The 288,358-nt window shown below is 41.1% G+C and overlaps 2 protein-coding genes across 5 annotated transcripts; both read left to right on the top strand.

Annotated features, from left to right (window-relative positions):
* Positions 1 to 100,888: 100,888 nt before the first annotated feature.
* Positions 100,889 to 204,689, top strand: NETO1 (neuropilin and tolloid like 1). Of its 3 annotated transcripts, none has more exons than XR_014529477.1 (11): positions 100,895 to 104,307; positions 111,171 to 111,224; positions 114,433 to 114,570; positions 123,152 to 123,400; positions 169,298 to 169,339; positions 169,489 to 169,616; positions 179,930 to 180,158; positions 194,711 to 194,824; positions 198,882 to 199,440; positions 201,563 to 201,651; positions 204,097 to 204,689. XR_014529477.1 is itself a non-coding variant. In XM_083518703.1 (11 exons), the coding sequence occupies exons 1-10, from the start codon at positions 104,280 to 104,282 to the stop codon at positions 201,635 to 201,637; spliced, it is 1,602 nt and encodes a 533-aa protein (XP_083374829.1). In that variant the 5' UTR covers positions 100,898 to 104,279; the 3' UTR covers positions 201,638 to 201,651; positions 204,097 to 204,689. The 3 variants fall into 3 exon arrangements, 2 of the variants coding, with proteins under 2 accessions (XP_083374830.1, XP_083374829.1); XM_083518703.1 differs by having other exon boundaries at positions 100,898 to 104,307; positions 201,577 to 201,651; XM_083518704.1 differs by lacking the exons at positions 169,298 to 169,339; positions 169,489 to 169,616; positions 194,711 to 194,824; ... (1 more) ...; positions 201,563 to 201,651; positions 204,097 to 204,689 and having other exon boundaries at positions 100,889 to 104,307; positions 179,930 to 180,073.
* A 47,955-nt stretch (positions 204,690 to 252,644) lies between these two features.
* On the top strand, positions 252,645 to 261,040 carry CBLN2 (cerebellin 2 precursor). Of its 2 annotated transcripts, XM_083518440.1 has the most exons (5): positions 252,645 to 253,087; positions 253,381 to 253,441; positions 254,738 to 255,285; positions 258,721 to 258,840; positions 259,377 to 261,040. In XM_083518440.1, exons 3-5 carry the CDS (start codon positions 254,938 to 254,940, stop codon positions 259,572 to 259,574), a joined length of 666 nt encoding a protein of 221 aa, XP_083374566.1. In that variant the 5' UTR covers positions 252,645 to 253,087; positions 253,381 to 253,441; positions 254,738 to 254,937; the 3' UTR covers positions 259,575 to 261,040. The 2 variants fall into 2 exon arrangements, with proteins under 2 accessions (XP_083374566.1, XP_083374565.1); XM_083518439.1 differs by lacking the exon at positions 252,645 to 253,087 and having other exon boundaries at positions 253,290 to 253,441.
* The last annotated feature ends 27,318 nt before the right edge of the window (positions 261,041 to 288,358 follow it).

Raw genomic sequence — 288,358 nt, 5'->3', positions numbered from 1 at the left:
TAGGTACCACTTTAGCTAATGGGGCCTCCCGCTGCCACCACGCAATTTCTGTTCTCATCCTGAAGCAAAGTTCTTAACCCGAGGTACTATTTCTGGGTTAGTGGAGTCTGTAACCTGAAGCGTCTGTAACCCGAGGTACCACTATATTTCCAAAGCACTGAAAGAACCCTGTAACCCTGTAACTAGAGGAAACTTTGAGCTAAATTGTAAACCACCCTGTGATCCTCGGATGAAAAGTGGTATAGTAATAAAACCAAACAATTAACCAAGAGGGCTAATCTGTCAATGCAGATAGATATACACAACACACATAGCAATGCATGCATTTGCTTATCAAATGTACTATAGATGAACATTATCTTTTCTGTGTTTGCTACTGCACAGTCCTAGAGAGGTAAGAATGTGTGGAATGTACTCTTAACTGTTCATTGTGCCTTTCCCTTGTCCAAGTGCCATTAGTTACTAAGGTGCTTTGTGAATTTTTAAATGATGTTTGTTAACAATTTAAGAAGAATCCTGCTGGATCAGACCAAGGCCTATTTAATGCAGCATGTTTTCCCCTGAGTGGTCACCTAGATCCCCATGGGAAGCCCCAAACTGAGACATGTGGTCAGTGGTCCACTTACACCATTGCTCCCCAGCAACCAGCATTTCAAAGCCCTACTGGAGGTTGAATATAGCTGTCCTGACTAATAGCTCTTGATAGCCTTATTTTCCATGAAACTGTGTAATCCCCTTTAAATACATCACCAGTTGATGGCCATCATTACACACTGTGGTAGACATTTCCACAGTTTAACAATGTGCTGAATGAAGAAGTCCTTCCTTTGGCCTGTCCCCATTAACTACCATCTTGGGATCAATATATATATATATATATATATATATATATATATATATATATATATGCAGGTTTTGGTGTCTTCGGGTGTCTTCCCGTGTAAGAGTTGGGGTGTCTAGGCGACGTTTCGACGAGGTCTCACTCGTCATCTTCAGGCTGGTGCTTTCGGCCGAAAGCACCAGCCTGAAGATGACGAGTGAGACCTCGTCGAAACGTCGCCTAGACACCCCAACTCTTACACGGGAAGACACCCGAAGACACCAAAACCTGCATTCCTGTACCCATGAAAATCTACGAAAGCATATATATATATATATATATATATATATATATATATATATATATATATAAACAAATCTTGTAAACTTTCCTCATAGAGTCGGTCCAGTCCCCTGATCATTTGGGTTGCCCTTTTCTGCAACCTTTCCAGCTCTACAATATCCTTTTTAACATGCAGTAGCCAGACCTGTGCACAGTATTCCAAGTAGGGCTGCACCATAGATTCACATAAAGGCATTATGATACTGGCAGTGTTATTCTTAATCCCTTTCCTAATGATCCCCAACATGGAATTCACCTTTTTCACAGCTGCTGCACACTGCGTTGTTGTTTTCATTGAGCTATCCATCATGACTCCAAGATCTCTTTCTGGGTCAGTAACCACCAGCTCAGACACAATCAGTATATATGAGAAATTAGGATTTATTTATTTTTGCCCCACTGCACATCACTTTACACTTACTTATATTGAAACACATTTACCATTTTAATGCCCATTCATCCAAACTGGAGAAATGCCTTTAGGACTCTTATATTATTTTTTTTACCACTCTGAATCATCTGGTGTCATCAGGAAATCTGACCAATCTCTCTGCCCACCCCTAACTATGAATCATTTATAAACAAGCTGAAAAGCACTGGTCCTACTAGAGATATCTTGAAGACCCCCCCTTCTATTATAGGAGCTGCCAATGTACTCCTACGCTCTGCTTCTTGTTCTTTAACTAGTTACTGATGCATAATAGGACCTGTCAACCTATCCAATGACTGCTTACTCAGAAGCCTTCGGTGAATGACTTTGTCAAAAGTTCTTTGAAAGTCCAAGTACACAATGCCTACCATATTACCCCTATCCATATGCTTCCTGAAATGCTCAGGGAATTCTAAAAAGTAAGTGAGATAGGATTTAACTTAGCAGAAACTGCATTGAGTGTTCCTCAGCAAAATACATTCTTCTGTATGCTTTGCTAATGCTTTATCTTTCTTAATGTTTTCCATAAACTCACCTAGAAGAGGTATGAAAAGCCTTTATTTCTTGGATTGTTCCTGGCTCTTTTTTAAATAAATGGCATTGCGTTGTCTTTATAGTCCTTTGGCACAGAGGCTGCTCTAAGGGACAGGGTACGTATTTTTGTTTAAAACATCAGCAGTTTCATATTTGAGTTCTTCAAGAACTCTCAAATGGATGTGTAGTGGTTGGGAGTTACTCGTGCGTAATCCTGCCCCGTTTGAGCATTGGATTGCCTGGTTAAACCCTCCGGACTGCACAGCCCATCTCAGCGTGGCTGCCCTTAGTCACTCGTAGAATCTGTCTGTGGGCGTTTCTTAAAGCGCTGCCAACATAAGAGTTGTTTGACGCCTAAGCGTCTCTGCCTCTCACTGCGCGGGAGTCTCCTGCGCAGGGTGGGCGTGGGTAGCGGGGTGCTTGGGCTCTCCTCGCTAACTTCCAACGAAGAGTCCTGGAGCCCCTGCACCTCCCTGTCCCGTTGCTCTCCTGGATCCCTGGTGTTACACTCATTCTCTTCCCCTGCTTCCCAGCTGAGTCTCCCCCTAGCGCTGGGACCTTCTCCTGCAGAATCAGAGACCCTCTCCTTCTCCCGTGCCTCTGATGTCAGTTCCCTGACAGGATGCCATCTGGACCCAGTGATTTGTTAACATTTACCGTAAACTGAACTTCACCTCATGTCACTAGTATTTGCTTCAGTTCATCTTAAAATAAGTCAGTTTGGGGCAGGCACAACTATCTGCCCTATATCTTCTGCACAGAAAACAGACACAAAGGAGTCATTCAGCTTTTCTGTGATTTCTGTAACTTCCTTATCTTTGTTGTTGTTTAGTCATTTAGTTGTGTCCGACTCTTCGTGACCCCATGGACCAGAGCACATCAGGCACTCCTGTCTTCCACTGCCTCCCGCAGCTTGGTCAAACTCATGCTGGTAGCTTCGAGAACACTATCCAACCATCTCGTCCTCTGTCGTCCCCTTCTCCTTGTGCTCTCAATCTTTCCCAACACCAGGGTCTTTTGCAGGGAGTCTTCTTTAGCCTCTGGATTTAATTATGATTTATCCCCCGTCTCTGCTTTTAATGAGGATTTAATAAGGAAACACAATAGCCCTCTTCAGGCATTCAGCATCAAGAAGCAAGGGCAAAAAGTGTATGTGAGGGACTACAAGGATTTACACTGCTCCAGCCATAATGTCCCTCCTCATGAAGGGCACACTCACTCCACCCTGGCTTTTGCACCTTGAGCAGGAAGATCTGAAAGGTTTTTTATGCATCTTCAGTTGAGTGTGCTTAGAATTCTCCTTACAATTAGGAACCCAGATAATTACAAGCTCCCTTCAGGACTATGCACTAAACATGGAAAGGTCAAAAGTCATAGGGTGAGACAGGTGTTGGAGGAGGCATGTTGATGCATGGGTTTCTTTTTCTCCTCGTGGGTTCCAGCTGAATTTCTGAAGTATGTTGTTTTGTGATGTTAACTGTAGTATTTTTCATAAGTAGCACTAGCAGTAACAGGTGAGCATAGTTTCATATTTTTTTTAAAAAAATGATGGACATGAAAGGGTGATCAGGGTGATCACTGAAATATATCTTTGAGTTTAGGGATGTGTCAGCAAAGAGCATGGTAAGAATTGTACTTTAAGGTGAATACTAAAGCACAATTAAGCTTAGAAATATGTAAACAGATACAGTGGTACCTCGGGTTAAGTACTTAATTTGTTCCGGAGGTCCATTCTTAACTTGAAACTGTTCTTAACCTGAAGCACCACTTTAGCTAATGGGGCCTCCTGCTGCTGTCGCGCTGCCGGAGCACGATTTCTGTTCTCATCCTGAAGCAAAGTTCTTAACCTGAAGCACTATTTCTGGGTTAGCGGAGTCTGTAACCTGAAGCGTATGTAACCTGAAGCGTATGTAACCTGAAGCGTATGTAACCCGAGGTACCACTGTAGTATCAAACCAGCTTAATCAGGCCTTGGAATTTAAGTCTGACTGTTATGCCTGCAAGCCGGTTTATTTCCTCCAAAATTGCTTTAGCAATATGAAATCTAAACCTGTGGAAATTAGCTATTCTTATATGCATTTCCATGTGGCAAGTCATGTCACAGATGGAAACTTATGAACAATCATGTGGTATGTACCTCTCCAGGCAATGGATTACTGAGGAACTCATTTATTGATCGCAGTAGGGAAACTTTCTTAGTCTTCTTTGGGAACCTCTTAATGCTTCTCAGAGACCATTCCTTGCTTTGCCTTTTGACCTAATATTCTTCAGCAGGCTCCATCATACATCAGCTATTCTCATCTCAAACTTCTCTCCCCAATAAATTGTTTATATTTAGTTTAATAATAATATCAACAATGACTCATCTAGAAGGAGTCTTAGAGATAAAGCATATTTTCCTGCTAAATATGTGAAAGCAGTAATTTTGCTATGAAAGGACTGAATTAAATTGGACTTGTGACACAATGTGTAGGAGTGACCTTTTGAAATAGACATGCTAATGAAAGGCCTGTGAGGACATAATTTTTCAAGGCTATAGGAAAGGCATCATTGACTATAAAAGCCAGAGAATCAAAATATGTCTTCACAAATACCAGCAGCATTGCATCCACTTAAATCCAGGCACTAATCTGGTTCACAAAGGAACAATATTACAAAATTGGATTCTAAATTAGGATGTTATTTTGGGGTATTTTTGAAGCTGCGGACAATGAGTAATTTTAACAAAGTGACGAGTAATTTTATCATCTTTATTGTTGCCTGTGAAATTATTTATTTATTGCTTGTTGTTTTGATGTAGCTTAATTCTGTTGTTATTTGTGGTTGAGTAGATTTTTCCAGGTGTTTGAAACTCTGTTAAAAGCCTTCAAACAGTTGAGTCTGTCATACTCAAGGTAAACTCACTGAAATAAACAGACATGACTAACTTAAGTCAATTGATTTCAGTGGTTGTGCTCTGGGTATGACTGGGTTCAAGGCAACTCAAAAATGATAGTGCAGGGATAGGGATCTTGTGGTCCTCCAGATGTTTCTGGACTAAAACTTTCATCATACCCTGACCATTGGATATGCTGCTTGAGGCTGTTGGGAGTTGGAGTCCAGTGACATCTGGAAGGCTGTAGGTTTCCCATCCCTTTGATATTGGGATGATTATTTACACTGCTGACAATCTTGTCATAAGGACAGTAGAGTACTTCTACAGAATGAAATGTCTTTTGCCAATTAAGTAGGCTGATACGTTATGAGGCAATATCAATCTAAAAAGACTAACATTGAGGGTGTCTGTCAGAGATTATGTTCTGTTACCCACTGGTCTTCACCTTCCATGGGGTTCACCTCTCAATTTAGCAAACCATTCTTTCTATTTGCCATTTCATCTTGCCCATTTTGTGACATCATATTTCATTCTTGCTCACCTGAATGGCTGAGTGACGCCATGTGCAGGTGCTTGGCTGAAAGAAGTGTTTCTGATTGTTGTGACAGAGAAAAGGGTCAATTCATTTAATTTCTTAGAACAAAAAAGACCCTCATTAGTTGGGGGAATGTTGGGGTGTCTTCGTGATCTGAAACGTCTTGTTTCTTTTCAAAGAAATTGGCAAAAGAGGAAGAATTCGTAGCTGCATGTGCAGGCTTGAGCCTGACAGGCACAACATGGAAAAGCCAGGTCTTTAAGGTTAGCTCACAAGTCATTAACTTGAATATATTTTAGTCTCAAGCTCTGGGTTCTCTCCCCCAGTGACACCCATGGCCGTGAGGTCACTCAGCCATCACTATGTCTGTTGCTCTGTGTGTGGCTAATATTGGGCAGTGGCAGAGTTTTTGGAATACTGTGGAACTGACTGCCAGTGCTGTTTTATTTGTCGTTTCTATGGCTACATTAAGGAAGCAATCCTATGACAAGATCTGCCAGAACAGCTTCAGAAACAGAGGATCTCTGATAAAGCTAGCTGACTCAGCAGAGCTCAGTGGCCATTACATCCCCAACTTTGACTCAGCCTAAAATACACCAGAATAACTTGCTGGGCTGTAAGTCCCAAAAAGTGGGAGGGTGTGTGTGTGTCCAGGAAGATGGTGGCGTGGGACCAGGGAGTTGAATCATAAACCCATTCAGCTGGGTCATGTGATCTGGCAACCCAGCATGGAACACTGTTTTCAGGTGTTTTAATGGGGTTTGGATCTGGTGTAACTGCACCAGCTTAGTTTACGCTAGCTTGCTTTCCACCAGCTTTTCAAGCATCAGATTGCTCCCTGGTATTTGCTTTGGTGGCTATATTATTTTTTGTTTTCATGACTCTGCTACTGATTGAGTTTAGGATAATTTATCCTAGTGCATCGCTGCCTGATGTAAGCCTGATGTTCAGGAACTACAGTATCATCCTTCCTGTGATTGCATTTTTTTCGTGCTACCACCATTGCATGACAGTCAAGCTTCTGCCAGTGTTCTAGGAAATTGCATCTGTTGTCTGACAGATGAGCATGAGTATTTACTTTATATGCTCAGCTGCCAAAGATACAAATGCACACTTTTGCCGATGGTTTTTGAGATTCTCACTCTTCTTTGAAATTAATTTAAAAATTATTTCTAAAAAATGTTTTAGAAAGCCTACGGCTGAAATATTACCGAACGCATTTCAAGTGATAAAGCACATGTTTTGAATGTAGATGTTCCTATGTTCCCTCTATGCCATCTCAGGCAGCCAGGTTGGTAAAAACCTCTCTGTAAAATCCTGGAGAGACACCATCAGTCAGAATAGATAGTACTAAATGAGATGAACGAGTGTCCTGACTCTGTGTAAGGCATATTCTTATATTCACATGTTCAAACCACCAGGATGCAGACTGATGCAGAAATGTGGAAAAATGAATTTAAAATTGAGAAACTGAGAGAAACAACATTTGACAGATTCATCTAGCCCTACAGCTCAAGCAGATGAACCATTGTCAGGGTCATGGCATGCGGTAGTTTCCCAGAACATTCTGCAAATGTGTTGTGAGAACAGTAGGACATCAAGAGGCATTTCTATATTAAATCAGAAACTATTTAGAATTAATTACATAAACTCTCTGGAAGGATCCAGCACAGAAACTGTTGCAATATAAATAACAAACACTTATCTCTGCACTGTCTCTGAGCTTGTCTTTTTTGTCATAGATCAAACTCCTTTGTCCTTGAGCAGGATGATGATGCAGCATCTAACTATGGTCTGAAAATGATATGTAAATAAGCTTAAGTGTTGCAAAACTGCATTAAAATTGCTTGAACCTGGGGTCAAACTCAATGTGATTCGGGAGTTCTGCAAAGGACACTTGCAGTGTCTTTCACCTTTTAAAAAAAGGATCCAGCTACAGGATAGGAACTGCATCATAGGGGGTGTTACCTCTTTTCCCTGTGCTGAAAACTACCTCTCCCCAAAAGCTGCTCTTTATCCCTATTAGTAAAATGCATGGGCTCAGCCCCCACAATGGCTTTTTATAAAATAAAGACATGAATCTCTGGCATCGTGTCCAGTTTGACCCTTGGTAGTGCTGTTATGATGCTTTCTGCTTCAAAGTGCCTGTTAAATGAATTAGGTAAAGGTAAAGGTAAGGTAAAGGACCCCTGGACGGGTTAAAGCCAGTCAGAGGCTGGGGTGCAGCGCTCATCTAGCCTCAGGCCGAGGGAGCTGGCGTTTGTCCACAGACAGCTTTCCGGGTCATGTGGCCAGCATGACTAAGCCACTTCTGGCGCAACGGAACACTGTGACGAGTGCCAGAGGTAAGTGTTTTCTGCACAGCTTCACTGTGTTTAATGCTGCTACACTTGAGGCAAACAAATTCTTCCCCCCATGTTCTGGGTTTGCGTGACCCTAAAAACAGTTTCCTTTCTAATAAAGCATGTAGTAATAATTGCTTTTTGTGGAGTTGTTCATTGTTATCATCTTACACGAGACATTATCACAGTAATGATCCTATCTATCTGAAATAATAGAAAAATATCTCTAAGGCTGCAATCCTCTTACCAGGGAATAATCCCCATTGAACTAAATGAGGCATGTTTAAGATGGTGCCGATTCCTTTGCTCTTTTCTTTGATAAAGATTTGGCTTTTTCTTTGATAACATTTTTCTATGAATTATTAATGTGAGGATTTGCATCTTTTCAGTTGTATAAATCTCCATCTGCAGCTTACACATCCATGGTGGATTTTCAAGCTGAGTTCAAGCCAGCAAAGGTGCTCCTTTATTATACTTCCTCTTAAACAGAAATCCTGGCGTAGCTTCTGCTATTCACTTAACTGATGAATTTGTATACACTAAAAAGGCAAGGGTCTGATTGGAGATATTTAGATTTACACTTCCCCGCCATATTTTCAACCTTGTTTCACTACTTTTCCACAGTCAGGTGAAAGCAGAATTGAAATTGTGGTTCCATACAACAATTACCACTGCACCATGGCCCTTCTCATTGGTAATTCCCAAAGTGTCCATCCCCATGGGCAAGATGACAAGTGCGGGGGGTGCTGTGGTCTAAACCACTAAGCCTCTTGGGCTTGCTGATTGGAAGGTCAGTAGTTTGAATCCCTGCGATGGAGTGAGCTCCTGTTGCTCTGCCCCAGCTCCTGCCAACCTAGCAGCTCAAAAGCACACCAGTGCAAGTAGATAAATAGGTACTGCTGCGGTAGGAAGGTTAACAGTGTTTCTGTGTGCTCTGGTTTCTGTCACAGCATTCCATTGCACCAGTAGCAGTTTTGTCATACTGGCCACATGACCCAGAAAGCTGTCTGTGGGCAAATGCCGGCTCCCTCAGCCTGAAAGCGAGATGAGCGCCACCACCCCACAGTCACTTTTGACTGGACTTAACCGTCCAGGGGTCCTTTACCTTTACCTACTCAGAAGCACATATATTAAACAGGAGAAGCAGCAGCAAGCCATGTATGATTTGAGACTATGTGCTTAGCATAGTAAACTTCAGTCAGTAATGTTCTCCATGTTTGAGTGTGTACACACGCACACACACACACACACATGGGAAAGTATGGCAGTCGGTGTACATGCTGTTGTGGAGCATCTTGAAAATGGCACCATCTTGATGGAAGCAATTACTGTCAATATTTCTTTCTCTTCTGCCAGCTGGGACCGGCCAATTCACAGGATCCATGAAATATTTGTATCAGGAGAAACTTTCCTACTAGTGGTGCCACATAAGAATAGGTATCAAGTGGAGTTTTCATTTTAGTCCCTGATGCATTGCTTGATATAAACATTTCTCAGGGCTTCTTTTTCCTCTTCCTCAGAAATATTATTTTAATCTACCAAGGAAAATAGCTCTTGAAGTTTGTGGTGATACCCTGACCTAATTTCATGGCCAGAAAATCGTGATGACTCATAACTTCCATTACCAGCATGACATGAACATTTGACTGTAAGGTTATACTCATCTCTCCCGTGTAATAGCTCATGTGAATAAAAGTTTTGATTTACTTTGTGTTAGCTTCCATATTAATGCTGTGCCAAAAAACCTTCCATTCCCACCCCCAACCATTCACCACCAATTAATGAAAATTATCAAGGGGGGGGGAGCAGGTTAGAACATTTTTGTGAAATTTTCATGAGTGGGGTGCAGGTTTTTGTTGCACTTACCAGACTTTTAAGCTGGCCAAGGAGTGTTTGTGAGTGTATTTTCTTTCATTCTACAAGTCAACTCTTCAGTGGTTTGGCTTCTGTAGTCTTCCTGAATGCTGATGATGGCCTCATCTGAAATGTCCCATAAATGTGAGAAGACTTGGACTATCATTTGTCTGGCAGCTGATTGCTGTTGTTGTTGCTGTTATTATTTTGAAGTGCAATCTTGTTACCTTGAAAACAATTAGTGCAGAAATATTTCTTGCACTTTCCAGGAAACAAAGTGAACACACTGCACTGAGGTACTTGGTAACCAGTGTCCTTGACTTCCTGCACTCCAATTATAAAGTTCAGGGAAAGCAATCATAAGGCAGGTCTCCTGTGAGGCCTTTAGTGGAAAGCAAAACAAACACACCACCTGTGACTATCTCATAAAGATAACTCAGCTCCAGGACCACTGAAATTCTAAAGAAATTCTAAAGGGCCCAATGAATGAAACAGAAAAATGGAAGCCTCTTTCATGGGGGAAGCAAACCTCCAAGAAGTTGGAAGACAAGTTTGAGCACAGCGCTGCTCCATCCATTACTTCTTTATAAGCTGAACTTTGTCTTGGATGCAAGTTTATGTATGTTCTTGAGTTTCTAGATGAAAGGGAGACAAAATTTGTTTAGCTTTGTACACACTGTATTAGGACTCTCTGGGTTACTGTTCCTGGGTCAAGACTTGCCTCTCAATCAGTAGGACCTGACCATCTATATTTAACAGTACAATTTATCCATAACATCTTACCATAGTTTATGTTCAGCATACCCTGTCCCACATAGAGCCACATGTGGCTGTCTTAATTTTAAAACACTTTGTTTTCCCTTTGGACAACAAGCTGCTGGTAATAAAATAATGTCGGATATATATATAAAAAATCATATAATTGTAAAGTTGGAAGGGATCATGAGGGTCATCTAGGCTAACCCCATGCAATGCAGGAAACCTTTGCCCAACATGGGGCTTGAACCCACAGCTCTGAGATTAAGAGTATCATGTTCTTCCGACTGAGCTAAGAATCAATAATACATCAATTTAGCGAGTAAGAATAACTTTGGCCAACCCTCTCCCCCAAAAAGCTCAAGAACTTTGGCCAATCCTCCCCTAAAAAAAGCTCAACATCTCCTGGCAATGACAATCACAGCCAGTCTTTTTATATTGTGAGTAGATTGCAGTCTCTTAGGAGTTGAACAGGCCTGCCATATACAGTTCAGTTTCAGTGGAAGTTACACGGAAGCTTGTATACCTGATACATTTTGATCTCCCCAGCAGCCTCACAATTGCAGCCTTAGGCTGCTGTCTTAACCCCCTTACCTGGGCATAAGACCTATTAAATCCAATTGGACTTCCGCCCAAGTAGGCATGGTTAGGAGGGTTTCAGTGTTAGTCATTCTGGGTTAGTCATTCTTGGCTGTATTTAGATGCCACTTCATTCCATCTTCATAATGTTTCCTTACCTATTCACTCTCACATTCCATGTGATCTTTCACTCAATGCAAAAGCCATTTCTGAAAACCTAATAGAATCTTGCAGATGTTTAGTGCTCATTTCCATGTTAATTGTTTCCAGAACCCCATGTGCAACCCCCGCCCCAAATTAACTCAGAAAATCATGAGAGTTTTCCATTGACAATATTTGGGGTATACAGTTCTTTCCTGCCATCTAAAGTTTAGTGTGACATGGTGGTATATCGAGTAAAAGGCACAGTTCTATAAGACAACAAAGTGTAAAAGGAACATTAGGAATCGGGAGAGAAATGCTAGCATTATAACCAGTAAAACTAATGTAATAAACCTCACAATGGAATGCAACCTTTGTTGAAGACAGATAAGGCCTGAAATGAAGAGGAAATCGCTGAACACATAGATATAGGGGTGTGTCCAAGAAATAGCTTTAGCTTTCTGTGCTTTTCAACAGTGCAAGGCATCCCATTTAACTACTTGTTGCTTTTATGAAGAAGAAGAAGAAGAAGAGTTTGGATTTGATATCCCGCCTTTCACTCCCCTTCAGGAGTCTCAAAGCGGCTAACATTCTCCTTTCCCTTCCTCCCCCACAACAAACACTCTGTGAGGTGAGTGGGGCTGAGAGACTTCACAGAAGTGTGACTGGCCCAAGGTCACCCAGCAGCTGCATGTGGAGGAGCGGAGACGCGAACCCGGTTTCCCAGATTACGTGACTACCGCTCTTAACCACTACACCACACTGGCTCTGCTTTCCCCCAGAAGCACAGACTATAGGTGCAAGAACAGTGACACGATTGAATAAAGACTAGTCTTTGGCTATCCGTGTGCTCGTTATGAACCATGTTCGCTAAATCTCATACGATTTAAATTCAATGCATTTTGAAAGATAGAACACATCGAAATGATTCCAGCAATTATTTGCAACCCTGAAAGTTCACCCCATAGTTCACTGAAATGATTTGGGATTTATCATAATGAATAATTAAGGTGCAAACCAGTCAGGAAACCAGAAGAGCAGAAGCATGGGATCATTTATGACCAGAAGAGTTCACGACCTCTGCTTTGTGTTACATCTGAATGAGAGTGCTAATTTGACACACTTCATTCTCTTTCTTCCCATGCCCATTCTTATCGCTGCTGTGAAATGCTAAGGATTGGAAACAGCACTGCAATTGCCTCTAATAGTGTCTTGTTGAATCTGGCCATTTCTAAAGCTAACAGTCCTTTTCTAATAGGTCTGATTCTAAGTTATCCATTCGTACAGCTATCTTTGTTGTTCTTATTTTAAAAAACTGTTTTGCCTCCAATGTATGTGTGTGCATATTATGTCCCAGGCCCCAGACAGTGAATCCAAAGCCTCTATGGATGTGGGCTGTGCGAATCTTTATTCAAAGTATTAAGTTCAAATTCGGGGGAGTGGTGGTGGGGTCTAACATGGCTCTCCAGGTGTTGTTGACTCCAACTCCCATCAGCACCAGCCAGCATAGCCAAAGGTCAATGGTGATGCAACAGCAGCTGGAGGGAACCAAATTCCCACCCTTGGTCTAATGGAATAAACACTGGTACTTTCACTTATCTCACCACCTTGGCCAGCAGTCAGTGGATGCCAGAAAGTGTAATAGATTAGCAGTAATTCCTTTCTTGTCTATAAGTGACTATACAACAGCCCTAGCAGACATTCTAATGCAGCCCTTTCTTGCCCTTCTATCTTTCAGTCATAGTTCTACTTTCACTTTCCTGCCATATAACACATTGCCTGTCTATTCAGGATCACATTCCAGTTGGGTTTTGGGCCTGGATCTGGGTTTTGGAGGAGCTATGTGATACACACACATGCACACTTATATGTGCTTATATGCATATATGAACACACACTTATTTTCCATTACTCATGGTGGCTTACATGGTCCCCCAACCCCACCATAGGTTAGGCTGAATGATAGTAATTAGCATAAGGTCACCCAGTGACTGAATGGAGATGTTATCCTTGGTGTTCCACACTCTCTTATCAATACACCACACATGTAGCCCTTTTGTGACTGAGCCTTATAGAAATAATGCCATTTAGCTGAGTAAAGCTGTTGCAGTGAAACAGAACAACAGAGCATTTGAGCCATGAAAGCTTTTCCCACAATAAATGTATTAGTTTTTAAGGTGCCACAAGGCTTTATACTGTGACAAATATCATGGCACATATTTATGAAATATTCCATCCATTTAGTTTAACAATTGGGCCACTGGGAATGACATGCTATAATAAGAATACCATTTTAAAGGGTGGGGAATCAATGAAAGGTTATGTGCCATTTTTAACACTAAAATCCCCTTCCTCCCAAATATTCTCGTTAGCAGTATGTGTGTGCTTGGAACAGCCATAGCGGAGGCAAAGGCACAGTGAGAAATTCTTCTATGCCCCCCATTCATTGTATGAAGAGGGTTAAAAAAATAGTTCAAAATACTATGGTGTTATTATTCAAGCTGTGTGAAGTCACAATGTCAAAGTATTTAGAAAACATCCAGATTTCTTTCCTATTTATGAAGCATTTTATTTTGTGAAAGCCACTGAACCCAGCTTTTTGTAGAGACTACTATGTGCAGACACAGTCATTCCCCTATGCCCTACCAATCCCAAATACAGGTATACCCTGTCGTTTTCAAGAGTTGAAAGTCAACATGACTGAAACACTAACTGGCTGATGGTCTCTAGGGTTCAAAGCACACTTTGCTTTCCAAACCCATTACATTATTGCTTAGGACTTCTGAGAGAGGGAACAATATTTCCAGCAGTAATATTTGCTTTGTTGGCATCAATACTTGTCCACGTTTGAATTAATTTTGATGTAAAAAATGCATTTCAAATTCACAGGGGCCTTCAAGAAAAGTAACTTATTATCTTTGGGAATATTAAGTGGGATTGCTTTTAAAATGGTGACCTTGATAGATATGTGTGTGTGTACGCATGCGTGTGTGTGTATCACCATTCTATTTCCATAATTTTCCTACCCCTTTTCTCTTTTCACCAGGCTGTTTAATAGTATTCAGGAGTCTTGAATCAATTTCCATGCTCTATCAGCCATATCATGAACCAATCTGCCTGTTTGTCTGTGATTATTCCCATGCTAGAAAGGCAGAAAGTGTTCATGGAATCATTTTGTGCCACAGCACTTCAGACCTGATTTAGGGTCCATGAGCAGCTGAGCACAAGGCCACGCCAGGTCTGGAACACATGTGAGCATCACACCAACATCAGGACCAAAAGGCAGGAGAAGTCACCCAGCAAGTATGATAGGGCCTTCAAGAATTGCTGCCATTATCCACATAACAATAACATAACAACAACATATTTGATTCTATCATTGTTGAGTGATTATTTTTTCCATTGTCTGTCTATGTGTGGGTACATTAGGATGGTTCTAGAGTTGTACTCAGTGGAGTTCCGTTTGACCTAGGGGTCAGCAAACCTTTTCAGCAGGTGGCCGGTCCACTGTCCCTCAGACCTTGTGGGGGGCCAGACTATATTTTTTTTGGGGGGTGGGATGAACGAATTCCTATGCCCCTCAAATAACCCAGAGATGCATGTTAAATAAAAGGACACATTCTACTCATTAAAAACATGCTGATTCTTGGACCAGCCGCAGACCAGATTCAGAAGGCGATTGGGCCAGATCTGGCCCCTGGGCCTTAGTTTGCCTACCCATGACCTAGAGGAAGGGGCCTCCTGAGAATCTCCTCCAGGGGGTTGTAACTCTCCAGAACAGCATGAGACAAGATGCAGGGGGCTTCAGGGAAAAGAGGCATTCAGTGGAAATTGCTTTCCCTTCCTCCAGCAGTAAGCCTCTGCTGGAGCCAAGTGCCTTCTGTGAATGGAAGGAGCTCATCTATTGTAATGTGTACATATATACAAGCATTGAAATATGATGAGTTGGATCAAGACTGCCCATTCTATGAATAGACAGTCTCCTTCCATTCACAGATCACATCTAATATAGGTCCAGTCATTAAAGCACATTTATTGGCAGGTCTTGCAATCCATCCTGTGAATGTGCTTTGCCTTTCAAAGTCCAAACAGTAGAACTGTAAATTATATATAAATAACAGTACAGTTGGACACATTATTTCCTTTTTCTTTAGGGGGGCTTCAAAGAAATGGATGGAAACTCAGTGATATCCCAATAGCCAGCAGAAATTTCTACAACTATCAATGATTCCAAGTGTATTTTAGCATCTATGAATGTTAGCATCAGAAACGTAAGATTCATAAATACTTTGAATAATAAATAAATCCTAAACCAGGAAAAAGTAGAAGCAGCATGGAGTAATCAGCAATCCTGACACTACCCAATAAAGTTTGCAAATTGTTACTCTGGTGCATTGGCTTGAGTCAGGATGAAGGCAGGGATTTCCCCCTCCTAGCTCCTCTGATCTGATTTGCCAATAGAGAGACAAGACTGGGTTATCTTTTAATGCTGCAGATCCTCCATAAACTAGTTAATAAACATTGTGAACATACATTCAACCATACATCCTGTCTTGTTTCTTCATTCTGGGTGTGGGAGCCAACAAGTTCCATCGCACTCTGAAGTTTTTTCCTTATTAGGGAGACTGAAGCAGGAGGGGGAAGGTTGACTGAGAGCAAACCAGCACCATAGCTGACAGGTCAATCTGTCAGTGGAATAATGGCTGACATTGCCTGCAGGCCTGCAGCTTGGAGGGCCAATGTGTCAGTTTGGTTGACGTTTGAGGTGCTTGAGACAATCGGCAACAGACGAGACAAGGGACATCAGTCTCTTCTCAGCCCAACAGAGAAAGCAGCACTTAGCATAATTAAACCACAAGTGCACCTTTCCAAAAGGGATTGATTTCCTAGGAAGCCCTACAGGAATTGAAATCATTAAAAATAAAAATAAAAATGTAAGGAACTTTACGGGGTTAGTTCTCCAACCTCTGTTACTTTATGCCAATTTGGTACAAATATAATCATTAAAAGAAACCCCAGATACTGTTTTTGATGGATTTTGGATAACTTCTGAATCTCTACACATATCCATGTACAATATTGCAGGGAATTTACCAAAGGGCACCTCTACATTTCCTGGACGTGTCATGCAAATACTTAGCTCAGAAAACTTCAATTTGAAACTCCATTTTGAAATATGCTTAGAGAAACAAACACACCTGGGACCTATTTGTCTGAAATTTGGCAAATATCATCCTCTCAGAAGGGGTTGTGACCCCTGTACATTTCATCCAATTCTGTTTAAAGAGTAACATTTGGCAAAGTTTTGTGATTTTCACATTTAGATCAAAGGTGAATGCAAAAAAGGTTTTGGTTTTCTTGACAGAGATGAATGTACAAACCATGAGCAAAATGAAGCAACATATGCCTAGGAAGCAAAGGGCTGTATGCAATTAAAAAGTTGTGCGAGTGCAGTGATGGAAGTGGTTTGGAGATTAGGAAAACACTGTCCTAATTCACCTGTTTACAACAGTGTACACTCTGATCTTCTTTGTGATCAAGGGTGTTCACATTTGCCAATACCTTCAATTGACTGCTCATTGTATTTATATTGAAAACATCTAGGTAAGGGGTAGGGAACTAGGTAAGGGGTAGGGGTAGCTCTCTAGACGTAGTTGAACTCCACAAGCCCTAGCTAGCATGCCAACAGTCAGGGATGATGGGTTTTATAGTCCAGCAACAGATGGAGAGAAGTAAATTCTCCCTCCATAATCTAGGTGAAGTTCCACCGAAATCTATTGAAGTATCTAATAATTATCTGGCTTCTCCTTTTAGATCATTTCAGTCTTGCTTCAGTTTGTCTTTCCTCCTAATGACATAACAGTGAACCTAACAGAAACAGAAGAAGAGCCTGGTGTATCTGGCCAATGGTCCCTGTCACGGCTTCAAATTAGCCGCTGTTTCTTTAATACAAAAGGAACTGAGTCAGCATGAGTCTGCGGCCTACAATGAATTGGCAAAGCCTGCATGACTCATGCAACCTTTCACCTGCACATGTCTGTATATATAGAGTGGTCATTGATTGTGTGTGTTGTGGGTCGGTTGGATGGTAGAAAGCTGGTTGTGTTTGATATGTATAAAACTGTCGTGGTTGGAGAAGACTTTTTTTAAGAATAAAAGCAGCATTGTGCAAAGTACTCTTTCTCAAGGAGTCTTTGTGCTGACTAGGGTCCGAGGACCAGGCAAAGGAGGTCAGAACCTTTTCCTTTTCAAACACTGACAATTCCCCTCCCTCAGTCCAACATCCTGTTTTCCCAGTGACCCAACTACAGTAAATGCCTGTAGGAAACCCACAGCAGCACTCATCCCTGTACAACAGCATTCATCCCTGCTCTGGCTTCCAGCAACTGCTCTTCAGAAGCAGTACTTCTTCTGAAAGCCTGTCCATTTTTGTTTCCATTGCTGCAACAACAAACTTTCTTCTTACTTCCCATTACCTGAAAAAACAACATACATCATCACGATCATTCTATGCTACTTTATTGCCAAAGTGGTTTTTAAGTGGTTTCCGAGTATAAAACCAGTCACACACCAGCACTTTACAGCTTTTGTGTGTATTTTCTAAAAAAAAAAAGAAAAAAGGTATTTTTCTCTCACAATGAGCAATAGGCATATTGACCCAATGGTATTCATATGCCCTAAGCTTAGGACTAAAAGAAATCTGAATGTAAACATAATTAATAAACAGTCACCATAGAAATGATGGTTATACAGCCCTTCTTACTATAAAAGAAAATCTCAAATCAATTGTAATTTGGAAAGCCAGTATAATAGGCCTTGAACATATCACTGCTGCATTGTTTGCCTCTGTATACTTGGCTAGGGCTTATTATTGTAATTGCTCTCAGGCTGCAACATTATGAAAAGTATTCCTGTGGGCAGAGAGATATTTGACAAAGCTTTTCAGGGTGAAAAATGGAAAAGAACGCACTGTAGTTGTTGTGTGTGTGTGTGTGTGTGTGTGTGTGTGAGAGAGAGAGAGAGAGAGAGAGAGAGAGAGAGAGAGAGCGCAACATAATAGCAGGTGCTGCATGCTGCATGGCGATATTTTACTGTATATTCCCTCTTTCAGAATAAAGTATCTAACAGTAAAGTGACCAAATTAACCAGCTTCAACATGAATTCTCACATGTTTATTGCAGTCTTCTGTTGCCTTAAAGATTAAGAACTTTATTTTTAGGATAGCCTTGGTAACATTCAGCCTACATTATGTCCATACTTGATACATGGAGCTGCCTTTGAGGACTTAGAAACATTAGCTAGTCTGTCGCTGCCAGACTCCTGACTGGGGCTGACCTTAGGCAATTCACCAGTGTTTAAACATCCTCACTGGCTGCCGGTCTGCTTCTTAGCACACGTAAATGCACTTTATATTAGACATGTCTTAGGACCTGCTTTCCTGAGGGATCACCTTATCCCTCATGTAACCTGCCCAGCATTTAAGATCAATGTCGGAGGCCCTTCTCTGTGTGGGTCTGCCTTCTAAAGTGGTGACAGGCAAGAGATCCCTTCCAGCAGTGGTAGAGGTAGTGGTCAGTGTGGTGGGGCACAGCCTAACTTGTGGCAGTGGCATCACTTCAGCTTACCTGAATGGGGCTGGGATAGGGTGGGGCTGTTGCCCTAACCCTCTTCCTTAGTTGATCTGCATGGATTACCTGATGTGTGGGGAGCTACACTCATCACTGGCAGGGGGAGCCCAGTGATATAGGGGCAATTTTTTTTAGCCCCCCTTTCTTTATGAGTATAGGAGGCTTCCCAGCTGCATTACGGTAACCCTCCTGTACAGTACGGTAAGCTTCCTTAGAGATGACTGTGATTAAGGTACATGCAAATGGTAAGAATAAAATAAGCAAGTTATATGTGTGCAACAGATGGAGATCAAATGGACAGAGCTAACACACTCTTCTTGTGTGCTTAGAATGCCTGAACAGGCCCTACTCTAGTTTAGTTTAGTTTAGTTATTGGCAAAGACATTTTTATTTCCCCAGGCTTTCTAGAATACCAACTGAATCTAGTTTTAAATATGTTGCTAGACTCCCTGCCTTCTTATCCTGCTGTGATTTGTCTTCTGCAGTTTTAATTAAATTTGATTATTTTATTGTTTTATTTTTGTGAGATTTTCAAAGCACGTATACTCCAGAACTGGGCCTGGAAAGTCGATAGTTTTACATAAATTGGAAGAGAACTGGAACACACGGACACACATGGGTAGATCTAGGAGCATATCTAGTCTAGTTCCATAGAGTGCAACTCTTCAGGGTTGGAACCAATGTCATTCATTTTCAGAGAATACTACCCCCCCCCCCCAAAAAAAAAACCAAACCCCAGAAGAAAACAAATGGTTCAGATGGGTTTGGTCTGCAATGGAAATTTAACTCTCAGTTATTTTCTGCAGAGTAAAAAGCAGAGGTCTTTGATGCATATGCAAGAGAAATCCATATCCAGAGAAGTTAAATAATAACCTGTCACTCATTGGCTGGAGAACACTCCCTGATCATGTGATGTCACTCAGGGGGGAAAGTTCAACCCACATGTTCCCACAGGCACCTTGCTCTGCAGTGAATGCCTGTAGAAAACTTATGAATATGGAAAATATTGGTGCCCATTGTAGTGCTTCTGAAACTTTTGCCATTCGGATCATGAGAAAATAGTCTATCCACTGAAATAAGGAGCTGGTAAACTCAGGTCAGTGTAACACATGTCAGAATAGAAGCTGCACCAGAAGCTCCTTCCCCCTCCCGTTAGGTCCTAATGATAAATGCTATCTTTTTTGTATTAAGAACAGGAAATCACTTGTCTTTAAGCCATCCAATTTACTGTTATTAAGTATGTAGTACATCTCATAATCCTGCTATATTTAGATAGCCTTCCAGGGATCAGTTTGATTTATTAATGTACTGACAAATAATTAGCTAGGGAATGTATTATGTATATTTCATCTGCGGCCTGAAACCGTAACCTCTGCCAGTCAGCATGTGTGAAATCTGAAGGTCTGTTTGCAACAGGTGGCTCATGAAACTTTTCTTTTGCCACCTTTCACAAAAGCAGAAAAATTTAAAATTGTTGGATGTCTGAATTCTATAATGAAACCTTTTAGAACTGAAGACAATAAAAAAGTAACTTAGGTATAAATCTCATTGGTGTACTTGGTATTAGATGAGTGAAATTACACAATCTCAGTTCATAATTGCCTCCTTCTTTTTAAATTTCTTTTGGGAAGAGTCTCAGATATTTCCAAGGGTCCTCTTCTGGATTTTAATGTTGGTGTGCATGAATAGTAATGCTAGGCCAGGGTTGCCATTATGCATGGGGGAGAAAATCAACTCAGTTTGCATTTAAAGACAAACCTGCTTAATCAACACTGTTGTCCCCTTTACCCATTCAAAAACAAACAGAATAGGAATATAGTCATCTTGCAAAATTGACAGTAACTTTTGTATGACCTTGTGAGAGGTTTAGCATCTCACAATAATGTACAGTGGTACCTCGGGTTACAGACGCTTCAGGTTACAGATGCTTCAGGTTACAGACTCCGCTAACCCAGAAATAGTACCTCGGGTTAAGAACTTTGCTTCAGGATGAGAACAGAAATCGCACGGCGGCGGCAGTAGGAGGCCCCATTAGCTAATAATAATAATAATAATAATAATAATAATAATAATAATAATAATAATAAAAATAAATAAATATAATACCCCGCCCATCTGGCTGGGTTTCCCCAGTAACACTGGGCGGCTTCCAACAGAATATTAAAATACAATAGTTTATTAAACATTAAAAGCTTCCCTAAACAAGGCTGCCTTCAGATGTCTTCTAAAAGTTTGGTAGTTATTTTTCTCTTTGACATCAGCTAAAGTGGTACCTCAGGTTAAGAACAGTTTCAGGTTAAGAACGGATCTCCAGAATGAATTAAGTTCTTAACCCAAGGTACCACTGTAATGTTTTCCATCTCAAGCCAACTTGGAGTTTATGCACCGTTTACCATGGCATGGTTGATTTTTTAAAAGTAAGTAAATAGCGGAGGTGGGGCAATGTGGTGCCTCTGTATATAGACACCAGGGATTCAGAACAAGTGCCTCTGTCGATAATATTGGACTACAGCTCCCTTCATCCCTAACCTTTGCCTATTCTGGATGAGGCTGATGATGGTTGGTGTCTAACAGACAACCACAGGTTTGGCATCAGGGCTGCATGTGATATATATTGCAGAATATAGAGAAGCCTGGTTTGATTTTGTTTTGTCTTCTCAATGTGTGTAGAATTTGACACCCAGTAGGATGGCAATGAAATTGTGTTACCCCCACACTTACCTTGCTAGTCAACTAACGTTATTTTGTGCTACTACAAAGCTATCATACAACTCAGCCCAGCGTTGATAGCTTTGGAGGAGTGAACATAGGAAGAGCCTGCTAGATCATTTCAATAGCCTATCTCATCCAGTATCCTGTTTTCCCAGTGGCCAGTCAGATGCCTGTGGGAAGCTGGCAAGCTAGACAAGAGTGCAATAGCACTCTATACAAGGATAAAACTATCATCTGAGCCACCTCTTCAAGATACCAATTTGATTGTGTGAACTGGTCCCCAAACTGTCTAATACGTGACAAGATGGTATATTACAGAAGCTGAGAACTGCTGTTTTTGTATGTGCAGGTAGTCAGTGGTTGTGCAATGTCAAAACAACAGCTAGAATTTACTTTAATGGTGGTTAATAACCAAAAGTTTATCACTGCACTCCTACCAAAACCAGTAATTTCTCTTCATGAAAGACTCTTTCAAAGAAGTGGCTGTGGGGTAACAGCAGCGCTCTCTTATCTTGAGGTATTCTCAATAAATGGCTTAGGTGGTGTGTAATTGCTTCAGCTTCAATTTGCTGTTTAATCACCTATACTGTCCATTTCGCTGATCCCTATTATACCTGAAGTATAGATTATCATGGTAAACAAATGACTCCAGAAAGCTCCAAGTGCATTATTTACTCAAATGGGAAATTAATATTTGATAATGTGTCATAAGCCAGGAATTAATAAAGCTTTAATATTATCAAGAGGTTGAGAATTAAATTTTCTCCTGTGCAGGGAAGCATGGCTGCACAGCCTAACCTCACACAAACTGGGCATACATAGGGCTAGAATATATTTAACCTTATATACAGTGATAAGATCATCATTATCCGCTTAAGGGGCCATTTTAGTTGTTTATGATCTCTGCTTTGCAGGTCTCTTGGAGGCAATCATGTCCAGGCTAGTCAACGATTAAGGCTATGTGATTCATCACCCTGATACATTGGAACGGCTATGTTTTGGAGGTTCCCATCAGGTTGTGATGCTACTGGGGATTGGGGTTACCTACAGTTTGTAGGTAACAGTGCTTTGTTATGTTTGATTGAAGCTGGCTGACAAAGCAGCTACGGTATGCCTGCCTACATCAAAGGCAGGGGTGGCAGACATTGGCAAATGAAATATTTGCACTTAGCGAGGGGATGTAGACACACAGGCCAGAAGTGATGCACCAAAGGGACCCCAACCCCAAAGCCATTAAGGAGCTAGGAGAAACATGATGTGGAAAGATCAGTTGGATATGGATCAGTTTTACTTAGGGACTGAGTCATAAGAAAGGGACACCAAAATAATCAAGGGATTGGAGACTTTTAGTTAAGAAAAGAAAGACATGTAAGGGAGGGGACACAAAAGAGGTATAAAAGACATGCATAGCTTGGAGAAAAGGGTCAGATCTCTCTCTCTCTCTCTCTCTCTCTCTCTCTCTCTCTCATACACACACACACACACACTATGAAAACTGGGAGCATCCATTGATGTTGAAGGAAGGTTGGAACCGTCAGGAGAGACAAAAGAAAATACTTCATCGCACAGCTGAAATATATATAAAAATTTAAAAAAATGTCCAGTAGCACATTAGAGACCAATTAAGTTTGTTCTTGGTATAAGCTTTCGTTTTCATGCACGCTTCTTCAGATACAGTGGTACCTCGGGATGCGAACGGGATTCGTTCTGGAGCCCCGTTCACATCCTGAACAGAACGTAAGATGCGACAGCGCGTCTGTGCATGTGCAGGTCATGTTTCGCCGCTTCCGTGCATGTGCGTGACATCATTTTTATCATCTGCATATGCGCAAGCGGTGAAACCTGGAAGTAACATGCTCTGTTACTTCCGGGTCGCTGTGGAGCGCAACCCAAAAGCGCTCAACCCGAAGCACATTTATCCCGAGGTATGACTGTACTTCTTCATGCAAGCACATGGAAGCTTATACAAAGAACAAACTTAGTTGGTCTCTAAGGTGCTACTGGACATTTATTATTATTATTTATATATATTTCGACTGCGTCAAACCAATACGGCTACCAACCTGAATCTAGAACGTCTTCACACAGTTCAGACAAACTTTGGAACTCACTCCCACAAGAGGCAGTGATGACCAACAACTTGGATGCTTTGAAAATAGAGTAGACAAATTCACGGAGGGCAAGGTTATCAAGAGCTCCTAGCGATGATGGCTATGCTTTGCCTCCAGAGCCAGTAATGCTTCCAAATAGCAGTTGCTGGAAACCACAGGAGGAGAGAGTGCTCTTGTGCTTGGGTCCCGCTTGTAGGTTTCTCACAGCCATCTGGTTGGCCACCGTGAGAACAGAATGCAGGACTAAGATGACCAATTGGCTTGATCCAGCAAGCTCATACTCATTCATGGGATTTACCAGCAGCCCAAAAAACCTATTAATGTGCCTGTGATAGCTACTTTGCCACAGGTGTGTGGAAGTGTGAGGCTTCTGAAAACTGTTCTATTCTATCAGCAGATACTTCAGTAAGATGTAAAGAGCAATGAAACTTGCAAAACAATCCCACGATGTTCACATAAAATTAAGCCCCAATGTATCCAATGATTCTGACTCCCAGGTAAGAGTGTATAAGTTTACAGCTTTCAACACGTAAGAGACCTTATTTCAAAAGGACTTGAACAGGTTCTTTGCTTGTTTGTTTGTTTTTTAAAAAGACCACTGTAGTTAATGATTTTGTGGAGATCCTGGAAAAACCACCGGGAGATCCTGTTAGCTCTAGGGCAAGCACAATCCTGCTCATTTCATTTAGTCAGACCCAGGGGGCATCTCAGGGTTGAAACACATACTATCCCAGGTGACAGAGAAATGAATTAATCTCTTTCTAAAATGAATGCACTGAGTAACTGCCTGGTAAAAAGAAATAAACATCTTTCATCTAAAGGAAAAGCTTCATAGAGGGAAGGAGAGCCTTGAGTTTAATTAGAAAAAAAACCTCTCTGATTATTTTGCAGCATGTATTCCCTTCAGTTCTGCATAAAGGAGGCTTTCTGAAGAGTCAGTTCTTTGATACAACCCAAAGGCGGGTGACCTTAGTTTACATGAATGATTTGCAAATGCAAATCAGCATTTTACTTTTGTACACTTTCCCATTTGTTCCATTAAATAAAAAATAAAAAATAAACAATGGCTGTGATTAATATATCTCCTTTAAACACCCCAGTGTTCCATGGCGCATGGAAATGCAGATAACAGAGAAGATACACTAGGGCTAGGCAACCTGTAACTCTCCAGATGTTGGACTCTGACTCCAATCATCCCTGACTATTGGCCATGCTGGCTCATCTGATGGGAGCTGGTTTGAGAACATCTGGATGGCAACAAGTCATCCAGCCTTCCAGATGTACAGGATTCCTATTGCAATTGTTAAGTTGTTGTTTTAATGCTAGGGAGTATTCTTCATTAAACCAAGAACTACCTTTCCACCCCACTTTTAAAATACATATATGACATTTTGAGATTGGCTGCTAATAAAAGACCAGTTGGCCTCAACATTTGCTCTCATGGGTCAGGATCCTCAGATTTACTTAAGGGACACCCTCTGGAGTTTTTGCCATTTCTTTTTGAACAACAGGCTTCCACACCTTACAACATGGGGAAAGGAGTTGTTCCCCATGACAAAGTTGGTGCAGTGTAAATATGCCAATCCAGCATTGCTGCCAGCAGGTTTGCACCACACTGGCCTCACAGCCACTTTGCTCCTCCCCTTCTCCATTCTGATATGTGGCAGCAATGCAGCTGGAGGGAGGTTAGGGGAGAGAGACACAGGCCCACTATATTATCTGCTAGTGGAGGGGAAGTAGGATGCTCTTCTGTCACCAGTACTGAGGATTCAGCTGCCAATCCAGACAACTTCTATATGTGGAGCTGGTACCTCATTGCCCATTGCATTGGGCAAGCCTTGATCATGGAAAATAACTGGATAAATAATAATGCCAAATGTTTGAATATTTGTCCATACATGTACGTTTCTCAAGGCAGGGACCTTTCTTGTTTACATTGCTCTGTAAGGTGCTATGTACAGTAACAGCAGTGGCACTATGCAAATAAATAATAAATGTTATGTTATTCTATCGCTAGTTTTGTAGGCTTTTTGTCACTGGTTGAAGAAAGAATCAGAAGGTTATATTGGTCCTAAGAACATTAGGTGGAACAGTGCAATGAGGATTGCCTGACTCCCTACAAACCCACGCTTGCTCCCCAAAGCTACTCTCAAACAATAACATTGTGTCCTTATTGTACAGCAGATATGCTTCATGTTTATTTTGTTCTCCTCTCCTTCTCTGCCTCACTGCACACATGTCTGTAAAGGTTTTTGTCTACTATGTGATGGGGATGTGGGAAGTCTGCCTCTCATATAGACAAATCAAACTATGTTTCCTGTCTCGTTGAAATGGATGAGGGGGATTTCTGTCTAACCCATGTTTGTGCCTTTTTTACCAGTTGAAGAAGTTGAAATCATAGGGAAGTTATGTCTATTTAATTCTCATGAGGTTTTGTGCAATACATCCTTGCGCATCCTGACACCTGTGCTGCCTACCCATTCTGAGGCAGACCATTTTCATTAGTGTTTGGTTTTGATGACTTCTGATGGTTTCATTCTCCATTTCATTTTTATGTACCGCATCTAGACATGCTGATCATCAAGTAGTAGGCAAATGCCTTAAATAAATAAAAATAAGCAGAGGTCAGCAGAGTTTCCATTCCACTTGCAGGAACTGGATGTGCTGAATAAACATGTCTTAACACCTGAAACATGTCTTAACACCTGAAAGGACTCCTCTTGTGAATCTTAAGAGGCAGGTTGCACATTAAAGTGGCTGGTGCGTGTTTAACTGGATGGGAGAGTGTAAGTTTTTTCTTTCCATTGACTTGCAGTGAAGAGTAAAAAGTATTAAGTAGCAGTTAAGGAAGACAAACACTGTCCGGCTCTTGAACATCTGCTATTCCAAGAGTTCTCAAAGTGTGGTCTGCAGGTTACTAGTGATCTGTGCTCTTCAATCAGGCAGTTCACAGTCACAGCTATGTGGAGTGCTGCAGCTATGTGTGAATGAAGAACTGTGTGTGTGTGCGTGCGTGTAGAATGGTGAGTGCACCATTGTTTTTAGAACCTTTTGGTCTGCCTGGAAGGTGTGATGGGTGACCTGGAAATGACAGGGGAGAAGGCTTTGCCATCATCAAAGGAGTAAAGCTGGCAAGATGGGAGACAGTCCCAAGTGGGGGAAAGAGGCTGATAAATTCGCTTGGAAAGAGTAGAGAGTCAATGGATGGGAATGAAGGAAGTGGCAAGAAACAGGGGAAGAAGCTAAAAGAAAGAGCATGCAAGACAACCAGGGGGACTCAGAGTTGGAGTTGGTGGCTGACATATATTACAGTGGTACCTCAGGTTAAGTACTTAATTCGTTCTGGAGGTCTGTTCTTAACCTGAAACTGTTCTTAACTTGAAGCACCACTTTAGCTAATGGGGCCTCCTGCTGCCGCCGCACCGCCGGAGCACGATTTCTGTTCACCTCTTGAAGCAAAGTTCTTAACCTGAAGCACTATTTCTGGGTTAGCAGAGTCTGTAACCTGAAGCATATGTAACCTGAGGTACCACTGTACGCTGAAAATCAAATGGGTACATCTGTCCCATTCAAATAATCATATTGAATTTTAGTTGCATTATCATTACTACTTCTATCTCCTATTATATTTTATGGTAGTAAAATTTGAATTCCATGGAACTTTTTTTTTAAAATAAAAAAATACCTTAGCATCTCTCACAGCACATTACAACAGGCTGAAGACCAAGACTTTCAAGTGGGACCACAGCACATTACAACAGGCTGACAAATCATTAAATGGTCTACCAAGACTTTCAAGTGGGACCAATTTCAAGTGGGACCATTTGAAGGGCAGGGGGGAAAGATTTGTGCCATCTCATTTCCTGCCTTTGCAGTGATCAACTCTGACCCATAGTTTGGCATAAACATGATTGCCAGTTGTTGGAACCCACAGGAGGGAAGAGTGTTCTGGTGCTCAAATTCTGCTTGCTGGTTTTCCACAAGCATCTGATTGGCCGCTGTGAGAACAGGATGCTGGACTAGATGGATCACTGGCCTGTTCTAGTGAGATATTTTGATGTTCTTAAATGCACTTGGACAATGCAAAAGGAGAGAGCTTGTTTAAATCCCCAGAGAATATTCAATATACTTTGACTAGTTCTGTTGAATAAACACTAGTAGATGAACCAAATGACCACTGGAATGAGCTGCTAAGCAATTTGGTGAATGCAAAGGGGTTTTCTGTTCTTTTTGTGAGCATGCCAATCCCCAGTACTTCTGAATTTACCCATTTTATTTTTTTTCTATGGAAAAGCTCACTGAGCAGAAGAAATTTAATGAAGGAGAAAGGTGTCACTCCTTCTGACTTTGATCGACACAACAGACAGGAACTGCAGACAAGCAGGTCTGAAAATACTGGTGAATCCTTTGAGCAGAGGAACAGAATAGAAAACAGCTGCTCACCTTCTTCACCTCCTGGGCATTGTAGTTAAGCTATCCACTTTGCAGTGTTTATTGTACGTGCATATTTATTCAATGCTATTCAAAGTCTTTCCATGTGTCTGTAGTGAGGGACAAGTCCTCAGTTACCACAGCAATCTTGTTGTCATTGCAACATGCTAACATTAGAATACACAATGGTTATAAATCAGTAAAATGCAAGGCATGGGATATTCAAACCCTGTTTTCAAGGTGATGGATCACCTGCTGTCCCACATGCCAGATTGTTTTACAGAACCTCAATGTATAAAAGAAGCCCTTTCCAAGAAGTACATCAAAGCATGCTATGAGAGATGCTCAAAGACAGATGAATAGATCCAGTTCTGAAGGTTCTTCCCCTTCTCTTCATATCTATATGTGACCTGAACTTTCCTGTCCTAGCAGGGATGTCCAACAGGTTGATCAGGATCCACTGGTCAATCCCCGGGAGGCTCTGGTTGATCTGATGCTCCTTTGCAAGAGCATCTGGCCCTGGCCCCTCGCCCCCTCCTCCATTTCTGCTTGATCACTGGAACGGAAGACCAAGCTTTCGCTGTGAGGCAGATTGTTTCCTTAGAGCTATTTTGGTGAGCACATTTCCCCCTTTCCTAAATTTTGACATGTTTCCCAAAATGGGACTTTCCTCCCTAAAAAACGGGACTTTCCTCCCTAAAAGAAGCTCAACAACTTTGACCTGAACCCCACCCCCCACCAAAAGGGGTAGATCACTGCCAGTTTTTTATTCTGTGAGTAGATCACAGTCTCTATCATACTGTTCTCTTCAACCTCAGATGTTGTTGGACTACAGCTCCCAGCATCCCTAACCACTGGCTAGCTAGATGGGGTTGATGAGAGTTGTAGTCCTACAACATTTGAGAACTGCTCTACTGTATTCATTTGAACTCCATCATTCAGAAGTGCCCAAGAAGTATACTGAACCTACATTTTGAATAAATAAAAGATAAATGTGTCTTTTGCATTTTATATCAAATCCTGGGTATATCTAACCTTTATTCATCCAGGCTGAAAATCAGCTTTACTTGACTTTTCTGCTATCTGAAAGTAAGTGTGTGCGTGTGTGTGCGTATTGTTCTTATAATAGTGTTACCAGATGTTTCCGTTTCCCGGGGAGAATCCCCGGATTTGTGAATAAGCCACCGGATAAATTCCATCCCTGGAATGTCCCCGGATTTCATCTAATGTCCCCGGGAAATGCAGCAGCAGCAGTCTCAGCAGCCCAGAGCAGTTGGCTCTGGTTGGCTTCTGGAGCTGCTTGGAAGTCCCCATATGATGGTGGGGCAGGGGCTCTAAGATGCAGCTTCCAGGCTACCTCCACCTTCCCTGACCCCAGCAACTAAGCTGTGAAGGGAGGCTTCATGCTGCCTATCAGAGTTTGCGTGCAAGCAGGAGGGGGCAGGGATCTCTCAGGCAATGGAAAGGCTCCCTTCCCAGCTGAGGGATCCCCATCCCCTCCTGCTTGCAAACAAGTAGGAATGGGATTGGGGCTGCTCCAATGGGAAGGGAGGCATCGTGCTGCCTGAGAGATCCCTGCCCCCTCCTGCTTGCATGCAAGTAGGAGTTGGGATGGGGCTGCTCCAAAAGGCAGTGTGAAGCCTCCCTTCCCAGCTGAAGGATCCCTGCCCCTCCTGCTTGCATACAAGTAGGAATGGGATTGGGACTGCTCCAATGGGAAGGGAGGCATCACACTGCCTGAGCTTCGCCGCTGCTGCTGCTCTCGGCCCTCCTTCTCTGCCTTCCATGCCTGACCCACCGCGCACCGCTTCCCCACCACCACCACCGAAGAACCAACAACTCAGGGGCTGCCCAGGCTCATGGAGAAAGGTGATAGAAGCCTTGGAGGAAGGGGAAACGTGGCAGTTAAGGTCAAGGCGGTGGCCGCCCCTCTGCCACCGCCATCACTGCAGCATCAATGTCCTGAACGTGTAGTAATTAATCAATTAATTAATTAAAGTGTCCCCGGATTCATTGGAAACAATCTGGTAACCTTATCTTATAAGATCATAAGATGCTCTTTTTAGAGTTCCATAACGATGAAGCCTGTGTAAAGGATAACAGTGATAAAGGATAAACCCATACTAGGCCTACACAGAGTAGACACATCAAAATTAATAAACATTACTAATTAGGTCCAAATATATCCATTCACGCTAGAAAGGTTGATTGACTTCCTTGAATAAACAGGTAGGAGAAGTTGGACACAACACTACTAACATCATCATGTCAATCAGTCAATCAAATATTATTCAAAATACTAAGATAATGTTCTTTATATTATACAGTTGACAAGCAGTCTGTACTCACTCTAAAAAAAGTCTGCCTGTGCCCAATCAGTTTGTGTTTTGCTCCCTTAATTGCACTTACACACAAAGATGGGCAAAAGTCACTGAATACTGTGTTTCAAATGTGATGCCAAAAATGTGATGCCAAAAATATGCACACAGAGATCCACAAGAAGTAAGAAACTGTAGCAATTCACATTTGGAGATATATACACTGAATCAACTAAATTAATGTTTCAGAAGGCCTTTCAGGACACAGGCTGGTAAAGTCATTTAATAATGTAAAATAAAATGGTTTGTTTACCTCGTGGATTTGCATACATTCATAAATCATTTTATTTGTATGCTGCCTTTCCAGCATTTAAACCACGCTCAAGGCAGCTTACAACATGAAAAACAAGATAACTACACACCTATCCAAAAGTATCCAAAAGTAGTCATAACCAAGAACTAAAATACCAAAACGTACACAGCCAAAATGAACAATTTCTACATATCATAATAAGAAATAAAATACAGATCCAAAAGATTATTATCAGCAACAGCAGCAACAATCCCCTCTCCAATAACCCCACTAAACAATGCGCCAGCCCAAGAGTCTGTCCAGCAGCTTCAGGTTTTGTAACTGGAGTCAGTCGGGCTCCCGTCCTCTCAGGCCAGGTGGGAAAAGGTCTGCAAGGCAGGGAGCAGATCTTGCAGCCAAGATGGTCCCTAGCTGTAGTTGATCTATCTGCATGAAAATTAACCCAAAAATAGAGAATGTAAGAAGAACAGGCAGAATCCAGTTGAACATCATTCTTAAGAGAGATAGAGCCAAATTTCACAATGCAGAAGAAATATTTGGCAGACAGTAGCATTTATAATTCCACCTGGAGCCATAAACCTGTTCAGGTTATTCCAATGAATAGCTAAAAATTAGCTTATTTTCTGAGTTATGTTCGTCCACTTCTTCTGTCTTATGCCTTAGGGATGTATTGCTTTACACATTACTTCTTTCAAACAAGGGATGACTTGAGAGAGGTACTGTAGTGCAGGGGTCAGCAAACTTTTCCAGCAGGGGCCAGTCCACTGTCCCTCAGACCTTGTGGGGGGCTAGACTATATTTTTTTTGGGGGGGGATGAACAAATTCCTATGCCCCACAAATAACCCAGAGATGCATTTTAAAGAAAAGCACACATTCTACTCATGTAAAAACACGCTGATTCCCGGACCGTCCACAGGCCGGATTTAGAAGGCGATTGGGCCGGATCTGGCCCCTGGGCCTTAGTTTGCCTACCTAAGCTGTAGTGCCTGCACTACAGTACTAGGAATCTCACATACCAAAGTGTCCTGAGGAACTTTTCCAGTGGTGACAGCTATAGTCAAAAGTAAGCCCTATTGAGTTCCATGGAGCTTGCTCCCAAGTAGGTGGAATTTGGATTGCAGCCAAAATGGCCAACTAGATTGCATTTTAGGAGGTTTCACAATTAGACTAACATCTGCAGCACCTTTTCAATCTACTATTTTCTTTTTTAAATGACTACCAAAATTAGAGTGCCTCGTGTTTGTCATGCAGTTATTATGACACCGATGCTCTGATTTTCTCTTCGGGTTGTAAACTGGGTCCAAGCGTTGACAGAGCCAGTAACAAATGAGCTCGGTCTCTCAAAGGTATAATTCACAGTGCTAAAGATAAGTTACCTAATTTGTCAGTTCTATAGTTCAAATATAAAAACACAAGAGTTCCACATTTGGAAGTAGACACAGATAATATTAATAATGAATGCTTTGGTGTTCTTTGAAAGAAAGGTAGCATAATTATTATTTTTAAAAATAAATAAAGCATACACACATACATACACTAAACACAGAAAACCATCTAGACATTCATATAAAGGTAAAGGTAAAGGTACCCCTGCCCGTACGGGCCAGTCTTGACAGACTCTAGGGTTGTGCACTCATCTCACTCTAGAGGCTGGGAGCCAGCGCTGTCCGCAGACACTTCCAGGTCACGTGACCAGCGTGACGAAGCTGCTCTGGTGAGCCAGCACCAGCACAGCACACGGAAACGCCGTTTACCTTCCCACTATAAAGCGGTACCTATTTATCTACTTGCACTTAAGGGTGCTTTTGAACTGCTAGGTGGGCAGGAGCTGGGACCGAACGATGGGAGCTCACCCCGCTGCGGGGATTCGAACCGCCGACCATGCGATCGGCAAGTCCTAGGCGCTGAGGTTTTACCCACAGCGCCACCCGCGTCCCTTTCATATAAAGCTGTGCTAATTACAGTGACAGCAAAGTGGAGTCACAAATTAAAATACATAGTTTGAATGTAATATATTTTTATTGTAGGCATGTTGATCTGCAAACAATAAAAGTGAGTTTTTTTCTTGTTACTTCAAACATTGGTAGAAAGGACAGACATCCTAAATGAAAGACCATAAATCTCATTACAACTGAGTCTGCAGGTCAAAGGCTTGATCTTGTGACAATTAATTTTGTCTTTGATCATTTTCTTTGCATGGGCTAGTACATGCCACAGATTTTCCAAGAAGTTCTCTATAAATCACATTTGGCACAACAATTAGAATGTACTGGGTAACATTTTAATTACCACCAGTGAAACATTCAAAGCAGCATGCTGATTGACTATTAACACAAATCCTACATCAAACACCTCTTGTACTTATCAGCAAAACAGAAAACTCACTCTAAGCTTCTATTGTTCAGTCTTCCAAGAATCCCAGAGATGGTGATAGGAATTTCAAGTGCAAACAGGAGGGTTATTTAATTGAAAGAATCAAGAAATGGCTGCATAAAGGGAATGTATTAATGATTTTCATATACGTATCAACTGTTTTAAATGTTCAGCATTAAAAATAGAACTTATATGAAAGACATAATTGCTACAGAAAAGTGAAGGAAAGGTGTTCTTCCTGACAGTTGGGGAACTCCTCTAAACTACTAAGAAATGACTCTTGAGGATGTAGGGAGGTGGGGGAATTGACAAAAACTGCCACCCCACTTCCTCCAGCAGGGAATCACTGCTGAAGCTTGGTTCCCTTATTCTGTAGGGCCTATGAACTACACACATTACAAGAGTTTTGCTACCACCACTGGAATTATTTCAGACTTGATGCCTGAACTCCTATTATCCTTGACACAGAGCACTTACCAGCCTATAAGACAAATGTGAAACTGCTCATATTTCTATTACTTTTAAATCCAGACAATGTAAGGGGGGAAAACACCATTTCCCCCCATGAGAGCCAGTGTAGTGTAACAGTTAGTGTTGGACTACCACCTGTGTGACCCGGGTTCAAATCACCACGCAGCCATGAAATTCACTGACTATGCATTCCACCTGAAAGTATCTGGACAGAAATGAGGATATAAATGCAATGAACAAAAAATACTTAAATAATTTTTCAATGCTTCTTGAAAAATATCCACTTACATTTTCCTAAAACCTGCCACAATGAATTAATGTCACATTATCACAGTGTTGTAGTGTTTTCCTATACACTATGTGATCCCTGATTGGTTGTGATCATACGAATAAGAAGCAGCAGCAGCTGGCATTGGCAGAGTACCAGCAAAAAGAGAGAATAGAAAAAAGCATGGCATCAAATAGAAATGAAAAATGTAAGTACTGGTTCCACTTAAGGCAGGCATATGCAACCTTGGATCTCCAGATGTTTTGGGACTACAATTCCCGTCACCCCTGACCACTGGTCCCATTAGCTATGGATCATGGGAGTTGTAGTCCCAAAACATTTGGAGGGCCGAGGATGCCCATGCCTGACTTAAGGTTATTTTTAAAGAATATTTCTATTTACCAATCTCACCACTGCTGCTCCTGGATCAAATTAATAAACCACACAGGTCACCCTTCCAGTCTAAAGGCTATTTATGCCCATTTATTTAGACTTGGCATGTACGTTTCTGAATGTTTTATTCTGTATCACAACATATTCTCTTTTTCGAATTACTTCCATAACATAAAGCTATGCAGAACACAATCTCACGTAACCTAACTTAAACATTTACTGGATGCTGTACCTGCCCACTAAATACTTCAACAGAGACTATAAAGGCTGCTTATTGGCAAATAAGATTTGTACCTTTTATCAAAATAGACATTAGAGACAAACCAAATAATAAATCTCATTGCACTTTGGCTATGGGACAGTTACTACATCAGAGATCAATATGCCATTTCTGTCCCTCCAGTTTTATTTGGAAAAGACATTTGTAATTGCAGAACATGAGCTAATTAAAAATGGAATGTGAGAAAGGGAAGACACTTAAGGATGAACATACTGAACAGATTGGGGGTGGGTGGGTTGTTGTTGTTTAGTCGTTTAGTCGTGTCCGACTCTTCGTGACCCCATGGACCAGAGCACGCCAGGCACTCCTGTCTTCCACTGCCTCCCGCAGTTTGGTCAAACTCATGCTGGTGGCTTCGAGAACAGTATCCAACCATCTCGTCCTCTGTCGTCCCCTTCTCCTTGTGCCCTCCATCTTTCCCAACATCAGGGTCTTTCCCAGTGAGTCTTCTCTTCTCATGAGGTGGCCAAAGTATTGGAGTGGGTAGGTAGCATGTCCATAAAAGCAGAGACTATGTTAAGATTGTTTTGCCCTGACAGACACATTCTGTGACCTGGTGGAGCAGCAAATGACAGCACAGGACACCAAGTGTTGGGTGAAATTCTGGCCAAATCTGTATTGACTGAAGTAGGCAGGGTTGGCATGGCAGTAGGGCCAGGACCAGTTCATTATACCACTAAACTCTTGTGGGTAGAATGAGATCTCCTGGGGTTGGGCAGAACAAAGTTGGTGTCCCCTCCCAGTCAATTAGCAGCTTAATTTTACTTCAGCATGGTGAAAGGACACCATTGTCTACAGCACTTGAGGAGCAGGGGAATGGCCATGAGGGCTCAGAAGGAATAACCAAATTTGCCATCACTGCTCCCCATGCATTCATCACCTGAAGCAGCCACCCCACTCTTCTTAATGTTACAACTAAGAAATAAAAATTCTATAGTATTTTTTTTCTGAGGTTTTGATAGATGCAGCACCTGCTGTGGGCAAGTCCACAATTTATGAAGCAGTTTCAGTTGAGTTCTCAATATTATTTTAGTTCCATGCTGCTTTGCTTTGCCAAAGTGGATTATTATTATTATTGAAGCTAATGGGCAGGCCCTGTTTCATTTAAACTCAATTTCAGTTAATAGGACTTTTGTCTCTACTTCCAATCCTGCTGGGTTTTATTAGGAACATAATAATATTGCTATTGTTTTATTTCATTTAAGTTTTTCACCCGAGCCAGGTGGCCTGACTATTGTGATAATAAGTTAACTGTATCCTGCATTAAAAAGAAAACAAAAGTGGATTCCCACTTTGAAAATAAATAGTTCTGCTTTGCTCTGGTGTTTCTGCTGGCAGGTGATGATTAACAACTCAGATGGAACACTATTATTTTAATTTGAGGCATATTCCCACTGGAATGCTGTCTACCTACCTTATCTGTCTCCCATTCAAATTGTTCCTCACATTTCAGCTTTCTATTTATGGCACTCTGTAATTTGGATGAGTGAAGCTGATGTATGAAGAATCTGCATCAGGCTACCAGATTTGAGGAGTGCAGAGCTCCTGTTCATTTAATAGTTGAAGAGAAGACAAAGATGATTGGCAGGTGAAGCTTGTTACATGGGGATCAGAAAAGCTACACCTGTGTTTGTTTTTGTTTGTTTTTTAAAACCCCTCTTCTTTGCTACTTCTACATCACTATTAAAGGTCACTGTTGCAGTTTCTTTGTCTGGAAGAAACAGTTTCTTTGTCTGGAAACTTTAAACCAGGGGTCGGCAACATAAGGCCCATGGACCACAAGCAGCCCATGGGGGTCGTTTAACTGGCCCATGGAGCACCACCACCTGCTCGGGGACCCCTGCTGTCCGCTCGGTCAGCTCCCATGTGCTACGCTAAACCGGCACAGAGCAGAGTGGGGACCACCTTCCACAATGCTGGCTGGCTTCCCATTGGCTGCAGGAAGCTCCTGCGCGCACACACACTCTGACCCAGTGCAGTGTCTGAGGGACAGTGAACCGGCCCAAGCCAGAAAAGCTTTGTCGACCCTTGCTTTAAGCAGCCCTGGTTCCTTCAGAGCCCCAAACTCATCTCATCTCACAATTTTAAAGACCTACAGAAAGTCCTGGCCTCTTCTCATCATCATGAACTTAAGTTTCAAATAACATTGTTTGGCCACCTCATGGAATTAATTCTTATACTGTCCCAAAGTTTACTCTTTCTCTTAATCTCCCACCCGAGCCCAGCAAAGCTGTGGAGTTCTGTCCCTTACAGTCTCTGCCTTTGGAAATGGTGGGATGGAAGAAGGTGGTCTTAACAGAATGGTGACAGCTTGAGGCCCTTCAAGCAGACCACCAGTCATGCTTTATTGCCTGCCAACAGTTGCTTGACTATATGCCTGTTTCTGCAACTGCAAGCAGGCAGCAAAAAATGTACTGACCCCCTGGTGGTCAGGCTTGTGACTGCCTTCTGTGTGGTGGGTCAAATGTAATGTTATCAATTTGTTCCATTAAGATACCTGAGTAAGAGTTTCTCACTGAACATTTCCCTGCTGTTGCAGTCTCTGCTAGCAGCTGATGAGCCATCTAATGCAGGAGTACGTCTATACGGATACATTAAACCCAACTAAAAAACTAATAGACAGCCAGCGCAAGAACCAGATTGAGGTGTCAGGTTCACACATCAAGATATACTGCTTAATAACCAGGCTGTCTAATAACCTTGCTGCCATATACTGTAATACCTTTTTAATGGAGGAAAGGTAGAAGTATAATAAAGAGGACATCTACTCTACACATCCCTGGGAGAAATAAAATCTGAGTTGCTAAATGTTTCTAACCCATGAACCCATTATCCACCAAGATCTTTGGTTTCAAGTAATTTGCATTCCCATTTCATTACTCAGTTTCTGAAAGCCAGTTCCCTTGTAGTTCTTCCTGCACTAACACTTTCTCTTTCTCATTGTCTACTTGGAAAATCTGATGTGAAGCCCTTTGAAAAGTTTGCCATTTTTCCTGCCTTATTTTGGCCATGCATTTCTCATTATTCAAAAATAAGAGTAACTGTCGCTATGCCCTTTGAGAAGACAACAGTATCATCTCAAGAAGCAGTTTATTCATAATTTGTATCCTCAAACTCTTATACCTCCTTTTGTCCAACATTTGTTGTCCCACAGTTAGTTCTGTATTGCATCTACTTGCATTTAATTCTAGCAGTGGCATACTCTGAACACAGCCTGGAAGTTACCATAAGATATGCACATCTACCACAAAAATGAAACTATAGTCATGAGCTCTGTCTACTTGAAATGCCATATGGGGCAGAATTGAACAGTTTAGTAGAATTCTATGGGAGTTTGGACCATTTGAACCTAGCCTTCCCCAAACTGGTGCCATCCAGATTTAATAATTGATACCATTAATAATTGCTACCATCTACTTTTGCATCATCAGGAACAAATTATTCCTGTCCCTTCCACCTGGAACATTCAGCTGGAAATATTATGACCCTGAACACAGTATCCTCTACAGTCCAAACTTCTATAGTTGAGCAGTGATCCTTCTTAACAAACACTTTAATGCTACCATAGGCACAGGGTCCCAGGAGGTCACTTAGGGTGGGGAAAGTTAAATAATAAGCCCTGGTGGTTGTGTTTTTAATCCTAAACAGGTACACAAGCCTTGTAATTAGTTGTAACTGGCTTTCCAAGAACTCTTTTAATGTCCATTGGGTCATAGCAATGGGGAGAGAGAGAGAGAGAGAGAGAGAGAGAGAGAGACTTCACAGCACTGTCTTAAAATAAAAACAAATTTGCATTAGCATATAGTCACCTCACACCAATGAGTTGGGGAGAGATGGGGAGAGTGTCAGTGATGTCCCTTCAATTCAAGAGGTAGTCCAGAATTTGAGAAATGATCGTGATTGTATGAAGTTTGCAGTCTTCATACAGGTCAAACTAGGCAATGCATTAAATGTATGTATGCATTAAACACATCCAATTTTTGCTATTTAAATAGCAACTGTTGTGGGAGGAGAATAGCATACTTCCATAATTGACCCATATAAAAATGGGACTTAGCACCATCTAAGAATGTGGGTGGCGCTGTGGGTTAAACCACAGAGCCTAGGGCTTGTTGATCAGAAGGTCGGTAGTTCAAATCCCCATGATGGGGTGAGCTCCCGTTGCTTGGTCCCTGCTCCTGCCAACCTAGCAGTTTGAAAGCACATCAAAGTGCAAGTAGATAAATAGGTACCACTCCAGCGGGAAGGAAAACGACATTTCTGTGTGCTGCTCTGGTTTGCCAGAAGCAGCTTAGTCATGCTGGCCACATGACCTGGAAGCTGTACGCCAGCTCCCTCGGCCAATAAAGCTAGAGGAACGCCACAACCCCAGAGTTGTCCGCAACTGGACCTCATGGTCAGGGGTCCCTTTATCTTTTTAAGAACTCTATACACACTCCACATCCTCTGCTCATGCCTTGGCAGTTGCTTTCCTGCTCAATGCAGGTCTGATTTTCACATTGTGAAAGAGCGAGGCACATCAAACTCAAGCTCCCAGGAAAAAACAGCAGGCAGCAAGCAAAATAGTCTTCTAACAGCAGCACATGTTTAAGTAATTACAATATATTCCATTTTCTTCAAGTATGTCAGGACTCATGCAGCTATTTTTTGAAACAAGAACAACAACCAAACTGAACTGTATCAGTAAAAAATATGGCTACTTTTAGAGAACCGTCAGTGCTCATATATTATTTGTTTTGTTTTCTCTCCAACAAGTATTGTAAATGAAAAATATCTAGTGGTAAACTGCATTGCATTGCATTTATCAAACAGTACGAATTCATTTTAATAGAAGCTCTGTCCCCTGCATGGGAGAGACAAGAACACAGAATACGAATGTTGCTGGGCTGTACAAAAATCCAATAATGGGGAATCAATTAAAGTCTCTTCTTTAATCTTTTGTCTGTATCCTCTTGTAGCAGAAGATGAAAATGTCAGCCCTGCACCAGTAAATGTCTGAGCAAGTCATATATCCTTACAAATGTTCTTCTTCAATGTTCGGTAGGGCTGCTTGAAGAAAGGTTAAAGTGGATATTGAAAGTGCTGAGCACTAATAAGACATGACATAAAAGAATACAAAGCACAAGCTAAGGACTATAGAGCTCCTGCTGTCTTTACAGGACTCACTGAAGACTTCCTCTCCCCATTCTTATGCCCCTTTCTCATGTTGTAAACAGAGTTTCTAGGTAGTACATTTAACAAGAGGCAATGCTAGCCTCAGACATTGAGGGAGGTATTGAACTGGGGGAAGCATTCAAACATGCACTGCTCTGTGTTGCATAACATGAACTGATACAGTTCTGAGCCATGTGACTTTCCAAATGTTCAGAATCGTACTTTGACAAAAGTGTCACCTTTGAAGAATTGCTTGTCTGTTTAATACTCTGTTTGGGGCATTTTAAAGGAGATGCTCTTATAATTTGACACCTGGTTGCATTCACTAGTTCCTTTGCCTTTACTGTTGCTTCTTCTCAGTGACAGTGGTTAGCTCTTGAAGAGGCAATTATTAGTGACAGGGGCATTAGGTCTTTGGGTATCTTAGCAAATAGTGCAAATCTCAGTCCAGCTGGAGGGAAAACAAATCATGTCACAAATAGGAGACATGAATAAAGGGCATTTCAAGGTAGAGTTTTGTAATAGCAGACTGGGCCATTTAATCAGATAAATAATACCCTGTACATTTCAGAGACATAATTTTGAATGAGCCTCATCATATTACTCTCTCTCTCTTCCTTTCTCAAACTTTTTTTATGATGTATTGGACTAATTTCTTTTGTCCTATGTTTCAGTCCGCAGCAAACAGGGGCCTGTTTTGAGGTGACCAATATTTTTCTTCAATAAACATGCATGAACAAGAGGCGCTGTTCAGAAGATGTAGTGCTGAAAGGAACAATCTACAAATAGAGTTGGCGAGCGAACAGATTGTAAAGATTATGCCTGCTTTCTGCTTTACCCGGGTGTAACCTCTTTAATGAATATACCATTAATTGAGAATGCAGACGCCAGAACATACTAGATAGATGAAAGGGGAACTTTATAAATCCTTATGGATGTGACTGCTTTATAATAGCCCTCTGAAACTAAACCCCAGGTAACTTCACTTGGTAAATGGGTTTGTATATTAGAACAGGAATTGTTATGACCAAGAGCACAATGGTGAAGGAGGATTGGAGGACATCTCCTCAAGGCAGGGAATGAAAGAAAGCAAAATTGGAAATTGCTGGTTTAATATATAGGCTGGTTGGCCTGTACACATCGCACTTGACAAGTAGTTCCATGCTTTTCTAAACTTTTTTTTTGAACGAATTGTACTTCATTACACAACTTTGTATGAAAACTCACAACAGCTGCAATCTTCAGTGATGATAAATTGCTGTAGGCACAGTATTATATTAAAAATATGTGATGTAGCAATGCAACATTATATGATGTGGTGTTAGATCTCTATTGCACCAGGTATAAATCATATTAATGAACAATCTCTAAAGAACACTGGCTATAAGATTGCTGGTTTCCTTTGAAATTCCTGCTTTCTGATTTGAGCTAAGGCATCATTTAAAAATTCACAGTTGTTTAAGTCTATGAGCACATCTCTTAAATGCACTAGTCCTATAACATCTGTGGCCTAAACTTCATTAGTGCAGGGGCTGGTGATGGTACAGCACTGTGGAGTTCATGGCTTTTGGCTTATCCCAAATGGACGATTCTGTGATAGCACATTTCAACCAAATGTCAAAAGGTTCCTGTTCTTGGGTGCATGCATGCATATAACTGCCCATTATATAGCTGGTAGTTTTGAGAGTGTTGATGAGCTGTACACCAGGGACTTTGGCTTTGTCTCTAATACAGTGGTACTTCGGGTTACAAACACCTCGGGTTACAAACACTTCGGGTTACAAACTTTGCTAACCCGGAAGTAGTACCTCAGGTTACAGACTTTGCTCAGGATGGGAATGGAAATTGTGTGGCGGCGGCGCGGCGGCAGTGGGAGGCCCCATTAGCAAAAGCGCGCCTCAGGTTAAGAACGGTTTCGGGTTAAGAACGGACCTCCGGAACGAATTAAGTTCGTAACCCGAGGTACCACTGTACTAGTGACTAGAAGTGTCAAAAGCTAAGAGTAGTGACCATCTGAACTTGACCCCATTCTAGCAAAAGAAATTGTTGGCGTGTAATACTCAGTTGTAGGGGCAAATCCTGATCCAGAAAAGGGTCTGGATGCACTTTTAAAATAATAAATATTAATTGTTGATAATTATTCATTGCTATTATTAGCACCCCAAACACTTCACATACTTCAGTACAGTAATCCTTATAACAGTGGTGTCCAAACTTTTTTCAAAGAGGGCCAGATTTAATGAAGTGAAGGGCCCTGAGGGCTGACCAAAGGCCGACCAAAGTTGTTGTCCTTTTTTTAGGATTAAAGTTGTTGAGGTTTTTTTTTTAGGATTTTACCCCAGGAACTAAACTGCCACAGGGGCCAGATTAAACTGACCGGAGGGCTGGATTAGGCCCCCGAAACAGGCTTTGGACATGCCTGCCTTATAACAACCTAGTGGTGCAGCAATAAAACTGCTAGCACATTGGCAAAGCTAAAACCATGTAAAGCCAGCCTTGTGGGGACTTGATTACATCTTTTCAAGCACTGAATAGGGGAAGCTGAAGCTGCAAGGTACTTGCTGACCCAGGTTCAACCAGATAGATCATAGCTAACCTGGCATTTGAATTGGGAACTTACAGTTTGCAGCTCTCCCTTTACTCGTGCAGTCAGCCAGTTCTCTAAATTTATTAGAACATATAAACTGTTTCTGGTAGGAAGAAAAGGCAAGAATATCAGTAAATGAGGTTACAAAGGATATGCTATGCAGCATAGCTGTGGAGAGAAAAGTGCCTCCAAAAGGATGTAGCCAACAATTTCCCGTAGAAGAGACTTTTAGCTGAATCAGGTGTGCACTGTGTACAGAATACTTCTATAAGGAGCCTCCACAAATAGGGAAGCAAAACAAAGTCCCTACTCAGTCTGATCTAAGCAATTAGCATAGCCAGGAAATCAACAGCTTCCTGGGTAATTTGCATGCAGCTGCCAACAATCATCCTGCAAAACGCTGCTGCAACCAAATATAACCCTGCCAGAAAATGTGATTACCAGAAAATTTGGCAGCTTATTTCAAGTGAAAGTATCGTCCAAAATAGATGCCCCTCCCTTTAAAAAGCATGTTCTAGACCCCTCAATATTTAGCTTTCATACACACACAAAAAGTAAACCCACTTCTCATTTCTCTTTAAGGGCTTATGGATAACTATGCTAAATCAAATAGGTTAAAAAAATGGACTGCAAATATTAGATTCATTCAAGTCACAAGCTTTGGGAAGCCAGAGCTTTGTAGACACAGTGAAATCCTATCTGGGAGATGGATCTAGAAGTAATGCACCAGTGTTAATATGCACAAAAACTACTGCAAGACCCTATTTGATGCAGAAAGGCCATTTTGGAGAAAGTCTGTATGGACAATTTGGAAGTTTTGAGGTAGGGTTTTTATATCATTACCTCTGTATAATTTTGCTGGCATATGAGACACAGGTGAACCACTCATGCATATATTTTAAATGGCAGCTACAATGCTCACTATGCAGTTGTGGGATAATTAATTGGTTCACTATAAACAAAACTGATATTTAGATATTTGCATATTTGTAAAAATCTATAAGTTATGTTTGATTACACATACACACACACACAGAGAGATAAATTCTATTAACGATTGCTAGAAATTGAAGGAATGGAAGGATTTGGCTGACACTTTTAGGCAAGAATAGATAATCTCAGACTTCGTAAATATATTTTGGATGTTTTAATTGGATTCTGATAAGTAGTTTAGAAGTGCCTTGCATATAAAACACCTACTTTAGATTACCTTTACTTTTTTCCAGGCTCTGTTCAATAAAATATTATTATATATTATAATGAGTATTAGACCCTGGCAATCACCCTCTGAGGCCCTTCTTCATGTGCTTCTTTTGCAATATATCTGGAGGGTGGCAATGTGAGAATGGGTCTTTTCTGTGGTGGCCCCCCGCTTGTGGAATGTTCTCCCCAGGGAGGCTTGCCTGGCACCTTCATTACATATCTTTAGGCGCTAGGCAAAAGGATCCCTCTTCTCTCATGCCTTTATCTAATTAAACAGTCTGTTACCTTTTAAACTGTGGGAGGTATTGTTTTTGTTTGCTATTATGGTATGTATTTTGCGTGCTTTTATATTGTAGACCATCCTGTGATCTTTAAATAAAGGGCAGTAAATATAAATAAATAAATAAATATGCATTTTGCACAGAGCCAAGCCAACAGTACTGCCCCACATCCAATCCTGCCCATAAGAACATTCTGTGTTGGAAGCCAGGAGAGCAGTGGTTTCTCACCTATGCCATCATCCCATGCAGTAATTCATAAAGTGTAGATGAAAGATACAATCAATTCCCAAGATGTGCACATTTGCAGGGTATACAGATGGGAAAATACATTTTCTCAGCGTCTCTGTAAACTGTACAACAATAGCAATCCCAACACAACAATCATCATCTCTGTTAAGAGTGCCGAAAGGGAGAAATTCCAGGATATTAGCCCTCCATGTGTTCTGTAAAAAGCCTGAAGGTTACTTTGATACATTCTTATCTCGCACATTCAAGAGTGCTCTGTATCACTCTATCAGGGAACGTAACAACTGTTCTAAAAGCATTTGAGAGAGACAAGGCTGCAGTAAATATGATTTAAAAGCTGGAGGACTAGTTTAGTATCATCAGGCTCATATTTCCTAGTACATTTTTTTTTACTGTACATTGGAGTCCAGAACAAATGCATAAAACAATGTGGTGGTTGCACATCCCTAGTAAGAGGGATCCCTATTGCTCTCTGGTAAATTCTGGGTGTCCCTCATCTTAACTAATGTTTCAGAGGAAACTCAGGTACTTGGCTACATTTTTTAGCAAACACAAGCAGCTCAGATCTCTCTCTCTCTCTCTCTCTCTCTCTCTCTCTCTCTCTCTCTCTCTCTCTTGTGGATTTCAAGCTGTGTGGCTTATAAATGTGCTCCACAGTGTAGTTGTGTCTCTTTCTGTGGATACAAATACAGCTGCATCCTGTTCAAATGACACAACAGCCCTGTGCTGGCATGAGACCTGTGTGGCTCTCTACTGGCATTAGCCCGCTTGCTCCCATCCCCAAATCCAGTGCCCTGTCAGTCCCACCACCAGGGTCTGCCCATTGGCCATGGGCACCTGCAGAGTGGAAGCCTACAATCATCAGTGTGTCACAGGGAGGTCGAATTGTGTGCAGACCTACACACATCTGTCTGCTGCTCCTCTGACTGTGTAGAAGGTCAGGGCTGAGGCCTCAGGAACAGTTCCCTTCTCCCTCCATACTTTAGACCTCGATGCATAGAACGAATGTTGTTAATTCAATTTATATACCACCCTTCATCAAAAGATGTGAGGGTGGTGTACAACCTTAGAAATACATTACAAAACATCAAAGAGTAAAAAGCATACTGACAGACAGCCTATAGTAAAATAATCGTAATAATAACAGTCCTCTCCCCTACACTTTTACAGGCGATAGCAATAGGCCTGGGCAAAGAGGAATGTTTTTGCCTGGCATCTAAAGCCATGTAATGATTTCAGCACAGGACCAACCTGCCCTCCAATTCTTTAAAGTGACACTGATCCCAGCACCATAATCATGTCCAAGTTTCTGTATTTGGAGGACCAGTTGAAAAGTAGTTTCTTTTAATAGGCACCTTTCCTGTAGGTTCCTAATCTTAAAAATGTGGGAAAGGAGGAAAGGACTTTATCACCTACGCAACACACAATGGAAGCAGAATTTATGGACAACTGCATTATCTGAGAAACTAACTAAGAGAGTACCCACCCTGTATGAGGAATCCAATATAGACTATTTTGTTAAAATATGGTATTCCATTATAAAATATTCAGATGAACATCCATAAAAAATATTTGTAACAACAATATAATAACAGGAAATCGAGGATGGTATCCAACCAAACAGTTCTGCTAGCATAAGCACTTTCATCTGTACAATGAAATTTCCTCTGCTCCACCAGTGTAGCCCCAGCACACCCTAAGCATGTTCTGGGTTTTCCCCCAGCCACCATAACTGTGGACTTAGGGGCATTATAGCAATAATGACAAGCACCAAGCAGCCACTGCAGAGTAAGTCATCACAGAAGCAGAAAAGTAGGCTGGCATTTTATTCATTTACTTTTTCTCTGCTGGGGTGGGAAGGGATGTCCTTACACTGATATTCAAGTCACAAGCACTTAAAAACTATGTCAAGGTTGGTGAATCCTACATATGAGGTACTGAGTCATTTCTTAAATCTGTTTGCAAAACCTGTACCATTTTTCATAGCTTAATTGCTCCAAAGGATGTTTGGGTGCAGTTTCTGCCTAAATGTGTTTATCTGATATATATTTATATTCTGATGTTCAAAACCTAAATTAGAAAACTCTGAAAGAAATCATGAAGCAAGCAAGATATATAGATAGATATATAGATACAATATAGGAAGGAAGGAAGGAAGGAAGGAAGGAAGGAAGGAAGGAAGGAAGGAAGGAAGGAAGGAAGGAGAGAGAGAGAGAGATGACTCTTTGGAATAGCTTCAACATCTAATTTTGTCTGATCCAGGATGAGCAAGGTTCAGATCTAGATCTCCAGCTGAGCCTGGAGGTTCTCACAACAGCTAAACTCCCTCAGTTCACCTGGAGATTCAGTTGATGTATCTTTGCGAGGACCTAGACTGAGTTTTACTTAGCAGATCTTAAGCCAGGCATTCTGAGGATGTGGTGGGCATGGGACCAGGGAGGGGGAGATTTAGGCTAAATCCTAAACTTATTCATCTTGGTAATCTGATTGGGAGCCCAGCATAATTTAAGTCGGCAAAAAAGGTGGTGTAACTCCAACACTTTTCTAAAGGCTTGTTTTCCCTCTACCAGACTTAGGCCGGCTTAACCATTAGTCCTGCTGCTGAATGGATCTGGTGTATCTTATACCAGCTTCTTGTGTATAGGATTGCTTTTCTTTTTTTACCTGTAAATAAACAAGATTGTACTCCCTGGTGGAGTCCGTGTGCCACAGAGAATGAACTTTAAATCACCCAGGGATAGTCACCAATAGTTGATTTGGCTGATATACCCTTAAATTCTTCTTTGTGTAGACCAGAGGTGGGGAACCTGTAGCCTTCCAAATGTTGCTTGGACTCCATCAGCTCCAGCCAGCATAGCCAATGGTCAAGGATGATAGACATTATAGTCCAACAACATCTGGAGGGCCACAGGCTAGACACCTCCTGGTGCTAACAGTTATATCAGATAACAATCTTGGAAAAGCAGGTTCTGATTCCTAGGAATGTAACAAAGCCTATGACACCGGAATAAGGTTCTGTCCATAACATTATTAGACAACTGCAGGTATCTAGCAGTTAAGAATACATGGCACTGTAGTTCCAGATTAAGAATATCGCGTCAGAAATTGTTCTCCTTATTAACTTCTCCTGTGGTGGAAACAGAGATAGGCAAAAGCATAAAGAAGTGAACCTGATATAATACATACTCAGTTGCTGCATAGTTTGAATTTGAGGTCAAAACAAGAGCATCCTCAAAGTGATGGATATGTTCTGAGATGAGAGTTTGAAGAGATCATGAGAGAAGCCCTATTCAAGTGTTTGCCTGAAGATGGGAATGGTGGATCAGGACAATACAGTGGTACCTCAGGTTACATACGCTTCAGGTAACAGACTCCGCTAACCCAGAAATAGTACCTCGGGTTAAGAACTTTGCTTCCGGATGAGAACAGAAATCGTGCTCCGGCAGCGTGGCAGCAGCAGGAGGCCCCATTAGCTAAAGTGGTGCTTCAGGTTAAGAACAGTTTCAGGTTAAGAATGGACCTCCAGAACGAATTAAGTACTTAACCCGAGGTACCACTGTACACTTTGCCTCTGTTAGCTGCAGTCTCAGACTTTCATGTGTCAGACAGAAGATCCAAAGGGCAATTCTTTGCATGTTTGGCTGAATGCAATTAGATCCCTATCAGCAATTGGAAACCTTTATCATGCAGAGTTACCAATAGCAGGGAGACTTATAAGTGTGATGAATCCCCCTGCAGACCTTCTCACTCAACACAGCTCTGACCAGGAACTCAGGCCAAGGGCCATGAGATTGCACCATGGGCAAAACCAATTCATCCCAAACAGTTAGAAAAGGGGAAAGGAAGCATATCACCAAGCCTTCAGCTGTCACTGAAGGGTGCATCAGCCCAGTGAGCAGTTCTTTCTGCAATCAGTATTTTACAAGGCACTTGGCTGAAATCCATCATCTCCACTAAGTAGTGTTCTTCTTCATGAGTATTAATCAGATTCCTGCACCCAGCTGGCACCTTGCTTTACAATCAAGCTACTAAGCAAAAAAAACTTCAAAATTAGCAACTGCAACATTAGAAGAGGACAGCAAGGCAAGGAGTTTGTTGTCAAGCTGACATCAAGTCAAAGTCTTGAAAGTCAAAAAGCGGGATGCTGCTTGCATTAGCAGGTAGCATCTTTTTAGCTTCCAGTGTTGTTATTTTTTTCTGAACAGCTCTCTTATCCTGCAAATTTCTCTCCTTAGATAATAGCAAGGAATCCTGCCAGTTCTAGCTGCTTTTGTACAACAGTACTATAAATAAATCTGAATGTTTCCTGTCCAATTGGTTTGCAGAAGTGAGAGCTGAAGGAGAAATGACTTTAAAAAGAATCTATTTGAAATCTCAGGACCCTTGGCCCAGGTTTTGGGTCAGAACTATTAAGATCCTCCAATAGCCTTAACCAGCATGACAATTAGACTAAAAGAAAGAACTCTGAAGATAACCTGGAATGTTCAGGCAACCATGTAGAATTATTCAGGATTCACATTTAGTCTTACCTGGCTAATGGTCAGGCTGATAGGTATTAGCATCACCACCATTCTAACATTTAAAGTTAGCCTTCATAAAGTAACAATAATGGCTGCTTACCCAGTGGGTGGGTGGTGGTTGCAGCCCATTGCAGCAGGCTCCAGGCCTGAGGGAACAACACCATGCTCGATGTCTGTCCACTGGAAAGTCCCCTGGCCAGCTGCAGGAAAGACCTGCCACCTATCAGTTCAAATTTTGTCAATCTGGCCAGCCCAGGTGGGCGCGGCGAGGAAGCTGACCAAAGTGGAGCCCTCCTTCCCTTTATGTTGTGGTTCTCAGTATGCTAACTTTTCTTCCTTCCCAGGGCACCACGTTTTTGACCTTAAAATGGGGAGAAGGATGGGTGAAGAAGGCAGCATTCATACAGACGTCTGTGTGATGTAGACATTCCACACATGGTGTTGCCCACATGGTGGAAGAGAGGGAAGAGAGTTTTCCCAGCCATTTCCCCAGAACATATCTAGTGGCAATGGCAGCAATAAGAAGCACTCATGATAAGACCCTTCAATACTATAGGAACAGCATCCTGTACATGAGAATTGTAGTTTCCCAAAGGTTTCCCAAGTGTAAGGACCAACAATCCCTTGTTTACTACACTGCCCAAGGGTATTACTGCTCCCTGTGGACCTACTGCCCTTCTCATTTTCTCTAGGTAAATTTCAGCACGAAAGGTAAAGAGCAGCTAAGATAGTAGGATGGGCTGATACTGTTTTAAACATGTTATTGTATTATTTTGTGTTGTTTTCCTACTTTGTCCTGAATACCTGCGAGGAATCCTGGGACAATAATCTTCTTCCTATTCTTCGTTGAAAGAGTTATGAGTTAGATCCAAACTCTGGAGAGATTTGGGCTTGGCTTGTAATTAGTCTGGAACTTCCAAATTATCTCATTCTCATTTCCTAATTCCAAACGTTGGTTGTTCCATTAATTCTGATTACAAGCAGAATACTATTTTTATTTTTTGCAAAAAATGAGTTTTCTTTTATTCGTTCCCAATCCCTGGATAGATAATAGATGATACAGATAATTACTTATAGGAAAAGTCTATGGGTAATCGCATTGTACAGTACATACGGTCTGTATTCCTAGCCAACATTTTTGGTCTCTTCTCATGAAACGTGCTGAGTATGATCCATCATTATTGGGTTTCATAGATGTTTGGGATAGTCCTTTCAGGAAAAGATTCCCTGACCTTTTCCATAATTGCCTGGCAGATATGTGCAACTGGAACAGAAAGAAGTGGCATATGTGGTCCCACCTGCTGTTGCTTCTCCAACTCTTAATGTCACTGCAACAGCTGCTGGTCTGTGAGAACCTTAATAACATTTTGGCTTCACCCAGCGCCCAGTGACAGCATGTCATGCAGTTCAAGACCCAGTATGTAAATTTGGCCATAATGTTGTTCCTATGGACACACACATAACAGCCTCTCTCTCCCCCCACCACAACAATCCCCCACCAAATGTGGTGTTCTGCAATGAGACCTTTATAGCAGGTATAAATTCAAAGCTGCTGTTGTGGAAGCCATCAACCTACCCCAGTTCAGATGCAGCCGACTCATCTTATACAGTCAATGGTGCCTTCTGAAGCTACCCTATTTTTTTATCCCATCATAGTTCTTTCCTGCTAATTTCCTTGTTTTTCTCTGGCTCTTTAATGTGCCTCTTTTCTGTGTAGTTTCAATTAGGAAGGTCAGTATTTTATTTCATTAAAGTAAATTGTTTTTTTAAAAGATTTTTCTCCCCATGGTTGGATGGCGTGAGTTCCTCACAAGCTATTTGAAATTAAAGTAGTAAGTTCATGCCCTCACTTCCACTCTGTTGGCAAGAGCATAGCAGGACTTTGAACAGTGTGGTTCAGTTGTCTTCAATCTTCCTGTTCTCCCCACTTTTGGATTCCACCCTTTGTGTTTCCAGACTGCTTCGTTTTAGACCCTGTTACATGAATATCAGGATCTTGTGTTATTGTTTGCTCCTCGTTGGCAAAGAGACTAAAAGAGGGGAGGTAGAATAACTCAAGGAGTAAAAGGTAAAATGGCTGACAATTCATATGGTGCCTAAGAAACAACAAAATGCCATTATTTAGTTTCTCATTAGCTTTTACAGTATGAACACCTTCTGAGTTTATGGAATTAGTTGATCAAGTTGCAAATGATGCATGAAATTAAAATTTCCTGTTCAACTTATAGAACAATTCATGACTAGTACTGTTGTGCCTAATTTTTGTTGTAATAGTCCTGGCTAAGTCAAGACTTAGAAACTTTGTAGCAAAGTTTTCGTGTGTGTGTGTGTGTGTGTGTGAGAGAGAGAGAGAGAGAGAGAGAGAGAGAGAGAGAAGAATGGTCACTAAAATGCAATTTAGTATAATGTAATATAGAATTCTATCGCATGGATTTTACTCTGGTTTATGTGTTTTATATGCTTTGGTTGAATATGGAGATCCTATGAACTCTCCTCAGGAAACACTTTTGTTGGTGCAGGCAATTTTTTCTTATTTTCCTTTTTCTCTGCAGCCCTAGGGCAGTGTTTCCCAAACGTTTTTGGGCAACGGCACACCTGTTTACTGAAAAAAAATCTCGCGGCACACCACCATTAAAGCCCCGCCCCGTGACGTCAGCGCGCAGCGTCACGCCGGGAGGGACGCACAAAAGTGAAAGTTTTTTCCCTCGGCAGCTCCTCTCAGCTGTGCTCAATCCGCCTCGGAGCGCAGGAGCGATGCCTCTCTCTGGCTCTCCCTCCGCGCAGGCTGAGGGAGGGAGGGAGGGGCGCGTGTGACCCGTCTCTGCTGGGAGACCAAACCCAGCGAGGCAGAGTCGCGCGGAGGCGCCCAGGCAGCGCTGCCGGCTGCGAGGAGGAGCGCCAGGCAGCAGCAGGAGGCGCGGCCTCTCCTCGCCGCCGCCGCCCCGCCTCTCGCCGCCCGACTCGCCCGCCTCCCTCCAGGCATCTCGCGGCACACCAGCCGATGTCTCACGGCACACTCGTGTGCCGCGGAACACCGGTTGGGAAACACTGCCCTAGGGGATGGAAGAGACATTGGTTAAGTTTTCATTTAAAGGCAAACTTACATAAATCACACTTTCCAAAACAACACATGAACTAAAACACAAGCATCCTTTGAAATGTGCTCATCTCTGGATTTTCCAGTGCAGGTCTCTGGTCAAGGAATGCGTGCAAAAAAATGCAAATATAAGGGCACAGTGTGCTTAAAATGCATCTGTTAGTGAAAATAACATTGAAAAAATGCATTGTATTAGGTAAAATTGCTTTGCAAAAATACGTATATTAGGATTAAGCGGCACACAAAAATGTGTGTCTTTGGAGAAATTTGCTCTCAAGTAATTTGGTCCTGAGCTGTGTAGAAACTTATATATCAGTACCAACACCTTGAATTTGGCCTGGTAGCAGATTGGCAGCCAGTGCTATTTCTGAAAGCAAGGTGTTATATACTGGCTGTAGTTCCCCCCAAAAGTAGTCTAGCTGCCATGTTCTCTCCCAACTGCAACCTCTGGACCAACTCTAAGGTTTGCATTGCAGGTTTGATGAAAGCATTCATTCACCTTTATTGTTCTCTACTTACTATATCATCTGATACACAAAGGGAAGAGATGAAGGCCTCAGTGTGCAGGAAGTGTAGTGTCGTATTGTCTGAAATGGAATAGTGTGTGTAAAACAGAGGGAAATATTGCATACTTTGGATTTTTTTTAAAAGTGAGCTTTTTTGAAAAACTAATCAGGAAATGGTAAATAAATCATGAATGATGCTGTTTCAATATAGTAAGAGAACATCTGTTCAGTAACAGGATTAACATTTCAAAATTGGTGTATTCTGATGGTGTATTCTGAGAATAAAACAAATACTCAGAATCCACAAGGCCTGATTAAGGGCAAATTTATAATTGTCCCCTGGTTGTTGTTGTTGTTATTGATTTATACCTCACCTTTTCCCCTGCCAAGACTCAAATCAGCTAAAGAAAATAATAATAATAACTACTAAAAACATAAAAAGCATGGAAAAATTATCACACACACACACAAATTCCTAAGTTCTATTAAAACTACACAAACAATGACAATAAAAACCACATGGCACCAGCCTTTTCATTAAAAGCAGTCCGTTCTCAAAAGCCTGTTGAAACAAGAAAGTCTTCACCTGCCTATGGAAGGACAACAACAAAGACATGTTTGCAGACACAATGAACTGCTTGGCTCCAGTGTGGCACATTCTTCTGTTCCTGTGAAGGAAGAAAGTGTTGCTGTGTTGCCTAGGCAACTGGGAATGGTCAGTCTTGCAGGAAGAGAGCAAATGCTAAGCATTGCTCAGTTGACCTAAGCAGTGCGGGGAGTAACACAGCCCTCCATATCTGGACAGTCCAGGAGCAGAAAGACACATTTAGAAAGCTGGGAATCACATAATCTTGGTGGACACTAGCTGGCTCCTGTATTATAAAGACGGTTTGCAAAAGGAATTGGACAAATGCATGGAGAAAAAGGCATCATGGCTGTGAATGTGATTGAAGGGGAACAGTAAGTGGGGAAGGCTAGGCAAGGAAGGGATGCAGCCCATTTTCTACACAGGGCACTATAGCATCTTGTCTTGTCTAGATAAAGCTACCAGTCATATATAGAAAGCACAACAGTAGTAAATGCAAGTGGTTACAGAAGTTCTGAACTTTGACAGGAATGCTACAGCTACCATCCCTGCTGATAGCTGAGCAGCAAATCTGGGCCCAGGAACACTCCCAATGCTGCACACTTTATTGAGAGGTGGTTTAAAAAGTAGTAAAACCGGTTTTGCTGGGTGCTGTATTGCAGGGGCGCCACAACAATGCTATAGAATGGAGTGCGAGAGGTGGAGTGCGTGCGCAAATTGCTGAAATTAGAGACCCCAAAGTCCACCATTGCTTTTTAATTTATAGAAGCATAATGCCCTTCAGAACGGGAAGAAACAACAATTCTAGAGAACACTATCATTACAACCTCTGCCTCTTCTAGATTCAGCTTCAGTTTTAACCATTCTTACTGGATTTCTTTCTCCACACAGCTCAGTTTTTAGGAAGTGAAATATCACTTCTCTTGTCCATCGTTAACATAATCCATGACACATTAACTATTACAATAATTAGCTGGGGACCAGATTAGCTGATAAAACCCCATCTACCCTTGATTAATTCAAGAACATTCAACTTTCATCATTGCACTTCCATTGTTTGTTCCTAAACTATAATGGGTTATTGACTTGGAGGTTTTCAGCCACTCAGCTAATTCATATTCCTTTGCAAGCAGACTCTTCTCTGCAAATATCCAGGCACTGTATGTTTTCATGATTAAAAATGTCAATTTTTATCTCCAGACCTGAATGGAATTTTAATAAGTGAAAGGTTAATACATCTCCTCTTCAAATAACTTATCATAGCTTATGTTTGCTATGAGAATGAGATATATTTGTCCGAGATTAGCTTTCATTTAGGTTAGTATTTATTTGCCATTAGTAAAACTGTGTCAATATAATTTCAGTAAGTAAATCTATTATCTAAAAATTTACTGCCTTGAGTTCATGAACTAGTGCTATGCAGGTATTCAGTCCAGTGAAGTACCCAAATACTTAGAGTGTTTGGAGTGGACACGAGTTATATTTATAAAATAATTCATAGCCAGAATCTACCTAATGGTGTACAATGAAATAAATTGAGATATAATACAAAATATTGAACTCTTCAAAATAAAATTATTTCTACAATTATACAATTAAAATATCATAAAATGATTCATGAGTGTAGTGACTGGGAGGGACAACCTATCTGAGGACCTTGTTCCAAAAAATGATTACAAAATAGCATCCTCTGCCACACCTTAGGACAGCAGTCCAATTTAGGGGGTGCAGGAGATGCCTGTATTTCATACACCACTTTGCCTTCCAACAAAGAGAAATGGCTGGGGGCTGGGGCTTAAAGAGGTGGCTGGGGGTTCCAGCTGCTGGATCTGGCCCCTGAGGCAGCTGCCTCATTCCGTTAAATGGTAGAGCTGGACCTGCTTGGCTCCTCACTGAAATGTGGCTGCATTCCTAGAACTGAATGCTTCTGGTGACAATGATTTACATCATGATTTAGCATTGTTCCCAAAGGCTTTGTAAGAGGGAGGAAGAAATACTTCTCTCCCCTCTGCTCAGTGTCACAACATCATTCCCATTGAATTGGGAGATTGAATAAAGAATGCTGATATCTTGAACTACAGGCACACATACATACACTAATTTTCTATTGTGGAAAATTGACAAAAAAAATTCATGAATGAAAGATGTTAGCAAATGAATGTGTATTTCTCTTGATGAGCTAAAGGATTCTTAAAGTTCCATAAACATGATCATGCATAATGCGCAGAAAATAGGAAACTAGTTTAGACTGTAAGAGTATTGCTCTCCAACATTTCAGACAAGGGTGTTTCATGATGATGATGATGATGATAATAATAATAATAATAATAATAATAATAATAATAATAATAATAATAATAATAATTTATTTATACCCCGCCCATCTGGCTGGGCTTTCCCAGCCACTCTGGGCGGCTTCCAACAAAATATTAAAATACAGTAATGCATCAAACATTAAAAGCTTCTCTAAACAGGGCTGCCTTCAGATGTCTTCTAAAAGCCTGGTAGTTGTTTTTCTATTTGACACCTGGTGGGAGAATCTGGTGGGAGGGCATTCCACAGGGTGGGTGACACTACCGAGAAGGCCCTCTGCCTGGTTCCCTGTAACTTGGCTTCTTGCAGTGAGGGAACTGCCAGAAGGCTCTTGGCGCTGGACCTCAGTGTCCAGGTAGAATGATGGGGGTGGAGATGCTCCTTCAGATATACTGGACCGAGGCCATTTAGGGCTTTAAAGGTCAGCACCAACACTTTGAATTGTGCTTGGAAACGTACTGGGAGCCAATGTAGGTCTTTCAAAACTGGTGTTATGTGGTCTCGGTGGCCGCTCCCAGTCACCAGTCTAGCTGCCACATTCTGGATTAGTTGTAGTTTCCGGGTCACCTTCAAAGGTAGCTCCACGTAGAGTGCACTGCAGTAGTCCAAGCAAGAGATAACAGAGCATGCACCACTCTGGCGAGGCAGTCCTTGGGCAGATAGGGTCTCAGCCTGCATACCAAATAGAGCTAGTAAACAGCATCCCTGGACACAGAATTGACCTGCGCCTCCATGGACAGCTGCAAGTCCAAAATGACTCCCAGGCTGTGCACCTGGTCCTTCAGGGGCACAGTTTCCCCATTCAGGACCAGGGAGTCCTCCACACCCGGCCAACTCCTGTCCCCCCAAAACAGTACTTCTGTCTTGTCAGGATTCAACCTCAATCTGTTAGCCGCCATCCATCCTCCAACCGCCTCCAGACACTCACACAGGACCTTCACCGCCTTCACTGGTTCTGATTTGAAAGAGAGGTAGAGCTGGGTATCATCTGCATATTGATGGACACCCAGCCCAAACCCCCTGATGATCTCTCCCAGCAGCTGCATGTAGATGTTGAAAAGCATGGGGGAGAGGACAGAACCCTGAGGCAACCCACAAGTGAGAGCCCAGGGGTCTGAACACTCATCCCCCCCCCACTTTCCAAACACGGCCCAGGAGGAAAGAGCGGAACCACTGTATAACAGTGCCCCCAGCTCCCAGCCCATGTAAACAGTCCAGAAGGATGTTATGGTCGATGGTATCAAATGCCGCTGAGAGATCCAGCAGAACTAGGAAACAGCTCTCACCTTTGTCCCTAGCCCGCTGGAGATCATCAACCAGTGTGACCAAGGCAGTTTCAGTCCCCTGATGAGGCCTGAATCCCGACTGGAAGGGATCCAAATGGTTTCATACTTCTGCCTTGAGATGCCCGGGATCGAGTCTGGCACCATGTACTTACAAAACATACGATGCTGTTCTATACCAGGCTTCCTCAACCTCGGCCCTCCAGATGTTTTGAGACTACAATTCCCATCATCCCTGACCACTGGTCCTGCTAGCTAGGGATCATGGGAGTTGTAGGCCAAAAACATCTGGAGGGCCGAGGTTGAGGAAGCCTGTTCTGTACTAAAGGAACAACTATACAAAATCTTCAGATGATATTAAATTTGAAGTAAGTTTAAAAGGAAAGCTAATTTTATTACATTATATTACATTTTTACATTAATTATGAGGGGAAATGAAAGCTGCAACTGTTCTACAGTATGATTTCTAGGTGCTATACATTTCTCTCTCTGTGTGTGAAAATGTATATTGTGAACCTATCATTCAGAAAGCTTTATTACGTGTTTATCAAACATTTCCAGACATCTACAAGAAGAAGTCTATTATTTCGTGAATATTTTGCAGAGTTTAAGGACTCAGTTTCAGAAGGAAGGCTGGCTGGCTACAGTGCTGTCTTAGGCTCATGTCAGCTACAGATTTTAGTTGGCATTCACCTGCCTTCCAAAGATGATGGGTTGAACTCCGACAAGCATTGGCTGAGAGATCCAGGGGCTCCTCACCAGATAAACCAAGCTTTGCCAACACTCACATACCTCCTTTGCTAGGCCTCTGAGCTGGTATTATAGTGGTGGATGGGCAGAAAGAATACATATTGCACATTGTGTGTGGCAGGGTGAAGAGTCATAGCCAGCACTATGCCAAGAGCCACCCCCCAGTCTGGAGCCATCCCAGGCTATTTCTAAAGGCGGTATAAAGGTAAAGGTACCCCTGAGCGTTAGGTCCAGTTGCAGACAACTCTGGGGTTGCGCGCTCATCTCGCTCTATAGGCCGAGGGAGCTGGCATTTGTCCACAGACAGCTTCCGGGTCATGTGGCCAGCATGACTAAGCTGCTTCTGGCGAACCACAGCAGCGCATGGAAACACCATTTACCTTCCTACCAGAGCAGTACCTATTTATCTACTTGCACTTTGACGTGCTTTCGAACTGCTAGGTTGGCAGAAGCAGGACCGAGCAACGGGAGCTCACCCCGTCGAAGGGATTCGAACCGCCGACCTTCTGATCGGCAAGCCCTAGGCTCTGTGGTTTAGACCACAGTGCCATCCATGTCCCTAAAGGCAGTATACTTTCCTCCTAAACAAAAACGAAAAGCTGTCTACATGTTGCGACATCAGTCTCTGGCTTGAACAGCAGATATATGAAGCTATTCAATAAATACGAACTTCTGCTAAAAATCCTTAAATAAAGTTCAAGTCTACATATAGTTCTTTTTTCGTCTAGCATCCCATGGATTTTGAAAAGTAATCTAAATTAATTTGCTTAAGTAATAGGACACGCTAGGGCATGCAATGCTGGACTGTTATTGTGCAAGCCTGGGGTGCAATGAGAGGCAAGGAGTGAAGATAAATTGATTACTGTTTCATTAACATTTAACAAGCTGTGATCTAATTGAGTTACAAGAGCTTATTAACACCTTACAGGAAAAAGCATGTTTATAATATACATTCAAATTGTTGTTTTACACCTTGGGCACCAAAAAGTCACATCTTAACAGGTATTTCCTGTTTTTGTACAGTATGGAAAGTTATCATGGAAATAAAATAAGTACATAAGTGACGGCTGTGAACCTACAGAAGAAGAGGGAATTTCTTACAACAGAAATGTGAATGGCTTGATATTGGCTTTAGAAAGCATCTAACAATAGAGGATCAACCAGAGCAAAGCTTTGTTTCATCCAAAGGGAAGAAGAATGTCTGCTGTGATAGAAAAACCTGAGTGTAATAAATTTACCATTATCTGTTATGTCAAAATACAGATTTCTTTTCTGCTTTACAGAATGACAGTCGGAAGGGAATAGGTGTTACAGCCGTCTAGGAAGGAAAAGGCCTACAGCCCCAAGTCTCACAAGTTCTTCTGATTGTATTTTTAATTGGTTTAATTTGCTCCTGCAATTCATCACCACAGCTTTGGGCTAAAAGGCCACTGTGGACATGAAGTAGAGGGAGATGCTGGTTATTAGAGGAACTTACCATAATAGGAGACAGCCTGGAATGGATCCCAGTACAATTTCTGGTAGTGCAGCTGGGGGTTTAGAGGTGCTGTGATATATAAATAAATTTGGACAAGCAAGTGAAAAGCCCAGGGGGAAGAGAAGGGGGGAGAACAAAGGTTACAGGTTAGCAGGATTATGAAGCTGACCTCTTGGGGCAACAGGAAACGTATGAGCAGTAGCAAAGCAAAATCATACTGCCAATCCACCTGTGGGAACAGGTCCAGATTAAAGAAACTGGATGTCCTGGGCTAGGAGACCTTGAGAGGTCCAAACTTAATAGCATCTGGTTATAAGAAACAAGACCTTGTTCTCTTCTTTATCCACTCAATGAAAGTACAGCACTGCTGAAATTTAAGCATTGATGGAAACATTGTAAATCCAGCACTGGGGATACAAGATGATCTTATCCAGCGTCCTTTACTCCACAGTGGCCAACTAGATGCCTATGCAATGTTCAGAAGCAGGACATGAACAAAGTAACCCCCTCCTGCTGTTGTTCCCCAGGAACAACACTGTCTCTGGCGCTGGATATAGTTGAATAGAGCTACAATGCTACTAGCCACTGATAGCCTTGTCCCTAATAGGTTTCTTCCAGCTAGGGCATCTAGTTAAGAGGCTAGCAACATCTTTTATTACTTGCGCTCTTCCGTACAAGATGCTCAGTATACATTTCATTGCCATCAGGTCTCCTTGTCTTGTCAGCACCAGTTGTATTAACTGAAAGGTTTTCTTTCTCTCTTTCCTCCCCCTCCCCAAATATTCATTATCTTTACACATTTGTGCACCTGTTATTTGCTTTTCACAAAGTTATCTGTTTCATAAATATGTTAATGTTGTTATGCATTCAGCAGGACGTTGGCATCTGGCATTGTTTGACTTTCCTGGCAGATCAATATAGCTTCTGTCTCAGCAACTTCAGAATGACTTGCCCCATCAAGAAATCTAATACAGTCAAAGGTGACCAGAATGCAATAAGAGATTTGGGATTTTTCATTTGACTTCTATTGAACATTATTACAGAAATCTTATCTTATTATGCAAATATAATACATACCGGATACATATTAGAAACAAAACAAGCACTGTATAATGGACATCTGCCAGGAAGAGTAACTTTCCACTAGGACGCTGGCAGTGCCTCCCTACTCAGAATTAAGTCTTTTGAGGCGAACAGAACTTAATCTCATGTAAATCTGAGTAGGGTTGTTACCTAAAATGTCATTCTAGAAACAAATGTTTCATTATTTGAACTAAACCAGTCAAGGCAATGGCATGCTTTGAGTTTTATCCCTAGGCAGCCATTAGGAAAGCATCCTTCCTTTGTACTTTAAAATTCCCCATCCTAAATTCATGCCACTTCCTGTGGTGCTTTTAATACCTCCGAAGACCCATGGTAGATTACATATGGAATACTAACTGCTGAACAAGTCCTTGTCTAGAGGATTGGGAATCACAGAAAGGAGAAAAATGGTTCTAGACACACACACACACACACACACACACACACACACACACACACAGTGGGTTAAGAACTTAATTCGTTCTGGAGGTCCATTCTTAACCTGAAACTGTTCTTAAAATGAGACACCACTTTAGCTAATGGGGCCTCTCACTGCTGCTGCCGCACGATTTTTGTTCTCATCCTGAAGCAAAGTTCTTAACCTGAGGTACTATTTCTGGGTTAGTGGAGTCTGTAACCTGAAGCGTCTGTAACCTGAAGCACCTGTAACCCGAGGTACCACTGTATTTACACTTCCCCTCTCAATACGTGTAAGAAGTGAAGGGACTGTACAGTTTGTAAAGAAAGAAATCTAGCTGCCAATGTTCAGCTTCTGCTTCTGGCTGTGGATAAAACCAAGTTTATTACATAGGAAAATGTGGGTCTAACATATCCTTGTCTAGGTTTGAATACAGAAACTTTTGTTTGTATGCCTCATCAGTGCTATTTTTCTAGAAAAAGAGGTGCTGGAACTCACCATAAATGCTTGTTCTCTTATAATGTCAATGGCACCCACTTGAGAGGTGCCAGAACTGAGTTCCGGTGAGTTCCAGCTGAAAAAAAGTAATGTGCCCCATACCTTTGTGCACATTTTGGTTCTAAAGTTGTAGGAAAGTGATTTTGTTCATTTGTTACTCCATAATGGAGATCTGTTCCTCACAAAGACTATAGCTGCTCCTAAAGAGGAGTCTCACAATTGAGCTCTGGGGCATGAAAGAAATAAGATGTGCCTGGGGGAAAAACTTGCTTCAAGCTAGAGATCCAAGGGGTAGTCATGGGGTCAATGTATCTGCAACTAATAAATGATGTTTCTTCACTGACATAGTGGCCTTTTCGTACACAGGTTTGCCATGTTTTAGAACAAGGTCTTTTCTTCTTAGCAGAAAGAGAAAGAACATGACAATCATTTTTGTGGCTATTGTGATTTGAGTATATAGTATCTACAGTAGCCATTGAAACCTCCCTGACTGTCATTTGTTTAATGGGAAATTATCTGTTCTATTGCTGAAGAAAAAGTAAGCCATTTTTTTTGGTCCTTCTTCTAAGGCTGGCCTGACAAATCTGATGATAACTTGACATTTTGTTTCCATTACAACTAACAAGATTTGAATGGTTTGATTTCCAGATCCTGTATGCACACTTTGCTGCTCTTCTTCTTCCCCGTTTTGTCTCCCTGACCTCCTGCCCCAGTTAATTATGTTTCTTTCTGATGTGCGCACCTCATCTTGCCATGCAATCTAATCAGTCTCTAGCTCCAGCAGCATTTAAATAGGTGATGTTCATGTGGTGCAATATGAAGTCCATCTTCATTTAGAATAATAAGAGACTGCATCTTCTTATAAAATGTTGTGCATGAGCAAAGGCCAAGATGAAAGAATCATGGTTTCTTCTACAAAATAAAGCAGGGTGGGGAACAGCTCACTCAGTCCTGGTCTAATCAGTCCTGCAAGTCCCAAAGCACTATCGGTCAAACCACCCATTGGTGGTGACATCTATTGACAGACAGAAGGGAGGGGTTTAATTCTGTATTGGCCACATTATCCTGTTCCTAGCAGAGAACAAGTTCATGCAGCCAAGGCAGCAGGATTTAATTCCCACTCATGAGATGAGCAAGGATTAAAGCCCTGTGCAAAAGTACCTTTTGAAGTAGCTTGCACATGACAGCTTTTGCAAAGAGCCTTTTGCAAAGACTTTAAGATTGTTTACAGCTTTTTTCAAGTCTCCCTCCTCCCCGTTTAAGTCCCCAATCTTGGAGGCTAAAAAGGGAAGTGTGAGGATATTTGGAAAATGCCTTGGAAGTCATCTTCTGCTCCCATTCTAAGCCTCCAAGACCAGTGATTAAAGGGGGAGCCTCACAAAGTATCTTGCCATCCTTTTGCAAGTCTTCTCCCTGCTCCTAAATCCCTAATCTCAGAGGTCCTCCCATTTCCCTTTTAAGACTCTGAGGTTAGGTGCTTAAAAGGGGGACAATGAGGTGACTTGCAAAGTGCAAGAGACTTTGACAGGTGGGTAACCCAATCCACTTGTTAATATATGACATATTGACACCAAGTGATTGACAGATGGGTATCCTCACCCACATGTCAATGCAAGTATTTCTGCTTGTCCAACAGAACTCCCACCTATCACCTCTCCCCATGCACACCCCATGTCCTTTGCTGTAGAGTTTGGAGAACACCTAGAACATATTTAGTGGGCATAGAATGATAGATTTGTAGAGTTGGAAGGGGCCTATGGATCATCCAATCCAGCCCTACAATGAAGGAATATGCAGCTGTTAAAAATATGTGACGCTGCTCTGCTCATAGCATGAGATCCCACTATCCTCTAAGATAAGATACCCCCCCCCACTTAACTGTAAAGAAATGCAGTAGGATGTTCAGTAATGAGATGTAAGACCTCTCTTTTAGTAGTATTTCTTTCCCTTGAAGATGAAAGCAGCTGCAAGCAGTACTGCTGTATTCCTTCCTTGTAGTCAGAACACTAAAGCATTGTAATGGCACCACTGAAGGTCAACGTTACAGTTTGGGAAATCCTGCTTGGGAAATCAGCTGCAGAATATGGAAGTGAAGGGCAAAGCAGGATTGTGAGCTCCCAGTACAGTGGCAAGAAAAACCGAAGAACAGCATCGACTCTGGTGTTTCCTATAGTGACAAATGAAGTAAGGAAGAGATAATAAAATATCCAGTGTCAGTTCCCAGGGGCATTCTGTTCCATGTGAAGTAGCAGCAAGGATTTGTGGCTGGTTTTGTTGTTGTTGTTTATTAAGAAAAGAGGGGAAAGAGTGGAATACACCCCAGGGACCTCATATTTAAGGTAAGACACAAATCACTGAACATTATTCTCTGAAAATCTTGGAATATCCTACTTTCATGAGGAAGAAACGGCCCCACAAAAGAATATATACAATATTCACCTCAGCCAAATATGGGTTTTTTGAGTGTCATCTTTTGTGTAGTTCTGCAGTTGCTTTTGACTGACAGAATAATCACCAAGGGCTGTGATTAGAATTCCTGATATGCAGACAAGAATCATCTCAGGATAAGAATGATGAAATAAAATGCCTTCTATTTTGATTGCACCACCACTTCCAAAACAGAGGAAGGAAACATACAAACTCTCCTAAACGCTCTGCGCAAGTCTTTGGACTCTCCCCTCCCCCCGGCTCCTCGCCAACTTTTATTTCTAAATGTTCCTTTTGGTGTTATAAAATGTTTGCACAATGTCCCAGCTCATTCAAATGTAGAGGGCTGCTAATTATGTGCTTGGCTTCTGTCTTGTGCATGTGGAAACCCCTATTTATTAACTTACTAGGTCAGGGCTCATCTCTGCATGATGTTGAAGTCAAATAGGTTCTCAAATTGCTTTCTGTAAATAACACTCATTAACCTTGCCACCCTGAGAACACTTTCAATTTAGGATGCTGTCCAGGCAAAGGAGCCTGCATTTTTAATCCTCCTGTTGAATATTCACTGTCTTCTGTCTTTCTGTTAGCAATGCTACTCACAAAAGCCACAAACCCCATAGATTTACTAGATGTGGCAGATGATTCGCCTTTTTGGAGTTGGCTCCAACATACGCCCTAGGACCTTGAAAGAGCAATGTGGTAGATTATAGGAAAGGCAGTCCCCCTAAAAGTGGATAAAATGAAACATAGTAGGACATATTCTCCTCTCATACAAAATGACCCCCTCTCGCCACACCTTGCCTGCTTGTGTTCTGGCATGATCACACAGCCCCAGGCTAGGCTTTACCTCCACTGTTGGATGCAGAATGTCTTGGAATACCCTTTGTTGGGAATCACAGATGTGACAGCTGCTGTTGCATCAGGTCCTGCTTTCAGGTTTCCCACATGCATGTGGTTGGCCACTGTGAGAACAGGATGCTGTACTAGATGGGTTACTGCCCTGATCCATCAGTGCTCTTCTATGTTATTATGGGCAATAAGGTATTTAATAAATGCTCTAAATAAAATAATGTGGAGTTCCATAGAAATCCAAATTTGTGCATTTTAGAGAACTGGAAGGCCAGATACAAAAGAGGGCAAGAAAATCTGGACCTGCCTAAATTAAAGGAACTAAAATAATTCAGGGTGCTTCCAAACTGTTGCTGTTTTCAGGTGGGATTCAGTCACCTACCTTTAAGTTCAGGTTATGCAATTAAAGTATGCTTGGCTCTCTTGAGCCATTTCCTCCCCAAAATCAGACTATATGCAAGAGGGGAAGTGATGGCAAAATGAACTGGGGAGCGTGGGGTTATAATACTTGCTTGACACAACATCAGAATTAATTTGCTTGACACAAATCAGAATTAATTTCAATAAACAGCTGATGCCCTCTAACTGTTGTCGAGAGATGTTTGGAAAAGAGATTCTTATGCTCTCATAGCAGAGTTAATGGTGATTGTTCCATGCACATTAAAACATGGTTAGTTTTACATCTGCCCTTATCCAGCTTTAAACAAACATTCCCCATGAAAATACTAAGGCTAGAATAAATCACAGACACATAGCTTTGTAAATTAGTTTCACTCACATAGTTAACAGAAGTTGCAGCAAACAAAATCTTCATCTGTTGACAGAAAGATGAAAAAGGTCCCAAATGACTTAAAAGAAAAGAACTTGGTTTCCTTACAAAAATGATTATACAATCTTTGGGTTAGCAAATATGCAACCTGTAAAACCTACCTTTTGGAGAGATTCAGAACACTTGGTTTTTCTTGCAGTTGGGAGCCATAGCTGCATGGCACCTTGCTTGTTCCAGGAAGCAAGAAGACAAAAAGGGGGCAGGGTGTAGCAGAGGCTGTTGAGAGCCTGCTAAGCCATGCCCACACTGGAACCTTGAGATCAGGGGACACGTTAACCCTTTCAGGCACAGACGTGTGAGTCAGTAACTGTATATTACAACACTAACTTCCCTGTTAACTTGGTGCAAAGAAATCAGGATGAATATTAAATAAACAGGTCATCTGGAAGCAAACTACTTTCTTTCTGGTCACATTCTACAAAGCAGCACATCTGAAGACTTTAGATACTAAACTCATTGGAAATATCAACTCTGTAGCTGTTTTGTTGTTACTGACGCTTATTTATATTCTGCCTTTTCTTCAAGGAGCTCAGGGTGTGCTCTTGTTTTCAGTTTGATAATTTGAGTTTTAATAATTAGAGAATTGTTGCTTTTATATATGGTATGTGGGAGGGAGAAAGCAGGGTATAATTTTTAAAAATAAGTAAATGAATAATACATAACACCTCATTAAATTATCACAACAACCCTAAGAGGTAGGTTAGGCCGTGAGAGATACATACTGGTTTCAAGTTAACCCTGTGAACTCATAGGGGGCGGTTGAGGTGGTGCCTCCCCAGTCCTAATATAGTGGAATCCTGGTTCTTACATAAGGTCAGTTCTTCAATTAGATGGTCAGAACAGCAGCTTTCTTGCCCGCCAAATGGCCTGAGATCCATGCAGCCATGTAGTTTATACCATTTTATATGAAAAGGATTTTGGGTTTTAATTTATGTTTGCAGCACAACATCATCTAATTCTGCATTTTCTGGGGAGGGAATTTCCCCCCAGCTAAACAATTTCATGTTAGTTCCCCTAGCAAAGTGCAGAAAAAATTATTTCTGTTAGCTATTTTGTTCAGTTCCACAGATGCCAACAGTGTTTTCCGATGCACGGCAAAAATCTTATAGCATTAGCAATTTAAAGCATCCCAAAATATAGATTCAAACAATATTGTAGATCTCTGGAAACTAGAGTGAAGACAATGAAGCTCAAAGTTGCACTGAATTGCTCCTGTTTCTTTAATTCTTTACTACTACATTTTCACCACGCAAATATACCAAGTTTCTTAAGCAATTCATCTTATGGTATAGAAAAATAGAGGACATTTCCCCCCCCCCCTTTTTTACATCAAATACAATAACTCAACTGCAGTGGAAGTCTTCTTCAGATGTATACCACATTAATCCCAAGCAAGCCTTTTTGATGCAGCAGTTTATGTGATTCATTAATTCTTATACTGTCTGTCTTAAAAATGTGCATCCTTGAGACATAAAATATATGTTGCATCTTCATTCTTTACAATCTGCAGGAAGCCTATCATCTTGGTATGCATTACTTTAAAGTAGCATAAAATACATGACAGCTCCCTGAAACCCTGTTGGTTTTAGTAGTTTTCAGGGCATGCTCCCATCAAAGCTGTATCAAAGTATTATGCTAACTTTGGGTGCAACCCACAACCATAAAAATTAAAGGCATTTTGCTTTTTAGATGCAGATGGCAATGTTCAAACTTCAGGATTCTAAAGATGCATGATTTCTTTCTCAGCAATCTTGTTTGGATATGGAGAGTGGGGTTAGAATGTGCAATTGTGTCAAACACATCATCATCATCAAAATTTGTATACTTCCCTATACCCACAGGTCTTAGGGTGGTTCACAACATAAAATCACAATATAAAAACACAAAATACGTAATAAAAACAAAAACAAGTACAACCCAATAATTCCTCCATCTGTTTGTGAATGCATTTTAACAGCACTGAAAATCATACACATTTACAGGTATCCGTTTCATGAATACAACCCAGGATAAGAAGAGAAAAGAACAGAAACCAAAGCAGTGGTACCAGGTGTGGTTTTTTTAATCAATTTCATTTATTCAAGAGCTTTTGGTCATACAGCACATGCACTCATGCTTTGCAAGGATAAATTTTACCAGAGACAGTTGCTCTGTCTAAGCTGATAGTTAGTGCAGTAGCCAACAGGGATGGGTAGAGTTGGGCAATCTTGGAAGCATCCTTGGGGTGCTCCAGAGGTTCTAATCTCAAAATGGCTCTGTCCCCAAATTTTTAATACTTTGCTCAGTCTCTTGATATATGACAAAGCGTGTTCTCCATAATAGAGAGCACGTGTTGCGGTGGGGGCCAAAATTGGCCACATGCTGTGATTGGGCAAAGAGTGTTGCTGGGGAGAATGTTATGTTGCTAAAGTGTGGGAGGGGTCAGAGGTCTTAAATACAGGGCTCGCAGCCTGGGGCCTTCTCTTGGGCTGCGTGCACCGGATCACCCGCCCACCCTCCCTAAAAAGGGGGGGGTGTTTGTTGTCCTCTGACCTTGCTATGCCTGTCATGGGGTCGTCTGCCTTGGGGCAGGGGCCTGGTAGGAATTTTGTCCATTTGGCTGATTGGCTGTTGCCATTTGGTTTTTGCCTACTGCGTAGCAAATCATCACAACTTGTAAGGTTGGCGGTTAGGCATTGGTTAAAATTGGTTGGTGGAGGGGTAAGTGCCTACCCCTCCAATGGTGGTGCTGAAAGGGAATTCCATTAAAGGAATCCAGGGGCTTGCCATCCCTTTTGTTCTAGTCCCTGGCATCGGACTTGGGCCGTGCAAGCCACCAGGCGCATGAGGGTGAGAGATGAGGGACTGATGCCCAGCTTCATTTCCCCCCAATATGGTTCTCCCTGACTGGCTTCCTCTGGAATCCGGAAGTCAGTTCTGTCCCTGGGGCAAGGACAGATAGTCGTAACCAATGCCTAAGCAACCACTCACGTGTGTGTATTTAAATAAAGTTGTGGCCAAATTCATGCCAAAAAACCTTAAACAAAAATTGATGTGTGAAGTGTGAGTTATTGGGGTGGCCTGGGGGACCTCGGAAAAGCAAGTAGAATGGCATGTTGATTGCAGACATTATTTTGGACTCTATGCTCCTTTCCTCACTACATGGACACAGACCATCATCTCTGGTATGCATTATTGTGAAGGAGGATAATCAGAGTGCCTCTAAACAAGAGGACATAGGTGTACTGGAATGGATCACTTCTTTTCTCTGTTAATCTGAGGAAGCTATCAGCCACAGGAACCTGCTTTTCATCTTCAGCAATCTTGCAGAGCTCTTCTTTATCCCAAATATTTATCCATCCTTGTCATTCATACAGTTTGTCATTCATTACATAAAAATAGGTACATGAATACAGGAGTATTCACAAAATCTTCAGAGATGCATTTTGCAAAGCAAAATCTGGGCTATTGCAGTGTGTGATGACTCTCGTGCACTGAATGCTGTCTCCAACGATAGGGGCACCTATCAATCATGTCCTATGCCACTGTTGTGCTACCTCTCCTCCAAACTTGAGTAAAAAAAAGTGCTGCACTGATTAAGTTACTATAATCAAGTGACATCACAGGCTAAGGCCAGCTCATGAGAGCTTACAACTCTCTGTTCTCAGGGCTAATGCATCAATCTGAACAACTTATTCCCATCATCACCATCACCATCATATTCTTTGTGCCATTCTTGACTAGCAAGGTAAAAAAAGGTAAAGGATCTCTGGACAGTTAAGTCCAGTCAAAGGGGTTGCCATGCTCATCTTGCTTTTCAGACCAAGGGAGCCAGCGTTTGTCCACAGACAGTTTTCCGGGTCATGTGGCCAGCATGACTAAACCACTTCTGGCACAACAGGACACTGTGATGAGTGTCAGAGTGCACAGAAATGCTGTTTACCTTCCTGTTGCAGTGGTACCTATTTATCTGGTGGCACTGGTGTGCTTTCGAACTGCTAGGTTGGCAGAAGCAGGGGCAGAGCAATGGGAGCTCACCCCGCTGTGTGGATTTGAACCACCGACCTTCCGATCGGCAAGCCCAAGAGGCTTAGTGGTTTAGACCACAGCGCCACCCACTCTAACCCCTCTTGAGTAGCACCCTACCACTGGCCCCTGACCCCTGATCTTCTTGGCCTAGCGTTGACCTCGCCTGTTTGGACTATATCTCGTCTCAGCATCTCACAATCCAAAGCTGATCTCTGCTGTGGCCTGAAACTAAATGTGTAACTGGGACACAACAGGAATTCCAAATGAATGAGTACAATACAGAACCTCTTGACCACTGGAGAATTCTGATGCAGTGACATGTGTTGTTTCAAATCCACATTCACTAGCAGTGTGCATAGCAGTAAAAGCAAATGTGGGGAAGACTGTTGTGATGTGCTCTGTCCGACCCTTCTGCCCCACCTCCCTCATCCATTCCACATTCCTTATCTAATTATGTCTCACCTTTTCCCCCTAGTCCATTTTCAGCCTGATGTAAAGAGGAAACTCTCAGGCTGGGAGCTGTGTCACCTTAAAGCCCTTGGCACACAGTTGACACTAAATAAATGTTAAAAATAGTAATAATACATTTGCCTGCAGAACATGGTCCAGAACAGAGTCTTGTAATCTGGCTCTGGCTTCACCTGCTTTCCTGCTTAGCCATACAGGAATAAGCAGAATTAAGTCCCTGTTTTTGTTCTTGGCAACATTATCTCCTGCTAACTGCAGTTGGCTCAGAAACATCCACTGGGTTGTTGCTTACCTGACAGGAAAGGAATATTTTGGACCTCATGCTATTTCAGCATTACTGGCCGCAGTTGGGCAGCCTCTTCCTTAAGTGTATTGATGACGACATTGTGGAGCAACTCCTCCAGCCTGATAAAGGATGAGTGCAAATTACTGTATGTAAATCATTGATGAATCTTCCAAAAGGTCATCCTGTCTTCAATTTACTGTCTTCCGATTATCTCATTTGCAACATTTGACCTTGCCTAGCTATTAGTTTTTATATCTGCTCACAGGAAAATGCCAATATAGCAGAAAACGAAGATAAATACATGCCTAGACATACACATATGTATGTTTTATTATTATTATTCAGGACCACATCATCTCCAGACTGTATCCTTGGGCTTTCAAGCAGCTTTCATCTTAGTACCTGGTGAGGCAGTGCCTTTGATGTTGGGGCACTTAAGATTTATTCAATTTGGTCTCAAGATTCAATGGTCTCAATATCGCTTCACATCCTAGGATGTATGCAGTCTTTAAATAAAAGAAAATCCAATAACTCTATACAAAACTTTTAATGCAAATTCACACAATCTTTTCCCACCTTTAAAAAAATGTCATTTTTTTCCTATTTGGGGGGAAAGGGTTCAGCAGACTTTTGTGAATGAAAACCCTCAAATGATTTGTGCTATATTAGTTAGAAAAGACTTCTGCGGCAGAGTCACAAACTGTCTTATGAGGTCCTTTTTCTCTCCTCTCCTCTCCCACCCGCAAATACCCTCTCCCCCAAAATATTCCCTCTGGGGCAGATTCTGAGGCACATGGGAAGACTGCAAGCAGCAGAAGAGGAAGAGGAAGTTCCGTTGCACATGTGAAAGTTTGTTGTGGAAATGGAACTGCAGTGTTAGATGCAACCTATAGTATAAGTCAAGGAAGTATGGGAAATAGATTGAAAGTGATAGGATTTCTGGTATGGAAGTGTGAATAAATCTCTTCCTTCTGCACGCAAAGTTCCCCCAAAGAATTTAATGAATGGACATCTGCTTTAGTTGATGCATAGTGCAGATGTCCACATATTTATCGCTCAAATATAGACATTTTAACATTTTAGCACATCATGATCTGTAGGTAAAACAGATCCTGGGTTCTGTGCCTAACCATTGGTAAGAGTTCATTTGCCTCACTTTGCAGCCCTAGAAATCCCACCCATGATAGAAGAAAGGCCTGCTATAGATTTGAAGCCCAAGGAGCATTTAACAGAACCCTAAAAGTTACTTCTCCTGATTCCCCATTGACTGCTCTTTCCCTTTCTCTAAAATGTTATTTTGGTTTTAATTTCCTTTCTTTTACTGACAAGCACAAAAACAGGTCTGCAAACAACTAACCAACATGCAAGCATATCTGGAAACATCTAAACAGAAAACTAACTTTGCCCCATATTCAATTAGAAAAATACCTACAGATATCTGATGATCTTTGGAGATGAAACTTTTCTGTATAGTGCTGAGCTGTATGATCTGCAGAACAATAAAAAAAAACCTTTTTCTAAAATGTGCCTCTACAAATTGCAGAGGGAAAAATGCTGAGAAAAGGTTTGACCCTTTCTGAGCCCAACGGTTCTGATCTGAATCTTCAGCCCCTGCAATGCTGCTGTTTGCTACAATTTAAGAGAGCCAAACATTTATTTCCATTGTTGCATCCAGTTAAAGTCACAGCCATTGTCCACTGAGAGATCCTTGCTTACTAATCATAAGCATACCATACACTGTGGATAATGTAGTCAAGGAAGAAGCAAAAAGTCCTTGTTGCCTTTTAACAATCGCCTATTTGAAGGGGGGGGGCTGTTTTTGTTCCTGCAGCCTAAAGCTCCCACAGAAGCACAGCATAATTTGCTACAATCCATTTTGAAATATTTTGATCTTTCTATTCATTTCCCCAAAGAGAAAGGGGAAGCTTTTTCTCCCCTTTTTGCAAGCTAATCTCTCTAGACGCGAAGAAGCAAAACTACTTACATGGGATTTGACTTTCAAAGAAGCACGATGAACCATTTGCAGTTAACATAGACCTCAGTAGATCAGTAGCATCTCAGCACTTTTGAAAAACCAAGCCTTTCATTTATTATACAAGGTCACAGACTTGTTTATGACTACTTAAGGCCAAACTCGATGCATGCTTTGTACATAGCGAGGCAGCTCTATATCTTATTCATCCTTAAATAAGTACAGGTGCAGGAAAGGCTCACTGCAAAGGCAGCTCATGGAGAGACGAACCTGATGTCTTCACTTTCCCACTTACAGGGATGGTGGAGAAATTTGGCTTGCATTCACACTAATTTACACTTCAACCACAGAGCCTAGGGCTTGCTGATCAGAAGGTTGGCGGTTCGAATCCCCACAACGGGGTGAGCTCCCATTGCTCGGTCCCTGCTCCTGCCAACCTAGCAGTTCAAAAGCACGTCAAAGTGCAAGTAGATAAATAGGTACTGCTCCAGCGGGAAGGTAAATAGCATTTCCGTGCGCTGCTCTGGTTCACCAGAAGCAGCTTAGTCATGCTGGCCACACGACCCAGAAGCTGTACGCCGGCTCCCTCAGCCAATAAAGCGAGATGAGCGCCGCAACCCCAGAGTCGGTCACGACTGGACCTAATGGTCAGGGGTCCCTTTACCTTTACCTTTAAACAACACCAGTCATAGCTACACCCCTCACCAGAATTCTCTCTCCCCTCCCCATTGTCCAACCAGTTCATGAGACACTAAGGCAATAATTTTGCCAGTACAAGCACTGCCTGATTTGCACTGGGGTTGCATTCCCACATCAGCAGAGTGTGCAAATGCACACCCTTTGTCATCTGGGCAGCCCAGGACCTCCATACACACTAACGGTTTGACTTCACCCCTGGTGAAGTGCCTCTTGGACAAAAAGAGGAAAAACTGACTGGGAAATGGCTTTTTTGTTGAGTGCTTCTATACCTAAGAAACAGCATGACAGGAAATACGGACTTGGTCTGTGAAAAAGTGGACAAAGACAGATCGCCACATTCAGCATTGTTGATAATAGGGAGGAGATCACACACTGATGTGACTCAAGATAAGGACATTGGTTGAAAATATGGCTCTTTAATCCTTGTTTGATATACTGCTCCCCTGCAAAAAACAATCATGTTGGGGTCTCTATTACACAGGCATTTCATGTCAGCCTTCATATCTCAGAGGCAATATTTTTTTCCTACTCTTCCCACAGCTTTCTCTTTTGTGTGTGTGTGCAGAAACTGACTCATACAAATTTAATGTTATATAAATAATCATAAATCCAGTCACTATATGTACACTACTTAGAGATGTTTACACATTCAGCCGAATGGTTCTGGCTGCACTAGGGTTATCACAGTTTCAATTGCTATTAATAGGCATGGCATCACTTGAGGATTAATTGCCTATTAAATGCAATTGTTCTAAGGAGCAGTTGGAATTTTATGCTAATCAGTAACTTGATTATTGTCATTTGTCACAGCATGAATGATGCCTTTTGTCTTAGGAAAACTGAGGTTAAGCTTGGACTTGGCAGGAAACAGGCCAAAGTTTCTTTCATACGGTATTCACACACCATCTTTCTTCATTCTCTGACTCCCAGTGTTCTTGTGAATAGTAAGCAGGGGCATCACTAGGGGTTGGCTAGGTTGGGCCCCACCAAGGATGAAGGCCATGTCTCTCTATTCTGGCTAGGAGTGGCTAGGAGACCATCTGTCTGCCCTTTCAGATGCTTCCAAGACCTCTCCTCTGCTGCTCTGGGTGGCTGGACAAGGTGCGCAGATGCCCCAGGGCACTTCAGCAGAGGAACTGGTTGCTGGCATGGGCTGTTGAAGGAGCCCTGTGGAGCCCCTTCCCCAGTCAGCCAGGGGCATTATGGGAAGGGTGAGTGGAGCACCCTGTGGGGTTCAGAGGGAAGAAAGACAGAGAGGCTGGACAAGAGTTGCAGGAGGTGGAGGGAAAAGGGAGGGAAGGAGGAGGCAGAAGGGAAAGCAGTGAGCAGAGGGATGGAGGCAGTCAGGCAGATGGAGGAGGAAAATGAGCGGGGAGGCAGGGAGGTGGAGGAGAGCAGACCCTTGATGGTTGCAGAGGAAGTCATTGGAGAAGTGTGAAAGGTGACAAAAAGCAAATAATAATATATTTATTTTTAAAGGAACCTTTTGAGTTTCTGGTCCATGGTCTCTCCCGGCTGTGGAGGCGTTGATACAGCTCTTTACCAAAGGAGCCTAGGTACACCTTTGCCAATAAACCTCTGTAAAATATGTTGTTTCTGAGGGTGAGAGCACAATGCGGTTGGAGACACTCCTTCAGAATAAAATATCTGCACCAATTGATGAAAGAGAGCCGGGGAATGGCCACTCACATTTCATAGGGCAAGGAACTCCAGAATCATACAACCACGGAAAAGGCCTCATCTCTTGTCACCATCATCAGCTGTATGCAGGATAAACCTAAAGTGTATTTCCTCAGAAGAAGTTTAATGGGTCTTACTCCTTAGTAAGTGTGCTTAAGACTAAAACCCAAATCACTAGCAAAAGTCACTTAAATTACTACAGGAGTGGTGGTGCTATTTTTACTATTTGAATATGTTGCATTATAGGGCTGCCATATTTTAAAGGGCAAAAAAGAGGAAGCACTTTTAACTATGGATCGCTATGATGAATCTACCCATGAAAAAGAGGATGTGTCCTGGAAAAGGAGGACATATGGCAACCTAAAAAAGTTCTAAAGCCCTAGAAAGAACTTACATGAGAGAGATTCACAAAAATGTATGGTATCCCAAATCAAATGTGATTGGTAAATTAGAAAGTGAAAGACAGACACATTTTAAAATATTGCAGCTACTCTTCAAAAATGCAGAGGTCTGGTAAGAGTAATTTCTCTCCATATCATTTGTTGCCAACTAGAGAAAAATAAAAATGTCAGCAGAATCACTTTACTTTTATGCAATATCTACAGTGTAGACATTTCCAGACATCTGTCAGAGAAATGTTACTGCAGAAGCAGAAACAATACCATAAGCCAATGCAGAAAAGCCATCTACATTGCTGTCCTATTCATGTTTATTATGAAGTAAATCCCCTTAAGTAGGTTTTTCCTAGTTCCCTAGGAATAAGACCCATTGAACTCAATGGGACTTTCTTCTGAATAGACATGTCTAGTAGAGCTGTACTGTTAGAAAGGAATAATCTACATTTCAATCACATAAATTTATGGACTCAGATCTTCAGCAGGGGCCCTTTCTAAATCCTGAAGGATAATTTGTTTAGTCCTTTCATCTACCTCTTGCCTATACATGTCTACTTTGAAGTAAATCCCAGTGACTTCAATGGGACTTGCTCCTGGGAAGTATGTATAGGATTGTGACCTTAATCAAGCTAATTTGGATGACTCTCCACACTGCGATTGGATTTATTCCATTTAATCAAGCTAAATTAGAGTTTTGTTTCTACAGTGTAATTCTACAGTATAATTCTTACAATTGGACTATTACTTCTACTGATTACAAGCAACATGCCCCTCTTTAGATTGTAAGGAAAATAATACATTGAAAAGTCGGATACTGATTACATTTATATCCTGCTCCTCTTCCATCTTGAAACTCCAAAGTGGTATTCCTGTGATTCCTAGGTGATCACTGACCAGACCCAGGATCTACTTAGTTTCACCAAGCGGATTGATTCATGTGTGTTCAGATGATACCTGGCATTTTAGATATCTGAACTTAATACATAGATTTAGGGGTAGGTGGGGTTAGCCTAACTTTCTTTTCTTCATGTGAGTGCTGTCCATACAAGCAACGTGGCAAAGAGGCTAACCCCTGGTCATGTTGGAGCAATAGTCAATGTGCTCCATCCTTGTATTCTGCCAGTGCAGTAGTTAACAGGATCAGATCATTATGAATTAGTGGTTTATTAAATCTGTTTTTATAGGTAGCTGAAGCAATATTGTGTAGTGGTTAAGAGCGGTAGTCACGTAATCTGGGTAACCGGGTTCGCGTCTCCACTCCTCCACATGCAGCTGCTGGGTGACCTTGGGCCAGTCACACTTCTTTGAAGTCTCTCAGCCCCACTCACCTCACAGAGTGTTTGTGTGGGGGAGGAAGGGAAAGGAGACTGTTAGCCGCTTTGAGACTCCTGAAGGGGAGTGAAAGGCGGGATATCAAATCCAAACTCTTCTTCTTCTTACACTACACGCATGCATTGTAAGTCATGACAAGTCTCTACGCAATTCAATTAATTTGCATTTTTGGCATCAGTGCACTATTTGTGTAGCTCATGTTCCAGTGCATATTCATATTATTACAAAAAAAAGAAAGATTTCAGTTCCCAAATTTGTTTACTCTTTAATCCTTTGCTTCAGTTCAGCTTTTATACAACAAATAGTGCTGACAGTTCCAAAAGAAAATCACTTGTTGGCAGATAAATATGATTTCACAGCAAGCTGGTCAGGTTGTTTTTATAATGGCATGCTTACGGAGCTAGGCCAAGAAATTAATGGCAATGAGAAGTGGAAAATTCAAAGGGATATGCATCATGATAGAGTGCAGCTTTAAGAACTACCATTTTAGCCTTTTGATTTCCTGCCCTGCTCATATCTAGCACATTGCAACTGACTTTGAATGTGGCTACTGCAACTTTCATTTGTGTACAAGTGAAGGGAAAATATGCCCCAAATCAATCCTGAAAATAGAGTCATTTACTACATTTTGAGCATTTTGATTTAAAGTGTTTGTAAATTGTGAATACTTCATCTAGAAAATACATTGCTTCCAGGGGGATAACTACATATATGTATATTTAAAGCAATACAATCAAATAACAGCAAAAAATAGCAGAAGCTGTAAAAATATAAAAGCAGCACAGCAGAATAAAACCAGATTCAGCCAAGGTTCTAAAAGCCGTGGGAAAATAAAGTAGCCATTGCTTTTTCAAAGGTACTCTGCCACAACTGAGAGTGACCTCTCAACGATAGCCACCCACCTGACTTTTGAAGGTGCAATCAATATTGGGGGGGGGGGGGGTTCCTCTAAGTAGGACTTAACAAGCAGGCATGTCAGTGTTGGAGAAGGTGATCTTGAAGTACCTGGCTCCCAAGATTGGTGATTTAGTTCAAGTGCATTGTCTAGAGAAGGTGTGGGGAACAAATTTCATCATGCCTGACCATTGACTATGCTGGCTGGTAGGAGATGGAGCCCAGCAACACCTGAAGAGACACAGGTTTCTCACCCTTGGCTTAGAAGGACAGAATGACTAGTTTACTGTTATACAGTAAAGGACATAGATTATTCCAGGCTAAATTATGTTCTGCTTAGATACTGGGTTTGACAGAATAATATGTTTTGAATATCCTACTCAAGTACATTCTGACTATTCATTAGATAAGCAAGTCAACACATTTTGGCATATATGTTATGCTTTCTTGTTGACTAATCTCATCAAATTTTGATGTCCTTAATCATTTTTTTAATCCAGTCTTTGTGTGTGTGTGTGTGTGTGTGTGTGTGGATTTACAACTGAAAATACAATATAATTTATGAATAAGAGAATAGTTTTGCAGGCACACACGCTAAACCCTACCCCTTTACCCCAAATGATGAGACAAGAGACCAGAGTATGGGTTCAAATTGGCCACAACTTTATTGAACTTCAGAAGTGGGAAACTTGGCACAGGCCTTGGCAGGTAACCCTCTCAGCCCGCCTGGCTGAGAATATGCAGGCAGATGAGGTCCAGTGAGAGGGGACTGCAAAGCGCAAACTTACTCAGCATGCCCTTCCACCGACCTCGTCCCGGGAGTTTGACCTACATGCCGCCACTCTAGGGCCAGGGACTCCCGGTTTTTGCCCTTTAACGGGCCCTGCAAGTGCCACCGCATGGGGAGGGAGCATGAATGCATCCCCTCCCCCGACGTGATGTTAGACTAAAGGCTACCTTGCCGAGGCCTAAAAACCGCCAAAGTTGTGACGAAATTGCTACGGGGAAGGCGAAACCTGCCAATGCAGGGGAAATTCCTTCCCGGTTCTGAATACAGCAACCATCTTATGACCGCAGCAGCGCCCGCTGAGCGGGAATGCAAAATATTAGACTGTAATGAAAGAATCATTAAATTGAAGATCGCTGACCTAGGATGAAATTATGAAGGCAAGAAATTATTAATTTGAGGGAGGGTGGGTGGGTGATCCTGGAAGGAAAAACAGCAAAAGAGGCTTGAGCCAAGGGGTCAGCCTCTTTTCTTTTATAATAATAATAATAATTTATTATTTATACCCCGCCCATCTGGCTGGGTTTCCCCAGTCACTCTGGGCGGCTTCCAACTGAATATTAAAAACAGTACAGCATCAAACATTAAAAACTTCCCTAAAGAGGGCTGCCTTCAGATGACTTTTAAAAGTAAAATAGTTGTTTATTGCTTTGACATCTGCTGGGAGGGCGTTCCACAGGGCAGGCGTCACTACTGAGAAGGCCCTCTGCCTGGTTCCCTGTAACCTTACTTCTCGCAATGAGGGAACCGCCAGAAGGCCCTCGGCGCTGGATCTCAGTGTCCGGGCTGAACGATGGGGGTGGAGACGCTCCTTCAGATGCTCCTTTTGACCTTAGGGCCAGCCATTCATTGTCATCCCTGGCCGAGGGCGGTTCAAAGGCCGGCTCAAGCAGGTGGGTGGCACCTGCCCAGGTGAGCCCCGCTTGGTGCCGCAAACCCTGCCCACCTGTGGGAAAGGGAGGGCGGATATTGTGTGATGCAGTTTACAGCTACGTAGCACTGGGTTTGCATGATCTTACTGTTATGCATATAGAGGCATTTTATTTCAGGATTTCTTAAAAGGCCTTTGTTTAACGTAGCTGTAAAAATATGCTTAGAAGGCAATTACTCATTCTTTGTAATTGGGAACATGGGGGTAAAGGGCATCCTGGTGTCAAATGCAGCAGCATCAAGCAAGCAAATGACTGAAGATCTACTATGATGTTATGCTAAATAGCGACAAAACTCCTTTGTTATTACTAGAAGGATCTGAGAAGTTGGTAATGCATAGTAGGACTTAGGAAAAATAATACATGGGGGGAACTATCCCGTGCACATTGAATCATGGTTTCCACTAAGGAAGATCATCCGTAACTTAGCAATTGATAAGGTTTCCTTTGCTACATTTCAAGAGGGCAATGCCGATCTTTTGATATGCAAATATTGCATTTTAGTGATGCACCATAAATTGATTGCAATATTTTAGTATGTTAGTGGTGCAGCATAAATTGATTGCTCAATATTCTCAGCGGAGGGGCTACATTAAGTAATATGTTTGAATGTGTCTAGAGACAATGGATAAAACAAACACCATTAGATGAATTGCTGGATAAATGTTTAATTGTGATTGTATTTGTTTAAAAACTAATAATTTATTTTTTTAAAAAACAATCCAATAGGTCTTGACTTGGGTAAGTTAACGTAAGGAAATTAATCCTTGAAAAGCCTTTTGGGGAGGTCAGGACAATGTACAACAGGGTACTGGAGATTGCTGTGGGATAGGAAATATTCCTCATTTTGGGCAATGATGTTAATTTAAGGAAGTCCCTTCCCCCCAAACATCCCACCTTGCCTGATACCACAATGTTCAGGAAGGACCCTTGACTTTCCAGAGAGGCATTTTGGGGAGTGCAGGGGGCTACAGGGGAAGAAGGGGATTGGAATCCTTCTTCCACCCTTCCTTAAATTAACTTAAGGCACTATTCTGTATTCCTTACTTATGGAAATTGCATGTTTCCATAATAACTCCCATTGCGTTTCAGAGACAAATCTGGACCTCAGAATACATTACTGATATTTAATATGATTAATATATATGTGTTACTCTGTGAAATTGTGCTCTCAGGCATTTTTATTCATTCTTCTCACTTCTCGTGTGGAAAACGAATTAGAAATGTACCGCTTAAAATATATATTTCACTAATTTTCATTTGTGCACAATATATCTCCTCCACCATAAAAATTCCTGAACACTTTCTCATTTGTCAGCTAAATGGTCTGTGCCCTTGCAATTCTTACCCTACTTACTTGTGAATAAAACCCATTGAACTCAATGGATTGTTTTCTAAGTAGGCGTGTATATGCTTGTGTCCTTACTGCTCTAGAAATAACCTATTATTGAATGGGTTTAAATGCCCTTGAAATAATTTTCCATTCATATATTATTTCAAGTTTCCAAAGTGTTCAGTGGCTGTTACCCTAGGGGTAGCCCCCGCTCCTCCCAAAAAACTAGCTGAATGAGGATTGTTGGGGATGGCATAGGGAAGACGATGTTCCAGGGTGAATGGAAATGGAGAGGCTGGGTCCAGAGTGATTCACAATGCCGTGTTTTATTATTAACCTATATGAAGCAGCAGTGGCACTTTTTCTAAGCTGGAGAACATGTGAGAATGCTCCTTTTCTTCAGGCAGGCACATCTGGTGATCTCTTTGATCCATGATGAATATATAGATCCATCTATGCAGGGAAAGCATAAGAAAACCGATTGGGAAGGCATAAACGGAAAGATGTTCTCCCATCCTGATCTTAGGTGACTGATCACACAAATGTCTTGGAAATCCAAGCAGCTTTTTTCCTTTGCAATAGGCATCCTTCAATGCACCTCTTTCTGTCATGCAGTATTTTTATTCTGCTTTCTCCCGTGGTATATTGCTCTCCTGTAAAACAAAGAAATTTGGTGATTTGGAGCTGAAAGCTTCTTTGTAGTGAAATGTGGACCTCTTTGTACTTGAAACAATAAATCCAGAACTAATTAAGATTTTAGAGAGATTCTTTTTTACAGGACTGCTTTTGTTCTCTAGTAATAGGATTTTAAAACTTTCCAACCCAACCTTGAAATGTGAAGAAAAGTGGGTTGATTTATTAGGAATTATAAACCACATTTAATAGAATTATTTACATGTCCAATTAATGAATGCATTTACATTTAAATATATACACCGTGTGATGGTGGTGAGCTCCCATTGCTGTCTCCCAGAGTCTGCCGACCTAGCAGTTTGAAAGCACACCAGTGCAAATAGATAAATAGGTACCACTGTGGCAGGAAAGTAAACAGCATTTCCATTTGCTCTGGCACTCATCACTGTAGTGGAAAACGTGCAAGAAAACCGAGGAGGTGTAGGGTTGGCCTTGTGCACCTAACCCTTCCTGTGCGTCCTCACAGGAGCACCCCGGGCCTTGAGGGTGGCCCAGATGGGGCCTGACTGGCCAGATTAGGAGCCCTAATAGTCACAGGTGGCAGCCATGGAGACATCCAGCTCCACCTGCCTGGGGCAGGTACAAATGGTGCAGGGCGACATAGTTGGAGAGGTTGATAGACCAAATGCTGCTGAGGCTCCCTATGGCTGGATCTGGTGCTGTATGTGGGTGAAGGTCTTGTGGGGAAATTGTTTCTTTGGAATTGTTTCCTTGGGGTTATATCTCTGTGTAAGTTTTTTTTTTATTGCTGTTTAAGAAGGTTTACTGTTTGAGGGGTTTTTTCTGTTTGAGGAGGTTTTCCTATGCTGTTCAAATAAACTATTTCCCCTCCTATATTGTCTACCAAAGATCCTTTGAAGAACCTGTGGTGTTAATTGGCAAAACAGTCACAGTGTCCCATTGAGCAAGAAGTGGTTTAGTCATGCTGGCCACATGACCTGGAAAGCTGTCTGTGGACAAACACCAGTCTGAAAAGCAAGAGGAGCGCTGGGCTCCCCAGTCGCCTTTGACTAGACTTAACCGTCCAGGGGTCCTTTACCTTACCTTTTTACCTTTTATACTCTGAAAGGTTATAGAGATGCCTTCCCTAGTGAGGTACTGTACACTTGTCTCCATCATTATTAACTCTGAGTAGGGATCAGAAAACATTCCTGTTAACTTGGCATTTGATGGCTTTAGAATACTGTTCCTGAAAACCCTGAAATCATTGGCTGGAAATGTTTTTAACTGCAGCTACTTTTGGATGTTTTTGATTGTAATTGTTTCTACAATACTTTAATAGTCTTAGTGTTTTTGTTTGTTTGTAAGTGCGTTGTTTGCCACCCTGGGCTCCTTGGAGAGGATGGGCAGAGTATAATCATTTATTATTATTATTATTATTATTATTATTATTATTATTTATTCAGAGTTTCTGTAGTGGAACTTCACGCTTGGGGTGCTACTGAAGGAAGGAAGATGTGATTTTCATTGATTCCTGCTTCTGTCTGCAGCTCCACTACCTTCCAAAAATTTGCCATGGAGATTTGGGGGGTTCTGCAGAAGACTGTGAGTGTTCAGGGTGAAGAGAGTACTGGCAAGTCCTTCACTCCTTACTCCAGTGGGAGCTTCTCAGTACTTATGAGTAATGAAAGAAAGGCAAGTCTGCTCTACCTCTGTGTCTATAGATAATTGTAGCTTAAAGATGAAAAGAAATGTTGTGAACATGGAGAGGCAATCTTTAAGGTACCCTATTAAAATGTATCTACAGGACAAAATTTGGAGCAGCTTCAAATAGTATGTATTTTTTATACAGAATGCACTTTTCTGTTCAGAAAAGTATGAAAATTGCATGTAGCTATATGTGGCTATCATATAAATGTCATACTCCATTCATCTGATACATTAAAAAAATGCTTCCTATTCAGCTTGGGGATGACTATGAGTAAATCTGCCCCCCCTTTGTAATGGGCCCAAACCATACTTACATCCTGAAACATAGTTTGAATAGCATGTGCCATTATGAAGGTCCCAGTGCCATACAGTTTTGAAGGATTACAGCATTTTCAATCTTGAGTGAACGGTCTTTAATTATTATTTTTTAGGAGCTCTGGAGGGGCTATCAAGATCACAGGTCACATTCTGAACCATCACAGCTAAATGGCTTCTAACATTCAGCAAAGAATTAATAGGTTTACCTGCATGGAAGTGGCTAATCAGCAATGTAACATTGTTTAACCTTGTAGGAGGATGTCAAGCTTCATTAGTAGCTTTATGACAATTTACTTATTCATTAAATGACACCATCTGCTGAAAAGTATTTTCCTTAAATCATCATTACGTATCTGAACACTGGTCACAAGGTTTCATAGATGAGTCTGAACAATAACTTCAATTCTAGGTCATTGATTTTGGTTATGTTCCACCCACAACCATGTGTAGTGCATTTCCCTAGGGTGTGCAGCCAGGGATTTTTATATATTTATATCAACAAAGGAAGGCAGGAGAGGGGAAAATGACAAGACAAACAAATAAGCACATGAAAGATGTAAAGAGGCAAAAAGCTAACAAAATCACCACAGTAAGAGTGGTCAAGAAGAAAGACTCATGCTATGAGTTAAGAGCAGGATGGATCCTCTTTGTTTGTGTGCCACAAAACAACCCCTCACCTCAACAGTTATCTCTCCACAAAAGCTGGTTAGTGGAGCTCAGTTGGAGATAAGAGCCATGAGACAGAGACAGACGGAGGCAGAAGAAAAAAGCTGGAATGTAGCTGTAGCTGTAGCTTCTGCCTGCAAAGGAGAGAGTAGTTCATCCTTCCTTACTGCCCCCACTGGAACCAACCACCCACTACTGCTGCTTCCATAGATAAACCTGGGCAGAAGCTGCAGACCCATCCAAGCATTATTCTTTCTGCATCTCTCCCTGTCTGCTTCCCTTGACCCACTTTAAAAAAGGGGGGTGTTCCCTGGGCACACCCAGCATGCCCCCTGCACATGCCTATAGTTCTGTCATATTTTACCTGGAGATGCATTGGGTTTAAGCACAATTAACTCTGCTGCCTGGCTCTGACATAACACTAAAGCAAATCATTCTGGTCAAGCTCAAGGATGAGCTCTTCCTATCTCTCTCCTCAAGCAAGGCAGGATATTGGAACCATTAGCTTCCTGGTATAAATAAGCACAGCCTGCAACAGGCCAAACTGTGCTTAGTTTAAATTATGGTTTATGCAAACACATTGAGATCAGACTGTGGTTTCTGATATTGGTTGGTTTTTATAAACTGTAGTTTATTGGGGTGGTGGCTCGGGGGCTGAATGTGGGCTTCCAGGGCTCTCTCTAAGGTCCTCAGGTCTCCCCCTGTGCCATTCACTACCCTCCTTCACACCTTCCTCAAAGGCCTTGTCTCTAGCTGCAGTGTGTCCTTAAACTGTGATAATGCCTGTTGCATACCTGGCTGCAGGATACAGAGGTCTGTGTCTGTGTAGAAAACTGACTTTTGCATGGCTGGAATGCAGCCATCCACACTGAAGATAAGAGACACATCCATTGCCATGTCTACTTTTGCATCTGGCCCTACCCACTTTTGCTTCTGGCTCTGTCCATCACTGGTGTGCAGCCCTGGAAAGTTGCCCAGGGTGCAATGTATCCCTTTGACTCCTTGCATAGGTATAGGTAAAGGGACCCCTGACCATTAGGTCTAGTCATGGCCGACTCTGGGGTTGCGGCGCTCATCTCGCTTTATTGGCCGAGGGAGCAGGTGTACAGCTTCCGGGTCATGTGGCCAGCATGACTAAGCCGCTTCTGGTGAACCAGAACAGCACATGGAAACGCCGTTTACCTTTCCGCCGGAGCAGTACCTATTTATCTACTTGCACTTTGATGCGCTTTCGAACTGCTAGGTTGGCAGGAGCAGGGACCGAGCAATGGGAGCCCACCCTATCGCAGGGATTCGAATCGCTGACCTTCTGATTGGCAAGTCCTAGGCTCTGTGGTTTAACCCACAATGCCACCTGTGTCCCATGACTCCCTGCATAGGTTTAAGCTAATGATAGTTCCTGGACACATAGCAGAAGGAGAGAGAAGGAGCAGCTGCTCATGCCTGAGTCTTAACCACATTGTTTTCCATAATGCTAAATTATTGTTTAGAGTTATGCCTGAACTGGGCCAGTTGATTGCTGATAGTTTACCATCAAGGATTAGAACACATTATACAATTAGTGATATTAACTGAGAAAATAAAGACTGGCAAGTCTGCAACCCCGCCTCATAAAATCATTCATTTGGAAGGGACCTTGGAGACCACCAAACCCAAGTTCAGTGCAGGATTTACAACACAGGTTGCAGCTACACTGAAACAGTACAGTATCCCTGACAGATGGTCATTCAGCCTCTGCTTAAGTACTCCCAGCAAACGCCTCTCTTAGAGATGCATGAAAGACTTTGAGAACCAAAGCAGCAGATTGGAAATATTCATAGAATAATTTTGTAATTAGGCCAATACTTTCAAGGACACTTAGAGATTGGAAATGGACTGGTAGTATGAGCCAAGATGCCCCCCTCCCTTCTCAAACTGACTTTATTGCTCAGATGGTAAAAACAGAAGGAACAATACCTGCTGCTATGCCAAGCGACAGTAGGTAAATCAAACTGTCAAAAAGTCTTAAGGCAAGGTGCTTCTTTCCAAGATTTTGTTCTTTCTGTGTCTTTTATGTAAGAGAACAAGTGAAGAATGGAACTGAGAAAAATCATAGAGTTCAGTGGGACTTGCACTTGGGAGCTGTGTATAGGATAGCAGACTAAGCTGGTCATCTGTTGATCATTCTTTTTCACACATTGCAGTGAAATGAGTCAGATAAGAAAGATTCACAGGGTATTTTTTCTTTTCTTTTAAGGGCACTACTTTCCCCACTGGCTTAGCAGAAGAACAGAGCCAGTTTTTCTTGCCATATACAGTCGAACCTTGGTTTTCAAATTGCTTAGTTCCCAAACGTTTTGGCTGCAGAATGCCCCAAACCTGGAAGTGAGTGTTCCAGTTTGCAAACTGTTTGTGGAAACCAAACCTCTGACGGGGTTCTGTGGCTTCCGATTGGCTGCAGGACCTTCCTGCAGCCAATTGGAAGCTGTGCTTTGGTTTCCAAACATGTTGGAAGTTGAACAGACTTCCAGAATGGATTCCATTCGACTTCCAAGGTACGACTGTAATTACAAATTATAGCTCAGTCAGTAGAGCATGAGACTCTTAAGATCAGGGTCATGGGTCTGATTCCCACATTGGACAAAAGATTCCTGCACTGCAGGGAGCTGAACTAGATGATTCTTGTGCTCTCTTCTAACTCTTGTACGATTCCAGTCTATGATTTTCAACAGTCATAGTAATAAACTGCTTTAAAAATCCACTAGGTTTTGAAACAAATCTTGGAACAACATAGTATGTTAGAATATTAAAAATCACTTTTTTTCATACTTAGGTCACTAGATAGAATTTTGCCAGGACTCCCATTTCTTATTAAAATAGATTTGACTTCTTGGTTGTTGGCCAGCAGTCACTGCAAACACATCAGCTTTGTCAGTAAAAGGTGAAAAATCTGCAACTGTTTATCTGGTGCCAAAGTAGAAATCATCGTGAGGTCAAAAAAAGTGGAATGTAAAGCTTATTGTACATCCTATATTCTCAAGGATTCAGGTGATGGACATTGTTCCAGTACTTGCTGCTCTAACAAATACATCAGGATGTGAAGTAGATGCACTGATTTTTGCAACCTAATCTTTGGAATCAGGAGAAATCTCATAAAATAACTTTTCCTTCACATTTGAAAAAGCAGTGGAATGGGGTTCTATCTTTTGAAGAAGAAAAAAATCACCAGTTAGCTGCTAAGATAATATGGGTTTTAAAATAACACTGGATTCTTGAAGCTTGGCAATCTTCCAATAAGGCTTTCTAAACTCACAAGTTTAATGCAGGCTACATAAGATGAGCTATGGACAGCGCCACCAGATTATTCCAGCCATTTGACACAGTTTTGTCCTGAAATGGCCAACTCTTTTGTACAAATCGCTGCTGATATTTACACAGCATTCAACATGCCACCAGGCCCAGAATAGCAAACAATACAAGGTAAATGCTGGTAAAGGCTATTGATGGTTACTAGAAAAAAGTTGTTATCTTGGCTTTACAAATTAGAAATCCCTGTACTATTTCTCCTAGTGTACTAACTATGTTGCCTGCTTAGGATTTACTTTGACAGCCATGAAGCAGATGAAGTTGTAGCTTTAATGGGACACACTTCTGTGCATGGAAATGAGTGCATTTCAGTCCTCTTAATGGGTACACTTGCCCACACAAAGCAAGATTTACTTGAATAGAAGAGAAGCATGCTTTTCCATAGCTAACACAAACAGCAGCCCTTAGGCTTCTGTTTTTCTTTTGCTTCAACAGTTCTGGAGCAACAAAAGTTAACTGAATCTCCAACGCCAGGTTACTGGCATTTCCTATGGCAAGAAAAGAGAGCAGGTATGTTCTACAAAACTTTTAGCTCCTGCCATTGCTTGGTTCCCCGCCCCCCAATCCCTTTCCCATACTGAACTCACATACTATCAAAATCTTGAACAACAGGGATGTTCATGTGAGAGGAAGGGAGGGGAAGGAGAAGAGGGTAGGAACAGGAAATGTTCCTCAGTGCACTAAAACAAATTACCTTTTGCTAAAGAAGTTCACCCAGCATCTTAAAACTTCCCCATATATTTAGTACTCTCCATTGAGATATGCCTCAATGGCGTTGCTACCCATTGGAACATGCCTCCAAGCAAACACCAGAATTAATCTAGCACGAAGAGCAAGAATTACATTTTGCGAGGTGATGTTCCTCAGGGCTAGAGTAATATTCACTGTGAGATCAGCTGTAAGACTGTCTGCTTGAGCTATGAATAAATGACATCAGTCATAGTAATGTATGAACATAAGCATAGTTTGGTCTCTGTGTTTCTTTCCTTAGCTATGGGTCTCCAGACATTTTTTGTGATTATAAAGATAAGTGAGATGGTTTGAAAGAATGGAAAACTATGATGTGCAAGGGCTTTGGCTTGCACGTCTATATTCTTTATTTTTTAATCAACTACTGAAGCTGCTCAGCCAGACCTGAACATTTCTCCTGTGCTCTTTCAGAATATTTTTACAAGAAAATATATGCATTACCTGTGTCTGACATTAGAATGAACTGAAAATTGTGTTAGCTAAATTTTATATTCAGTTTCTGTCCTGGATGTGTGTGAGTGTTTTTTTGTTTTTGTTTTTTTGTGTGTTTTTTTGGATAATGTCAGTGAGATGGGTCAGGATTAACACCTTGCATATTCTTTCATACCACGCTGTATTGACTGTCCACAAGCATTCCACTTCTTTGCTGGAACATGGAGTGTGAACCAGGCAATCAGGTCAAGCTGAACATCACTATTAAGCATACTCTGAACAGGAAGAACCAGGTTTAATACAGGCCACATTATAACTTCACAAAAAGCATTTTTGCAGGTCTCTGATCTTTACTGAGACATGTGAGAAGGGGGCATGAATTCTTCCACTACCATTTTCCCACTGGAAATTGCCCAGACAGGATTATTTCCAAAACTTTTCATTCTAAAAATTCACCCCTCTCCAAAATGTATGACAACAGTGATAATAAAAAGATACCCTGACACAATCAGGAATAAAACAAGATTGGATCGCCCAAGCCCAACCTCATATATTCTAAAATACTTTAATTGCTCCCCTACCCTCCCTACAAAGAAACTCAGTGCAGATCATTATCTATGTTAAATAACATCATTCAGTGAAAGACATGAGCCTTAAGACTTTGTTCTGCAGCATTTTGGCTTTGGAAAAATTCTCACCTTGGAAGATCTTCTGTTTTTACCCACATAGGAGGATATGCTCCCACCTCTCCATTATTGCCCCACTGTTGTTGGCCCCCAAACGGGCCATTTCAGTGACTTCATGTCAAATCAAAGTCATCAAACAAATATTATCTATTATTAAAAATCTAGAGACTGTCCAGTGTTAGGAAAAAATAGACTGTTCTACTTTAATGCAGTTTTTTTAAAAAATAAAGCACAGTTGCATTGGTGGCTTGGGAAGGTCTTAACTGGACCTGTGACTGCAAAGAAAGAGCGTCTAACCACTCTGTTAATGTGTTCTTCCATATATGTGCCAAAGAACGAGAGCCAGCTGGAAGGGGCTGCTGTAAGGAAATAGGGTATGCTCTGGGCTGGTAACAAGATATTATACCACTGCATGTATGCCGATGTAACCTCCAAGCTTAATACTTCTGACGATTCATGAGTCACAGGATGGAGCCAAGTCAGGCACTAGTCTTTATTAGGTACAAATAGAAGCTATATATATATAAACATTCATTGAATTAATCATGAATCGTACATTTAATCTTGCCAGTTTCTCCATAACAGCTTCAAGAAGAACCATAATGTAATGACTTGGTTTTCCTGATTTTTCTGATTCCACCTTTGCACATTTAAACAGGTTGGAATGACAAATGCATCTGTTGTAATAAAATCTTGATTAACCTCATTATTTATTCACATTCCCAGGTTTTGCAACACACACTGTCTTAACAATTAGTTATTTCAATGTGACACTCATTTTACTTCTCACTTGATTTGCTTTCAAGGACAGCAGCCAAAGAGAATTTAGTGCAAATGCCTATCTTTGCTCTTCCCATTAAACATACATGAAATCTGCTGAAGAAATTTTGTTTTGAAGTTACTTGTAATTATTTTTCAGCCTGGACTATCAGATTTCCACAGGAATGTACTAACCTCCCTGTTCTAGCACAGTTGCCTCTCTGCCCTTGCATTCTAACATCCCAAACAGGTCAGTCACAAAATCTAGGACTTATATATGCATGTTTGAATATCTGTCCACTTTCCCTGAGCTCATAGATGGACTTGCACTAAAGGTGTAATGCTATGGTAAGGTCCACCGGAATGTGCAGCTTAGGATGCAGCAGATCTCCTTCTCAGCTGGTGTTGATTCCCCAACCCCACCTCTCTGGTCCCATCACCACCACCCCTTTTCAAGAGGTATGATGACTTAAGATACACAGGGCTTGGCTCAGCCAGCTGGGTCTTGGCTGAGCTATAGAGGAGGTATGCTGGCATATCTCTGGCTGAGCTGAAGATAAGTAAAATAAACTAGCATTGCTCATCTGCACCAATAACCTCCCAGCTCAGTCAGAGATCTGCTGGCTCCTAACCCACTCATCCTGGTGGATCTTGCTATAGGATTGCCCCCTTTAGTGGGGTTTACTCCTGGGTAGGTGAGTTTAGGATTACAGTCTTAATTATTAGCCATAGCATAAGTAATTCTCTTAGTTGCCCTGGCATAATGCTAGAATCTTTGAATTTTCAGAGAACTTGCATGGTTATAATCTGTTGGACCTGTCTCCTATACCAGCATTGTGCAAGAAAGTAGTATTGGAACTGCAGATCTTCTTCAAGGAGGCTATGAAGGGTTAAGAGTTTGGAGGGAGCATAACTGATCCAATACCTCCACACAGGTTTTCTCTTTTGTGTGTAACAGTATTCATGGTGACAGTGCCACAGGTCCAACTTTAAATAAAAGTTGGTCTACTGTTTCTACAGTACAGTCATACCTTGGATCTTGCACGCCTTGGCTCCCAAACAAATCGGCTCCCAAACGATCAAATCCCAGAAGTAAGTGTTCCAGTTTTCGAACGATTTTCAGAAGCTGAACATCCAGCACGGCTTCTGATTGACTGCAGGAGGTTCCTGCAGCTAATCAGAAGCTGCGCTTTGGTTTCTGAACGTTTTGGAAGTCGAACGGACTGCCGGAGCGGATTCCATTCAACTTCCAAGGTATGACTGCATTCTAAGGGGATAACTAAAGAATATAAAGTACGTATAAAAACACACAACCCCAATATAATAACAATCATGCAAAATAACTAAAAGAGCAGAGGAAAAGCAAATTAAAGCCAGATGAAACCAAAAACACAGTAATCATATTATACCATTGGAGCTTCAGAACTGAACACATTGCACTGCTCTGTGCCAAACCTATTAGAAGCTTCTAGTGTTCATAACACAATACTCCCTTCAACAGATCCAATAAAACAAAACTATGAAGATCTGCAAAGGTTTAGATGCTGTTTTGGCTTAACATCCCTGCCACAGCTCTGTGGATGCCTATTCAAGCATGGGAGAGACGAAAAGATATGCTCTAAATTTGCCATGTTGCGGGAGTCATGTAGGTGAGCCAAGTGGATACTGGCCAGCTATTTAAGGCTGTATGTCTTGCTTCCCTGAACTGCTAGCTTGACATCTACCCACTCAGTCTTCACACTTATTGTGCTGTGAGAGTCTGGGCTGAGTAGGCAATATATTTTCGCTTTTGCTCCAAACTCACCATGAGAATAAGGTGGCGTTGGCCAACTCTGTATACTAGGAGCCATCTGTCCTTTGGGTTTTATTATATTTTTACTCAGTTGAAATGCCCTTTAAAATAAGTCACAGTTTGCAGGTTCCATGTGGGTTAAAAGGTGTTATGATCTTCAATAAGATGTGTTGCCAAGCATCCCTTAATGCTTCAGGATGAAGTTTTTTCTCTCTAAACTGGGCTTGTTGCCTCATGGATAAAAGATCCCATGGAAGTCTCACCTTTGCGACATGCATGAGCTGTGAGGGACAAGGCAGGGCTGAGTGAATACCGTAGTTTCCATTTGTAGATCTTAATATTTTTCAGAGCAGGGAAAGTTTAAGAGGTAACTTGACACTCACCTGCTCTTATGTCATGATATAGCACTGTTCTGCAAAAGAAAGTTCATAGCTTGTGTTAATATTGTATTTCACTCCATCTCTCGAAGTGAATTATTACACATTTTCTAGCTCTTGTCAACCACTGGAATCTATGGCACTAGGTGCACAGGGACATTTATATGCAAGAACAAAAATATGTCTTAACCAAAATCAGCAATCTTAACCAGACTCTGCTCTACAAAATGATTTCCTATTCATGGTCTGTAATCATGTCTTTCCCAGGTTGAATTGTTTCTCAAAGTAGCACTTCTGCTCTGATTTGTCACAACTGAAAGGCATTGGTAGCTGAGACCTGGAATGCTGAAAAGCACTCTGGCCCATCTACTAAATGGCTAGCATTTTTTGTTGCAGAGATTGTTATGAACTTGAACTATCAAATGTAAGCAGAATACATTAGTACTTACTTCAATAATAATAATAATAATAATAATAATAATAATAATAATAATAATAATAATAATATAGTGTTGTCTTGCATGAATCTAGCTCTAGGCAGACATACTTGTCAGTATGAGCAGTTAACCCACTGGAAACTTATTGTCAATGTGCACCAGAATGGGCTACGAAAACAAAAACTCCATAATAATTCCACAAAAAAACGTGTTACATTGAAAGAGCTGTGTTATAAGGAATGGCAGTGCCTGCAAAGAAATTCCATGTCTTTAATTTATTCAGTAAAATTAGATAAGCTAGGCTTTTGGGGCATCTTATAGGAATATATATAGTATATTGGGGTTTGTTTTCCAAATACATGCCTGGAACTACTATTCAAAATACATCTTGATTATGCCATCCCACCTTTGTAGCAGGACCTTTTAGTTTTTACAGTTCATAGAATTAGCACGATGGTTTGCTGTGAATCACACAGTTAAAGAGTCTTTGAACAGTTTTGCTAACACCCTGCTTGGCACTTTTGAAAGTGTCAAGCAGCTAAACTTGTGGCTGCTCATTTTTAGGAAGCTGAAACAGAAATGCATTGAATGGGGTGAAGTGCATGCTGTTCACTTAAACATGGAGGCCTCTGTGGAAATGAGCATATGTGTGCATTCAACAAAAGGTAGTCCAAAAGAGAGAAAACCTAAGCCAGGTTTAACATCTCCAAGATAATGAGGAAATGCTGATATAACAATAATTTAATTACCCCTCCATGGGCCTAGCTTGTGGAGCCAAGTAATTTGTATTGCAGAGTGGTGGTAATGATGCCATTTTCTTCAGTGAGACAGCAGTCACAGAGGTACAGCATGTATTAGCTTTAAATGAAAAAAAGAAAGAAAGATAATATTTGTTTATAAATGTTTACTTACTGATCAATTTTTTAAATTTGTGAACAGACTAGCTGATATTACCTGGTGTTGCCTGGGAAATCTAAGAAACACACACACACAAAATGAGGTTTATAAATGGACAGTGTAATTTGTCAGTTTTAGGGTTGTGCACAGCACTGACCCAGGGCCCTGACCTGACAGTGAGAACACCAGTCCCAGATCTGGCCCTGAATCAATTCAGTGGTGGGGCTTAAAAGTCTTATACACTCAAGAGTGGGAAGGGGAAGGGGATGCTACATCTCCTTTACTCTTCCTGAGTGTACTTCCAGAAGTCCAGTCTTGCTGCTTTGCCAGTGTGTTGTCTGTAGGAAACATGCTGACAAAGCACACACAATTGGCACACAATTCCTGAAGTTCTGCTGCTTCTGCTTAACTTAACTGCTGTGCTGGACCTGCTTAGCCTCCTCACCTCCCTCATCACAACCCCCAACCCACTTGAATCAGCATGATTTGGTTTAGGCTTTGGCCAAATCTGGTACACAGCCCAGCTAGTTTCATTCCAAATTTGGTTAAAATCATTGCAGTTTTGAAAGCTTCGGGCCACCACCTTGATTCAAACTGGTGTCCAAATGGTATCAAAACAAAAACAAAAACCCAGTGCTCCACTTCATGAACTGTTGTGCCAAATTGGGAGAGGAGATCTTTGGATATGTCCAGATCTGTTCAGTCTGTCATCTTGATTCAAATAGCATGTGACGGTCTCAGGCATATTACCACATCCAAGGAATACAGAGAGACAAACTAAACAACTCTGTATGTAGTTTACAAAAACTCATTAACAGTAATTTGCAGCATTTCAACACCTACTAATATTTGAAATCTTAAATAATATATACAATGCTGAATTAATAATAGAATGCACAGCTCAGTACAGTGGTACCTCGGGTTAAGTACTTAATTCATTCTGGAGGTCTGTTCTTAACCTGAAACTGTTCTTAACCTGAAGCACCACTTTAGCTAATGGGGCCTCCCGCTGCTGCCGCACCGCCGGAGCACGATTTCTGTTCTCATCCTGAAGCAAAGTTCTTAACCCGAGGTACTATCTCTGGGTTAGTGGAGTCTGTAACCTGAAGCGTATGTAACCCGAGGTACCACTGTATCTCAAAATCAAGCAGTTCAAATATTCCTGAAATAAGCCACTTTTTCCTAAAGGGCTTTAAGTTATATAAAACATGTTTGGGGGTCTGATATGTAGGAGATAGAGGAACAGATAACATAAGTGTCTTTCCCCTAAAGCACTGGAAAGCCCCCATGCTCTTGCTGACATTCTACCTGCAGAATTGTCTTCATAGTTAAAAATTAATTTAGTGAGAGTTTGGTTTTTCTTTAGGTCAAGGAAAAGAGTTGCTCTCCTTGTCCTGCTGCTTAAGTCGCCAGAGGTAGATTTAGGGGAACTGGCTTGGTTATACAGGGCATGGAGCCTCAAGGGAGCCACAGAAGGTGCCACAGCTATGATGTAGAATAGAAGACGAGACATGGGGTGGTACTGAATTTTTGTGACGGACAGGGCGCTGCTGAAATTTGAGATCCCAAGGTCTCCCACTGAACTCACCACGATGCTTTGTCAGCTGGGGATCCCTGTAGGTCATGGACAGTAGTTGGAATTGCTTCCTAATGACCAATTCCCTCAAATCTATTACTGGCTTTTGGAGACAGCTTTATATATCCAAACCCTGGTTGGAATCCTTTTGAGAGATTATGTGTGCATGATGATGACATACCACATTTTCTAGACTCAATGCTTTTTTTCCAGCCGGAAATCACCGGAACTCAGTTCCAGCACCTCTCAGGTGGGGTCCATTGCCAGTGTAAGAGAACAAGGAAAGTGTTCAGGTGAGTTCCAGCACCTTTTTTTTCTAGAAAAACAGCACTTTCTAGACTGTTTTGAGAATGAAAATGGTCTTTGTCCTGCCTGGTGTTCCTGTATTTTGCTTTTCTTTGTAGCTCACTAAGCGGAGTTGGGACAAGTTGATAAAAGATCCTTTCACTCCTCAGCATCATTCCCATCTTAGATTGATTGCTTCTTTATTTTTATCACTTCTGTAGCTTCAGCATTCTTCAGAAGGTAGGCCACTATTTTTTCACAGATGGGGAACTGAGCTGAAAAACAGCAACCTCCCTCTCACTGAGGTGGGATTTATTTCAGTGTTTCTTGCAGGCCATACTTCCTGGTGTTTATCACCACTTAACATAATTTGCCGCTTTGTCGCTCCATTTCTTTCTGTGTATGTTCACAGCAATTTTTCTATTTATTTTCAACAAAGCATAAATGTTATGCTTTTAATTTCAGTTTGTTTTCAGACAATCCACTCCTTAAAGAAAGAATGAAGAGCCTGTGATCCTCTGGATGTTCCTGGGCTAGAACTCCCATCATCCGATTAGTTAGCAGTTAGTCATGCTAACTGGGGGCTGATGGGAGCCAGGCCTGAGGATGTTGCTGGACTTCATTGGTTCCCTGCAGCAGCTTTAGAGCATGGCGCTGTTGGATCTGCTATTGTGAAAGCTGACCATGCCTTTGCTTTGTTTCTTTTCTTGGCGTATTCCATCTCCTCATCCTTTCCTTCTTATACTCAGAATCACAAATGGGGCCAATGTCAATGGTCAGATGACTTGGGTATCTCATTGAGCCTTACCTGCCAATACAGAAGACCAGTTGGCCACAATGTGGAGAGAGATGGAAGTAAAATGGGCAACTATTTTTCCCCATTTCCCATTAAAAAGGTCTCATGCTGACTTAAGGGGTTTAACCTCAGATCTTCATCTAAGAAAATATAAGGTAAGATCAGAAAGAAGAAAGAAAATAACCTGCCCAGGTTTAAATTTTTTGGGGGGGGTGAAAGACCTTTCTCTCTCTCCTATCAATGTCTTTTTCAGTGACATGCATTTGCCCATTTCTGGTAGTCTCTTCCTGGAGAGGTCTGTATAGCCTCCTCTCTAGCAATCTTCTAGTGTCAAGTAAAAACCTTTTTATTTAAACAGGACTTTGGAACTCAGACTGAAAGGTTTTATATTCTGCTGCTTCTTTTTACTAATGTTTTCCTTTATTGTTTTATGCATTGTACTTTATAGTTATAGGATTGTTTTTATGTTGTATTTTATTTGCTGCTAGCTGCTTTTCACACCACTCTGTGGAAAGGTGGCATATCTATTTAAAAATTAAAATTGGTTTTGAAACGGCAGAAGAATATTAGGGTTGGTGGCCACATGATCAGTTCTGTTCCCATACCTCTGTAGCCACTTGATCCATACAGTAGGATGAGATAACATTTATCTCCATCTGTGCAATAAAAAGCCTCATCTGCTGAGTTCTGTAGATCAAGCTATTGCTAAAGGTGGAGAAGAAGAACAGTCTGCCTTTTTCTGGTCCATTGGCAACTGTATCAGCCAGTCAGTACCAGCTGCTTCTGATCCAACATAAAGGCAAAAACTGAAGTCCTCTCCCTCCCTGTCCTAAATTAGTTGGTGGCAAGAGCAGTTCTCCACATCCTCAGATAGCAGTGAAGATTGTCAAGCCTCTTGGTTGGTTGGCATCCATCTGTTTTGGGAGAAAATGGAATAATGTGTCTGTAGATACTGATTCAGGAAAAACATGTTTTGTTGTAGGGCATGTCTATATAGCGGTCTTCGTAGAGTTGGTGACACATCTTGAGGCTTTAATAGCTGCAACACCATTTAAACTGTTTCCTGTCTTCATTCTGTTTTGGAAGTACCTTTGTCTTTTTAAGCACTTTAAAGAGTTTGAAGCTTGAATATCCCGGAGCTAAAAAAAAAAAGGGGGGGGGGACACAGTGCTCTGACTAGATAACAGGGTCCATTGTAGTTTAAACTTACTTACTTGTAACTGATGAGTCCAGTCATTATACTGAACCTGGGATGCTCCTTAAAACAACAATAGCAGACAAATTGTGTGTCCATCAGCAACAAAAGTGTTCTGTTCTAAACCGATACTCTTAAATTTAACGAAGAATGTTAATTCTACATTTCCCCACAACTCCATAATGCTTTGCTGATGATCTGTTGGTCTGGCTTTCCCATTGAAAGTCTCAAGCAGTTCCATGATTCATACCAACTTGATGTGTCTTAAAAGAGAGAGATAATCTTTGTGGCAGTTTTGAGCATGCTGCTGTCCACCACAAAGAGGTGTACATCAAAAGGCAGGGAAACAGGTGCCACATCTGTTTTTAGCTGCATTTCTATGTATTTCAGCATACTGGGATGGGAACCTTTTGAAACTGGCTCTGCTTATGTGCCTGTAACAGAAATCTGATATACAATTAGCAGGTGAGCCTTTTCCTACCGTTTATTTCAACGGAAATAAGCTCCAGCTGCTTAATTTCTGTGTGCCAGATAACAGAGCGTGTGGTGTAGTTATTAGCAGTACATGAATTTTCCCCTTGTTCTCTTAGAATGGCAATGGTGCCCATCTGAAAGGTGCCAGAGCTGAGCTCATGGGAGCTCTGGCTGGGGAAAAAAACCTGGTTATTAGAGGTGTGTCAGAATGATTGGACTAGGTCCAGAGATCATATCCCTTATCAGCCATAAAACTCAGTGGATGACCTTGGGCCACTCACAGTCTCTCAGACTCACCTTTCTTACAAGATTGTTGTTATGTGGATAAAAGGAGGAGATTTATGTAGACCATCTTGGAAGATAGAAATGTAATAAATTAAAATAACTGATAGTACTGTTAAAGGCACAGGAGAAAGGTTAATCAAAATAGTGGCATTCTTATACAAACAATTGCTGCTTTTAGCTGTCAATGGAGCCATGCTCTTAAATGCTGTGGGAACCCACATCAGCCCTGTGCATTTCTGTATACATGAGATTATTCTTCTGTCTTCGCACTACGTGCCCAGAACATACTGGGCACATTGACACAATCAAATTTTGAATTAGCTGAGATACACACAAGTATCACACCCAGACCCATTGCTTACAGTTCACTTGTCACTTTGTGTAAAACAAGCCAAGAGCCACAGTTAACCATAGTTTCCGATTCTGGCCAAACCAGGAAACTATGGTTAACAGCTTCCCAACAATCCCCAATACTAAACAATGATTGAAAGCTGGCTTCCAGATCCTGGCTTGTTTGACAGCCATTAACCATAATTGGCTGTTGGTATCAAGATGTAACAGGAAGCTATAATGAGCTGCATCTTCCTGGCTTGTTTCCTCATGCAAACAAGCAAGAACAAAGGAGCTGTGGGCAGGTGTGCAAAGCTCTTGTATATCCCATTTTATTAAGTTGATTTGTTCATACAAATGTGGCCAATGTACAACCATCATTACTGAGCATGAAGGTTCAGTTTCTTCTATCCTTCAGGCTCTCACAGTTGCGATTTCTTTCAGTTTGTTTTACAGTCGTGGAGCTACATTTCGGTTGTATAAAAATGCTTATGTAACTATTTTATTAAGTACTATTAAAGGGCCAGAGCTAATCCCTGAAGAAGACAGTCCTACAAATGTATTTTTGGTCCTCGTAGCATTGCAGCGATGGGGGGGGGGGGAATTATAGCCACTAAATGTTGCCAGGTGCTGTTTTTCCCATCATTGTCAAACTGTGACGGGAGAGGTGGCAGCTGTGCCACTTCCAGCTTCCTCAGAGATCTTAAAAAGGGACAGAGGTCTGCTCCTTTGGAAAGATGGCTGGCCTGGCTTATGCTCATATTGTTCCAGCATAATTGAGATGGCCTATGTTTCAAAACAAAAACAAATCATGGCTTGTTTTATCTTCACAGAAGGGAAAATCACTTCCCACACAAAGAAAAAAGGTTTGGCTATTTAAATACATTGGACTGGTATGGTAGCAGGTGCAGGACAGTGGCTCTTTTTTGGCGCCTTAGCAGCATTCAGATGAGAGAGACTTGGTTAAGGACACTTTAGCTAAAGGGCTAGAAAGCACACATGTATTTATTTGGTAGAGACAGCATTCATAATACATATGTCGCTGAGCATGAGCAAAAATTTATTCACCATGAAATTGTTCATTTTTATACTGGTTAATTTTATAAAATGTGTCCCCCCCTCCCGCCAGAGACATTTCATTAAAAGATAATGCTAATATACTGTTTTGCACTACTTACAGAATCCCTCATTTCTGAATGCATTGCTTTCCGTAAGATGGTAATACATTGTTCAATGTATTGCATTTTCTAGGGATTCCACACTTTCAATCCCTTCTCCTTGTCCATTTCCACAATTTTCCTGTTATGCACACTGATGTTTTCTCTCCAAATAGGCTTTCAATTTGGGAGTGTCAAGCTTTTCAAAGCACTTTTAAGTTGCTAAGCATTTTGCAATCTTTATTGTGTTTGCCTTCACATGATCTGGTAAAATGAGTTATCATAAGCAAATTCACCTGTTGCATTTTTGTCAATATGGACATTTTTTTGCAAGTAGAGCATGAGAAATGCTGCTTTGTATATTGATTTTGATATTCCTCTTGACCAACTTACAGCCTTTTTTGTAATGGCAATCCAAATATTTTTTGCTTTTGGCCTGCTGGATCAGGCTATATGCATTTTATACATTCAACATATGCATTGTATAGATCCTACACCTATTCAACTCTGCTTTTACAAATGCTAAGAACAGTTCTGCTGGATCAGACAAAAGACCTATATGGCTCATCATAGGGTTTGGCATTGGATTCAGATGAATGCTAAAAGCTGAACCTATTCAGGTCAGCCTATGATTAGCTGGATTGGAATGACGAAGCCTTGAATCACCCTGGGTCAAATGGGGTCCACCTGGAGCAATCCAGGACTGTCAAAAGCAGCAGCAGGGGGTAGAAAAGGAAGTGAGCAGATAGTCCACATGCATTTCCTCCTCCTTTTAAACACACAGTGGGTAGCTGGTTGCAAGCTTGTTTAAGCTTCTCAAGATAAATTCCTGGTAAGATCCCTTATTTCCCTCTTAAAAGAATGATCATGCCACAATCTTATTTAAAGTATATAAAAGTTTACTCACAGCATCATCAGTTCACAGTTGGATCCCTGAAAACAGAGTTAGTGAGAGATATATACAGTGGTGCCTCGCAAGACGAAATTAATTCGTTCCGCAAGTCTCTTCGTCTTGCGGTTTTTTCGTCTTGCGATGCACGGTTTCCCATAGGAATGCATTGAAAATCAATTAATGCGTTCCTAAGGAAACCGCCTTCAGACCAGGTCCGGGGACAGTCTGTCTCCGGACCTCTTCTGAAGGCTGGGGGGGGGGGGAACAAGGGCTTTTCTTCCCACCCCCAGCATTTTAAAAAACCCCGGGACAGCGGAGGACTTCTCCGCTGTCCGGGCGATCTTAAAATGCTGGCGGGCGGCATTTTAAAATCGCCCCGGGACAGCGGAGGACTTCTCCGCTGTCCGGGGCGATTTAAAAGCCCCTGGGAAGGCAGGCAGGGGGGACAAAGACTTTTGCCCCCCGCCAGCCTTCAGAAGAGGTCCCCGCAAATCCTTGCTTCAAAAGAGGTCCGGGGACAGCGGGAAGCGCTTCCCGCTGTCCCCGGACCTCTTTTGAAGCAAGGGGCGGTGGGGAGAAGCGATCTCTCCGCAGCCCCTTGCTTCAAAAGAGGTCCGGGGGCAGCGGGGAAGAAGCGCTGCGCTTCCCGCTGCCCCCGTACCTCTTTTGAAGCAAGGGGCTGCGGGGAGATCACGATCTCCCCACAGCCCCTTGCTTCAAAAGAGGTCCGGGGGCAGCGGGAAGCGCTTCCCGCTGTCCCCGGACCTGGGGCTGCGGGGAGAAGATCGCTTCTCCCCGCCGCCCCTTGCTTCAAAAGAGAAGACCCGCTGTCCCCGGGGCAAGCTTCGTTTTGCGAAGCAAGCCCATAGGGAAATTCGTCTTGCGAGGCAACTCAAAAACGAAAAAACCTTTCGTTTTGCGAGTTTTTCGTCTCGCGAGGCATTCGTCTTGCGGGGTACCACTGTACATGTGAGTCTATCCCATATGGAGATAGTCTCTTTGTCCTCTGTTGGCTGAAAGCCAACAGAGCATCTCTAGCTAAAAGGAGCCTCTCCAACAAAGAGAGGAAGTCAAAAAGAGAGGGAGGATGGTGCGTGCCTTGTGCTTTTGTTACCTGCACAGGTAAGGTCACGCCCACCTCTATCACATGCAAGAGGAAGTATGTCCCAGTCCAGGAGGAAACAGGAAGTTCTGACTGGCTGGACCAAACATCTCCTTGCATGTCCATGCTAGGAAAACAAGGAATGTTGTATTTGACTTCTACCTATGTATCACATCCCACAAAACTGAGGTCGCGTGAAAGAAAATGACTTGTTTCAAGGCCACCTGAGCAGGGATTTGAAACCTTGCCTTCCAGGCCTAATGCTACAGCTCCTGGACCATGCAGTAGCCCTCTATTACTCTTTTGGTGCACCAGATGGCACGTCATACACAACCAACCACCCCAGATAACACTGCACTGTGCATCTACACATCCCTCCCCTTTCTCAATGTACAGCATCCATCTGGCAAGAGGAGGCTGTGTGGATTTCTTGCTGTTAGAAAAGGCAACGCAGCACATTTCCCTTCAGAACAGCCTATTCAGCTGTTTTCCTTTCTACTTTTTTAAAAAAGAGAAAAAAAACTGTAATCTTTTGTAAGCAAACTATAACTTGAAACTTAGCCATAGGTTGTCTGCATTGCCCTGCAGAAGGTGTTGTCAATCCCTCTCCCTCCCCGCTCCACAGCGTTTGCTATAACCTGAGCCTTCTGGCTTCTCTGCTTGATCCGTGTTGTTGCTTGTGTCTTTTGCGGGGGCTGCTGAAGCGGGTGGGGAGGAGAGAGACGCTGCACAACTGTGGGGGGAGACAGCTGATCTTCCGGAATGAGTGAACTGTCACTCATGCATACCCTAAATTTGGGGGTGGGGGGCGAGAGATTAAGGCAGCACTTTTCCTCCTGGTTTAATTGATAGCTATAGGATTAATAAGGCAAACCACAGGAGGCAATCTGAACGCGATCAAAAAAGAAAAGAAAGTATCGTGGAAGGAGACTTTTGCTGCAGAGCCGGCTTGAGACCTCTCATTCAGGAAGGAAAAATGATACCATCTGCCAAGATGACTTCACAGTCCTCATGTACCTGGAACTTTATTGCTGACAGCGTGGATCCTTAAATCTCTGCGGCTTGTAAGTGTATGGCTCATGGCTACATATGGGATGAGTCCACCTGGTACTTGGAACGTGTAGGGGGGGGGGCAGAAGCAAGCCGGATCTCAATCTACTCTGGAGTGAGCACCATTTTTTAAAAAACACTTCTCGACTCTTTGTGTATATACAACTGTCTTACGGAAGTGACATCCGATTTTGGCTGCTAACTTTGAGTGGAAGTAAGCCCCATAATTGAACCCAGTGGAACTTATTTCCGAGTGCATCTGCACGGTGCAATCCTAACATGCATATAAGTTAGCAGGAGCTTCTGAATATACGTGTGTATAAGATCAGGAACGTTTAGAGTGGATGGGGCCGCTGTCACGTCTTCTTTCAAGGCAACTGGTTATTATGGATCGGGCTTTGGAGTCTGACTTTGGGTCAAAGCATGCATGAGATGTGACTGTCCAAGTCGACGTCTTTTCATTGGCGCAAGGGACAAGGGAAAGGATGTTTATATTTTGCAGCCGACTGTCTCTTTCTCCCAGCTGAGAACCCCCTTTCCGTTCTCGAGGGACAACACACCACTCCTTGGGCTTCTTGGAGTAGCAGACATCCGTTCTTTTTGCTCAGAAAAGTCGCTTGCAAAAAAATCCATGTTGTTTTGGGAAACTGACACCAGTTGGGAACCAGTTTAAATTAAAAGAAAAAGAAAAAGCAGTCATCTGAACCTGGGTCTTTCTTGACATCAAGTCCTCTTCCAAAGCAAGCTGCCCGATTTCGGCTGAGATCCCCCTACTTGGGGGGCGTAAGCGGCCATAGAAATCCGCAGGGCTTACTACTTCAGCAGGAAGATTTAGGCTGCAAGAGCCGCGGAGCCCTTTGCAACCAGAAGTGCAGTCGGAAGCATTTGCGGGAGGAGAAAGAGGGCTTGGAAAGGCCCCCTAGTTTGTTTGCCTCAAGTCCATCCCTCCCCCCCCCCGCGCCCAAACAGGGCTAGCTTTGCAGGTTGTCTCCCGCGCTTAGGACCCCCATCCTCTCTTAGTGGCATCTAGAACAGAAGAGAGACTCTTCCCCTTCTCTGCATCAGCTTTGGAAGCAGCAGGTGTTGGAGGAGGAGGAGCTGCAGCAGCCGGAGGAGGAGGAGGAGGTCGAAAGGGGGTGCATGGTTCCCCCTCCCTTCTGCTCCTTAACTATCAAACGATTTTATTTTCAGTCACCTCTCTCTTCTCCCGCCTCCCTCTTCTTCCTGGGTGGATGCCTTCGCCAGTGGGAGAGGGAGATCGAGAAGGAAGCAGCGGCGGCGGCGGCGTCTGCCGGCTGGGAAATCCTTGTGTGTGAAAGAAGCGGGTACTGCGGACTTTGCCCTTGGCAGCAGCTGTGGGAGCCGCTGGCAGGAGCCAGAAAGAAGGAAGTTGGGCCCTGCGGGGGGGGGGGGAGAGCATCTCTGTCCCCTTCCAGCTCCCGCACTAGGTCTCTAGATGCTCCCTTCCCCCCGCCACCTCCTTTCTCACCCTTGACCAGCATCTCCTCCTGCTGCTGCTGCCGGAGCGCGCTCGCCGTCTTTGGGATGGTGCTGCCTTGATGGGGAAGAGGCGGCGGCGGAGGAGAAAGGCGCCTACCTAAGCGGGTAGGAGAGAGGACCCCTCCCCCCTTCCTCGCCTATCTCTGGAGTGAGGGGAAGAGGCAAGCGTGCGATCAGCCGCCAGAGGATCCACAGCGAAACTTTTATTGCAGCTTCCACCCACCCACACATCCCCCAGCCATCCTCACCCCCGGACAGCATCCTGCGCGCTTGCAAATGGAGGGACTGCGGCTCGCAGGAAGATTCCTGGTCTAAATTGGCAAAGGGGAAAGCAGCAGCAGGAGGAGGTGGTGGTGGTGGAGAGCAAGGCACAAGTTAAAGGGTGATCAGAGAGGAGGCGCCCCCTCTTTTCTTTCTTTTTAATCATTTCTTTTTTATCTCCGCGACTCTCCTGGCTTTTCTTCGCCCCTCGCCACTTAGGAGGATCTCTAGGGGGGAAAACACACACCCAGATTATTGTCCTGGACTGTTGAAGAGGACACCCCCCGACCGGCTTTCCTTTCCTTCCTCCTCTCTTCCTGCCCTGCTGCTGCTGAGCGATGGGCTTCTTCCAACCCTCCGCTCCGGCTTGATCCTGTGTCGCAAGGGAGGCAAAATGGACTTGGCCGGTTTGGAAAGACTTCGGCTCTAACTGAATGGCGCGCAGAGATCCTTAAGCCCCTCCTTGGGTGACTCTTTCTTCCTCCACCCCCCTCCACCCTCTACCCCCTTTTGCTGCCTCTCCCCTCTTTGGGTGTCTCTCCCACCACCTTGCCCGTCCGAGAAGCGAGATCGAGGAACTGATGACGGACCCATCGCTCACCCCCCCTTCGATGCATCAAAAGAACCTCCAGGGCCGGGAAAGGTTGGCCTCGAAATTCTCCAGGAAATACTTGGGGCTGCTTTTGGTGTTGTATGAAACTGGTGATTAAAGGGGGGGAGCCTGGAAAGGAGGAGAGGAGACGAACCCTCCCCCCCCCCAACCTTCACTTTCTCGAGCCTAGTGGCTCCTGCCGGTGGTGGACTGCGATCTCTGGAAGTGGAGCTTGTGCGTCGAGGGCTCTTGCTCTCCCTTCCCCGCCTTGCCCTTCTCGGCCAGTTATGCAGACTCCCTGTGGCGGTTGCTGCTGCTCCTGCTGCTGCTGCTAGGATCCGATGCTGGCCGCTCCGGAGCCAGGGGATGGAGATGGGGGGCTGATCATCGCCAGACGACGGTGAGAGGGGAAAGGAGAGAAAGAGCTGGAGAGACGGGGGCGCTGATCCACTTGGGTTCAGCGAGAAGCGCGCGTGGGCTTCAGGCTGCTGCTCGGGTCTCCCTCCTCTTCCCACCGCAGGAAGCCCTCTCGTCTCTAAATGGAATTAGTGGAGATCGAAGCCCCTTGTGTAAGGAACAGACATGATCCATGGGCGCAGCTTGTTTCACAGTAAGTACCGTAGATCTCCGCCGGATCCCTCAGGGCCAACCGTGCCCTGTGCTGCCCGCTGCCCACATTGGCCGCCGCCACCTTCTTGGGCAGAGAGCATTGTGTGTGACCCAACTAGTAGAGGAATCAGGTGCGGAAAGCTTAATGGCGTAGGTGTAAATATTCCCCTCCTTTTCCTCCTCCGCCCCCCCATTAAAAATATATAAATAAAATTTAAAAATGTAGCTACTGAAGATTTGTTTGTTTTGACTAGGATGAAGTTCCGGAGGTTCCAATCCTAGAGCTTGTAGCTTTCAAAGTCATGCGTAAAAGAAAGAGGTGGGGGGGGAGAGAGAGAGAGAGAGAGAGAAAGAAGGATGCCCTGCAAAACTCTCTTTACCTGCCCCCACCCCTCCTTGAGCTATTGAGGTTTCAGGCCGCGGTAAGCTCCCTTACGGTAGAAGTCAGCAGCACTGGAATCGATGGGACTTAACCACGTAATTGTGTAGGGGCAGAGATTAGACGTTTACCAGTCTGGCTGCAGTCCTAAATCATTAACTTGGAAATAAGTCTCATTGAAATCAGTGGAGCTTACTTCCATGTAAATGGGTCCAGAGCCCTCTACATTTTCTAACTCTTCAGCCCCATTTCAGGTTTGATGCTGCGATTTTGACCAAACCAAAATGACACATCCATCTTCTGTGCCAGTTCTAGGACATCAGCATTAATCCGAAGTATAAACTCATTGATTACTGTAATTACTAAGGATTAGTGCCAGTACTGAATTCGGACAGTAGTTGTTGTAGTCATCATCACGGAAGGATGAAATCCAAGTATTTGGACTCAAGTTGGTGATTGTTGATTCACCCAGTTTTGGAGCAGCAATCTTTCTTGGACTTATTTCACTAACTGGATTTTTTTATTTTTTTTAAAAAGTTGTTATTGTGTGTGCATTGTTAAGCACATCGCAGTTAAGCAAAAGTTACAGTAATGGAAGGGAGATGAGTGGTTCCACACACATACACACAATTCATTAATAGTGGACAGTTTCGGTTTTTTTTAAAAAGAGAGAATAGTACAAAGGTGGAGGGCATGCATGTATTGACATACAGAGGGCACGCAGCTGAGACCAACTACTAGGATTTAAGCCAATTTAATTTTATGTGAGTGTGCTCACAAACATTGTGTAAAATGCCTCTGATATCTGTTTTCTTTGTGAAGTATCAAAATAGTTTGGAACATTAGTAATGGCCAGGGAACTTTCCTTTGTCATCTACTTATTTGCCCTGTTCGTGTCTTAAATTGACTTAACTTCTATCTAAATAATGTGCAGGAAGGCACTTGGAGTCTACACAAACTGCACACACAAAATCTAAGCTTCCTGAGCAGTGTGGGATGTGGGGAAATGGTGACAAGGATGACCCAATGAGAACAACTCTTGTTTTACCTCTTTTAAAGCTCAATGAATGGGACCTCTGTGTCAAGATAGCAGACTGTCCCTTTCCCCATTTGCTGCACAGCTTGCCTTTTTCATGGAGGCCATAGAAAAAGTAATCAAAAGAAGGGAAGATAGATTTTGTATTAGTACATTTCTAATCATGTGAATGGAATTAATTTAAAAAATCAGTTATGTATAACCACAGCCAAGTTGTTAGTGTTCAGTTGCCTAGTAGCTAATAGGAATGCATAACATCTACAGTACTTTTTAATGTGCAAATGGGTTTGTGCTATCTAGCTCCATTTGATTAGAATCAAAGAAAATTCTGCCATTAAATTTAATAGGATGTGAGTGTTCCTTTTATTGTGCCTGCAACAGTAAATCACCATTATGCCCATTTTTCAGATGTAGGTGGAAATAACTGTATGATACCCTTCAGTTTTGTAATTTTCAGGAGTTGACTTCCAGAGCTCACTAAGGTTGTGATTCCATGCAGACTTAATGACCAAGTTCATGAGTTTTTGGATCAGGGTGCAAGGCCACAACATTTGATGAAGTTAAACTCAGGACCCAGTCATCGGTATTTTATGTGGAAATCTATTAAAATGAATGGTGACTAACTGCAATTAGAACTGAGGTATTTTCCCAATTCACGTTAATGAATGGTGTTAAGCATGCATGAGATGGCACAGGACATAATGCATTTGTATTATATGGCATTGCACAAACTCTCTCTGTTAACATTGACTTTAAAGCCACCAATTCACAATGCATTCTTCAAAATATCTTCTTCCAAGAACAGCACTGTTCCTTACTTTTCTGGAATTTTTGAAACATCACTGGCTGTACATGACCAAAAAGTGTTGCTCAGGGAAATCAAAATGTTTTGCACACTGCTAAGAATTATGCCTTCATTTTCCTATATTATTAGAAATCATGTAAAACTTATTGAGTAACTTGGCATATGGATTCCATTCTGACCTCTTTGGAGTTATGTCAGGCATGCTGGAACAAATGTTTTCAGCTATTAGAACAATGCAACTGGAATATAGTCCCTATTCTACCCCTCCCCTTGTTCTGTGGCCTCCAGCAGGTCACATAAGTTTTATGAGTACTGGTCTCTGCATTTCTAAAATGCCATGAAGCAATTCCTATGCCACAGAATTTCTAAAAAGTGTTTTGGGACTCCAAGGCAGCAAAAGATATGTGCTTGAAATTACACATCGGCTAAATGAAGAGTTTTGCCCATGTCTTACAGAGTTATGAATTGGCCTTGTTGCTAGGTTGTCCTTGAGTGCTAACTAACCTTTGTGGCATGGAATCCAGCTATGCCACCTGAAGGCAGTGCTTCTCTTTCAAGGATGTCACACATTATATCAAAAGGCAAACTATCTATCTATATAGCTACTAAATGAACACAGTCTTCGCCATCTAGCAGGACCACTGCAATTCAGAATGATGTCATGGGCACCTATTGGCTACATAGTCCCCTGACATCCTTCTCACCTCTGCAGCCATTTAGGATGCAGTTTCAAGGCATAGTCTGAAGTTGGTTGGACGAGGTATGTGAAACTGCCAAGTTGTTAATATTTATTAATTACATTTTTTATCCTGCCCTGCCTCCAAGGAACTCAGGTCCAAGATCACCAAGTGAGCTTTGTGAATGAACAGAGGCCTGAGTTCAGGTCTCCTTCTTGTAGCCAGTGCACTGACTGTTTCTTCAGTGTGACATCTCCAAATGTTGTCTTGAAACTATGTATAAGGTTTCAACTCCTGTGTGAGACTTTTCCAGGCTGAGCATTCCTCTGCCAAACACTATTCATCTAAGTGTTTTTTTTTTGGGGGGGGGGAGCGGGGAGGCAGGGATGGACATATTCATCTGTGTATGTATGTGAGAGACAGACAGACAGACAGACAGAGAATATATATAAACTCTCTTGTTTCTGCTGAATCGTTATGAAAATCACAGTACTGCTTTTAAATTGGAACCCGTAGGACAACCCCACACTGCGTAAAATGAGATGTGACTACATTTTGAACTGATAATATAGCTGATGCCCCAATATTATTCGGAAAGGGCCTCCAACCCTGCAGAGAGGGTGTTTTTTTAATGGGGGGGGGGGTGGATTGCAGGTGGCTGCAGGGGAGAAGAGGCAATGAAAAACTTTCTTTCTGTGATGTTCAGTAAGTTAATTTATCTTAAGGTCGAAGCCATAATTGTTAGTGGCATCCATGTGACAAATGTGAAATATCGTTTCTCTGGTCTAAGATATGTGTATCTTAAGATAAAGGTTTTGGGCTCTAGCAGTGTATCAAACTGGCATCTTGACTGGAACAGTGCAGAGATGGAAGAGAGGATGGAAAGGTGCTCCATCAAGACTCAGCACTTCAAGACTCTAGAAACTAGTGTGTCTGTATGAGCAGGGCAGGTACAATTAATATTTTATCTGATTTATTTAAACCCAAGTTTGATTCTTCCTAAAGCATGTCTAGCAATGTTTCTTGGTACCCAAAAAGGATGAATGAGTGCTCAGGATAATGTGTATTTTCAGTAGTTTCTTCTCATTTTATCCCAATGTCTACTAGCTTAGAGACAGTAGAACTGATATGGCCTGACTGATAGAGGCTTTGTTAAATTTGCTCATTGGATGACCTTGAAGAAACAAGTACTGTACATCTCCTAGTCTTTGTTCATCAAATATAACAACAATTAACTATGCCATCACATGATTACCACCTTGCCTGTAATAGGGATTGTGGAGAACTAAATGTGCTAAATGCACCGTAGAGTGACCAATTTTTCAAGCCCTCAAATTGCAGCTGCACTGATTCACAAATATGTGAACCCTTATCTAGAAAAGACATAGTGTGTAGTGCCTTCAATAAGCACAGAATCAATTTCTTATTTCTTTGCACATAAAATACACATGAGTAAATGGGTAACTTCATTGTGCTCATGTTTCAAATGGTAACAGCTCTGAAGCCTTACTGAGCCTCATGCATTGCAGCAATCCATCTCTGAAGAAAAAGTATGTTGACAATCATGCAAGATTTATATAAGAAACAAAAACTTCCAAGTATCATTTGCAAATTGCTCATGCAAATGATATTCAGTAAACTGAATGTATTCTTAAGTATGGAGTAACAGCAGCAGATGCTGCTGCTTACAGAAATGGTGGTTATGCTCTTCCTTCTTATTAAGTCCTCATTATCTCAAAGTATTTTCTCTGCTGAGTCAGCTTCTGATCCCAAAGTGCTCTGCCAGTACAAACCCCACTAAACAGGATTTCTGCTGGAGGCATGCTTTGAGGACTGGCTGGAAACCAGCTTGGCCTTATTCACATGTCTAAGCTCACAATACCGCAAGTTAAGCAGGCTTCTAACAATATTTAATTAACAGAAAACAACTGAATTCCTGTGGTCCATGTTTTAGTCTAGTCAGTTATATTACTGGCACACTCCACAAATGGTCTCTCGCTTATTAGCCGAGGTACAAGGCAAGCTACCAGAATAGTTCCAATGGCTCTTACAAAACACTAGATGCAACACAACAAACTTTTTGAGAACTGAGCAGTAGTAGAGTTAGCTACTGAACCTGGTGGAGCATGCTGTGGCCAAGGAGGTCATATAGGTGGGGCCAATGTGGTCACATGGGCGAGACAAAGAAGGTCACATGGGCAGAGACAAGTTGTTCTGGTTTTCTTCCCATCCTCCTACCTTGCAAAGGTGTAGACACAAAAGGATTGCAGTTGTTTAAGTCCTTAATACCTAACTAAACTGAAAAGTGTTTAACATTGGTTTTAGAAGGGGTTCCTGCTGTCACAATTTCTAGTGTGGGTTGACCACACACTACTCAGAAGTCAGTAGCACTAAATTCTATGGGGATGGCTACCAGATAGGACTGAATCCTCAGGTTAGTCTTAAAGGTGCCACATAGAACTGTTAACAAGGTCCTTTCTAAATTTTCAGCATTATGGAAAAAGGTTCCCCCCTACTCCAATTTTTTCACTTCTATGCCTTCTTTCCAGATTATGGAGGGCTTTTAAATGGACTAAGGGTGCAGGAGACCAGGGTTAAAGTCATCACTCATCTATGAAGCTCCCTGGGTGAACTTGGGCTATTCACTGTCAGCCTATGTCTCAGGTTTGTGAGGATAGAATATGTAAGAGGAGAATAATGAATTGATTCAACCCAGAAAAGTTGGTCATGGGCAGGTTGCAGCATGAACAAGTCAATTCTATGGGTTTTGGTGGCTGCCTTAGGGTGCAATCCTAACCATGTTTACTCTGAAATAAGTCCTGTTACATTCAATGGAGTTTACTCCAAGGTAAACAGAGTTGATTTATTGACTGTGTTTACATCACCTCCCCAAACAGGAGTTCTCTGGATTTCTCACAGGCAAAACACAACAGCTAAAAATGTGCATTGAAATCAAAACATCATTAATGTGCAATTTAAAACATTGTTAAAAGTAGACTTCAGGTTAATACTTTCCCAAGAATATACATGTCAACATACAGACGCTATACATAACACAGGACAACATGAAAAGAGTCTGAAATGCGCTTTTTAGCTTTAAGTGATTTTTGAGTCGGGATGGGAGTGAAAAGGCTGTGGGGAGGAAAGACTAAAAGAAAGGAGTGGGCTGGGAGGGACAGGACCTGAGCACTCATAGGAATTAAGGCAGGAATAAAATCCACCATCCTACCCAAGCCATTTCTTTGGGGCAGAATTGCTTGTTACAGGGGTGTGACCAGCTAGTAGTGATTGTCTAAGCAGAGATGGGCAGAAGCATTTAAGAAGCCCCTCAGTCAGTGGAAATGTATTAATAATGACTGTGGGTGACAAAAGAAAGACTGGACTATGGCTCTGGAGATTTTGGGGGGCTCTTGGAAGGGTTATGCGCCACTTTGCCCAACAGAGGAGCCTCCCCTGTGGACAGGCCAATTACAAAAATAGACCGAGAATAGACCATGTTGACAAAACCATAATATTTATTAAAATTATACTGAAAGACACTGGAGGATTTACTGTAATATACCAGTTCACCTGTTTGTGAACCAAACAGATGCTAATAATTTGGTGTGGCTTAAGTAGACCAAATAAGATAATTCAGTCAATTATTAAGTGTCCTTGTAGCAAGTGGAATGTCAGATCTAAGTAACACCAATAGTAATGGTTTCTAGAGTGCATACAACTATGAAGAACTTCTATCTAAATTAATACCCAGTTCAATCAAAGAGTATTAAATTGTGTTCCTGTCACCAATGTGCCTTTTGATCTTCAACACTGTTCATATCCAAAAATCAGATCACATAGCCAAGCACAACTACAAGATATACAGAAATCGCTCCTTCTTTGTTTATTATTTGTGAAATGCTGTAGCTCTTTTGATTGCTGTTACAAATCTATTATTATAACTAATATATTTCTTTATTTTTTTCAGTTGTAGCAAGTTTTATCATCCTACATTGGGCTGGGGCAACAAAAAAAGGAGCAGGTATGTTTTTTATGGAGAATATTTCCATTATCTAGAGTATTTTAAATTATTCAAGCCTTTAAGGCATAAACTGGGTTTATATTTATGTTTTTATTCAGCTTAGTGATTTTCTTTTAATGTTTGCATCCTTGACAACTAAAAATGATTATGGAACTTCAAAACAAAAACAAAAAAACCTAGGCCTACTTAAGGCTTAAATAATAATTAAAAACATATTAAACAAGATTCCTTATTTACAGATAGTATGGATAGTGGCCATACTGACCAGTTTATTTAATGCTGGTCTGAAGTAAGGAAAGTCCAGGACACAGGAAGAAACAAGAGTACCTTTTAAGAAAGGAAAGGAAAAGGAAATGATTAGCTGATAGCCATAAAATACCTGGGTAAAGTAAATCTGTGGTGGCTACATTTATAAAATCAGTAAATCACAGATCTGGAAAATGCAGAAAGCAATGTAGCCCTGTCCCCAAGGATAAGGTACAACTTATGATGTCACTAAAATTTATAATAAAAAAATTCCTTCCAGTAGCACCTTAAAGACCAACTAAGTTAGTTCTTGGTATGAGCTTTCGTGTGCATGCACGAAAGCTCATACCAAGAACTAACTTAGTTGGTCTTTAAGGTGCTACTGGAAGGATTTTTTTTATTTTGACTATGGCAGACCAACACGGCTACCTATCTGTAACTAAAATTCATGTTTCCTGGCTTGTAACCTAGAAGGCTTGTATTGTCCCCCTCAAATATAAAGTGAGTATTACATCCATGAGAGTTCTTGTCTGACTTGGAAATACAAATTCAGCATCTCCACAAGAACAGAGTGTTCTTTAAATTTAAATCTATTCATAGTCAAGTATAATAAAAAAATAACAGTCCATTGTAGTCCAATCTTATATCAATCTAATATAGTGTACCCAACACTGTTTTGCCCATTTAGAATTTTCAGGTGATGGTAGGGAATGCGGGAGATTTTTCTGAGAGCTCTCTAAAAATACTTGTAATTAGTGATCTATTCTTAAATTATTACTGTTGTTATTTGTTTCATTTCTATAGTGCTTTATACTTTTAAGAAGAAGAAGAAAAATCTCAAAGCAGTTTACAACACATTAAAACATCAATAAAACAATCCAGAACAAAACATTACTGAAGAAAGTTAAATATATAGTATACATTCAAAGCAACATAATCAACAGAAAACTAAAACGTTATCTTAAAATTTTCAAACTAAAACACTACCCTTTCACCTCCACTCTCCCATTTTATTCATTTGTATCCCACTTCGCTTGAAAAAACAATGGTGGCATGTGCGGGTCTCCCTTTCCCCATTTTATCCTCACAATGCTTCTGTGAGGTAGGATAGGCTGAGAGGCAGTGATTGGCCCATCGTCACCCAAATGAGTTTCTTGTCTGAGTGGGAATCTGAATTCTAGTTTTTCATGCCCTAGTCTAACGGTTGTACGATACAGAAATGTTCCTGTCTAGCAGGATTTCTACCCAATGTGAGCAGTTGCAAGGATGCGCAAAGCCCCAAGTCTAACCAAAACTCTTTTACTTACTTACGCAGCATTCCAATATAACTCTTTCACAAGTACCATTGCACACAGACATATTGTGCTACCATCATCCTGTCCCTTTTAGATGTGGTAGTCCCTGTTGCCCTGAAGGGATAAACTGAGTTACGCAGAGAGAGAGTGTGTGAAGTACACAGCGATAACAGCAAGAACCTTTATTGAACTAACAGAACTGAACCACAGGGGCAAAGCAACTGCTTGTATACATTTCTGAAGGCCTGGGCCACGTGATTGGCTGTCTAAACTCCCAAGCTGCAAATCATGACTCGCAGTTTAAGGGCCAATGCAGAGGCGCAATTCCTGAAATGTTCTGTGATTGCATATCATGTATTCAGGGGCTCTGAATCCTTAGTCCAGGCTCAGGCAAACACAGGCCGCTGAATACATAACAGAGAGGAAAAAGCAACTCAGGACAGATTAATAGAAATCACAAGATCTCCTTCATAAATGTAGCCATCTGCCTATGCAGCTTGAAAGTCAGTAAGTCTCACAGTCCCTCCCAATCCAGCCCAAGAAATTGGGGCACAATTCCTTTTAAAAATTTGTTTTTGACTTCTTCTTTTTTTAAACACAATGATTTTAATTTTAAATTTTATATTTTTGTAAACTTGGAGGCTTGTTTGTTTGTTTTTTACAATCAAACAGTAATTACATTTTGCTAAATGCAAAGAAAAATGAATGAATAGTTGAAATACTGTTATTCCAGTATCCATTGCTGTCTATGGAAAAGTCTCCCTGTCTATCTAATGAGTTCACTTTCACCATTATAGGCAGCAACTCTGGAGCATGGCTTCAATGCAAAGGATGTATTTTGTGAGATGGAATATAGGAAAGGGAGTAAGAATCTCCATGCAATTCTTTCCCTCTTCTTTAAATGCATTGTTATGATTTTTTGGGGGGCATTATGTTTAGAGCCTTCTAACCCCTGGATCCAATAAGTATTAAAATACAAGCCAGGCTAGCTTCCTGATGAGGTGTTTGGTCTGGTTGATGGGCCAATAAGAGGAACAGAGGAAAGGGCTTGTGTGCCAGATGGCAAATGAATGGGTAGGGGGCCCTCTCTCAACTCACGAATAGTTAGAGTTGAAGGCAGAGAGTTTGGAGTGATGCGGGCTAGAAGCAAAGCAGCAAGCTGAATAAAGTGTCAGAGAATTGTTTGAATCCAAGGCTGTGGCTATGGGAGAAACAAGACCCTTTTGGGGTGTTAATGCTGTGAAGCCCTCCATCATGGGTTCAGATTGTATATATGTATATAAACCATATATTATAAAGACACCACAGTCTCCACTGTGACTCATTCTGGGTAAGCACCTGGAACCCCTGGAATCTTACACTGCTCGGAGATTGGGGTGGCATGCAACAATATTGTGCCCATTGTAACCTTCACCAGAGCCTTGGGTTCTAGAATGCTTCCTCTTCCACCTGCTTGTGTAATTCTTGTGAAGGGAGATCCTATGGCACATATATTTGACAGCTGAGTTTCTAAGCATATTCATCTGCAGCTGTAGCAGAAAACTGCCATAGACTAAAAAATGAACAAGATGGTAATAGGACCCATGGTATTTATATATATATATATAAAACGAGAACTAAGGTATAAGCTACATCTGCTATCATTATTGTAATCTTTTCCCCCCCAGAAAAGCAAACCACGTCAGAAGGACAAAAGACAGTACAGTGTGGAACGTGGACAAAATACCCAGAAGGAGGCATCTTCACTTCTCCCAATTACCCCAACAAATATCCTCCTGAGAGAGAGTGTGTCTACATTATAGAAGGTGATTACCCAAGTCCTTCATTCTTAAATTACCCTTTTTTCATAATTAATGTATCTTCTTCTGTAATATCTACCTTTGGATAATGACAGTTTGGTCAAATGTGGCTGCAATCCTATACATACCCAGGAGCAGGTCCCATTGAATGCAACTAGGCTTTATTCTGAGTACACACACACATAGTACACTTCTGAGATACACACAGGCTTGTGTTGCAAAAAAAGCAGTGCTTTGGTTGTATTTACTTTTAATTAAAGACTTAATAAAGCGGGAGGGGGTTTATTGGTAGAGGAAAATAGCCATCTTCTTGGGCCTCGGTCATTACTATGCTTTCACAGCCATTTATAAAAGAAAAGAAAAGCTATATTATGACAACTGTTGGCTTTGTCTCAGCCTCATCTTTCTTTCTCTGCCTGAAGATTGTAAGAGAGCACTGTAAACTGCCATATTCAAACAATTTACACTGTCAAGGACATATAGTACCATGCAATGGCAGCTTCCAATCTGTTACTCACTCTCTTTTGGCCAACAGAGAGTACTGCTAAAATAAAAAGATTAAACACTGAGAGTAACAGCTGCTATACTTCATTTCCAGTAGGTGATACATGGCATGGCAATATACTTACTAGTCTTTCTCATCTCTCTTGTTGCCTTATTGACAGATTAAAAAAAATATTGAGTCTAAAATGCTAGTTTATCAATATAAATTGCTTTTTAAAAAGAAAAGAAAGAGTATCACTGTTTGTAAGAAGAGTATCTCTTATTTCCTGGGGCCAGTCTGGAAATGAGTGATTATAGTGATCTACAAATAGATGAACAGAACTAGGCATATTGGGAAAACAGAAGTATCAACAAATGTTAGAATGAATTCTGAGAACACGGATCACTCCTGATGCCTATTGTCCAAGTCCCCACATTGTTCAAAAAATTTAAAAATCCTGTAGAGTAAATGAAGCAACTGATAATTCAGTTTTTCTATATTATAATTCTTTCTTTAAGGTAAGCCACCATTTAGGGCCCTCATAAGCTGGCTTCCAAAAAAGAAGCCATACAATTCAAATCAAACAACATAAATAAGTCAACCATCATTACATTAATAACATGTATTTAAACTTAAATCTAAGAAAATGCATCATGAATAGCTCAGTAATAAACTGTCTGCATGAGATATGATGTAAAATTTGTATGCTTTACATGTCATCAGGAAAGCTGAGGCAATATGTTAGTTGTAATATCTTTCTATATAATAAACATGAGTGACTGCCAGGGTTTTAAGTTTCAGAATACAAGAAACTAATCAGTAGGCCCTCAGGCTGAGACTGTTTTAAAAGAAGAGTCTGAAAGCCTTCAGCTTGCTTCAGTGGAGATGAAGATCATATGATTACCTAGATATTTATGCCTGGAGGAAGTAAAGTTTTATAAACAGACAAAAAAACAAACAAACCCAAGTAGTGATTAATCAACATTTCTTCTGTAATGGGAGTCTTGGGAATAGGGAAATACTTAGATCAAGGGTGAGAAATTGTATACAGTACAATAATTGCACTGCTACATAAGACCAGTGGTCCATCTGACACCCAATTTTGTTTAACCACAGTGGCCTGAAAGAGATTTCAGGTCACATGAAGGGACTAACAGTTCTATCTAAGATTTGGTGTTAATCTGTAGTTAGGGGTAGGCTGTTGTTCTAAACATAAGAGGTTGCAGTTTTAGCTTCTGTGGCCAAAAGGCACTGACAGACTTGTCCACCATGACATTCCAAAATTCCAAAATTTTGGCATTCACAGCATCTCCAGTCACCCTTGAGCTCTGATTGGGAGACATCAGTTTCCATATCTAAAGTCCAAGTACCATGATATGATGAGTACCTTATTTTACCCTTTGACTTTGCCAAGCCCAATAATCAAGGACCGTTTTTTTCATTCCGAAAGTTACCATTCACACACTATAGAACTTGAACCTATAATAGACAGACTAGAGAGCATGAACAATTTAGAAACCATATCTCATACCCCTGCTTCAACTCTAGTAATTATCATCATTATTATCATTATTTACCCCTTCCTTTGGTTAAATAGTGCACTTTGACATTTTACTTCTTTTAATGCAGATTTTTGAGTACACCATGTTTTGAACATTCCTCAGATGATTAGGGTAAATTAGGATATATAATTTCATATTCATCTTATATAAAGCCCAATGGACAGCATTGCATTGATCTTATTAGATGAAGGTCTGGTGGTGTGTGTGTGTGTGTGTGTGCGTGTGTTTAGAAATATTCCTGAAAGAAAAACTGTGCAATACACAAAATTGCAAGATGGTAATTGAATGGAAGTTATCATTTCCCATAAATAGTGTGGTATTAAGGCCAATACTGAATGCTGAATGTGGCTGGGTTTTTATGTTGTAAAAGACATAATACGCCTAGATTCAGGGCAATTTTGCACAGTTCTTGGCAGCATATTCAGGTTTGCCACCAAGTGTACCAATAGGGAGCTGCAGCCACATGTGTCTGTGTGATACAGGCCTTTGATGCTTCTAGACAGAAAGCATCTTAGTTATACTAGGAAAAATATGTAACGTGTAGTGGACCTTTTCCCTACAAAAAAGGGGGAAAGAAATGTAGGGTTGTATCATTCAGAATATTTTATGTATGCTTGGTCATTCTTTTCCACTTAAATTCTTGTTTGTTATCATAAACAGTGAATGCTTTAAAACTGCAGTAGCAGCCACAAATTAAACCTTCCACTCTGCACATTTCTATAATGTGGATGAACTTGATGTATTGGGCTTGATGTACTATAAGCCATGCAAAATTAGCAGCAGCATTCCATTGAAGACCATCTCCATTTTTGTAAAGCTAATAACATTTTTCTTCTTCCTTTGTAACACTATCTGTGTTGAAGAGCAATGATATTTTGCTGTTCCAAAGCACATCTATATAATTATCTGCTTGAGTAATAATATTCACTAATTCCATTCACATTCCTTGTATTCATAATGCATTCTTCAAAGCCAGCAGAGAATATCCGTTTGAAAGAAAAATGACCCTAGCTTCCTCTGTTCAATTGCTGAGCGACTGGAGATATCAAGGATTATTCCAATCCATTAGTAGGGAACCAGCTCACATTTATGAAGGGGAGATTTTTAGATCAATCTCTCCTTTCCAGACATTCTGTTAAACTGAAACAGATTTTTTGCTTAGCTTCAGCTGTCAGCTACATGAAATTACAGGCTGGTAAGAATTAAAGCCTTAATTGTATGGGGCTATTTCACTGCAACTGTTCCTCTGCTTCTAGTTAGAACCCAAAGCCTTTTTAAGCAGATGTAAAACCTCAAGATGGCACTTGTATAAGATAATTAGATGAAAAAGATGACAAGACATGCAAGCATTAAGCAGTCTTTCCCATGTTATTAGGAGTCTTTGAAGAAAGGTAATTAGAACCTAAATTAAAAAGATTGCTAAGAGTTCAAGTAGTAAAAGCTCATCACAGAATGGCTGCACTATATAGCCTTTAAATTTTGTAGCAACATTTCCTTGCATCTTAGGCTTTTACTTTTGGTACAGAACTCAGCCCCCTGACCCCTAAAAAAAAAAAGGAACTTAAATAGACTTTCTCAGCCACAGCAAACTATATCAGCCAATAATATGTCTGTTTGAGGCCATGCAGCTCTTACTTTCTTCCTTTTCTCTCACCAAAGTTATGGAGAAACAACAATATGGTACAATGCAAGTAAGGTGCAATTACAATTGGTTCTTTTGTAACCTCTGTGGTTGTTAGCACATGAACAGCTCAATATCATCCTGGACTGCAAGTGTTGTATTACAAGCAGAGACATCCACTGCAGTAGCAACTGCAGGATCCTATGAGAGACAAGCTGGGGAAAGTTGGACAGTTCTTTCAACTATTGCTTAAAGAAAGAAAAGAAAACTGCTTGCTTAAGCTTTCAGCTAGAGCAGCCAACGTGTGATTTTAAAAAGTGCATGATCTCTGGGTGCAGCCATGGCCAGAGTTAGAAAGTGCTTGATCTGTGACAGATCAGGCAACAGAGTCTGGTGGGTTTTGTAAGGCCAGGAGAGAAGCACCAGAAGTCCAAGACCAAGTGCCACACCCACTTATAAAGGCTACAGATAGTTAAAGGCCAAAAGGCTGGTTACAGAGGAAAGTTTTTGCCCCTAAAGATATAGAGTGATGGCACTGGGGAGCCTCTTTGGGAAAAGCATTCTGCAAAGGGAGTCACAACAGAAAACGGCTCATTCTTGTGTTGCCACTGTCCAGAATTCTCATGGAAGGGGGCACACGAAGAACGGCCTCAGATGATGAGTGCAGGGTCAAAGTTGGTTCATATGTTGGTAGTCCTCTCATAGCTGAGTGTGTATAGACTGTGGTATTTTCTGTTTTATTAAATAAGCTGCCACTGTAAACTTGAAGTTGATGTTTTAGACAACTTGAGTAGCCATCCACTGAGATGTGTTGTGTTGTCAAGGCGAAATGCAATCTTTCATGCTGTACCTGCTCACTTTAAATGGAGTAAAAATAAATACAGCCATACCTCGGGATAAATGCGCTTCAGGTTGAGCGCTTTCAGGTTGCGCTCTGTGGCGACCCAGAAGTAACGGAGCGCATTACTTCTGGGTTTCGCCGCTCGCGAATGCTCAGGTGGTCAAAATGACGTCATGCGCAGAAGCAGCAAAACGCAGCCCACGCATGCACAGTCGCACTGTCGCGTCTTACGTTCCGTTCAGGATGCAAACGGGGCTCTGGAACGGATCCTGTTCGCATCCCGAGGTACCACTGTAAATTGTTTGTGTATTTTGTGCCCAGGGTCTCCAATTCATTGAAGGTGAAGTGCTAGAATTCTAATGCTGTTGCCATCAATGCAACATAATTCTAGTCCATTGCACTGATGGCAACAGGATTAGAATCAACTGTGATTTTTGTATTTGTGTCTACTGTAGAATACCACACATGTATTTTGCACTCTAAGATTTTTAAAAATCTTTTTGGCATATGACAAATTTTTGGCATATGACAACTTACAGATCACCTGTGCAAAATCCATGCTGTGTTAGAATTTTCCTGATGGGACCTTAAATAAGTCTGTTTCCGAGCCTGAACTAAAAACAACAAAACGTGAAGTATTGTCTTGTGGATTCACCTGCATGCACACCAGAAGATTGAAATAGAAGTATACATGAAGACCAGGAAACAAACAGTCAAAAATCATCTGAAAAGAAAAGGATACTTAGCTCAATCACATTTTGTTGGAAAAGAGACTTTGGCTGGATTTTCTGGCAAGATAACTTTTATTTTAGATTTAGGCGATGAAGAGATAAAGTTTTCTAAAACAGGGAATTTAATTCTGTTTCTTGTTTTTAATTTGTCATGTGACCCCATTCTCTGGCAAAGGGCATAGGAAGCTCTTAAATAATCCTTTGAGCCATCACATAGTGCTTCTCCGGAGCTCAATCTATTTTGTTAATCCAAAGCATGGCTATGAGGTGAATGGCTGTATAGTTTAAACATTCCTACAGGATGAACCATAAAACGCTGGGGTTAAAATCTGTAATATATTAATTTCTTTTTTTTTAATGCCTCGTGGGCTGTAGTCCAACTCACACTAACTTTGGATTCACTTAACAGGGCTTACTTCTGAGAGGACATGTGTAGGGTTCTGGTGTTAATGTAGTTGTTAAAGATAGAAGAAGATGAAACCTGAACAACTCCAGGAGTTAAAGTGAAACATTTACATAATGTGTATAATTAATTAGTGCTTCAGTATCTTAATTCATTTTGCTATTGTCAGTACCATTTACCATGAAGGAGTTGGTGGTATGCCCCCTGATCAGGAAGACCTCCCTGGATCCAGAAGTGTTAAACATCTATTGCCCAGTGGACAAGGTGGCAGTCCAGCTTCAGACAAGTTAGCTTCAATCATGGCACTGAAACTGCCTTGGAGATTTGGGAGGGGGCAGTGTGACCCTGCTCATTCTCCTCATTGATTTTTGATACTGTTGACCATGGTATCCTTTTGGAGCATCTCAGGAGGTTGTAGGTCAGTGGTTCCCCTCCTACCTCCAGGGCTGTTTCCATAAAGTAGCTATAGAATGCTAGTATTCAGTGCCATTGGAGTTGTCCTGTGGTGTGCCCCATGCTATTTAACACCTATAGGAAGCCTCTGGAAGCTGTCACTATGAGATTTGGGGTGAATATGCATCAATATGCAGATGATCCCCAGCTCTGTCTCTCTGCTTCAAATGAATCAGGGGAACCAGCTGAGGTGTTGGACCAGCGCTTGGAAGCAGGGGTGGGTTGGATGTAGACCAATAAACTGAATCCTGAAAAGACATAGGTGTTATGTGTCCCAAATTCTCATGTCTAGGAAGCGGAGAAAGGGCCTGCCTGGGATGGGATTGCATTCAGATGGAAGGGGCAGATTCACAGTTTTGGAGGGTTCTTGGATTCAACAGTCACTGGAGACTCAGGTAGTCTCAGTGGCTAGGAATGAATTTTTTCAGCTTCAGAAGGTTGGTCAGCAGTGGCCCCTACTGGACAGAGATGACCTGGGCAATGTATTCCATGCTCTGGCAACTTTCAAATTGGATTAGTCACAGGGGTCAGCAAACTTTTTCAGCAGGCCGGTCCACTATCCCTCAGACCTTGTTGGGGGCCAGACTATATTTTGAAGGGGGGAAAATGAATGAATTCCTATACCCCACAAATAACCCAGAGATGCATTTTAAATATAAGGACACATTCTACTCATGTAAAAACATGCTGATTCCTGAACCATCCATGGGCCAGATTTAGAAGGTGATTGGGCCAGATCTGGCCCCTGGGCCTTAGTTTGCCTACCCATGAATTAGTGTAATACATACTACATGGGGCTGCCTTAGAGATGACTTAGGACCTTTTATTGGACCAAGCTTCAGCAGCCAGATTGGTGTCTGGGGTTCCCTTCAGATTTCATATAACCCCTGTTTTAAAGCAGCTGCACTGGGTGCCAGTTGATTTCTGGGCCCAATTTATGGTGCTCACATTAAAGCCCTAAATGATTCAGGCTGCAAATACCTGAAAGACACCCTGAGAAGACATCCCTGGAGCTTTTTCTTTTTGTATTACATCTGTCTTTAACTTTCTGGTGTGAAATTCCAATTCTTCATTATTTAGGAAGTCAGAATAGATGCTGAAAATTATAATTGATTCAGAAATTTCTGCACCAAAGCACTTTGGTGACTATGTACATAGGGCAAGATACAGCAAAACTGTTGCATGTGCGAAATGAGATCTGCTTGTGCAATGGGACGTTCCCTCCTTCTCTTTCCTCTGTGCCCTCTAAACCCAGAACAGGTTTAGGGTATGTGTAGGAGGAGCTAGTATTCCTGTTGAACAAGTAGAACTTGTTCCCTGCATGCATGTCCCACAACAGAGACAGGTACAACTTACCACTTTCTGAAGCAGTTACTACTAGATTTGGGCAGGCAGGTGGGTGGCAGATTACAAAACAGATTTGGAAATTGCTTTGTTTGTACATGTCTGTTTTATGGTAGTATTTTATTTCATTCATAAGTATCAGCATGTCTGTTGCTACATAGAATGAAGGACTAGGCCTTCATATATGAGCATTGCCCTTATTCCTTATTAGGAGCCCTGCTATAGAGGCAGATGGGACTCATCAGCCTGAGATGGTAGCCCATCTAGAAGAAAGAAAACTCTGATCCTAAACCTCCGCTGCCTTGCAGGATATCTTTGAGAGAAGAAAGTCTAGGGAGTAAACCCTACACAAATCCAGAGTGGAGACCCTAAGACAGTTGGATGGTGCCTTGTACATCTCCTACTCACAACACCTGCAGCCAAGATGGTGCCAAATGTATTTCTCTGCTTTCCTTTGGACCATATCAGCAAGGCCAAGAGGTGGGCCTCGTCATCAGGGGAGCTCAGGACCTACATACACACTGCCCAGGCTTGAGTCCTGGGGATGTCACTTCAGTGCTGGAAATGTAACAGTTTGACTACATCCCTGGAGGATGTAGTTTTTCTCTTGAGACAGGTGGATGCCAACAACTGTAGAATCATTGCCCAGGGTTATGCTTAGAGTTCCATTCACCTTTACCAGGAATTCTGAGGACCACTTCTTATAGCAGGTGCCTCTCCCTTGCTTTGTCAAAGCTTGTAGAAAAGTTGCTCTGCTGCTATGAGAAGAGCTCAGGCAAGCACAGGGTCATGAACAGAAAGCTTTGGGTACACAAAGATTTAGGTTCTTAGTTTCCTGATTGTTGTATTATAAGATGCCAAGTGTTGTCCCAGAACATAAAATCCAGCAGGGTTTTAAAAAACAAAACAAATAAAAACAAAATAGAGTTTCATAGGAAAATCAACAGATCCTGCAAATTAATAATGTGAAATATGTATTTTGCCTACTCCAAATAGTGTAGCTTCTGAACATAAACTAAGTTACTTTTCCTTAAAAAACAAACAAACCCTAAGGATATATTGTGTTGAATAGTTGACAGACAGACTCTGCACTTGAAAGCAAACATAGACTAGAAAACTAATGGTTTTGTTTTAATTTTAAATTTCAGCTGCCCCAAGACAGTGTATTGAGTTACACTTTGATGAAAAATATTCCATAGAGCCTTCGTGGGAGTGTAAATTTGATCATATTGAAGTGCGGGATGGACCTTTTGGATTTTCCCCAATAATTGGTCGTTTCTGTGGACAACAAAACCCACCCAAAATAAAATCCAGTGGTAGATTCCTGTGGATTAAATTTTTTGCTGATGGTGAACTTGAATCTTTGGGATTTTCTGCACGATACAATTTTACACCTGGTGAGTATAACCTCTCATTATTTTGGAGGAAATATTTTGGTATTTATACTGAGTGGAATTTGGTGATATAATGACATAACATGGTTTTAATATTAAGGCAGTGGCTGTATTCAGACATAACATAAGGCCATGGTTTGCTCAGCAAACTGTGAACTATCTCACAAACAAGCAAACAAGCCATGGGTTGTTTCTCCAAAGCTTAGTTTGTTTTCCAGTTGATCTTGCCTTGTGCTTTTGTACCTTGGCAAGTGTCTGGGGTGCGGTGGCCAAACCATGATTGAAAAAGGCTGTTGTGTTTATGCGTAATGCCAAACCTTACTTAAAAACAAGTGATGATTCATAAACTAATAAGAAACCACGACCTCACTTGTAGCTTGTTGGTAAAAAAGAGACTTTGTTGGGTGCACTTTCAAACAAACCACACTTGGGCTAACAGTGTGTGCATTGGCCAACCAATTGGGCAAAGTTGAGAGCTATAACTTAAACAGATAGTTTTAATGGAAATAGAAATATGTGTGTTCTCCTTTCCTTTTTAAAAAACAGAAAACAGCACTTTTTTCTGAATTTATTCTTGGCTTTCTACAGTGCATTTTTTAATACACACCATTTCTGTTTATTGCTATAGAGTGGCTTATAATGGTTGAAAAAGCTGTAATCATCTTCCTTGAATGATGAAAATGTTGGATAATGTAACTATATTTTTCATGCAGGGAATATTATGATCACACAATAGCCAAGTTGGTTCAAACTTTTCACCACATGTTGGCTCTCTCCATAATAGCATCTTTATTGTGTGCAAGAATGATGGAAGTTGCACACAATAAGCTTAGTCACTTGGTGAACAGATTATTGGTAGGCTTATTAGAGTTTACCTAATGCCTTTATGCTGTTGATAGTAGAATAAGTGCACTAATGCACTCCATACAACAAAAGTGCAAATATGTCATTAGTTTGTTTTAAAATGATTTCAACAGAATAGCATTTGAACATTACTAGTAAAAATATTTTGTATTGCTACTTATGCTGTTCCTATTTCCTTTGAACATTGCCTTTTATAAAGGCAGAATCTGCTGGAGTAATTTCCCCCTTTCTGTCTATTAAAGCAAAATGTTTTGCCAAAGGATTCTGAGATCCAAAGAATAGCGTGCATTCAATTAAGTGCCTCCATGAAAGATTTTCCTAATCTTAATTGCTGTGGTCCAATTATGCCTTTTGTCAAATCATCTGGTTTAATTTGTGAGGCTAAAATGGAGATTTGCAGTCAAGTTTAGTACTGAAGTATTTCCCCATCTCATTATATATATTTTAAAGTTTATTTTAATTTGTGCACTGCAATCAGACTGCAGTGCAGCAACTTTCAAAGGATTGAATGGCATTCTGTAGGTTTATGGAGGAATAAGTGGGAATTTATGGAGGTTTTGTAGATTTATGGAGGAATATTGTTTGTTCTGAGAGGGATAGGCTTTTGATCATTTATGCTATTTTATAAGTTCTTTTAGTTATTTAATCTATAGCACCTGCCACAAATACCAGGTCTGCACTTAGGTATTTTTCAACTGTCCCCACATGACTAGGATGTTTAAGGGTACCTAATTTATTAGGGTGTTAAAAGATACCTAATCTTAATTATGTATCATTACTTGACTGAGCACCAGTCATTTAGACCTTTCAAGTACCTTTCTTATTAATCAGTCCAACAACCTGCATCTCAGCAGGGATTGAAAAGGAACTCATAGCAATAGTAAATAGTGGCAATTGAACGTGCCTCTGCATTGGCACTACAGGTTGCCAAATCCAGCTGCATCTAAGACAACTCTGTTTAGCACTCCAGTCTAGCAGCCTCCATCAAAAAAGTGTGTCCAGTTTTTGCGCACAAGTGAATTCAGAGTCGAGAAATTCATAAGAAGAACTAGAAAGCTTCCCCACATTATGAGTTGGGCCCATATCATTCTGAAATTGGATGCAGTTCATAATGTGGCTTGTCCACACTGCTAGCCGACTCTGCCCAATAGGGTTGCCATATTTTGAAAAGCAAAAAAGAGGACACATTTGCTGACTTCTACTTTTAACTATGGGTCACTGTGGCAACTCTCATTTTACATATCCATGAAAAAGAGGACATGTCCTGGAAAAAAGAGGGCATATGGCAACCCTGTGGGGAATTATCACTGAGAAGGGTGAGGGGTTATTGGTGGTAAGGAAGCATTGATAGAGACAAAATAGTAGACCTTGACTGGCAAAGATGCTTACAACATGCTCAGGAACAACCTGTCCTTCCAGGGATCATGGAACTGTATAGTACAAATCCCATTCCCCTGACTTATTTCTCACCAGGAAGAGCTCTGTTATATTTAGCAAACACTCCCTACACCTTCAGTTACCACCACCTTCTCCTTCTCAAGGGCAACTGTCTTCCCACTGACCTTGGGGCAGAAGCCTGAAGTAGGAGGGTTACCTAATAATGGGATGGATCAAAGATTGGGTTGAACAGGAGTAGTTCTACACTGTTTTGAAGGCATGCATACCAGCTGTGGTGGATCAAACTCTTTATATGGTGCACAAGAACCATAGCCACCGAGTATGGGTGGAAAGTAGATCCAGTTGTAGTCAGTAACTAGGTGGGGCAACACATTCGTTTTTCTTTGTTTCCAAGTGAGGAAGTTGAAACTAAAAGTCAACTTATAAGTAGCAGGAGCATAGAAACAAAATTATGGGACTGCTCGTGATTATGGGACTCCTCATGTTTATAAAGGTGTGTAGTATGAATGCACACAGTAATATTTGATTAAAGCAGCCTGAGTCCCAGCAATAGCAATTGGATGCACCACGGAGCGGAAGATTAATTGTAAATGCTTTAAGTCAGCCTATGACTTAAACTTCTGCATTTTGGGCGAGTGTTTTCGTTCAGTCTTTTGCATTTTTCCATTTCTAGGTTCTGTATAAGTTTCTCCTTAAATCCCTAGATAGTAGTGATCTGCCTGCAATTACAATTTAAATGCTTATATATCCTTAAAAATGGTTTCAGGGGCTATCTGCTGAATTGTCTCTTTGGATGTGAACTTTATTTTTGGCTTAAACAGCACAAGTAAATGATCTCTTTATACAAGTAGTTAGTTCTTCCACGATAGCTACTTGCCAGCACTTTATGTACAAAAAAGGATAAAGAATTGCAAGAAAGAACTAGTGATTGATCCAAATATTATTGGAGCACAGCTCAGAAGGTGCATATAGGTAGACTTGCATGCTCACTTCAATATGAAGCAAGCATTTCAACCCTGAGCGTTCTTTTTCAGCCCTCATTTAAATCTGAAACAGAGAGGAATTTAAACTGTCGCTGCCTTCCTTCTATACAATCACACACAACTCCCGCTCTTGCTTTTGCTGTCCTGACAGCAGAGAAAGTGAAGGGGAATCAGTCTCTCTCCTCCTTTCTAATACATTGCCATGCTGCAATGGTTGTGTGCCACATGCAGAGAGTGCTAAGAAATCAGTAGTGGTGTGTGCAGTGGTGCAGAGCTGCCCTCTTGACATTGGAGTGACAAGGTCATGAGCATGTGGTTGCACCAGTGGGACCATTGCCACTCGTGTACCCAGATAGTGCACCTTTTCTGTCACCTACCCTGTCCAGGTAAGTGGCAGGGACACCAATGTTGGGAATGTGGTAAATGGCTATGGAGGCACTGTGAGAAATTATGCATATCAATAACACTTGAAAAACCTTGTTGCCAGAAATTAATTGAATTTGGCATGCAGCCATAGGAACGGGGGTGGGGAGTAGAGAAACTTCCCTCCTTCCTCTTACCATTGCTACCAAAGCAAATTAAAGGTCAGTGAAAATGAGAAAGGACTTGGTAGAAGGCAAGCAAGCAAATGGGTGGGTGAGCGGGCTGCTGGATGTTCAGCAGTAGGGACCACCCCACTGTGTTTAGTTACATCACAGACTCTGAAATAGACTTGGGATATGATGTGAAACAACTGATATATTTTGGATTAAGCCATTTAATTTTTAAGCCAAATTCTGTCTTTGATTAGATCACTAGAAAGAACTAAGGAACTTCACCTAAGGCAGGAGTGGGTAACCTGTGATTCTCCAGTTGCTGGACTGCAAGTCAGCCACAGCCAATATGGCCCAGGTGTGCTGCAGGTGTGCCTAGAGGAAGCAGTAATCTGGACCCATTCCAGTCGTCTTTCAAGTTTGGTTTTAGCACTGAAGCAACCTGGGTCACCCTGATTAATGACCTTTGTTGGGGAAGATATAGGGTATATGGTTCTCCTTGACCTCTCATCATGTTTTGACACCATTAACCATGGTATCCTTCTGGAGTGACTCAGGGACATAGGAATTGCAGGCACTGTATTATAGTAATTTTGCTCCAACTTGCAGGGTCAGCACCACAAAGTAGTATGAGATGGTTGCTCAGTTCCATGGCTTTCACACTGTGGGACACCACAAGGTCAATTCTGCCTGTATGTTAGTCACCATCTACATGAAATTGTTGGGACTTATCATCCAGTAATTTGGAGCATGGTGTCATTAATATGCTGATGACACACATCTCTCTGTCTGAATCAGAAAAGGCTGTGAAAATATTGAATTGGTGTGTGTGGGTGGTTTCTATGCCTGGGAATTAGGTGCATGACATGTTCTGGGATGGGTTGTATTCCACCTGACAGAATAGGTTCATGGTCTGGGAGTCCTGGATTCCAAGTTGCCACTTGGCTTCTTTGACTAGGGGTGCTTATGCCCAGCTTAGGCTAATTTCCCAGCTACAGCTGTTCTGGACAAGGGTATCCTAAAATAGAGCTGGAACAGATTGAAGGTGTTAAAATTGAGGTTTGGAGCAAAGCAGAAGCAATAGGTCAGCAGAAGGCTGGTGAAAGAATGCAGGAGCTAAACTGAGGGATGCAGATTTATAAGTGTTTGGCTTGGTTAGGGAAACAGTCTAGTCTGGGTTTAGCTGGAGGAATTTTTCCTTCTTACTTTCAATTCACCTTTTATGTACACATAGTTCCATTACCACCATTCAACAGTGCTCTAAGTGAACCAGGTATACGAACCAGTTTTATTTACGATGGCCTGATCTCTGCAGTTATGCCCTACTTTTTGTAGGAGAAAAGTTGCCCAAATAGTATCACCAAATGTTTGGGCCTCCATATATGAAATTCACATTTTGTGTGGAGGGGAGAGAAGGGTGGACAGTACCAGTTGGCGGGGTGCTGTTGCTTATCCGACCTCTTGTCAGCATTGTCCCTGTGACATGCTGGGAAGGGTGAGTTACTGTGGTGACAATCCAGGAGTTCTGCTAGTGTGCACTCCACCATCCTTGCATTTGATTCAGCCTTCCCCTTCACCCTTCTGGTATGCCACAGCAACAATGGTGACAGACAGTCAGGTAATCAGTGCTCCACCAGGCTCCACCAAGCGCAACAGGGGAAGGGTATGCCATTGTAATACAGGCCCAGTAAATATGTGAAATAATCTATCTGCCTGTGTGGAAACTGATAATTATTTCTTATTTTCATTGATGTCAGGCTTGTATGATGCTGATAGATATTTCAGACTGATTCTGATCTGGATTAGCTTGATGTCAGACATCGCACAGTGTATGCATTTTATTTTGCTAATACTTTAGCATTTGTCCTGTCTGGAAGTATTAGAGGAAATGATGTTGTTGGGATATTTGTTGAAGTTACCTCTACTTTCGGAAGATGGCCCACTGCTGTGGGCATTTTGTCTTGTTGCAATAATTTCCTCCCAAATGGCATGGAATTCAGTTTTCTTCTGTCTACACAGACAGATGTTTTGAAGGCATCTGTTGCTCAGAGCCATTTTCTGCAGTGAGTCAATTTTGTAGTGCAGCAGACAGTGGAGATCCAGACAGAGTGAGGCTGTGCTCTAAGCTGATCACTCTTATTCATCTGGAATAATCAGATTTCTTTTTATCTTGGTTTCTCCCTCTTGGAATCTGCAAGGCTGTGGCCTCAGATGGCACATTATTATTCTCAATTCCATCAGTTGGTGGAAACCATCTGTGTTTCTGTTTGGCTTCATTGATGTGAATGTCAGCATACTGTATAGTCAACTATATTGCCTCTCATCAGAAACGAAAAGATATGTGAAACATATGAACAACAGCAGGCTTAACTGCTGGGAAATCATAGGAATATAAGCAAACATGTATGCTCCTGAGGACTTGCAAAGCATTTAGGAAATTCTAGAGATTTTGAGCTTTGTATCTTCAAATTTTACATCTTAGGATCAGTGTCAGTATTATGATTCTTTTGGCTCTAAACCCAAAACCTGTAATGTTTGAACAACAATAAAATAATATGTAAACTGTAAGAATGTGAACAAATAAGAATGTGAACAAAATAATTTTGAACTGTAGTTTTGAAAAAAGCTGAGCTCATCTGAAATTACAAACATGACTGGACAGCAATATTTAAAGAAGGAAGGAAGGAAGGAAGGAAGGAAGGAAGGTTGATTTTGTGGCAAGCCAGCCTTTTCCTGTGATTGCATTTCCTCCCACTTTTAACACCAGCAAGTTCAAGCCAGGCATTTGAAGACAGAGAAGTCGTTACAAGGTTTATTTCTGAATCTTAGTTTCTTTCCTCATAACAAAAGAGGGGGGAAAGGTTGTGTTTTTAGCTTTTTATAAACAGAGCTACTCAGAAGGTGCGGAACTCCCTGATACAGCTCAACACATCTTGTTAATATTACGATCTGATTCAGGAAAGTGGGAGTCTGACTTGAATCACCCCAATTTGCATCATTATTCAGGGAACTCACGGGGCAGTTCACACACTTACTAGTGCCTGGGCTGGCACCATCCCTAGGCTAAGGCTTCTATCCCAGGAAGGTCATGTTGTCACTACCACATTGCCAGTCCCTGTTGAGGTGTTCCATGGCCTCTGCTGAATCAAGGGGAGCAGTGACATTGTGTGCACCTTTTGTGCATGCATGGAGTGCATTGCAGAATCTATTCTAGATGCCTTATAGCTTTGGGAGTGCAGAATAAGTTCATTTGTCCTCATCCAAACCCTTTTGGAGTTGAACCTTCATGGTAATGTTCCTCTGAGTAATAAGAAAAGTAAGACTGTGATTATAGGACTTTTGTTTTGTTTTGTTATTCATCCATGGAATATTCATTATCTTTGCAAATGTGTGTTGCATTTCTATGGGTCTGAATTATGATATTCTGAAGGTGAGACGTATACATATTTAGCTCATATTTGCCCATGTAGTAAGGAGCAGCTTGTTCTGATGTCACATCATCCAGTGCTTGACATGTGCTGCACTTATCCTTTCTGCCAGGTCATCCTTCCCCTAACTTGGGTGCTTGCTACAGAAAAACTGTCACTGCATTATCCCAGCTTAATGTTATAGGGCCAATGGGTGCTGCATGATGGGGCACCCATGTGGTGTATTAAGGGAAAATGGCATCCGTTTATGCTGTAGAATGTCCGAGAGCAGCCTACCACTGACAAAATGCCACACACTGTACTTTTGTACTAGAATCCTTGTTCTCATCCGTAGATGCTCCTGGACCGAATTGACTCTAGTAATAGGATCAGGACCTTTAATTTATGCACACATACATACACCTTTATGTTGTGCCTTGATTATTTCTATATTTGAAGCCTTTTGCTTCTTTTGCTGCATTTTCCTAATATTGTCTAGATGTGGCTTGTGTGATAACCAAATTGTGTTTCGATGCATATTTATTTATTAAGAGGTTTTTTTTTTTAAAAAAAAAAATAATAACATTGTGATTGATGCAACTACATATTCTTCCCCCTCCCTGTTTCTTCCATTACATTGAAGTTCTTGCTAAATTTCAGATTTAAAAAAAAAATGGTTTAACATGAAAGAAGGGGAAATGGCTTTAGTAGGTCTAAATGAACTTCAAACCTTACTGAGTTGTTTATTGGGTGACCAGACACACACACACACACACACACACACACACACAGAGACAAACATACACACAGGCACACACACACACACACACACACACACACACACACACACAGAGCCCAGCAGTGGTTTTCATCTCCCCCTGGCCCTCTCACTCTGGCCAGGTTGTTATTGTTTTAATTTGTGAGCATTAGCATTAACAGAGGGCTTTTGTGCCAGACTTTGTGCCGGAGGTGCTCAGACTGAACCACAGGAATTGCTCTACACATTGAAATGGTACCTGGAACCCATCCATGTACAGGAAAGTTCATTGAGAATGCTCATTGGGTGACAGCCAATGACACTTATCCAATTACACAACAGATTTCTGTTTGCACAGTGGGACTTCTCTTTCCCTTATAGCCACCCATCCCATGCCCCAAAATCTTCTCTTGAGGGCCCCAAGGACCACAGGGGAGTAGAAATGCACAATACTGAATGCCACCCATGGTGCTTATAAAAATGAGCCAAGTTTATCCCTTTTGTTTCTCATTTAATGTATTTGTATGCAGGGTCTATCAAGTTTCCTAAATCAGAGGTACTTCTGTGTTAACTATATTAAATCTGAATATTTGCAATGTTGCTGTCTGTATTTTGACACTCTTGCATTTAGATTGCAGTCCTATGGACAGTTAACTGGAAGCAAATTCCACTGAAATAAACAGCTATTACAAGCAAGCTTGCCCAGGCTGTGGTATTAGTTACTGCAGCTGGGTGGTCCCCCCCCCCAACTTCATCCCCCCTTCAAATGTCATAGGATTATAGGGATACTATTCTTCTCCATTTTGGGGAGCATATTTCATCTGATCTTTCATATGACAAGGAATGTATGAGATACTACATAGGGTTGGTTCAAAGGTCACGTGAACTTTTACTTGCCATTGTAACTGGCTCCAACTGGTGCATATGAATTTCTTTTGAAGAAATAAATGAAGTGCATACATTGCAACTTTTGACCCATCCCAAAGTTGCAATGTATGCACTTCATTTATTTATTAATAATATTTGTATAATGCTTGAGATGTAAACTCTCTAATTCATTTACATAAATCACAATAATATCATTCAAAAAAAATATACATATAAGCAAGAATACAATTAAATACATCAATAAAAACAGAGAATCCACCAATCATGATAATGATTAATAATGCACAATATCCCAATAATACTGGACACTGCCTTGAGATTAAGACTAATCCTGCTGTTGCATAAACAAATGTACTGAAAATCTAAGAAAAATGTTGATAATGGACTTTCAAAACAGCTGCAGAATAAAATCAAATAAGAATAAATTGTGTGCCAGTTTTAGATTTGTTGCAGACCAAGAGATCCAACCCAATAATTTGATGATTGGGATGTTTGGTGAATGACACCAGATAATGAAAATTGTTAATATTTCTGAGAATGCCGTGATCACTGTGTCATACTGAAGTTCTTCTGTAAGGATTGGATGCCACTGTTCCTTATACCGAGCTATTTGATGTTCTTACACAATTAGGCTAGGTATTGTGCATCTGTCATAATTAAAATGTTTGCATTTTTGTCTTCATTTGCTCTTCTAAATCTGTCATTTGTTTTGGAGAGGGGAATATAAACATGTTCATATTTCTACTCATCTGTTCTGGGAAAATCTGTTTCTTTTATTGATACATTTCTAGCATTTTAATTGACATGCATATCTCTCTTTAACACAATTTTAACACTCTACGTATTCTTTTGGCTGTTGCTCTGTGGACACTTTGTTAAGGAAGTGGATACTTTTTCCCTTTTGTGGTACTTTGACAATTTTTAACTTCACACAGGAGAGTAGAGGTCTCTTTAAAAATATGTGGCTCTCTTGCCTTATGATTTCCCTTGAGAAAAGCATAGGTTTGTTTTTGCTGCTTGAGTATTAAAGATACTTCTATATAAATCAACAACAGCAGTCAATCAAAATGATGGCCTCCAAAACATGAGAGTTTCCCTAGATCAGTAACAGCCAACTGCCTGAGTGACAGACCCCGGCATCATTGCAAATTTCTCTGGGGAATCTTTCTATTTCATGCTTAGAGGGTACTGATGACTTAGAAGTGATATGCATGTTTCTCACATAATGCTTTTAATCCAGAAGAACATACGTTTAAAGAAGATTGGAAAATGTTTATTGAATATATGGGGGGAAATTGTGTACACTTGAAAACATTGACTGCATTAAGTTAAATTCAACAGTGTAAACAAATTTTGAAGGATGTAATAATGGATTACTGAATGGTTTAGTTCATGTAAATTATGCGGGGATTTATGATATGCAAAATGAACCATGGTAAGAGAAGAAGGGATGTCATTGACATTTTAAGGTTGTTTAAACAAATATTCTAAAATGTGAAACAGAAAATGTAATTTAAAAATTTACAAAAAGAAGAAGAGTATAGCAACATCTTAAACCATTTGGGAAAGACAGTTTATAGATACACTTTTCAGATGTCATGTATGACCATTTGGTGGAATCAGTATAATTAAAAAAAATGCAGTCCCCTTTCCAGGAAGTAAACATCAGGTTAAAAGAGGACGGGGAATAGAGTTTTGATGCACAACACTTACACAAGCCTCAGTGCAGCTCAGAATGGGATAATTAACATATAAGCATGGATGGTGTTCATCTGCATTGCATTGCTCTCAATGAGATGCACATTCTGAGAAATATTCTTACTGTATTCCCAAATAGTCAATATTTATACACTAGCCCACTTCTGCAATGCAGGCATGCTTGTTTTTTTAAGGATAAAAAGAGTCCTCCATATACATAATTGTTTCAAAAATGTATAAATAATCCAGGAGGATACTCTGAATATATTCCAAAGATAGCCAAGAATATTTCAAAGCAAGGAAAAATCTCTGCAGAAAAAATGGTCAACTGTGCGACATTTCATCTTGGAATGTAAGGGCAGATCTTATTTTTCCTACTAGATATTCTACTAACAGATAGTTCAGTCCATGCTGTGTCCCAAGTCATTGAGAAGTAAGTACCATTTTAATGAAGCAGTAATTCTCTCACAGTATTACTGGGAAGGTTTGGGCATATACTATAAAATATTGTCTCATAGTAGGTTATGATATCCCAGATAGTGAATCTACTTGTGACCAAACACTGTAGTCTTCTGAGACAACCTTTACAGGCACTGTGGGAGCAATCCTGTACACTGGTACCTCAGGTTAAAAACTTAATTCGTTCTGGAGGTCCATTCTTAACCTGAGGTACCACTTTAGCTAATGGGGCCTCCCGCTACTGCACGATTTCTGTTCTTATGCTAAAGCAAAGTTCTTAACCCGAGGTACTATTTCTAGGTTAGCGGAATCTGTAACCTGAAGTGCCTGTAACCTGAAGCATCTGTAACCTGAGGTACCACTGTATCAACAACCAAAATGAGTGGGTTAGGATCCAATGGATCTTTGGCTAGAACATGAGTTTCTCAGAGCAGCCAAACTATGCTAGTTTAACTCCCTCATCCTTGGCTGAACCAGAGATCCACCACCAAATCTCCCCCATCCTGGCTCAGCAGAAACCCAGCTGTTAGCTAACTCAGCAAAAATGGTGTTGCAACTCAAATACTGTTTTAAAGACTTAGATGTAGCCTGCTGCTGAACAGAGCTTGGTTCTGGTGGAACTTTATACTGACTTAACTTACACTGGCTTGTTTTATACCAGCTTCCACATGTGCCACCTTGCCCCCACAATTGATGGGGCCCAGGGCTGCAAGATGTCAGCACGTCCCATGATGTCAGCATGCCCCGTGGCTTACTCAGAGTTTCCAGAAATTACAGCATTGGCAGTAAAAAAAAAAAGTAGCAGAAAAAATATTCCAAATGACTTTTTTTTTTTAAAAAAAAAGGATTACAAAAAGGATCATACAATCTTTTGGTTAGCAAAGATGCAGGCTTTAAAATCTCATTTTAGAGAGGTTCAGTTCACTTGCAGGGAGCCGTGCAGCCACACAGATCCTTCTTCACTTGCTCCAGGATGCCTGAAGGGGGAAAAAGAATGGGAAACAAAAGACTGCAGGAAGCCTTCTAAGCCACACCCACATTTGTAACTTGAGCTCAGGGCTCACCTTAACCCTTTCATGGATGCAAGTGTGAGTTAGCAACTGTATATTACAATAAAAATAAATGTAACTGGACTGAACTTGTGTATCATGGTATGGATATGCAATAGCTGGTTGTTATTCCTGCTCCAGGGCAAGCATTGATTCCTGTTAACAGACGGGCATGTATATAACATCTACCCCCACCACATCAGTTCTTGATTCTACCTCCCTGGCCCTAAGCCTGGAGCAAGTACTAAGACATCTTCTTCCTAGCCTATCACATACTAAAAGTGCAAAGGACCAGACAGCTTCTATACCTCCAAGCTGATGAACTCTGGCCCATTGGCACTGAATGGTTCCTGTACCAAATCCCGAGCAAATGATCATCATGACTCAATTTATTCACTTTTGTAAACCCTTTTTTTTTAAAAAAGATATCCTCACAATACCTGCCAAATATAACACCTTTCAGACATATTTTTAAAAAGAAAACTTCCGTAGTCCATTTTTTGTTTGGGTAATAAAAATGTTTGAGTAGTAAAGGTGTTTCCCTGAATTGTGAGCAACTAGTCCCTTAGTGTACATGATTCAGTGTGACAGGAGAAGAGCACAGACAATCCATATGCCATGTCTACTCAGGAGGACCCACTGAACATTCCCCACAGTGTGCTGAGACAAAAAGTTTGCTCCTCTTGTCAGCCATCCTTCCTCCAATGAGCGCAGATGAAGTGTTATCATCAACTTGGCTGAAAGTGGGGAAGAGGGCTATATTGTTTTTCTGCTTCCAAGACCAATGGTGCAGGTCAGCAACTCAACGGAAGTGGCAGGGATATTGTTGTCCTTCTGGGAAAAGAAATTACAGCTTTCAAGCACTGGCATAATAAGCTGATAATGATTCCAACACCAGCAGACAAGCAAGCAGTCCTCTTTTGTTTTAATTTGTACCATTTGGCTGCCATATGGAAGAAAAAAATGAATAAGCAGATTGTTAAATCCTTTGCAAGCGAGCTAAAAATGATTAAAGTTGACAACTTTGCAGACCAATTATTTGATTATTTTTGTGACACAGCCCAAGCAAGCACTTATAAGTGCCATTGATTTCAGCAGGGAAGATATAAGCACATACTTAATTTTACTAGTCAAGTGGGAGCTAGAAAATCAATAGCTTTAGAACTGCTGAACTTTGGGTGGATTGTGCCCCATATCTTCTGAAGAGAGGTATTTTTAGAAATGTGGATTATACTGATTTTAGGAAATGTACAGGTAAAAACATTAGGGGGCATGCAGTACTGCATTTTGTTCTAAACCATCTAGTACAAAATCAGCAGAATTTTTAGAGAGGTTAGATTATTCTTTGGTTTTCCAGGCATCTTTGGAAATAATGTTTCAAAGCATTTTGAAATTCAGATAAGTCCTATCCTAATGCTTTTCTGTTTGTGAAGTTCCAGTTTTGCTGATTGTCTGTTCTTGCAAGACAGGAACATCTGGTCAATCCTTTGCCCCTTCTGTGGACTTTTGGTTTATGTTAATAGTTCTAAGGTGGCAGGAAATAAGCCATTACACCACTGCACACATTGGCCAACCCAGCTTACTGTGAAACTAGTAATGCTTCAGAGAGCAATACCATTTATCTGCACACTTCTTTCCTTTCCACTTGAAACTCCACCAAAGTGGTAAACCAGGGATACCCAAAAGGGGCTTATTTGGAATTTTGAGAGATTACCCTGTACACTGTCACAAAATGACTATGATGGATGTGTAGCCAGCCACAAAAATACCCATTTAACAGAAGGCAAACTCTCTCAGGGAATGCAAACGCACATTGAGAGAAGCACAGTACCAACCCCACAGAGGGAAAAACAAGGAAGTCTACTTCTTTACTTCTCCCCCTTAGGTGGCTTCATCCCTCCTCCCAATTATGTTGGGTCTCGTTGTTGTTCCTTCCTTACCCTTTTCTGTTTGTCTTTTAAAACATTTTTTACTGGGGGCTTTCTATTATGGTCTCACTGCTTTCTGTTTGTGTGCTCAGGTGCTGTTGTAAAGTTCTTAGAGATCTATGATTGTAGGTGATGCATACATTTTTTAATAAATAATAGTTCCTGATGAAATGAAAACGAAATCTAAACCCAGTTTAGACTGCAGGCCTAAATATACTAGGAGTAAGGAACACTGGAAAAAGGTGGAGTAACTTTATAGTAACCATGAACTGTTTACATAGTAATCTGCCTTCCACATTTATTATATTTTCTGTTAAAAGATAATTTAAATATTATTTATATGTTTATGCTCCTTGATAATGTAGATGTACATGATATTTGTTTAGCACTTGTGCATAGAAGCAATACAGCTTGAACGCAACAAATGTTGGCTTCAACTTCCTCACTTCCACAGGGTAGTAAAATGTGACGTCTTCTAGTCAGGCTCATGGTACTTTTGAATATTTGCTCATGCACAAGTTTTCAAAGTGGGCATGCAGTAGTAGCTGTTTTGCTTAACACTCAAAACATACTTGTAAGTAGCCACTAGCCTGGTCACCAAATTACCTCCACATGACCAAGCTGGAAAGCTTTTATAAATTGTAAGAGAATTACTTAGTTATCTGGACCACAGAGGAACTACAATGACTAACACATATACTGTATATGTCCCCAGGTAGACTGCTGAACATATTTGTGGGCTAGTGGTAGATTATTTATAGGACTAATTTGCATACATATGCAATTATCTCTTGTGTGATGCTTTGTGAGTTACAACTTGAATATAATAATAATAATAATAATAATAATAATAATAATAATAATAATTTATTTATACCCCGCCCTCCCCAGCCAAGGCCGGGCTCAGGGTGGCTAAGAACCAATAATAAAAACAAGTTGATTGAAATACAACTTAAAAAACAAGGTTAAATACAACATTAAAACATTAAAATGCAGCCTCATCACAGGAGGAGAAAGGAAAAAAGAAAAAAGGAGAGGGAATCAAATTGACTCCCAGCCAAAGGCCAACTCTGTCTTACAGGCCCTGTGGAAAGAAATCAGATCCTGCAGGGCCCTGGTCTCATGAGACAGAGCGTTCCACCAGGCTGGAGCCAGTGTTGAAAAGGCCCTGGTTCTGGTTGAGGCTAATCTAACTTCCTTAGGGCCCGGGACCTCTATGGTGTTACTATTTATGGACCTTAAGGTCCTCTGTGGGGCATGCCAGGAGAGGCGGTCCTGTAGGTACGAGGGTCCTAGGCTGTGAAGGGCTTCAAAGGTCAGAACCAGCATCTTAATTCTGACCCTGTACTCCACCGGAAGCCAGTGCAGCTGAAAAAGCACTGGGTGAATGTGCTCCCATGGCAGAGACCCCGTGAGGAGCCTCACTGCAGCATTCTGCACCCGCTGGAGTTTCTGGGACAGCTTCAAGTGCAGCCCCGCATAGAGCGAATTACAGTAGTCAAGCCTGGAGGTGACTGTTGCATGGATCACTGTGGCCAGGTCGGGGCGGGAAAGGTAAGGGACCAACTGCTTGATGCGGCAAAGATGGAAAAATGTCGCCTTGGCTGTTGCTGTAACCTGTGCCTCTTTGGAAAGGGAGGCATCAAGGATTACACCCAAACTCTTACCGGAAGGCAATGGCACTAATTGGGCCCCCACAAGAGAAGGGAGAATGATTTGTAGACATTTTCAAGAATCAAAGCACTGAGTCATTTCAGGTTTCGTGAATGGCCCTGTTCAATCACTCTGAAATCATACAGTCTGACTAGCCAACGTGAATCCAAAAGTTTGTGTATATCAGAAAGTACATTCATTGCTTCCCATTACTCCTGCCCTGATTAAACCTGGTGGGTTTAAGTGCATTCATTTCCCAAGTGTTTCATAAAGGTGTTTTGATAATGCTGAATGTAAAGCATGTAAGTTAAACCCCTTTAGTGCAACCCTGTGCATGCCTACTGACGCGCAAGCCCCACTGAGTTCAGTGGGGTTTGCACCCAAGTAAATAGGTATTGCATTGCTGCCTTAATTTTATAACTGTTTCCTAAACTGTTACAGTACAAAACACGAGGTAAGCATAGGCAAGTTCTTGCTAGCACTAGTGGGTTAAATTCCCCTGGGAAATGTATCATTGCAGCCATGTTTTCCAATAATGAATTTGGCTCAGATATATTATTTTTTTAAGAGACAAAAAAGCATGCAAAAGAATAGAAGGCTGAATGAAAAGACCCTGCAGTGCTTTTTCTTTCTTTCTTCTTACTTTATCTGCAAGCCCATTCATGTGTTAAATGCTCATCTATCCCTGCCTGTCAGAGATACTTCTATGTGGGCTGACAATCTGTACAACACAGTACAATCCATATTGCTTCATTCAAAATATTACAGACGCATACAAACAAACCCTGTAATATTACTGTCAGCAGAATTATTCTTGCTCTTGGAAAGCAGAGGCAGCAGATTTTTGCCGTGCTATTAAAATGCCTACCGATATCACTTCGACAAATATTTGCTCTTGCTTGGAGTCTGGGTTCTTCAAAATTGTTCAGACTCTGATGGCTGAGCTCAGTTGCATTCACATTTAAATTGCTTTTCATGATGGCAGGACATGGAAATTGTTATGTAGATCATTAGTTCTTGCACCCATTTTCAGTGGGGGATTGTAACACAAGATGAAAACAGTATATTATATTGGATGCCATTCACTGTCTAATTACGTTAAGACACTTAGCCACCATCAAATAGTTCACTAATGTATCAAAAGCATTTCCACAACAAGTATACTGCAGTTGCTTGGCACAAATATAATCCAAGACAGTGTAATTATCAGAAAAGTCTGGAAAGGGGACATTTTTAATACATGTTGTCTATAACTGCTGATACATACAAATTCATACTAGGAGGTAACAAGCTACAGTAGGCCTGCTATACGGAATCATAGAGGTTTACTGAGGTAGCATTAACCCTGATTAGTTGTGTAGTTCTGAGGGATTTTTTCTTCTGTGTGCTTGGTTGAATGTCTCCTTGCAATGTACAAGGCCTGAAGTAAAAATGACAACACCTCCCTGTTCTTTCTCTTCAAATTATATGCTATTTTGTTTGGGTTCCTCAGTAAAGCATTATCAGGATTCCCCCCCCCCTCCAGAATCTGTATTACTTATATGACTTTGCTAACAATCCTCCTCTGTATGTGCAAAGTCCTAAATTATACTTATCCAGGTTCCTTGAAAACTCATTTGCCTAATAAGAGCCATAAGACCATTACAGTGGTACCTCGGGTTAAGTACTTAATTTGTTCTGGAGGTCTGTTCTTAACCTGAAGCACCACTTTAGCTAATGTGGCCTCCTGCTACTGCCGCGCCGCCACTGCATGATTTCTGTTCTTACCCTGAAGCAAAGTTCTTAACCCAAGGTACTATTTCTGGGTTAGCGGAGTCTGTAACCTGAAGCGTATGTAACCTGAAGCATATGTAACCTGAGGTACCACTGTATATTTAACCTTGTTAGTTCTGCCATGATGGATGTTTATCAGCTGGTGGCAACATGGAGATTTTTTCTTTCTCGCTGGTGGCACTAGTTTTGCATAATGCTTGTCCTGCTGAAATATGAGATTCCCTACTGGGGTTGGCATTCTGGCAGCCCTTGAAGTCCCACCTGTTTAAACATGATTTCCCTGATCTTCTGACTTGAACCTCCTGGTGTAACTCTTTTAATTGCTGCTTTTACTCTTTTAATTGCTATGCTCCTTTTAACAGAGATGTTACACTGTACATATTAATTCTGAATGTTTTGACAAAATTATTGTGGGTTTTTTTTTAATTCTTTGTATTTTGTAACTAAATACATTTTTAAACCACTTTGAAGCCACCTTCAGGCAATTAGGCTATATATACATTAATAATTAATAAAATAGTAATTGATTTAAAATGATGAGAATTTTGAATCTACAGTACTTCCCTCTTAGCATTTGTATGATTAGAAAGTGTCACCTTCAAGTTGTTAAGTTTCACCTTTTGTATTCAAGCAGTCTTTTTAGTGGCTAGATAGGCACAGGGAATATTTGTACTTGCATATTTATGTGGATGTCTGTGTGTGCTTTGGCGTTTTATGTCTTCAGATTAAAAACTGGCCCCACGCTAGAAATTGAGGATGTTTAGAAATGATGGTTGCAGTAAATGCAATCCAAAAGAACTGAGGCACGTTAAAGTTCAAATGAAATCAATGCGACATAAATGCTGCAATTGTAATTTAGTTTAGTTGTTTACAACCACTGATCATTACAACAGTTTTTAAACTATTAACAGCCTGATGCTTCACAGGGAGAAAGTAAATGTGCATAAGACGGCAACCTTTGTCTCATTGATTTCAGCACCTAATTGGATTGCAGTACTTGATGATGGTGATGATAGCAATGCTGTGTAATTTGAACAGGGGCAGGAACCAGAAAAATTGATCACACTGTCACATTCACTGTTTATAAAACGCTAGTGAAGAAAACAGTGTTAACATATCTTACTCTTCTCACACATCAGTCCTTTAGATAGCACCGGGAAGCCAGAGTTGTTGTGTAACAAGACTTACAGACATTATTTGCCAGATGGTATGTGCTAGCTGAGGCTCAAGAGACAATGTTATCAAATATGTTTCAGAATAAGAGTTTTTAAAGTATGATGATATATCTGTTCTGTTTTCTGTAGAAATTTTATACTGGAATCATGGAAATTAATAAGTGTACAAGAGTATTTGCCTGCAAATGTTTTATTATTTCAGTATCTTATGCAAGAGGTTAATAGAGGGATCAGGAAACTTGGTTATTAATGGTTACAGACTAGCAACAATGCCTTTGCTAGCATGGATTTAAATAGTATCTAATAATTATAGCCTATATTGTGGGAAAAGATTATGCTGTACCAGGAATTGTTCCTATTGTATGTTACAACTGAAATTGTACAGGGTATTATAAGATTTTGCTGACTTTAATTCATTTTAACAAGACTCGTGCAGTGACTGTTCATAATGACATTGTGCATATAATGCTATGTTTGGATAAACAATTAGTATATGTCAAGTCTCATTTCTAGTTACCCCAATAAGGAGCTGGTGGTTCTGTTCACTCATGCATCATGCTAGTGGCTACTTCATTTACTTCAGTTTTCAGAAATGCTCCACTCAGATAGTAGTAGTAATAAAAATGGACTGTGTCCAATCCTGGTAGTATTCAAAGTAGACCCACTGAAATTAATGCACATGACTAATTTAGTTCCATTCATTTCACTGAATTTACTCTGAGAATGACTTTGTTGGCTACAGTCCAGGAATAATAATAATAATAATGGCATAATTAATTCAAAGTTAAGCATTGATTTTAAGTTCCCTTTATTTCATTGGAGAATTAAGTATATGCTTAACTCTACTGAATTCAATGGGGATTAAAAATGCATTAGAATTTATATTCTGTTTTTCATGGGTGCTAAAATCACATCTGAGTGGTCTGTGCGACTGCCTTTAATGGATGCCAGTGTTATTAGCCTCAGCTTCCCATAAGTAATATGGAAATAAGAGCTAGTAACTTGCCTTAAGGCTGAAGACACTCAAATTTCGTCTATGACTTTCTGGCTCAAAGCACATTCCCTACTTAAACATGGCACATTTCTGGGATACTAAAAGTGTTCCCACTGAGCTCTGTGTTCACATATTCCACCATACAAAACAATACTCTCACAGAGTTTTAAAGTGTAGTAACAGCAACAGTAACAGCCAAGTCCTATGTATGTGTACTCATACTAAGACATACCAACTGACTTTAGTAAGCATGCATAGGATTGCTGCAGGCTGAATTTGCTATCTGATCAGAGGTTGGCACAGGGATGACACTGTGTCAGTTCATGACACACTTTCGAATGAAATATTCTGTTTAAATGGGAGCCATTATTACTGCAGCTTTAAACGAGTCCTTTTGATTAGGTTAGGAGAAATCCTCTCATTTGGCAGCCAAAACTTTTATTCAGTTGAGTGAAATTTAATTATTGCCTGCCTGCTGGATAAGCTGCTGACCTACACATCAAAATCCTGGATGCTTGCACTGACCAATGTGCTTAACCTGATGCTGAAAATGAAAAACTGTCCTCCCTTAAGTTCTGTGTTATTTTTTTGAATCAGAACCTATCCAATCTACTTCTGTGTCGCTTTAACTAGAGCACCAGTTCCTTTACTATGATCACATGTTGAATCTTCCCACTTCATTGAAGCTAAAAACACATGTACTGGTGGTGTAAGTCTTGTATAAAGGGATGTAGCATAGCAAAACCAGGGGGGGGGGGGCTTATGCTGGATCCTAAGCCCATTCAACTTGGCCATGTGACCTGGCAACCCAGAAGAAATTAAGCTGGCAAAACGAGTGGTGTAACTCAAGCACTATTTTTTAAAGGCTTGCTCTGCCTTTGCCATGCTTAGGTTGACTCAGCCAGTAGTAGCCAAGCTGTTAAAAAGTGTTTGGATCTGGTGTTTCTGGTTTCTGTCATGGTGTCCCATTGCAACAGAAGTCATGCTGACCTCATGACCGGGAACACGCCGGCTCCTTCGGACTGAAAGTGGAGATGAGTGCTGCACCCCATAGTCTAATTCAGGCATAGGCAAACTCGGACCTCCAGATGTTTTGGGACTACAACTCCCATCATCCCTGACCACGGAATTAGACTATGTAGTGGTTAAGAGCGGTAGTCTCGTAATCTGGTGAACCGGGTTCGCGTCTCCACTCTTCCACATGCAGCTGCTGGGTGACCTTGGGCTAGTCACACTTCTTTGAAGTCTCTCAGCCCCACTCACCTCACAGAGTGTTTGTTGTGGGGGAGGAAGGGAAAGGAGAATGTTAGCTGCTTTGAGACTCCTTAGGGTAGTGATAAAGCGGGATATCAAATCCAAACTCTTATTCTGAGAGAGGGCCGAGTTTGCCTGTGCCTGGTCTAATTGGACTGGACTTAACCGTCCAGGGGTCCTTTACCTTTTTTCATTCTCTTATACGGAAAAATGAGGGCATAATGATAAGCTATTTTATATGGTATTCAGTGTGCAATATACTGTAAATTATAGCATGAAAACAGCACAATATGACAGGTGTTTCCGGGCTACTAATATGGAATTATTCAACATCACATTGTAGGAAAAGAAGAAAACACTGCTGTTTTGTAATTGAAATTGGCCCCTGCAGAACTTATTGAAAAGTGAACTATGATCAAATGTGTAGATATAGCACAAGCAGTGGCCCTAATTTCACATTATGTGGTCATAATTACTCTTTTTCCAGTCTTGTAGCAGTATTAATTTGGACTTGCACCAAATTACAATCATCTGTAAAGCTAACAAAATATATATCAGTGCATGTAAGTAATCAAAGATGGTGACTCTGAATTTGATGTTTAGTTATTCTTTAGACAATGTGATGCTAAATTTCTAAGACTGGTGAGGAAGTGCCACACTTTAGGCAACAAAATATATTATAATTAAGTGTGGATCTTATATACATTAGTGTGCTAGGGGTGGATTTTAAATAATAATAATAATAATAATAATAATAATAATAATAATAATAATAATAGTAATAGTAATAATATGAAGAAGAAGAAGAAGAAGAATAAGAATATTGGTGTCAAGCTTCTCTGCACTGAGTTTTTCTAATTCACACCTTAGTCCTTCATTTTTTTACTGGTTCCACTAAAAATAGGAGTAATCATTGCATATTATGTGCAGTATTACATTTATTTGTTTGTTTATTAAAAATATTTTTATGCTGCTTTTCTGGGCAAATGTCTGCACATATTCACTTATTGTCAGGCTTCCACCCCAAAACACAACTACAGTGACTTTCACTTGAAAGTAAGGAAGAGATCTTTATTCAGGCTGATAGCAGTGTAGGCTCAGCAGCAAGCACAAGGTGCCGAAGTCAAGGATCCAAGGTATATGAGCGAGGCAACTGAACCGAAGCTACAAAGATATCCCAACTGTTGATATGCCCCTCCTACCAAACTTTTAAATACAAGGTGGGGTGTGCTCACTTGTAGGACTTCCTTGCCCATGGGATCTGCCATGTGCACACATATGCACACCGCCCAGGCAAATTTGTCTTATGCCATTAGAAACACTATTGTATTCTTCCCTGTTGCCTCCAGCTCCACTGCCACCTCCTCCCGTTTAGACCCTTCCTTTGGCTAGTTGAAGTCCCCAAGCCTCCCTGAAGATGTTCTGAAATCCACAGAAGGGACAAGAGATAGAGCCCCCTCGACATCCTCTCTCCTGCATCCCTGGATGTTCATCTTCCACCCCAGTTCTACTCCTCCTCCTTGCTGCTCCTCCTCCTGCATCTGGGACTGACAAGTCATGTCAGATCTTGATGGACACCATTACAAGGGGCCCATGCAAGAGTGGGGAGTAGCTGGGTACACTTGCCTCAGACTTTGGAGGATTAAACTGGCCAGGGGCTGCTGCCAGGGACCAGCTGCTTTTTTGTTTTAGTTTGTAACTTTATTTTAACAACACTCCTGTCCCAGGCTCAGACGAGCTCTGCAAAGGCCTGTGTATGATCAAAACATACACATTATTACATGAAGTGTTTTTTTTGGTTAAAAAAAATAAGGTGCCAGTGTTCATATATTGATATGTGTGGATGCCAGCACAGAACGGCTGCCATGGGGTGCTGGTACTGCATATTGCCTTGGTTTTATGCATAATATGCATAATATTATTTGCATATTGTGCACGTATACAGTAGAGGTTTCCTAAAATAACCAGCACATAAACAGATAACTGTGATGTCGTCTGTATAAAAGGACTTAATGTGTACTTTTACGAGCTCCTCAGACATGAGCAGGTGCTCAATGAAAGAGGCAGTCCAATGCACAATTGGGTTGGAACCACCAAACGAAATGTATAAATACATTTAAAATGCAGTTCTCATCCATCCTTAACCCTTTACATACATCTGAGAACACTCTCAGCCAGAACGATTTTCATTTCAGCTGGTGGACATTATAAGAACTTTGTAACTAAGAATCAGTGCCTGAGTTTTTCTCCTCCTCTGCCCATCCCCTTTCTTTTTGCTGCATGTCTTTTGCATTGTAAGCCTAAGGCCAAGGACAGTCTTATTATTAATCTTTGTAAGCCACTTTGAGACCCTTTGGGGCTGAAGAGCAGTGTGAAAATGCTTTTAATAAATGTGCACGTTGTTCAAATTTTACAAGGTTGCTTAAAGAAACTCCGATATAACGCTAGTGCACATGCAGCCGTTGGATTTACTGGTTCATTGTGAAGCTGCCCTAACTCTCTGCAAGGATAGAAGCAAAGCACAGAACTATTTGACAACAATTGGGAGAAATGAAGAACACACAAGAAAATGTAGGAAGCCTCTTGGTGGTACTTTCCTGGGGAATTTGCCTACAGATGAAGCTGAATACATTAGGTAAAAGCACAGCATGCTCCTTTCAACGTAAATTTTGCTTTCAAATGGAAAACACTGAAGTTACTCAGCTGATATGATAAAATCTTCTGGGAGATAGACCGGAGAAAATTTGAATCTCTACAGAGAATATTGCTCTGTTCCTTCACAGCTTCTTCTGATATACATTAAGATAATAATATTTCTACAGGATTTTGATGTGGTTAGAGTATGAACGGATGGGTTTATCTTTAGCCAAAAGAATATAGCTCTAATTCACTTTTCAGGTATAGGCACACAACGTATTTGGGCAAAAGACAATAAGAATATGGCATTTTCTTCATTTTTGCCTGGTGAAACATCGTCTCCAAAAGAAAAAAAGAAAAAAAAATTGCTGACCAGGCGACTGTGTGTGTGTGTATTGTATTGTTCTGTGTGTCTGCGTGTAATGTGTTGCTTCATCTGTTTGTGTGTGACTTGTCATTGTGCATGTTCCTGTGTGATATATTGGGACTCACGGTTGCAAGTGCCAGATTGCTACACATCTGGCGAAAAACGCACATTAAACATCAATAAAAGCAGCCCATAAAAATGAATTACTTCACATTTACATTTTACCTGTGTCAGATTGTGCCTCCAAATCTCATCCCAGCCAGACATGTGTGTTTGCATGTGATTTTTTTTCTATATGTTTTTGTGCATGGCATGCTGCACTCAGTTGCATGTGAAATGGTGATATAGTACTGCATGTTATTCTACATGTGTGTAGCTTGTTGTAAGTTACGGTACTTGTCTTAACTTCTGTACCATATAAGCAGCAAACACATCTTTTAGACTCTCACATACATGCTTTTTGGTGCATCTTAGCACTGATTGACCTTCTAATTCCATATTAATTTGTTACTGATTGCAATATATATTGCAGTGACAACTTGTCTAATGTCTGTTAAACTGTCAAACTGCATGAAGATATTTATCAGGTACAGTCATACCTCGGGTTGAAGTAGCTTCAGGATGAATATTTCTGGGTTGCGCTCCGCGGCGACCTGGAAGTAATGGAGCGTGTTACTTCCGGGTTTCGCTGCTTGCACATGCGCAGATGCTCAAAATGATGTCACGCGCATGAGCGGAAGCGACGAAACGCAACACGCACATGCGCAGACACGCAGTCATGTCTTAAGTTTACTTCAGGATGCGAATGGGGCTCCAGAATGGATCCTGTTTGTATCCAGAGGTACCAATGTATTAGGGAGCAATCCTATGGCAAGATGCACTGGGTTCGGCATATCTCTGGCTGAGTTGGCAGGTTCCCAGCACAGCCATGCTATGCCAGATTAACTCCATCAAAAATCTATTATAAAAACTTGAAACTAGGAAAAATAAAAGTTAAGTGAAAATTAGCTCCAGGACTAAGATGCTGACTTTTTTAAAAAAAATCACCCTTGACATTCCCGATTTTATGCATTTTGATTTGTCCCTTTCTCTTTCTCCACTTTCTCTTTCTACAAAATCAGTTCTGTGCTGGAAACTAATAAGCCATAGGACAAAAACCTGCAAAAAGTTCTGCACTGAAGACAGACATTCCGGCCTCCTTCAGCCACGGGTCAGAGCTTCTTGAGCAAAATTTTTCTTCCCTTCTGCTCTATAGCTTCTGGGGTGGTCACCTCCACCATGCATGCAGGTTTGCCCCCAAAACAGAGCTCACTAACAATTTACAAGCATCCACAAACTTATTTTCCACCATTCATTCAAAAGCACTTACAAGCTTGTTCTTGCTGAGGTGTCAAATCTTCCTAGGAATAGTCTGCCAGCCAGCAAACTGAGGGAGAAAGCTAGCTGTTGTCTGTTGTAAGGGGTACAGAAATATTTGCCTTGGACTGAATGAACCAGCTGGAAAGATGTGTGCCTGGCAGCATCCTAGAGTCCTCTAGCCTCCTTCCTAAAGCCTAGTTAGTGCTTTCCCAACTTTGGGAAGAAGGTGGGAAGACTCTAGGACTCTGCCAGAGCCTCACACCTCCTTCCCAAAGCCCAGGACCTCACTTATACAGCTTTAGGAAAGTTAGGGGGCATCATCTTTTGTCTTCATGTGCCCCTTGTGTAACATAGCAGTGTGTGGCCTGCAGGTTCCATGTTGAAGTACTATTGCAGCCTACTTAGCATGAAAAGCTGGACCTGATCTAGTCCATCATCCTGTTCTCAAAGTGGACAACCCGTGAAAAGCCTGCAAGCAGGAACTGAAGAGGATTTGAGTGCAACAGCACTCTGCCCACCTGCAATTCCCAGCAATTCAGAGGTATACTGCTGTGCACTCCAGATAGTTTTTATATGTGAAGGCTTTTTATATAGGCCAGCCAGGAAAGATTTCTGTGTTTGTCATGGTTAGCTAGTAGGTTACATATGCTTCAGGTTACAGATGCTTCAGGTTACAGACTCTGCTAACCCAGAAATAGTACCTCGGGTTAAGAGCTTTGCTTCAGGATGAGAACAGAAATCGTGCTCTGGCGGTGCAGTGGCAGCGGGAGGCCCCATTAGCTAAAGTGGTGCTTCAGGTTAAGAACAGTTTCAGGTTAAGAACGGAACTCCGGAACGAATTAAGTACTTAACCCAAGGTACCACTGTATATATATTACAATATATAATAAAATATAATAAGGTTATCAAGTCACACCATGCTTGTTTATTCCCCCTCCTCTTTGCAATTAACTATACTCAAAGTGGGTTCACATCAGTATTACATTACAGTTAACAAATTCCATTAAAAAACTGACAAAATCACAGTTCAAATTACCTAAATAATCAATTACAACAATGCTAACAATTACAACAATTTCTAAGGCCGGAAGACTTTTCATTCATTTAGAAGAGCAAATGCTTCCTTTATGACTGAAATTAAAAACAATGATGTATAGACATATGAAAAACCACCATTATACGGCATATGCTACTTCTCGATAATGATTCCTCATGAATCTTTGTGTTAGTGTTTGATATGCTTGCAAACATCTAGACAGAAGTGTGTGTGTGTGTGTGTGTGTGTGTGTGTGTGTGTGTGTTTTGGTATTTTCAATTACATGGGCATTTCTTCCTGGTGGATCTTGTCATGTCTTCCTGTCCTGTAACATCATCTTAGTGCTATCTGTGACAAGCATGCAGGCTGTTGGTTGATTAGATAACTAGCTGTCTCCAGATTTTCTTCTGCTTCAAGAAAAAAAGAGTATATTTCTTGCTCAAGTAAGACTTCTGATAGCCAGGCTAGACTGTTCTGACAGTTTGTGTGATTATGATTTATCATTTTAAGGCCTGCAATACAACCAACTGAGCACCTTCCTTCTCTCCTGTTGTTTGGCTTTGGACATTTCATCATTGCTGAAGTGTTTCCATCCCTTGAGAGACAGAGAAGAATTTCTAAGAAGATGTGCTGTGGAACTGTGAAAAATGTGTTCTTTGACCCTCCAAAGTAAATGCATATTGTACATCTGTTACTGTAATTCCCCTTATTCTGTGCATGGTAGAAAATAAACAGAACATAAGTGATTTGAAGCCAAGCTTAAGAAGTTCTGATCCTGCAAAGCCTGTCCCCTGCTCTAGCATATTTTTCACAGGAGAGTGGTAAGAAGGATGTGGTTTTTATGTGAACAGCATCATATTGGCTAATGTGATGGACAGCAAACTCCAGAAGTGGGAAGGGAAAATGGTTATAAACAACGCTATCTTCCATCAGGGTAGCACATCAAGAGGGTAGCATCCAGTCAGCTGAGACCACAAAATAATAATTTGGTAAGTAATGCAAAACAGAATTTATCTGAACACATAGAAAAACCATAACTTTTTTCAGTTGATGGAAACAAGCCCTGTTAAATTAAGCAAATTTAAATCAACCTATATAAAATATAGATTTTGTAAGGCAGAAATATAAATAAGTTTCAAATAAATTCATATAAGAAGATACACAGGATCCTGAACACCATGTTTCTCTTGCAACATGCATTTTAGGGGCAGTGTTTTCAGGGTGTTCTTAACCTAAGGTTACCAGATGTCCCCGTTTCCCGGGGACAGTCCCTGGATTTACAAATCAGTCCCCATACAAAATCCTATCATTCCTAATGAAGTTGAAAAGTGTCCGCGGATTCATTGAAAAAAAATCCGGTAACCTTATCTTAACCCCGCTCCCCACTGACTCTCCTCTGCAATGCTGTTGTTACTCATCTTCCCCAAGGTGAGATCCAATGAACTAGCCCAGCCATGTGTCAAGGGAAACATCTTGTGAATTATCTTAGCAAATCACTGTTTGAGAGAATGGATTTGTCAAGGCAATATGTAGATCTGCCCGTAAATACCTTGCTCAAAGATGTTAAGCAGTGCAAATCTATTTTTTTTTATAAGATTTTTATTGGTTTTACAAAATTTTTAAAAAACAAACAAACACTTAAATAGACAAACATACACGTATAATTTCATAGCATATTTTCATAAACCTTTTTTCTTGGACTTCCCCATACCCCCCCTTTCTGCATCCCAATGTCCATAATTTTATAGCAACTCCCAATTGTTACTTTCCAACCTCTGTCCTCTTAATCCTCTTCATATTCTAGCCTTATAACACTGTATCCCTTTGTTTCTAAAAACCACAACCCTTTAACATTCATTAAGTTTATAATGGTCCTTAAGATAATTTTTAAATTTTCTCCATTCTTCTTCCACCGTCTCTTTTCGTTGGTCACGGATTCTGCCTGTCATCTCGGCCAATGTCATATAGTCCATCACTTTCATCTGCCATTCTTCCAGAGTGGGTAGGTCTTGTGTCTTCCAATACTTTGCGATGAGTATTCTTGCTGCTGTTGTGGCATACATAAAGAAAGTTCTATCCTTCTTTGGCACCAATTGGCCGACAATGCCCAAGAGAAAGGCCTCTGGTTTTTTAAGGAAAGTACTTTTAAGTACCTTTTTCATTTCATTATAGATCATTTCCCAGAAAGCCTTAATCTTTGGGCATGTCCACCAAAGGTGATAGAAGGTACCTTCAGTCTCCTTACATTTCCAACATTTATTATCGGGCAAATGATAAATTTTTGCCAGCTTGACTGGGGTCATGTACCACCTATAGACCATTTTCATAATGTTTTCCTTTAAGGCATTACATGCCGTAAATTTAATACTGGTGTTCCATAACCATTCCCAGTCAGCTGACATAATGTTATGACCCACATCCTGTGCCCATTTGATCATAGCCGATTTGACTGTTTCATCCTGTGTATTCCATTTCAGCAACAAATTATACATTCTTGATAAATTCTTAGTATTGGGTTCTAACAATTCAGTCTCTAGTTTTGATTTTTCCACCTGGAAACCAATTTTCCTGTCCTGTTTGAAAAATTCCATTATTTGATGATATTGAAACCAATTTTGTACTTTATGTTTCAATTTCTCATAACTTTGTAATTTCAACTTATCTCCATCCTGTTCCAAAATTTCCCAATACTTCGGCCATCCGACCTCCATATTGAGTTTCTTCACTGCTTTAGCCTCCACTGGTGACACCCATCTAGGGGTTTTGTTTTCCAACAGATCTTTATATCTTATCCAAACATTAAACAGTGCTTTTCTAACAATGTGATTTTTAAAGGCACTATTGACTTTGTCATACCATAGGTATGCATGCCAACCGAAGGCATTGTTAAAACCTTCCAGGTCCAAAATGTCTGTATTCTCGAGGAGCATCCATTCTTTCAGCCAGCAAAAAGCTGCTGCCTCATAGTACAATTTTAAGTCCGGCAGGGCAAAACCCCCTCTTTCTTTAGCGTCTGTCAATATTTTAAATTTAATTCTGGGCTTTTTGCCCTGCCAGACAAATTTCGAAATGTCTTTCTGCCACCTCTTGAAACATTCCATAAGCAGTGCAAATCTATGCATGCTTATTCAGAAGTAAGTTCTATTGAGTTCAATAAAACTTATTTATTATAGTATTTATTAATATATAGGTAAAGCTTCCATGAACTAAAAAAAAGGCCCCAGAACTTATATTGACAATAGATAAATATCAATAAAGCAATTAATCTTTAAGTAGAGTTTGGTCACAAGCTCATGAGTGCTAACTGTGCACCCTGAAAATCATAGATGTTCTGGTTTCTATACAGATACAGTCTGATCCTATTTATATTAACCTGAAAGTAAGCAACATTGAGAATTTACAGAAAGTGTATGTCAGATTGAATTCTTAGGCCTGTTAATAGTGTTTTGATTGATATGAGTTATAATCACATTAATAACAAAAAAAGAAACCTTTCAGGGACCTGAAAGGCAATCTTAAAAGGAACCTGTCTCATAGCTTTGTGATAATTAAAACATTTTGTTGTGATTTTTGTCTTATCTGTTGAAACAGGAATAGCAATGCGTTAATTCAGATTGATTCATTCTTGAAATTATTTGCTCTTCTGACCCAATAGTGATCTTTTGGAACAGCTGATTTTGAAATAGCAGCTTTCAAGTCTGGTGCAGCCTGTTCAGTTGAAGGGCATGGATTTAAACTGTATTTGAAAAGCCTAACATTGGCTAAAATACTAGTACATACTTCAGCTTAACTGTGCTGGAATGAGAGTGTTAGAAGTCTAACTCAAAAATAGATGTCTTTTGCACACATGAGAATGTTTGGTTTGGGTGTGCTTGGGTTCCAACCATGAGTTGGCATCTGACTAAGGAGGCAATCCTGCAGCAAGACCCACTAGGATGAGCTGCTTAGGATGCAGTGGATCTCTACCTCAGCTGACTGATTCATGGCTCAGCTGGCGTTATGTCCCCATCCCCATCTTAGCTAGTACACCAGTGTAATTTGCTCATCCTGGTTCAAAGCTGGGTGAGCAAGGCTGGCGTAGATCCCCAAAATGGAGCGTAGTGGGACAGAAAGGGAGGACTTTGGCTGGATCCCAGCCAGTTCAGCTCAGTCATGTAATCTGGCGACCTGGCATAGACCACTATTTTAAAGGTTTGTGCCCACCCAGTAGCCAGGATTAGGCAGAGCAGCAGCAGGAGTCTTACTACTGAACAGGGTTTGGATCTGGTCTACTCTTAACTGATACTAGTTTACTTTACATCACATTATTGTGCATAGGATTGCTCCTTAATCTACTATTTTTCTGCCTCCTTAGCATGCAGAATTGGTGGTTTTGTTGAAATAAATGCCCAGTTCACCCCCTTTTTGCATCCACTTGCACCCTCATCTGTATGTCATACTTTGGAGTGGATACGATTTGCTGCTCATCAATCCCTTCCACCCTTCCTTCATTCTCAGGTTAACGTTCACTACCTCAATCCTCAACGTTGAAATAAAGGCGAAAAGGAACAGGATAGTCTGTCCTTGCCAGTTTAAAGGACTTCATGTTCCTGCAGGAAAATAATTATTATAATTGATTCTCTAGTAACGTTTTTGATGGGGTTTTATCGATATCCAGCTTGGTCCGCGAACCAATTAAACTGGATACTTGAATTAGCTGAATTCGTTCCACTGTAGCCTGTAGAATCAGCTTAAATCCAAATAGGCCAGTTTAATTGATTTGTGGAAGGAGCTAAGTGTAATTGGAAATTGGGAAATTTGCTTTTAGTGAAATCAGTAGTAACTTAAAACTTTGACATACTACAACAACCACTGCTCTTCCTCACCCCTTTCCTTCCCAGTAGAATTGGGATTGATTTACTTTGTTGCAGTCCTTTGTTAGACAGCACAACTAACAGATAATGTATCTGAGCTGTGGGGAAGGACTTTAGTTCAATGGCAGAGCATCTTCCTTGTATGTAGGTTCAATCTCCGGAATCTCCAGGTAGGGCTGGAAAAAACTTGCCTAAAACTCTGAAGAGCCACTGCCAGTCAGTATAAAGAATGAGGAGATAGATGGACCACTGGTCTGATTGGTATAAGGCAGCTGCTTCCTATGTTTTTAGACATGTGCTAGGGCAGGGGTGGCCAAGCCCTGATCTGGCACCCCAAGCATTCTGCCCCACTAAGATGCCATGTATTTTTTTGGTGGCAGCAAAGACTCTCCTCCCTGGAAGAGAGGGGAGTGGTTGTGGGCGGGAGACCGAGCCCCGCCCCTGGTAGGGGGCATTAGCCCCCTCCCCTCCTACCTGGCTGGCGCACACGCCCACCAGAGGTGGCCAACCAGGTGCCTCCGGGGGGCGTGTGTAGCAGCTTAATGCTGTGGTGCTAGCTCCGCCTCCTCCTCATTCGTCGTCGTCCCTCAGCGAGTCACCCACCCTCCACTCCCATTTAGCTCAGGGTATAGGTTTTTGGCCTTGCTATGGACCTTAGGTTGGTCGCCCTGGTTGGCTGGGGGGCCTGGTAGGAATTTTTCCATTTGGCATTAGGCCTTTTGGTTTTTTCGCCTACCTCGTAGCAATCGTCACAACTTTTGTGGTATTGGTGGGTAGGTTAGGCATTGGATTCATGTGTTGTGCTGTGTCAAGGGCTAGGTGTGGCCATCGCCTATGCTATCTACCGTGGGTTATTCCGTTAAAGGAATCTGGCGGTCGTGTATTCCGTCCGATGCCTGCTTGGCGGGAGGCCATGGCACGACCCTCGGTGACATCAGGGGGTGAGCCTATAGTTGGATGAGCATCAACAGGCTCCACCTACTGTTGAATAAACCCACCACCTATAGTCATCCAATGCCTAAGCCAATACCTTTTCACTGCTGTAATCAATAAAGTTGTGGCCTTTTCTTGCCCATTAACCTTATATCACGTGTCCTTGTGTATTTATTTCACATAACGGGGTCGGGCCCTCGATCCACAAATAAACAAAACAAAACAAAACAAAACACACACACACACACACACACACACACACACACACACACACTATAAATAAAAATGGGGCATGGGAGTAGAGTCCAATGCCCTGATCCATCTGTTGCATCTCAATTTCTTTCAGTTTCTTATTTTTTAAATTAAGTTCAGTTCTCTACATTTCCACATCAGTTTTGCATTTTTTATAAACAAAAACAAAACACTCTTATTAAACACATTTTTGCAAAGCAATGTCCCTTAATATTAAACATGTTATTCCCCCCACTGATACAGGATGTGCATTTTTATGCTCCACCGCTGAACAGGGTTTGGGTTGGGGGTTTCTTTACAACAGCTTAATTTACACCAGCATGCTCTTAGTTGAAATATGTGTCTCTCCTCCTACTGCTGTTTACTTTGTTAGGTGATATACAGATAGCATTTTCCTTGGTGCGTGACACACAGATCACATTTTTCTACAAGGAAAATACTGAGGAAGGAAAAAGGTTAAAATTCCACACCTCGATTGCTCTAGTAGCCCTGACCTTAATCTTTTCTGCCCACAGTTTCCATTCTTTAAAACTATGGGAGAGCCAAGCTCAGTTGTCCCTACGGCTCTGAACCAGCCGTTGATGCTGCTAAGTACTGTTGAATGTAGGTCAGAAATAGCTACTTCTAACTAAAATGGCTGTACTTTAAATGTGTAACCTACCGCTCCCATTGCATCAAAAGCTTCATGCCTTGATACTTTTAAAAATTCCACGTTAGCATTACTAAGCAGCCATTCACAAATGTTTTCTCTTTTTTTCTGTACAGTTTTTATTTGATACCTATGTGTCCCCTCCCACATTTTGAAGTGTAAAGTGTCAGGTCTGATTCTCAACCCAGCGGAATTAGTATAATGCAACCTTACCCTGCAAAACTGCAACCCAAAAGTTGGTTCTGATCCCTTATTAGTAAACTTCAAGTTATCTTCTTTCCTTCCTTAAGAACCGGAGGAGGGGATTATTATTTCTTTTATGAAATAATGAAACTAGCTGTTGCAAGAAAGACTAAGCTGTGGCCACTACATGTCTCACATATCTTTCTGCCTTGTAAAGTATAATACAAAAACAACAATAATAAAAATGAAGTCCCGCTCTGTGAGTTAGTCTGTGAATGCTGGAGTAAACTGTAAGGGAAATTAGAAGGTTCCTTTACTGAAGGTTAATAACAAGATAAAGAATTCAATGATGTTTATTGATTGCATGTGCAAAGTAGAACTCACTATAAAGAAGTCTCTACAATAGAATTAAACTCAGTACGCACATAAATACAGCAGTGTAAAATCATCAACCCCCCCCTTCATTATGTTAGTTTATTCAGCCATAAAGCATCATTTAAGTGACACTAACCAATTAGCAATTTACACCTTTTGACATGAGCAGTTAGTCCCTTTTGTTGCTACCATATTTTATACCACCAGCTATGCAAGAGTGCTTAATCTGCATTTCTCTTTGAAGCATCTACAGCATGATTTGTTGCATTTTCCAAGTCTCCTGATGATTCTGAATGTTTCCTTATCTGTAACATTAGCCTGCTTACTCCCTTCCAATAACATCAAACATGGCTTTGCCCTCTTTCAACCTAGCAGTTTCTCTTCAAGACAACTTAACTAAATGATTTAACTATTTTGGTCCCTACAGCAGCATGATGGGAGCACATCACATTAATATTAGTAAATGGCAGCACTATGTTTCCTATTGGACTGGTTCACAAGGCACAGGAAGCCAAACAATGGCTTCCGAAGGCTTTGAAAAGGTGAAGGCTCCTGGAAAAGAGATCACAGCTGTTATTCTTTTTAATGCTATGCCATACTGAGTTAAGCCAATGTCCTCTGAGCTGGGACTTTTGGTTACTGAGAGTTCATGGTTAGTGAGAAGGGAGTTTAAGCATGGGTCCTAGTTCGGAAGATAAGCTAAGCCAAAAACCATCAGAGATCTAACAAACTATAGTTCCCATAATTCTTCTTTTTTGCCAGGGGGTGGGGGGAGAGAAAAGGTGCTTTAAATGTGTACACAGCATAATTGCTTATGGCTACAGTGTATGAAGGCTGGACTTCATACTCATGTCCATTTATTTGGATGGGTATGCTATGAGTGAGGGACGCGGGTGGCGCTGTGGGTAAAACCTCAGTGCCTAGGACTTGCCGATCGCATGGTCAGTGGTTCGAATCCCCGCGGCGGGGTGAGCTCCTGTCTTTCGGTCCCAGCTCCTGCCCACCTAGCAGTTCGAAAGCACCCTTAAGTGCAAGTAGATATATAGGTACAGCTTTATAGCGGGAAGGTAAACGGCGTTTCCCTGTGCCGCGCTGGTGCTGGCTCGCCAGAGCAGCTTTGTCACGCTAGCTGCGTGACCCGGAAGTGTCTCCGGACAGCGCTGGCCCCCGGCCTCTTAAGTGAGATGGGCACACAACTCTAGAGTCGGACACGACTGGCCTGTACGGGCAGGGGTACCTTTACCTTTACTATGCTACGAGTATAACTTATAGAATCATAGAATTGTAGAGTTGCGAGGAGCTCAAGGGTCATCTAATCCAACCCCCTGCAATGCAGGAATCTCAACTAAAGCTCCAAAAAAGGAGAGTCCACCACTACCCAAGGGAGTCTGTTCCATTGTTGAACAGCTCTTATCATAGAATTAGAAGGGACTTAAGAGGTCATCTAGTTAAAGCACCTGCCAATGCAGCATCCCTGATAGGTGGCCATTCAACTTCTGATTAATAACTGCTAAGCTAACAAATAAGAGTCTACCACCTTCCATGACTGCCTTTCCCACTGATGAAGATCTCCTACCATCAGCAAGTTCTTCTTAATGTTTAGTCTACATCCCTTTTCTTGTTAGTTGAACCTATCGGTTTGGGTTTCACTCTCGGAAGCAACATAAGACAAATTACTTCCATCATCTATGTGACAGCTCTTCAAATATGTTAAGATAGCTGCCGCATCACCTCTAACCATCTCTTCTCCAGAATAAACATATGCAAGTACATCAGCCATTTCCCACCGGGCTTTGCCTTCAACCTCCTCACCATCTTTTTCACTTTCCTCTGAAAACACTTCAGGTTTTTTTGAATGGGTGAGATGCACTCATGAACTCATAATGTATCTATGAGTGCTAGTCAGGACAGCTGTGTGCCTCTGAATACTAGCTCTGAGGAACAACAGTGGGAGACAGTTGGTATGATTTTGCTGGGATAAAAGTATGATATGTGGTTGCCTTAGGTCAGTTGAACAAGACACTTCTGCATGCAACTGAGTGGTAGCTTGATTTCAAAGGACTTTACTGTGCTCTTAGGTACTTGTGGTAGGTATTTTTGGCTGTAAATAAAAACCCCGCACTGTTAGAAAATGATCAAAAGGGGAGAAGTGGTAGAAATTTCTGTTGCAGCATGTTAAAGCATTATTCAGCAATTATGACAAACCACATGTGGTTGTTTCTGCTTGTGTGTTGTTGTTGTTTTGGGTTTTTTTAGGGAAATGCAGCAGATGGGGGACTGTGAAGCTTTTTAATGGTAGCATTGGGAGTGGGTAATAATCGGCCCTTAAAATCCCCCCAGTTCCAGGACCTGGACAATTTAATTCAATACAGTCACTCTAAATTAATGCAGGAACTAAGAAAAGATTTATATAACTGGGGAAGTTTAAATCTCTCTTGGGTAGGAAGAAGCTCCATCATAGAAATTAGCATTATGTATTGCATTTTGTTCTTCTTATTAAATACCATGTTGAAAATGAATGATTGTTTAATTTAAAAAATGGCAGAATCTTCTGTTAAATGTTATGTAGGTAGGCAGTAAACCCAGACTTATGTCAGAAAAGTTCTATCAGCAAAATAAAATAAAATCAGATGGCTTGGCATTGTGAAGGACAGCAACACCACACTTCAGTGACAACCCAGTGGGGTAGCTCATTAGCAATGTGTAACCTGTCCTACTTCTCTGTCCTCCCCACTGCCCACTGCACCAAGGCCTAGGGGTGCTGAAGTCCCATTGAGCCACAGTGGTCTACTTGGGAGTAGTGGAGACTGCCTGCTAAATTCTAAGTGTACTACCTGGCTGCTTCAGTCCCTCAGCCCCCCTGATCTCCCAGGCAATTTATACCATCAGTGTAGACAAGTTAAGCAGTCTGGGATCAGGGAGAACCAAACCACCCTTGAGTGTGCCTAGAAATATAACTAAGCAATTTATTTAAGGGGGAGTATAAAAAGAGGAGGAGGGATAGACGATGGAGAAGTAGTGGCTGTGTACACCTATGCAGAAGCAGAAGCAGAAGCAGAAGCAGAAGCAAAACAAAACAAAACACCAAACCAGAATATTGTTCTGATTACATATTAGGCATAACGTAGCAAAACACATTCTTATGGCCACCTCTGATGATGGTAGGTGGATGAGGGACAAAAGAACACAGGAACCGTATTGATACTTATGATCCTGTGTGCCCAGGAGGCCTTGAGGGACAAGTTGCTAGGCTGAACGAATCACAAGGCAGGCACGTATTTCAGGAGACTGACCTTAACATCTTTGGAAAACTGGGAGATGGGACTGTCATTGTTCACTATTGTCAAAGTTGTCCAACTACTCTATTCCAAAAGTCAAAAATGGAAAGCGTAATGCTGGTGGTCAACAAAAGAGGTTTAAAGACTGTCTCACGGCAAATTTTTAAAAATGTAGTATAAACACCAACAACTGGGAAAGACTTGCCTGCGAGTGCTCCAACTGGAGAACAGTCTTTACCAAAGGTGTCATGGGCTTTGAAGACACTCAAACTCAGGATGCAAGGGAGAAATGTGCTAAGAGGAAAATCCACACCGTGATCAACTCCTGCCCGGAAACCAATGTCCCCATTGTGGAAGGACGTGTGGATCCAGAATTGGCCTCAAAAGTCACTTACGGACTCACTGTTAAAACCATGTTTATGGAAGACAATCTTATTCAGTTACGAGTGATCACTAAAGAAGAAGAAGATTGTCAAAGTTGTCCAACTTCCCTGCCAGTCTTTCTTCTGCATCTGTATAGGAGGGGAGACATGACTTCTCCATTTGGACAAGATGGAGAACTAGAGAACTTGCTCTTCTTAAAAGGCCAGGCTAAGAGAGAGTTTGCCAACCTCATAGGTCCCTCGACAAATTTGGATTTTTGAGTCATTGCCTTGGACATCACCCCCTCTGGTTACATCTTTCCCCCATTCCTTGGAACAGCCCTCCTCCAATGAAATACAGGAAATACACATGCACCCAAACTTCGCTTTTCCAAGGGACATGGGTAAACGTCAGATCCAGTAGAATTAATCTGAGCCTTGAAAATCACAGAGAGCTGAAAGAGAAAGGAAAATGGCGCCATTCTTCCAACTTCCTCCTTCAGCTATGTACTTTTCAAGGGAGTAAACTCTCACCACCTGATAAGCAAAGGGGCAATAAGTTGGGGTTGGGGGCTTAGAGACTTTGGGAATGCTAGGGAAGACTTCAAGGTCACGACTGCATCTACAGACACCAGTTTCCCTGGGTTGTTTACATGTCAAGAGTAATAACAGTGGTCTGGACTGCAGGGTTGACATACATTCACAATATCTGAATACACACTATACATTTAAAGCACATCCCCCAATAGATTTCCAGGAACTGTATTTTGTGAAGGGCACTGGGATTTATAATAATAATTTTATTATTTGTACCACACCCATCTAACTAGGTTGCCCAAGCTACTTTGGGCAGCTTCCAACAGATATAAAAACATAATAAAACATAAAACATTAATTATAGTGCTATGAGGGGAAATTGCAGTTCCCAGAACTCTTGGGGGGGGGGAATATTCTGTATTTAAATATGCTATATGGTCATAGCTGTCAACTTACAGATTTGAAAATAAGGGACCAGCAGCCTTGAAAATAAGGGACCAGTAGCCAAAATAAGGGACCTGCAGCCTCACCTGTTCCAGGCACTCCAGTCTTCCTGTCCTCCTGCAGTCTTGTCAAACTCACGCTGGTAGCTTCGAGAACACTGTCCAACCAACTTTGTAACCAGAGGTTCAACTGAATAGAATCTGAATCACATGCACCACAAGGCCTATGCAGCCTCAACTTAAGATGGCTCCCCGGCGTCCAGCATTCAAAACCCCCTTCAGCTTGCATTAACTAGCCACACACAAGGCATGCAAGCTCCACCCCACAGTCGTTCTTAGACTTCTTATTGGGTGAGCAACACAGCCAAGCAACACAGTTGGAGCCTCCCTCCTTCCTGGCTGGCAGGGAGGGAGGGAGAGGAGTTGCTTCCTCTGAAATTTAAGGGACATAATTTAAGGGACATTTAAGGGACATCCATCAATAAGGGACAGCAGCGGGACATGGCGCTGGAATAAGGGACTGTCCCTTCAAATAAGGGACACTTGACAGCTATGTATATGGTGTGTACGCAGCCAGTAAATCTTATTGCATACCAAACAGACTAAATAACAGTACTGGATTAGTCTGCAGAGTTGTATTCTCTCACCCTATCATAGTAACCGGACTCAAGTAACCCCTGATCTGCCAGCCTTTTTAAACAACTTTTTAAAAACCACACAGCTAGCACTGCCCCCCTAAATTTCAATCATAGCTGTGATTTTACTAATCAGCTAAAAATGATGCTTGGTGAGAGTAGGCTCATTTTCACAAAATGAGTGAGCAGAATTTGTTGTTTAGTCGTTTCCGACTCTTCGTGACTCCAGAGCATGCCAGGCACTCCTGTCTTCCACTGCCTCCCACAGTTTGGTCAGACTCATGTTTGTAGCTTCGAGAACACTGTCCAACCATCTCGTCCTCTGTCGTCCCCTTCTCCTTGTGCCCTCCATCTTTCCCAACATCAGGGTCTTTTCCAGGGAGTCTTCTCTTCTCATGAGGTGGTCAAAGTATTGGAGCCTCAGCTTCACGATGTGTCCTTCCAGTGAGCACTCAGGGCTAATTTCCTTAAGAATGGATGCATTTGAACTTCTTGCAGTCCATGGGACTCTCAAGAGTCTCCTCCAGCACCATAATTCAAAAGCATCAATTCTTCGGCGATCAGCCTTCTTTATGGTCCAGCTCTCACTTCCGTACATCACTACTGGTAAAACCATGGTGAGCAGAATAGGTTCTGTATATTTGGTGTTATATTTCTGATTCTACAAGGGGTGAAGGCTTCCTTTTTTAAAAAAAAAGGACAATGGAAATTGGGACCTATTAATGGTACAACAGAATGTATCTACCAGGGTAAATAGGTTTATCTTCAGCATAGACCAAAAACTCTAATGAAGGTGCCAGACATACCTCTGTGGGGAAGGAATTCCACAAATTAGAGGCTGCTGCAAAGAATGCCCTCTCCTGGATCACCACCACCCAAACTTCTGAGGGCAGTGGAACTACCAAGAGACCCTTTCCATTGATCTTAGCACACTAAAGGGCCTATATAGAAAGAAGTGGTATTTCAGATATTTGGGGCCTATTTGGGTTCAACAGCTGGAATTGAGCCTAGAAATGAACTGTCAATCAAAACTTGATAAAACCCAACTAATCAATCAGTATGGCAACCCTAAGTGTACATTATTGTTGCTGTAGTGCTTAAAAACACCTGTTTTAAATACATGTTTTATATGGCTTTATACACTGGAAAGTTCTCAGTTGGCCAGGGCTCTTTGTGGTGTGTCCACATCAAATGACTTATGGTCAGTACTTAACTGAATTGCACACAGCAAGTCAACCATAAGTAATTAGCTATATTGTATGCAATTTCTTCCCTAGTTTACCAGTCTATGCTTACAGGCATTGTTTTGGATTTGTTTTTTATAGGGTTCAAGGCATCCTTGGTTTTAACAAATAGCCTTTTGCAATAACATCAAGTCCTGAAACGGCAAAAAAATTAAAAAGTGTTCTGGGCAGCTATGGTTTGTTTCCTCAAAATAACGAACATATTTTACAAATGCCTTTGAAAATCAGGCCAAGCAGCTTCCTTGCTTCCAGACGGAGGATTTAATTAAAGCCCTGCTGGGACAAATGAGCCTTTGCTCTGACTTTGGTTGCTTTTGATGATGGGTGAACTCCTCAGGCATGTATTATGCAGCAAGTCAGATAAGTTCATCATCGTGGCCACTTCTTGACCTACTCAGTGGCATTATTAACTGGAAGTCATTGTTGCATATGTTAGGTCATTGGTGGCCCGTAAGTCAGAGCAGCAGACTTTTGCGATGTACCAGGATGAGACTAGATGGCATTGTGAGCCAGTCTATAGTCAGGCCTTCATTTCTGCCTATCTCGTGCTATGCTCACTGCTAAGCAGTTCATTAGATGAAGTAAAATCCTGCTGTGGTGCTGAGGGCCAATATATTCACATGTGCTGCAGTGGTATTTTCCTTTACTGTGTGGTTGATGTGGAAAAGTTGACTTCTATTGCACTCAGTGATGTCTCCCTGTCTATTTATATTTCACCATTGATACAGCAATGCAGATGTTCACAAACTGCATGACTACCGTGCTGGTCTCTCGGGAGCTGTCAGGGCTTGAAATAGTTATAATTATGCAGTGGAAACTTAGAGGGGGGAAATGCAGTTCCTGTAGGCCAGGATTCAGCCATGATGTATTCCTGTTAATGGACTGCAGGCAGGCAAATTTGTCAGGTTATAACCCAGATTACTCTCCTGCCTTTTTATTTTTTAACAGACCTCCAACTATTATAAGATAGGACAACCACAGTTTCCTTGCAATTGACACATTTCTTCACTCTGGTTGTTACTCTTTTCCAGTAGCTAGAACCCTGACCCACTGCAGAGTTTAAAAACAAGTAAATAAATAAATAAACAAAAAATAACCTTCTGACAAGAGCCATTGAATAAACTATTTTGACAAGTTTTTCCTTCCTGTAGGACAGGAGCAAGGCTTTTTTACAGGGGGAACTTGTCAGAACTCAGTTCCAGCACCTCTCAGGTGAGAGCCATTGCCATTCTAAGAGAAAGAGGGAGGGTGTTCATGGTGCATTCCAGCACCATGGACAGGAGTATCCAACATGATGTCCTGTAGAAGTGGTTGTAGATATGTATTGTTTTGTGCTGCTTATGCAGGAACTCATGGAAAACCGAGTGAATGGTAAAGCAGACTTTATTATTAGTGAGGCCTAAGAGTCTGCCTGCATAGAATCTAATTTCTCCCACTAGGATACACCAGTGACTCAGATCTGGCCTCTTGGGTCATAGCTGTTTCAGATCTGGCCAAATGCCAGATATTTGTGTGTGTGTGTGTGTGTGAATACAGTGGTACCTGGGGTTAAGTACTTAATTTGTTCCAGAGGTCCGTTCTTAACCTGAAACTGTTCTTAACCTGAAGCACCACTTTAGCTAATGGGGCCTCCTGCTGCTGCTGCGCCGTGAGAGCACGATTTCTGTTCTCATCCTGAAGCAAAGTTCTTAACCTGAAGCACTATTTATGGGTTAGCGGAGTCTGTAACCTGAAGCGTATGTAACCTGAAGCGTATGTAACCTGAGGTACCACTGTAATGCATATATTACATAATGCAACTCTTATCATCCTTAATCATTGGACTTTCTGGCTTAGGCTGATGGGAGTTGTCATCCAATAATAGCTGGAGGGCAACACATTGGCTATCCCCACCATGGGAGTATATCATATTTCCTGCAAAAATGTGAAAACAGCAGCAGATTAGTCCCCTGAAAATGGCAGCATCAGCCAGTTTTTATGTGCACTTGTTTTAGTGAAAACCCCAGATACCAAAATTAATCAGTTCCCCTCGTATTAATATTCCCAGTAATTTTGAAATCCCAAATATGGAAAGAAATTCAGCAGAGGAGGATTTCATAAGTAGCTCTGCTGTTAAAGGTATGGAAAATAGACGGTCTGATCTTATACATAGCCACATGCTCAGTGAATGGGATATAGTAGTGTTCCGACTAGTGGCATTAATGGCCTAGTTCCCACTTTATTAGCACAGGATGGGTGTAATTGAAAAGTGCACTTTGGTGTTGCACCACCTATCTTTAAGGAATATGTGTGGTATGTCCCCTTTACTCTGGTAGCAGGGTGGACCTTGATATCTAAGTCGGAGGCCCTCGTTATGTATCTACTTCCCAGATCTGTGAGATAGGTGACCACAAGACCTTTGGAATTCCCTCCCAGCACATTGACAGTGAACAGCTACACTTCAGATTTTGGGAAGGCTTTAAATGCTCATTTGTTTCAACTGGCCTTTTCTGGCTAGATCTACACAGCTATTAAAAAACGCATTGAATATTCTCTGCAAAAAAACATTGTAAAGCTCACAATTGAAACTATAATTGAGTTGCTATTTTAGCTCTACAACATTCATAACACTATATTTTGACTAATGTAGCTGAGTCCCCTGATTAATTTTTGTTATAATAGAGGCTGGAATACTATAATTGTAGTTTTTATGAATTCTGGTTTTAGTAATGTTGGATTGTAATTTTTATTGTTGTAAGCCACTTTTTGGGTTTCCCCCACAAAACCTGCATATAAATATTTTTTTAAAAAAAACTTTTTTAAAAATACCATATGATCTTTCCTATAAATATGTTTGTCAATATCCACCCTCCCTTCCCCACAGGTGGGTGGGGTTTGCAGCACTAAGCGAGGCTCACCTGGGCGGGTGCCACCCACCTTCCTGAGCTGGCCTTTGACCCGCCCCTGGCCAGGGAGGACAATGGACAGCCGGCCAGGGGTGGGCTTGTGGAATCACACTATAGTGATAAGAATTAGGCTTTGGCTGCTGCACAGAGAACCGTATCAGTTTATTGGTCCATCTAGCTCAGTATCAAGTGAGTAGCAGGGGGCACAGACACATGGCTGGGAGACGTAAACAATGAGGTCAGAAGGATATGAAATGCAGAAAAGTACAGATGCTATTAACAGCAGCCATTCACATAAAAAACCAGACATTCTGTCAGGCATGTGCTAAGCCAATTCACACATGTAGTGTGATTCAAAACCCATTGTGTTGTTTCAATCCACAGATGATAGCACAACACAGCTATCCCTCTGGAAACAGTTTTACAATTACTAAGCACTGCTTCTGGAAAAGAGGATTCAGTGGTACTTATAGTGATGGTGGTATAGGAGACAGTGTGGTGTTTTTGGGCAGTTCTGGATTCTAGTCCCTCTTTAGCTATGAATCTGACTGGAGAGGTTTGAGTTAAGACTTTTTTAAAAAAAACACACACACAAACAAACCAAAACTGCTTTGAGTTTTTTGTTTTTTGTTTTACAATCAATTGGTATCTAGATTGCATGAAATAAATAAATAAATAAAGTCAGTGTCTTTCAACCTAACCTACACCACAAGGTTGTTGTGAGGACCGAGGCGGCATGGCCTCATGTATGGTACACTGAGCTGCTTGGAGGCAGAGTAAGCATAAAATGCAATAAACACATTGTACTGTATGTTCTTACTTAAACAGATTCCAGTATCTAATTTCTATAATTGCACATGTGCATTTTCTTTATCTGCACATTTTGAAACATTATTTCCAAGGCTGACATACTGCAGTGTAATTCTGACGGGTGACAAACAATGTAAAGTTAATAAACTCATTGAACCAATTAAAAAGTATTAATCATCAATTTTAGTAGGCTGAATCCCAGTAGATTTCTGTCAAGTTTTCTAGGCCAGCAATTTTTTGTGTGTGATGGGGGAGGCGGGGGGGAGAGGAATAGCTGCTTATGAAGGTGAAAAATTAGACATGCCTGCAAAGAGGAAAGGTGAATAAATGTATATTTATTTATAAATATTTCAGATTTGGTTTTTTTCCCTCATGCTGTATCCTGAAACCTGGTTGCTGCTTATAACAATTTCAAAATGCAAGCATAAAATTAGTTCTAAGTGGTAAAGCATTCACAACATTCTAAAAGCATTCTGGAGGCTGCCCAGGCTTTTGCAAATCGGTGGTTTTCTGTGTCTCTGAAGCTGTCAGTCATTGATGAGAATGCCTTGCTACATAACTTGAGCACCTGCTTTCTTGAAGTAATGGGCAACAGGATTCTCCACTATGCACTAAAACCTCTTAACCCATACCCTTGCTAGCAAATCTCAGCACCAGCATCACATTATCTCATATAACACCAGAAAGCTCTAGATCCATTCCTGGCAGAAACTCTTTTTCTTGAGACCAATTGGAGACCCAGCAGGCATCAATTAAACATTTAATCCCTATCAGAAGACAATTAAATGGTTAGAGCTTTGCAGCGGCGTAGCGTGGGTTATCAGCACCCGGGGCAAGGCAAGTAATTTGCGCCCCCTAACCCAGGGCAAGGCAAGTAATTTGCGCCCCCTAACACCTAACCATGGTCATTAATACGCCAAGACGTGCGTCTTTGGGCGTCGCGGCGCAGCCTTCTTGGTCTCCCTCCCCGGCCCGGCTAGTCCCGACGCGGCTTCTTTCTGGTGCGGGGAGGGGGCTTCTTTCTGGCGCGGGGAGGGGGAGGCTCTGGGGCCAGTGCGTCGGCCGGCCTCCGGCGCGGGTGGGGGGGCCCCGTCGGGGCGGGTGGGCGGTCTTGGCGCGCAGGCACTAGAGCGCCGCCGATGGCGCGTTTGGCGGGCTGCGCGCGTCCAGACAGCGACCGGAGCCTGGGCGGCGTGGCGCTTGGTGCCGGAGCCTCCGCCCGCAGCGCCCCGTCGGGAGACCCGGCCGGAAGGAAGGAGCCTCGAGCCAGCTGAGCAGCCAGGGCGGCATGGCAGGCGGCGGCGGCTCCTCGGCGACTCCACGCGGTCAGCCCAGCGCGCTGGCCGAGCCCCGCAGGCGAACGCTGCCCGTCGGTGAGGAGGGGCTGCCTGGCGCGCCCTCCGTGGCCCTGACGCGCGGGGACCGCGGCGAGCGCTGAGAGCCGCTGCCAGCTACAGCCTGCGCCCGAGGCTCTTCGGCGACTCCGGAGGCAGCGAGCGCGCCCCCCCAGAAGTTGCGCCCGGTGCGGCTGGCACCCCTGGCACCCCCCACGCTACGCCACTGGAGCTTTGTGGTCTCAAAAGACTTTTACATATCAGTGCTGCCCCTGTTCCAAACGCTTCCTGTGGAAGCATAAGTTCCAAGAAAAATCACACTTGTAATACTACAGAACTGGTGATCCCTTATCTTGTACATTTCAGTCCTGTGCCTGTTTTGATCATTGCATTCATCCTGTATCAAGATTAAACATCTACTATTTGTAACCTGTTCTCTGAATATAAACGAAAGCTGAAAGTAAGTTTTGCAACTCTTGTAACTGATATGGCTGTCATTTAAACAAAGCATTGTCTACAAAGTGGGTAAAATTCTGAAGGATACTTTCTTGTTCCTTGAAGCATACTGTATTTGTATTGTTGGTATATATTTAAATGCCTAATCTGTTAATGGTGAAACTGGCCTTTAATGCTAAGTCTTCTTTTAGCAAGTGTTATTTTCATAGGAGGGAAAACGTATTATCACAGCCAGTTGTTCATATAAAGGGGGGGGGATCAAATTCAGCTTGTTTGAGCAATTTATTGTGCTACATTATCCTTCAGTGGGTGACTTTGTTCTTTAAAAGCAAGTCACATTCTTGAATGCACATTAGTAGCTCTTTTCTACAGGCAGCTACCTAAATAAAGACTAAGCTAGTTTGCAACTGAATTTTTGAAGAAAAAAATTAATTGTTTCTTCCTTAATTTTATTTTAAGATCCGGATTTCAAGGACCTTGGGGTTTTGAAACCATTGCCAGGTTGGTATGTTCAGTGTTTCATAACACTTGGAAGTCTTCAAATTTTAATTGAGATATATATATCTATACCTATATATAAATATATATTTCCTTTCCCCTCCACCTTCTTTATTGGGTTTGATTTTGTTGTTGTTATTGTTATTACTCAGTTTGTGAGTTTGAGATGGGAGGATCTGAAGGAATTGTGGAATCTGTGCAAATTGGGAAAGAAGGGAAAGCTTCGGACACCGAGGCAGTTGATTGTAAATGGTACATCCGAGCACCACCAAGATCCAAGGTCAGTCTTGTTCCATTCTCTGATTTGGGGGACTTAATTTAAAGAAGTGGCTTTACTAATACAGCATTTATTACTTTGTACAGACAGGCTTTGCTTAATATGACTTGCACTATTGAACCTGTAAACTGTTATTTTCCTTTATAAGACAGAAAAGCAATTTGTCACCACACAGAATAATAACCGTCACGTGTTCTAAAGCATGATTTGGGCTGTATAATAAATTGGTCATTTTGAGCTAAAGGGATGTTTTAGATTTAGGCGGGTCCTTCTAGTTTGTTCACAGCACAGCAAATGCACTTTTTCTTTTTCCTCCCCCCCCCCCCCATTTCTTGCAAGGAATTCATTCTTCTATACCTCATTTTTCCAGCACTTAAAGAGTAACATTTTATCACTGGGACAAAGATGGCTTATTAATGGAACATAATAAGAGCCTGCTGGATCAAACCCATGATCCATCTAGTCCTTTTCTCACAGTGCCCAACCAGATGCCTATGGGACCTGACCACAAGGGCATTCTCCTCTCCTGTGGTTTCCAGAAGCTGATATCCAGTAGGATACTTGCCTCTGACGGCGGAGGCAGAACATAATCAATGGCTACTAGCCTTGATGGCTATCATTTCTGTAACACTAGAAAATATTCAAAGCACTTCATAATCAGTTTCCTGTAACTCTTCCAACAGTCATGCAAGGCAGATCACTTATGTTATTCCCAAAGCACACATGGGGAGCTGAGGATGATATACAGTGGTTTGCCAAAGATCACCTGATAAGTTAAAGGGAAAAATGAGACTCAAATCAAGGACTTTCTGATTTGTAGGTAGCTCAGTTAATTGTGCTTGGTAGTGCTGTGCAGGGCTGGCCCATCCATGAGACCAGGGGGACAAGTGCCTCAGGTGACAGGAACCACAGGGGCAGCAGATGCCAATGAATATATTTATTCCTACCTTGTTCCTGATGTAGATCTTCACTCACTCCTTCTTCCCTAGCATATGGAGCTGCCATTTATTTGGTGGTTCACGTAACAATATGTCTTGGGTGGCCCTGGTGCTGCGAAATTTGTCTGTGAGTGTGTTGTGGTAGATACGTATGTGCTTCAGAGTATCGAGCTATGTTGCAGACCAGACCACGTGTACCTCATCCTTTTGTGAACTTTCATTGTTATTGCTTTACAGCCAATGTGTACAGTTGCACAGCTAAATGTCCCACCACCTTATTTTAACTATTGAAATATTTATATTGTCTAGCACCAAGGACATGTGTCTACCATTTAAAAAGATTGTAGTAGATACGAGTGTGCTTGCCTTTGCAACAAGTCTAATCTCTGTATCTCACTTTGTCTGTTTCTACTACTCAGATCCATTTTGTATAATGTAATAGTAAACACAAAGCCCTCTTTTAAAATATGCAGTTCCACTTTTATCACAGGCTTTTCCACTTTCAAATCTCAAATCCGGAACATGTCTAGTAAAAGGCAAAAAGAAAAAGGATTCTGGACTTTATTGATTTTTCAGTTCTGTCTCTGCCTTTATTTAATCAACTGGAACAATGGTAATAAATTTAAAAAGGTTAACAAAAAAATCCTATACATATCTACACAAAAGTAAATTTCATATATTTTAATAGAGCTTACTCTGAGCTAAGAGGCATGAGATTGCAGTCTCAGTCAAGAGGATTTACTTTTGAGGAGACTTGTATATGATTGCCCTGTAAGGCTGCAATCCTATGCATGTGTAGTTAGGAATAAGTCACATTCTCCTTAATGGGTTTACTTTTAAGTAGACATGCAGAGGTCTGATAATTTGGAAGCTCAAATCAGTAACATTATTTTCTATCAGTCTTATATATATATTATCATAAGTTATAATTCTTATGTAGTCGTGTGATGGCATACTATATGGAAAATGGAGATTAATTAGTCAGGTGTTGTGCTTTTGTTTATTTATTGTGACATTTGTATACCACCACATATCACAAAGTTCTCTAGGTGATGCAAAATAAATCGTTCTATGGTAGGCTGATTTTAAATATACTCTGGGGGTCTTTATTTTGCCTGATTCTAGTTATTTTGATTGGAAATCTTCACCTGTAGATTGCAATGCCAGTAGTTTTAATTGTTCTGGAAGAGCCGAAACACACACACACACTGGAATTCAACATCGAGCCATTCCAATCAGTCCATCTGCATTACAGCTTGCCAAATGGATCGATACTCCCTCCTTTCTCACAGTGTTCTGGGGCTTCTTCTCCCCCACCCAGCAAATTTAGGGAATGCAGTGGAGAGAGGGGGGGGGAGAGGCAACAATGCACAAGTGGAAGTCCTTTCACAGGGCTTCTGCTGACAAGGCTGAATAGGTAAACCCGCCCTGAATATCTATAATAAAATTGAGGGTCTAGTAAACAGGATGCACCAAGGCCTGGGGGCCTTCTTTTGTTTATTTCTCTGAAAATAATGAAAACAGAGCTAAAGCTTTTGTTGGAGACATGCCATAGTACCATGGGTCGTCCCCCCCCCACCCCCTCCACATTGCTCATATAAAAATAGCTCCCCTTTTCTCTGCCTTTATGTAGAAGTAAAATTTTCTTTATTTTTGTACTGAATGCTTGTTAGTGTAGCCCAAGTTTCTCTGCCTGGAAGTCTGTACTTTATTAAATAAGCACTCGCTAGTGCATCTTCCTCAGTTAACTCCTTTGGGGATGAAGTGTAGGACTTTTGTTGTTGTTGTTGTTGTCTCCACAATCAGGAGGAGATATTTCAGGGCAGAACTATATACTATTCCTCTGCTGTGTGTTTTCAAAGCCCTGTGGCAGCTGCTGCTTCACACAGGTGGAACTTTCCATCAGGTGAGCAAAAGGCAGGAGGGAAAGCCCTCATCCAGAGTTTTTCTTTCATCTCTCTCCCAGCCACTTTCTTCCCATCATGGATTCTAGGCCTGTGCTCCCTACTGGTGGTGGAGAGCTAGAGAGATTGTTTATGAACAAAGAGTTAAGCACACTGCTCCTGCCCACTGCAACTCCAATAGAATTGTGGGCTTCTGGTCCTTTTGCAAAGGAGAAGTTGTATCTAAGCCAGCCATAGGCAAATTCGGCCCTCCAGATGTTTTGTGACTACAGCTCCCATGATCCCTAGCTAACAGGACCAGTGGTCAGGGATGTTGGGAATTGTAGTCCTAAAATATCTGGAGGGCTGAGTTTGCCTATGCCTGATCTAAGCTTTGAAGAGAGACATGTAGTTCTTTCTCCTCTCAGGCTCTGTCCTTGCTTTTTTTACATATTGCTCAGAATTATTGGTATGTATAGCTGCACTTGCTCACAAATGACATTTTTCTTTTAAAAACACACACCACATAAACAAGAGGAAAAAGAGTGCACATACAGCAAACAAATGAAGAGAATTTCAGGTGCAACAAGGGCGATCCTTGCAGGCAATCCTAAGAAGTTAAAAGTGAACAAAATGCAAGTGAGGATTTCTGATTTGGACACATTCTCAGGATTTCATTGGTTGACACCTGATTAAAGGAACCTTGGCTATGTATGTCAACACTGCCCTGAAAGGCACATTATGCCATTATGCTACTTTAATTTTTCTTAACACTTGGGTTTTATTGGTAAAGAGACTCCAGGATCTACTGGCTGGCTTTTGTGGTCTGAAGCTTGCTGCTACTGATAAGTGAATATGGGTAGATCTGATGCAGCCGCTATTTCCCCCATCACCTCATGGCAGATGGCTCATTCATGGAATGCACATCGCTAAGGTTTTGTAATGAGAAACAGCATGTTGGCCATATCTAACCAGCAGTGCAGTGCACCTTCCTGCAAACTTATCGGGGGAGCTTGAAGAACCTCCCTTATATGGGCAACTTCACTCTGGCTCACAGTGCTAGATCAGTAAATTAAACGATCCATATCTTTTCCCACTTGCTCATGTTAAAGGTGTGCTGAGGACGCACCTGACTGATCCATCTCATCCTGGCTCGACAACCATAGATCTGTAGATGTCATAAAGCCCCCAGGACCTGAGAATAGCTCCTTTCTCAATATCTCTTCCAACCAGCTGGCAATGAGAGTAAGCCAGATAAACAACCCTTAACCATTAAGATGCTTCAGATACTCTGATCAGGGCAGCTTAGCTTAAAATCCCCACCTGGCCACACCCATTCTGCTAGTTTTAATTAGAGACAGGAGAGAAAATTATTTCTCCTTCCTGGAATACTAAGCAAACTAAAAGGCAGCTTTTCCATTGAAAATCACACTTCTCTGAGTTTTGTGATGCGGTCGTTCTTCTTCTTCAACATCATCATCATTATATATATATATATATATATATATATATATATATATATATATATATATAAAATCAGGGGAAAGTATTGATAAAAATGCAGCAGGAGCAAGTCTCTCTACAGATAGCAAGTCTTCAGCATTAATCTCTGTTACTCGTTTCCCATTCTTGCCCTCTCCTAGTCAAATATAGATGGTCCAAATACTGACTAGATTAGCAGACAAGACTTCCAAGCCAGAAAACATGTGTCTGTTTGGCATATATAAATTTTACCATCTCTCTTTTGGAATTTAAACACTGATTATTCCAATTAGACATGAAGCTATTTGTTTCTCAAAACATACAACTATTAAGTTCTTTGTGGGAAGATTTATAACCATATGAGTGGATATGTTTTTCTCAGCCCAAATGTAGTTTTCTGCTTTGGATGAAAGAATGGGAAAAAATTCAATGAGCTTTTCTAGGATATTGGCTGAGTCTTCTGATGGTTTCTTGACCTGCCCAATCAATCTTGTTGTCAGAACAAACCTTCAGTGACTGATGAAGAAAGAGAATTCATCAAAAGTGATTCGCTATAAAGAAATTATGATCTTACTGTTACAGAAGTTATATGTTATTCACCCTTTGCAGTGATTCTTTTCACTCGATGTATGCAGTCAGGGCTTTTTATTGCGTTCAATTTTTTTATTTTATTTTAAATAATAAACTCCAATTCAGCCTACATTGCTTTTTTCATTATTATGATGAGACTATATCATAAACGTGACAAGACAATAATTTAAACCATAATGTGACCAGGGGCTATAAATTATATGTGCTGCAGCTGCAGTGATGCTTTATCACTTTTGTTGCTAATGGCACTGGCATTTAGCAGTGACATACCAAAGCTCAAGCAGTACCAGCATTCAGCTCCAGAACGTTTCATTCATTTTAGCCAAAACAACATGGAATTGATGGTTTGGAGAGAGGTTTTCAATGAAATTTTCAAGCAGAAGTATGAAAACATAATATGCGATGGTTGTTTCTTTCCCTTCTGTCACACAATTATGTTTTATATGATAGCACTTGCAATGCCAAATGCACAAATGCAGGCTTATAAAATAGTAGTGCTCTTTTTGAAGCAGAAGCACAAAATATTCGCTGTTGCAGCAACAGACGCACACAGCTTCTTCTCTGATTGTTTCAGCTTGGTTAACAGTAGGTAGTCTCAAGTGGCTGAATCCTGCCATGAATTACACAGTTCTGAATTAGGGCTTCTATCAAAAGAAAAAGCCTAGTGAGGGTGCAGATTCAGGGAGGAAGTTTAGGTGGAGGGGAGAGTACATTTGCACTTTAACTTCTGGAAGTAAGAGGAAACATCATGTTTTGATATCTTGTTGCAATAGGTTCTCTCTGTGAAATCACCACTTGGAATAATCAAGCGTGCCTCCAGAAGACCTGTTTATTGGGCTTTCATAATCCTGCTTTGCTTGTGCAGAGGCTGTGTGACCCACTGAAATGGAACATAAAAAAATATAATTTTAATAATAATAAACCTGAGGTACTGATTGATTTAGAAAATTTGCATGCCACCTTTCCACAGTTGGTTCTCCATTTCCAATTCTTCCAATCTTAAATCTAGTTCTCCACATTTCTGAAGCTGTTTGCAACATAAAAAAAAAAATCCTCTGAAAATTCTTCAGAATTTTAGTGTGAATTCCTCCTAATAAACAATTTTTGTTTGCAGTTTTGATTTTAAAGCAAATTATCCAAATACAATGTAGTGTAGTGTGTTATTTCCACCAATATATTCCTTTTATGCACATTCCTCCTAATTTACACCTATTTTAAAGCATTGTTTAGTTGGAGACCCACACCACAAAGTTCAGATAAGTGTGAATTTTGAAGGATGGCTGTGTTTTAGTTCTCATGTTGTTTCAGACAGTGCAAATTTGATAGATTCAGCTTCAAATTTGAATAAAATCTCTCACATATTTTTAGTCCAAAGTGGGCTTATTATAAAAAACAAAACAAAGAAACCAGTGGGAATTGTGGTGGAAGTTGTGGGGTGTGAGAGTAATTCATACTAATAAATTCAAGTAAGACAAAAAACAAACAAACCATAATTTAACCAGCAGAATAAATTAAATATTGTGAAATAAACAATCTAAGCATAATACATGAGTACAAATGTGTACAATTCACACATAGCTTTTTCATGTGTTCTTTTGGAGAGAGAGCGCGAAAAGGGAGGGAGCAGGCCTATGGTTGAGCAAAAGACAGTAAATCTGACATGATACATAGGCTAGTCTGTCCACCCCTTTCCAGTTCTACATTTTTTAAAAAATCATTATACCTGCGTGAGTGGGTGCGCGCGCACACACATGCCTTATGCACACCTAGTGGAAGATAAGCAATTGCTGTGGATTCTGTGTGCTTGCCACAAATGCATGAAAAGGACAAATGATTAAAGTGGTTAGGATTTTCTCTACTGCACAAGCTTTATTAGAAAATAATCTATTTTTTGAAAGAAAATATTTTCAAATAATACTGCCTGAAATCTTGAGTCAATTGCACTTGATTAGTAATGTGTGATATGCAGAATAAATACTGCTCTATCTATTATAATGCTGGGGAGGCTAAAGAGCTTGTGGATTAAAGCAAAGTGTTCCATTTTTACAGAGCAACACAAGTAAGAGTTTGATCAGCTTATGCTGCTTTTCTAAAGCTAGCTAGATTGTTCAGGAGTAGGATTCCCTTAACACCAGTTTGTTTGCAACATAATCCTCTCTGTCATGCTTACTAGTGTTATCTCCAGCAGCCATGGGGTAAAAGCTTAGTCTAGCGACTTGAGACTAAGGTTGCAAGTCAGGAACTTTGGGTAATAAAACATACCTCATCTGTACAGCTGTGCTGTTGTCTATCTATCGGTGACTTAATTTCGTACCCCCTAGGCTGAGATGAAATACACTTTGGGAATTGTCATTACAAAGCAAAGTTGGCCAAACATTAATGAAGATTTCAGATGAATATAGGAGGAAAAACAGGATGTACATCTGGGGTAGTGACATGGCTATCAAATTAGGTACTAAACAGCTTTTAAAATTTAGTATAAAAGAAGTTGAAAACTGATGAGCAATGACCCCAATTAATTAATCAATCTAACCAAAAGAAAAGTGTAAATTAGGGAGTGAAATTTATCATGATAGCTCCTTTTATGCATAGGCCTTCTGGCTCCTTGAAGAAGGGACACTGAGGGAGAGGCCTCCCTTTTTGGACAAAGCTGTAGCAGACCCAAGCATCTTTAGGAAGATTGGGAAGATTTTTGTCTGAATACCATAGAAAACCTCTGCCAATCAATGCAGACCATACTGAGCTAGATGGACCAAAGGCCTTACTCTGTCTAGGTCAACTCCCTATATTCCTATTTGCTTACCTTTCTCTTTTCCTGCTTATACACATATCATTTCAGAGATGCATCAAAAATAAATACAGTAGATTTCCCCACCCCTAAAATAGTTGCCACAGTTCAGTTACGGATAGGCTGAAGGTCAAGTGTCTTAAATTTTGCATCTGATAGTCACCATTAGAAGACAAACTGGGCGTGGGCATAGCTTAGTTTAGTTCAAATGACTTTGTGAGAAGGAAGTTTTCATCCTTTAGCTCTGTGCTACATAACATACTGCACTGAAGTCAGCTGGAAAGACTCCAGCTCACGCTGCAGGGCCCAGTGTAGTGCAGCACAGGGAGTGTGTCAAGCTTAGACAAGAGAAAGAAAGTTCTGATTTCTGCATAGCTAACTGCAGTGGGGCTCTTGGACAAATCTCTACTCTGCTAGATCTAAGTAGGTAACTGGATGAAATTCCTGTGAGCAAAGGAAAAGTGAAAGTCTTTCTGCCTTTGGAACTCCTCCTCCTCTGTCCCCTTCTCTCTCAACCCCCTCATCTTTCTCTTTTGCCTAGCACCTGCTTCTACATTTCCTTACATTGGTATCCTCTCTGAAATATGTGGAAGTCTCATACATTTCACTGGCACACCCCTCTAAATAATCAGAAGCAGACACAGGATATAAGACAGGCGTAGGCAAACTTGGCCCTCCAGATGTTTTGGGACTACAACTCCCATCATGCTAGCTAACAGGACCAGTGGCCAGGGATGATGGGAGTCGTAGTCCCAAAACATCTGGAGGGCTGAGTTTGCCTATGCCTGATCCATACTCCATAGAAGCAAATGATCACATTCTTTCCCCCCTTTCTTTTCCTTTCTTTCGTTTTGGTCATGCAATTTACTAATTATTCTGTGTCAATTGGTTCCATGTACATTTACATTTTTTTAAAAAAAACCACACCATGCAGATGTGTGACAACTCTGAATAACAGTTAAAGCAAATTTGCTAAAACAATATATTGTTTTAAAACAATAATGTATAGCTTATTTTACTATAAAATGATACAGTTGAATGCAGGAAATCTGATATTTAATTTGTACAAATTATGTACATTGTATGTAGGATTTTATAAATTTATTTATTTATTTATTTGAAGTTGGGTGTTTTCTTTTAAGCTGGCTCTTCAACAACAAAAACACACCCAAAGCAGCATGACACAAACATAAAATGGACTGGTAGGGAGAAGGAAATAAGAAAACTCAGGTTCCAGTACTTTGTTACAAGTTCTTCTAATGAGATCTGGGATGGAAACAGTTCAAGAAGAGTAGATACAAAGTTTGCTTGTCTCTCAACTTCATAAGTGTAGCAGCCCTGCAGCCCTTATCAATAGCCTTCTGCTGGAGCTTGACAGATTGCTTTGAAACTTGGCTTGAAAAATGGTATAAGACAGTAAATTTTATTCAGATGCACCTGTTTGCATAACTCCTGCACTGGTTGTCTATTTTTGAATACAACTCAAGAGTTTTGGTTTTTACCTTCAAGTCATTTACAGCTTGGGCCTGTTTATCTGGAAGAATGTCTGTTCTTCCCACATCAAACTGCTTGTGTCAGGTCATGAAGCAAGGTTGTACTCCACATGCCCCGCCTTCTGAGGTAGAAACTGGAGATAAGACATTATTATTGTAGTGTCCTGTTTATGAAATTTCTCTTCTCTTTGCTATTTTTTGATGCTAATCTTTAAAAAATAATAATCTTCCAACCAACACTTTTAAAGTTTTCAGTTTTGGAGCACAATCATATCAATATCTATTCTAAAGTAAGTCCCATTGAATTAAATGGGATTTACTTCCAGGTAAGTGTATCTAAGATTGCAGCTTTAATTGTTTTAACCCGCTGCTTTTAAGTGCTCACCTGTTCAGTCTTATGGTTGCTTACTTGTTATTTCTGTATTGTTTGTAATGATTTTCTTCTTATTCTGTGAACTGAATTCGGAAACTGTTCGTAATATATAAAATGTACGAAATAATTAAGTTATGTCAGTGGAACAGCTTTGATGTTTTACTACATCAGAAATTACAGAGATGTTAACAAGGTGCTTTTTTAACCCTTTAGAATCCACCATGCTTGAGGAAATATGAAAAGAAAACCAATGTCTTATTTCCAAAGGATTCCTGGGTTCTCAAACATTAGATCTTATACTTTTCCCGTAAATAAAGGGATGAAATTGCAATTGTATTCCTGGTTCTTTTTCTCAGAATGCAAAAACCACAAATTTTTAAAAAGTACAGTAAAAAGCTTTTTAGCTTTCTGCTCCAGATTCAGTAATACAGAAAGCCTTCCATTTTGATTTTTGTTGTTGCTGTTATGGCTGATTCACACATGCAAGTAATTACTTGATGTGACAGTCAGCAGGTGATGCTCATGCATGTACTGACCGTATGCATATTTAGAGGGAGAATAGTCATCCCAATGGAAATTACTTAAAAAAAATATTGCTCAGTTCCTTTAATGACCCTGCACTTTCCCCAGAGCATAAACACAGCCAGTGTTTGATCACACACCAGTGGATTTGTGGATTTTTTTCCTAAAGGGAAATAATGTTGCTGAAATGCCTCTTGTTCCAATGATGGTTTACACTGTCATATTCACTGTTTTTTTGTTTCGTAGATATATTTACGGTTCTTGGACTATGAAATGCAGAATTCTAATGAATGCAAAAGGAATTTTGTGGCTGTCTATGATGGAAGTAGCTCAGTGGAGGATTTAAAAGCTAAGTTTTGCAGCACTGTTGCTAATGATGTGATGCTGCGCACAGGTCTTGGAGTAATCCGCATGTGGGCAGATGAAGGCAGCCGAAGCAGCCGATTCCAGATGCTCTTCACATCTTTCCAAGAACGTAAGGCTTTATCAGGATGTCAAATGATTCAAGTCTTAAAAAACCCCAAAAAACCTTAATGGTGTTTCTTTCATACAGAGTGAGACCAAAACATGAAATAACCAAGTAGGATTTTTTAAAAAATCCAATTCTTCACAGGTACAGTACCTGAACATGAAAGAATCCCCAAATGGCATCAATGAACCTGGATTTTCTACCCTTGCTATACACACTTGGTGATACATGCATCAGGTCTTATGGCAAATGAGAATAGCTGTCAGCGTTTCCCTTTTTTAAAGGGAAATTCCCTTATTCCGAATAGGATTCCTTGCAAGAAAAGGGAAAAGTCGACAGCTATGCAAATGAGGAACCCAGGCATACAACCCAAATCCCCATCCATAGCCCCTTGGCTTTGCTGTGAGTTTGCAGAATGGAGGGGGAAGATAGGATGGGGATATGAGCAATGGGTGCTATCTTGCCATTCTCCACACCTACAATGATGTCCATGTTCATGAGCCATAGGGGAAAGACACTGTGGGGATTACTCTGAAGTCACATTCCTCTGAACTGTACCCACTGGATGGGCTGGCTAAAATGGATTTCTAATGCTTATGGTGACCTTTGTAATTTTGAACAAGCTGTTAGGCTCCTCTCCTTATTTCCCCATATTATTTATATACTGAGAGTGGTATACAGAGCTTGTGCAAGAAAAAACTTGCAAATATTGTAGAATTATAGTGATGTTAAGCATTATTTGTTGATATCCACACTGATACTGTTATCTTTTTCATAAATGAATCATGCTGCAGATAATGAAGTTATAGTTTCGTTTTCATTGTTTAAAGCAGACAGATGTTGGACACACTTAAGTCCCCTGTAATCAGTCATCTTAAGTGCACTTAACACTGTAATGTCATCTCCTTCTAAAATCAGAAATACAAACTTTGTAGACTATTTCAGAAGTAGCTGCCATGTTACAGAAGTAGGCCATGTTTTGTGGTTTATAGACATGCAGTGTAATCTGGTTCATACATATTCAGGAGTAAGCCATATGGAGTTCAGTGGGACTTATTCCCAGGTAAGTGTATATAGGATTGCAGCCCTAATGTTCCATCTATAGCTCATAATACTTACATTCATAAAACTTAAATTTCATGTGCTTCAAGACTACTGAAGTCAGATGGGCTGTACCAAATGTTATAGTGCAAGCATAGGAAGTAAATGTTAATTTTCAGTTATCTTACTCCTAGCCAGGTAAGTGTGTATAGGAGTGTAGCCTTATTGCGCAATCCTATATGTTTGCACAGAAGTGTGTCCTACCGAGTTCAAATGGGCTTACTTCCAGGTAAATGAGTACAGAATTGCACACATTTACTGTGCAGGGAGCTCCACTGAAGTCAATGGGACTTACTTCAAAGTAAACATGCACAGGATTCAACTTCTCCAAGCTAACCTAATTGTGGATCAACTTAACATAAAATAAAATCTCATTTCCCCAACATCCCTGGGTAACGTTTCAAAGAATTTGATAATTAAAATCTGGGATGAATGTAAGCTGCTCCCAGAGCAAAGCAGGAAGAGCGATTGGAAGAAGAAGAAAAATCCTGCTATACCATCTGATTCACTTAAAGAGACTATTTTAAGACTAGTGGGATCTAAGGCAGAGTTAGGCTGTAAAATTTCCATAATGCATTGGTTCATGCAATAGCCCTGAATAAGGTTGAAATGCATTTCAGTTTATTTTATTGAATAATTTCAAGTTATGTTTGTAATTGTTTATATTTGTGATATAAAATAATTTCACAGTGCCAGATTTATATTCTTTAAATTTGCATTATCTGGGTATGTAGATCCTAGTTGGTAATTAGCTTGTCTCTATTGGGACTTATTTACTTTTTGCTCAGGTTAGGCCAAGAGAAAGTGAGTGGCCCAAGGTCATCCAGTGAGTTTTGTGCCAGTAGAGATTCAGTGCTAGTGCAATTTATATAGATAGTTATAATTAAAGCAAAATATTATGTTTAATAGAATAGAATACCTTTATTGTCAATGTACAGCCTGTGTACAATGAAATTAACCGAGCCTCACTCACTCCCCAAACACTCAATCTCATTGCACTCTGTGTGCTTGTTGCACAACACACCAACCCCAAAAGTCAGTTGCACTGTATTATTTTCCATTCAGCAGCCTAACAGCCCATGGATAGCAACTGTTTTTTAGCTTGTTGGTACGACTGATTATACTTCTATACCTCCTGCCCGAAGGTAGAAGATTAAAGAGGTGCTGGCCCCGGGGTGTGAATTGTTCCTGAGAATTTTTCTTGCTCTCCTAAGGCAACGATCCCTTGCGATGTCATCTAGCGGGGTCAGGGGACAGCCCATGATATCATGTGCTGTGTTCACCACCCTCTGTAAAGACTTTCTGTCTGTGGCTGTCAAGCCAATGTACCACACTGTGATACAATATGAGAGGACACTTTGTATTGTGGACAGGTAGAAGGAGGTCATCAATTGTTGTTTAATATTGTTCTTTCACAAGACCCTGAGGAAATGGAGTCTCTGTTGGGCCTTCTAACCACCTGAGTTATTTTGTTTTTCCAAGTGAGGTCTTCACTAAGGTAAACTCCCAGGAATTTAAAGGAAGAGACTCTTTCCACACAACCCCCTCCTGATATACAACTGGGCTAGTTCCCCTCTCTTCCTTCGAAAGTCCAACACCATACCCTTTGTCTTGCTAATATTTAAGTACAAGTTATTCTTTAAGCACCATGTAGATACTTTTTGAACCTCCTCCCTGTACACTGATTCATCTCCACCTGTAATTAGACCCATTATGGTAGTATCATCTGCAAACCTAATAATTACAGGATCAGATGAAATACAGTCATATGTATACAACGAGTACAGGTAGGGACTCAGCACACATCCCTGTGGGGTGCCAGTGCTGTGCTTCAGCGAGGTAGATGTAACAGGCCCAATCCTAACTGTTTGTGTCCGATCCCTCAGAAAGTCTTTAATCCATTCACAGATGGTAGAAGAAAGGTCTAGTTCCATCAGCTTTTTGATAAGAATATCCAGAAGGATGGCATTAAAAGCCAAGCTATAATCAATAAACAACATTCTAACATAATTCCCCAGTCTCTCCAGATGACTTGCTGCAAGGTGAAAGGCTGTAGCTATGGTATCATCTGTTGACCTATTTCTCTTATGGGCGAACTGATGTTTATCAAAATCTGGAGGAAAACATGTCCTAAGGTTTTGAAGGACCAATCTCTTGAAGCATTTCATCACTAAAGATGTTAATGCAATAGGTCTGTGGTCCTTTAGGCAGTTAGTTGCTGTTTTCTTTGGCTGCTTTCAAACATGATGGAACACAAGCCGTTTGCAGAGAGATGTTAAAAATCCTTGTCAGGACCCCTGCTAGTTGATCGGCACAGTTTTTTACCGCTATCCCCAGCACCCCTTCTGGACCAGCAGCTTTACTGGGATTCACCGCCCTCAATTCAGCTTTCACTTGATGGTCATATAGAATACGGGGCTGAGATTTTGTAGGCTGGCAGGCAGGAGCTATGATACCTGATCTTTTTACCTCATAGTGGGCGAAGAAGATGTTCAGCTGCTCTGCCAACAAATCATCAGCCTTAACCGTGTTCCTCGTATTGCCCTCGTAGTTGGTTAGATGCTGCAGTCCCTGCCACACTTGTTTTGTGTTCTTATCAGCTAGGCAGTTCTCCGCCTTAAGCTTATATCGTTGTTTTGCTGCCTTAATGCCTTTCCTGAGCTTTGTTCTTGCCCACTGTATATATCTATGTTCCCTGCCTTGAAGTCAGTATCCCGAGCTTTCAGGAGTGACCTTACTTCAGCAGTCATCCAGGGTTTGCAGTTCCCATAGATTCTAATGCACCTCTCCATTGTTACATTATCGGTGCACACTTTAATATAAGAAAGTACAGTGCCTGTGCATCTGTGCAGATCTTGGTGTTCAAACATGCTCCGATCAGTACTTTCAAAACAATCCTGGAGCTGACTGAAAGCGCCCTCTGGCCAGATTCTAACTGTTTTTATAACTGGCTGAATTCTTCTTGTAAGGGGGATATACTTCAGACATAAAAAAAGTGAAGAATGGTCAGATGAACCTAAGTGGGGGAGGGAAATTGCCCTGTATGCCTGCTTGGATTGGAATACACATGATCCAAAATATTCTTTCCTCTAGTGGGGAAATTCACATACTGTTCAAACTTAGGAAAAACTGTCTTCAGGCAGTTAGAAGTCAAATAACCAAAGGGAAAGAGTTGCCATGTCTGGAATGAAGCAATTCAACTTTAAATAATTATTGTAAATGAGACTGAAAGGATGCAGTCATTTAGCAAAAGATATTAGTTACAGATAGGTAGCCGTGTTGGTCTGCCATAGTCAAAATAAAAAAATTCCTTCCAGTAGCACCTTAAAGACCAACTAAGTTAGTTCTTGGTATGAGCTGAAGTGTGCATGCACACGAAAGCTCATACCAAGAACGAGCAAAAGATATTGATGCAGTTGTGAACAAATAATATGATTTGGTTCCTTGGGAAGGGGAGTCCCATGCAAAATGATGTTAGTATTTTGAATCAATATTTATCCACCTGAGGGTTCTCTGTATGAGAAGTGGTATTCCCAAGGTGCAAATACCAGCAAACTGACTAGCATGAAGCTTACCTGTGTTTAAATAAATGCATAATCATTTGACATGAAATCTTCTCTGGCATTTTGTATGTGACTGAGAGCAAGTCTCTGAAGATACCTGTTTTAGAGCATCATATTCACTAAATTTGGACTGGATATTTATTTATTTTTGAATCTGATGCATCCTGTTGCACAGGAATTGTGTTTCTTCCTGTTCCTGTATGGTGCAGATTGAAAAGTAATTTAAGCTGCTATTCATAAATCAAGCTGGCTTCAGAAATAATACTCTGTATTACTCTGACGCCATTGCTGTTTGTTTATTTCTGTGTTTGAAGCAATCCTGAATATCCAGAATCTGATTCATTTAAATCAAAGGCATCATAGTCCGTTACCTTAGAAACAACCCTGACGGCACTGGGGGATTCAGTACTTATGAAAAACTGAAGCGTAAGCACACGGTCACCAGCTCATGCTTGGGATGTAAGTGAGAATATTTTTACAAGGCTTTCAATTTCAAAAAAGGAGCACAGGAATCTTCTTGTTTTCTGCTCTTGAGAGACCCTCTAAGGGATTGCTCCCACCTCAGCTGTATGTTTTGAAACAAATAACTTTTTCTTCATATAAATACTTGTCACCATGTATTACGTATTATTTTGCTGGTTACTAGTCCAGTAGGCACATGCTCTTTTCAGGGCATATGACCATCTTAGCAAAGGTTTACAAGTCACTTGTATTATGGAGCCATATTGTTACCTGCTTGACTGTGCTTTGTGATAAACCCACAGCATTCAGTTTCCTCTGACCACAGTGAAATCTGTATGTGTGTTTTGGCAGATCTGGTCTGAAGGACTTAATGACACCATTAGTTGTTTCTGTGTCAGTTGTACTGAATATTAATTGCAAATGATGTGTGCTGATGACTGATATGCCACCAGGTCGGCTTGCTGTATTAATGAGAGCAAAAGTGTGGGAATTTCTGCTTCTGTAGGCACACACCATTCTTCAGGGGACTTCAGGAGAGAGAGAGGAGGTTTGGACCATTCAGAGCAACAGTAGTGGCAGATGGCATTTCACTGTTCTATCAATTGTCTTCATTAACTGTTGCAGTTTGATAGAGCTCAGATAGACACAGAGGGAGCAGGATGGCAGGGGAAGGCTGTCTTAGCTGCTATTTCAAAACACATTTAACACTCTTTCTTTTAGTAACACCCCAAAACTGTAGTTACATCTGGAGAAATAAGCCCCAGATACTCTTTAACGCTCAGTGTAACATTTGTTATCCAAATGGCCTGAAGAACTGTTTACCAAAAGTTGAATCGGGACTCAAAAATACTCACTAAAGTGTTGCTAGCAGCAAGGTTTGTTTGTGGGTGGGATGTCATGCGAGGAGAAGGGATAAAAACGCTCCAGTCACAGTAGCTCCCTTAGGAGTATGACTGGTGCTGATATTGTTATCATTTTGACACCAAGTTAAAATGTGTTTTCGTGTGCATTCAAAGGGTTTTTAAGTTGGTGATAGTTTAGCTCATGGTGCTGCTTTAACTGCCTTTATTTTTCTTTATTTATTTAATAGTTGGTCATCATATGACACTTATCTGATGCTCTGAACTCCACTCTGGTGTCTGTATAAACGTAGGGTTGGCTATAAATATTTAAAGAAAAAAGAAAGGGGGGGACCTAAAACCTAAAGGATATATGTCAGCTCAGATGGTTTTAGAATTCATATCCTCCTTCCTTTTTGTTTCTCAGTATTTCTGCTGATCACTAAATGGAGGAAGACATCTTCAGTGCATAGTGTAGGACTCTAGAACTTTCACTTTTTCCATGGAAAAAGAAAAGCCTCTGTGGTCATTTCCTCCTTCAACTTTCATGTATATGAAGCAACACTGAAGCAGTATGGAAGGACACAAGTATTGAGGAATGCAGGATATGGGACGTAGGCAGTGGCCAGGAATATATTTACAGGTGTAGCCATATTGGGAAGGGTGCACACCTGTCTGAATGGACATCTGTGGCTGTGGATGAATGCCTGTATTTTTGAACTGCTGTTGACATTTGTGAATGGTAATGGTAATAAGGAATATCTGCTTTGATAAGTGTCTGCAAATGAGTGTTAAAGGATAAAATGGTTTTGTAATTGGGCCAGAGCCCCATCATCAGTCCATATTTCACAAGTATTATTGGCTATATCCAGTGGGGTTTTTTTAATGCGGGTACGCGGGGGTACGCATACCCCTAAATATTTTGTGAATCTAAGTTTGGCCTCATTGAGGGGCAGTATTTCAATATGAGTAGGAAAATGAGAGTACCCCTAAACATTTCTTTTTTTAGAAAAAAAGCACTGGTTATATCAAATCTGGCTCCAACCAACAGTATCCTTTAACACAATACGTAAATGTCACACACAAAAAGTAAAGATAGCTATGGCGAGGCATAAGAAACATTCCAAAATCCAAAGTAGGGCAGTATCTTTGTTAGGCCAACCAGAATGTCACAAAATAGGGTGCAAGCTTACAAGTTCTCTTAAATTCTCCATCAGGCTGATTGGTAAACAAAGCAAGAGAATGAAGTGGGGTATATGGACTTTTGGTAAAATCATGGGTCTGCACGTTGTGCAAATAATAACACAGCCTGCAAACTGCAAAATTGTTTATCTTGTGGTGAAATGCATGGATTCCATGTGTGTTTGGAAAGAGACTTAGAATTATTGAATCATAGAATTGTAGAGTTGGAAGGGGACCCAGAAGACCATCTAGTTCAGTGTCAATTCTCCCTTCATACATTATAAAGGAAGCATTGCCAGAGGATGCACACTTCACTCATATAGCTCCTGTTGATGATACTACGTAACATCAGTTTCTGTCCCCAGTTTTAATGTTCCAAGCGCTATCTAATCCATTTAACTAAACTTACCATTTCCACGCACTTAGGAAGTTTTACATGTGAAAAACTTTGATGCATTCTTTGAAACATTTGTTCCCACTACCTGAAATCAAAACCTATGGTAAAAGGTAAAAAGGTAAAGGACCCCTGGATGGTTAAGTCCAGTCAAAGGCAACTATGGGGTGTGTGCCCATCTTGCTTCAGGCCAAGGGAGCCGACATTTGTCCACAGACAGCTTTCCAGGTCATGTGGCCAGCATGACTAAACTGCTGGCACATGGAGGACTGTGACGAGTGCCAGAGTGCATGGAAACACCATTTACCTTCCTGCTGCAGTGGTACCTATTTATCAACTTTCACTGGCATGCTTTCGAACTGCTATTTTGACAGAAGCTGGGACAGAGCAAAGTGAGCTCACCCTGCCGCGTGGATTCGAACCACCAACCTTCTGATAGGCAACCCCAAGAGGCTCAGTGGTTTAGACCACAGTGCCACCCACATCCCTGATTGAAACCTATGAGAAGTAAAGAGAAGAGGAATAAGGTGACATGCCTCTTTAAATTATGACACTTTGAAATTGTTCTCAAAAATATTATAGTTGTTTCCACCCCCCCCCACTTTCTTCTTCCCTTTGTCTGTTTTTCAGTCTGAATAATGACAGACATGCTACATCCACAGCTCCCCCAAAGAGCTTAACTTCTGAGCACAAACACCTACACTTAAATATAAAGGAAAATTATTACATTGGTGGCATGGGGATCAGAGGAAATCCCTTTATTAGCACCACAGAACAGACATCCATTCTATTACCTTTGACAGCTGGTTAGCAGTAGTCAGTCTCTTGATACCTATCATTCGAACAGTATTTGACCTTCTTGCCACTTAGAAGAATTGCTTTAAGCTCACTCTTATCTGGAAGCCTAATTTCTTCAGCCATATATATAAAGTTTGGTGTAACTCTTAAGTTCTCATAGTTTTGCTATCACTAAGAAAATCCAATGCATGCTGAACTTGGAACATGGTTAGCTTCTGTGTCCTTTGTTTCCAGTGTACTATTCATTTTGGAAGAAGCAACTTCATAAACAGAGGATGCCATTAATTCTTGTTCTTGATGTTAAAGGAAAAACAAAATAATAATGATCTTTTTAAAGCTGATCACATCAAAATGGGATAATTACCAGGAACCAAGAATGTTTCAGAGCCTCTTCAGGTATACTTTATTTGCATCCTTCTTTAATATCATAGGAAGAGGAACTTGTTAATCTCTTCCATGGAGAAAGATGCCTGAGCTTCCACTTCACACAGGGACCACAGAAGTGTGGAAGGAAAATGCGTAGCACAACTCATGTGCACATCATCTGCATAATGTGAAATCCAAAGAAGGAATTTGATCAAGTTCCTACTATGAACTATTGAGGGTTCTTGTTTTATATGGCTCTAGAACTCTTTTATACCCCTTTTATTCTCCAGCGGGTGGTGCTGTGGGTTAAACCACAGAGCCTAGGACTTGCCAATCAGAAGGTTGGCAGTTCGAATCCCCGCGAGGGGTGAGCTCCCATTGCTTGGTCCCTGCTCCTGCCAACCTAGCAGTTCGAAAGCACATCAAAGTGCAAGTAGATAAATAGGCACCACTCCGGCGGGAAGGTAAACGGCGTTTCCGTGTGCTGCTCTGGTTCACAAGAAGCAGCTTAGTCATGCTGGCCACATGACCTGGAAGCTGTACGCTGGCTCCCTCGGCCAATAAAGCGAGGTGAGTACCGCAACCCCAGAGTCGGTCACAACTGGACCTAATGGTCAGGGGTCCCTTTACCTTTATTCTCCAGCAGCGTGAATTCTTCAGTTATGATCATATTGTGGAAAGGGTCATCCAGAGCATTTATTGCTAAAGCAGCAACTCCATGAGTATAATTAAGACTAATTTATTCTAAGAATGCCATCTCAAGGACATCACCATTTTCACACGCACGCACACACACAAACTATTTGTGAGAAAGAGAGAAAGGAAATTTGAAGTCCATTCAAATTATGAGGTCACATTTGAAGTCATTTAGTCCAACCAATTGCTGATGCAGGAAATCCACCACTGTTGTATTCCTGATAGGTGGCTATGTGCTTAAAAGCCTCTAACAAAACTACCACCTTCTGTGGCAGTCTGATTTACTGCCAGTCTGTCTTGGTCCAGCAGTTTGGGAGGAAGTTCTTTGTTTGCTCATGTATTTGGTGAATTGTCAGAAATAAAGCCCTGCAAATATTTGAAGACTATTACATACTCTTAGGGCTGAAACCAGAAATAGAAAGAGAGGGAAACTCCAGTGGACTTGTGCAGTGAACTTTCCTGGCTCCTCTGTCCACTTCATTTTTCTGCATTGTCAAAAAACATTCCCAAGGGTCAAGGGAACTGCTGGAAAAGTGGGTGATGGGGCATGGGGAGCTGCACTGGAGCAGAGAAACTGGAGTAGAAGTGCCATTCTGATCTTGCAAGATGTATCTCGATCCAATTTTGAATCAAATACAACAACAGTTATGCATGCTAACTGAAAAATATTTGGTAATGAATTATTGTAGCGCGGGGGACATGCGTTAGAAACTCAGAAATCAGTATTTGGACACCCTTTCCCTGTATAGTACCCCTCCCATATATTTTGGACTACAGCTTCCATTGGCCCCAGCCAACTGGGGCACCAGTTTGGGGAAGGTTGCAGCAGGGCATGCTCTTCAAAGAGTGACTTCGTGCAGATATAATGCTGATTTTGATTAGGCTTTGATATAACTTCTGAAAACAGAATTACAGTTCATTGTTTGCTGTATTGTACTATATGAATTGAATAGGTTCCAGGAAACACCTTTATTAAATTGGAATTTCACTGCATTAACTTACATTTTATAACATTATTCCGTTCTATGAAAAGATTTCTTCTGCACAGGGAACAAGATTGAAATTCAAAAGCACCTAGATAAATTAGAAGGCTGGGCAGAAAATGAAATAATAATTCAAGGAAGACAAGTATAAATGACTACATACTAGGAAGGAAATGTATAAAAGTATAAGCCCTAGCACCCCTATAAGGATGACCTAAATCTGAACCTCCCATTACTCTGTTTGATACTTTTGATGATTGTTATTCTCTCCAAGTCAAATTATAAGAACAAACCAGAATCTTTGTTAAAGAATGTGGCGTAGATAACAATCAAGGGAGTATAAAAGTATTCATGCTATGGAGGAGAAACGAGACATCCCTTCACCTGTAGCTGCTCTTTAATTCCATAAATAGTCAACCACCTACAGAGGTGGATTTAGGAGAGTGCAACTGGTTTGGTTGCACTTAGTGCAGAGCCTTGGGGATGCTGCAGAGGGTGCTTCAACAATATACACTGGAAGGTGAGAGACATGGGGCGGCACCAAATTTTGGCATTGCACAAGACATCACTGAAATTTGAGACCCCAAGTTCTGCCACTGCCACCTACCACCATTCCCCTACTCTTCCCCTACATTTCCAGTGTGGGCTTCATAACATCATGTTACCTGAAAAAAATCCCTTTCCCTTTCCACTGTATTAAGTGAGGCCCACTTAATTTTGCTGTGCCCTGATATTTATCTGTTTGTGGCAACATGGAGACAGGCTGGTGGTGCCAGTGTTGTGAAATGCCCTCTCTGCTGAGACGTTAAAGGGATAGCTATGATTGAAGAGGTCTTTGATTTTAACTTCAGAATCAAATATATCAAAAGGGTGGTCAATGTTAATTTGTCATTTAGTATACATTTTACCTCCTTTTATTGGCTCATAAATATAGTCTGATAAGACAGTGAGATTTCACCCAAATGGTAGTGATTGTGTTGAGGGAACTGGCTGGTGTAAATAAAAGGCCAGTTTCAGTACTGGTTAGAAAGGGTAGCAGCTTTGGAGCTGAAGTTTATTAGTGTGGAATACTGAAGGACTTAGGCAGAAGCCTCAAGGGAATCAGGAGAAAGAGTAGAGGTTGATAGTTGAAGGGAAGCTGAAGATCCAACATAGGATCTGATAAAACTGGGGCAAAGAGTTGAACGACATGTGTCAAGTAGTGAGCAAGGCTCTGTGCAGCTGGTTGTTGGGAACCTGAGGCAATAGTTGTTGCTGGACCAGTTTGAAAATCATGGCTGCACCTTGAGAGAAGCCTGAAGGACTTCCAAGTGAAGTTGAATAATGCATGCAAAGTCCTCCTAGTTTTGTGACTTGTATGTTTCCTGGGGAAGGAGAGTGATAGGGTGATTAGCAAGGACTTGGTTAGGGGGTGAAATTGTAATTGTGCATAGCTACCTTCTAACAGGGACAGGGACACTATTATGCAGTGCTGTTGTTCAGAGTAATAGTAACTAAGTGAAAATATAAGGCTTTTGAATTGTATACTGTGGAGAAAAAATGAGGAGGGAAATTTAAAAATTGAAAGGTAAATGTTTTGTTTTTTAAAGTGGAAGTTAGCAGTAATAAAAATTGTGTGTGTGTGTGAAACTGATCTCAACAATGTATTTGTGACTGATGGGGAAAAACACAAATAGGTCATCAAGGTGGCTAAGCAGTGGTTAACAGGATCCAGACCTGGAGCACCACTCATATTTTTAATCACTGTCCATAGGGAGAGATTTAAAAAGAAACAGCTGTGGGCAAAGGCTGCTGTTTTTCTTTCAACGGGATGATCAGATTAATTCGTATCCTAAGGGCTAAATTACAATTTTGGATCCTCTAGAGTAAGTTTGCCACCTTGTGTCTGATGTTTGCAACAGAACATAATAAGAACTACTGTACTGGATTAAACCGCAGTAATGTCTAATCTACTCTTTTCTCTTAGTGTTGAGCAAGAAGCCCCTGGGAAACTCACAAACCATCATCTGTGGTTTGTAGCCAACATCTGCTAATCAAAGCTATCCTGCCTCTAAACATAACCCTCTAATTCCCATTTGCTTGCCTTTATCACCTAATTGAAAAGCTTCCACTCTTTAGCTTTTATTTAGAAAAAAAGTTCATTCTTTATAATGATACCTAAATTCATTTCCTAATAACTCCAATGCTGAATCAAAATTCAGGAATTGGAAAAAAGGAATTGCCTTTTCAGCATCCTTCCCATTATTTATTTCTATTTAGTTTGTTTATTACAACTGCATATATGTTCCATAATGGAGGTTCTCTAGCCAGCTCACAAAGCAAATAAGCAAACCACATTAAAGTACACAATTGAACAATGTAAACTATGGCAAATTTATTTTATAAGTAGATAAAACAAAATTGAAGCTACTTATGCACAGGAACTGCATGATCATGCCATAGTTTATTGCAGAAGCTTTCTCTATCCAATAAAAAACTGATTTGCCTGAACTATACATTATCTACAATCACATGGTACATAAATTTAATTAACATTGAGGAATGGTGCAAAATGTGAGCAATTTCACAAAACATGAAAGCATTATACTGATTATGGTCCCAATATCTTTGTTGTACATCATCACAAGTAAATTTAGTCCCAATAGCAAATAGATGAAAGTAGGGGTTTGGTCTTAGTTGAGAATGGAAAAACTTTTAAAAAATTATTTCAGTTTCTCATTTTTCCAATCTTAAATTCAGTTCTCCACTTTTCTGCAGGAATTTGTGGTGGTGGTGGTGGTGATGATGATGATGAATTTAAAAAACTTCATTAATTTTCTGCATTGTAGTGTGAATTTATTCTAATAAACCCTTTCAGATGCAGTTTTGACTAGCGTGCACATATTTGCAAACAATTTCTCTTAATATAATGCATTCCCCCCATATTCCTGCCATGAATATATTAATCTTATGCACATTTCCCACCAATAGAGGATTTTTTGTAAACATTGGTTGGTTGGATAACTGCATCTCAAATTTTGCATAAAAGCATTCAATTACTTTTTTTTTTTAAAAAAAGATTCTAATTATTTGTCCTTGTGCTGCCTGTGGAAATGATAGCCAGTATTACTGTACAATCTAACTCTGTGAAGAGAAAAATGGATTGTCATTCTGAAGGTATAACCTTAACTTAGATCTGGGAACTTTCTATTGCTGAACAATCTCCACTGGGTTGTAAAATTCTCATTGAGGACATTGGATTTCCCTGTGAACACTGAAATGAAGTATATGGCCTCCAGTAACACTTTCATCTTGGGGCTTTAGTAATATTAGCAACTTGATTCTACCAGTTTGTGAGCCTTAGGCAACTATGCTTTGCCTTCTGCTCAGGGACTGTGAAAATCTTTGTTCCTGCAATATCAGAAGGGCAAACATTTATTGTAGCTGTACTTATTATAAAATATATGTGCTTGAACATGCCACTAAAGGACTCCTTATGACGAGCTATTCAACTCTGTTAGTTCATTGACCCCAATTTTCTCCTACAAGCATTGCATCCTACTGAGGTCAGTGGCGAAACTTACTGCTTTGAATTCCAGAAAAGCCTTATTATTACCCCTTCTCTCCCATACACACATATTCATAATGCCAGCTGGCCATTATAAGAATTACAGTTTAAGAAGTGGTGAACCTTTGCAATTCATTTTGGCATTTAATGTGAGTTGTTAGGGCCATGAATTATATTATGAAATGAATTTTGTGCTGAGAAATTCTGAAGCCTATATAAATGATACAAAGTAACTAAATCTGCAGTACTTGTTTTTTCATATTTTTCTGTTTCTGCTAATCATGGTACAGAGCTTTTTATGTAGATGTTTTGCTTATGCTGGTCTATGACCATAATAAAGGACTTGACTTGTAAAGAGTTACAGAGGACAGAGTGAAGCCACTATATTTGAACTCTCTCTCTATTTGGGACCCTTTATATTTTGTGGGATTACACTAGAATTGTCTACACACTTTCAAGCCTCTATTTACAATTACATGGGCTAAACACCTTTAAAAAAGAGTTGGAAAATCCAGGTTCTGCTTTACGGCGTATTGGATTATATGACATCTTTATTGGTATTGAATGGGAGGCTGGAAATACTCTATGAGTCCTACTGATGCGTTTTTTTCTTCCTTTTTTTTTTAGCCCCCTGTGAAGCCAACACATTCTTTTGCCATAGTAACATGTGTATTAATAATACATTGGTCTGCAATGGACTCCAGAACTGTGTGTATCCATGGGATGAAAACCACTGCAAAGGTAATGCATAAGTATAGGGACATGGAATTAGAAAGATGCTACTTTATGCTCATTAATGCCATGTTTTCTTTGCTATCAAGTGGAAGTTGACGGTGATGAATGTATGCCACTATTAAATGAGTCCTTCCAATAAACTCATGATAGAAATGGGATGCAGGTAAACAGTTGATATGTAAAGATTGTATAGCTATATAGAACAAAGCCAGAACAAGGATTTGATAAATGTAGAGCAACGGGGAAGCTTTAACACAGTAGTGACAGAAAAGATGCACAATTATATGCTTCATGCATCTTCTTTCCATTCTGTCTGAATGAGTTCATGTATTTCAGATACACATTTCCTATCATGGGCTAGGCCTAGACACATCAAAAAAGTGTTTCAGAAAAACGTGTTGTAAACATCAAAGTGGGAAATCACGTTGGAGAAAGATGGGACTTCACAGTGCCATCTGGTGTCACAGTGTAATAACGCATATAAAACGCTTTTTCTTCCTAATGTAGCTGAGTCCATGTTATCTGTCCCTTTCAACACGTAGAACCCCTCCACACAATTCACACGTGACATGGACTAAACAGACTTGTTGCATAAATTGCCTTCACCTTTTGAAAAGTGGTGCTGATGATGTTACCAATCCTTCATGAAATGGTTCTAAGACCCTGAAACTAATCTGTAGCTGCAGCAATAGCAGCAGCAGCAGCCTACTGTGTCATGGAGATACATTTTCAAATATCATGCTGATCACAAGTAAAGGTGCCTGCCAGCAAGTCAGCAGCTATCAATATTTGCTCTAAAAATGCATTTCATTTCAGAGCCATGTCTCCTAGGGATATCAAGCTGAATTAAAAGTTGAAACATATTCACAGCATGCCATGAAATGCTGTGTAAATGAATGCCTTGTTCTTGAAAAGTGGCAAACATCACCAGCTTATTTCTTCTTTAATTAGGAAGTATAGTACGGAGGCGGGGAGGTTAACTACCCCATTAGGGAATGTATGAACTCTGTATCCTGTTTTTATTTCCCCTTCAGATATATTCGCTCTGTAACTGGTAGCTCTTAGGACTGGATTTAGGAGGAATTAGCATTCAGGTGTGATTAGGAACTCATTGTGTGCAGGTCCCGGACATGTGAAAGCCTACGTCTTTTCAGACGTAGTGCCACATGCATAGTTGTTAGAATCAGGAACATGATATTTGGCAGGACCAGTAGGCATGGGCCTCCCATGGAATGCCCTCCCATTAGTTGTCAAAGAAATAAACAACTATCTGACATTTAGAAGACATCTGAAGGCAGCCCTGTTTAGGGAAGTTTTTAATGACTGATGTTTTAATGTATTTTTAATCTTTTGTTGGAAACCACCCAGAGTGGCTGGGGAAACCATCTCCAAGCATTTATCCATCTCCAAGCATTTAGTCTGTACATGGAGATAAATGTCTGCGTGAACCTTATGTGCTGGCCTGATATTTTCACTGAGTGTGAGTAGGGATATAAAGGACAGATCAAACAGGGAATCGCATACCTGGCTGTTAAAATGGCTTCCTTCAATGAAAAGGGTTTCATGGCATACTGTTCTTACTGTCTGCTAAGCCAAAGTGTATGTAGTTAAGTTTTTCAGTCCTGTCTTCATAGTGCCTTTGCACGGTTCAGGACATCTTACAACAATTTAAAATCACAATAGGATATAAAAGTGCATAGTCAAATAAGTAAAAAAATGCAACAGAGGCAGGGACCACAGTTAAACACACCAATGCCTATGTTCAAATTATCACAGAGCTCCTGATAAACCTTTCAGTTTCCGTTGTTTAAAGACCATTCAGGAATACTTCACAATTTTTCTAAAGAGCTAGCTGTAAACCTACTCTGCACCCTCATCTCCTATCCTTCTGCATCTCCTATCAGTTTGCGCCTTAACATTACCCAAGGAAGTAATTTAATTTCCACATACTTTTCCACTTGTTTCTGTGTGTTTTGTTTTCTAATATGCTAAGCACATTAAGAGACTTGATTTATCTCTGTTCACAGAACTTAGGGTTGCATTGACTCATTTTCCTTAGGCATTCTAGTAATAAATAAATTATAGTAAGGGCCAAATATTGATTTTTTTCCTTCCTGCAGGGAGAAGAAAGCATCCTGCCACTTTAAGCATTGCTACTTATTCTAAATTGAAAACATTTTTAATGGTATATGATATCACTCTGAATGAATAGAAATCCTTCACCATTTTAGTTTGCTGTGCAAAGAATTGATCTTAAACATAGCATTCAACCTTCTGAGCAAACCTTCTGGGCAAAAAATATATTCCTTTGCCGGGAATTTAAAAAAAATATATAGAGAGAGAGCTGTTATGTCATTCATGGGATGTGACTTATATTTTTCACATTTGATTTAAATCCAGTCATTGATTAAGATTGGTCAATACATGACCCTGATTCAGGGAAGAAATTTCGCTATCAATTGGAAACTGTAGCTTAGGGAGCACAAGAAGCTGGCATAAAGCAAGCTGGCACAAGTTGAGCCAATGTAAAGTTGGACCAGATCCAAACCCTGTTCTGGAGCAAGAATATTGAGAGCAGAGCCAGCCCAAGCTAGAAGGAAAACAAGCCTTTAAAATATACAGTAGTTTGACTTGCACTACCTTTTCAGCCAGGTCACGTGACTGAGCTGAACTGAGTTAGGCTCCTGCTCAAGTCTTCCCTATATGGTCCTGTCCCACACCCCACAAAAATGCCCTTTTAAGGAAGACTTACACTAGTTATAGTCTCTGGGTTCAACCTCTCACATAGAGCTATGAGGTAGAGTTCACTGCTTTTTCCTGGCCAGCATTCCTCTTGGACTGCACTCCTAGTGCTCCCCATATCTTCACACCAGTGGTTCCTCCTCCCATTGAGAGGCACCTGCAATGGTAGTTTCAACAGAAATGTGTCAGTGAGTCATTCAGTCTAGTAGACTTCTCAGTTTTGTGGACAAAACCTCTGTTTTTCTTATAATAAAACTTGGCAGTATTTGGAAGACAGTTCAGCATATAGTGATAATCACATAGCCAGTGGAGCAGAGCAAGTGCAATTTATGCTACCAGAATGAACAGGCTGAGACAAGAAGCCTGTGAAGATTATCCTTTGGGTCTAGAGCAGTGATGCTATGAAGAGCTATAATTATGAAGCTTGGAATGTATGATATAACAAAAAGGTATGCAACGGCTCATAGTAAAAGATTCCCCCACCCTTTACTTGAAATCTTATTTGTAATAATTCTTGCTTTTCCACGTGAGACAGGTGAGTGTTAACTAATACCAGTGATTTCATATATATCAATGTTAGTAGCTGAGATGGTTTTCAAGGATAAGGAAGCATTCCTATTTAAATTACCGTAAGCTGCTAGTTCGCATACTGAAGGTTGTCATCATGCGTCCAAGAATATCGCTAATAAGCAACTCACGCTAGACAGCAAAGTTACAGCTATAACCAGATTATATTGTCAAACTTAGGGTGCTTCCAGACAGGGGCTTAATAGTGTAAATGGATCACTGAGATGGCTTTTTTTTTAACTTCTTAGATTCTCAATGGAAAGGGTAAATCTGGATTAAATCGGGAGGATACTTGCTGAAATTTTGATGACAGCATCATTTGGACGCTGCAAGAAATTTCCATGCTTGGAAAACACCAAATCCACCCACACTCTCAAAAAAACACTTGTCTGGAAGCACCCTTAGTTATTTTTGTTAGGTCCTTTGAACATTTTGGTAGAGAAAAGCAGGGCGGAAATACTTGAGATAGAAAAATCAAAAGGTTCCTTCCTGTGACTGCATGGTTTCATGTGAATCCCACTATAGAGGTAGATCAATTTTCCAACTGCATGAAGGAATTTGGCACTGTGAATCACCTCACCATCAAGATAAAGGATTGTCCTGCCTATTCAACTTTCTGTTCCAGTTAGCCATTCTTATATTAGCTTACAAAGAATATGGTGATGATTGCCAAAAACAATGTGGTAACTATTTGTTTATTTACAAAGAATATTAATTCTTTCGTTCTTTGTTTTTATGTTTCCACATCAAACAGAAAAAAGAAAAGCCAACATACTGGACCAGCTTACCAATACCAGTGGGACAATAATTGGGGTGACCTCTTGTATTGTGGTCCTCCTTATCATTATCTCTGTTATAGTACAGATCAAGCAGCCTCGTAAAAAATATGTCCAGAGGAAAGCAGACTTTGATCAAACAGTATTCCAGGAGGTGTTTGAGCCTCCTCACTATGAGTTATGCACTCTTAGAGGGACAGGAGCTTCAGCGGACCTTGCAGACGTGGCAGATGACTTTGAAAATTATCATAAACTGCGGAGATCATCTTCAAAATGCATTCATGACCACCACTGTGGATCACAGTTATCTAGCACTAAGGGCAGCCGTAGTAACCTCAGCACAAGAGATACGCCTATCTTGACAGAAATTCAACCCCAGCCTGTAAAGCCTCTCATACAGCCCATGAACAGAAGAAATATCCTCGTAATGAAGCATAGCTACTCACAAGATGCTGCAGATGCGTGCGAGATAGATGAAATCGAAGAGGTACCAACCACGAGTCACAGGCTATCCAGACATGATAAAGCTGTCCAGCGGTCAGTATCAATAGATTTTTGATGAAGACTATTGTATGAGGACTGGGTTCAAGCCTAACTCTTCCCTCTTTATTTCTCTAATTTATATCAGTTCTTTACTTTCTTTTACTTTCTAAGATCCATTCACATAGCTTGTGATGAGCTTATCCGTAGCAATTGCTCTAAAAGGAGTGCTGGGAGTTATCATGCAAACACTGCATGGAAACAGCAAAGGCAGAGAATCCAAAGCTGTCCTGGCAAACGTTTATATCCTAAGACACCGACTAGCGGCTGTCACTCTGATCCATGACAGTTTTGCATGGGAACCCCTTTGCAGCCATAGTTGAGAACCAGATCAAAACATGCTGTGTGAATGTGCTTCTTGGACTCTTTCTTGCTCTGCTTGTTTTCACTTCCGGCCCAAATTGGATGTGAAACAGGAAACCCACGTGAAGGATTGCCTATGCAGCTGCAGCTTTGGGATCACACCTAGTGCTGCTGTTCTGCTAGCACATGAGGCTTCTGCTATGAAAATTTTCTCTCCTGTCCGCTACACCCTCAAAATCTCCTCCAAATGGATTGGGGACACTCCAGAGCAGGTTTTGAGGGTCCACAGGGAGAGGAAAGGATGGGGAAGTCCCATTGTACGCAGCACTGAATTCAACCCTTAGCTTTTGTTTTGTTTTGTTTTCCTAATCAGCAGCCCCACACTTCTGGTTTGGTAACCAGGGAAGTGGCAATCCAGGAAAGGAAGTTTACTCCTTTCCTTCCTTCATCTTTTCCTGATGACCTTTCCCTCCCATCCTAAAGCAGCTATGAGCTCTGTGATGACAGGAATGGGGGGCATCTGTATCCTTCTCTCCACATCCAGATCTAATAGCTGCCATTTGAGTGGGGGGAAAGGGAGGAAAGGGTTAAGCCTTCTAATTATGGATCTCTCAGGTCACACAGTTTGGCCATCTGTTTCTGCCCCTTCTTTCAGCTCATGATAAATAGCTCAATCTCCATACTGATGTCAATATTTTTTCGTGTTTTAATTTTATTTAAATACAAAACTATAAGAAAATGCAGGTACTTTGACCATACCAAAGACTTTTTTCTTTGCAAAAATTAGTTGGGATTTCTTTTGAAAAATCAGTATGCACATGATTACTTTTGTTTATTTCTTACTGAATTTGTATCCTATCTTTTATTCAAGGAGCTCAAGGTGGTGTACAAAAGTCTCTCTCCCCCCCCAAAAAAATTTTATCCTCACAATAATCCTGTGAGGTAGGTTAGGATGAAAGTTAGTGACTAGTACAAGGTCACCCAGTCAGTTTCATGGCTGTGTGGGAATTTGAACCCTAGTCTCTCAGTTCCTAGTACAACACTAACCACTACAGTTTTTCAGTTATATTCAAGAAAACCTGAATTGGATAGTTTGATGAGGAGAAACTCCTTTTCCATGAAACATGGTTTTCTATGTAATAAATGACAATATTTCAAAGCATTACAGTATGATTTCTGTAGCTGACCATAGTACCACTGCTTGTCATATTTATTTGGCATTTAGACCACAGGATAATTTTTATCGCTTCAGCTTGATATTCTTTTAGATTTGCTTATGGGGAAAAATGTAGTGGAGAAGAGTTTTCTGATTCAAGTCTGGCATGATTTCTGTTTTAATGACTAGCACGGAGATTCTTATACTGTGTATTGCACCTTGAATGCTTGTAAATAAGAATGATTAGAAATTTGCAAGTAAATGCAAAAAGAGAAATACTTATGTTACAACTTATTTGGAAACAGCCAGAACTTTTTAAAAATAGATTTGTGTTTCATATGCATGCTTTATTTCTCTGTGTTTTAATGTTCTGTTCATGTGCTCCACAATGTTTCATTTTGTACGTCTAGGCCATGGGGTATCCGAAAACCTCAAAGCATCTTGTCAACTTCAGCCCTGCCAACTTGAAATGGGATGAGTTGATGGGGCACTTTGAGGGTTGACCTTGTTTATGAGAGCATTACTTTTGTCAATCTGCATGCCAGTTTTAAGTGTCTTGGATCAATTTGATCAGGGTTTGTAAAGTATTCTTCCTTTAAGAATGTATATGCATATATTTCTTTTTTTTCTATGCAAACATTATTATGTTGAATGAAATAGCCATAACATTCCAGGTTCTGCCTCATTGGGTCTCTAAACAAACATGAATCTGAGTACAACACAACTAGGGTGTAAAAGGCAAACTGAAGGTAAGTGAACAAATATATAGTTCCCAATTCATCATCTCTTGCATTCCATTTGTTTTCTTTGAAAATGTCTAGTAGTTGTATATCATTTGCTGTGTGTGTGTGTGTGCCTGTGTGTGTGCCTGTGTGGGGGGTTGTTGTTTTTTCCTTCATTTTCTTTTGCTTTGCTTGAAAATGGTGCTAAGCTTTCGGCATACAAAGAATTTAAAATTATAGGCAGGAAGCTGCTATAACTTAAACAATGCATACAATAAATTAAATTGGTACCCTCAGTTGCATTAGACCATCCTTGCTAAGTATAATCTGCATCTCAAGCTTGAATTCTAAACAAGTGTTTGGCATGAACATCCCCCTTTATTTAAGAAAATGATTGTGTAAAGTGTTTCAATAGGTAATAACTTCCAGCCTGATCCATGCTGTGGCAGTTCTAAATTTAGGGAGCTCTGAATTTAGATCTGTCAGCATATCTACCCTAGTTGTACCCATTGCTTCCTGAGCAATGTATGAAGAATTTTATCCTCATAACATCCCCATGAGGCAATAAGACTGGTGATGTCCTACTCAGGACTGGCTAGCAAATTTCATGGACTGAGTGTGGATTTAAACCAGAGTATTCCCATTTCAAGCTCAGTGCTCTATGCATTTCACCACACTGGCTGTCTGACCAACTGTCTAATACCCTGAATTGTCTCTTCCCTGCATTACTGTTTTGGATATGCTATATGCATGGCCCCCAGCTATTGGGAACATGTAGGAAGCAGCAAAATTTGCACTTGATCTCCAGTCTAAACAACAATTTTCTACCTTGAATAACCAACCAGAGAGGAACTGCCAGGGGATAAATTTGTAACTCCCAGCTGGGGATCATGCACAGTGCTTTGTCCCTGCTGTGAGAGCAGCACTGGTACCAGGTCACACTCCGCTGCCAACAGCTGTGAATGAGGCTGTTTGTTTGATGCCACTTAAATGCTTAGTTAAATTAAGATATGAAGACATCTGCTATCTCACTGTATTGTCATTTAGAATTTATGATGTTGGAAAAGGGCTTGGTTAACAGCTTGTAAGAATTTAATCTACTTGTTCCTTTTATATTGATGTGCATTTTCATTTTGCTAGCACTAATTACAGTTTTCTGGAGGGTTTGGACACATGATTTTATTTTTTTGTTTCCCCCTTAATATCTCTACAGTCAGCATCTAGCTGACAGTTTTCTATACAAAACTATTACTGCCACAACCTAAGGCTTCATATTATTCTGTTGTAGGTGTGGACTGACACAAAAACAACTTTTATGCTAGGGAAAACTCCCCATGTTTATTCCTGTTGAGCACACTGACCTTTCCTCTTATTGAAAGGAAACCTAATGTTGGTGCATGGGGAAGAAAAATAGGCATAAAAGGATAATTCCTAGATGCCAGGATTCAAGTTTGGGCAAGTATTCCTTGGTGAGAGAACCCCAGCAGAGGTTTAAAAATCACAAAACATACAGCAAAGTGAAGAATGGAATTATAGGCTATTAGACCTTTAAAATATTCCCTTACTATTAGTAAGATAGACAAGCTTTTGATTTTTCAGAAGGGAGAAGTCATAAGTCATTCTTTGCTTTATGCATACAAACATTTTGACTACAAAAATTACTTAGCCAGTATTTTCTGGCCTTAAGTGAATGTGGTGGTGGTGGAGAGACAGAATTCTCACTTTGAGTCAACTATTTTTATTCACACCAAAAAAATTCAAATATTTCTTCTTACCTTCTTATAGATAGTTCTATTTGACAGCTAATTTTTTATTCTGGAATTTGGCTCAGATGGAATTACATGTTCTTTAGTCTCAGATCTATTTTGACTTGAAACTGAAGAACTTTTGCACTGCCCTACGAGCCAGTCGAGTTGCTGATCACAATCACTTACCTGTGCTTTGGAATTTGGAGGTCAGACTATTGTTGTACTACTGCGATCACACTTTTTCCAATTACTGGCATACCAAAACAACACCCTAAATGACTTTGTGTCCTGGTGCCAAATTTCTGTCTACAACATTTCCCTTTTGTCTATTTAAAAGCAGGTCATACAATCAGGCCGCCTGCAGTCTTGTGGACAATGAAGTCAATGAAGCACTTATATGCCTAGCTGTCTTCAAGGTTCTAGTCATTCATCTTAATTATGAGCACATTTATTTGGCAATATAGAGCAGTTTAAAAACAGCCCAAGTGTGGATATTCTACATGTGCAGTGAGCCTCTCACCGCCGCCACCACCACAAATACTTGGAATATGCAGACATTTGTATGAAAGGGGCTTACATGAGTACAAATTGTTTTTTTAGAAAAAGAAAGGGAATTAAAGGCACCAAAATAATGTCATTCATTGTGTACTTGTATATTATATGTCCTGTCAAATACAATTATTCACATTGAACTTGTTATATGTACATTGTTTTCATTATGTAGACTGCTTGGGAATAGTGCGATCCTGGGTGCTTTTGAATATACTACAGTGAATTGTGAAAATGTCGACCCTGGAACTGCAAGCTAGAGATGTTCTGGACTCTGACCAGCTATTCCAATTTCATGAGAAAAAAACCCACACATCAGTCAGTAATGAGTAAAATTAATGGATGGCAATAAGACTCTTATTACTATCATTGCTATCATTTATTCTTATTATTGTCATCATCTGTTTTCTTTCTTTCTTTATATTTATTTTGTTCTGTTTTGTTACAAAGAAAAGATAACCCAGTTTCAGGAATAAAATGATTAAATCAGGTACTATTTATCCATTCACAATCACTTCAGTAGATATATTTGTTGGATATATAAATCTAACAATATGACTGAACTCAACAACGAGGAACTGATTTGCATGTATGTTGCTGAATATTTGAGTTGGCAAACGACAACAACAAAAATCCCTTTGATGAGATACATTGTAAAAAGCATGCATCCATACTTACTGCTGTTCCTATCCATTTCTTTGTGTCATATGCTTGCTAATTGTAACTTTTTATATAAAGATACATAAAACAATGTATAATAATTTCTTACACTGAGTTTTGTAGTACTCTTTTCTTTTACTGAAACAAATAAGCTTTCAGCAACGTATTCAAAATGGCTTTATATTACAAACACTAGTGAGCTTTCCAACTGAATATACCTCATGCTTCTCCTCTCAAACAGCTGATTGGTGATATGTCAGCTGTGTACAGGGCTATGTGCACACTGACCAGACTAAGAATTAGGTGTGTTTCCCCCTCAAACTAGACTGCTTCATTGTGTACATTAGACTCCCAAATGAACTGGGGCAACGGCATATAGAGCTGAAATGATATTTGCCATCTCACTAATGAAAAAAAATTAATCAAATTTTTGAATACGTAATTTTAACTCAGAATTTGATACTGGAGCAATTAAGTTTAGATTTGTTGGTAACTCTTGGTGGTTTGACAGGCTTCAGATAGGAACTCTGATAAACTATAATGTTCTACATACTACTGCATGATAATTACAAAATGCTGTCAGGCACTAAATGTAGTCCATTGCTAAATATCATTTATTTATTTATTGTCAAGTAACATCTACCAAAATATTGAAAGCAAATATCATTGGGTGCTATATGCAGATATCATATATTTATGGAATGTTCTGCAAATATGTGGTATCGAAATAATATATGGGAAATTCAAGAGCAGAGTTTTAAGAAAATATTTTGGGGGTGGGTGGGCATATTTGTTTAACTCTCTAACTGCTTTTTAGTAGTCATTATTAATGTCTGCCTTTATAAACAAAGCAGTTGAGTAAATGGTGATTATTATAATGGACTCAAAGAGCAGGACACTTTTTCACTTTTAATTTATTATTGCTGGGGGTTTTTTGGAGAAGCTGGCTAAGCCTTAACTTTGATCAAATAGCTCTCCTCTTCAGCTCACCAATGGAAAATGAAAAGGGTAAAATTAAGTATCTAGAAAATTTCCACCTTTTTATTTAGCCCTACTTTTTGTGTATTTACAGCAGCTTGACACATCAACATTATTATTATTATTATTATTATTATTATTATTATTATTATTATTATTATTATCTTCTACCCTTCACCCTATTATTCCAGGGTGGGTTACAACATCAAAAACATTTAATTTTTTTTAATTTTTTTTTACAGAGAAACTGGTTCTGGTAGGGAAGATGAAAGTGATAGTAAAAGCATTGCTTGTTTACATTTCTGCATGTCCTGCTGCTGTTAAACGGAATCAAGAGTGGAGCCCAAAGTGCATCAAATCTCTAAGCACCAAGTTTTATAAAACCTAAGTCAGGCATCCCTCCAGATGTTTTGGCCTACAATTCCCATGATCCCTAGCTAACAGGACCAGTGGTCAGGGATGGTGGGAACTGTAGTCCGAAACAGCTGGAGGGCTGAAGGTTGGGGATGCCTGACCTAAGTCTTCCATTATGGTTTGCTGCTATTTTAGTTTGTGTATCTCTGAGGTGGGGAAACTGTGGCCCTCCAGACATTGATAGACTCCAACACCCATAAACAACCAGTCAACATGGGCAATAGTTGGGGAAGATAGAACTTGGAATTCATCAGCAACCAGAGGATTTAGATGCCATTGTGCTAAAAAAACCCTATTGCTGCCTACCTCTCTTTCCTATCCTTTCTTTCCACAGCACAAGTTTTGGTGGCAAGGGGTTGAGATAAATAGAAGAAATCCTCAACAGAGGTTGTATAATGGACGTTATGGTCAATAGCATTGCCTTTACTGCAACTACATTAACATATTGAAAACCATAAGCTTTGTAATCTCCATTTTAATTTCACAGAGTGTCTCTTTAGGAAATATTTGAATTAGTGTAATGCAGGAAGTCAAGGTACAACACTAATGTCCACCTTCTAATATGACATGAGCCTTGCACATCTTTAATATTTAAGCTTTACAGCTTCGCTAGATACAATTTCTGGTCCTTGCAACTTCATGACATGGTATGGAAGACTGCTATGAAGGACAGGCCACGAACCTTGTATTTTATTTGGTGAGCCCAAGCTATCACTCTAATAATAGCAAGAACCTGACCCATCTGATCAGAACTTGCAAAACAAATGTTAGCATCTCAAACAGGCCCGAGGAACATGACAAGCATTGAAGACACTGTGAAGGCACACTAGTAAGGATACTTCTTAAAAAGGAACCAAATTATCCTCAAATTGACTAGAGACAGAGAAATTATTTCCAACGTTTTCCTGGACTGCAGGGTAAGACAGCAGCATAGCCTAATGAAGACCATGAATCAAAGAAGATACATCAACCCAAAAGAAGATAGCAAATTGTGGTAAGTTGTTTAATTCATTCTCATGCCTGTTTGCACACAGTCTTATAAAATGTTACAATTGATGTTTGAAACATAAAGCACATGTTCATGAGCCTACAAAATCTTCAGCTAAACATTGTTGGAGATATCCTGAATCATATACAGCAATCTAGCTTGTCTCTGAAAGACAAGGAATGGGACAAATTTCAGTACTCCAGAAGTTTGTATTGGGGTATTTAAGACTATCACAGGTTCAATATATATATATAAAATAAAAAATTGTCCAGTAGCACCTTAGAGACCAACTAGGTTTGTTCTTGGTATAAGCTTTCGTGTGCATGCACACTTCTTCAGATACACTGAAACAGAAGTTACCAGACCCTTATATATAGTGGGAGGGTGGGGAGGGGTTTTTCTCAGGAGGGTAGTAGGAGATGGGTGATTGACTCAATGGGCATGCACACGAAAGCTTATAGCAAGAACAAACTTAGTTGGTCTCTAAGGTGCTGCTGGACAATTTTTTATTTTTATATACGGTATGTTTTGACTGCGTCAGACCAACACAGCTACCTACCTGAATCTTGAACCATGGAAGGCAACAGATTCAAAAGTTATATATATGAATGAGGTTATGTTTGTTTGTTTGTTTGTTTGTTTGTTTTACAGTGGAATCATATTTATTAAATGTAAGAGTCACAGTTGATGGGTGAATTCAAAGTCCACATGTGAGTTTGTGTCCCATCAAGCAGAGGAAAATCCATTATGATGGGTACTTAGAGCTCAGACAAAATCAAAGGGCTGTATCTAAAGCTACCCAGTGAGGTTTCATCTGAGCACCAGGACTTCTGTTTTGTCTCCTCCCCCTGCCCTGCCCACCGCAAATCTGCTAAAGAGGGTGCCTCAGATTTGAAGATTTGAAGTCAGGTTTGTTGAGCATTCCCAGAGCAGATTTCAAACTGAAACTTGAAAAGTTTCAAACATGCAGTTAGATAAGATACACGACTGAAAACATTTCAAAGTTATAAGGCTTAAAATGTCAACTTTCTGCCAGCTCTGTTTTACCATTCAATGACATTTTGAAATATTTGCTCCATCTGTGTGTAACATTGCTGAATTACTGGGCAAGTGTCAAATAAATGTGAGTTTCACAGACATTTTTAAAGTCCCCTAAAAATAACTAACCTTCTGTTGTCCCCATTTTCCAGGAGATTTATGAATGTGGCAGCGTGATTTGTTAGAAATACTTTAAAATCTTCTGCAAATGTGCTAACACATAACTGTTGCAGCAAATGTAATGTGTTACAAAGTTTTTAAAACTACAAATTGTATATGAAATAGCAACACACACACACACACACAGAGAGAGAGAGAGAGAGAGAGAGAGAGAGAGAGAGAGAGGGGGGGGGGAGGGAGAGAGGGAGAGAGATCACAGCCCAAGGATACCTAGATTTCTTATGGATTTGCATTACTCCAAAACGCAATGAACCCTCATCAGATCTTCAAAACACCTATGTGTGCCAGGACTTCTGGCAAGAAGCTTTCTACTAACCGGAGAGGTTGGAACAGAGGCAGCTTTCATCTGTTTCCAGGTATTTCATGCTACACATAGCAAAGTGTGTTTCATCTGCCATGATGAAGGAAAATGACTTAAAAGGATTCTCCGGTCCATTTGCTGAAACTATCAGCCCTGTTTTATCCAGACAGAAAATACATTCAGTTACCCTGACTCAATGTTCAGAAAGCATCTATTATACAAACACATGATAAAAAGAAAAGTCAGCATTAATTTTCCTTTGTTCTTAATTTCTTTTTATTCAACTGTCTGCAAATTATAGAACAGTTGACAAGCATATCCCACTGCCAGCATCATATCTACTGAAAACAAGCATTCAAACAGTGACATTTCCAAAGCTTTGAGGAGGCTCCTGGTTATTTGAGCAAATGTACTTTTAACTTTTCTTTAATAGAGTCCAGAGAGGGAGAGAGGCTTGTTCATCACCTATTTTAATGCCGGTCTAGACTGCTCACCAGTTCTTCCTGTACAGTGCAGTGCAAACAGCTTCAAGAGTGAAAGAGACTGGAGTATGGAAATAAACTATGTTTCATCCAGATGGAGACATATAGCAGTAATAGAGATAGTCAGTCTAAGATCCTGGTTACTTCTAAATGACTTGTTTATTGAGCATTAATCCTGATTTATTTTTTGCACAAAGTTTATGAGGAAGCTACACAATGTCCTTTGTTTGTTGAACGCCCATTCTTATTTGTTTGGAACAAACAGTGGAACGGACTCCCCCAGGAGGTTATGGACTCCTTCCTTGCAGGTTTTTAAGCAGAGGTGGGATGGTCATCTGTCTTGGATGCTTTAACTGAGATTCCTGCATTGCAGGGGGCTGGACTACACGACTCTTGGGGTCCCTTTCAACTGTATGAGTCTATGATTCTATGTCTGTGAAGAGGTTGTATATGTTGCATCAATTAATTATTATCCTACATTTGCCAGTTCATTTCTTGTCTGAATTTGCTGATATATAATTGAATGTTGCCCTCCTGTCAGTGTGTTTGCAAACACAACACCACACAACTTTGCCCCTCCCACTCTCCATCCCACTAAGCAGCAGTAACCAACCCACTAAGAAGTCTGCTGTTACTGTCAGCTGTGGTTTTTGCCATTTTCTTTTCCTCTTTCCAGAATTCTAATTTTCCCAGAAATGCTACTGCATGTTGTCCCTAGGTAAAGGTAAAGGGACCCCTGACCATTAGGTCCAGTTGTGATTGACTCTGGGGTTGCAGCGCTCATCTCGCTTTATTGGCCCAGGGAGCCGGCGTACAGCTTCCGGGTCATGTGGCCAGCATGACTAAGCTGCTTCTGGCGAACCAGAGCTGCACACGGAAACACCGTTTACCTTCCCGCCAGAGTGGTACCTATTTATCTACTTGCACTTTGACATGCTTTCGAACTGCTAGGTGGGCAGGAGCAGGGACTGAGCAATGGGAGCTCACCCCGTCGTGGAGATTCGAACCGCTGACCTTCTGATCGGCAAGTCCTGGTTCTGGTTTAACCCACAGCACCACCCGCATCCCTATGTTGTCCCTAACTTCTTGCTTTAAAATCTGAAAGTGTACACAAAGTTATTTCCTGGTTTCTTTCTTCCCAGTTCTATGTGAAATAATCCAATGTCCTTATTTTTAAAAACCCAAAATGTACAGGCATCACTCTAATCCTTAAGGGCATTTTTTTCTATTCGTGCTGATTCAACCTGGTGAGCTGACCTTTACAAAATCACCACACTTTTAAACAGGGCTATTTTTTGTGATACACACTAAAAACAATTTTAAAAGATTGAGTTACAACTCAGGCAATTATGCACACCAGCGCCCAGCAACAGCACTTTAAGGAAGAGATTTAGCATACTCATTAACATGCAATAATGGACTTAAGAGTACTTTAATTCCACAACTGTTTTTAAAGCAAGGCATTTATGTACATTAGTGCGCAGTAAGGGAGCTTAGAGAGAGTCCTTTAATTAGTGCTGTGCCAAAACCTTTCCTATAACCTGCAACAGAAAAAGAAAGTGCTGAGAACAAATATGAAAGTAAATGAAAGTGTGATAATTTCGCATAGAAAGTTAAACACCAAAAGTGCTTTCAATGATCTCTCCTCCCCCATTTTTTAGAATGATATAATATAGAATTAAGACATTTGTGTGAAATATGGGAGCAATCTTCAATAGATCTGTGAGGAAAATGATGAGCCCTCCAGTGAAACAGTGGCATGCCTAAGATACTAGCTACCAACTTGGGCTCATCAAATTTTATCCCCCTGATTTCTTCCCTATACAAGTGTGTGTTTATGCTGGGCAAAGCCTTCCCAAAGGAGCTTAAGACAGAGGACTCAGAGAAGGATGAGGGTTTGTCCTTGGGGGAAGAGCTGCTAGGAGCCTCCTGGGTCCTCCAATTCAGAGTAAGAGTCTCTCACATTCTTCTCCACTCCCCAAGAGCTAAGGACTACAAGATTATGTGAGGACCCTTAACAGTCATCCAACTCCTTTCATTTCTAGAAAGCTTTGTTATATGAAGAGGCTTCCATTTCTCTGCCTCATTCTGAGGGAACATGAGGATTTCTTTGTGAGGAGAATCAGAACTTACAGGGTTAAACAGTTCTGTGTGACGTCTCACATTCTGAGGCATGGTTTTGTTCACCTACTTTTCCTTAGGATGTCCCTATTTTCATTGGAGAAATGTTGGAGGATGTGGAGTTATCCAACCCCTGAGCTATCTGAATCCAATCCTATATAGGGAAGGGTGTTTTTTTAAAAAATAAATGTTTAATGTTTTATTATGTTTTTAGATATGTTGGAAGCTGCTCAGAGTGGTTGCGGCAACCCAGTAAGATGTGTGGGGTATAAATAGTAAAATTATCATTATGGAATGGGACACCCCTTTTTTCATTGGAGAAATGTTGGAGGGTATGCTTTTCTCAATCGTTGATACAGAATGGGTTTTCTATACTATAGGCCCAATCATGATATATAAGAATCTAGGTGTTTGTACTGACAATACATACAGCTCCTTCAGCAAGGCCCTTGATTGTTGAGGTGCCTTGGATTCTTGCCTCATATTCCTGCATTAGATCATTGACTTCAGCTACTGACTTTGCCTCTGAATGAGAAACTGCTGAGTCTCCTGTGAGCCTTGAGCTCAGAGAACAGAGCAGGGGACAGCTATCTTTTCCTCATATTCAACACTCGGACCAACACAGGGTCATCGTGGAATAGCTCCCTGGAGGCATTTCCAGACCCCAGAAGCTGAAGGGCAAGTAGGTGCTCTGATGAGCTGTGGCATGACTTCTATAGATTAGAAAAATAAATGTTGGAATTAAGAACACCTAATTATTTAACGTGCAAGCATTACTGCCACTCACAGCTGAACAGCTGGTAGCCCCCCCCCCAACACCTAGTATTTCCTTCCCAACCATTGTGGAGAAAAAATATCTGACAAATGTCAGAGGGGACCTTTGTTCAGCGCTTCTCCCACCTACTAGAAAATGTTGTGGAGGAGCTAAAATGGGGTAATACATCATGAGGAGATCCCATCCCCTGGGTTTCTTATAGGAAGACTGGGAAATTAATAACTATTTATTTTGCTTTGATTTTTACTTTCAGTAGTTAACAGTAACTGTTTTGTAACTTGATTGTTAGAACCACAGCATTTTCCAGGCAATGTGCTAATTTTCTTACCTCAGAAAGGATATGTGCTGTGAAAGTAAGCCTCATTGCTACAATAAATGTGCTGGTCATAAGTCACCAAAAGACTCTTCTTGTTTTTGCTTCTATGAACAAATATAACGTCAGTTTTATATCTATGAATTGGATTATTTGTGGTTAATAAAGGTTTACAGACTAATGAACAAGACATCAATTTCTTAAATTTACTGAGCAGAACAAATACAGTACTATAAAACCCAGCATGTAAATAGCAGGCAAGACACCATCAATTTTGCCTAGTTTGTTCAGCTGCTGATGTAAAATCTAACAGGCACCTTGGCACCTAATCTAAATCTCTATTTTTTACATTCTTGCATAGCATGTAGATAGAATAAATTCATATTCACAGGTTTAAGTATTGGGGCTTTGCCACCTATTTGTGCAGGATTCAAATCTTGGAAAAGTAAAAGTTTTTAAAATAAAATAGTACACCCTTTAAGTTAAAATAATGGTGTATAATACCCTATATTAGCTGGCTTTTTCAGTGATGTAAAAACATATAATACTATTCTTGGAGACATCCAGTGTCTTGTCTGTGCCCCAGAATTGCAAACCCACATTCCATAGTCCAAATTATTTTTTTAATCCTCCTCTGTGCATCATGGAGAAGCCCAGGGTCAAAGCTCCCTTCCTTGGGTGTGCAGAAGTAATTGTGTGTTTTTTGGATCCAGGCAATATTTCATTGTGGATTTTTAGGTTGAGCAGAAATAGTAAAGCATTTGAATTCCCTATAACCCTTCATTGGGCAGAATTAGGCAGAATGGCAGAACTCATCATTCTACCCAACAAAGAAAGTTTAGAGCTTGCATGTGTCTGCAGTGGCCTGTATTGGTCCAATAAACTATATAATTCAGTCTACTTTGAACTATCTTTAGAACATATATTTGCAGAAGTGGTTTAACCCATCATTAGTAAACTAAATCCTTTCCCCTTCCTCTCCCAATGCTCTTAGCCATGGCAACCTAAGGCCCGGGGGCTGGGTGCGGCCCAATCGCCTTCTCAATCCAGCCCACGGAAGGTTGGGGAATCAGCATATTTTTACATGAGTAGAATGTGTGCTTTGATTTAAAATGCATCTATGGGTTATTTGTGGGGCATAGGAATTAGTTCATTTTCCCCCTTCAAAATATAGTCCTGCCTACCACATGGTCTGAGGGACGGTGGACTGGCCCATGGCTGAAAAAGGTTGCTGACCCCTTCTCTTAGCTCTGGGAAGCTTCACAAATGGAGGATATCCCTGGTGTACCTTGAAATTATAAACTTTATGTTGCCATGTTGGCATTCTTTTACTGTTTCTTTCGGATGACATTGTTTCGTTTTCAGTCATTTAAACTGAAACCACTTCCTGAGAAAGCCTAGGAGAAATATGTTAGGATCCAGCTAATTTAGCATATTAATTACCTAAGCCCTAACATATGGCGTTAGGTGTTTGTATTATCTTAACAGATAAAACACATCCTTTTTGCCTGTGGATACCTTGGAAGTGCTGGTGTTCTCTTGTGGAGCCAGATGGTTTCTAATTAGCAAGGTAGTTGCCTGCAAGACCATTCTTCACTGCTGACAAATAACTCCAGTCTCATTTCCATTTAAATGGCTGTAGCATGTACCTAACCCAATTAGAAGGAAGTTCTTTGATTTCATACTGCGTAGGGAAAAAAAATAACAGTCACATTCTTTTCACTCAGAACACTGATAGGTCCCGGTTTTCCAGTTCTGTGGGTCCTGGTGTTCCTATACTTTCATTGATACACTTCTATGAGAGTGTGGATTAAAAATAATATAATAAATGATAAATCAATAAGTAAGAACATTGCTATTCTGTTAGCACCCCAATATCAAAAACAAAATAAGAGAGCTGATATATTATTGTGATAGTTCTTTGCCTTCTACTGTTCCTTATAGAAAATTGCGTCAACATGCCTGATACTATTTCAAAATTCCAAAGAGGTAAATTTGGGGCTGACCTTGATGAGATGGAATGCAACTAATGTGCATGTATGGTTTTGGTTATGTTATGCCAAAAGCAACCAAGGGAGAGTCTGATAAGCCTCTGGACCACAAGGATGGGGAGGGAAAATTTTAACTCTTTCATTCCCCGACATGGCCCCAATTTAAAAAAGAAAAACTCCTCTCTGAAGTTGTTATTTGCCTTTTGAGGAACTCTCTGCTGATAGGAACTTGGAGAAAATAAGAGCTTTCCTTTAAATGCATATGGCAGCTTTGGGGAGGGGATTTTTGCTGGGAAATTCTTTGGTCTTTGGATACAGTGATGCCAGATCATTTTGAATTAGCAAGGCAGCTGCTTGCAATACTTACTTACATAACCAAAGCATGCACATTGCTTGCCTTTATGGAACATCTAGTTTTGCCCTTAGTCTCCACTGATGGAACTTTAGCCTTAGCACTGCATTGAATACAAGCCAAGGTAACTTAATTTGTGCATAACAAAAGTGTTCAGAGAATTCTGCATTGGAACTCTTGTAAAGTAATCCCAGTGATAGATTCACATAACCCTGCCAGTTCTGTTTTTAGATTTATTTCTCTCCTGTACTTTCTTCAATATCTCATCCTCAATATAAAACAGCCAAAATTAATACTCATAAAGGATTAATATAATAAGATACAAAGAACAAGTAGCAGTAAATAGAATGGATGGTTCCTTATGTCAATTTATTACCAGTTTTATCCTGACAGACCATGCGTTTAATATCTCAGTTGCATCAATTCTTGATTTGGCCCATGCTCAAAAGTTAATTCCTTTCAGTCCAACCTTACTCATTGACAAACAGCATACCTACCTGGAACTGCTGGTATGTCTTCTGTAGGACAAAAACGTAAAATTCTATAGCTCATTTGTCTTTTTCTCAAGTTGGAAAACATATCCATTTAGTTCCTATTTCTATCTTGCTCTGCTGTCAAAAATTTTGTGTCCCAAAGTGGTTCATGTCAATGAAATAATGAGACACAGTTTCTGTCCTAAGATTCGATGATGATGATGAAGAAGAAGAAGAAGAAGAAGAGTAGTAGTTTGGATTTGATATCACGCTTTATCACTACCCTAAGGAATCTCAAAGCAGAGGTGGGGAAGTAAACCCAGTTCACCAGATTACAACTCCACTGCTCTTAACCACTGGCTTAGAGGAGGGAGACCATGTTTGTTGGGGCTGGTGTGAGTTGTAGTTCAGCAACAACTGGAGGGCCAAAGGGTCCCCACATCTGCTTTAGATTAACTTCTTTAGTCTTCCCAAACACAGATAGATGTGAGAGCAACCTTTTTCAAATTCAGATCCCTTCATACTTCCCTCTTTATTAGAAGGGACAATGTCATTTCTAAAGTGGGAGGAAGGATTGTCATGATCCCACAGTCAGACTCACCACATCTGAAGGACAAGGCGATGGCTTTAGAGGAAGTGTCAGAGTGCGAGAGGGAACTGCTCTCAACACTAACCCAGAGGAAAGACAGACATGAAATGGTTATCATTGAAGTTCCCTGGAGACAACAATCAAAGGTATAATCAGGCATATAAAAGGATACGGTATGAAAGCAGCCTTAGGGAAGTGAGTTCAATATAAAAAGGAACATTTTATATGATCTGTGTGCTTGAAATAAGACAAGCTCTTAAAAGGCAAACTTTTCAGTGAGGTATCCTGACTGTGTGTGGAAAATGAAATTGATTCATGTACTTGTTCTGCATGTTGTTATATTTCTCTGTGAACAAAAAGATATCATTTTAAATATTTTATCCTTCATGCCATATGCTTTTCGTCAAATGCTTCTGCATAAAGAGAGAGGAATTTATTCACTATAATCACTCTTGTCTGTTTTCTAGTTTCAAAGGAAAGAGATTGTGACAGAGACATTCATTCACAGATGTCCTGAATGTCACCCTATTGTGTCCTCTGGAACAGTGGCATCACTTTGGCAGGGGGAGGGGTTAGCAGAAGGGGAGGAGTTTCCTTCCCCAGTCACAACGTGGAGCAAGGGTTTGAAATGGGCATGACAAACTGTTAAAATGTTGAATTATGTAATGTTTTGTTTTTAATTTGGCATGAATTGTATTTATTTTCTCAAGGTGGTAACTGAAGAGCCAGATATCTGCTTGCTGAACAGTTTGCAGGACAGGAGATCAGCCAAATGGCCCATTGTGTCTTCTTATTGGATTTGTTCCAATAACCTAATACAGTAAAGTATGTTCAGCTGAGGAAACTGCTGATGAAGACAAGAAACCTTATTGCGGCCAGGCATGGCTGACCAGTAGTGACCAGCAGGTTTTTCCCCTGTGCCATTCCTTCTACGCTCACTTAGAAAGCAGCAAGTAAAAGCAGTGGTCCACAAGTCCTTAGCCCCTCCTTGGAGAAAACTTCTTACTGTTTGTTTATTCTGATGAATTTCATTGAGAATAAATTTTGCTGAGTGATCAGTGATTGCTTTTTAATTGTTCATATTTCTTGAAGGCAGCGCACTTCAAATACAATGTATGACCCGTATGCAATTTTTAAAAGGAAACTTGTAGCTGGCTTATGCAAGTTTCAACTATTTCTGTGTTTCTGTTGAATTAAATTAGAAATGCATTGTATGTCTTGTTCTTTAAAAACATTGGTGAAGAACCTGCAGCCCAAAGTCTCAGCCAAATTTCACATGGATGAGGGCAGCCCAGCACAAGGGAAGAAGGTCAGAAGACAGAAAAAAGAGGAGAAGACAATTGAAAAAAGAGGAGAAGACAGTTGAAAATTCTGAAGGCCTGAGATGATTGTGACATATGGGGTGAGCTGCACCCTGGGACCAAACTTGACATATAGTTCCCTCAAACGTGTGCCACAGCCCTGCAATGATTTTCTCCTGATCTCTTTAACTCCATTGCATACAGTCATCTCTGCCCAAACTGGTATATGATATGCCCCTGTGGAAACTACATTTTCTCTTACACCCCATGAATGGTCAACCCCAACAGAGTCCTTTAATCTGATTTGGGTTACTGACCAAATCACACATAAGTCCATACAGCAGTCCTAACTCTGCACTTTATAGAAAACAATACACCAGAGGTATGGGAGTCTATGAAAGTGGTAGAATGGGGTACGTGCTTCAAAGAAAGGTTTCTAATGAAGAAAAGGACAAATGAGCAAGTAAGATCCTTGGAACAATTCCTAAGTTTTTATTACAAATTTATATTGTCACTGGATCATGTAATATACATAAGCAAATAAAAAATGGAAGGAGTTGAAAGCTTTAGCTTTAGTGTTGTTTTTGAAAGAAATTTTCTGAAGATGGATAAAGGTTCCAAGCTTATGGTTAATAGATTGGGGGGGACGGGACCATCCTAGAATTGATGGCACCATAGGACAACTGGTACAAAACTTTATTCATCATCACAGATCTGCCAGAGGTTTGTGGATTTCTGTAGTTCTCTATATGATTTCTGTTATTATTATTATTATTATTATTATTATTATTATTATTATTATTTACCACTATTTATTACATTTGTATACTGCCCTTCATCTGAAGATCACAGGATGGTTCACAACATAAAAATACAGATAGGTAGCCGTGTTGGTCTGCCATAGTCAAAATAAAAAAATTCCTTCCAGTAGCACCTTAAAGACCAACTAAGTTAGTTCTTGGTATGAGCTTTTGTGTGCATGCACACTTCTTCAGATACACTGAAACAGAAGTTGCCAGATCCTTCTATATAGTGAGAAGGTGGGGAGGGGTATTACTCAGAAGGGTGGTGGGAATGGGTGATTGGCAGATAGCTGAATGAGCCTGTTGACGACTCTTAACGACTGCAATAAGTCTTACAGGAAAAGGCAAGGGGTGAGAAGGTGAAAAATGTCTTAGTCATGTATAATGAGATAAGAATCCAATGTCTCTGTTCAGACCAGGTTTCTCCATGGTTTTAAGTTTGGTAATGAGTTGCAATTCAGCAGCTTCTCTTTCCAGTCTATTTCTGAAATTCCTTTGTAGTAAAACAGCTACTTTGAGATCTTGTATAGAATGTCCTGGGAGATTGAAGTGTTCTCCTACTGGTTTCTCTGTTTTGTGATTCTTGATGTCTGATTTATGTCCGTTTATTCTTTGGCGTAAGGTTTGGCCTGTTTGTCCAATATAGAGAGCTGAAGGACACTGTTGGCATTTGATGGCATACACAATGTTAGACGATGAGCAATTAAATAGTCCCTGGTGCCAGTGTCCGTGTTAAGTCTGGTTGTAGTATTATTGTGGGTTAGGAGTTGTTTAAGATTGGGTGGCTGTCTGTAGGCAATGAAAGGTCTTCCTCCCAGAGCTTGAGAAAGAGAACTGAAAAGAGAACTTTTTCACCTTCTCACCCCTTGCCTTTTCCTGTAAGACTTATTGCAGTCGTTAAGAGTCGTCAACAGGCTCATTCAGCTATCTGCCAATCACCCATTCCCACCACCCTTCTGAGTAATACCCCTCCCCACCTTCTCACTATATAGAAGGATCTGGCAACTTCTGTTTCAGTGTATCTGAAGAAGTGTGCATGCACACAAAAGCTCATACCAAGAACTAACTTAGTTGGTCTTTAAGGTGCTACTGGAAGGAATTTTTTTATTTTAACATAAAAATACTAAATGAAAACACAAAATACATAATAAAGCAAAAGCAAAACAAAGCAAAGCAACAACCCAGTGTCATGCAGACACATTTAAAAGGCCATAACATGTTAATCAGTCAAAGGCCTGGTTGAAGAGAAATGTTTTCGCCTGGTGTCTAAAGATATGTAATTAAGGCTCCAGATGAACCTCCCTAGGGAGAGCAATTCACAAATGTGGGCCACCCTCTGGACCGCTCATGGAGGAGGCACATGAAGAAGGAATCCAGATGATGATCGCAGGGTCTGGATTGATTTATATGGAAGAGTGGTGGTCCTTGAGGTATTGCGGTCCTGAGCCATTTAAGGCTTTATAGGTCAAAACAGCACCAAATCAGGGCCCATTAATTAACTGGCAGTCAGTGCAATTGGGCCAGGATCAACGTAATAATGCTCAAGCCATCTTGCCCCAGTGAGCAACCTGGTCACAAAATTCTGCTCACCTTCCCTAGAACAAATTCACCATTTCAAAATGGCATCTTCCTTTGCTGGGAAAGGTGGACAGGGCATATTTGGATAAGCATATCTCTACAGAAGACATTGCTGATGCCATTAAAAATCTTAAATCGGGGAAAGACCATGGAACCAATGGGTATACTAATCCCTTTTTTTAAGCTTTTAAGGAATCCTTGCTATCCCATCTAACAAACTTGTTAAATTATATTTTAGAAGGAATCCCTCTATCCTAAACATGGTGACAATCTAGGATTGTGGTTATCCCCAAACCTTTTAAGGATCTGTCAAAAGTGGACTCTTACAGGCAGATTTCTTTCTTGATCATGGACTACAATATTTTCACCTCAGTTCTAGAGTAATAAACAAATTTGGACTCGGGTCTAAATTTGTATCAATTTTGCAAGAAATGTACTCTAGTTCTTAGGCTAATATATGCATCAATAATTTGGAATCAAGACAAATTGAAATCCAATTAGTTATGAAGCTGGGCTGCCTCCTTCTCTGTTATTATTCACCCTTGTTATGGAACCCCTAACAGCAAGAATTGAATTGGCTGTGCAGTCAGCTAGGATTAACATCAGTGACAAAAGGCTTTATATGGATGATAAGGCTGCTTTTACAACAAAACCCATTAGCACTTTTGTTGCTTTAAGGGAGGAACGAAGTAATTTTTGCTTATTATTGGGGCCAAAAGTTAACTACTCTAAATACGAAGTGATATTCTACAGTGTGGATCCCAAAAATTCAGAGTTTTCCAAGGTATCTAACGTTCCAATAGCACACAGTAAATTTAGATATTTGGGTGTTCAAGTGACAAAGAACCTAAATAGACAGTATGCAGTAAATTATGGAAGCATTTGGAGGGCAATCAATAATGACCTGTTAATGTGGAATGAGCTTAATTTATAGGGTAATGAGTTGAGTAACAGCAGTTAAAATGATAACCCTTCCACTCCTTATATTTTTATTTCAAATGTTGCCAGTATAATTCCCTATGTCACATTAAAATAATTGGCAGGGAAAGCTGAATGCTTTCATTTTTCAATGCAAACACCCATATAGAAGAGCTTAACTATGCCAACCTTTGCAGTGTGGAAGTTGGTTTTTGTCAGCTGAGACATCTCATTCCTATTACTGTGGCTAATGATAGCAAACCCTGGGTAACTTTGGCATCTACACTGCAAGATGATTTTCCTTTAAACATACCCTTTTCAAAAGCACTCATTGCATTGGTTGATTAAACGGCTCACTAAATTTGCTTTTCATCTATGGATTAAATGCGTTGCACTGCTGGCTCTCCTTTGCTACCCCTTGGTCTACCATCGAACTTTTCTTTTCTTTTTTTTAAATAATATTTATTAGTTTTCCAACAAATTAAACACAACACTACAAAAAACCAAAAAAGAAAAAACATACAACAATACAATACAATACAATACAATACAATACAATACAATACAATACAATACAATACAATACAATACAATACAATACAATACAATACAGAAAACACTACAAAACACTAACACATACAACTGAGAAAACAAAACAAAAACCATTTAAAACACAGCCCAATTTCAATATCTTATCTTTCTTTCACTTATTTCCACGACCTCCTCACGCCTCCCTTTTTGTATTCCACTTCTATTAATTGTTTCAGCAATTCCTTTCCATCTTCCTCTGTTTTCTATCGTATAATTGTCTTAACACATTCTAACCTTATTTTTCCCTTTAATACTCTATTAATCTATTTTTACTTAATTCCTTATAACATTTCTACTAAAGCCATATAACTTCATTCCAACATTTTTCTAATATTCATTAATTTTACAGTATTTCTGTAAATAGTCTTTAAACTTTTTCCAGTCATCTTCCACCAACTCTTCTCCCTGGTCTCGGATTCTGCCAGTCATTTCCACCAATTCCATGTAGTCCATCAACTTCATCGGCCATTCTTCCCTGGTGGGTAAATCTTGTGTCTTCCAATATTTCGCGATGAGTATTCTTGCTGTTGTTGTTGCATACATAAAGAAAGTTCTATCCTTCTTTAACACCAATTGGCCGACCATGCCCAGGAGAAAGGCTTCTGGTTTCTTAAGGAAGGTATATTTAAATACCTTTTTCATTTCATTATATATATATTTTTTTATAAATTTTTTATTGCGTTTCTTTCCATAGGTTCACAGATTCAGATACAAAGCAAGAAACAAGAAACAGATTTTAGAAATAAACAAAAATAAAAAAGAATTAGATATATATCAAATCATCTTTCCATAAGTCACTACCAGTTAGACCTCCTCACGTCCTCCCAACATTGCGTTCTTTGCAATAACAATATCAGCAATTTGTTACCTTATTTCGCAACTTACTGTAACTTTCAATTATTATGTTACCAAGTTCAAAATGTTGTAATTCAATTTTAGTACCTTTAAAATAAACATAATATATTTGTTTCAAATTGTCTCCATTTTTTTGTTATGACTTACTTTATCATTTACCTAGTCAAATTGCAGAAGCATAACGTTTCCTAATCGTGCACAATCTTAACATTCAAACAACTTATGGTATTTTTGCAAATAGTCTTTAAATTTTTTCCAGTCCTCCTCTATTGTTTCCTCGCTCAGATCTCGAATTCTGCCAGTCATTTCTGCTAATTCCATATAGTCCATCAACTGCGTCTGCCAATCCTCCAGTGTGGGTAAATCTTGTGTCTTCCAGTGCTTTGCGATGAGAATTCTTGCTGCTGTGGTTGCATACATAAACAAAGTTCTATCCTTTTTTAACACCTTCCGGTCCACCATGCCCAGAAGGAAGGCCTCCGGTTTCTTGGGAAAGGTATATTTAAATACCTTTTTCATTTCATTATAAATCATCTCCCAGAATGTCTTAATCCTTGGGCACGTCCACCAAAGGTGAAAGAATGTACCTTCAGTCTCATTACATTTCCAACATTTATTATCGTGCAAATGGTAGATTTTTTCAAGCTTAACTGGTGTCATGTACCACCTATAAATCATTAAATTTTCTCTTAGGGCATTACATGCCGTAAATTTCATACCTGTGGTCCATAACCGTTCCCAGTCAGCCATCATTATGTTATGTCCAACATCTTGTGCCCATTTAATCATAGCTGATTTCACCGTTTCATCTTGAGTGTTCCATTTCAACAGCAAGTTATACATTTTTGACAAATTCTTGGTTTTTGGATCTAACAATTCTGTTTCCAATTTTGATTTTTCCACCTGGAAACCAACTTTTTTGTCCAATTTGTATGCCTCCATTATTTGATAATAATGGAGCCAATCTCGCACTTTGTTTTTCAATTTTTCAAAGCTCTGCAATTTTATTCTGTCTCCATCTTGCACCAGAATTTCCCAATATTTCGGCCATTTGGCCTCCATATTGAGTTTTTTCTGTGCCTTCGCTTCCATTGGTGACAACCATCTTGGGGTTTTCTTTTCTAACAAATCCTTATATCTTATCCAAACATTAAACAATGCTTTTTCTAACAATATGATTTTTAAACGCTTTATGTACTTTTACCTTATCGTACCACAAATATGCATGCCAACCAAATACATTGTTAAAACCTTCTAAGTCCAACACTTCAGTATTTTCAAGAAGCAGCCATTCTCTCAGCCAGCAAAAAGCAGCTGATTCATAATAAAGTTTAAGGTCTGGCAGGGCAAATCCACCTCTTTCTTTGGCATCCGTTAATATCTTAAATTTTATTCGAGGCTTCTTGCCCTGCCAAACAAATCTAGAGCTATCCTGCCACTTCTTGAAACAATCCATCTTATCCAAAATTTGCAATGTTTGGAACAAAAATAACATTCTTGGCAGCACATTCGTTTTTATCACAGCGATTCGGCCTAACAATGATAACTTCAAATTTGTCCGTACTTCTAAATCCTTTTTCACTTCAGTCCAACATTTTTCATAATTATCCTTAAATAAATTCACATTTTTAGCAGTCATGTTAACCCCTAAGTATTTCACTTTTTAAACCAATGTTAGTCCTGTCTCCTCCTGAAACGTCTCTCTCTCATTCATAGTTAAATTTTTCTCTAAAACCTTGGTTTTCATCTTATTCAACTTAAAACCTGAAACCTGTCCAAATTCTTGAATCAGTTCCAATACCCTTTTAGTACTAGGTTCTGGCTCCTGTGGAGTCAATACAAAATCATCATCAAATGCTTTCAGTTTGTACTGTTTAGCTCCCACTTGTATACCTTTAACCTCTTGGTCCTTTCTAATCATGTTTAACAAAACCTCGAGGACCGATATAGAAAGCAATGGAGAAATTGGGCAACCTTGTTGTGTCCCTTTTTTTCAATCTTACACTCTTCTGTCATCACATTATTCACAATTAATTTTGCCTTTTGTTCTGAATAAATTGCACCTATACCATTTTCAAAACCTTATCCTACCCCCATCCCCTGTAAATTCTTCTTCATAAAACTCCAAGAAATATTGTCGGTGGTCTACCATCGAACTTTTCAGGACAAAGGCTGGATCTAGACACATCAAAGAAGCATTTCAGGAAAATGTGTTGTAAACTTTGTAAGAGAAATTGCCTCCACACCACCATCTGATGTCACAGTGTTATAATGCATAGACAACACATCTAAAACGCTTTTTCTTTACCAATCTAACTGAGGCAAAAGATAAAACATATGGTATTTCACATTGGCCACCTTATGGTTTGTATCTCTGAAGAGGTTTTTCAAAGGATGCTACCATCTAAGGCTTGGTAGTCTGCAAGAAAAACCCCGCCTTTTGTCTATTGGGATGTCAATTACATTCTTTTCTCTTCAGTCCTACCAACTTGGCTCCACCCCACCTTCCACCAGACAAATTAAACCATGGCTGTTTCTTATGATTGTAGGACAGGCATAAGCAAAATCCAGCCCTCCAGATGTTTGGGACTACAATTCCCATCATCCCTGACCGCTGGTCCTGTTAGCTAGAGATGATGGGAATTGTTCCAAACATCTGGAGGGCTGGAGTTTGCCTTCTTGAACAAGCTTCTCAATAATGAAATCAGTACCCATAGAGGAGTCGTTAATGTGCATCAAAATTCATACTGAGTTGTGGTCAAGGGCACTGGCTTGATGTACCACTGGCCATCTGTTCTACTCTAACTCCCCTCTCCTTCTGCCTCTATATTTGCTTGTCTCCAATATCAGCCCAACCTGATGCCAATCTGTTATCTCAGTGTACAGAACCAATATTTTGCTGGCACGAATTTTATTAACTTGCTTTGGTCTCATCTTTCAAGAACAGATGGTGAGTAAAAGATACATCTTGTACTGATTGGGCTCATTCATGTTTTAAAGTGTGTTATATCTGTCAGTGAATAGTTTTATAACACCCCTCTTCTCTTTTACACCAACAGCATTAACTACAGTTCATGTTGCTCATTTTCTTTCTAAAAAGGAGCAGATGGCGTGCTTGACGCTTGTTTTCCCTCCCTTCAACCTGGAGCAAATAACAGCCAACCACGGAAGTGCAGTGCCATGAAAGGTGAAGCTTTCAAAATGGCTTCTTTCTTCTACAGCAATTGGCTCCAATGATTTCCATTTCAAAGCAAGACTTTGAACAAATTAAACAATGGATTAGGGAGGCTGGAATCAGGTTGTGAAATTCATGCCGGCAGCCTTACAGAGACTAAATGGGGAGGTCATGGAAGTTCAGCTGTTGATCAACAGCTCTCCTGATTGCTTCATCCAGTCTCTCCTCTGCCCTCATCACTATGGACTGAGGGAGTCTGAAATAATTGACTGCCAGCCACAGATCTGAGAGAAACATCAGAGAGGAAGCGAGTGCGAAGCATTAGGGCTGGGCCAAACTGCTATCTCCTTTAATCCTTTTCTCCAGTCTTAAGTTCAGGAATCCACATTTCCTCATCAGTTTGCAACATTTTTTCTTTCTTCCAAGGTCCTTATGAAAATTCATCCTCATTTTAGTGCAAATTCCTCTCAATATACACATTTTTAATGCATTTTGCTTAATATATGCAGGCTTGGTTTTTTTAAATGTTATTTTCACCAATATATGCATTTTGATTCACACTTTACCCTGCTTTGTGCATTTGCATATACATTACAAGGATGGAAAGCTGCGTTGAAAAATTCAGCAATGTGCAAATTTCAAAAGATAGCTTTGATTAGGGCTGTATATTGTTTTGAAAACTTTGAATAAGATAGATTTACATTTAAATGCAAACTAAATAATTTTTTTTCTCCCACCCCTATGAAGGACATATGCATGAAGCCTGTCTTTTCTGTACAATTGTTATGACCCAATCAACTTGGCCTGTAAATATGCTATAAATCTTTACATCCTATCCATTTATATGTTGCAGGGGACAGGATCATTCTGACTTAAGTAAAAGCATATGTGAATTTTGCAGTTCACTCTTCAATTATGATGACTGTATATTAATAAACACTTTGTCACTTTCTAGAATAACTGTTTATTTAACACTTACTATGATTTGTTGTGGGGAGGTAACAAATGTTGTGTCAGGCAGTTGTTATTGCATACTTTCCAGAGTGTGCCAGGTCAGCCAGTAAGCTTTCTTCCTGAGAGGAAACAGGGTCTCCCTAGTTCTAGTCAACTACTCTAGAATACACCAGGATATTTGTTTTAAAGATATATTGAGAGCATTGCAAGCTAAGAACCAAAACAAAGATCAATTTAGTCTTTGTGTACCTTTCTTCCCCAGCTATTACATGTTCCTCGAAGCTGTTTTGTTAATGTGTTGCAAGATTCTATTCAAACAATTGCTCTAAGACTGTGAGTGTTCATTCTCCAGAACTATCGAGTGCAATATGATAAAACAAAAGGGAAAAGAAAATAGCTCTAAGCAATAATTAATTTATATCTTTGGTGGGAGGAAGTCCTCTTCTTTCCTAAGTAGAGCAGAGACACCTAATGGCAAAGATGGGGATATATTTCTGTAATTCACAAGAAATCCCAAGAAAGAAAAAAAGAAACAAGATCTGCAGAGAAAAGTGATACAGTAATGTCAATTTAAAAAATGTAACAAATTTCACTTCGTTTTTATTGATCAAGGGACCATTTCTTTTTGCATTTCTATTTCATTTATACTTTATCCTCCCAGGATTTTATCCCCCACATAATGTTGCATTGTGCAATTGACTTTATGTCCCCATACATTGCATCCCTATGGAGCAATAAGTAAATAAGTGTACTGAAATAAAGTGCAATGAACCTTGAGATGGGGGTATTTTTGACCAACTTGGGTTGGTTCACCAACTGCATCTGATGCTGCAAGATCCTGTCATTTTGGCTTGGTAGCTCACTGTGCAATTATATGCACATTTACTAAGAAGTAAGTCCTACTGGGCTTACAACCAGGTGAGCATGCTTTAGGATTGCATCCTTAGTCTTTTTCAAGTATTACCAATAGGTGTTAAGTTACTGTGTGAAGGGAGTCAATGGGAGTGAACATGCTACTTCTGCCTACCGTCATCCTACAAGTTTTGCAACCCTGGTTTTCTTGTGTTCTAAAAGCAAGTGGTAGGGGTTTAAGGAGTCCACTGATTAAGTTCACTGATTAAGATGGGCAACGAGTTGATGGACAACAAGAACTAGATGAATGGTACTAGCACAGTCATCCCCACTGCCCTACCTCATGTGTCAGCACCTAGAGAGGATTCTTGATAGACTACTGTGTATGTGGGATATCTTCGAAGATACTTCAAAGTCCACTTTGTCAGAAGTATCTACCTGAAGCACCTCTGTCTTGTCAGGATTAATCCACAGTTACTTGGTCCCAATCCAGAACTTCCACAGCTTCACCTGACTCAGAAAACAAGAACACAGCTGAGTGTCATCAGTGTACTAATGTTTCCTGTTTTTGAGTATCCAGATGATCAGAGATACTTCAGACATACTAGGGATTACTACAGAGAAGAAAACACTGCACAGGCTAGGTTTGATCTCCATTTCTCATTTTTTTGTTACAAACTAAGGTTCAGTTTAAGGGATGCGAGTGGCGCTGTGGTTAAACCACAGAGCCTAGGACTTGCTGATCAGAAGGTCAGCGGTTCAAATCCCTGTGTCGGGGTGAGCTCCCGTTGCTCATTCCCTGCTCCTGCCAACCTAGCAGTTTGAAAGCACATAAAAGTGCAAGTAGATAAATAGGTACCACTCCGGCGGGAAGGTAAACGGCATTTCCGTGTGCTGCTCTGGTTCGCCAGAAGCGGCTTAGTCATGCTGGCCACATGACCCGGAAGCTGTACGCCGGCTCCCTCGGCTAATAAAGCGAGATGAGCACCGCAACCCCAGAGTCGGCCACGACTGGACCTAATGGTCAGGGGTCCCTTTACCTTTACCTTTAAGGTTCAGTTTGCAACATCTCCATTTCAGTTTCTGATATTTTTTAAGGCGTCACAAAAATGAATCAGTAACTTAGTATGCCTCACTCCTAATATGTACATTTGCAAGCCCTTTTACTGCACTACTACAAATTGTTGTTATTGTTGCCCAGTTTTCACCAGCAGGTCCCAGGGTGGGTTACAACAATTACAAATTAAAAGCAGTTGAAACAGATTACAATCACAGGAATAGTCTGGTCACTGAAAACACACATCTCAGACGTCAAAGTCAGGGTAAAGAGGTGAGTCTTCAGCGTTCACTGAAAGCTGGATAGCTAAGATGTCAGATTTACCTCTTTTGGGGAGAGAATTCCACAGCTTCTGAGGAAGGCAGAACCATCTGCTTATCTTAAAACCTTGGAGGGGCAATGGGCAAGGAGGCAGTCTTTCAAATATTTGGGGACTAAGCCATTTGGGGCTTTAAATACTAACCTGAGCACCTGGACCTGAACCCAGAAATGAACTGGAAGCCAATGCAGCTGTTTTAGATTAGGAGTTATATGAATCCAAAAGGTAATCCAAGCCAGTAACTTGGCCACTGCATTTTGGACCACTTGAAGCTTCTGAGTAATCTTCGAGGGCAGCCCCATGTAGACCACATTTCAATATTCCAGTCTGGAAGTTACCAGAGCATTGAGTACTGTGGCCAAGTCTTTTGTGGATGCTATATTCCTTAATGTATGCACCTGTATGCACACTTCCCCCAAAATATATATTTCTGTACAATTTTTTTCATTGGAGAACAGCACTACAAAAAAATTAAGTAGATGTGTTTCGGTTTATTTTACTGTTCAAGGATCTCTGTTAAAATGCAAAGCATTAGAGATCCCCAATCCCCAACTCTGGCAAATTATACTGAAATACTATTTCAAGTACCAACATCCAGCTAAAATTGCCTCTGATTATGGTACATGAGGAGAAATTACAAGGACTGCTGGCCCTTTCATCATAGACTCAAACCGGTTCCTTCTTCATCTAGATCCTGTGCGAGAAATGTGTGGCATGTTCTTCACATTTCCATCCATATATTTACTTGACTCACTTTGTCTACAGAATGAGTCTTCTCTTGTACCTCCAGCTGTGTTCTGAAACAACTGCATTGTAGTTTGTGACAGTGATTTTTTTGTTGGGGGGGAGTGGTAGGGAATTTAGGGATTTGGAATGCAAACTTCCATTACAAATGGGACCCAGATTCCTTCCTCTTGGAGCCTGAATCATTATGGAGTTCACGGCTGCCATCATTCAGGACTCTGTACCACTAGTTCTCCACTTAAGCGCAGGTGGTGCTGTGGTCTAAACCACTGAGCCTCTTGGGCTTGCCGATCAGAAGGTCAGCAGTTTGAATCCCCGCAATAGAGTAATCTCCTGTTGCTCTGTCCCAGCTCCTGCCAACCTGGTAGTTCTAAAGCATGCCAGTGCAAGTAGATAAATAGGTACTGCTGTGGCAGGAAGGTAAACAGCATTTCTGTGCACTATGGCCTCCATTGTGGTGTCCCGTTGCACCAGAAGTGGTTTAGTCATGCTGGCCACATGACCTGGAAAGCTTTCTGTGGACAAATGCCAGCTCCCTTGGCCTGAAAGCGAGATGAGTGCCACAACCCCATAGTTGCCTTTGACTGGACTTCACCGCCCAGGGGTCCTTTAAAAAGGTAAAGGTACCCCTGCCCATACGGGCCAGTGGTGTCCGACTCTAGGGTTGTGCGCCCATCTCAGTCAAGAGGCCGGGGGCCAGCGCTGTCTGGACACACTTCCAGGTCACGTGGCCAGTGTGACAAAGCTGCTCTGGTGAGCCGGCACCAGTGCAGCACACGGAAATGCAGTTTACCTTCGCGCTATAAAGCTGTACCTATTTATCTACTTGCACTTAAGAATGCTTTCAAACTGCTAGGTGGGGGCAGGAGCTGGGACCGAAAGACGGGAGCTCACCCCGCCACGGGGATTCGAACCGCTGACCATGCGATCGGCAAGCCCTAGGCACTGAGGTTTTACCCACAGCGCCACCCACGTCCCTAGGGGTCCTTTACCTTTACCTTTTTTTTACTTAAGGTACTCGAAAAAGAAGGGGAAACTTGTAGGCCTCTGCTAAAACTGCTATGTGGGACCATTTCTTTATAGCCTTTTGGGTGCCAGCTTAAGAAAATTTTTATTCAGTCGGGCATTTAAATGTGCTTTACAGTGGTGCCTCACAAGACGAAATTAATCCGTTCCGCGAGTCTCTTCGTCTAGCGTTTTTTTTTGTCTTGCGAAGCAACCCTATTAGCGGCTTAGCGGATTAGCACTATTAGCGGTTTAGCGGCTATTAAAGGCTTAACGGATTAGTGGTAAAAGGCTATTAGCAGCTTAGCGGCTTAGAAAAAGGGGGGGAGCAAAAAAAATTCGGAACACTCGCAAGACGTTTTCATCTTGCAAAGCAAGCCCATAGGGAAAATCGTCTTGTGAAGCAGCTCAAAAACCGCAAAACCCTTTCCTCTAGCGGGTTTTCCGTCTTGCGAGGCATTCATCTTGCGGGGCACCACTGTATTTTATTTCAGAATATTTTTTAGCCCAACCAACATCCAAAGGTCTCCCAGCTGCCTGGCCTTTGGAAATCTTCCAGATCTGTATAAATGGGAGAATTTTTGGTGGGGAATGTGTTTTCCCTCGCTCCAGTTGGACATATTTCAAAGATGCATTTTAGAAGTCATTCATATGCAAACCCATCTTAAATATGGCAAAGTGTAACATGACAAGCCAAGAAAAGAGAGAAAGCTTGGACAATAGCTTCCACTAGAGGGCAGCACCTGCTTGCTCAATGAGTATATGTCACAAACTTATTGTCTGCAAGCACAACTATGCATGCCAGTGCTTGGCAAAAGCCGGAACATTTTTCTTAGGCTATGTTAGGACATGAAATAAATCAAAAGCCTGCAAATTAATATTCTAGTAAGCATATGCTGATGTCTTTTCTCAAAAAGCTAAAATGTGCAACTCTGCCCATGATCAACAGAGCTCGAAGTCTGAAACATGGATTCAAAGTAAAAAAAATTAGTGAAAAATTTGAACTTTAGTTCTCAGAAGTGCTTGATAAGCTTGTTTCTGAGCTTGGAAAACAAAAAGAAACAACTCCTAGCCATGCTTGAACATAGAACACAGCTATTTTATAATATGATCATGGGGCATTCACAAAATATAAAGCAATGCAGCTACGTAAGAACATGAATTGTTCCCAAAATATAAATATGCCTCTTGCATATGTACATTAAGTATGTCTGCTTTTCCCCACCCTCCCAACCACTTGATCCATTTGAGAAATTAACCATGTGATTGGTTAGGTGTGGAAAAGGAAATACACATTGGAATGTCCTGACAAATATGGTTTTGGGTGCCAAGCAGGCTTTTGTGACACACACAGAGAGAAACACACACACACACACACACACACACACACACACACACACACACACTGTTTTTAACTTGCCTCCTCCTGATTTGACCAGGCAGAGGCAAGAAATGTATTAGAAAGTAATTGAACATTTCAGAGAAAATATTAATCACTTTCAAACTTTTTGAGTGTCCATTAGGGAGGAAATGAAGGAACTGGTGGTTCTCGAGAGGCCGCTGTTATCACTCAGTGAAGTGCTTGAATTTCAGTGATGCTAATCTTGTCATTTGTGAGTGTCTCAAATCTCTGTGGAATAAGAAAAAGCAAAACCTGCATTCCAATCATATCCATGTTTATTCAGAAGCAAAGGAACATCATGTTCATTGGGACTCAGTTTCAGGAATGGGTGCATAGGATTGCAATCCTAAAACTGGAATGATTTAAGCAAGTTTTCACATAAGGACATTTTTCTGACTGAACTAGTTGTTCCATTTGATGGGAAGATTTTGGGGGTTCCTCATGGTGACCACTTTATTTAGTCTTCATGTTTTCACCATGCCTAGTCTCTATCAAGCATCCGTTCTGATTTGCTTGCTCTTCCTGCTCATTGTTTGTTCATCCCATCCCTTTCAGTGCCTGTCACTTTCCTGTCTCTTTCTTTTTTGCAAAGTGGATTTGTTGTACTTGGGTGAGAACATGCTTAAATTCACTTTAACTGCACCAAGTTAATGTTCCGGTATGCTTATGAGTCCCTTTTGCAAAACAGAAACAAGTGGAGACACCCAGTGACTGGTCAGAGCTGTAATAAAGGACCCAGCCAATAAGACATGGCTAGTAATTGCAGCAATGTAAAACTTGGTGCTGAAATTTGCAACAGGTCTGCAATTGCCTATGCTGTCAGGAAAGATAGAATTGGGAGCATGCTAGCATCTCATGGGGTATATGTAGCTGGGATTCAAGTTCATGTGAAAACATTTGAGACTCAAACATCAAGAGATGTGAATATTGTAAAACATATTTTGTCCATTAACTACAACTTGTCTATTGCACCATTAAAATATCTTCTCAAAATGAGCATGAACATATTAGTAAACCTTTTTCATCTAGGATTCATAGAGGTAACTTAGGCATGCTGACAGATTGCCCAGTGAACTTCTTGACATAATAAGCAGGTGCTGTAACTCTCCAAGGGTTTGACTTTACCACCCCGGGGCGGGGGCACTCTTGTCTCCCGATATAGATGGATGCCAGCAATAATAATAAAGTCTACCACAGAAGGCCAGTTTCAAAAGCAGCTTGCTAACTGGAATGGGTGGGCTACTGCCGTTAACAGGGGACTGAGTCAGACGATAATTAAAAAATGGCACATGCATAAAACTAGCATACTGCATAAAACCATTCATGAAGGGACAGCCCAGCTGATAAATGGTGTATGCATACAAAGTCCTACACATATAGGCTCAAATTGTGCAGCTGATTTCGGACAGGTCTTGTGACTTTGGCTGCAGTTGGAGACATCCTCCTGTGTAGAGCTGGAACCAGTGGAAGAATAGGTGGTTCACTAGCAGGGACGCGGACTTATAAAAAATATTGGGGGGGCCCGGGAAAGCTCATGAATAATAAATAAGCTCATGAATATGCAAATAAAGTGGTACCGCCTCCTCGTGAGCGAATAGGGGAGAGTGTGCTGCACCTATTAATCAGATCCGAAGGAAATTGGGTGGAGCTTTTGCTCGGGAGGGAGGGCAGGAGGCATGCAGCCCGACCCTGTGCATTTTGGGCTGGGGGAGGGGCGGCGATGGCGCTCTGCTGGAGGGGCGCCGGAGATTATTGGGGGGGCGGAGCCCCCCCCAACGAATTTTTGAGGGGGCTCGGGCCCCCTCAAGCCCCATGGAGTCGGCGCCTATGTTCACTAGCTCAACTTGTAGGGGTGGATCAGAACTTTGAAGAACTCTATAAACCAGCCCTGTACTTTCATGTTTCATAAGGCATCATGTTCCCCAGGGGATGGGCAGTAAAGCTGAAGTTTTCTGTGGAGAATTGGCTCATGCAGTCAATTTAGGAGGTTTTGGCTGTGCCTATTGGAGATTCATTCCCCATGTCTGTAGTCATGGGATTATTGTCTATCACATGATGGTGTATGTTTTCATCCCACAGAGTGGGAAGTGACGGAGACAGGATGTTTGTGTTACTGTGTTCCATGAAGTGGGATTATTGTCCTTTGTGTTCTCTCTTTGCTGTCTGATGAGAAAGAGGATGGAGCTAAGTCAGAATGCTCCAAGTGTTTTATATGTAAATAAACGTAGATTAGCCAAATGCTGAGCTACTGAGTTCTGTTACGCAGACTGCGCAAACTTTGTGGATCCCTGAGTGTGCTGCTGTCTGTTGGCATCAGTCGCTGTGATGTCTGGACAAAAGAAAGCCTTTGGAGCTCCCAAATGATCTACCAGGAGGGAGAGAACATGCCAGTCGGGCATGTGTCTCTACCAGGGTCCTACTCGAGAGTAGGACAGGCTCCTGACAGTGTCTCCCATCACCCGACGGGCAGGAGAGCCAAAGCTTGCTTTCCCTTGCTAACACATAATTGGGAGGACATGTTAGGGCTCTGGATTGTGCCTTGCCAGCCATGTCTTGACCTACCTCACGCCTTTTGTCACATATGATGTCAGGAGTGGGGCAGGTGGCTATGATTTGGAGAAAACAGCCTCAAGACCCAAATTTGAACCCCTGGCAGGCCAAGGTAGGTCTGTGGGCCAGATGATCTCCACCCTGGTTTAAAGTTTTAAATTGTGTTTTTGTATTGCTTTGTTTACTGCTTTGTCTGAAGTTTCTATGAGAAATGAGATTGTGATTATCAGAATAATAGCATAATTTTAAATAATTTTAAATACTGTAAGGAGCAAGTATCTAGGAACTTAAGAGAGAGCTATCTTCCTACTTGTTACAACAGGGTAGGACGGACCATAACAGTAAGTTCTACAAGGTATGTGATTTTAATGTGACCCCATTCTTGCAGAGAAAGGTCATAATGTGTCATCTTCTGTACAGATAATTCTGTTCAGAGCTCTCTCACACATATAGCTTCATAAGTAATCATTAATATTTTCGATTACTTGAGACTATTGAACCTTAGAGTGTAACTGCCTCAAGTCCCATTAATTTTCTCCCTAGTGTTAAAAATGTTTCCTTGCACAATCAAAACGATTGTCTTTTAAGAAGGCAGCTATAAAGGAAACTATGGCTCATATTAAACTGAGTTGGCATATTAAAAAATCCTGATTTGTAATAAAGTCAAATAATAGACAAGGACATAAAAATTGCATACAAAAATCTTTATTTAAGATAGTTAACTTTTGAGTTGTGTTAGTCATGATGATCAATGATCTTGATTATGTGGTACCATTTTATGTTAAGAGCTTCAGACGCAATGCTGCTTTAGCAGAGCAGAGTTTATTTTAGTACTGCTTGCAGTTATTATGCTGACTTAACTTGTTCACACTACATAATCCATAATTTTCTCTTATGCTCTAGATACCACCATGATTGGTAGGCAAGGCAGTGGTGATCAAGGCTGGAGTACCACAAATGCCCGTCCCCCCGGAACTCAGTGAGCGGCTATTTACTTCCTTGACATCTGATGGGCAGGCATGAGTACTAAGAAGGCCCTCTGCCTGGTTCCCCATAACCTCACCTCTCATAATGAGGGAACCACCAGAAGGCCCTCAGTGCTGGACCTTAGTGTCCAGGCTGAACGACAGGGGTGAAGACACTCCTTCAGGTATACAGGACCAAGGCCATTTAGGGCTTTAAAGGTCAGCACCAACACTTTGAATCCTGCTCGGAAATGTACTGGGAACCAATGTAGATCTTTTAGGACCAGTGTTATATGGTCCCAGCAGCCACTCCTAGTCTAGCTAGCTTGTTTCTAGACCTGTCTTCAAGAAAGCACAGGACATAAAGCAGCACGCTGTGATTGAGGCTATCAGGCAAGGCCCTTCTGCTATGTCTTATTAGTTGTTCAAGCTCTTGGACAGCAATGGACATGGTCCCTCACATCCAAGGTGCAACATCTCCATCAGCTCTGGGTCTAGCTTCTAAATTCCTTGTCTGGGATTCAGGGTCTGTTTGGGTCGAGGTGTTCCCCAACTAATTCCCTGACTCTGTTTTGTGTAGTGTTGCATTATGCTGATAAGGCTGATTGGTGTATTATGCAGATTCACCTATATATGTCATTGGCTGTAACATTCCTTCTTGGGAAAGAGGGGTGTACTGTAGATACTCTTATGGTTTTGAACTAAAAACAATAGTGTGAGCCAAACTCTCAGCTCATCTATGAAAGATAACCAGCCTGCTAGTTTCAGCCTTTGATCCTCCCTGTCTCTGTACTACTCCTCATTCTTTATCAGACATGTGACATACTACTATTTTATACTGAGTAACTGCTGATTAAGACACTTTGCCCTTCTGCATCCCTGGTGATCCTCAAAAGAATGCCCTAGAGTCATGCATCTTCGTCCTGGCAAGTCCTTTTGAGGGTTGACACAGAATATTTTTTTTGAGGGACGGCCCGTTTCTTGAAAATATGGAGGGCTGGCCCCCCTTAGATGGTGGCCCTGCTGAGTGCCCAAAAGGAGGGGGAGCTCTTTAGTGTCCCCAGCCTCCCTGTCTTTCCTTTTCCAGTCTTATTGTGGAAGGAAGGGGAGGAATGGTAGGGGCATTAACCTGGTCCCTGCCTAGTTATCTTAACTGATAAGTTTCCTTGTCTCTACATTTCCTGTTATTAGACATGAGGTTGGGACCTTGTTTTTGCTAATATAATCTATCATATATCCCTTGCAAAATCATAGAATTGTAGAGGTGGAAATGACCCCAAGGATCTAGTCTATCCCCGTGCAATGCAGGAATCTCAACTAAAGCATCCATGACGTATGACATATGGTTCCCCCCCTTGCCTTAAGTATTCACTCTCTCTTCATATTTCAGTGATTTTTTCTCCCATAAAAGAACATAGGTAGATGGAGAATATAACAAACCGAAACACCCTACTGGTATTTTTCTTGCGTGAAAACATGAAATAGTCAGCTTTTTCAGTTTTGTAGGTAGAAATCAATTTTTTCTCCAGGTGGATATTAATGCAATGGTCCTTAGCTCATAAGGATATAATGTATTTCAAACCACTCCAATAGCTAAGTAACTCAAAGCACCACTTTTCTGCAGTGTTTAAGTTTTGAACCATTAATGCCCACCTCAAAACAGATGTGATGTTTCTGATGAGCCAAGGAAGTGCTAATTTTTTTTTGCACCTCAGCCGGCTGCATATATATGCATGCATCTTGACAGCTTCTTCAATTATGGAGTAGAGTTCATTCCAAAAAGCAGAATCAAAATTTGACTCTTGCATTTCCCCTATAGCTATCCCTAGTGAAATGGGGTATCAAAATAAAATGTTCATCGAAATGTCAGAGAAGTAGACAGATCTCCCTCATAATGCTAAATTAATTACAAAAATAAGTGAATACATGAGCTATATGTTTCATTAGCCTCCTGGGTCTAAGCAGGTTTTTTCCCCTAATCAAGTGCTTGACTTTGCTAGCTGATAATTATAACAGGTTATTAGCTATTTCCTAAAGTATTCTGCACTCTGGGAGGCAAATAAGAGTTTTGTTACTTTTAGGAATAGCTTTTCAGGGAAGGTAAACCAGTGCTATTTTTCTAGAAAAAAAGGTGCTGAAACTCACCACAAACACCTCCCTTGTTCTCTTACAAGGGCAATGATGCCCACTTGAGAGGTGGCAGAACTGAGGACTTCCGGGTTGGCGCCATCGCCGAATGGCGGACTCCCTCCGAGCTCCGGAGGGAGTCTGCTCGGCAGGGGCTGGGTCCTACCGCGCCGGCGACGCGGGGACCCTCAAAAACCACGGGCACGGAGCCCGTGGACATGGGGACTCGGCTGGTACCGTCAGCGCCCTCCCGACTCGTGAAGGAGCCTTTTTAAAGGCTACGGATCGGGTGCCGGGGAGCGGCGTGGTACTGTGAGTCTATCGCTTCCCCTGCCGAGCGCAGCCGCATGCCATTCGTCGGAGAGCGCTGGCTTCTTCCATTTGAAATTCGGACATTTAACAACAACCCGTGAGTAATTGGGTAACTGGGTATAAAAGGAGAAAAAAAGGAAAAAAATTTCGGATTCGGCACGAGCGGGGGGGATCTAAAAAGGAAGTCAGTCCCCTCCCTGATTGTAAACATGCTAAAACAAGGACTGAGAAACCAAGATCGATTCAGAAGTTTATTGCTGACAAAAAATATCAAATTCCACGATGGGATATTACAAGAATTGTGCTGGAGGAGAAAAGTCGAGGGTGAGAGGGAAAAGGCAACCCCCCCCTGGGAACCGGGGCGATTCGGAGAACCTGGTGGAGAGAGATGGAGAGTTTGACAGCTGTCAAAGTAGCTGTCAAATCTTGAGAATACAAAGAGGACTTTGTCACAAGTATTTTGCTGGTTAATTTTGATACAATTGGATATAAATATGGACACAAAATGTCGGGGGAAAAAAGAAACAACAACTTGACTTTTGGATTAGAGGACACAAAGTTACTGCAACCCCCCTAGAGGGGCTTTGGGACATTACAAGTGGCGTATGTGGAAAACTACTCTGGGATGTGTACTGGTCTTAGCTCCTGGGAAAGTAGCAAAACTGAAATATTGTTTTGTCTACAGAGGTGACAACACAATAGAATCTTTCTATTGAAGTAAGGTAGGAACTGGACGTAAGTTTTTGTTCCTGAATAACAAACCTCTGTAGAGATACTAGATTTCAGAATAAGAATGGTTTTGCAGCTGAACAAGATAGAAACCTGAGGAAGTAAGAAACAGAAGAGTAAAGGACCAACTACGCCACGGAAAGAACAATGGGAGGAGCAACAATGACCAAGGGAAATTAAAGGCCTCTATTAGACTGGATTTTTGAAATTAAACATTATCAAAACAAGCAAATTTAAAGAAAACCGGCAAGATGGATTGAGAAAAATTTGGCTGTGGACTTGAGACCTCCAGGCCGACAACATACAGACTGATGGACATGGGGAATCCAAACCGGGGAAGGGAGGGGGAATTCTAGAATCCAAAGGCTATGTAACCAACTTTTGGAATCTTCTTCTATCTTCTATCTTCTATCTTTCTATATAACTTTGGTATTTTGATTTAACATGTTTTGGAAAAAAAGGGGGAATTCGTGGAAGGAAACAGGGTAGATTTTGGGGGAAAAATCTTTGTTCTATTTTGTTAAAGATGAGGAATGATGTTAAGATTGTAATTTAAATTGGCTAATAGGCACAACATATTAGGTTTAAATTGGGAATGAGAACTTGTGGAACCAACGTAGGGAAAGGGGAATACAGTCGGGAGGGGAAGGAGGGAGTCCCAGAAAGAAGGTTATGAAAATAAGGGTTTAAAATTTGTCTTTTTTTTCCTTTCTTTTCTCTATCTTTTTTATCTTTTCTATTCTGTTATTATTGGAAATTTTAATAAATATGATTATAAAAAAAAGAGAGAGGTGGCAGAACTGAGTTCTTGTGAGTTCCAGCTGAGAAAAAGCCCTAGTAAAGACCTTGGTGAATTTTCTAAGGCTTGCTCATAAGACTGCTTGACCCTTCAGTCACCAGTCTCCACATTAGGCCAATCCAGTCATTATTGTGGCCAAACGGTCATTAGGCCAAACGGTCCAGTCCTTATTGTGCTGCACAAGGAATTGAAAGCTGGTTGAAAGTCTCCTAAGCCCTTCTCTAGGACCAACCTTGGTCCTGGCTAGGGAGGGAAGACAAAATCAGTTCAGTTCACATATAAAGGTGGACCTTCTAATTTGTACTTTCTGAAAAAGTATGTGAAATGAATCACAGACATGATTTGAAATTTGCACTACTACGAATTGTGGAAGGCAGCTCTCCAGCCAAGTCATAGGTATAAGAATTCATACACTGGGGTAAAAGGTGGATAAAAATGCAGCTGTTATTGGAAATGGCATACAAAGATATATCATACTGACATAACTTCTTGGCAAAAATGTGTATATTAGGCAAAAATGTATACAAAAATGTGTGTAGTAGACAAGAAATGCACTAAAATTCTGACGAATTTTTGTGATGACTTTACAAAACAGAAAAAGATAAGTGAGAAACCAACATGAACAGATTTATAAATCCCTAATCCCACCCTGGGATAATTTAGTGAAGGGCATGTTGTATGAATACAACCAATAAAGACTCCGTAGTCGTGATCACACAGGATAGTTCACAGGGGTGGCCAACTCCCAAGAGACTGTGATCTACTCACAGAGTTAAAAACTGGCTGGGGGTTCAGGTCAAAATTGTTGAGCTTTTTTGAAGAAGGCCCTTTTTAGGGGTTCAGGTCAAAGCTGTAGGGCTTTTTTTAGGGGGGGTGGAAAGCCCTGTTTCTTTGGGGTGCAGGGCAAAAATGTTAAGCTCTTTTTAGGGGAGCCAAAGTTGTTGAGCTTCTTTGTGGGGAGCCAGTGATCTACCACAGATGTCCAGTGATCTACCAGTATCTCACGATCTACCTGTTGGACGTGCCTGGTATATATAAACAGTGGTTTAAAGTATGTTGATGTGAGCTGGGCGTGTTCAGAGTTGAAAAGGATGGGGAGAGCCTTTCTTGCACCCTTACACAATTACAGTATGCATGATGGAAAAGTTCACTGCTATCTGCTCCATGTCTCATAGTTTAGTAGTTCACTGGGCCTAATGCAAGTGATTTCAAATGTCCCCCCAGTGCACACTTGGTACATGAAGATTGCTTGAACAGCATACCGAGAGCTGGAAGGATGTTAAATGAAAACAAAGCTCAAACTTGTAAAGATGATTTGATTAAAAAAATGCCCTTAAGTTTATTTGAAAAATATGTGCAATAGGAAATTGCTGAGACAAAGCACATCAGAACAGGTTGCTGGTCTCCAAGGAACATACTTTGAAGACACTATTGAAGGTGTGCTATGGGTGGCTGTATATTAGGTATCATATGATGGCTGGTATATTTAACCTTCTCAACTTGTGGCTGTTGTGGGTTTTCAGCAGAACTTTCTGGGGAGGGGGGATCCCATTAATTTTGTAATGGGTGTGGGGATGAAATGAACCAATCCCTAAAATGTATTGGGGTGCTGGAGTCCGCCCCCCTGAAATTATTGGTAGGGGGTTGCTATTGATTACATAATTAAATGGACAGCACAGTATGATTGGCCAGACATTGGGACAAGCTCATTTAAAAACAGAACAGAAAAGGAACAAGGTGAAAGGATCGCACCACTATTTAGAACACATTGGGTTATAGCCAATGCTAATCATACTCAGAGTAGACCTATAGAAATGAATGGGCTTGACTAACTTCAGTTCATCAATTTCAGTTGGTCTACTCTGAGCAGATGGATGCAGCCCATGGTGGGGGGAAAGAAAAAGGACGAAGCCGCTGTGCAGTATAGCAGCTGAAAGATGCTAGTTTACTGATAGAGCCAAGTAAGGACTAGGGTTATTCCAGTGGTGGCTTGTGGTCATTGGGACTGGTAGGGCAGAAGGCAGAGAGGCCAACAATAGGTGGAGCAAACTAACTTCAGTTTTGCCCCTCTACTCCTCTGTGATTTGTACAAGGGCAATACTGAGACTAAGGAGGAGGAAGGCGACATTCAATGTCACTCACTAGACTGGTAGTAAGAAAGAAGACAGGCAGGCAGGTAGGGGCTGGCGGAAGGCAGACAGAGGCTGGTGGGGAGGTGCCCCATTTGCCCTAACAGACTAGTCTCCCCTGGATGAATCCCTGGCATCTCTAGTTGAAAATGATTTTAGACAGCAGAAAGATCTCTGTCTGATTTGCATAGCTTGTGTAAGTTGAAGTAGACATGGCTCTGATTCTGTAGAAGGCAATGCCATACATTCGTATGTCCATGAGTATTTTATTAGAATGAGATGCCTTGAAAATTGCAGAATGTTCAAAGAAAGATAAAGAACGACATCCACTTAAATGGTGTAGCAGACATCTTCGGGTAACAAGGAGACCAGTTCCTTATTGGCACAAGCATGCTCAAATAAAAAAGGATGGGGTGGGGGAAGCATTATCAGTTTTGTGGATGAGTTAAGACGTACGCAACACAAAGCCCTCTACAGAACGCCTCGCTCCACCCCAGTGCACTAAATACTTAATCAACATAATCGAGGAACAGATTCCAAGGAAATGAGGAATAGGATGATCTCCCTTACTATGGAGGGTGGGAAATTTTGGACAGTCCATAAATTGGACATTCTAGGAATGTTATTGTGCGTTGACCAAATTCCTCCATCAAATTAACAAAACTTTTCAGCTTCTGAAATGTCACTGCGAGAAAAGTCATCATTTTACTGCCCTCCCATATATAAATTAATTTCCTGGCTTCCATTATATTAGCCCTTTGGTATTTCCCTTGCATATTAACCTACACCTGTAACTGCAGTGAGTATGTGAGTGAACTCCAATTTAGCGGCTCTTACCAGTTACCCTTTTGGGTGACATTTAATTGGTCTAATTTTCTCCACCACCTTCAATGATCTGAAAGATTTATGCAGCGTTTGATACAATGCTGAGCTTGCTCCAAGAATGCCAAGTACTTCTCCTCCTGGCACATAGCAATGTACATTGGGTAAGATGAATGTGTGAATTATGGGTACACAGGAGTGTGAGCACAAGCAATATGATTTCTGCCAACATTACTCCATTCCTTAATGCATAACATTAAGCATTTCAAGCTTCATTTCTGGTTGTCACTGATGAATAACAGTCTTCTAGCTCTCTGCTCTGATGATGATGATAATGCTTTTAATGTGGTCAGTCTTAGCACTTAATGGGCATCCATTGCTCTGTAATGAGAGGCCATGGTTACACAGCCATATAACGCTGTAAGTGCTTGCAGGCTCTTTCGACTGGCTCTCCTTCTTAAATGCACATTATACTCTGCAAATGCTCCTGAAAGGTTATGTGTACAGATCCTTTCAGGCAAGTTTGTTCTGGATCCTGGTAGAATGCAGTTAATCACGACAACCATCTCTTTATTACAGTGACTAACAAAGCAGAATTTTTAGATTATTTTCTAGCAAAGCACTTTGGCTTCCACCTTCATCAGTTGCTCGGATAAAATGGATGCTGTTTCCAATGTGACAGATAAAGAGATTTGAGGCTGGCATTTGCTGATCTTGGTATACCCCTCGAGGTCATGGGGTGTTAGTGTGTCCAGTGTGTGCATCCAGAAGCAGTTATTGGTAAGTCCAACAGGCTATGGTTCTCAGAATTAGATTGCTCCACATTTTTATTTTGGTCAAAATCACCAATTTGTTGTTTTTAAAACGTGCATAGGTCAGTTGTAGCTTTATCCAGTGCTTTTTTTCCTGGGGGTACACAGGGGTACACATACCCCTAAACATTCTGTGAATCTAATGGGAGAAGAAACTTTTTTTTAAATGGTGTCTTCTCTAGCACGGTGAATCGTCAGTTCCATTGCTACCCCTGATGGCAGCCTCATTTCCTGTCATGGTGTTTCCTGAGTTTCAGATGGAAGTGAGTGTTTAATGTGTGAAGTAGGAGCTGGAATCTAGCGCAGTGATTGGTCAGTTTCATTGTTACCACCTCCGATGGCGGTTTCATTTTCTTTTCCAGTGTTTCCTGAGTCTCAGACGGAAGTGAGCATTTAATGTGTGAAGCAGAGTTAAATGTGAATGTGTAGTATTTTCCCCGATTTGAACTATAAAATGGTGGTTTTCTTGAGTCAAAATGAGAGAGTACCCCTAAACATTTTTAAAGAAAAAAATCACTGGCTTTATCTATGTACTGGATATGTCAAACCCATGTTTTGAAGTGCAAATAAGAGGATGCTATGACGGCCATTCAAAGCAAAGAAATGCAATTTGTCTCAAATTTTACCCCTGATAAAGAGGGCATGGCCTGGAAAAAGAGGATACAAGGTAACCCTAGTCACATGACATCCTTTTCTGCATTTGATAATACTAAATGTATTGCATGACCTGCAGGTGATGTCCTGTTTGATGTAGTATGTTCTACCCATCCTGGTGCTTTAGAAGGTAGCTTTCTCCACAAGAAAAACATGGGTTGTACAGCATTTGGAATTACAAGGATGAGATCCTTAATTGCTGATAGATGGCTTAAGTACAGCCCTCACTAGTAGCTTGTAGCTTGGACAGATTTGGTGGTTGGTGAAATGCTGTGATAAGAGACTTGAACGGCTTGGGGCAAGCTGTGGTGGGAGAAGGTGTGGCATGAGGTTAGTTGTGAAGGGAGCTCTGAGTAAGCTCAAAGGGTCGGTATTACAGATGCAAAATAGGTTTACCAATCAAAAAGAACCATTTAAGCTCCTGATGTTAGGATATTTCCGTTCCACCTTAAAAGGGAGCAGGCTGTGTGAGTCACAGAGTCTGCGCATTTCCTGTTCACAGGATGTTTATGTTTCCAATTGCTTTCGATTTCTTTCTGTGTGTCATAGACACTGAAGTAGGCAGTCATGGTTTTCTTTGTTCTGATCAACGCAGAATAAAACTTGTAAATAATGCTCTCCTGCGTGCGACTTTTGCTGTGTATTATCTGCTGATAAGAGCGTGCATCAGTTCCAGAATGTGGCAAGATATTTTCTAGAAACTCATGTCGCTAATTGCTGATACTGCGTGCCTACGGGAGATCGATGGACCGTCCAGACACGGCTTGGGGCCATGATGGACTTTATCTCCCTGGCAGTATCCCAACACCTTCTTCCCATGTGGAATGTGGATCAGGGCCAATCTGACGCAAAAATGGAGGAAAACATTCACCCATCAGCAATTAAGTCATTTACTTTGCCTACCTCTCTACTCCACCTGCTTTAATATAATAATATAATATAATATAAATGCTGATTGACTTTAATCTCTCCATCTCACCATTCTCCCATGGCTCAATTTCTGCATATCTCTTCTTCTTTTTTGCTTTTAAAGAAAATAGCTGGAAGCAAGATTTGTCACCTGCCAATTTTCTATTGGAATGTCTGCTCTGAGATGGCAAAGAATCATATTTCCAACCCATAGCTGTGGAATACATCTACTTCCTATTATTCACAAAGAAAGTGAAGACTAGCACTTGATTGACAGTTGCTAATACTTTAATTGACAAGCCAAGGCGAGACGGCACATGTGATTTTGTCTGTTTTACAAAAGGGAAAGAGATAGCTGATTCAGATTGCTCTAATTGGAACATAACATAGTAGTATAATGGCTGTGCATGGGAAAGTGATTTTGCCTTTTACTAAATGAGCTCAGCAAGGATGATAAAAATGACAGCATTGGTTTAGCAAGCTCAGGCGTTTTAAAAATGGGAATAAGGCTGATTGACAGAAAGGAGGAGCTGACATTATTTTGTTTACCCTTCTAAGATGCCATGATGTTGTAGAGAAAATAGTATTTTGAAAAACCAAGTCTCTTGAGGTTACGGTAGGAATAACAAAGTGAATTGGAGAGTGGCTGGAAGAAAGAAGCAAGGATTTATGATTTATGCAGTAAACTTTGGCTAAAAGATAGTCACTTGTGGACTCCATTAAGTCACATTGGTTAATCTTTTATGTACACTGTGGATCAGGGCATCTATCTTTATCCAGATAATACATTGCAGCAGGATACCATCCCATAATGTATTAGCAGCTGGAACTTTGCAAGACCACTAAGGAGTAAGACCACCAATTTTAGTTCTCATTTGATAGATCTGAGGAATTCCACACCATTAGTAACTTGGCAATTGTCTAGATTTAAGCTGTTTCAAAAGGCATTTACTGTGCTTTGATGGATCATGGATAAAACACAAGCTTTCTCTTAAGAAAGAGAACTCACACAATCACCCAGAGCTCATTTTGTCCATTTCGCCAGGATATGATTTCCTGTGCTGTTATAGATCCGTCTACACAGGGATGGGGATGGGCCAACGATTTCAGTCTGTATACAAGAGCTTCCTATTTTCGATGCAAGGCTTTCTTTCTTCTTGGTCTTTATCATTAATGTTCTGGTCTGGCCGGCCAGCCGGGCACCACCCTCCAATCAGGACCTATGATTGGCCCATTCAAATTTGCCCTCTTTGGTGGGAAGACTGCTCCTGATACTGCTGGCCCTGGGGAATCCCCCCAGCAGGAGCCAATGAGCAAGCAAAGTCTGGTTTCTGAAGAAGAAGACGGAGCAAGAAGGAGTCACAACCATTGCCCCTCCCCCATGGAAGTGGTAAGTAGCCATTGCTTTGTCCTGGCCTTTGGGAGGAGTTGAAGATTGTGATTAGAGTTGCCATATCTTGAAGAGCAAAAAAAGGAGAGCCCGAGCCACTGCCAGTCTGAGCTGGGGAAAGAGGCATGGGGATATGGGGGGGCTGCAGTTATCGCGCCTGCACACCTCTTTCCCCAGCTTGGGCTGGCAGCAGCCTGATTCTGAGCCCAAGCCCTCCCAAGCTTCCCCACTCCACCCCCATGGACATTTCCTCTAACATGTAAAAATCTGCCCAGATGGGCATGTTGTCCCCCCCAACAAAAGGATATGTCTGGGTTTGGCTTCAGGATGAGAACAGAAATCGCATGGCGGCGGCGGGAGGCCCCATTAGCTAAAGTGGTACCTCAATTTAAGAACAGTTTCAGGTTAAGAATGGACCTCCAGAATGAATTAAGTTCTTAACCCGAGGTACCACTGTAGTGTTCCGGTTTGTGAACTTTACCTTGGTCTACGAACAGAAGCCGAATGGTGGAAGGGCACCGGTGATGGGAGGCCTCATTAGGGAAAGCACGCCTCGGTTTAAGAATGGCTTTGGTTTAAGAACAGATCAAGTTTGTAAACTGAGGTACCACTGTATTTCATTTGATTCTGTTCATCTTATTGATTATTGTGGGAGGCAAGTTATTGGTTTGTTTTTGTTTTATTATGTATTTTGTGTTCTCATTTTGTATTTTTATGTTGTGAACCACCCTATGATCTTCAGATTCCGGTAGGTACCTGTATACTAAATGAATGAATGAATGAATGAATGAATGAATGAATAAAGTCCATCTGAGACTCTTTGGGTGGAATAGAGTACAATTCACACAATTCTCCACAATCTCAATGCATTCGTCCTAAAATTATAGTAATTGGTCTTGTGTTTTGAAATGGAATTGAGCCTGGTTTTGCAATCTGTTTAAATCTCAGTGGTTAATAAAAAATCTTCAATTTCTGCTGCAGGACATTGTGTTTATGTTCTTCAAGTATAGATGCAATTCAAAATATATCAGTTGGAGAAAATCGGGCCATATATTGAAATGTGATATTCTGTTAAGATATTTGGATTGTGAATTGTTGATCTTGAGATTCAAATCCAAATCAAATTTACAACTTTCATCAGAAAATTCAAATAAGCTTTTTGCCCCTCCCACACTTTTGCAGTGAGTTAGCACAACGTATTTCTACTTCATTTCCCCCCCCCCCACCTCTTAGGAGCAAATAAATTATTGATTTGCTGAATATGGGGAGCATCACTGAAATTGGCAGACCACAGAGAAGGGAGCAAATTAACATAACAACACTGTTGGGTACATTACCTTCCTTGCAATGTGTTTCAGATCAGAACATTTTAACAAGTACTGATGTAGTTTGGAGTTCTGAAGACATCGTCACTTAATTGTTTGGCTCACTTTGCACTTTCCCTTTCAATATACCTAAAAATACATTTTGTCTTGACATAGCAGACTGAAAATAATGGTGGAGAAAGAACTCCCCAAAGTGAATGTGAATACAAGCAATGAACAAATGGATTTGAATTTATGTGATGCTTATGATGACATCTAGCATCTCTGTAGCACAGAAAGCCAAAGGGATTATATGTATGCACTGCTAATGCTCATGGAAACTCTTCTGTGAATATGCTTTTACATGCAGGAGTCTGAAAAAGCTGATATATCCTTGTATGAGGAATACTAATAACAAGGTTTCAAAGTTTTCTGTATTGGCCCTTTGGGGAGCTGTTGCTTTCTGACCGCTTCAGAAATAGTGTAAAGCAGAATAAATTGAAGCTTTGTTATTCCCCCCCACTGCAAGCATTCTTATCACTTACAATGAAAATACAGAATACAAGAAGTGGGATCTGCAACATATAATGTTGCTGTGTGCATCTTTCAGGATATTCAATTCCACCCCCAATTCCTATTTTTCATGTGTGTTTTCTTTCTTTCTTTTCTTTCTTTCTTTCTTTCTTTCTTTCTTTCTTTCTTTCTTTCTTTCTTTCTTTCCAACAGACATCCAGCAGTCTGTGGCTACTGAGCACGCTCAGTCTTCATTTTACCTGTTTTGGAGGTCTCATGCCTCAGAGTTTTTCCCCACTAGAGATTTTTGTACTTCTGCAAACCTTTGGATCTTTCCAAGTTGATTGCTACCATCCTCTCATGTGTGGCTGGTGTCATTTTGGCTATGTAGGGATTCACGCTGATAACGAGATCACTGTATAGAATATTACAACAAAGGAAGTAAAAATAAATATCAGCAACAGGGAAAAAAAAGATTGGAATATAAACCAGGTGCTGGAGAAAACAACAACAAGATATACAATTAACATAATGAATGAATGAAACTTTATTTGCGTCAGCCATCGCCCATAGCAACAAAAGAACATTGCGATGTACACAGAACTAAATAAGAAGTTGATCATATAAAACACAGTATAGGGTCCTGAATCAGCAATCAAATAGTGGACCTTATTCTGATTGCCCCAGCTAGAAACCTTGCAGCCTTTGCTGTCATCTGCTCCTCTTGATCTGCCAGGAGAAATGGCACTGTGGCAGTGGTTGGGTGACCCGGAATGGACAATAAAAGAGGAGTGATAATCTCATTCCTCAGGTCTTTGTAAAGAATGCACGCCAGGAGGGCATGCGCCACTGATTCGGTGCTGCCATCTCTGCAGGGACATAAGCGTTCTTCGTGTGGAATCTGTTGGAATCGTCCCTCAAGTACAGCTGAGGTCAGTGCATTCAGTCTTGCAAGGGTAAAGGCACGTCTATATTTTGGAATTGTTAGATTATACAGATAGGGTGCCAAAGAATCAAAGTGAGAGGATGAAAAGTGGTCATACCATGGGCAAAATTTCCTTATTGTGGCCAAGTTGTTCTGACGCTCGATATCATTTAGGCGTTGGCAAATTAAACTGTTTGCTTTACTATAACCCACAGCGAGTAGCTGTTGTGGGGATAAACCACAAGAGTGAAGTTTTTGATTGACAGTTTTAGACCAGACACTCTTGTGAAAGTCTTGTTGCACTAGGGATATTAGACCGGGTGGGTGGGTTGAGTTTAGGCGAAGCCAGAAGTTAAGTGACCTGCACCAAATCCATAATTCTACCGAGGGGAGATTGGCCTCTAGGTGCAATGATGCATTTGGGACACAGGATGGTACAATTAACATACCTGTGGGAATAGTAAGCTAAAATGACACCTAAGTAAGTGTCAGGTGATCCTCTCCTGGATGCCACCACATAAAAGTCATAGTCATCACACACTTCAGATGTGATGGTGAAGAACGGGTACCCAAAGAGGACCTTTGTAGAAGTTCATATCAAAATAGAGAATTCAACTAGCCCATTGTTTGCTCCAGGGGTAGGAAACCTCAGGCCTTAGGTTGGATGTTCAGGACCAACTGATGCATCAAGTATCATAGGATGATCTAGGAAGGCTTGAGGAATTCAGTCTTCGTGAATTGTTCTGCAAAAGGCTCCTTGCCCACACTTCATAGGCCAATGTGAATACCCGAACTTAGTTATCCACTCAGATTTTGCAGCTCTCCAAATATTGTACGACACAGGCCTCGTCAGCTTAAACGTATCAAAATACATATTTCAAGGCATATTTCTGAAATAAAATACATAATTTAATACATGCTAAATTAAATATGCATTTGGAGAAGATTTCTTTAAAGCAAACATTTGCAGATTAATGTGCCAATGGAGCAGAGCTGACAGATTCCTGGAGCTCAGAGTCCTGCCTCACTTACCTTAGAGGAGTGGGTAGAACAAACTTGCAGTAGCCACTGCCTTCAAGGTCTTCCCCCAAAGGAGATGATCAAATATAAGCAGTGACATAAATGCTCCCTGCCCATGATTAGGACTGGATGTTAAAGATAACAACATGCAGTATTCATCACTTCTGGAAAGGTTTATCACCAGAACAAAAAACAGATGTAATGCCTAGACATTCTAATAATTGTAAAAGAAAGACTATATTCCCCAACCAATTTCATGAAAATTTGTGCAGAATGTTCATGTGGTGAAGTTAAACCACGTGCAAACAGCATTTGGATTATTCCTTTACGTTGACCCATTTGATTGATTTTTTGAGTCTTCAGGGTCCAGGTCTGCCTCAACTAAGGTGTCTTTGTTTGGGTAGATTAATGGTTTTGAATAAGACTCTGCAATGCAGTTTAAGAATCTCTGTGGCTCACACTTAAATGCAAAACATGGAAGCATGGGGATGAAGTTGTAGAGTATAAGGATGAAGTATCCTTCAAATACAATGGGCTTGCAAGTCTTTATTCACATTTGTGATAATGTGCTTAACCCGGCATATAGTGTACTGTGTAAGCGTCACTTGTTGGTGAACAGAGTACTATCTTATACAAGTTTATCTGGGATTAAGGCCCATTGAACTCAGTAGATATGAATAGGATGATGCCGTCACTTAGCAGTTTGGGGGGAAAAACCTCATATTCAAAGAAATGCAAGGGTAATCTATTGTGCTTGACCAGGATGGTTCCTATTGCTCTTCTTCTTCTTCTTTTTTACTATTGGATGTTAAGAGCCTATAATATACTGCAACTTGCTGTCCAGTATACTGAAAAACCAATAACAATAAAACATAAAAGAGTTCAGTGCAATGAAGTTATTCATCCACAGGATCAACCCGTAAAGGACCATTTTCTTTTATTTCTGGCGCTGACTCACTTTTACTGAAGAACTTTGCCACTTATAGAAATGCACCTAAGTAGTAAATGCTTTGTAATGGTTCCCCGCCGTGGATCCCTCATCATTTTTTCCTGAAGAATAAGCAGAGTTTTATAACTCATTGGAGCTACATTTTATGAACACAGCATGTGCAGAGCATATGGCGAAGTGAATTTGAAGCATGGAGTCTGGGGCAGATTTTTAATGTAGCCTCTGCTCTTCCCTCTTCTGTGTGGTGATGTGATTTTTTTACCAATTCCCAGATCAGCCACTTCCAAGAATTATCTTAATACAGCGGGGGGGGGGGGGGGTTATGAGTCAGTCTATTGTGTCAAATGTAACTTTCATAATGCTAAAGATACTTTTGTCCAGCCTACATCCAATCTAGAAAGCTCTTTCACTGATGCATGGAATGCAATCCACAGTTTTGTTGAAAATGAATCCTTTCTGGTCCTCATGTCAGTCCTAAATTTCAGGAAGTGCTGTGCTTTTTTTAGGTTGGATAAACCCAAAGTTAATTGCTCCTTTCTTTGCAGCTTCCTCTGTGATGAATTTCAGACTGGAAGCTCCTCAAGGAAAATACCTTTTATGTGGTATTAGGCAGCCTTCTCCAACACGGTGCCCTCCAAGTGTTTTGTACTAAACCTCCCATCAGACTGCTTGGGAAAGTAAAGATTTATAACAATTCCTGATGCTCAAAAATAAGGGGTCAAAGAAAGCAACATAGAACCTTTTCAGAGAAGAAGCAGTCAGATTTTAGCCTCCACACCCTATATTTAGATGCTGGTAGCTATTTCATAGATAATTGTTTCAATGGGACACAAATGGCGCTGTGGGTTAAACCACAGAGCCTAGGACTTGCTGATCAGAAGGTTGGCAGTTCGAATGGGTGAGCTCCCATTGCTCGGTCCCAGCTCCTGCCAATCTAGCAGTTCGAAAGCACGTCAAAGTGCAAGTAGATAAATAGGTACTGCTCCAGCGGGAAGGTGAACAGCATTTCTGTGTGCTGCTCTGGTTTGCCAGAAGCGGCTTAGTCATTCTGGCGACATGACCCGGAAGCTGTACACCGGCTCCCTTGGCCAATAAAGCGAGATGAGCACCGCAACCCCACAGTCGGTCACAACTGGACCTAATGGTCAGGGGTCCCTTTACCTTTACTAGTTTCAATATCACTATGTGTGTACAATGGGGACACCCACCTTGCTGTTTAATAGCCAAGTATTGTCCAATGGTTAGGTCAGTATTTCATACAAAATTGATAGAAAAATGGGTGTTCAGTCATATTCAATATCAGTTTTTCAAATGGTGTCAGTGGTCTAATTGCTTGGGATTTAACTGTTTAATTTGAGATAAGACATAGAATCCTACCATGGGTACATAGGTCCTACCATGGGTGCAGCCAGGATTTTTTTTTGGGGGGGGGAGGGCAGGCCTATTGTTAGGTGGGGACAGAACATCAGTTTGCTATGTCTTTTTATTGAATTTTGTTGATTTTGAGGGGCGACTGCCCCTCCTGCCCCCCATCCCCTGGCTAGCCCATGAGTCCTACCCTCCATGCTCCCTCTTCCATGTGACAGCCCTTAAGGCACATTTGAAAAAGGCTGTCATATCTGTCTCCCCCTTTCCATGCTAAACATACCCAGTTCCTTCAAGCGCTCCTCATCTGATGGATTAGTAGCCCAATCACATTACAGGGTGTTGTTGTTTTTTAACAAGATGCCAGGAAGACCCTACTCTACCTGCCACCCCAGATTTTTGAAATCTGCTTGGAGTCAACCTCTGGCCTGGAAAAAACCACACACAGTTTGCACACAGTCAGATTTACTCTTTCTAGCTGTTACTTTCGTTCTTACGGGGCTGAAGCCTCACAAGGTTTAAGAAGTTCTGCCGGCGAGTCCAGGGCAAATTGTGCCTCAAATTGATACTTAAGGCCAAGGGACACAGGTTCATTATCTGCACTGGCATCATGGATAGTTGGGAAAAACCTTCGCTAATGCTTCTCTCTGAGGAATAGCACCGATTTCTATTTTTATTGTAAAAAAAATTGCAGCTAAAATCACCTGGGGGGGGGGGGACCGGTGGCATGATAAACAAGCCATTAGCACAAAAGGCTCACTCTCTTCCACAGTCTCCCCTTTCTCTAGCTTTTCAGCACCAACTACTCGGCTCCGCAGCAGCTGCACCAGCTGAGCTGTGAGAAATATATATATTGCAGCCAATAACAACTGATGATAACCTTGACTGCAGCATATATCATCATGGCAGCCTTTGGCTTTGTAAAAGATCCGCGAGCGCAGGATTCCCTTGATTGCAGGAGGTGGAGAGGGAAGAGCGGGGGAGAGGGAGGAGGCGAGAGCTTAATTGAAAGTTCATCCTCCTCCTGTTCTCCCCGGGAATCCCGCTCCCGATGCTCTTTCTCTAACCCAAACAATCCAACCACGTCCACAAGGCACGCTCCATCCCTTTAATTCCGAAAGCCCCGTAGAGAGCATTCTGTAGGCAACGGCAGCGAGTGCCACTAGGTGGCGCTCGCCAACCACTTTTGGAGTTAGGCCGCTCTCCGTTCCGGCCAATATAACGCGCCTCCCTCCAGTCCTCGCACACCTAATTCCAGACTTGATAGGGTATCCCTGGGAAAAGGAAAAGGGAAAAAAAAAAGGGGGGGCGCGGGAACCAAAGTTAATAAGGCATTTGCGCCTAAGCAACCCCTGTGTCCTGAGGTTTTTTAAAGCGACAGCCCCTGTTCCCCGCTCACACGCTACAGCTGCCCCTCTCTGTCCAGACCAGAAACGGAACTTCTGTAAACCAGCGACTTCCACGCCTCGTAACCGTGGCTGCTGCTTAGTCTTTTCCCGATATTTGCCAGCGTGGCCGATCTTGACATTTGACGGTGGTCTGTGCGCAAGGGGAGGGCGGGGAGGAAGAAGACATGTGGAGATCTACTTCTACCAGCTTCTGAGAGCGCGTTTCTTTTAAAGAAGAGCCAAAAAGGATCGCTTCCTTCGTTCTGGGTGAAATTCAGCCTATGCCTGGCTCCAGGTAGCCGCTGCTTACAGGACATCAAGCGGGGGAAATTGACGGGGGGGGGGGGAGAGAGGTTGTGTGTGTGCGCGCGCTGGAATTTGTCCAGGCAGATCTGGGTTGTGTGCGCGCGTGTGTGTGTCATGCTCGGGTTTATCTGGTGTGAGAAGCAGTGGCGGGTGTGAATGTGTCTGCGAGAGGGTGGGAAGGAGGAAGGGAGGGAGGGGGTGATCTTGGCAATGGGCGGGAGAGAACGAGGCGAATCCTGTCTCTTCTGCTTGCCAGCCTAATCTCAGCTCATTTTCTCCAAGCAATACAACTTCGCGGACGGCAACCTAAGCCAAGCCCGACTCTCCACCATGGACCCTCCAGGTAAACCAGCGCGCCGCCAGCCCCTTTCATTTTGATCCGTTAAAAAATAATAATCCAGATGGAGATAAAGACGGGATAGCAAAACTAGGAACTCGTAGGGTGGTGTATGGGAGCGGCGGCGGGGGGGGGCGGCGGCGGCGGCGTCCTTCCTGATGGACTTTTTAGAAAGGGAAAGCGATGGAACGGAGTGAAAGGGGTTCGTGTTAGTGACTCGACTCAGGTTCAACTCTTCCGGAACAAACTCGGGAACTTTGCAGGTGGTAACTAATACATCCCCGTTGCATTCCCCACGAGAGTTTAAGGCACGGATTTGCTTAATCTGGACAGGGATGCGGATCAAAGCGGAAACGGCCTTGTGGACCAGTTGCATGGGGGGAGGGGAATCGAAGTTGGAGCGGAGTTTATCAGCAATTCCAAGAAAGCTGACCTCTCCGCGTCCGAGGCATTAACTCGCGTTAAGCAGAAGCGCTCCCTTCGCAGATTTTGTTTTCATTACAACTACAATCTAAGACGCGCTTGTGTTCAGTGTTGTGGGGTTTTTTTAAAGTTACATCGGGATGGGAGTATAGAACAAAAATGCCCAAGTGCTTTGGGATCGAGATAAAATGTCTGTGGTTATTGCCACAGCTTGCTGTGCCTGAGGAAAGAGGGAATCAGACAGGACGCTGGGAGTTTCTTGTGTTTCGTGTGTGGAAGCGAATCGTCTGCACCTCTATTTGTGGTGCGGAAAAGAGGGACCTCCCAGGTTGCTTTCCTTCGATTCCTGGCAGAGGGTGGGGTGGGCTGGGCAATGAGCCCAGGCTTATTCAGAAGTGCCATTGTTTAAAAAAAATAATGAGTCCGGCTCTTGCAACAAGCACTGCAAAAGGAGCGAGATGTTGAAAGAGCCCGCCCCACCCCTTGCGATGCCCTCAGCTCTCGCACACACTCCAAAGCGGGATCAGACGCGGGCTTGTGTGTCACTGTGAGAAACAGGGTGCTGGACTTAACGGGGCCGTTGTTCTGATCCACGAGGACCTTTCTTAGGTTATGTGGTGACACGTTCCTTGGCGGGAAACGGAGCGCAGCTCGCGCCCGCCCCGTCAAGGTCTTTTTGCCCGGTTCGCCTGCCGTGTGTCTGAGCCCTGCCCCGCTCCACCTCATAAAACAGACACCGAGTGGGTTTCTCGCCCCCGCCCCCTCACATCACACGGGATGGACCTCGGGAGGCTCTGGCACTTTTTGTGAGGGGGGAGGCGGACTGAGGAGCTGGACTTTCCCGCCGCCCGCCTCACTTGGCTCTTTTTCGCCCCGCAGGCTGCAGCGCGCCTCCCGCCTTCCTGTGAGGCCGCCGAAGAAGCGCGAAAATTCAAGGCGGCGCCCGCTCGTTTCCCGCTCGCTGAGGCGCCCAGCCCGGCCGCCCTCCGGAGACTGAAGGCAGCAGCGCCCGGCCGTCGCCCTCCCGCCGCCCCCTTTGGACTCCGCGGCTGGACGGACGGGCCCCGCTGCGGCAAGACATGGCCGGGCGGCGGCTGTGGTGGCGGCGGCGGCGGGGGGCGCTGGCGGAGCCCGCGGGCGGCTACTCCTGCGTGGCGGTGGCGGCGGCGGCGCTGGCCCTACTGCTCCTGGAGCTGCCCGGCGGCAGCCCGGCGGTGCCGGCGCAGAACGACACGGAGCCCATCGTGCTGGAGGGCAAGTGTCTGGTGGTGTGCGACTCCAGCCCGTCCGCCGACGGCGCCATCACCTCGTCGCTGGGCATCTCCGTGCGCTCCGGCAGCGCCAAGGTGGCGTTCTCGGCCACGCGCAGCACCAACCACGAGCCGTCCGAGATGAGCAACCGCACCATGACCATCTACTTCGACCAGGTCAGGCGCGCCAGCCCTCTCCCCCCTCCCTCGCGCCTTTTCCGGCCTCTCCTGGCCGTAGCCCCTCCCTCAGGTGACTACGCCCCGCCCAGGCGGCGCTGGCAAGCCAGAGTCTCCTCCCACCTGCCCACTTCTTCCCCGCCTCTACCTTGCACCTCTTTCTCCAGGTAAGCCCTTCCTGCCCCGGCCAGTCTGCTCTGGCGCCCTCTGGCGTCCAGAAGAGCCGCTCTCCACTTCTTCCTCCTAATTCCTTCCCTTCTCCCGTTTCACACTTAGCCCTAGTCCTTTGTTTACTGTCCAGCTTCACTCCTTTTCCTACCAGCTCTCCCCACTCCTAGCCCCATTGATCTGTCTCCTATTTATCCCTAATTCCCATCTTCTACACCACCACTCTCCCGGTCTATCCTTTACCTAGTCCTTCCTTATTCCCATTCCAGCACAACTCCCTCCAGCCATGTCCTGTTCAGCAGTGACCCCCCTCAAGCTCAAGCTCTTTTCCCAAGAGCAATACATGGCCTCTCTCCCACTGACTGATGGCCCCTGCCTCTTCTCCACCTTCAATATTTGTTTTGATCTTTCTCCATTCTTTGTGATGCCCTTCCTGCATTTCCCTCCTACTCCTTTCACACCTTAGCTAACTGTAAGGTTGCCATATGTCCTCTTTTCCCAGGACGCATCCTCTTTTTTCATGGGTAGAGTTGTCTTAGTGATCCCTAGTTAAAAGTAGAAGTCAGCAAATGTGTCCTCTTTTTTGCTCTTCAAAATTTGGCAACCCTAGACTGGGCTTCTTCCAATGCCCTCTAAGTTAGGGATGGAGAGCTTGTGCCCACCCCTCACAGATGTTGTTGAACTCCAACTCCCACCAGCTCTAGTCAATATGGCTCAATGAACAGGGATGAAGGCAGCTGCAGTCTGTCACTATCTGGAGAGTCACAGGTTCCCCTTACCTGTTTTAGTTCCACCTTAGTAATTCACTGTCACCAGTCTGACAGTACTTGTGGCTCATCAACTTCTCTATGAAACAATAGCCATCACTTCCTTATTTTTCTATTCTGATGAGTGTCCTTTAAGTACCCCATCTAATGCTGTAGCTACCAACAAGATATTTTGGGGGGGCTCCTCAGTCACCCTGTTTTGAATAATTATAACCACCAGTCTGTATTGGCAACAATATAACATCCAATTCCAATTTCTCCAGAGAGGTGGCTCTGGGATTTCCTGCCTTCCCTTATCTAGTCAGGCAAACCAGACAGGCATGCATAGAGCAGCAGCCTGGGGAAATCCGCAGAATTTGGGTGTAGTGCAGTGAGGGGACAGTGAAGGCACTGCAAGCTTAAGCTTTGCCTCTTGGCTCATTTGAGGAAACCTACATGCTTTTAGGATTGCTCTGTCTTAGGAAACCTAGGAAGAAAGAAGAGGGATGCACTGGGATTTTATGTAAAACCTTCCAAGTGAAAATCATTCAGGTCATTTAGACTTGTTCAGCACAGATTATTTGTTTCTGTTTATGCATCCATCTGTCCAAGGATTGCTTTCTAATCATGATTACATGTGTATTCTATTATTTACGCATTGTGTTCCCCAGCTATTATAATCTTCTAGGAAAAAAAATATTTTGACATAGATTGGCAGAAATTTTTTTGGAGAATAATTCTATTGTCACCTTGCTTGCAGAGCTGTATAATGCTAGACACTATATACATACCGTTTTGTTTATAAAGTTTTTCCTCCCTCTAATTCCATGATGTGTTGCCTTAAAATAAGAATTGTAGTGTTGGTTGAATAACTTAATTTTTTTTTTAGCAATGAATGGGATTCTAGTTTCACAAATTCTTCTTCTTTCACACTTTTGCATATGAGTTTTGAATCTGGACTAGATGAGCTCTGAGGTTGATAATCTTATGTAAGAAGGATAGCCACAGTCTTTCACCAACTTCTGCATGGTTTTTACATTAATTTGTATATATGCGTACACACACAGGATATTGTGATACATGCTAGAAATTCTGAACAAGGAAGTACCTGGCAGTCAAAACAGAAAAATAACCATAAGAGCCAGAATCTGTGGCATTGCACCACTGAGCTTTGTGTGCAGTCTTAACCGTTCTTTGTTACAGAAAAGACAGCAGGAAGCTATGAGAGCTCTGCTCAGATGTAATAATAAGACCCCAGGCAAGCTGTTGTAACCAGTTACCTGGGAAGACAGATTAGGCAGAAGATTTCAGATCTGATTCTGTAGGTAATGCAAATATCAATCATGCAAAGAACTGTAAACATCTCTTTGGAATGTTTTCTAATTCTAGGCCTGCCATGAGGTTGCCAGCCCTCATTTACATATCCTTAGTTTAGTGTGACTTGCCTTTGGCCATAAGGAGCCATATCAGAGCATGCAAATTATTGGGATAAGTCCTTTCCTTGTGGTGGTGGTCATTACCTTTATATCCTGCCTTTCTTCCAAGGAACTTCAGGTGGTGTACACGGCTCTTGCTATAATGGTCTCCTCCCCATTTTATCACCACAACAATATTGTGAGGCAGGTAATGCTGAGAAAGAGATGGTGACTGGCTCAAGGTCACCCACTGAACTTCATGGGTATTTTAACCTTGAATCCCAAGTACTACTCCAGCATGTTAACCACCACACTAAATTGGCTCTCTCGTGGATTCATTGCTTTCTGCTTCTTTTGTTACTCTGCAAGAGGCCTTTGAAACATTCATAACTTGGCTCAAAAGAGCATTTTCCATTACCCTAATTGGCAAATTGCACTCACTTTTACCACTAAGTCCATGCACTAAGTTCTCTGTGGGTTAAAATGCATCTTCCATAGTTCTTTGTTCAAGCCTAATTGAATTAGTCCCTGTGCTTCAGGATGGGGTAAAGAGACAAAAGAGAATGAGGGGTGTAAAGTTCAGAGAGAGAGGGGGGGGGTTACTTATTTAAAATTTGAACTCCCTCCCACCGTTCCATCACATGTGACACGACTAAGTCTCATTTTGTTTCGCATTAACATCACAGGCCCCAAGAGAGACAATTAGTTTCAATACTGTTACATGAAAATGAAAAATCCTGGGCGGATTTGTTTAATGGGATCTTTTCTCCCTTCGTTTTGCGTGTCTCTCAGCAATGATACATTACATTTTCTCCTCTGCTGTGAAGACACAGGCTGCCATCATGATCCTTTCATTCTCTCGAAGAGGCATTGGGTGCACCACTGTGTAAATCAATCAGCTGTCTGAACCAATCCTTTTAAAACACCTTGGAAAGTTATTTCGTTTCCCTGCAGTCCGTTTTAATTGTGCAGCAAAATGCCTGTGGCTTTGCACTGCTTGGGCAGCCGGTCGAGAATTCTCCCTCTCTCTCTCCCCCCACCTGACCTTCCCCATAATGAAGGCATGACCTAATTCCCCCCTCCCCTTTCATTCTTCTTTTCTCCAGGTATTAGTTAATATTGGCAACCATTTCGACCTGGCTTCCAGTATATTTGTAGCGCCAAGAAAAGGAATATATAGTTTCAGTTTCCACGTTGTGAAAGTATATAACAGACAAACTATCCAGGTATGTACTCTTCACTGGGGGGGGGGCAGTTTGTTTTTTCTTTGCAAAGTGGCTCACATAAAGGCTTGTGATATTTGAATATATAGCAAAACGTCTCAAAGAAAAAAAACACCATGCAGTTACTGTTATATTAATGTGATCTTATTTTAGCAGAGCATTTTATGAATATGATATTTTATCCATAAACTACTAGATACACCTAGTTCCCTCAGCCAGCATTACAGTCCCCCATCCCCACACTGGGCTAGCTGACTGGGCCATTTGGTAGAGAAAGTACAGGTGTATCAGTCTGAGCCAGGTGTGGAGCAAAGTGGTGGGTCATTTTGACCTTACACCCCCTCCCACTGCAAGAGATATGTCTTATCGCCTCCTACTCTGTTTCCCCACCCCCATTTGGGATCCCTGCATGTGGGAGACTCACTTATATTCTGGGTTGGAATTTGATATGTGGGTGTGTTATATTGGGATGTAACAATGCAATTTTAAAAACAAACACTATGCAAGACTGCTGATGTTGAATTTCTTTTGAATTGTAGGTAAGCCTAATGCAAAACGGCTATCCAGTGATTTCAGCTTTTGCTGGAGACCAAGATGTCACCAGAGAAGCAGCCAGCAATGGGGTCTTGCTCCTTATGGAAAGAGAAGACAAAGTGCATCTCAAACTGGAGAGAGGGAACCTCATGGGAGGGTGGAAATACTCAACCTTTTCCGGCTTCTTAGTCTTTCCGCTATAAAGGGATGTCAAGGAGAAGCCTGATTTGCAAGCTGGAACAAGGATCAAATCATTTTGGAAAAACATACACACACAAGATCCCTCCTCCCTCTCCCAGAACTTGGCTAGACACGCCAATAATTCCAGCCACCCAGTCAGACTGCCATCAGAGAATAATGACAAACCTTCTTGATGCCACTGTTTGCTTTGACTCTTGACTGTTCCTTGGGAAAACCTGCAGCCCCGATTAGTTTTAGATGACGGTGATCTTTAAAAGAAACGAAATTATCAACCTGAGCAATTTGTACCTGTGATTGTAAAGTCAATTTTGGATTTTATTGTTGGGATCATTGACTTTCCTCCCTTCATTCTGTTTCTGTTCCTGTCCTGAAGAGACATGCTAATTGGGACCACATAAAAGTAGTCCAAGGCTTACCCTCAAAGCCGGAAGAATCTGATATCCACTGAAGTGTTCCTGTGATACTTTCTCTTTTTGTGTTTGTATAGCCTTAAAAATATACCAAGACAAAAATAAGAATGGCTTCAATTTCAAACCTGTATCTTCTGGGGAAGGGATTTTATTTATTTATTTATTTTGGACATTACTGTGTCAAGAAGTGCTTTATCCAGTGAAGCAAATTTTGCACGATTGGAAACTACTTTATTTTGTGTTACTTGTGTTTTCCATCATCATTTCCCCCCTCTTCTGACTCTTTTTGTGCTAAAGAAGCAAGCTAGATCGATCAATAAGATAAAGCAAGCATATATATGCCCTGTAACTTGCAGAGAAACTAACCAGTGAACTGTTCTGCTTGCACTATTCAGCTGATCTAATAGAAGCATTTGTCGAGATCGAGGAAGACTTTGCACAATCTGATCCTTGAGTTACATTCTGGAAAGGAAATGACATTTCTGAATTGGTCTGACATTTCTAGACGCTCTTCCAGAAGGCTGTGAATATCTTCTTTGAACATACCGTAAATTATTTCTTTGCATTACTGGGAGTTCTTTGGTGCTTTCCTGATCTTTATTTGATGGATTTAATTACTAATGCTTGAATATGCAGTGGCTTGGCCTCTTTGAGTGTTCCAACAAATTATCTTCCCTTCAAATTAGGTAAAAACAGATTTGCAGTGGACTTGCCAGGATCCAGCATACATCAACAGTTGCTGTTAGTATGTGTGACAAAATCAGGGATGTCAAAAAAGAAAGAAAGAAAATGCTCTGAAAGCTTACTATGGTTTATGTGGTTTAACTATGAATACACCAGAAATTGTATATTTTATTTTATTTATTTTATTGATGCTTCCCTGTTAGCATCCAAAGACTTTTGAGTAGTCTTAATCCAATACTGTATACCACAAAGGTCATTGATTCCAAATGATAAAAGAAGAAACCTCAGGTTGAATTCCAATTCACCTTCTATGTGTCAATGTAACCAAAATGCTGATGAACTTTAGATTCAGAATAAATGGGGTTCATGTCCAACTTGGCTTCTTTTTCACTTTCATCTAAGTGTCAAAAGTGACTGTGCAATGCAGGAAAAGTGCTCAACAGTTGATTCAAGGAAGTCATTAGTGAGAATTTATATATATATATATATATATATATATATATATATATATATATATTGCTAAGCAGCTGGGTGGATGGGGATTTTATTTATTTCTTGTGTTAGTTCATTTCCCCTTTCTCAAGGAACAAATCAAATGCAAATGATGTTTGCAGAATACAAACAGTAAACAGGTTGCATTGCATGTTGGAATTATGGTGGACATGTTTTCATTGTAAAATTATCATTAAAAGGTCACTGTCAGTTAAAAAATATTCTTAAAAACAGTTTCTCTACCTGTGTTAATTATAGCACTTTCAATTGTGTGTTTGTTTTTTTAAAGAATATTTCTAAAACCGGTTTGTGTTTTGATTTCACCACTCACCACAGTTTTTGTTTCTCAGCTGCCTGAGGGGGTCCAGTAAATCTAGTCAGTATTGGCTTTGTCTTTGGAGTTGTTTCTAACTCAAACCCTGTACAGGTGGTTCCCTACCATGTGCAGCATTTGATAAGAATCATACTTGTTTTGGGCATTTCTGAATTTGTGTATTTCATATTTGCATACAGCTTTGCATGCATGGAGTGTGGTATATGTAAGGCCCTTTACCCTTGCTTTTGTGGTGTGTAGACTGTATGGATAGGGCCTACCCACACTGGAATCTATGCATGCAGCTTCCTATGCCAATGTGAAGTTCAGGGTTGAGAAAGGGGGGATGGTACAACCTCAATCCAGTTCTATTTATAGGGAATGTCCAGACAGGGCTTTAGTTTCCCTTGCATTATAAAATAAATTGATTTCCCCCATTCCAATTGTTTATTGCTTTGTGGGTTCCCTCTGCCCTGTAAACAGCGTTTCCATACACTCCGGCTTCCGTCACGATGTTTTGTTGTGCCAGAAGCGGCTTAGTCCTGCTGGCCAAATGACCCGGAAAGCTGTCTGCGGACAAATGTCAGCTTCCTCAGCCTGAAAGCGAGATGAGTGCCATAACCCCATAGTCACCTTTGACTGGACTTACCGTAACTGTCCAGGGGTCCTTTACCTTTTGTACCTCTGCCCTATATTTAGTGCCAGTCTAATGAGGCAACTTTAAAAACTAATTCACATTTTTTTTAAAAAAAGCAGTTTGTAGGAATTGCAGGTAATAGTGCATCAAAATTCTTTTGCACAGCATTTTACTTATGTGCACACTATGATTTGGTTAAAAGAAAACAAATCTGAATGCAACTGCAGGAACAATCACAGATTTCTTTTTTTGAAGGATGTAAATTGTAAGCAATCTTTTACAGTGTGCACATTTGTGTCTAACACGGAGGAAGGAAATAAATGAATGCAAATTCAAGTACAGAAAACTCTGGCAAATTCTGTAAAATACAGATACTTAAGAGAGGGACAATAGATCAGTTCTGCTTTGGAAGCAACTAATTAATTTGGTGTTCTACAATTTCAAGATAAATTTGGATGAGGAGAATTTAAGAAGCATTTAAAATGCATTCATTTTCTTCAGCAATGTATTTTTTATTGCAGCTACTGTAGAAAAGACTTGAACCACAAGTGGTGCAGGTGAGTCAGAGTTTGGAAAAGCAGCTTGGTGCAAAACCATTTATGACAGGAAAAGGTTGCTTTTTATGGAATGAGGGCCATGCCCTTTATTTCTCCTTCACTATATAACCAAATTATCAGAATAAATAAATTACCTATACAGGCATGACCAGAATTTAATTTTCTTTATTATGAAAAGGATATGTAGACAGGCAGATTTTGAATTTTATAAGCTATATATAAATCCATGAATAAGTGATACTTCTGGGTGCTATTTTTTAAAAAATGGATGTTAACGCTGTCATTTCCTAAGTAGCGAGGCATGTTTGGCTTTTCTTGTTTTGCTGTTAGTGGCCTGTCTTGATCTGTCTGTTACTGTGTCAGAAATTCAGCCCGACACTACAGAAGATGTGTGAAAGTGTCACACAGCCAGATAGCTGCAAGTTAGTAGACCAACCATATGTGACTCATTTATGCTGGAGATTTCAGGGCTGGTTGGGAAGCAAGATCCCTAATTTATACAGATCCAATTCTAGCTTAAGGAGGCAAGCTGGTTTGGTCTAGCAGAATTATTTTCCCATGTGGTGCTGGTGAGCAGTGGCATAGCTAGCTGCTCGGGTGCCCGGTGCAGGGGCGTGTCCTGCAGCCAGGGGTGTGGTGATCTGCACCAATGGGGGCATGGCAATCCATCCATGGGGGCAGGGCAAGCCTCTCAGATGCTTGGAGCCTCTCCACTGCCTGCCCCTCAGCTGTAGGGCAGCTGAGGGAGAGGCAGTAGGCAGGGGGAAGTCCCACGCTGCTGTTTTAGGCAGCGTGAAACCTGCAGGTGCCTAAGCCACCATGTCACTCCTAAAAAGTTTCATGAGCCCAACTGATTATTATTTTTTTAAAACTCATTTTGTCACCCCCCCCCAGTGATGACACCCAGGGCAGACCGCACCCCTGCAGCCCCCTTCCTCCGCTATTGCTGGTGAGTGCCCCCCTCTCTGTAAATCAGATTGAGTCATGCTTTTATGTGATTTAATTGAGAGCTTGCTGTTTGTCGAACAAGGATAGCTAGTTCAGCGTTGAAAGTTCAGGCCGTCTATGATGCCAATTCTTTTGACAGAGCTAGTATGTGTGTTTTTAAAGGAAGCTTTGCCCATAACTACTTGCTCAGAGCATGTAGCAATTTCTTTCAGGTAAGTATCACAGAAGTGACACTGCTCAGGCTACTCTGTGATGCAAAGGGGGCAGACAGGTGGGTAGACTGGCAACAAAAGAGTAAAGCCTATCATCTGAATGTGACTATTGGAAACCCTAGCATTTGTCATTGAGAAGGAGAACACGAGGTTCTCTCTAAAATAATTTATATGTATTTTTAACAGTACTTCATCCTACCTGAATTTGCCATGATCCAAATAGTTTGGATGTCATCTCAGTTCCCTAATCATATCTCCAACCTTTGGATAATTTAGATTGTATTGAAAATGACCATATGTTGGCTCTCTGAATCATTATCATCTTATCATCTCCAGTGCATGCATGGGCTTGTTCAGCTAATATTGACAAAACTGTTCTGCAAGAGTGTGGATTTGTGATGACCTCAATGTGGCTGCTCTTTGGGGGTTGGGGAATGAACGTGTGTTATTCTCCCGTAGAGCCACATAGCTATGCAGGGAACAGTCAGTGGAGCTGTCAGCTAACAAATCAATTTTAGTTGATTAATCATCTGCTTTTAGGGCACATATTTATTTCTGAATCTATTTTGCCTATAGTGTGTGACAGTAATAGGGAATGGAAAAACAAAATATTATAGGTAACCTTTTCTTCTAAAACAAAACATTTAAAATGGCCTTTTCTTCTAAGGATTATTGATAGTATTTGTTGTTATTTTGTAAGTTACCTTGATTTCCTTCAATATCACAACTTGGCACCTGTTATCAATGCTCTAGGAACATGCAGTCCATCAATTGCCTTGCAATTAGGCAAAGTTTAGATTATTAATTATACCAATTAAGGCATTGAGACTGCAGTTCTGTACACAGTTACTTGGGAACAAGCCCATTGAACTCAGGGGGTCTTACTTCTAAGTAGTTATGCATAAGCATAAGTAGGCAAGCTTGCAGCCTGAATTTACACTTCTAAAATAATTACATATAGTAATTATTATTATGAAACTGATTCTTAGAAACATTCATTAGGTCAGCATTTTATATATCTGTCCACCAAAGAAACTAGTCACCTCACCACAAAGCTGGATAATAAAAAAATAACCTGCTAGCTATTCTGGATAAATGAAAGCAATTTTTGGACAAGAATTTAAGATTTTATGCTAACGTTTGAGGATATATAACCAAATTATTCAGAACTGAAAGTTCAGATTTGAGTTTCGGTTTTCTGAATTCAACTTTCTACTTCCTTTCCCCCAAACTGTGTTTTAAACCCCATTATAGACCAATCAGAAAGCAGTAGAATTTTAAATATTACTTTCATCTTATTTTAAACTTAATTTGCTCTGAGTTAAGGAAAGGGTTGGTGAAAGACCAGCTAGCAACTGAAAAAATCACTAACATTTGTTTGGATGACCAGGTCCATAAACTTGTTAAAGCAGAATTGGTCATTAAAGGTAATCATGCTAAAATGGTTCAGACAAAATGCTCTGGTGTTTAACTAATTTGTGACTGAAACCATAGTAAACTGTTAGCGGTGTATTAAAATCTTCGTGGCAAATCTTCAGAATTCAAAGCAGCAGGTAAACATAATTTTGTTGTGCAATAATCAGTGCTGCTTTTAAGGGATTATACCATTATTACCTCAGCTAATTTAACTGTGTACACTCTCTTAGCTTGCCTTCCTCAAGTGTAACTCATAAGATCAGGTAATTAGCTTTAGTGTTAAATTAACAGCACATACTTGACACCTGTACAGGGGGTTGCTCTAATTAGTTAAGGTCCCAATGATTATGCATGTTCTTAAGTACTTATACTTTTAACAGTGGATAGAAAATAGTCATATATATATGTGTTATATAATGAAAATACAGAGTGTTTGTGGGTGGGTGGGTGCACACATAGCTGCTAAATTTTGTACAACTTTGTAAAAAACGTTGCATTTTTTACATTTTTGTTAGAGTGTAATTATGCTAACCTACAAGAAGCAAAAGATGCCACTGCTGAACTCGGTATATGGAATCTGTATTCTGGATCCAGTAGGAATGATAGCTCTGTTTCATTGGGTTCTGAATAGAGACTGCACCATCCGTTTAATGCAGTATCATGTCACCTTAAACAGTCAGGGGTTCCCCACAAGAATCCTGGGAACTGTAGTTTGTTAATGGTGGAGAGATATAGTGCAGGAACCTCTTTTCCCCCTCAGGGAGCTACAGTTTCCAGAGTTGTTTAACAATCTATTCCTCTTCCTAGAGAAGTCTGGGAATTGTAGCTCTGGGCGAGTCAGGGTCTTCTAACAGCTCCCATCACCCTTAATAAGCTACAGCTCCAAGAATTCTTTGGGAGAAGCCACAACAGTTAAAAGTGGTATGATACTGCTTTAAATATATAGTTCGGATGGGTTCTATGTCAGTCGTATTTGTCTGCAGCCATTTCCTGTTTTCTTTAGGTCAGCTGGCATTTTCTGCACATATCTGGAAACATGGTTGAGTTATTCTGAAGCAAGCTAGCAAATACCTTTATCCATAAAGTGGATTAAAAAAAACGGATTTTAAAAAATGACGATGATTATATTTCTTTCAATTTTTTGAACATCATATTGATTTTTTTGACTAGAATACCTTTTGGTCCCTTCAGAAAGTCTCCTTCTGTGAAAAGTGTTATTATCCACAGAAACTAGACTCACCTAACTGTCTGCTCGGCTGATATGAAGGGTTGTACTATATTCTCAGTTTCTAGGGGGGAAAGTTTACACTGGAGCAAGGAGTAGTGGATAGTGAAAGGAAATACAAAAGAATAAGGCTATATCACAATCTACCTGTGAATTCATTTTTTTAACAAAGTTATCAGAAATATAAATCACTTCTTATGTTTAGGGAAGCTTTTAATGTTTAATAGGTTATTGTATTAGTGTTTTGTTGGAAGTCGCCCAGAGTGGCAGGGTATAAATAATAAATTATTATTATTATTATTATTATTATTATTATTATTATTATTATTATTTGCTTCCACATTGTCTACCTTTTCTAAAATATCACATCTTGTATATATAACAACCAGAAAGATGCTATAAAATAGAAACAAGATTAAATATTAACCAAAAGGTAATCTGATCCACCCACTTCATTCTTTTTACTACAATAAGAATTAGAAATTAAGTCTGGCAGCATATACAGTTTGGCGTTCTGTGCCTACTGACAACAGGCATGTGCCTCTGCCATATTCTTTTCAGGAACTGCTTAAATCATTTTTGTTTAGGCAAGCATTTCTAGACACGTAGATAATGGCATGTTTTAACCTCTTTTTGGTCTACTCTTAATTTTAATTATCTTTAAATGTTGTTAATTACTTGCTTTGCAGCTTTTATTGATAATTTTAACATTTCCTGTAAACTGCTTAGAGGCTATATAATAATCAGGCAGTATATAAGTTTGGTTAAAGAAATAAATAACTCTAAGCATTTATATCACCCATATGCAATTTTCATCCAATAAACCAATAAATCCAGCTCTTAATTTCCCAACAATAATGGTAGGTGCATCTGTCTATCCTCGCCTCCCAATTTTGGATCATCAAAAAAAATTCTATCATTCAGAAAGAATATATTTACAGTATTCAACCTCGGTTCATCACAGCGTATTCACTGCTGTCAAGGGGATGCCTACAGTTTTGCAAAATCTGGGCTGCATGAGTATTCTAGTGCAAGCAACTTCCAGACACATCTGGGGAAGCTGGGGCTATGACTAAGGCAAACAAGGGGAACTGGCAGAGCAGATTTAGTCTGAATATTTGAAGCCTTTTAGGAAGCACAAAGAAGTGCAAGTAAAATAGTCGAAGTGCTCTGTCCCCATTGGCAACTTAAAAAATTAGTCTAGTGATGAGGGATGGAAGGATCTGCCAATTTCAGTTGCCTCACTTTCTCCTTTTTCCAGTCATAAATTGAGTTTTCTACAAAATTGTGATTATTTCAAATAAATAAAAAAATCCTCAATAGGCACATTTTAATATGCAGGTTTGACTAGTGTACATTTCTGCAAGCAATTTCCCCATATCTAATACATTTTGGTATCTTATTTCCAGTAATATATCACTTTTTATGCACACTTTTTGGAGAACTGCATTGCAAAATTCAGCTGAGTGTTGAATTTCCAACAATGGCTGTGTTTCAGTTATATTATTTTGGAAAGTGTGAATGTGGCTTTATATGTGTACTGAATTCAATTTCTCCCCCATCCCTGCTGCTACCTGGATTTCTGCTTCTCTGTGTGTGGATCCTGGCCACCACTTGCTTCTAAACATCCTTCCTTCCTTTTTCTACAGACTTCTCTCCCTTGATATTCCCAGCTTCCCTCTTTACTATCATTTCTCATTTTCTCTTCTTTCTCTTCTTCCCTTGTTCCTCTTTTTGCATAGTCTTCTTAGACCCAAACCCTTCCTGGGTTCTTCTATTCCTCTTTTTCACAATTCTCCCCCAGAAGTATGCCCCAGAATCAGGGATTCTCAGGGTACTGCACAAGAATATGAATCAGTGCTATGATTCGGTGCTATGACTTCACAAATAGTCGTAAATGATCGGTAGGTTCTTCTTCTGTAAATGTTGTTATCCATGATACTCAATGATAGGCAAATGTGTGGAACAGTTTTGCATCTTCTCTCTCAACCCGCCCCTCCTCGAAGATTAATTTTTCTTCTTCACTCTCAACATGAACTAGAACCTATCAACATTATACATCTTAAGACTTTGCACCAGCAGTTGCTCCTCAGTCTGTTGCCCATTGTAGTATCAGTTTTGATGTCTGGTTTCCAAGCACAAATTTTCTCTCTATTTTGCAATTTTTCTCTTTAAAGAGGAGCACAGATTCTAGGTAATTGGTGTAAATGTGACCTTTCATTATGTCTCCTCTTAGTCAGTGTCCAGTTCCTTCTTTCCAAGTGTCTATTTATTCATTTATCCCCAATTTTATGTTTGCACCTAGATACACAGAAGCATTTGTTCAAACATTAATAAAATCCACACACACAACTTTGAAAGGTTCCCAGAGATGGGAGACCTCTTCTCCTTCAGACATTGTAAGACTATATTTGCCATCATCCTTGACCACTGGTAGGCAAACTAAGGCCCGGGGGCCGGATGTGGCCCAATCGCCTTCTAAATCCAGCACGCGGATGGTCCAGGAATCAGAATGTTTTTACATGAGTAGAATGTGTCCTTTTATTTAAAATGCATCTCTGGGTTATTTGTGGGGCATAGGAATTCGTTCATTCATTCCCCCCCAAAAAAATATAGTCCGGCCCCCCACAAGGTCTGAGGGACAGTGGACCGGCTCCCCGCTGAAAAAGTTTGCTGACCCCTGCACTGGACATTCTTCCTGGGGCTGAAAGGGGGTTGTGATCCAGCAGGATTTGGCAGCCACAGATTCCCCATTGCTGCTATAAACAAAGTGGGACAAACAAAATGAAATTATAAGAGTGTTGGCCTGGGAAGAAAACTAATAGTATAGGGGCTTCCACACACAAGGACCAAATTCATCCAGTCTGTTATTAAAATCCCCGATGAGCCCATCACATACAGTTTCTCCAAACATATTAACGTAAAGGTATTTAAATAATAATATTGACTTAAAGCCAGGACTGAGAAGAAGCACAAAGCACATATTTCTGTATTCACACTTCCCCTAACCCAGATCCATTCTAAACCAGTCAGATACAGCTGATACTTGCACCATAACATGCTTCAGGTAGCATTATTCAAATGTCCTCCTGTTGATTTCACATTAAGGACTGCAGCACAGATCGATTTGATCTTCTTTGTTTGGTTTTGTTCTGCCATTTCCATGTTCATGTTATGTTCAGTGTATTCTTTGCATGGGCTATTTACACAATTTCCCTCTATTCATGTTTTTCAGATTTATGTTTGTGTATCTTGAAAACTGTGAAATATTCCTGTAACACAGAGATATTTGCCATGCCCAGATTCATTGACTGAAATGAATTCAAGAGCATACAGAACTGATAAGGAGAGACAACTGGGTTGTATCACTTCATACATTAATTTATTTAGGGGGATGCAGAAACATGAAGAACCCAAAGAGCATGCTAACAAATTATTCTTTAGAACGAGTCTTTTGTTGCCAGTGCACATTGTCAGGGTCACTGTAAAGAACTTTCTGGCTTTATCTGTTCAAAACAGCTGACCATAATAAGTTCATAAGCATGCACTGCATATGAGGAAACCGATCTACCTTATTTCTTTTTTGGGGTACCAAAGGATGTAGAACAGCCTTTCTCATAATTGGTTCCCCAGATGCTGTTGGACTACAACTCCCATCATCCCTAGCTACTAGGACCAGTGGTCAGGGATGATGGGAGTTACAGTCCAAAACATCTGGAGGGCACCAGAATGGCAAAGGCTGGCTTAAAATATTCTGAGAAATCAAATGAAGTCCACAAGAATCTTTTCCTCCCCTTCTGAACAGATGTCTGACTTCTGACAAAGGCTATGTACACCTTAGCTGCTTAAAACACAGACAGGTCATTTTCCCTTGCTGTGCTTCAAGTCTCATTTCATGTTGTTACCCAAATTAGAGGGGGTTGGAAAGTCTTCACTGGATCACATTACCTGATTGTTCCCCACTTGCAAACTCCTGTTCTTGAAGCTGTCACCTGCACACACACAGTTGCTCTTCTCAAATAGACACACCTTAGCTTAGCTGTGAAGTGAATGTCGCTTAAGTTTTGTTTTTGGAGTGAAGCTGGTTTAAGGGGAACCACATCAAACACCAGGTCGTCCTCCCCCCAGGAATGACAGGATAGCTCTGCATATGTGCACAGGGTCAAAAGTCAGCAGTGGGAGCACACTGGCACCAGAGTATATGGTAACGTGTGTAAGTGTAAGAAGAGTTGACTGAAGCTATTTCACTCCTCCATCATAGGCTCAGGTTTTATATATGTATTTTGGATTGTGTGGTCAATGAAAGCAGCAGAACAAATTAGTAACAAACAGTTAAATTAGCCACAAACGCTGCTTTCAGTGCAACTTACAACTTATGTCCTTCTCTCATGGAGCTGGATCCAAAACAGATTCCTTCTGTTACAGGAAGGGGAAATTTTGATCCAGCTCATGGTATTCATGTGTTCAGAGGGCACATGGAGCAAACACTAGAATTGCACTCACTATTCCATCACATCCTTGAATCCACCTGTTCAACAGAAAATCTGAAGAAATTGCACACATTCAAGTCCTCAGTGCAAGATCCCCAGGCATGCAAACAGTGTGTATGTACGCACTGTTTGTGTGCCTGGGGACCTTGCACTGTTTGTTACTAATTTGTTCTGCTGCTTTCAATGACCACACAATCCAAAATATTCTGTAGGTCTGTGTTGTTTCCATGGCAAATATTGTGATTATTGAACAGCCTAAATGAAACTTGTCAACTTGTCAGCTGGGGCTGATGGGAATTGTAGGTCAAAACAGCTAGAGGGCATCAAGTTGGCAAAAGCTGCATTAAATACTAATAATATAGCAAGTCAGGTACTATTCCCAGAACCACTTTTGGGGATGTCTGAGTCTTGCAGAATACTTTCAAATTCTGACTGAAATAACTTGTAGGCGTGTATCTAAGAATTATATGTATCAGCTGGAAAACATTTCTAATGCTAGTGACTTCATTAATTCCTCAAATTACTTATTGAGACTACAAAGCTTGTGTCATTCACTCAAAGGAACAGCTGATAGAAATGTCTTTGAAAACAAACATTTGATATAAAATGATTTAAGGAAAACTAAGCACCACAGTCCATAATGAGGACCACTCCTTAAGCCTGTTCAACATCTATGGGCTGTATTCAACCAGTTTATACTCAGAGAAGGCCTATTGAACTCAGTCAGGCATGGTTAGTCCATTGCCTTCAGAGGGTCTCTTTTGAGTATGGCAGTCAGATACAGCCCTACGGATAACTCTTTGTTGAATTGGTCCTCTACTGGTCCCCTAATAGGGACCAGCCACTCTATCAATATCCTTGTCAGCCTCATAATGATAGGATATAAAATTTCATAGACCAAATGCGTGACAGATTGATGCCTGGGAAATGTTTGCGAACCTATGTGTCCAAACGTATAGTATAATCCATAATTATGAATAATGAGCATCTTTCTCATCTCTTTTTGGACGATGGACAAACAGAAGGACTAATTCTAGCAAGCAAACCTGTTCCCATAATAAATATTTCAATCAGCTGGCAGTTGCCTTTCTACTTCTCTTCGTATCGACATCCTCCAACTGTACTTTTCGCAAGCAGATTTTCTTTTAAAACCCTGCTACAAAGAAACGGTAGCTTGTGTGTCTGAGAAAGCAAATGCATGTGAGAAATGCTAGGAATAATTAGGCCATCTGGCATTGTGAATCCAACAGTAGAATGTGATCAATGGGCTGCGTTTCTCCATCCACAGCATCTCATTTACAATGGCACCAAAATGAGTGACAAAGGACGGAGATATGATGAAATCATAACACATCATATCAGCAGGCATAAGGCACACATCAAATTGGCAGATCTCCCAAGGGAAACCTCCCGTGCTCATTATGCTTCCCTTTCCTCCCCCTCCCCAACTTGCCACTTCATTATTTAGAATCTTGTCTAGGGATTGTCTAGCTGGTTAGATAATATATCTCCTATCAAGTTCATATGGATTCACTTAAGGCTTAAAATATTGAGCCAGGCTTGGGGATTTGCTGAAACAAATTAAACATTTTCCTGACAAACATTAAGGCACCCTTTACAGTCAGCCACTTGTCACTGGTAGGTAACAATTCATTCCAGACAAGTAGCTTGCCTAATTCCAGGCAATTTATTCAACCTCATATGAGATGGCCTCATATTTACCTGCAATACTATGTTAAAATCTCTCCCTGCCCCCTTCAAGCTGGAACTGAGCTTGATTTAGAAATTTATTTCCATAATTCAATAGATTATTGATAGAAACCCATTTAGGAAAGTCTAGACGGTTACCTGCCCTTGCATGTGTTCCACACCATGTGTTCTCCCTGAGGAATATATCTATTTCTGGCCAAATCACTGGTTCTAGACACTAAATAGCTATTATAAGCAACAGATGTAATCCAGAGCAAAATGTTGTGCTGTGGTGTGTGTGTTCAGTGTTCTAGCCAGTCAACCATGTCCCCTTTTAAGGATACTCCATTCCATTCCTTCTCCAACCTCTGGTGTGTGTGTTTTTAACCTCCCTTGCAACATTCACCTGACATTTCATGCCCAGCAAAGCATGCTTAGTCATTGGGTTGGTTTGGGGTTCCTCTCTTAAGGCTTCTTCCAAATGTTTTTTAGACTTCTGGAAACTTGGGTGTTCCCAAAGTCTGTTGATCTCTCTCTTCTGTGTGGATATTACTGTTTGGCCATTTGGAGAATGAGTTTACAATTAGTTTATAGCAGGGATGGGGTAGCTGTGGTTCTCCAGATATTGGGGACTCCATTAGACAGGATGGTCAATGGTCAGGGATGGTAGTCCAGCAACACCTGGAAGTTCACATGCTCTTTAAACCATTTTGACATTCTGTTGAATGCCTCAAAAATCCAAACAGAGAGATGCCTTATACATCTAGGTTATTTGCCCATCTAGGCCAGATATGTTTACCCTGACAGACAGTGGCTCTCTAAGGAAGATAGGGGCCTTGACTTCTGCTGCCTCATCCTTTTAAATGGATTTGCCTGGGATTGAACTTTCTGTGTGCAAGAAATGTGTTCTGCCACTGAGCTAAGTTACTTCTGGCCTTTTCCATGCTCCCGCCCAAATTCTTACTTTGTAGGAAGTAGGTCAAGAGTTATTAGAGTAGGCTTGCTGCCTCAAAATGCTATGCTTAGCTAGAAATTATGCTTATGATAAAAGTTCCTAAGAAAGAGGGTTGTAGTTAAAGCCACCCCCTGCCTGCTATCCCCTGAGCTAGGATGATTGCGTATCCTACTTCACAGAGGATAATTGTCTATTTGAAGGGCTATCAGAAGATAGTCTTCTCTTAGAAGGAATCCTCTATCTGAAGGGCTATTTGGTCCAAGTCTCAAAGCTGCCCATTAAATGTTTGCACCTAGCCAGCAAATTAAGTGGGCATAGGTCACCTGATCACATCTTTCTCACTCTGGTGAGATGTATTTTATTTCTATTTTAATTATTTATAAATTGGCATCGCTACAAACAAATTATCATATGCAATTTTTATGCAAATGTTTGTCCTTTAAAAAAGAGGCCATCCCAACCTAGGCAAAGGGTTGGGCTTTTTCCTCCTTAGACCCAAGTCAGAAGGAAGTTGGATTTTTTTATTTTTTAAATGAAGAATAAATAGTTGATAGTGTAAAACTTTGAATAGCTAGACCTCAGGAAAAGTAGGTTCCCCCTTGCCACATTTTATATCTTGCTAAAGAACAGAATTTGAAGCTTCAAGGACTCCATAGCCAGGGATTGTTTATAAGATGAAAATAACTGTGGAAATGATGTTGTCTTGTTAATGTACAAAAACATGCAGCTAGACAAATGGAGGCCAGTGCATCCAGTCTAAAAACTGCTTGCAGGTCTCAGTGCAGCCTTAAAAAATGCACATTTCTCTGGGAAGTCATGAGGCAAGGACTTCTGAATCCCAGCCTGCTATTACATTGTAATGAGTTTAAGGAGAATTACTGTCCTAGGTACAGTCATTACAAGGTTGTATTACATTTCTATCTTTGGCTCTTTAATACACATCAAGTAGCCTGTTCAAACTAGCTGATGACAATTACAGTACTTGGTATCCTTTTTCAATGTTCTGCTTGGATGTAAAGGTTTCCAAATTTGAAGGGGGGGGGATAAATTCTGCAAAAATCCCTGATTTCTATCTATCCCTGTTTCCCATACACACATGAAAAGCCTTAAAATGAGAGCTAGTCCTTCCCAAATTCTCATTTTTGATTACAATTTTTACAACTAGAGGTGCCCCCTGCTGAAAATACTGCAACAGGGATGGGCAGACTTCAGGCTTGTGAAGTCTGCTTTAATTTTAATGGAATCTGTGATCCACCAAGGGGAGGCAAGTGCAAATTAGTCACCCATGGGCAGGGAGGATCTAAGCAGATGCTAAGCTTCACAATCTATTCCCAATATCAGAACTGAGCTCATAGGTCTTCCATACAAAATATCTGGTCCTGTTTCACACCACAATATTTCTTTTTCCACAGCCTAGTTTAGACTGGGGAGGCCTTTGTATTGCTGTAAATCAGGGGTCAGCAACCTTCTTCAGCCATGGGCTGGGCCACCATCCCTCCGACCATGTGGTGGGCCAGACTATTTTTTTTTTTGGGGGGGGGGGTGAACGAATTCTTATGCCCCACAAATAACCCAGAGATGCATTTTAAATAAAAGCACACATTCTACTCATGTAAAAACACACTGATTCCCAGACCTCCACGGGCCAGATTGAGAAGGCGATTGGGCTGCATCCAGCCCACGGGCCTTAGGTTGCCTGCCCCTGCTATAAATGATTGAGAGTCAGAGCCCCTTGTAGATCTACAACAAATAACCCAGAAGTCTTCCAGTGGATCCTGATCTATCTTGTGCCCCAACACAACACAACACAACACAACACAACACAACACAACACAACACCAGTGTCATATTATTTTCCCATTCAAGGCATACATATAGTGCCCATTTTCAGATTCCATGAACTGAACAGTCCACCTGAATCTCAGTATTTCTCATTTATCCACAGACATAATTTCAAGCAAAAACGGTTACTATTCATTGCATCTGTAAACATTGTCCTTTGCATTATAACTAGTGGAGCTTGCAGGGTCACCCCCCCTTTGTTTTGCAATGCCTTCTGCAATTCTAGTTGTATTTCAGATTGTCCCTAAAGGTTGTTTCATCCATTATATGGCCATAAGCTCAGTTTTGGCACTGAATGTACACTCCAAAGGCTGCTGTAGTTGATCCTATTCCCTTGCCAAAGTGTGCATGTTGACTACATCCATGCTTACTTTAAAAAATGTATACCCAAAATATTGTAGTTGTTCAACAGGGGGGAAATATCACTCTTCTGATCTCTTTAAAAAAATAAGGAAAGCCACTTATTCTATAATATTACAGCTCCTTTGAGCAGGCTCACTCTGGCATTACTTCTGCCCACCCACATGTCTAGTGGTTGGGATGGGAGATCTGTGCCAGCAGAGCATCATTCTACTGGCAGAGGGCAGCACGGTTGGGTGAAGGGGCACCTTGGGATATTTTAAAATGATTTTTACCTGAAATCAAATGAGCACTTTGAAAATCATGCAAAAGGGCATTGCTAATCTTTATTTTAGACAACTCACATTTATCTAAATAAATAAATGCCACAAAACGTTTTATAGTAAATATTTGCAATTTAAAGAAACTTGCCAATTAAAATTTAGCTACAAATTTCCAAAACTCTGTGCTGTTGTTTTTAACAAAATGCCACCCAGCTTAACTCTCTGGAACAGGCAGACATTATCTCCTAGCTCCTGTTGAAAGCGATCAATCAGCAGGTGAGGTGTATGTCTTCAGCTAGAATGCTGGTATAGATGAATCTGGCCCAGTGAGTAGACATGTGTAGGATATCAAATCATGACATCAAAAGAAAGCCCAGATCTATGTGATTACAAAGATAGCATTTTCATTAATTTTATTACACACCAGCAGTTTTTGAAATGTTACTACAGGTGGATACATTTAATTCTCCTCACATTTAAGTATAAAGCAAGTTAGATCTTCAGTGGTCTGAGGATTACAAAAAAACAGACTCTAATTTGTTGAAAGGAGTATTCAGACCCTGTATGTCTAATTTAGCATTGTACTGTTGGCATATTTATGGAATTCAAAAGCACAGTTGCCTTAGTTTTATTTCAAACATTATTGTATCAATGTATCCAGCGAGAGAGATGGAATCGTATGCTGCCATACCTGAAGTCACAGAAGCAAATCTTAGAAAGGTGGGAAAGATGGAATATTGTATAAAATAAAGGAAAAATTAAAAATAGAAACCATATGATAAACAAAATTATTCCCCCCAATCTGTACTGAGAAATAGTCTCTTCTATTTATTGTCACCATTATTCAGACACAGAAGGAACAATACAGAAACCTTTTTCAGAGGTGACACTGGAATGAGAGTACACACCATAAAGCAATGAGCAGTCTTTCAAATTGCTTCCAACTCTCTGGAAAACAAACAAGCCATAAGAACAAAAGACAAAAACAAAACCAGTTCTTGCCTAATAGCTCACAGTTTTAAGGACTGGTGGCACAAGCTGGAGACTGAGCTAAACTAAAAAAATCAAAGCTATCTTTAGTGATGAATTATCGCATACAACAGGGATAAGAAAACTGTGGCTATCCAGATGTTGTCAAATGCCAACTCCCATCAGCCCCAGACAGCATAACCATGGTCAGGAATGATGGGAGTCCAACAGCATCATAATAATTGCAAATTATATTAACTACATGAAACCCATAGCATGTCAATAATAATAATAAAATAATAATAATAATAATATAATAATAATAATAATATATTGTTGAAAATACTATTATCTTTGCAGCTTAAGTGGGTAGGAATGAAGGAAGACACAGAAATATGGATTGAGCTAGAGCCACATTTGTTGTTACGCATCTCATTTGTTGTTACACATCCCAGAGGGGAGCAACTGTGCAGGATAAATCTAACTGAACTGCCTTGGGGGAGCCACTCTGCCCAGGAAAAGAGGCCCTACAGCATCATAGCCCCTGTACATGAGCCACAGGAGGATAGAGAGGATTTCCTGACGCCACTCCTATTCGTGGTCCACAGGTGGGTGAGATCAGGCCTCCTCGAAGGTGCTCCATATCCATCCCACAAGCCACACAGCCCCAAATGGCTGGATACCCAAAACATCCATCACTCCCTATGGATGCCACCTGATCACTTCACCTCTCTCATCCCTGAACTTACCTGCCAAATGTGACAAGATTAACACATTTAACCACATCCATATCCTAACCCAAACCTCTCTAAAAGCAGAGTAGGTCAACAAAACAACCAGAACAAAACAACCCACGCACAAGGCCAGTGTGTGGACAAGCCACAGGTAACCAAAGTCTACTGTATACTGCGGTGCAGGGTGGACAAGGTGAGTGCCACAAAGCAAAAGAGGCCAGAGTTGGTGTTGTGCAGGTTTTTATAGCCTGCTGCCCTTCCCCACAATGACATGAAGTTGGGACACATGCCAAACATCATGCCACATGTCCTCATCCCAGTTACAAATGGGGCTCTTGCTGGAATCTTCATGCTGGATGTCAGAGCAACGGGGCATAAAATATTTTAAACTTTGCCTTAAAAAGCATTTTATTCATTATTCTAATGGATGGAGGGTTTCCCCCTTCCAGTTTCTCCCCCAAAACTAAAAAAGAAAAGCAAACAACTCTGTACATCCTACCCAATCATTCTGTTCTTTTTGTCCACATCAGTAATAGCGAATAGAGAATCTGACATTTATTTGATGATAAAATGCCCTTAGTAGGCTTGGATAAATTATCGTTTTCATCCAAAATCTTCTTCCAGCATTGCCATAAAGATTAACGCAGCAATACCATACCCACTTAGCTCGGAACAAGTTCCATTGAACTCAATGGAACTTACTTCTGAGTAGTGTGTGCTTTTAAGAGTTAGTACTTGTCATCACTTTGTACCTTGTGAAATGCTATAGTAATCATTTGTACCAAAAGTGCTTTGAGGCAATGGAGAAGTGGGTCCTGAACGTTTTATTCATTTTATACATTTATTTGCTTAAACCATTAAAAGAAACACAAGCTATGGAAATGAAGAAGTTTTGTGGTTTGAAGTTGAGAACTGTCACCTCGATAAAGAAGTCTCTTGAAAATTGAACAGTGAGCCTCTTAAATCCTGTTTGCAAAATGAAAAAATGTAGCTCAACTGCTTTCCTTCAGCTATAATAAGATTCCTGTTGTCCTAACTACTTACAGTGATTTCAGAGAGGCAATACAAGAACCATCTGCCTGCAAGTGCAGAGAAACCTGCAGCTCTGATAAAAATCTGACTAGATTTTTTTGGTCCCATGTGGGAGGGGCCCGGGAAAGCTGGTGGCCTTGTAACCCTGGGATTTTTCTGAAGCACAGAGCTTTGTCTATTGCCCCATTAACCATTGGATGTCCTGAAATCAGCAGGAAGATCCTCTGAGATGAAAGAGAAATGAAAGCATTTGTGTTCACGGGTGCTCAGCTTTCCTCCTGCCCTGATTCCCTGGCCTCGGGCCCTGTTCAGGGTTAGTACTGGAGTGAGATACTACTGACAGTGCCAACTTTAATTTATTTTGTAAGATCCCTGAAGATCTCTGATTCTATGCTATTGCACTATGCTGTTGAAAGCAATGCTTAATCTATCTGCCTTTTTAAGTTAATGTGCTCAGTTGTCTAGTTCCTCTCTTGATTTAGGGTGTTGTTAGAACTACAAAATGATGGCTGAGAGACAAATTGCTACTGACTTGCCCAGTGAAATTTTGTGCTTCCTGCATTCTGTCCAAAAAGAGGGTGAGGACTTCTGGATTCTACCTTCAATCTGACTTCTGGATTCATGACTTCTGGATTCTACTTTCAGCCTGAAACAGCCTCATTCTGGCATTTTTTGGTCAGAAGAATTGAAGAAATTGTACCCGGAAGTATCTGGGATGGTGGCCAGGTTCAGTGTTGCCAGGTTCCTTGGCAAGACTGTAGCTGAAGAAAAGCTGCATTGTGAGGAGCAATCTTCGTAATGCTTTACCCTCACCCTACTAATAGGTAAATGAAGCAGCTGCCTCAGGTGGCAGATGTTGGGGGGCATGGAGTGGACACTGCTTTGTGCACCACATGTCCTGTGCCTGCTACTTTCAGGTATAGTGGAGGACACTCGCACACCACCACTGTTAAGCAAGACAACATCAGTGTTGACCAGAGGCTTCAATGGTGGCAGGGAGAGGGTTGTTGTTGTTTAGTCGTTTAGTCGTGTCCGACTCTTCGTGACCCCATGGACCAGAGCATGCCTGGCACTCCTGTCTTCCACTGCCTCCCACTATTTGGTTAGACTTATCTGATAGCTTCAAGAACACTGTCCAACCATCTCATCTTCAGGCAGGGAGAGGGATCTGACGCCAAATTTCCCTGTTCAACATTGGAGCTATGTCTCCAGCATCAGAGAAGTTACTTCCCCAGGAACCATAGGACTCCACTCCAGTGTTTCATATTGAAATGCTTCACAGATTGAGTGGAAGACTCAATCATAAATATTTGGCCATGTTTTTTCACCTTCAGGCTTGATTATTGTAACTCGCTCTATGTGGGGCTGCCCTTGAAGCTGACCCAGAAACTCCAGCAGGTGCAGAATGCCACGGCGAGGCTCCTTATGGGGTTGTTGCCATGGGGTCACATTCATCCAGTGCTTTACCAACTGCACTGGCGCCCGGTGGAGTACTGGGTCAGGTTTAAGGTGCTGGATTTGACCTTTAAAGCCCTATGCGGCCTAGGACCCACGTACCTATGGGACCACCTCTCCTGGTATGCCCTGTGGAGGACCTTAAGCTCCACAAATGACAACATTTTGGAGGTCCCAAGTCACAAGGTGGTTAGATTGGTCTCAACTAGGGCCAGGGCCTTTTCAGTACTGGCCCCGACTTTCTGGAACACTCTGTCACAAGAGATTAGGGCCCTGTGGGACTTGATATCTTTCCACAGGGCCTGCAAGATAGAGCTGTTCCACCTGGCCTTTGGTTTCGACTCAGTCTGACCCTTATGTTTCCCTCCCCTTATGGTTTTGATCTATGGGCTACTTTTACAATGAGGCTGGATTTTAAATTGCATATTAACTTGAATTTTAAATTGTCCCCCCCTATTATGTTTTTACTGTAATTTTACTGGTGTTAGCTGCCCTGAGCCCAGCTCTGGCCGGGGAGGGTGGGGTATAAATAATTTTATTACTATTATTATTAGTCAATCCTCCACTGTACAGTCATATAAAGCCTTGCTCATATGGCCAGCCCATCTATTATCCATCTATTATATGCCCATTTGAAATAGCCATTGGGTGGAAGGTCTGTGCAGTTTAGAGGACAAAATATTTTATAATCTCTCAAGCTCATCTCATAATTTGTTGCCAAATGAAACATAGTAGAAAAGAGCAGGAAACCCTCAGCTAAAATTGATTTAACATTTTAATCTTTAAAGAAGTTATAGATCCTTCACTTTATGATACATAAAGTGACATACACCTTAATGTGCCCCAAAATGTGTGTGTGCGCGCACGCACATGCACATACACAATAGCCAGTGCATTTATGCTTCCATAATATAACACTCAAAGCAACTGAGCTGTTTATGGTAAAATATTTCATTGCTGCTTCAAGGTGTTTGATGTACTGGATTTCTGCCCATCCTTTTAATTCTGTTGTTCTTCAGTCAGCCTCCTTGAGTGCTGCAAATGTAATAAAATGTCTTGGGAGACAGGAATTGTAATATTTTTAATACCTTCCTATATTGCAACTGCATCAAGCACCAGGTCATTATCAGGCTGAGTGGAAGCTGAGACTGAGTGTTCTGGAAGTGATGCATTAAACAAGGCATTTTGTATGAGAGAGAGAGTATTGCTGGTAGCTTTGATTGACACTTCCAATATTTTTCTATTGGAATATCGCCAAATATTTTTGGGAGGTATTTCTTTGTGTGTGTGTATGCTTGTGTGCATTCATATACACACATTTGTATAATATATAACTCTAGAATATGTTTATAAATCCCTCTCTTGATTTATTATGAAGCCTCATGAATCAAAAAGCCTACAATTGTGACTACCACTTTTCTCCATATTTGATTACTCGGGGTTGTAATTTACTCCACACAAAAGCGCAAAACCTAGCAGCGGTATCTGAATTAGAATTTAGCAGGTTTATGGCTTTGTTTGGCCCTAGGCATGAGTAATAAAAGCCTAGTTTTTAAGTACCACTGGGGGTTTATGGAATGAAGACATCTGCATTATTATATCAAAATGGTCCTTGGTGTAATAAATATAGCTGACAGTAGCGCGTGACTTTTCTTTATGAAAAATGTGTTGATAGTGGTGCTTTAAATGCTGAAGAAACCTATGATTAAATTTTTATGCTTCTAGTTACTAGCTAAATGCTCAGCAGATGTCCATATCACCAGCTTAACTGCTGGGTATACCTAATAAAATATCTAGTTAAAACAACATTTAAAACTGATGAAAATACTGAATTAACCATTTCACTAATTTTAATATTGTTGCTGAAAGCTTAATATTATAATCCAGCAATAATGCATTTATTGTCTCTTAGGGTAACATCCAAGTTCATAAAGAGTTTTTAATTACTCTTCTCCTTCCATAAAGGTTTTGGGGAAACTTTGGCACAAATCCACACACACAGATCTGCATGCTAATACTTCCTTTTCGGATGAGGCATCCTTGTCCCTCAAACCCTTCAGGCATGATGAGACTGCAAGGGGAATTTGTGCTTGTGTGCTTCCCACTGATCCTCTTTGCAGTCACCACACATGAATAATATTTTTAAACCACATATTTTGACTGGAATCCAGATAAATCTTTTAGATGGGGGTGGGGAACTTGTGGACCTCCTGATGTTGTTGGACTCCATCTCCCGCCATCCCTACTAACCAACTGCCATGGCAGCTGGGACAATATTAGGATGCCACAGGTTCCCCATCAATGTTCTAAAAGATGTAACACCTGAAAATCGCAGCTGTTTTGGCAGTTTGTCAGGGCTGATGATGAAGAAGAAGAGTTTGGATTTGATATCCCGCTTTATCACTACCCTAAGGAGTCTCAAAGCGTCTAACATTCTCCTTTCCCTTCCTCCCCCACAACAAACACTCTGTGAGGTGAGTGGGGCTGAGAGACTTCAAAGAAGTGTGACTAGCCCAAGGTCTGCATGTGGAGGAGCGGAGACGCGAACCCGGTTCACCAGATTATGAGTCTACCACACTGCCTCTGATCACACTGATGGGGTCCAACAGCATCTGTAGTGCCACAGGTTCCCCATCTTTGCTTTAGGAGGTTGGTTGGAATTCAAAGAGATGTTAGGAAATTCCCACAATTATATAATTGGGTTACTACTTCACATTTCTTCTACTAGTTACATTTAAATAAATACAACTTACCACCATTAGTTTGTCTCTCGAGTCTTCTTCCAGGGTATGTTGGCAATGGCAAAGCCTTGCATAAGGTTACACCGAAAGAGTATTTCCAAAAGATTCATCTGAGTCAAACGTATTGGGTATCATAATTTCCCAAAGGGTTACATCTATTGCAAGACACAATAAATGTTTTAGATATTCTTACCCAGCTAATTCAAACACAGAGCAGCAATAAGCAAGACTGTTTATAACAACAGCCAACAGCACTGGACTTCTAGAATTGCTTTGCAATCATCTGTATGCTAACAGAGCTAGGAGCCTGGATGTGCCTTGCAACATTATTTTATAGAGTTTGAGAGCTTGCAATATACACGTGTACAAAACTGGCATGAATGCTAGAGGCTTTTTCAGTGCACCAAGAAAGCTCCGTAAGATAAATGGCTTTATCAGAAGTTTGTTATGAGCTCATACCTTTTTAATGTTACAACAGGGGGCTGTTGAGTGTGGAATTTCTCTGTTATTGCATACAATAACTAGTGCACTTTGACTTATTGGTAATTTGGCACTCAATTTATAAAAGGGCTATACACTACTTATGCAAGCTTTACTTCTCTGAGTAAGGCATTTCTGAAGCAAAATGGGAAGCAAGCAAGAAGCATCTATGTCCTTTCCAGACTCTGGGGGATCCAGTATGGAAAATGAACATCAAATGATCCTATAAACAGTGCATCTACTGTTCAATAGGCAACAGAAAAAGCATGGCAGCAAAGGGAGATTTAGATGTGTTTTGTTACTCATTGAAATAGAAAAATAGAGTAATCATGGGAGTAACTGACATTATTTATGAGCTGAACCCATCATTCTTCTTTACATTTATTTATTGCAATTGTCTTATTACATATATGGTCACTGTTGTCTCAAATGGATAAGAACAAATTAACCAGTAAGTAGCATAGAGGCCCAAAGCCAACAGGGGCTATGAGTTCATGGTCAAGGTTGAAGCACATACGCTCCAACATGCTGCAGTGGAAAACCAAGACACCCGTCTTCTGGGGCCATGCTCCCGTGCAAATTACGTGACCCACATAAGAGGATGGCACCCAAAATGCATGTTTCTGGGTGCCACAATAATCCTACTCGTTTTTGGGTGTCATGCTCTCACACAAGATCACAGTCCCCCAAAACAGGATGCCCTGATCAGGACAGTTGAGGGGTGTGGAAGCGTAAGAAATCAGACTTTGAAAAGTACAATTGCCTTTTCTTTATATGTATCTTCATATGAAAACACTTTCCCCCTTATAGCATTTATAGGCACCAGTAACAACAGAAAAATACCAGCAGGGCTGGGGAACCTGGAGCCTTCTAAATGTTGATGAAGGCCAACTCCCCTCAAACTCAGCCAGCATAGACAATGGCCAGGGATGATGAGAGTTGCAGTCCAAAAACTTCTGGAGTACTTCCTGTTCCCAATATACACTGGTGTGGATTACAGACATGCTTTCCATATAAATGGCAAAAGAGAGAGTATGATACATAGTTTAGAGCAGGACTGGGGAATCTGTGACCCTCCAGGTCTTGTTGGACTAAAACAGGTAAAAATTTATCTAGTTCAAATTATAATACAAACCTATCTAACTCATGTTTCCCAAATTAATAAGTGAACTGAACACAGCGATGCCTCAAAATTCTCCAAATTTTGTGATGCAGTTCCCCAGCCCAAAAGAACATGCAAAAATGCATACATTAATGAAAGTAATATACAATGGCATTATATTAGGGGAAAGTGCTTGTAAAAATGCCTCTATTGGGAAAACTGCATACAGAAATGCAAATATTTGAAGTAATGCTCAAATACATATATTTGAAGTAATGCTCACAAAAATACTTACAGCATTTCCATGCAGGCTTTCTTTGTTAAAGAAAGCTTTTATACACTGATGCAGATATGAGAAACCGAATGACAGATTCAGCCATTCCTATAACCCTAACCATTGGCGAGACTTGCTGAGGCCGATGGAGGAGCATAGGTTCCTTAGACTTGAATTACACGATAGCAACACTTTGATATGAGAGTTCCCCATTAAAAACTCCTGCTACTATAAACACAGCTTTAATGAAAAAGTGAGCAATATGTGTTCAATAAGCAATGGATGTTCAATTATCCCTACAAAACCCAATGTGCAGCAGATGGGCTATAGCTTAGATGTCAAAAAACAACCCCGAAAAGTAGCTTTATGTAAGCCAAGCACTATATTGGAGCCTCCAACTGCTACTACTTTCCAGCTTGTTAGAGCTCAGGGCAGGTTCCTCACCATTAGTACTTGAACAGCTGATGGGAAAGGTCAGCAAAGTCTGAGTTACTATTTGGGCCTCAAGGTTCAGAGCACAATCTTGCTAAAAACAGAGGAACTATAAGGGAGACCTGTAGCAAATTTGATGTGATTGGAAAGCTGCCAGAAGCTAGTTAGGAAAGTTTTTAAAAAGCAGAAGCAAAAATGTTTATGTGGACATTTCAGTCATTGAGTTTTCTTTGCATCCCCCCAGCTCTCAAGCATGAGATCTTGATGTTAATAAATGCAAACCTGGCATCCCAACTTGAAACAAACCCTTTAAATATAAATTATTTGGTAAAATGGGATTGCAGCAGGTTTTTTTTTAAAAAAATCACATTATATAAAAAAGCAAGTTTAATTCTCCATCTGAGACACCATCAAATCTAGTTTATCAACCTGAAGTGCCATGACACATTAATATCACTAAACAGAGAGGGACTTCCTGCTTCTGTTGCCAAATGTGATGATACCTACATTCTGTCATTTGATTTGCATCATGGGGAGATCCCTGAACCCAGGATTGACCCTGAAGGAGTAATAAATCAGCAGAAGGGTTGTTTGCCTTCAAAAATATACTCAGTGCCTATGCCTACTACATCTGTAATCCAAAATGTTGTAGCCAATTTTATTCCCAGATTTTTCTTTTGTCATCATTTCTGCTATTACAAATTACCCACCCGGATCACTGATCCACTGTGTTTGGGCCCACAAAAGAACTGATCTCTAATCTCCTGCTTTAACATTTTTACTTTCCATCCTCCTCCTCCGAAGTCAAGATCATCTCTCTTGGCCTTAACATTGGTTTATTGGCTTGTCCATGTGTAAAATAACCAGTGAAGGCGGTGAAGGTCCTGTGTGAGTGTCTGGAGGCGGTTGGAGGATGGATGGCGGCAAACAGATTGAGGTTGAATCCTGACAAGACAGAAGTACTGTTTCTGGGGGACAGGAGGCGGGCAGGTGTGGGGGATTCCCTGGTCCTGAATGGGGTAACCGTGCCCCTGAAGGACCAGGTGCGCAGCCTGGGAGTCATTTTGGACTCACAGCTGTCCATGGAGGCACAGGTTAAATCCGTGTCCAGGGCAGCTGTGTACCAGCTCCATCTGGTACGTAGGTTGAGACCCTATCTGCCCGCGGACTGCCTCACCAGAGTGGTGCATGCTCTGGTTATCTCCCACTTGGATTACTGCAATGCGCTCTACGTGGGGCTACCTTTGAAGGTGACCCGGAAACTACAACTAATCCAGAATGCAGCAGCCAGACTGGTGACTGGGAACGGCCGCCGAGACCATATAACACCGGTCTTGAAAGACCTACATTGGCTCCCAGTACGTTTCCGAGCACAATTCAAAGTGTTGGTGCTGACCTTTAAAGCCCTAAACGGCCTCGGTCCAGTATACCTGAAGGAGCGTCTCCACCTCCATCGTTCTACCTGGACACTGAGGTCCAGCACCGAGGGCCTTCTGGCGGTTCCCTCACTGCGAGAAGCCAAGTTACAGGGAACCAGGCAGAGGGCCTTCTCGGTAGTGGCGCCCTCCCTGTGGAACGCCCTCCCACCAGATGTCAAAGAGAACAACAACTACCAGACTTTTAGAAGACATCTGAAGGCAGCCCTGTTTAGGGAAGCTTTTAATGTTTTATGTATCATAGTATTTTAATATTCTTTTGGAAGCCGCCCAGAGTGGCTGGGGAAACCCAGCCAGATGGGCGGGGTATAAATAATAAATTATTATTATTATTATTATTATTATTATTATTATTATTATTATTATTATTAACTAGCTTGTTCGTGTGTGTCGTCATCTCTACTTTGCCTGCTTGCTTTGCGACAGTTCACAGAGCAAATAGAAGACTTCTGCTGCGTGGGCCTTGGAATACAGAACTGGAAATGGAATCCTTTCAGCATATTTTGCTCAGGACTGCTAAGCTTTTCATTCCTTCCAAGGCAAGGTGAAAGGAAGTACATGACAAACATCTCTGTACCTGGGAAGATGAAACACATGGCTTATTTCCCCATGGCTATGAGGCTGCTTGTTCAGAGACAGGATAAATCAGGAATGCTTTTTCTAGATTTCCTCTAATGTGGTTTTTAGCACTGAATTGTAGTCACGCAGCTCCTGCATATTCAGGAGTTTAAATGTGCGTCAATTTATCACAAAGAGAGCTATTTTTCTCCAAGATCTGCTTTCACTCTCTGATGTCCCAGATTAGAACATTGCATATGCATCTCTAATAAGTAGTTGCATACATCCTTTCTAAATGCCAGAGAGCCCTAGAAACAGAGTTGTTGTTTTTTGCATCATGAAATTAGATCACATTTGTAAGTGATTAAATATCAATTTCTGCATTTGAGGGGGCATCCATGTCAAATAATAGTAAAAGCATTGACTGAGAATATATTGAAAAGCCCTCTCTTTGAGTTCCCTCCATCTAGAAAGGTCTGCCCACATGCAAGATGCCCAGAGAACAACCTAGTGGCAGGGAATCTCCAGATGTTGTTTGACTCCAGCTCTTACCAGCCACAGCTAGTGATCAGGAATTATGGGTCATTCATTCATTCATTCATTCATTCATTCATTCATTTACATTTCAGTCCAGTTACATCTGGAGGGCTACAGGTTTCCCAACCTTGACCTACAATGCTTCAGCTGGGATGCAATAGCGGGGACTTGTTTCGGGAAGGATGATGCTGACCCCCACCGTGCCACACGAAACAGTTGCCCCAGTCTGCCTAATGGCCCTGATGTGGATGAGTGCATGTTTATAACAAACATAAATTAGCATGGCTATCACATAGCAGGACTGACCCACCAATGAGGCAGACTGAAGCAGCCACCTTAGGAGATCTAATCCCATGGGGTGGTGCCACCACAGGCACCCTGCACCCCTGCTGTCACCACTGGGGTCAGGTTGCTGTGGTGGCAGCACCTGGCATGATCTTACTGGAAGCCGCCATTGTGCAACCCCACAAAGCGAGTCTTTGCAGGAGTGGTGGGCACCTTGCTTATGTACCAATCTGATTTATGCAATAAATAATTTGGCTG

This window comes from Podarcis liolepis (assembly GCF_965112155.1).
Source record: "Podarcis liolepis genome assembly, chromosome: 8".
Taxonomy (NCBI): domain Eukaryota; kingdom Metazoa; phylum Chordata; class Lepidosauria; order Squamata; family Lacertidae; genus Podarcis; species Podarcis liolepis.
Note: the sequence above shows the minus strand (reverse complement) of the source record. Positions and strands in the feature narration are given on the sequence as shown.

Excerpts from the sequence above, each read along its gene's own strand:
- NETO1 (XM_083518703.1), top strand. The coding sequence starts at position 104,280 with ATGATCCATGGGCGCAGCTTGTTTCACA. Across the intron at positions 114,571-123,151 it reads GTGTGTCTACATTATAGAAG|CTGCCCCAAGACAGTGTATT; the intron begins GTGATTACCCAA and ends TTTAAATTTCAG. Across the intron at positions 199,441-201,576 it reads CATGATAAAGCTGTCCAGCG|GTTCTGCCTCATTGGGTCTC; the intron begins GTCAGTATCAAT and ends ATAACATTCCAG.
- CBLN2 (XM_083518440.1), top strand. The coding sequence starts at position 254,938 with ATGGCCGGGCGGCGGCTGTGGTGGCGGCGGCGGCGGGGGGCGCTGGCG. Across the intron at positions 255,286-258,720 it reads TGACCATCTACTTCGACCAG|GTATTAGTTAATATTGGCAA; the intron begins GTCAGGCGCGCC and ends TCTTTTCTCCAG. Across the intron at positions 258,841-259,376 it reads ATAACAGACAAACTATCCAG|GTAAGCCTAATGCAAAACGG; the intron begins GTATGTACTCTT and ends TTTGAATTGTAG.